The 230007-nt window shown below is 47.7% G+C and overlaps 82 protein-coding genes across 82 annotated transcripts; 46 read left to right on the plus strand and 36 right to left on the minus strand.

Annotated features, from left to right (window-relative positions):
• Window positions 1-18691: 18691 nt before the first annotated feature.
• Window positions 18692-21317, minus strand: N7455_004283 (ubiquitin-specific protease UBP14; the record flags this gene model as incomplete). The annotated part of the gene is made up of 6 exons (XM_065604770.1): window positions 18692-18836; window positions 18896-20579; window positions 20631-20904; window positions 20967-21107; window positions 21161-21228; window positions 21287-21317. The coding sequence occupies 6 exons, from the start codon at window positions 21315-21317 to the stop codon at window positions 18692-18694; spliced, it is 2343 nt and encodes a 780-aa protein (XP_065461670.1).
• Window positions 21318-21434: 117 nt separating this feature from the next.
• N7455_004284 (uncharacterized protein) lies at window positions 21435-21797 on the plus strand (the record flags this gene model as incomplete). Its single annotated transcript, XM_065604771.1, has 2 exons — window positions 21435-21512; window positions 21546-21797. 2 exons carry the CDS (start codon window positions 21435-21437, stop codon window positions 21795-21797), a joined length of 330 nt encoding a protein of 109 aa, XP_065461671.1.
• A 19-nt stretch (window positions 21798-21816) lies between these two features.
• On the plus strand, window positions 21817-23920 carry N7455_004285 (replication factor A subunit protein RFA1; the record flags this gene model as incomplete). The annotated part of the gene is made up of 6 exons (XM_040962255.2): window positions 21817-21860; window positions 21920-22071; window positions 22130-22220; window positions 22267-22813; window positions 22865-23763; window positions 23827-23920. The coding sequence occupies 6 exons, from the start codon at window positions 21817-21819 to the stop codon at window positions 23918-23920; spliced, it is 1827 nt and encodes a 608-aa protein (XP_040807288.2).
• Window positions 23921-24444: 524 nt separating this feature from the next.
• On the plus strand, window positions 24445-26012 carry dbp3 (RNA-dependent ATPase DBP3; the record flags this gene model as incomplete). Its single annotated transcript, XM_040962265.2, has 2 exons — window positions 24445-25787; window positions 25856-26012. The coding sequence occupies 2 exons, from the start codon at window positions 24445-24447 to the stop codon at window positions 26010-26012; spliced, it is 1500 nt and encodes a 499-aa protein (XP_040807298.1).
• Window positions 26013-26179: 167 nt separating this feature from the next.
• On the minus strand, window positions 26180-27828 carry N7455_004287 (oligosaccharide translocation protein RFT1; the record flags this gene model as incomplete). The annotated part of the gene is made up of 2 exons (XM_040962266.1): window positions 26180-27023; window positions 27086-27828. 2 exons carry the CDS (start codon window positions 27826-27828, stop codon window positions 26180-26182), a joined length of 1587 nt encoding a protein of 528 aa, XP_040807291.1.
• Window positions 27829-28478: 650 nt separating this feature from the next.
• Window positions 28479-29658, minus strand: N7455_004288 (OST3/OST6 family protein; the record flags this gene model as incomplete). The annotated part of the gene is made up of 4 exons (XM_040962257.2): window positions 28479-28660; window positions 28741-29096; window positions 29162-29259; window positions 29314-29658. 4 exons carry the CDS (start codon window positions 29656-29658, stop codon window positions 28479-28481), a joined length of 981 nt encoding a protein of 326 aa, XP_040807299.1.
• A 370-nt stretch (window positions 29659-30028) lies between these two features.
• On the plus strand, window positions 30029-31695 carry N7455_004289 (uncharacterized protein; the record flags this gene model as incomplete). Its single annotated transcript, XM_040962258.2, has 3 exons — window positions 30029-30061; window positions 30120-30410; window positions 30469-31695. 3 exons carry the CDS (start codon window positions 30029-30031, stop codon window positions 31693-31695), a joined length of 1551 nt encoding a protein of 516 aa, XP_040807289.2.
• Window positions 31696-31914: 219 nt separating this feature from the next.
• On the plus strand, window positions 31915-33102 carry N7455_004290 (RlmE family RNA methyltransferase; the record flags this gene model as incomplete). The annotated part of the gene is made up of 6 exons (XM_040962269.2): window positions 31915-32088; window positions 32155-32205; window positions 32260-32286; window positions 32370-32786; window positions 32842-33003; window positions 33058-33102. The coding sequence occupies 6 exons, from the start codon at window positions 31915-31917 to the stop codon at window positions 33100-33102; spliced, it is 876 nt and encodes a 291-aa protein (XP_040807295.1).
• Window positions 33103-33173: 71 nt separating this feature from the next.
• Window positions 33174-35871, minus strand: N7455_004291 (putative autophagy ubiquitin-activating enzyme ApgG; the record flags this gene model as incomplete). The annotated part of the gene is made up of 7 exons (XM_040962263.2): window positions 35475-35871; window positions 35317-35425; window positions 34459-35240; window positions 34248-34392; window positions 33721-34185; window positions 33305-33667; window positions 33174-33254 (listed from the first exon to the last, which is right to left on the minus strand). The coding sequence occupies exons 1-7, from the start codon at window positions 35663-35665 to the stop codon at window positions 33174-33176; spliced, it is 2136 nt and encodes a 711-aa protein (XP_040807301.2). The 5' UTR covers window positions 35666-35871.
• A 443-nt stretch (window positions 35872-36314) lies between these two features.
• N7455_004292 (deoxycytidine monophosphate deaminase) lies at window positions 36315-37762 on the plus strand (the record flags this gene model as incomplete). The annotated part of the gene is made up of 7 exons (XM_040962268.2): window positions 36315-36336; window positions 36412-36754; window positions 36818-37179; window positions 37252-37384; window positions 37444-37531; window positions 37588-37638; window positions 37700-37762. 7 exons carry the CDS (start codon window positions 36315-36317, stop codon window positions 37760-37762), a joined length of 1062 nt encoding a protein of 353 aa, XP_040807302.2.
• Window positions 37763-38281: 519 nt separating this feature from the next.
• On the plus strand, window positions 38282-40070 carry N7455_004293 (imidazoleglycerol-phosphate synthase; the record flags this gene model as incomplete). The annotated part of the gene is made up of 3 exons (XM_040962271.2): window positions 38282-38404; window positions 38479-39921; window positions 39981-40070. The coding sequence occupies 3 exons, from the start codon at window positions 38282-38284 to the stop codon at window positions 40068-40070; spliced, it is 1656 nt and encodes a 551-aa protein (XP_040807300.1).
• Window positions 40071-41270: 1200 nt separating this feature from the next.
• On the plus strand, window positions 41271-43312 carry N7455_004294 (cleavage polyadenylation factor subunit MPE1; the record flags this gene model as incomplete). The annotated part of the gene is made up of 4 exons (XM_040962260.2): window positions 41271-41442; window positions 41511-41808; window positions 41865-41965; window positions 42021-43312. 4 exons carry the CDS (start codon window positions 41271-41273, stop codon window positions 43310-43312), a joined length of 1863 nt encoding a protein of 620 aa, XP_040807290.2.
• A 983-nt stretch (window positions 43313-44295) lies between these two features.
• On the plus strand, window positions 44296-46350 carry N7455_004295 (Yippee-like protein; the record flags this gene model as incomplete). Its single annotated transcript, XM_040962270.2, has 4 exons — window positions 44296-44463; window positions 44515-44930; window positions 45039-45209; window positions 45651-46350. The coding sequence occupies 4 exons, from the start codon at window positions 44296-44298 to the stop codon at window positions 46348-46350; spliced, it is 1455 nt and encodes a 484-aa protein (XP_040807287.2).
• Window positions 46351-46567: 217 nt separating this feature from the next.
• N7455_004296 (SHNi-TPR domain-containing protein) lies at window positions 46568-48119 on the minus strand. The gene is made up of 2 exons (XM_040962262.2): window positions 47037-48119; window positions 46568-46967 (listed from the first exon to the last, which is right to left on the minus strand). Exons 1-2 carry the CDS (start codon window positions 48105-48107, stop codon window positions 46686-46688), a joined length of 1353 nt encoding a protein of 450 aa, XP_040807292.2. The 5' UTR covers window positions 48108-48119; the 3' UTR covers window positions 46568-46685.
• A 427-nt stretch (window positions 48120-48546) lies between these two features.
• On the plus strand, window positions 48547-50805 carry N7455_004297 (DNA polymerase epsilon noncatalytic subunit; the record flags this gene model as incomplete). Its single annotated transcript, XM_040962267.2, has 1 exon — window positions 48547-50805. The coding sequence occupies one exon, from the start codon at window positions 48547-48549 to the stop codon at window positions 50803-50805; it is 2259 nt and encodes a 752-aa protein (XP_040807293.1).
• A 178-nt stretch (window positions 50806-50983) lies between these two features.
• N7455_004298 (mediator of RNA polymerase II transcription subunit 14) lies at window positions 50984-54298 on the minus strand (the record flags this gene model as incomplete). Its single annotated transcript, XM_040962261.2, has 2 exons — window positions 50984-53553; window positions 53606-54298. 2 exons carry the CDS (start codon window positions 54296-54298, stop codon window positions 51013-51015), a joined length of 3234 nt encoding a protein of 1077 aa, XP_040807296.2. The 3' UTR covers window positions 50984-51012.
• A 385-nt stretch (window positions 54299-54683) lies between these two features.
• N7455_004299 (uncharacterized protein) lies at window positions 54684-55245 on the plus strand (the record flags this gene model as incomplete). Its single annotated transcript, XM_065604772.1, has 2 exons — window positions 54684-55024; window positions 55107-55245. 2 exons carry the CDS (start codon window positions 54684-54686, stop codon window positions 55243-55245), a joined length of 480 nt encoding a protein of 159 aa, XP_065461672.1.
• Window positions 55246-55331: 86 nt separating this feature from the next.
• atg22-1 (putative autophagy protein Atg22) lies at window positions 55332-57177 on the plus strand (the record flags this gene model as incomplete). The annotated part of the gene is made up of 2 exons (XM_040962256.2): window positions 55332-55470; window positions 55529-57177. 2 exons carry the CDS (start codon window positions 55332-55334, stop codon window positions 57175-57177), a joined length of 1788 nt encoding a protein of 595 aa, XP_040807297.2.
• A 649-nt stretch (window positions 57178-57826) lies between these two features.
• pdiA (protein disulfide isomerase PDI1) lies at window positions 57827-59555 on the plus strand (the record flags this gene model as incomplete). The annotated part of the gene is made up of 4 exons (XM_040958231.2): window positions 57827-58203; window positions 58263-58641; window positions 58707-59146; window positions 59204-59555. The coding sequence occupies 4 exons, from the start codon at window positions 57827-57829 to the stop codon at window positions 59553-59555; spliced, it is 1548 nt and encodes a 515-aa protein (XP_040811420.1).
• A 372-nt stretch (window positions 59556-59927) lies between these two features.
• N7455_004302 (uracil-DNA glycosylase) lies at window positions 59928-61163 on the plus strand (the record flags this gene model as incomplete). The annotated part of the gene is made up of 3 exons (XM_040958154.2): window positions 59928-60292; window positions 60347-60806; window positions 60873-61163. 3 exons carry the CDS (start codon window positions 59928-59930, stop codon window positions 61161-61163), a joined length of 1116 nt encoding a protein of 371 aa, XP_040811407.2.
• Window positions 61164-61775: 612 nt separating this feature from the next.
• N7455_004303 (transcription factor domain-containing protein) lies at window positions 61776-63890 on the plus strand (the record flags this gene model as incomplete). The annotated part of the gene is made up of 3 exons (XM_040958242.2): window positions 61776-61862; window positions 61921-63106; window positions 63166-63890. 3 exons carry the CDS (start codon window positions 61776-61778, stop codon window positions 63888-63890), a joined length of 1998 nt encoding a protein of 665 aa, XP_040811307.2.
• A 200-nt stretch (window positions 63891-64090) lies between these two features.
• Window positions 64091-66754, minus strand: farB1 (putative C6 transcription factor (Ctf1B); the record flags this gene model as incomplete). Its single annotated transcript, XM_040958165.2, has 3 exons — window positions 64091-66258; window positions 66326-66492; window positions 66549-66754. 3 exons carry the CDS (start codon window positions 66752-66754, stop codon window positions 64091-64093), a joined length of 2541 nt encoding a protein of 846 aa, XP_040811364.2.
• Window positions 66755-69743: 2989 nt separating this feature from the next.
• Window positions 69744-70307, minus strand: N7455_004305 (uncharacterized protein; the record flags this gene model as incomplete). The annotated part of the gene is made up of 3 exons (XM_065604773.1): window positions 69744-69927; window positions 69987-70089; window positions 70142-70307. 3 exons carry the CDS (start codon window positions 70305-70307, stop codon window positions 69744-69746), a joined length of 453 nt encoding a protein of 150 aa, XP_065461673.1.
• Window positions 70308-70959: 652 nt separating this feature from the next.
• Window positions 70960-74148, minus strand: N7455_004306 (uncharacterized protein; the record flags this gene model as incomplete). The annotated part of the gene is made up of 1 exon (XM_040958210.2): window positions 70960-74148. The coding sequence occupies one exon, from the start codon at window positions 74146-74148 to the stop codon at window positions 70960-70962; it is 3189 nt and encodes a 1062-aa protein (XP_040811427.2).
• Window positions 74149-74721: 573 nt separating this feature from the next.
• Window positions 74722-76735, minus strand: N7455_004307 (MFS transporter). Its single transcript, XM_040958131.2, has 4 exons — window positions 76491-76735; window positions 76076-76441; window positions 75953-76009; window positions 74722-75892 (listed from the first exon to the last, which is right to left on the minus strand). The coding sequence occupies exons 1-4, from the start codon at window positions 76561-76563 to the stop codon at window positions 74745-74747; spliced, it is 1644 nt and encodes a 547-aa protein (XP_040811358.1). The 5' UTR covers window positions 76564-76735; the 3' UTR covers window positions 74722-74744.
• A 2178-nt stretch (window positions 76736-78913) lies between these two features.
• Window positions 78914-79513, minus strand: N7455_004308 (uncharacterized protein; the record flags this gene model as incomplete). Its single annotated transcript, XM_065604774.1, has 2 exons — window positions 78914-79273; window positions 79340-79513. The coding sequence occupies 2 exons, from the start codon at window positions 79511-79513 to the stop codon at window positions 78914-78916; spliced, it is 534 nt and encodes a 177-aa protein (XP_065461674.1).
• Window positions 79514-82664: 3151 nt separating this feature from the next.
• Window positions 82665-85313, minus strand: sip5 (Sip5p). The gene is made up of 2 exons (XM_040958208.2): window positions 84839-85313; window positions 82665-84779 (listed from the first exon to the last, which is right to left on the minus strand). Exons 1-2 carry the CDS (start codon window positions 85202-85204, stop codon window positions 82722-82724), a joined length of 2424 nt encoding a protein of 807 aa, XP_040811290.2. The 5' UTR covers window positions 85205-85313; the 3' UTR covers window positions 82665-82721.
• A 1016-nt stretch (window positions 85314-86329) lies between these two features.
• Window positions 86330-87922, plus strand: N7455_004310 (uncharacterized protein; the record flags this gene model as incomplete). Its single annotated transcript, XM_040958228.2, has 1 exon — window positions 86330-87922. One exon carries the CDS (start codon window positions 86330-86332, stop codon window positions 87920-87922), a length of 1593 nt encoding a protein of 530 aa, XP_040811293.2.
• A 308-nt stretch (window positions 87923-88230) lies between these two features.
• On the plus strand, window positions 88231-89018 carry N7455_004311 (uncharacterized protein; the record flags this gene model as incomplete). Its single annotated transcript, XM_040958236.2, has 4 exons — window positions 88231-88321; window positions 88434-88712; window positions 88806-88912; window positions 88968-89018. 4 exons carry the CDS (start codon window positions 88231-88233, stop codon window positions 89016-89018), a joined length of 528 nt encoding a protein of 175 aa, XP_040811432.2.
• A 638-nt stretch (window positions 89019-89656) lies between these two features.
• Window positions 89657-90505, plus strand: N7455_004312 (uncharacterized protein; the record flags this gene model as incomplete). The annotated part of the gene is made up of 1 exon (XM_040958139.2): window positions 89657-90505. The coding sequence occupies one exon, from the start codon at window positions 89657-89659 to the stop codon at window positions 90503-90505; it is 849 nt and encodes a 282-aa protein (XP_040811341.2).
• A 410-nt stretch (window positions 90506-90915) lies between these two features.
• On the minus strand, window positions 90916-92099 carry N7455_004313 (putative G-patch domain protein; the record flags this gene model as incomplete). The annotated part of the gene is made up of 2 exons (XM_040958244.2): window positions 90916-91905; window positions 91995-92099. The coding sequence occupies 2 exons, from the start codon at window positions 92097-92099 to the stop codon at window positions 90916-90918; spliced, it is 1095 nt and encodes a 364-aa protein (XP_040811288.2).
• An 898-nt stretch (window positions 92100-92997) lies between these two features.
• N7455_004314 (uncharacterized protein) lies at window positions 92998-94744 on the plus strand (the record flags this gene model as incomplete). The annotated part of the gene is made up of 3 exons (XM_040958220.2): window positions 92998-93207; window positions 93268-93627; window positions 93704-94744. The coding sequence occupies 3 exons, from the start codon at window positions 92998-93000 to the stop codon at window positions 94742-94744; spliced, it is 1611 nt and encodes a 536-aa protein (XP_040811325.2).
• Window positions 94745-95014: 270 nt separating this feature from the next.
• Window positions 95015-97801, minus strand: N7455_004315 (snoRNA-binding rRNA-processing protein NOP14; the record flags this gene model as incomplete). The annotated part of the gene is made up of 2 exons (XM_040958230.2): window positions 95015-97459; window positions 97514-97801. 2 exons carry the CDS (start codon window positions 97799-97801, stop codon window positions 95015-95017), a joined length of 2733 nt encoding a protein of 910 aa, XP_040811411.2.
• Window positions 97802-97952: 151 nt separating this feature from the next.
• On the plus strand, window positions 97953-99166 carry N7455_004316 (uncharacterized protein; the record flags this gene model as incomplete). Its single annotated transcript, XM_040958185.2, has 5 exons — window positions 97953-97995; window positions 98052-98171; window positions 98222-98282; window positions 98339-98475; window positions 98535-99166. The coding sequence occupies 5 exons, from the start codon at window positions 97953-97955 to the stop codon at window positions 99164-99166; spliced, it is 993 nt and encodes a 330-aa protein (XP_040811410.2).
• Window positions 99167-99324: 158 nt separating this feature from the next.
• On the minus strand, window positions 99325-101782 carry N7455_004317 (uncharacterized protein; the record flags this gene model as incomplete). The annotated part of the gene is made up of 8 exons (XM_040958177.2): window positions 99325-100300; window positions 100349-100470; window positions 100520-100793; window positions 100846-100985; window positions 101036-101270; window positions 101323-101396; window positions 101454-101666; window positions 101723-101782. The coding sequence occupies 8 exons, from the start codon at window positions 101780-101782 to the stop codon at window positions 99325-99327; spliced, it is 2094 nt and encodes a 697-aa protein (XP_040811362.2).
• A 168-nt stretch (window positions 101783-101950) lies between these two features.
• N7455_004318 (pentatricopeptide repeat protein) lies at window positions 101951-104530 on the plus strand (the record flags this gene model as incomplete). Its single annotated transcript, XM_040958198.2, has 1 exon — window positions 101951-104530. One exon carries the CDS (start codon window positions 101951-101953, stop codon window positions 104528-104530), a length of 2580 nt encoding a protein of 859 aa, XP_040811425.2.
• A 1261-nt stretch (window positions 104531-105791) lies between these two features.
• On the plus strand, window positions 105792-106463 carry N7455_004319 (uncharacterized protein; the record flags this gene model as incomplete). The annotated part of the gene is made up of 1 exon (XM_040958240.2): window positions 105792-106463. The coding sequence occupies one exon, from the start codon at window positions 105792-105794 to the stop codon at window positions 106461-106463; it is 672 nt and encodes a 223-aa protein (XP_040811346.2).
• A 683-nt stretch (window positions 106464-107146) lies between these two features.
• N7455_004320 (Sec63 complex subunit SEC66) lies at window positions 107147-108269 on the minus strand. The gene is made up of 3 exons (XM_040958243.2): window positions 108045-108269; window positions 107628-107938; window positions 107147-107531 (listed from the first exon to the last, which is right to left on the minus strand). Exons 1-3 carry the CDS (start codon window positions 108148-108150, stop codon window positions 107154-107156), a joined length of 795 nt encoding a protein of 264 aa, XP_040811355.2. The 5' UTR covers window positions 108151-108269; the 3' UTR covers window positions 107147-107153.
• Window positions 108270-108678: 409 nt separating this feature from the next.
• Window positions 108679-113637, minus strand: N7455_004321 (chromatin segregase YTA7; the record flags this gene model as incomplete). The annotated part of the gene is made up of 2 exons (XM_040958132.2): window positions 108679-111569; window positions 111624-113637. The coding sequence occupies 2 exons, from the start codon at window positions 113635-113637 to the stop codon at window positions 108679-108681; spliced, it is 4905 nt and encodes a 1634-aa protein (XP_040811352.2).
• Window positions 113638-115163: 1526 nt separating this feature from the next.
• N7455_004322 (uncharacterized protein) lies at window positions 115164-115554 on the minus strand (the record flags this gene model as incomplete). Its single annotated transcript, XM_040958129.2, has 2 exons — window positions 115164-115284; window positions 115394-115554. 2 exons carry the CDS (start codon window positions 115552-115554, stop codon window positions 115164-115166), a joined length of 282 nt encoding a protein of 93 aa, XP_040811337.2.
• Window positions 115555-116059: 505 nt separating this feature from the next.
• Window positions 116060-116509, plus strand: N7455_004323 (uncharacterized protein; the record flags this gene model as incomplete). The annotated part of the gene is made up of 3 exons (XM_040958200.2): window positions 116060-116200; window positions 116264-116390; window positions 116454-116509. The coding sequence occupies 3 exons, from the start codon at window positions 116060-116062 to the stop codon at window positions 116507-116509; spliced, it is 324 nt and encodes a 107-aa protein (XP_040811424.2).
• Window positions 116510-116717: 208 nt separating this feature from the next.
• Window positions 116718-119031, minus strand: N7455_004324 (putative C2H2 finger domain protein; the record flags this gene model as incomplete). The annotated part of the gene is made up of 5 exons (XM_040958168.2): window positions 116718-117252; window positions 117312-117923; window positions 117974-118237; window positions 118295-118956; window positions 119026-119031. 5 exons carry the CDS (start codon window positions 119029-119031, stop codon window positions 116718-116720), a joined length of 2079 nt encoding a protein of 692 aa, XP_040811301.2.
• Window positions 119032-120589: 1558 nt separating this feature from the next.
• N7455_004325 (putative C2H2 finger domain protein) lies at window positions 120590-124156 on the minus strand (the record flags this gene model as incomplete). The annotated part of the gene is made up of 1 exon (XM_040958146.2): window positions 120590-124156. One exon carries the CDS (start codon window positions 124154-124156, stop codon window positions 120590-120592), a length of 3567 nt encoding a protein of 1188 aa, XP_040811391.2.
• A 2086-nt stretch (window positions 124157-126242) lies between these two features.
• On the plus strand, window positions 126243-127903 carry N7455_004326 (ammonium transporter; the record flags this gene model as incomplete). Its single annotated transcript, XM_040958233.2, has 5 exons — window positions 126243-126254; window positions 126312-126526; window positions 126586-126766; window positions 126826-127146; window positions 127214-127903. The coding sequence occupies 5 exons, from the start codon at window positions 126243-126245 to the stop codon at window positions 127901-127903; spliced, it is 1419 nt and encodes a 472-aa protein (XP_040811406.2).
• A 1228-nt stretch (window positions 127904-129131) lies between these two features.
• On the plus strand, window positions 129132-131438 carry N7455_004327 (putative nucleoside diphosphatase (Ynd1); the record flags this gene model as incomplete). Its single annotated transcript, XM_040958188.2, has 4 exons — window positions 129132-129141; window positions 129195-129229; window positions 129285-129411; window positions 129469-131438. The coding sequence occupies 4 exons, from the start codon at window positions 129132-129134 to the stop codon at window positions 131436-131438; spliced, it is 2142 nt and encodes a 713-aa protein (XP_040811363.2).
• A 557-nt stretch (window positions 131439-131995) lies between these two features.
• Window positions 131996-133340, plus strand: lea1 (U2 snRNP complex subunit LEA1). The gene is made up of 4 exons (XM_040958223.2): window positions 131996-132185; window positions 132280-132320; window positions 132457-132717; window positions 132812-133340. The coding sequence occupies exons 1-4, from the start codon at window positions 132107-132109 to the stop codon at window positions 133172-133174; spliced, it is 744 nt and encodes a 247-aa protein (XP_040811359.2). The 5' UTR covers window positions 131996-132106; the 3' UTR covers window positions 133175-133340.
• A 434-nt stretch (window positions 133341-133774) lies between these two features.
• N7455_004329 (uncharacterized protein) lies at window positions 133775-134731 on the minus strand (the record flags this gene model as incomplete). Its single annotated transcript, XM_040958192.2, has 1 exon — window positions 133775-134731. One exon carries the CDS (start codon window positions 134729-134731, stop codon window positions 133775-133777), a length of 957 nt encoding a protein of 318 aa, XP_040811318.2.
• Window positions 134732-135599: 868 nt separating this feature from the next.
• On the plus strand, window positions 135600-136819 carry N7455_004330 (uncharacterized protein; the record flags this gene model as incomplete). Its single annotated transcript, XM_040958164.2, has 2 exons — window positions 135600-136282; window positions 136339-136819. 2 exons carry the CDS (start codon window positions 135600-135602, stop codon window positions 136817-136819), a joined length of 1164 nt encoding a protein of 387 aa, XP_040811299.2.
• Window positions 136820-137788: 969 nt separating this feature from the next.
• N7455_004331 (NAD(P)-dependent oxidoreductase) lies at window positions 137789-138562 on the plus strand (the record flags this gene model as incomplete). Its single annotated transcript, XM_040958203.2, has 3 exons — window positions 137789-137816; window positions 137875-138098; window positions 138158-138562. The coding sequence occupies 3 exons, from the start codon at window positions 137789-137791 to the stop codon at window positions 138560-138562; spliced, it is 657 nt and encodes a 218-aa protein (XP_040811323.1).
• Window positions 138563-140391: 1829 nt separating this feature from the next.
• On the plus strand, window positions 140392-142120 carry N7455_004332 (FAD-binding oxidoreductase; the record flags this gene model as incomplete). The annotated part of the gene is made up of 5 exons (XM_040958152.2): window positions 140392-140697; window positions 140767-140870; window positions 140930-141275; window positions 141333-141568; window positions 141619-142120. The coding sequence occupies 5 exons, from the start codon at window positions 140392-140394 to the stop codon at window positions 142118-142120; spliced, it is 1494 nt and encodes a 497-aa protein (XP_040811320.2).
• A 128-nt stretch (window positions 142121-142248) lies between these two features.
• Window positions 142249-142819, minus strand: N7455_004333 (uncharacterized protein; the record flags this gene model as incomplete). The annotated part of the gene is made up of 2 exons (XM_040958232.2): window positions 142249-142408; window positions 142506-142819. The coding sequence occupies 2 exons, from the start codon at window positions 142817-142819 to the stop codon at window positions 142249-142251; spliced, it is 474 nt and encodes a 157-aa protein (XP_040811398.2).
• A 1278-nt stretch (window positions 142820-144097) lies between these two features.
• On the plus strand, window positions 144098-145441 carry N7455_004334 (uncharacterized protein; the record flags this gene model as incomplete). The annotated part of the gene is made up of 1 exon (XM_040958187.2): window positions 144098-145441. The coding sequence occupies one exon, from the start codon at window positions 144098-144100 to the stop codon at window positions 145439-145441; it is 1344 nt and encodes a 447-aa protein (XP_040811368.2).
• Window positions 145442-145981: 540 nt separating this feature from the next.
• On the plus strand, window positions 145982-148361 carry N7455_004335 (uncharacterized protein; the record flags this gene model as incomplete). Its single annotated transcript, XM_040958153.2, has 2 exons — window positions 145982-147200; window positions 147262-148361. 2 exons carry the CDS (start codon window positions 145982-145984, stop codon window positions 148359-148361), a joined length of 2319 nt encoding a protein of 772 aa, XP_040811412.2.
• A 541-nt stretch (window positions 148362-148902) lies between these two features.
• On the minus strand, window positions 148903-149482 carry N7455_004336 (uncharacterized protein; the record flags this gene model as incomplete). Its single annotated transcript, XM_040958251.2, has 3 exons — window positions 148903-149047; window positions 149098-149430; window positions 149478-149482. The coding sequence occupies 3 exons, from the start codon at window positions 149480-149482 to the stop codon at window positions 148903-148905; spliced, it is 483 nt and encodes a 160-aa protein (XP_040811394.1).
• A 340-nt stretch (window positions 149483-149822) lies between these two features.
• On the plus strand, window positions 149823-153329 carry N7455_004337 (fungal specific transcription factor domain-containing protein; the record flags this gene model as incomplete). The annotated part of the gene is made up of 7 exons (XM_065604775.1): window positions 149823-149831; window positions 149905-150312; window positions 151041-151114; window positions 151186-151468; window positions 151522-152105; window positions 152153-152323; window positions 152375-153329. 7 exons carry the CDS (start codon window positions 149823-149825, stop codon window positions 153327-153329), a joined length of 2484 nt encoding a protein of 827 aa, XP_065461675.1.
• A 115-nt stretch (window positions 153330-153444) lies between these two features.
• Window positions 153445-154788, minus strand: N7455_004338 (metal-dependent hydrolase family protein; the record flags this gene model as incomplete). The annotated part of the gene is made up of 1 exon (XM_040958184.2): window positions 153445-154788. One exon carries the CDS (start codon window positions 154786-154788, stop codon window positions 153445-153447), a length of 1344 nt encoding a protein of 447 aa, XP_040811317.2.
• Window positions 154789-155149: 361 nt separating this feature from the next.
• N7455_004339 (uncharacterized protein) lies at window positions 155150-156814 on the plus strand (the record flags this gene model as incomplete). The annotated part of the gene is made up of 4 exons (XM_040958212.2): window positions 155150-155290; window positions 155348-155553; window positions 155620-156382; window positions 156437-156814. The coding sequence occupies 4 exons, from the start codon at window positions 155150-155152 to the stop codon at window positions 156812-156814; spliced, it is 1488 nt and encodes a 495-aa protein (XP_040811321.2).
• Window positions 156815-157144: 330 nt separating this feature from the next.
• N7455_004340 (GMC family oxidoreductase) lies at window positions 157145-159044 on the minus strand (the record flags this gene model as incomplete). Its single annotated transcript, XM_040958257.2, has 3 exons — window positions 157145-157353; window positions 157411-158033; window positions 158098-159044. 3 exons carry the CDS (start codon window positions 159042-159044, stop codon window positions 157145-157147), a joined length of 1779 nt encoding a protein of 592 aa, XP_040811354.2.
• A 1488-nt stretch (window positions 159045-160532) lies between these two features.
• On the minus strand, window positions 160533-162379 carry N7455_004341 (putative aromatic amino acid aminotransferase; the record flags this gene model as incomplete). The annotated part of the gene is made up of 3 exons (XM_040958148.2): window positions 160533-161559; window positions 161643-162201; window positions 162256-162379. The coding sequence occupies 3 exons, from the start codon at window positions 162377-162379 to the stop codon at window positions 160533-160535; spliced, it is 1710 nt and encodes a 569-aa protein (XP_040811309.2).
• A 1443-nt stretch (window positions 162380-163822) lies between these two features.
• Window positions 163823-165334, plus strand: N7455_004342 (MFS transporter; the record flags this gene model as incomplete). The annotated part of the gene is made up of 1 exon (XM_040958262.2): window positions 163823-165334. The coding sequence occupies one exon, from the start codon at window positions 163823-163825 to the stop codon at window positions 165332-165334; it is 1512 nt and encodes a 503-aa protein (XP_040811343.2).
• Window positions 165335-165951: 617 nt separating this feature from the next.
• N7455_004343 (uncharacterized protein) lies at window positions 165952-167145 on the minus strand (the record flags this gene model as incomplete). The annotated part of the gene is made up of 3 exons (XM_065604776.1): window positions 165952-166345; window positions 166429-166702; window positions 166758-167145. 3 exons carry the CDS (start codon window positions 167143-167145, stop codon window positions 165952-165954), a joined length of 1056 nt encoding a protein of 351 aa, XP_065461676.1.
• Window positions 167146-167277: 132 nt separating this feature from the next.
• N7455_004344 (uncharacterized protein) lies at window positions 167278-168531 on the plus strand (the record flags this gene model as incomplete). The annotated part of the gene is made up of 4 exons (XM_040958157.2): window positions 167278-167345; window positions 167399-167442; window positions 167502-168170; window positions 168281-168531. 4 exons carry the CDS (start codon window positions 167278-167280, stop codon window positions 168529-168531), a joined length of 1032 nt encoding a protein of 343 aa, XP_040811348.2.
• A 506-nt stretch (window positions 168532-169037) lies between these two features.
• On the plus strand, window positions 169038-169751 carry N7455_004345 (uncharacterized protein; the record flags this gene model as incomplete). Its single annotated transcript, XM_040958248.2, has 2 exons — window positions 169038-169298; window positions 169362-169751. The coding sequence occupies 2 exons, from the start codon at window positions 169038-169040 to the stop codon at window positions 169749-169751; spliced, it is 651 nt and encodes a 216-aa protein (XP_040811390.2).
• A 1770-nt stretch (window positions 169752-171521) lies between these two features.
• N7455_004346 (uncharacterized protein) lies at window positions 171522-172556 on the plus strand (the record flags this gene model as incomplete). The annotated part of the gene is made up of 1 exon (XM_040958150.2): window positions 171522-172556. One exon carries the CDS (start codon window positions 171522-171524, stop codon window positions 172554-172556), a length of 1035 nt encoding a protein of 344 aa, XP_040811289.2.
• A 3692-nt stretch (window positions 172557-176248) lies between these two features.
• N7455_004347 (uncharacterized protein) lies at window positions 176249-176719 on the plus strand (the record flags this gene model as incomplete). The annotated part of the gene is made up of 1 exon (XM_040958136.2): window positions 176249-176719. The coding sequence occupies one exon, from the start codon at window positions 176249-176251 to the stop codon at window positions 176717-176719; it is 471 nt and encodes a 156-aa protein (XP_040811385.2).
• Window positions 176720-177456: 737 nt separating this feature from the next.
• N7455_004348 (uncharacterized protein) lies at window positions 177457-179841 on the plus strand (the record flags this gene model as incomplete). Its single annotated transcript, XM_040958173.2, has 1 exon — window positions 177457-179841. One exon carries the CDS (start codon window positions 177457-177459, stop codon window positions 179839-179841), a length of 2385 nt encoding a protein of 794 aa, XP_040811433.2.
• A 100-nt stretch (window positions 179842-179941) lies between these two features.
• Window positions 179942-180508, plus strand: N7455_004349 (uncharacterized protein; the record flags this gene model as incomplete). Its single annotated transcript, XM_040958238.2, has 1 exon — window positions 179942-180508. The coding sequence occupies one exon, from the start codon at window positions 179942-179944 to the stop codon at window positions 180506-180508; it is 567 nt and encodes a 188-aa protein (XP_040811344.2).
• Window positions 180509-180912: 404 nt separating this feature from the next.
• N7455_004350 (MCM DNA helicase complex subunit MCM6) lies at window positions 180913-183967 on the minus strand (the record flags this gene model as incomplete). Its single annotated transcript, XM_040958167.2, has 4 exons — window positions 180913-181035; window positions 181114-182103; window positions 182163-182298; window positions 182352-183967. 4 exons carry the CDS (start codon window positions 183965-183967, stop codon window positions 180913-180915), a joined length of 2865 nt encoding a protein of 954 aa, XP_040811334.1.
• Window positions 183968-185174: 1207 nt separating this feature from the next.
• Window positions 185175-185804, plus strand: N7455_004351 (uncharacterized protein; the record flags this gene model as incomplete). The annotated part of the gene is made up of 3 exons (XM_065604777.1): window positions 185175-185262; window positions 185320-185659; window positions 185780-185804. 3 exons carry the CDS (start codon window positions 185175-185177, stop codon window positions 185802-185804), a joined length of 453 nt encoding a protein of 150 aa, XP_065461677.1.
• Window positions 185805-185824: 20 nt separating this feature from the next.
• On the plus strand, window positions 185825-186937 carry N7455_004352 (uncharacterized protein; the record flags this gene model as incomplete). Its single annotated transcript, XM_065604778.1, has 1 exon — window positions 185825-186937. One exon carries the CDS (start codon window positions 185825-185827, stop codon window positions 186935-186937), a length of 1113 nt encoding a protein of 370 aa, XP_065461678.1.
• A 1863-nt stretch (window positions 186938-188800) lies between these two features.
• N7455_004353 (uncharacterized protein) lies at window positions 188801-192206 on the plus strand. Its single transcript, XM_040958138.2, has 3 exons — window positions 188801-188961; window positions 189012-190812; window positions 190869-192206. The coding sequence occupies exons 1-3, from the start codon at window positions 188920-188922 to the stop codon at window positions 191729-191731; spliced, it is 2706 nt and encodes a 901-aa protein (XP_040811404.2). The 5' UTR covers window positions 188801-188919; the 3' UTR covers window positions 191732-192206.
• A 235-nt stretch (window positions 192207-192441) lies between these two features.
• On the minus strand, window positions 192442-196032 carry N7455_004354 (uncharacterized protein; the record flags this gene model as incomplete). The annotated part of the gene is made up of 12 exons (XM_040958217.2): window positions 192442-192741; window positions 192812-192988; window positions 193046-193911; window positions 193963-194140; window positions 194194-194281; window positions 194345-194444; window positions 194501-194658; window positions 194718-194837; window positions 194897-194978; window positions 195033-195117; window positions 195170-195190; window positions 195244-196032. The coding sequence occupies 12 exons, from the start codon at window positions 196030-196032 to the stop codon at window positions 192442-192444; spliced, it is 2964 nt and encodes a 987-aa protein (XP_040811332.2).
• A 2525-nt stretch (window positions 196033-198557) lies between these two features.
• N7455_004355 (DEAD/DEAH box helicase) lies at window positions 198558-202960 on the plus strand (the record flags this gene model as incomplete). The annotated part of the gene is made up of 13 exons (XM_065604779.1): window positions 198558-199147; window positions 199198-199936; window positions 199994-200014; window positions 200064-200148; window positions 200204-200285; window positions 200342-200461; window positions 200513-200670; window positions 200732-200831; window positions 200895-200982; window positions 201039-201237; window positions 201298-202334; window positions 202392-202568; window positions 202625-202960. The coding sequence occupies 13 exons, from the start codon at window positions 198558-198560 to the stop codon at window positions 202958-202960; spliced, it is 3732 nt and encodes a 1243-aa protein (XP_065461679.1).
• Window positions 202961-203697: 737 nt separating this feature from the next.
• Window positions 203698-205049, minus strand: N7455_004356 (uncharacterized protein; the record flags this gene model as incomplete). Its single annotated transcript, XM_065604780.1, has 4 exons — window positions 203698-204470; window positions 204547-204763; window positions 204794-204916; window positions 205035-205049. 4 exons carry the CDS (start codon window positions 205047-205049, stop codon window positions 203698-203700), a joined length of 1128 nt encoding a protein of 375 aa, XP_065461680.1.
• Window positions 205050-206753: 1704 nt separating this feature from the next.
• On the minus strand, window positions 206754-209305 carry N7455_004357 (uncharacterized protein; the record flags this gene model as incomplete). The annotated part of the gene is made up of 3 exons (XM_040958169.2): window positions 206754-208912; window positions 209003-209136; window positions 209211-209305. The coding sequence occupies 3 exons, from the start codon at window positions 209303-209305 to the stop codon at window positions 206754-206756; spliced, it is 2388 nt and encodes a 795-aa protein (XP_040811300.2).
• Window positions 209306-210501: 1196 nt separating this feature from the next.
• On the minus strand, window positions 210502-214121 carry N7455_004358 (cation-transporting P-type ATPase PCA1; the record flags this gene model as incomplete). The annotated part of the gene is made up of 3 exons (XM_065604781.1): window positions 210502-212368; window positions 212416-213478; window positions 213539-214121. 3 exons carry the CDS (start codon window positions 214119-214121, stop codon window positions 210502-210504), a joined length of 3513 nt encoding a protein of 1170 aa, XP_065461681.1.
• A 1600-nt stretch (window positions 214122-215721) lies between these two features.
• Window positions 215722-216309, minus strand: N7455_004359 (uncharacterized protein; the record flags this gene model as incomplete). The annotated part of the gene is made up of 1 exon (XM_040958143.2): window positions 215722-216309. The coding sequence occupies one exon, from the start codon at window positions 216307-216309 to the stop codon at window positions 215722-215724; it is 588 nt and encodes a 195-aa protein (XP_040811401.2).
• A 3376-nt stretch (window positions 216310-219685) lies between these two features.
• On the minus strand, window positions 219686-220357 carry N7455_004360 (uncharacterized protein; the record flags this gene model as incomplete). Its single annotated transcript, XM_065604782.1, has 1 exon — window positions 219686-220357. One exon carries the CDS (start codon window positions 220355-220357, stop codon window positions 219686-219688), a length of 672 nt encoding a protein of 223 aa, XP_065461682.1.
• A 68-nt stretch (window positions 220358-220425) lies between these two features.
• Window positions 220426-221009, plus strand: N7455_004361 (uncharacterized protein; the record flags this gene model as incomplete). The annotated part of the gene is made up of 3 exons (XM_065604783.1): window positions 220426-220470; window positions 220512-220847; window positions 220905-221009. The coding sequence occupies 3 exons, from the start codon at window positions 220426-220428 to the stop codon at window positions 221007-221009; spliced, it is 486 nt and encodes a 161-aa protein (XP_065461683.1).
• A 753-nt stretch (window positions 221010-221762) lies between these two features.
• On the minus strand, window positions 221763-222297 carry N7455_004362 (uncharacterized protein; the record flags this gene model as incomplete). The annotated part of the gene is made up of 2 exons (XM_065604784.1): window positions 221763-222004; window positions 222075-222297. The coding sequence occupies 2 exons, from the start codon at window positions 222295-222297 to the stop codon at window positions 221763-221765; spliced, it is 465 nt and encodes a 154-aa protein (XP_065461684.1).
• A 4147-nt stretch (window positions 222298-226444) lies between these two features.
• Window positions 226445-227927, plus strand: N7455_004363 (flavin-containing monooxygenase; the record flags this gene model as incomplete). Its single annotated transcript, XM_065604785.1, has 3 exons — window positions 226445-226452; window positions 226503-226971; window positions 227031-227927. 3 exons carry the CDS (start codon window positions 226445-226447, stop codon window positions 227925-227927), a joined length of 1374 nt encoding a protein of 457 aa, XP_065461685.1.
• An 864-nt stretch (window positions 227928-228791) lies between these two features.
• On the minus strand, window positions 228792-229704 carry N7455_004364 (uncharacterized protein; the record flags this gene model as incomplete). The annotated part of the gene is made up of 3 exons (XM_040958226.2): window positions 228792-228957; window positions 229024-229101; window positions 229151-229704. 3 exons carry the CDS (start codon window positions 229702-229704, stop codon window positions 228792-228794), a joined length of 798 nt encoding a protein of 265 aa, XP_040811381.2.
• Between the last annotated feature and the right edge of the window lie 303 nt (window positions 229705-230007).

Below are 230007 nucleotides of genomic sequence, written 5' to 3' on the forward strand. Positions count from 1 at the left end.
ACTATAAGACACTAAGCCGAAGCTCGTACTAATATAAGATATACGTACCCGCTGGAATTCAACATACCTAATGCTTTAGCGCGCAAATCGTCTGTCCACTATATTTAACAGGTACTGTACTCTATATAACTAGCTTCGGTTCCAGCTAAGTGTATAAGAGTGGCGGTAGGTTGAATACCTGCTTTATATCACAAAACCTTTTTATATTTAGACAGTCGGACTATCTAAGGTTAAGGATGTCACTATTTATTACGTGTTTGAGGTATATAACAGACTGTTTAGACATTTTGAAGACTCCTAGAAGCGCCTATATCGGAAGAAGGTTCCTTAGAAAAAGGCGATGCTTTATACTTTAAAGGCTGGAGAGCAGAAGCTTGCAACTTACTACAAGGATACTAAGAAGGCTTATAGGCATCTTTATATAATAGGGACGATCCTTACCCCTATATATAAGCTTGACTACTTTAAGGGAGCAGATTGGGCTGGTGATAATACGGACTAGTATACAGTATACGAAAGCTCTCTATATTCCTATCTTAAGCGATACTATCAGCGCCAGCCTACAACTAGACTGCGCCAAAACCCGCAAACCCGCAAACCCGAAAAAACCCAACCCGCAAATGGGTCGGGTTTCGGGTCGACTTTCATAACCCGCAATGGGTTTCGGGTTAGCTTGGGTAACCCGCGCGGGTTTGCGGGTTACCCATGCGGGTTACTAAACAGTGCAAACATAGGAAGAGTCGTATCTACATAAATTGTGCATTTCTTACCTGTATCTTATTGTATTTCCTTTTCACCTTAAGAGGGTAAAAGCTCCTACAGCCCGCTCTAATTCCAATATACCACTACTATTTCTAACGGCTATCAGAAATTACTTATACGTGAAAAGCCACTTTAGCCTATACTGTTTCTGACCGCGGTCAGAAATCAAGCCTAAAACCTCCCTCGACTGCTACTATTATACTATATTTCCTATATATACTTAGATTGTAAATAACACAGTTATCAATTTGAAGCTAATGGTATTCCCATTCATCGTTATCCTGCCTTGTACGTTTCCGGGATCTAACAAATCCACGTACCTGAGTATTCCCTTCCTTAGGTATGGGTAGTGGGGTATCATACTCTGGTTCTTGATCATCGTTACTAGTTGATAGAGTAGGCTGCTCGGTCTCCCCTCTATTACTGATCTCTACTATCATCCCATCTTCCTTATCATCGCTAATCGGATCAAACTCGTATGTATAAAGACCATCATTCTGCTCTTCGTTGGCTGTCTCGACCTTATCGCGAGAGAAGAATTCCTTCAGAAACGTATACTCGGCTTCTTCGAAGTCAAACCTCGATATATATAGGTACATTATAAGATCCTGAATAGTGTCGGCGTTAAGTCTACCTCGGCGGTAGTGACAAATATCCCGAGCAGAGTTAAATAGCCTTTCGACACCCGCGCCGGTTGCTGGAATCGAAAGCATATCTCGGGCTAGGCTTATAAGAGCTGGGAATCGATGTTGGCTATCCTTCCAGAATAGAAGGGGGGATATATTGACAGTATCTATTATATATTAGTACTATATTTCATAATACTAGTAGTCGTACTTTATACATACCACTTTTAAGATACTGTGAGAGCTTATCACGCGATAGGTTATCAGGTTACTAACTTCCGAGTATTATATCGAGGCGAGACCCTAACCTTTTCGAAGACTGGTACGGTAGAGACGTCTGTGTACTTCTAAGACGTGCCTTATATAGTATAAGGTAGTCTTGAAAGCTTCGTCGATACCTCTGAGCCTATTACTCTTCCTATTCATCGGTTTGAAAGAACCGAAGCTTATTAGTAGGAGTAAGTATAGTTCCAATTGTATAAAGATCACCTCGGATATCATCTGTTTCGGCGTAATAGTCCTTAAGTTTCTGCTGTGCAGCCTCAAGAGCCTATAGTATATTTGTTTTCTAAGGGACCCTTTTACGTCGGAGCTGTGTAACAGATTGCTCAAGGTGCTCGAAGAGCTTGTTGTAGATCTTAAATATATGATGGGTAGTGGCATCCTTTATCTTTGATAGTTTAAGGGTGAATTTAAAGAAAGGCTGGGTGATCTAAAGAAGGTACTCGATCTGTCGCCATTTATCGTCATCTAACGCAAGGTCCGATCGCTTATACTTATCACAAAACGGCGTAAAATAAGGGCGAAGCCGCTTTATACGCCGGAGCATAAGAAAAGTGGAGTTCTATCGCGTTTTGACATCTTATATTGGCGCGAGTTTAGCTGATTCAGTCTGAAGGGCGTAAAATGCATCCCGTCGCTAGGGGCTTGCATTCACGTATATAGCGAGGTTTCGAACCTAGTAAAATAGTTAGTAAGGTATAAGAAACGGTGATAATATCATGAAATTAGATATAACTGACCTTACTTAAAGTATTGACAATTTCTCGCTTATACTGCCTCGCGTTTATTCGGGCGGACTGAGACCGCTGTTCTGTCCACCGAGTCTCTGTTGACTCATTCACTGGGCTCGCCTTCATATGTCCAAGTAGCTCATTGAGACTTAGCTAGAGGATATGGGCAATACATAGAACTCTAACAATAGTGGTATCTTCTGGCATTGCTTGCTGGAGACTTTCGACCAATGTTTTATTATTCGAAGCATTGTCGGTTGTGATCGTAAGTACCTTATGTTTGATATCATGCCTCTCAAGAACATCTGTAAGTACAACACTAAGGTTTACACTAGAGTGGGTTCCGTGGAGAGGTTCGAATCCAAGAAGGATCTCACGGTACTGCCAGTCCTTATCAATAAAATAGCCAGTAACTGCCATAAAGGCCTGTGCGAACGGTGAGGTCCAGCAATCAAGTGCAACGGATAGTTTTGTACTAGGAGGTAGCCTCCGTAGGATACTCTGCTGGCGCTCTTATACAGTGCTTTGAAGACGGCGTCTGATTGTTTTCGCGGAGGGAATTTCAGGTGGGGAATCCGCTGCTTATGCAAGTGCGACTAATGTATGAAATTCAGGGTGTTCAATCAACCGGAATGGGAGGCGAGCGACCGTAAGAAATCGTAGTAGCTGGTCCTCCCAGGCTATCTAGTTAAACGTCATCCGTGCTAAGGAATCCTGGTTCTAGAAGGTAGATATATTAGTAATGGTAAAGTACTAAATATAAAAGGTATAAGCATACGGTGGCCTTTATAAACCGAGTAATCCCCGACTTCTGAGTACGGTGTCGAGCTGCCTTAGTACAGCCAGTACCTTTGAGGTGCTTTCCCATCGTAGAGGTGCCTTGGCGTGCTGTTGTCCCTGATGATAGGGATTGAGGATGCTCTAAGATTGCTCCATATCGCTTACACATTACCTTAGGTGCGCCATCGGAGCTATATGCGACCTGATCGAATTCATCCCAAGATTTTGACTGATACTTCGAGTCCCATCTGATCTTAGTGTTACTAGGACCCCCATATTGTGTTCTAATCCACCAATCCATAAATTCTTTATCAACCATTTCGTTATAAAGAACGAATGCCTTTCTGCGGTCCGGGCCCACGCGTGTAAGACCTTCAGGGACTAAGAGTGGAATTGGTAGGCGTAGAAACTTAGGGTCAAATAAATTGATTGTAAGCTGGCTGGTAGAGGGTTCGGAAATAGTAGCGAGCTGCTCGTTCTCAGGCGTAAGGTAGGTGAGGTTGATATCACTATCATATAGAGATGATAAAAACCCGTCAGAATATTGGCTTTAAGACATCGTATCGGGGAAGGGTAGAGTTAAAGATTTTAGTAGAAGGACTTCACGTATAGGAAGAATCTTAAAGACCCTAGCAATCCATCCTAGGGTACTATGTCGCGTTTGAATGCGGGTTGATAGATCGTAGTACTAAACCTCTATACGATAATAATTGGCTTATCTGATTCAGCTTTAGTGGGTAGAGCCCGCATAAACCCATATAAAACCGCAGAAACCCGCGATAATGCCTATAATAACCCGCAAACCCCGCAGTATAACCCGAATAACCCGCGAAATAACCCGCGAAAACCCGCATAACCCGCGTAAAAACCCGCAAGAACTAAGAAAATCACGAAAACTACAACACCCTATCAAAATATATATCTACAAAATATATTTTTCTAACTCTACCTATAGTTTCTAGCTTACACTATATTAACTCTAATAAAGACGTAATTTCTGACCGCGGTCAGAAATAGTAGTACTGTAGTAGTCTTAAGGGAGCTTTCAATATATAGATAATTTCTGACCGCGGTCAGAAATAGCGGTAGTCGAAGAGTGCCTTAGACGTATAAACAAAACTGCCGTAGATTACTGTATTTTATTAGTATGAATCAGCATTTTTATACACTTCGCCATGGCTTGATTGGGAAAATTATGTAGCCGCGGGTTTTTGCGGGAACCCGCGCGGGTTACCCGCGCGGGTTGCGGGGCGGGTTGCGGGTTGGTCGAGTCTACCCATCGGGTTTGCGGGTTCGGGTTGCGGGTCGATTTCTCTTACCCATTCTCGGGTTTTGGCGCAGTCTACCTACAACTCAATCAGTGGATAAAGGCAAGGCTCCATAACGAACTAGGAGTATGTCTAGTCTACTTATATAGACCCGGCCGAGATCAGCTATCCAAGAGAAGTTTAGCTGGCGAGAGGAGTTAATAAGTTATCTCAATCTTCGTATGTATACTATAGAACGTGAAACCATAATATATACTAACTTCGTAAGGAACTAATAATGATGACCTATATCAATTCTGGAGATAATATAAGACCCAGTTCCCAACCCTTACGGCGCTAGCCCGGGATATCTTCTCTGTTCCTACTACTAGCGTAGGAGTTGAACGGTTATTCAGCTCAGCGCGGGATATCTGCTATTATAGACGTGGATCTCTCAATGCAACGACCATTCAAGATCTAATGATACTCCGCTATATGACGCGTTTTGATGCAAACCACGCTCAAGGCCAGCTATCTACAGAAAGCCAGGACCCAGGTGAGAGAATAGAGGCCGATGAGGAGGCAGAGGCCTAACTATCTGATTATAATATGGCTGGTATCAGCGATAATAAGGAACTTGAGTCTGAAACCGAATACGTATCTGAAGCCGATAATATGGACGCCCATGATCGTGATGCTTCACCTGGTCTCTAGGACCTAGACCTACCTCTGGATCAAGGGACTCTGGATCAAGAGATAGACTCAGTTGAACTTCCAAATCATCACCCAATAGTTAGAATCGTACAAAGCGATAGCCAGCGTCCACATAGGGAACGGAAGCGTCGGAGAGATGATGATGAATATGTATATACTAAGAGGACCAAATAAAGCGCAAATAATCAAACAAATATAATAATGATCTTTTCCGGATTTCCAGTTTACTGTAAATAGAATACCCCAAAATTACTGGCTTTTCTACATAACTTATGTATATCACGAGGTTAGTCGTGTTTGCACTGTTTACAGTGCTGCAGCACCGAACCAAGTGTCTGGTGCTGCCAAGCCTTGGTGCTGCAGCACCGGACCAAAGGCCTAGTGCTGCCGCAGCACTGGTGCTGCGGGACTTGTCAAGGCCTAGGCCTCGTAAAGATATTCACTACTTCCCTCGCTTCCTTATATATACTATATTACCCGTTTAGCGGGGGAAGTAGTAATATAAAGCTTAGTATAGATTCGGTAACTAGCTCGGTAACTAGGCCTAACTCGGGATTAGTACTTAGTATGATAGGTAGGGACTTAGGGACAATCTCTTACTTGGAATCCGAGGAAAGTAGATATTTAAGGCCTAAGGAGGCTATTTTAATAATAAAAATGATAGGCTTTAGGATAAAAATAAAGATCGAAGATAGGGTAGAAGGATATAGGTTAATATATATACCAGAATTAGAGTATTAATTTATTTAATCCTATATATACAGTACTATATAATAAAAGTGACTTAATTTTGTTAGGGGTTTATATATAAATTGTAGGTACCTACTATGTCACTACAATTATATAGGGACTTTAATACGAAGGCGGTATATAAAATTGGAAGGCGGTGTAGAGTGCGGTAGGCAGGTATAGATATTGAGGCAGGCGCATTACCGGATTAAGAAGGCGGTTCTGAAAAATCAGGTATTCTCAGGCAGGGGGGGTTCAAGTAAAGATTGGGAGGGGTCATATTTCCAATCCCCTATAAATGTGACGATCGGGACTGGACCGTACTTTCTGCCGTAACTAGCCGCCCTGACTTTAGAGTTTTCTGCCAGATGTTTCCGACTTGTAGATGTTTGACATGTTTGTACGAAGAGACAGGACGAGGATCTACAAAGGTCCTGTCGCACACGTTTCCTCTCTTCTTCTTCTTTTCCTTCTTTGTACTTAGTATTTTCGTTTAAATGCACTCTTTACTTTGAAGAATTGGCTGGTAACATAATACTAAGTACCATTCTCATTTCCAACAAAGCAGTACGACTGTACAGACCATCATCCTGATTGGTCTCGGTCACGCTTTACCCCACTCTCCGTTCCTTGGCACCGTACAGCCAAGACTCGAACCGAACCTAAACTGAAATCCGACCAATCAAGATGGTCGGACCGAAACGAAACCCACCCGCGAACCGCGGCAAGCAACCCGTTGTTGTGCCTGATGAAGAAGATAGCAATGAGCAGGATGTGACTGCTCACGATCCGAATACCCCGAGTCCCGAGACACTGAGACCAGTTGGTACTGGTGGACTTGATGAAGAAAATGATGCTGAAGAAGGGTCCTCTATGCGTGAACGATTGCATAAGACCCCAACAAAGGAGCGATTCCATGAACTCGCAAAAGAATACCAGAAGCTGAAGGAGAGAATTCGCGAACTCGAAGACGAGGTCACTGTCCTTCACACCGAAAAAATTGAGACCGACATTGTCATCGAGTCACTTAGTCAGGAGCGCGACGAAGCTATCGCTCACCGGGATATCGCAATCCGTGAGAGAGGTGACCTTGCCTACCGTTTTGTCAACCTCCAAACTCAGAGCAGTTCCGGCACACCGATTGTGGAAGCCGTTACTACTCGGAAGACTACGAAGATGCCAGATGCTCCAATGCTCAATGATGGCAAGGAAGTCCGATTCGAGACCTGGGAGACCGTGATACGACAGAAGCTCGAAGCAAATGCTGATCACTACCCGTTGCCTGTGCACCGTAAGCTCTATGTGCAGAGCCGTTGTGAAGGGAAGGCTCAGCTGCATATCGCACCCCGAATGAGTTCCGACTCAAGCAACCCGTATATGGACGCCGAAGACATGATTGTCCACCTGAAGACCGTTTTTGCGAATCCGAATCGACGCGCTGAAGCCTACACCGCATACCACAAACTGATGATGAAACCGAAGGACAACTTTACCGACTTCCTTGCTGAGTTTATGCAGCTTGCTGAAGAGGCTGCCGTGATTGAAGAGAACCGTAAGCGTGATCTGTACTCGAAACTGCCATACCTACTCCAAAGCCAGGTGATGTGGGCGGTCAACCATGACACCATGACATTCGAATCTTTCTCCAAGACCTGCCAGAGTATGTCTCATGAGATCAACCTCCAGCAGGAGGCAAAGACTACTTCCCGTACGCGAGCTACAGCCATCCTTGGCAGTAGTGCAGGAACAGGAACAACCACGAAGTCGACATACACTCCTCGTATGAAGCACGAAGAAAGTTCTAACCCCGGTAGACTTTCAAATTCCGAACGAGATACCTTGATGAGAGAAGGTCGATGCTTCAGCTGCAAGGAACAAGGACATATAACCCGTGAATGTCCGAAGAAGAAGCCAACTGGCATTATTGCTACAGTTCACCCATCTCCCCGCATCATTGAACTTGACGACAATGAAGATGACAACCAGGGAAAAGTCAATGCCTAGGCCAAGTCTCCTGCCTAGGTGGACAGAAGGTATCACTGTACTCGCTGGATTTACACAAATTGATTGGCGGTCCTAGAGATAGTTTAGTTTTCAATACTAGACTAATGCACAATGGACGCTCTTTTTCTATTTCAGCACTGGGTGATACTGGAGCAGATGGATACGTGTTCTTGAACCGAGGATTAAGTGTACTCCTCGGTAAACGATTCGGATTAAAAGCAGAAAGCATAGGACAGGAATGTCCTGTTCGAGGATTCGACGGAAAGCTTAGCAAGCCGATAACGCACGTTACTTTCCTTACAATGTGTGTGGATGGCAGGGTACAGCAGCAAGTTCCGATGCTGATCGCTGATCTCGGAAAATACGACATGATTCTCGGAAGAAAATGGTTTGCAGATCACGACATCTTACTAGACTGCCGTCGATACCGAATGATCTGGCCAGATGAGAAGACGCTCTTTGACGATGTGTCGAGCAAGATGGCAGTACCGACGCCTACCGCTATCCTCCGGAAACCGGAGCCGAACCCTGATCATCAAGCTGATGCTGACCGACGAGACCGTCTTTTCGGACGAAAAGAATCAAAGACGAAGGACGGTCATAGGCATACACGGGAGCACCAGCACGGGCACTGGCAGATCGAGGAACAAAGAAAAATGAGCCGGAACCTGAAAGATGAAAGTAAGACGATGACTTCGAAGATTCGGCGGCCTGAGGAGGCACTGCCAACAATTGACATCAGTGCTATTGGCGGAGCAGGATTCAACCGGTTGTATGAGCGTGGGAAGGTTGACAAAGGGACCGAAACCTTCTCTACCTCGCTTTATGAGATTGACCATATCATTGACATCAAGGTCTCTCAGATCCAGGACATAGAGATCGAGCAGATCAAGAAGACATTGCCAAAAGAGTATCATGAGCTTGCAGAAGTCTTCTCGAAGAAGAAGTCAGACGAATTGCCACCTTATAGGCCTGGAGTCGATCATGACATTGTGCTTGAAGCAGAAGCGCAGCCTGGATACTGTCCCCTCTACAAGCTGTCACTAGAGGAATTGAAGGCAGCAAAGAAGTACATTCTTGAGAATTTACAGAAGGGTTTCATTGTTCCAAGTTCTTCTCCATATGCCTCGCCGATCCTGATGGCGAAGAAGCCAGGCGGAGGATTGCGTTTCTGTGTCGATTTCAGAAGGTTGAATGCAATCACAAAAAAAGACTGTTACCCCCTGCCGCTGATTGATGAAGTGATCCAACGAACAAGCAAAGCGAAGATCTACACGAAGCTTGATATCCAGCAAGGATTCCACCGGATCCGATTGACCCCTGAAGCCGAAGATCTCACTACATTCCGCACACGATACGGATCCTTCAAATACAGAGTGACACCGTTTGGACTGACGAATGGTCCCGCAACATTCCAGAGATTTATGAACGATATACTCCGAGAGTGTCTAGATGAATACGCAGTTGCTTTCGTAGACGACATCTTGATCTACAGCGAGAATATCGAGGATCATGAGCGACAAGTCAAGGAAGTGCTCCGTCGACTACAGGAAGCAGGACTACAGGTCGCTTTGCCGAAATCTGAGTTCTCAGTCAAAAAGACCAAGTTTCTAGGTTTTATTGTGAGCACCGATGGCATTGCTGTGGATCCAGCAAAGATCGAAGTGATACAGTCATGGTCAGCGCCAACTACAGTGAAAGGGGTGCAGTCATTCCTTGGATTCTGCAACTTCTACCGACGGTTTATTAAAGCATACAGTATGATCTCGAAGCCATTGCATCGACTGACAAGACAGGACGTTCACTTTGAGTGGTCAATACAGTGTGAGGAAGCTTTCCTACGTCTAAAGCAGAATCTGATTGATGCACCGATTCTCCGACATTACGACCCAGTTCGGAGGACTAGAGTTGAGACGGACGCATCAGATGGAGTTCTCGGAGCAGTACTTACCCAGTACCACGAACAAGATGATTTCTGGCATCCGGTAGCGTTCTACTCGAAGACAATGCAGCAAGCCGAATTGAATTACGAAGTCCGAGATAAAGAACTCCTAGCAATCATCCGTGCATTGCAGGAGTGGAGACCTGAACTCGAAGGATTGTCACGGAAGGATCGTTTTGAGATCCTTACCGACCATCAGTCATTGGAATACTTTATGACGACTCGACAGATGAATCAGCGACAAGTGAGATGGAGTGAATTCCTGTCGCAATTCCACTTTGTGATTAAGTACCGGCCCGGAAAGAGGAATGTCATTGCAGACGCTTTGTCAAGAAAGGAGACCCCTTGCGTGGACGAGAGTCGTAAGATCACAATGCTACCGAAAGCTTGTCTAGATGAAGGAGTGCTCCCAACTCGCTTAGCTCCTATCACGCCAGAGGATACCGTTGAAGAGACAGCGGAGATCGTTGAAAGAGTCAAGGAGTCTAACCGTCAAAGCTCAGAATTAGACGAGTTCCGGCAGATGGTGCAAACAGGAGAAAGTTCCCGATGGACAATGCAGGACGGATTGCTTCTTTATGAAGGACGGCTCGAGGTGCCGGACGACGGAGATTTGCGTGCTCGTCTGCTCGATGAGATACACCGACAACCTTTGACAGCGCATCCAGGAGTCGAAAAGATGAAGAAACTAGTTGCGATAAGATACCATTGGCACGGATGGGTGACCGACGTAAAGCGATATGTTGACAATTGCTTGATCTGTAAGCGTACGAAGGCCTGGAGAGATCGTACACCTGGATTGTTACAACCCCTGCCGATCCCAGAGCGCCCTTGGCAGCATCTTTCAATGGATTTCCGTTCATTCCCGAAGGATCGTCATGGATACGACGCAGTGTTTGTGGTTGTAGATCGACTAAGCAAGAGGCCGATCTCTATACCATGTCAGAAGGAGACCAAAGCTAAGCAGATGGCCCGGCTGTTTATTGATCATGTCATACGTATTTCGGGAATCCCGGAGACGATCGTATCAGATCGCGGAGGACAGTTCATCTCAGAGTTCTGGACTGAGTTCTGCAGAATTCTAGGGATCAGACGGAAGCTTTCGACTGCGCACCATCCACAAACAGACGGACAAAGTGAGATCGCGAACCAATACATGGCTCAAAGGCTACGTCCATACGTCGAACAGAACCAAGATAACTGGTCTGAGCTATTACCAATGGTTGACTTTGCGGCATCAATCCTCCCCCAGGACTCAACGAAGAAGTCTCCGTTCTTCGTAGAGCGAGGCTACGAGCCAGCAATGACGTTCGACTGGAGAGATCGAGGATCATCAGCACCAACGCCAAACGAGCAAGAAGCAGCCCAGATGCTCTCGGATCTGCAGGAAATCTGGACTCAGACTAAAGAACAAATTGCAAAGTCGCAGCAATTACAGGTCCGGCAGGCAAATAAGCATCGTCGTGAGGAGGATTTCGGAGTTAACGACTTGGTGTTTGTTACGACGAAGGATTGGCTTCAAGATCGACCGAGCAGGAAGCTTTCACACCTAGCCAGTGGGCCATATAGGATCATTGAGAAAGTGGGAAATTCCTACAAGTTGGACCTTCCTGAAGCAATTCGAGTACACCCTATCTTCCATCCAAGCAAATTACGAAAGGCAGCGACAACAGAGCCTCTTACTGGACAGCACATGGATCCTCCTCCCCCGGTACAGGTTGGGGAGACAGACGAATGGGAAGTCGAGAATATCCTGGACGCTAGAACGCATTACCGGAAGCTGCAGTACAGGATACAATGGGTGGGACATGACCTCGATTTACAATGGTATCCTGCCGGCGATATGAAGAACGCACCGAGGAAATTACAGGAATTCCATGCGCAGTATCCTGCGAAGCCGGGTCCCCCAATGCGTTTACAGGAATGGTTACATGCTGACGAAGAAGATCGAGTTCTCGACGATCACATTGACGACAACAAGCCCGCATTCAGGGACTGAATGCAGTTTTAACCGGGGGTTATGTGACGATCGGGACTGGACCGTACTTTCTGCCGTAACTAGCCGCCCTGACTTTAGAGTTTTCTGCCAGATGTTTCCGACTTGTAGATGTTTGACATGTTTGTACGAAGAGACAGGACGAGGATCTACAAAGGTCCTGTCGCACACGTTTCCTCTCTTCTTCTTCTTTTCCTTCTTTGTACTTAGTATTTTCGTTTAAATGCACTCTTTACTTTGAAGAATTGGCTGGTAACAATAAATAATAGATTAAGAAAGTACTCTATTATCTATAAGTAGTAAGACTATAAGTTATAGAAATCTAAATTCTTAATTAAGAAGATTAAGTTCTTAGGCTTTATTATAAGTATAGATAGTATTACTATTAATCTAATAAAAATATAAATAGTCTAGTTATAGTTAATACTAACTATAGTAAAAGGAATATAACTAGTTACCTAGTTAAACTGATCCTAAGTTAGGCCTTGACAAGTCACGCGGTACCAAGCAAATTTTGGTAACGTTGCTCGGTGTCGCGGGGTACCGCGTGACTTTACGGATTTTGGTACCGTTACTCGGTCTCGGTACCGCATGGTGCTGCGGTACCAACGGTAGTCTCTACATAGTACCGTTCCTATATAATTTGCCAAGAAATTACCTATTTGGGTTGTACAAAATGCTGTGTAAGTCGATAAAATACTGTTTTTTACGAGTGTATGAGCTGTATCTCGACCTAAGTCTTCTATCTTTATGATCAGTGACCAGTATGAACATTCAAAACTACCTGTTTCTGCTTTGATAAAGTACCTGGACATACAATTATTGATATATATTGTTATTGCTTTCGTTCTATATCTATATTGTTCTTTCTGTCTAGTGTTTGGGTATATATATTATTCTTTTAGACTGAGTGAAGTAATGTTGATATAGAAATATATATCTAGAACGTTTTTAGGGTTTCATCCTTCGACTGTATTTCGTACCATATTAAGCTTCTATACTTCAGACCATATACTATATCCTGATTTATACTTATTATGTGAAGTTGTTGAATACTACTAGGTAAGTATAATTTCTGACCGCGGTTAGAGATTATGGGTGGAAGGTTAAGCACTATATATAGTAGTACTTATAGTAGTATAAATTTAATATATAATAGTAATTTCTGACTAAGGTCAGAAATCCAGTCTTTGACTAACGTTAGAAATTCAGTCTATACTATGTAGAATGGTTCAATGCTAACTTAGCTAAAACTTTCTACCTGTAGACTAGGGGACTAGTATAGACCCTGAAAGCCCTTATTCCTACGGTACTAAAGAAGGTACCGCGGGAGTACCGCGGTACTCCCGCGGTACTCCGGTGGGATATATATAAGAATACGAGGGAACTACCTAATCAAAATATAATAATACTATATAGCTTAAGATCTATCATAACTATCATATTTTGTAAAGATAGATTTGATCATTACTGAATCCCGACTCCTTTTATTCTTATAGACTAGAGCTACCTGATTATATGAGTGAGTATATTCCTTTAATCACTCCTTCTATTCCCTAAGTTGTCTATATACCACCTTTATTTCTGTTACTTCAATATATTAGATTTCCGGCCATTCTCTAAAGCTGGTCCCTCGTCTTAGGTATTATCATCTCAAATTGAGTTTCCTTATCGTTTTACCGATTTCGATCTTCTCTCCTAAAACCCCCTTATACTAGACTAATCAATCAGCTAATAAATACCAAATATTATTGATCACCCTACACTTAGTGTTTCAGAGTACGATACTCCAGTAACCACTACTCCTCTAATAACTCTTAAAAGAATTGGTAGCGGTTATAATAAAGAGTGGGTTCGGTATACAAAAATGAATAAGACACAATTCATTGAATGGTGGCGACATACCTCTGGGGCCCGATTGGAGCCTCTAGGCCGTAAGGTGAATTTTGAGGCTGAATACAAATCATAGTTATAGGAGCACTTTGATTAAGTTGCGCACTACTAAAGTGGCCACCCGATGGTTATATGTCGGAGGTGTGGAAAGACCATACCTCACCTATTAGCAACTAGAACCCTTAGTTCGCTGAAAAAGTACTGGGAGAGCAAGTCCTGTATTAGGGCAGGGACTAATATATCACTTCAATAAACCCTATATCAATCGCTACAATTTGCAGTAAAGTATTTATCCTTAAATCAGATAATCAATATTCTAACTTCTTAGTCTGATTGCCTAACCCCCTAGAAGATAGCCTTTAATACCAACGACTGGGAGCGAATCTAGATCAATTTACTCGGAATGTGTCAACTTCCTTTCTAATTCCTCGCGCGGCCAAAGCTCCTTAAGTTCACCCGTTTCGCCCGTCTATTAAAGGAGATGCCTCCACTCCTTATACTAAAGACCGCACGACGTCGCCTTAAAACAATCGTCTAAATAGACTACTAAAAGGTGCTTTCCTATCTTCTAACCGGGGCAAAGATCTCAATTGCTCTTGACTGTTGGATATCTCCATTCCAATAGGCATTTATAGCCATTACTGGCTACTTCCTTGATATCAATTGGGATTACTATGAGATTCTCCTCGGATTTCAACTAGTATATGGTCAGTATACTGGTAGTCATCTTAGTGAGATCCTTCAATAGGTACTTAATAAGCACAATATCATTGATTGAGTACTTGTAGTAACCACCGATAATGCATCAAATAATAAGACACTAGTGGAAAGTCTCTACCAGTCAATTGAAGTATTAAACCTCCCAAATCATACACGTATTGTCCGGATCCTATGTCTTACTTATGTGATTCAGCTAAGCTTAAAAGATCTTCTTGGACTGATGAAAATTAATCTAAAGAATGATACAGCCTATACTATATAGTCAGAGGAAGATCATGGTATTATGCTACAACAAATAAAGTCTGAAGAAGGTATTATCTATACCCTTACAAAGGTAAGCTATATTTTATATCTATATCTTCTTTAAATATATCTAATCAATATAGATTCGTGCTTTCGTAGTCTTTATTAATGCTAGCCCTTAGCGAAGAGAGCTCTTTTTGAATCTTTAAGAGGCTGAGCTAAGGCTTACACTAATATAGGATGTCCGGACTCGCTAGAACTCTATATATCTGATGCTCTAACGCGTAAACCGCCTTTCTAAAGTATTTAACCAATACTGCTCAGTATACAACCAGTCTCAATTTTAACTCAGTACATAAGAGTGGCGACAAGTCGATTACCTTCTTTGTATCACAAAGCCATTCTATATATGGACTGTTGGACTCTCTAAGATTAAGGATATGACTATTTCCTTAGTCTTTGAAGTATACAATATACTATTCCGCCATTTTGAAGACGCCTAGCGTCTATTGGCTCGGAAGAGAGTCCCTTGGAAATAGGCTATATTACGAGCTTTAAAAGCCGGTGAACAGAAACTCTTAGTCTACTACCATGATACTGAAGAAGCTTATGGACATCTTTATGCGATGGGGACAATTCTTACCCCGTCGTATAAGTTGGACTACTTTAAAGGTAATGACTGGGTTGGTGATAACCGGGATTGGTATCATAAGTATGAAAGCTCTCTACATTCCTACCTTAAAGAGTACTTCCAGGTTCAGCCGAATACACAGGCAGCGGATAAAGGCAAGGCTCTAGCTAGTACTGCAATGTCTAGTCTATTTGCCTAAGCCAAGCTAAGGAATCAGGCTCTAGCACTAGGAAAGATGCGTTAGTAAGAGGAACTCCAAGGATATCTCAATCTTCGTATATATATTATCTACTGATCTTAAGTCTATAGCTAACTAATTATTCTAGGTACTGATGAAGATGATCTATATCGATTCTAGAGACTCTATAAGAAGGAGTTCCTAACACTTATAGCGCTTGCACGAGATATCTTCTCAATTCCTGCTACTGGTATAGGTGTAGAGCGCTTATTTAGCTCCGCTCGTGATATCTGTTATTACCGACGGGGGTCTCTTAATACAAGGACTATCCAGGATCTGATGATGTTTCGTTGTTTGACCCGATTTGATATAGAAAGTTCCGAACCTCAGCTTTCTATAGGAAGTGAAGATCCGACTGAACGATTGGAGGCTGATAAAGAAGAAGAAGAACGGCTCCTTGATTATGATGCAACTCCGATTAGTAATGATGAAGAGGAAGGTGATAGTGAAAATGATATATAGCTGGAATATACTATACAGCCTAGCCCTGATGAATAGGATGACGATGCTGATAGTACTAAGGATGACTCGACTAAACTCCTATTACCGAGAGTCCTAATTCCTTAAGCACAGGTTTCTGACAGCTAGCGTCCCTAGAGAGAACGGAAGCGCCGTAGAGATGAGAATGAATATGTATATACAAAGAAGCAGAAGTAGACTTTAGAATGAAGATTGCTGAGATTATTAAATTATGTGTATTGGAACTATTTGCGATTTAAAGATTTGCGATTTGAAGCTATAAGCTAAATACCCAAAAATATAGAGATTTTCTACATAACTTGTGCAAATCACGGGATTTGATAAATTTAGCTGTGTTTGCACTGTTTACAGTACCGCGGTACTACCGTCGCGGTACCACGACACCGGACCAGAGCATTGGTACCGCCAAGCTTAGTACCGTAGAGACCGGAGTAGACCCTTAGTCACGGCACGTTACTGGTACCGCGGTACTGGTACCGCGTGACTTGTCAAGGCCTATCCTAAGTAGAAGATATATATTATACTTCAAAGTTTACTTTATAGAGTAGAGGGTATAGATAAGTACTAGTTATATTCCTCTACTATTTAATAAACTCTACCTTATTCTCTATAATCTAGAGAACCTAGAACTTTTAATTTTATAGACCGATTCGACGAAGACTAGGTAGAAGAGGTATTAATTCAATTTCGGACTAAACGACTAAAGATAGTAGTACGCTATAAATCGGCTACTAGCTAATCGAATAGTCTAGTATAAGGGGTTTATCTATTAAATTAAGATTATAGAGTAAAGATAGTAGAGGTATCCTAATTTACGAGGAGGCAATCTAGGATAAAGGGCTAGCCTTAGTATAAAGATCGTATTAAGATATAACATTCTAATAATTATTATATCGTAGAGGACTATAGTAAAGAGGGGAGGGACTTAGGAGTATAATAAGGATAGAATAATCTTAACTTACCTCTTAAAAATCTTCTAATTAACGATCGTATCTATCCTCTATACCTTAAGTACTCTATAGTAGGCCGAGTAATAATTAGCGTGAAGATAGATTATAAAACAGTAAGACCTTCTATTTATAGCTCCCCGATTAGTTAAGTAAGCTTTAGAATAGTAGGGGTCCTATAGGAGTCCTATTAAGTCAGGGGTATAGTTAGTTTTGAGGGTTAACCCGATCCCCTAGTATTTTAATATAATTTCTTATATAAAGGCTTCTAAAGCTCAATTTTCTAACCCTAGTTAAAAAACTAATAGTTATATTAAATCATTATATAAAGGCTTCTACTACTATTTTTCTGACCTCGGTTAGAAAATTGATAGTTGTATTAAATTATTATATAAAAGCTTCTAAAGCTTATTTTTCTAACCGAGGTCAGAAAAATTAGCAGTAGTATCAAATCATTATACTTCTAAACCTACTATATACTAATACTACTACTATATATATATAATTAAATTACTTAAAAATATAAAGAAAAAATATGTAAATAATATAGGTCACGAGGTTAAGGAATTCTACTTACTAAAAAGGCCTATAGGTAGTGCCTACCCGCCCGTCTATAGGCGATATCGTAGTCTTAATATTATATTACTAGTATAAAAATTAATATCTAGAGTAGTTTTAAAATAAAAGGATAAAATAAAGACCTATAGTATCTAATACTGTAAAAAAAAAAAAAGGGATTTATTATATTTTAGTATAATTTTTAATATATATAGAACTTAGTTGAAACTAGAGAGTATAGTATATATATAAATATATATATCTCTACTGACTGACTATAATACTAAGTTAATAACTTCTTCTTAATCTCCTATACCTAATTTTATATATTTGAGCTTACTTTTACTTAGATATAATATTTAAATATATGGCTGAGATATTCATCTTCCATTTTTAATAGCATACTATATAAAAAAGTTAGATTGCTACAAACTTGAAGTGAGAATGTTGATATACCTATAAAAAACAGTATTTTATCTGCTGAGTTGGCATTTTTGTGCAGCCAAAATAGGAAATGCTTGGCAAAAATATGTATGCCATAGGACCAGGATATGGGACCAAAAATTTTCTAGTCCCATGGGAGTTGTCAAGGTCTATGTAGCTCTAAATGCTGGCGAGGTGGAGCGGCTTGTTGTGAAGGTCGGCGCGTAGGTGCTCAGTTCCCGGGATAGGGATCTGGGAATAAATTCGCATAAAGGCCTTCTTATTACTGTCCCTCGCGCTATAGAAGAGGTATTTAAACACAGCAAAAGAAGGCCCAGCACCCCTGGCACGTCCAATCTCTGTCATTTGCTGAAAATCCTCCGAGAGCTTCTCCTCAAGAATCCACTCCTAAGGTAAGGGGGTGGTAAGGGTCACTTGTGTGCCTAAGCAAAGCTCCGAATACCCGATGGTAGAAATGTTGGTGTAGAAATTTGATGACAAGGGTGTAAAAAGAAGGAACAAGAACTGATCAGAGATTAGAGTTGATGAGTAGAGTGACGGCGTAACAATGACTTTGTTGAGTTCTCGTGCAGCAGACTATTTCAAAAGTACCCGGGGACATCCATATAGGGTAGAGATAAAACACAGCATAGATATTTAATCTATCCACCCTATCACGTGCTAATATCCCAAGAGAACAACAAAGGTGCATTTGGGTTGACTAGGGACGGACCCCAGAACACCACTAGACTCGTGTGAAGAAGTAAAGATATGCAGTTTTCTTCATCGCCTCAATATCTTCGAACTTGACAACCTTTTCATCATTGAACATCACCCATGATAGGCCATTTTGACCTGACAATGTTTTGCGTATCACGGCAACATAATGCCTTAGCAGGTGTTAGTTTAACTTAAGGCAATGGGAATGGAGACATATCAAGCAACTCACCCTGCATGAACAGATGTGCCTTTGTGGCATACAATCGACCTTAATTCATAGCGAGCAGGTAAGCTGGTGAGACCAACCGAGCCATTATGAGACTGTGCGTCGTGATCGCCGACACTCGGCTCTTCCTTTTCCACCACATCATCCGGGTGAGTGAAAACCCAGTCAAGTGCCCTGTTAACATCGCCGTCGGTCGCAGCCAATGCTCGCTGGGCACGAGACGCCTCAATGCCCATATCTCCTAGTTGGGCAATCTTTGTCGCGTCTTGCTCAGTAGAACTAGAGGTGCCGACTCGATCGAGGACCAGCGGTTCATCAATGTCTGGATCTTCCATGTGGGCAAACAGCCAATCCATGGCAGTTTCCGGATCCGAGTTACCAGTGGCATGCAGAGCTTTCTCACACCTCACAGCAGGGAACCCCATGCCCATTAGTTGGTCAACCGCTTCCGGATTCGGGACAAATATGGTGGATTCTTCAATATCCGGAAGTTGCTCCTCACCCGCATCATGCTCACCAGCAAGGTAAGAGCTGAAATCTAGTGGCTTATCGTCGACCAGCACAGGGATATCCAACTTTGTAGGAACCCAGTTGACGAGCTCAAACCGACGAGCATTGACCACCAATTCCCGAGGCAATGTTTTGAAAGACGACTGCTTCGAAAAGCCACCTTGGCTGCCACAAGCAGGACATGTAAGCTCGACGACCTCGGTCGAAGTAAAGATGTCTAGACACTCTGACAAATCCACAGATTCATATTGCTTTACTGTTTCATCAGAAGTGGGAGCAGGACGTGCGGGAACAGCAACCGAAATGTTATCTTGCTCATCCACTTTATAGCGAACTTTCTTGCAATGCAAACACTGAAGACGCTGCTCAACTTGGAAGCGAAAGTCCTGTACCGGGTTCATCTGCGGACTGGTGTGTTTCGATAGGCTGACCGACTTGAATAGGTGAAGAAGAAATTCAAATGCATCCTGCTGTCTCATGGTTGCAAACTCCTCATGACCTTGCCCAATAAGATACTTGAACATTGCTGGTGCTAGACCTTTTTGATGAGCGACTTCTGGGATGTCCGCGGACAACATAATGCGAGAATCAGGTTGAGAGTACCGGCCTGAGAGTAGACCATCGGCAAGCTTTTGCAATTGTGTCTCAAGGTCCTGTGCTGGTGCTTGGCAGAGTGGTGGTTCTTCCGACAGCTGATAGTATCGCTCACGAAATCCAGCCACAGAAAATATGCATTGCATGATACTGGAGAGATAGCAGCTGTTTCCAAGATTCGCCAGGCCTGTAAATGCAGGCCCAAATACTGGAGCCAGCTCCCGGCCATCCTCGGTCGTCATGGAAAATTCCCATTTTAGATTGTGCTCGACCTGCATCTCCATCAGACTCTTCTCTGTCTTCTCACGTCCAGCCAAGTAGATTCCCCAGTGCGCAAGGTGGGTCGCCAGTTCAGGGTCTACTCTTTCTTCGTTGCACTTGTAGCAGTAGACATCAGCGGAGCCTTCTGCCGTGATAGAGCCGAGCTTGACAGCCACAGCATGTGATGTTGAGTCTGCGTGAGTAAGCCCATGTGAGTTTCCTTTGCTTCCACCGAATTGACTTCGCCCACAACCCTTGTTCCCACATTCCAGACACAGCCATAGGTTCTCGCCCATGTCACACTCTGAGCAATGGTTTGAATCTGCAATTTCGTTAGCACCGGGCCCAGTCGAGTATTGCAGGGAATCAATACCCGTCGACACGGCATGCATGCTGTCTTGCTGAACTAGACAGAGTGTATGCTCGCAAGGAACAAACTCTTGCTCCCAAGCTTTGACTTCTTCCTTTTTTGAGAAAGTCATTGCGGTCATAACACCTTCAATGACAGCGGGAAGCTTGCCACTGGCTTTGTTCACATTGTCCTGAGAGCATGAATAGCACACCACTGACGTAGTAATGTCATATCTATCCTCTTCTGTTTCGGCTGCGATGGAAAGCTTTGAAATCTTCGGCGGAGGCTCGTCGCGCTATAAACCAGAGGCGTGAGAATCATTGGTCACAAGCTCAGGAAGTGTTTTAGAGGCTGTACCTGCACTTTCTTGGGGGTCCTTCGAATGTTCAAAGCCAATGAATGACCAAATCTTTTGTAATGAAGCAGGGCATGGTCTCTGTTTCCAGCACATCCGCCATTGAAGCAATGGAGACAAACATTTAGACCAGCATCATCATCCTTGCAAGGTCAGAGTTAGTGGGGTAGTATAGGGACCAAGGTGGCTGGCATACAATAGAATCAAAGCACTGAGTGCAGTCTTCTCGATAAACCGCCTGGGAGGATCCTGGTGGATTCAGATCTATAACGGAGTGTTCTCCATTAGCTCAATTTGCGATTATCAAGGTGATGTCACAAACCCGCAGCACCGGTATGGACACAAGAGGCCATATCCAGAGAGGATATCTCGGGAATTCAGCACGAAGTGCCAATAATATTTCTTGGCTTATTGACAGAGACTTCAGAAGAGACTTCAGAAGACGTGACAGTATCCCATTGAAAGCAAAGATGACAAAAGAGAGAATATCAGATACCGCAGATCAAGGCAAAGCTACGATGCGTGGGGTTGCTCCTCACCGCCTGCACGTGCTGTTATCAATGTTATCCTGAGGCACCAAGTCATGTGGTGTGGGAGGCGTTGTGCCACTTAACGCGTTATTTTTCTCAACACGCGTTTCCAACCTTGTCCTACAACTACTTTGCAACTTGATCTGGACTTGCTCTGTCAAGTTCGGTCTTCTTTGCTTCTCTACCTCTACTTCCTCTACTTCTTCTTCCTCTTTTTGTTTCCCCGATCCATCCCCCCATCCCTCCATTCCACCCTTTTCAGTCTTTTCCCAATACTTCTTTCTCGACTGTGTCAATTACTGAAATTTGAATTCATCATATCATGGCTTCCGAGGCAGCATCCCAAGTCACTATTGGGGCTCTAAGGTTTGTATCCATTTGATACAAAGATCTCTATATTTGCTAATCGCGTGTTTAATTAACAGTGCCATCTTTGATGAAACCAAACCCCAAGTACGAGAGCCGATTGTTCAATGCGTTCAGATCAAGGCATTACCAGCTCAGCCCAACCAACCAGAACGTTACCGGGCTGTTTTCAGCGATATTGCAAACTATGTTCAAACCATGCTTGCTACTCGTATGTGTTGTCCTTTCGGTACTCCTTGTAATTCGTCGGGGTTACTGACTGCTTCAAGAAGCCAACTCGGTGGTGACGGATGGGTCTCTCCGGAAGGGATCTTTCGTGCGACTCAAGTCATTTCAATCAAACTCTGTCAAGGGAAAGAAGTATGTGAGGGAACTCTCTCAATTTTCATTGTGCTGACTATTATAGAATCCTCATCATCTTGGACCTTGAAGTTCTAAAGGAACTGGGCGAGGCCGAAAAAATCGGTGAACCTAAACCACTTGAAGTCAAAGCCGAGGAAGAGGAAGTCGGCCAGCCGACAACAATATCCAGCAACGGGTTTTACGGCTCCAAGATGGAGGGTGCACAGGCTCAGCCAAACAGCCGAGCCCAGCCAATGGCCGCCCCTATGTCTACTTCCTCTGCCCATGCCACAATCTACCCGATTGAAGCCATCTCCCCTTATTCCAACAAATGGACGATGAAAGCACGATGCACGAGCAAGTCCAGCATCAAAACATGGCATAACAAGAATGGTGAGGGTAAACTGTTCAGTGTGAATTTGCTGGACGACAGTGGTGAAATTCGGGCAACCGGTTTCAATGAACAGTGTGACATGCTCTATGAACTCTTCCAGGAGGGCAGTGTTTATTACATTTCGAGTCCCTGTCGGGTCCAAATTGCCAAGAAACAATTCACAAATCTCAACAACGATTATGAACTCACATTTGAGAGAGATACCATCGTTGAGAAGGTAACATTTCTTTCTTTACAAACCAAATGTGTCGCTCACATTTTATGATAGGCCGAGGAGCAAAATGATGTCCCCCAGATTCGATTCAACTTCACCACCGTTGCTGATTTGCAGACTGTTGAAAAAGACACGACCACCGATGTCATTGGCGTGCTGAAGGATGTTGGGGAGACCTCCCAGATTACATCAAAAAGCACCGGCAAACCGTATGACAAACGTGAGCTTACGCTGGTCGATAACACAGGGTTTTCTGTCCGCTTGACAATCTGGGGTGCAACTGCAACCAATTTTAGTGTGGCGCCTGAGTCTGTTGTTGCCTTCAAGGGAGTCAAGGTTTCTGACTTTGGCGGAAGGAGTCTGAGTCTTCTGAGTTCGGGCTCAATGACTGTTGACCCTGACATTGGGGAGGCTCACCGACTCAGAGGTTGGTATGACGCTCAAGGCAGGTCGGAAAACTTTGCATCCCATGCTTCATTGTCAAATGCGACCAACTCCACGGGCAAAACAGATAGGCTCAAAACCGTTGCGCAGGTTCGCGAAGAGCAGCTTGGCATGTCTGAAACTCCTGATTACTTCTCCCTGAAAGCAACTGTGATCTACATTAAGCAGGATTCCACCTGGTGCTACCCTGCCTGCCTTTCTGAAAACTGCAACAAGAAGGTAACGGAACTTGATCCAGGACAGTGGCGGTGCGAAAAGTGTGACAAGACCCACCCCAAGCCAGAGTATCGCTTCATCATGCCTATTAGTGTCAGCGACCATACTGGCCAGCTTTGGCTTAGCTGTTTTGATGACACTGGAAGAAACATCATGGGCACAACGGCCGATGAGTTAATGCAACTTCGCGAAGACGATCCAACTGCTTTTGGTGAAGTCTTCCAGGGTGCCAATTGCCAGACCTGGAGCTTCAGATGCCGAGCCCAGATGGACAATTTCGGCGACCAGCAGCGGTAAGAATGATGGAATGGGAATAACTCCAATGATATGAACTTCATACTAATTATGCCATCCAGTGTGCGATATCAGGTCTCATCCTCCCAAGCAATCAATTACTCGGATGAAGCCACTCGCCTTGCCAACATCATTGACTCCTACAGCATTGAGTGAGTACAGGCGAAGTAAGGAAATATCTTTGTCCACCTTTGTACTAGCTTTACTATTTCTACATGCACTCAGAGCTTTTTCATCAATGTTCATGTGTACTTTTATGCTGCTCGAGCTGCGCCATGATCATTCCATTTGTTCTTTCTCCCCTATTTAGTACTTTACAAAAAAGATTTTTTTTTTTAAAAAAGCCTTAACTAGTAATTTTCATTATCATACTGTTATTTTGGATTCAGCAAAATCCGGGCTATCACCCCACACCTGGGCAGGGCATTACCCCAGGGGTTTCAGGATGTTTCACACATCCATGTTCTAGGGGTATACCCATGGAACATACAGCGTAAGGTGTAAGGCGGTAAGTCAACAAAGGCGGAAACCAATGGCAATATACCATTGCCTTTTTTTTTTTTTTCTTTTTTTTCTTCCTGTTTTTCTGCTGGAACAATCCAGGCTGAGAATTCAGTCTGCTCCTCTTTATCTTTTATTCCAATAATATTTTATTATATACTCTTTCAACCATTCTCGTCATGGGTAAGCGAAGCCATCTCGAGGCAACTGAGCAGCGACCGAAGAAAAAGTCCAAGTCTGAGAAGTCCGAGAAGCCCGCAAAAGCTTCTAAAGATAAGCAGGAAAATGGAGATGAGAAGGCTGCATCTTATTCTGATGCGTCTGCTTTATCTGAGATCCCTCAGTCAGACATTGACAGTTTCTTGACCGAGAACGTGATCAAAATCTCTGATCCTTCCTCACCCGACGCCTCCCAATTCCGCCCAATCCTTTCGTTTGATCACCTACCCGAATGCGATGCTGGTCTGTACACTCAGTTGAAGTCTTTCCCTGCGCCAACGCCGATTCAATCCACTACCTGGCCTCTTCTTTTTGCTGGCCGTGATGTGATTGGTATCGCAGAAACTGGAAGTGGCAAGACCCTGGGTTTTGGCTTGCCGTGTCTGAAGAAATTGATCGACTCCAAGCAAAGCAAGCCTTGTCAACCCAAGGCAGTCATTATTTCACCAACGCGAGAGCTTGCAATGCAGATTTATGACCAGCTTGTTAAATTCGGTGGCACTGAGAAGACTCAGGTGACATGCATTTATGGTGGTGTGGGTAAAGATGAACAGCGTCGGGCTCTTCAAAAGGCCGCCATTGTGGTTGCCACCCCTGGTCGTCTCAAGGATCTCCAAAATGATGGTTCGATTGATCTTGGAAAGGTCAACTACCTCGTCCTGGATGAGGCAGATCGCATGCTTGATAAAGGATTTGAGCAGGATATCAAGGACATCGTCAAGCCAATGCCCGTCTCCAGGAGACAGACTGTCATGTTCACGGCAACATGGCCCCGGTCGGTTCGGGATCTTGCAGCAACCTTTATGAAGACCCCGGTGACTGTTACCATTGGCGGAGACCCATCTGCGGATCCCCGAGCCAACACAAGGATCAAGCAGGTCATCGAGGTTGTTGATGGCCGAGACAAGGAGGGCCGACTCGTGCAACTGCTCACTAAATCCCAGCGTGGCCATTCATCGCCCGAGAAAGTCCTGGTTTTCTGCCTCTACAAGAAGGAGGCTATGCGCATTGAAAATCTCATCAGAAACAAGGGATTCGCAGTGGCCGGTATTCATGGTGATTTGAACCAATCAGATAGATTCCGAAATCTTGATGCTTTCAAGAGTGGCAATGCTACCGTTCTTGTCGCGACCGATGTGGCGGCGCGTGGTCTCGATATCCCAAACGTGAAATTGGTGATTAATGTGACCTTCCCTCTTACCGTTGAGGACTACGTGCACCGAATTGGAAGAACTGGACGTGCTGGGGCTGAGGGCCTTGCCATCACCATGTTTACTGAAACTGACAAGGGACTGTCTGGCGGGTATGTTACCCATGTTTCTCCTATCCTTGAACAGAAAAATCATCAGGGCAATGCTAATTGTGAAATAGATTGATCAATGTTCTCAAGGCAGCTAAGCAAGATGTGCCAGAGGCGCTGTTGAAGTTTGGCACAACAGTCAAGAAGAAGCAGCACGACGTTTACGGTGCCTTTTACAAGGACGTTGATATGGACAAAACAGCAACAAAGATCACATTTGACGATTAATTGGGTTTATTCCGACTTGGTACCTTTGCTGGAGGATCTGGAGGATAACATGTGATGAAGCCTTGTCAATTGACCCATCAAATATTCCCTTTCTATATAGATTCTATTATTTTGATTTTTTTTTCGTTAGGCGTTAAGAACAAATCAACATCAGATCAGATCAGTACTCACATAAGGAGAGCATAGCTGCCACTTAAGGCACATGCTTTGATAATTCCCAATTCCAGGCCAAATCGGCCCAAGAATAAGCTCGCCAGAGCACACAGAATGAAGCTAGCAGGTCGGATGGCCACTTCACTCGTGTACAGGCTACATCCATTTCGATGGAGGTACGATTTGATAAAACTGTAACTCCAAAAAGTTCGAACCACCATATTCACAATGTTGGCCAGGACCAATCCATACGCACCCAAGTTCCCTACTTCTAGGAACATATAGGCCGCCAAGGCATAGCAGGCGGAAAAGACACCCATCCACGCTGTTTGCTTCCGTATCTGTTGTGAATTTGCTGCAGATGACACAAACGCTTCAGTAATCCCATTAAATGCCAAAAATGGAATATAATAGCAATAGACGGAGAGCAGGTCCCCGATTTTGGGGGAAGCCCATTGACGGCCCCCCAGGATATGCAACAATTGAGGAACCATCATTGGGCCCAAAGGGAATATCAAGATTGACATCAACTGGTACGCTCGTAGAATATCTACGAGATGATCTCTGGTAGTGCGGATATGGATTTTCTTCAGCTTCCCGCCCTCATCGCGGCTCAGTAGTGCTGAGAATAAGTTCCGGCTGCTCTCTTCCAGTGGCTGGAAGATGATCCGTGCAATGAGCCCGCCATAGTTGGACGCAAGAGAATATATGCCCTGATCTTCTAGCCCCGAAAGGGCTGCGAGCATCATAGTATCGCCCTGTGTGAGCAAATGCTTCACCAGAGATTGGAAAAAGACATTCGCAGCAAGCGACGTTAACTGGCGTGAGAACCGCCCAAGAAAGTAGTTAGAGGGGTCACTATAAAAGGTTACTGTGTCGTTCTTCGTGCTATAGCTTGGACGAGCTCAAGCCAGTCTTACCTGGATTGTATACGTGTCAATAAGAAAGAGAACCGGGTTGTGTTGGTTCCTCTGAGTAAGACCAGCGAGTAGCCACATATGAGTGCCAGCGAGTAACTGAGGTGACCAAGAGCAAATGGTAGCACACCGAGGTCATAGTTGACTTGAGAAGCATATATAAAGGCAGAGGATGTCACCGCACTTCTCAGAAATGCCGCTGGCATTTCAACGACAGCGCGTTTCTCGTAAAACATATGTTGCTGCACTACCGAGAAAAAGGGCTCGATGCTGAGTTCCATGAGAGCTGCAGCTCCGATCAAGATGACACTGTGGTAAAAGAAGGCAGTCTCCGATGCTTCCTCTGGGACAAAGCGCTGGTAAAGCATAGCTAACATCAGACTAGAAGGAATTCCAAGGGCGAGGCTCAGGTAGGACACGTTCACCACTGCTTGGGACGCCACAGATTGCGAATCCGTCGCTACAGCATCTGCTTCAAGGGAAGTTTTTTTGTCGGGCGAAGATGGAATAGGCTGTCTTTGGATGGCCACCCGAATACTTTCCCTCGAGAAATACAGGATGGAAACCTGGAAGAGCTCCAGTTGTGCTGCTATTCCCAGCACGACGGGTGAAAGGGTGCGCAAAATCAATTGGTTTGAGGCAAAGGTAAAGATCCTGGACGCCAATTGAATCAAGATCAGAAAGCTTGTGCCCGTGGCTGACGACGCCAGAATCTTGCCCATATGGGCATCGTCAGGTTTAGCCATGTCCGTGATTTAACCCAGCTATGACAGTGGACGCAATGAGGTGTGCTCAAATCAAGGAAATCAAGACTTCAAGCCGACCTCTGGAGTTGTAGGGTTCATATGGGAAGGGGTTGTAAAGGAGAGGATGTGAACACATAGGTGGGGCCTAGGGCCTACGGGCCTGTTTTAAGGAATGGGAGCGATATCAGCCAAGATGAAATCAGGAACCATCTTCAAGGTCAATACATACATAAAAGGAATACTTTTCATATAGATATCTACAATAAATTTATATAATCTGCTTAGAATTTCACTTGGCCCTGTATACTTGCTTACAAGTAGCCCCCAAGGTCCCCCTGGAGTCCTACTGGGCTAGGTATAGTCAAGTGTGCCTACAGGCTAATTGTGAAATTTCTTCTAAAAGAACCTTCTATGATGTCTTTGATATGCAAAAATTTTCATGGCAAAGGAAAAGAGGCACTATGGGTCAAAATCCGCAAAGCACCGTGCTTCCTCCAAGTGGTCCTGATCCATGTCAACTTCTGTCATCATATACAGGAAGCCATAAATATATCTAACCACTAGGATGTCAATGATCGTCTGTAGACCAATATGTTTCCAAGTGCTGCCTGCCGTCTTCAGGCCATTGACCAGGCAGGCCCTTGAACGTCCTAGAACGGAGGCAGATAGAATGGATAACCACCATTCTTAGTTTTGAAGACACTGAGAAGGAAGCTGTATGTTGCAAAAAGAACAGTTGCCCAGATCAAGACAGCCACCTGCTGACCCTTGACATCTTCCATCCGGGGAACTTTCAGTGCAAGTGCGATTGTAGCAAAGGAGAGAACGGCGTCTGTGCGAGTCAAATGTCAATCTAGGAACTCGGCATGGGAATAACGCTCAATATCAATGAGCCTCATGATTATCACTTACATATGGCAGCGACAATTTGAGTTTCCATCCCGAACTGGTTCTGGAATCCACCAGCAAAATAGCTAATACCACCTTTGCCATCACCAGCAACATATGGAACCTTTCGGATGTGGTTGAACATTTGACCACTTGTGAACAGAAGAATAGCGATAAGGCTGATTGCAGCCCAAAGGTTTCGGTTCTGGATAATTGGTAGCAGGTAGGGAGAAAGGACCGCAATCGCGGTCACCACTGCCATCAGAATTGTGATCGCTGATACAATCCGCATGTAGTTGATAGGTCGAACTAGTTGAGGCTTAGGGCCTTCAGGCAAATGACGTCCAATCCAAGAGTAGACCTGGTCGGCTGACATCGGGCTGTTTGGGATTGATGTGTCAGTGAGATAGGGGCTCGGCGCAAGAGCCTTGGTAGAAAAACATACCCTGTGAAATCAAACCGGAGGGGATTCCCTTCAACCTTGGCAAAAGGACCGATGGTAGGAGGGAAGACAAGGAGTACGGGTGCAGTTTGCAGCATGAGCTGGTTAGGTTAGTCGGATGTCATCTAGCTCAGTCTTGAGTAAAGATGCCCTACCTTTTGGAAAACAGCCTTGCCATTATCAAAGTCCAGTGTTCCAAAGACTACCTTGAGGTCATCAGGCTTGGTGCCCTTAGTCCAGCTTCGGGCGATCAGGTCCCATTCGGATTCAAAGTCGCGGCATAGGATGCAGCCAAAGCGAGGATCCGTGGCAGTCAGGATAACCACAGCATAATAATCCCGAGGTGCCGAGGTGAGGTCTTCATATGATGCACTGTCCAGATCAATAGGCCCCGAACGAGACAGGGATTGGTATCTTGCAAACTTGTCCGGTGTTGAGCTCGCAGACAGGACGCCGGACACGACCGAGCAAAGGAGAAAAAGGGCCGTCCAGAGCTTCATTTTGACATTCCAAGGAGCTGGACAGCTTTAAAGAGGTTAGTTATAAAGTGCAATTGATTGAAAAAATTATCAATCGGTTGCAATTGAAGATGTTTGAACACGTTGAGGTGATAAAGTCCAGGTGTCCACTATCAACGTAATCGGGCGGGCATATCGGCTTACTTAATAAAACTCGGGGGCGACGCCAAAACACCGGCGCGTCTTCCTCTGTGACGATTTATATGTCATATACTTTAAACATTCGATACAACACCACATATCTTACCTGGGTATTTCTTTTGCTCTGGAAAGGCATACTATAATTTATAGGTCTTTCCCTTCTATTTTCTTCATATCGAAGGGCTACTGTCTTATTGTGGACACTGTCGCCATGGCAATGGCCAAAGAAGCATCCGTCTTGGATGTATGTGGCTTCCCTGGATCGATGGGCATTTGCTCAAGATTCTAACTTGATCATGCAGTTTGAAATGTCCATGAGGACTATGCGTTTAGAGAAGGAGTATGAGAAGACTCTTTCGGATTCCGCTCGTCTTCTGGATTGCGAGAGGGATCGCGTACGACGCATGGAGCTCTTGCTCTCAAAATTCGAGAACGACGCTCTCAGATCCCAGTTGGAGAAAGCAAATGGACATCTTTTGGGACTCACAAGTGCTGATTCAGAGGCATGTGCTCAACTTCAGGAAGCTTGCCAGGAAATTGATCATTTGGAGCTTCAAGCACAGGCATTCTCGAGTGAGATTAACCGACTCAAAGTAAGTCTTAACTCGATGTAGGGGCTGGATGCATAATCCGTCATGTTGACAGCAACAGGAAGAGCTCTCGGCCCAGAAAAATAGTTCGACCAGTTACAATACTGTCCTTGCAGAGAAACTTCATCTCTCCAGAAATCTTTCGACTCTACAGTCAGAGCTTGAGCGGTTCAAAGTGCAAAATGCCTCATATCAAGCTATTATTTCCGAGAAACATGAGATGGAACGGCAAATAAACTCTCTGGAGCTTCAACTGGACAATGAAAAACATGCCCACGAACGTACCCAGGCCAAGGGATCACAGCAATTGACAGAGATCACCCAGCTCTCTGCCCGAGTTGAAGAGTTGCGGAATGAGCTAGCGGGAGAATTACGAGCCAAACAGCAGCAGGAACGAGACAACCACCACCAGAACTCGACATGGGCCAGCCAGCGGGCGACGTTTGAAGGAAAGATCGATTCGCTCAAACAACAATTGCGGTCAACCAATGACAAGCTCCAGGAAACCCAGATTGAAATTCAGCAGCGGCGCAGCCTCAAATCACACGCAGGAAATGACTCTGAATCCAGTTCTCGAACAGTCCCGCTTCAGCGCCCTGGTCCGAGTGGTCATGCCGGCGTAACGATTGCAACTCCTGGGGCTATTCGTGTGCAAGAGAAATTGAAGAGGGATTCGGCCATGCCTGGTGATAAGTCGGCGTTTTCCATCACTCCCTTCTTGAACCGCACAGGGGCACCTTCGGATTCGCCAATGAGCTCAGTTGGAGACGAAGACGATATTCTTGGAGATACCGACACTCCTCCTGGACCACTTGGCAAGCAGAGCACTTTTGGGGAATCAAAGCGTATGGGTTCTGCCCTCCGGCGCCAACTATCTCCAACAGAAGACCGCATTCCAACCACCAAGTTCACCAAATCAAGGGCACGTGACGGCGCAATTCCTATCTCGGCGACGGAAAACGAGGTCAAGAAATCAACCTATCGCTTAGATCGCAGAGTGCCAGCCACTGAGACCGATGAATTACATGAGCAGTTTGAGCATGAACAGGCCAAGCCAAAAAAACGCAAACTTGGTGGTCAGCGGGATCGGAGTTTGTTCGAGGAGGAGGATGAAGAAGAGCCTCAACCCAATAAGAAATTTGGGCGAAAACTTGCAATAGGAAATGGTCGGGCTTCAACGCTGGGGAATAGAACACAACCTGGTACCACTAGTCTACCACGGGCGCTCGGTCTTGGGGCAGCGCCCATGGGATTTTCTCCCTTGAAGAAAGATCGCAGGCGGTTTTAATGGATATATCAGAAGAAATATTCATTTCTATTGGTATAGACTCTACATAGTGCATTTTATAACTCAGTTGTGTACATATGTAAATGTATGATGCAGATAATAGATAAGAGCTGTCCGACTCGGGGGGTTCGGCGGTCCTACCTGTTTTGCCGGCAGAACTAAAAAGCTTCTTGCTCTCAGGATTCCAATTATTTCCCCTGACATTATTCAATTCGCATTATGTTTGCTTTACGTTCAATTCGATTTTCGCAGAATGCCTGTCACCAGCAGGCAATTGGTCAAGCAAGACATGCATCATCCAAGCGCTGGCAAGCCCGGCAGCAAAAGGACCAGTTCACCAGAGAGGCAGCTGTCCAAGGGCTGAAAAGCCGTGCTGCTTTCAAATTGCTGCAGGTAATCCAGCACTGACATTACTCTATTTTTCCTGGGTTGATCTGACACACTGGCATCTTTCGTTAGATTGATGAGAAATATCGAATCTTCAGGGCTGGACAGACAGTTGTTGACTTGGTATGCTAGTCATTCAACCTGAACCTGAATTGTTGTTTAATTCGTTGCATTTAGGGTTATGCTCCAGGGTCATGGTCGCAGGTGTGTCGGCCATTCCTCTTTTTCCTTTGACTTACCTCCTCCTCTTTTTCTGTCAAATGGGCCGTAATTAACTGCCAGAGAAGGTTGCTGCAAGCCGTACCCAACCGCATGGTCGAGTCCTCGGCGTCGATATCATCCCGGCTCAACCACCAAAAGGAGTGTCTACAATCCAAGGCAATTTCCTCGCACCCGAAATTCAAACATACATCCGAGACTTTCTCCGCAGTCCAGAGAGAGGCAGGCCGCGTCAACCCGGCTTTCTGGACGATTCCAGTGTCAGTCTATTGGAACCGAATTCGGATACGGAACGCACTATCGAGACCGAGAAGACGGATATGAGGGGCGATAAAATACTTGAAAGAACGGTAGATGTGGTTCTTAGCGATATGTCTGCTCCCTGGCACCAGACCTCCGGTTTCTGGAAACGAAGTCTAAGTGCTCCTTATAATAGGATGATGAACACCAGCGGTGTCAGCTTCAGAGATCATGCTGGAAGCATGGTATGAATTCCTGTTACTCAATTGATGGGTGTGAACCCCTGCTGACTTTATGCAGGATCTCTGCCACGCGGCTTTGCGCTTCAGTTCGAATGTTTTGAAGGCAGGCGGTCATTTCGTCTGCAAATTCTACCAAGGCGCCGAAGACAAAGAACTGGAGCAGCAGCTGAAGGAATTATTCAAAAAGGTTCATCGTCTAAAACCCGAATCATCTCGCAGTGTATGATTTGCCTTGTCCAAATTATCCACATCCACCGACTAAAGCGATTGGCAGGAATCCAAGGAGGCCTTTTTCGTTGGCCTAGAGCGAAAATCGTGAGACTAAAGCTATCTCAGAATTACATGTCGGCAGATCACAGCGTAGCCGAAGAGCCGAATCACGCTGTCTGCCTAAAGGATCTCGATCTCCTCGTTGTCAGATGCCTCATCCCAGTCAATATCGGCGAGTGCTGCTTCCGCCTTCTCATGAACCTTTATATGTGTCAGTTTGGGATTGAGTCGTCTTACAGGCACCGACTGACCTCTTTTAGTCCACTCAATTCTTCGACATAGCCATGTTCATTCAAGGCTCTTCGCACAAAGTCCCAACCCTGCTCGCGGTACGCACTGACAACTTTGTCCGAGCATGCACTGCAGCTTGGATAACTTTTGCCGGTGATAGACAAGTTCTCGAAGTTGGAGAGAAATCCTCGTATTTGGTGCGGCACGATGCCTAAGGGATGATCATCACGCTCAGTATTGCGGGCCATGGGGGCCGGTGCGGCAGCGCCTTGAGGGTGCTGAAGGAGTGACACAAAAAGCTCCACCAAAAGTGCAGAGGCTATGGGAGCCACTCCAGGGCGGGTCACTGTACATTGCTGGTCGAGAGTTTGATCTTTAATAGACTATCCTGCAGTCAGCTCTGTATAAAGCGGGTCCCTCTTTTGGATATTCTTACATTAGCTGGTGCTACCACATCGTTGCAGAAATAGCACCCAAGCTCGGCTGGGTTTTCATCCTTCATGATACCATGGCGCATCACCACGAAGGAATCAAACCCTAGGGCTGCGTTCATGACGATTTTCCCTGCCGCCTTCCCCATCACCGTGGGCAGCCACCGTGACTCTCGGGTGTCCATAAGGAGGAAGATAGCATCATGTTCATCAATGAGTGTTTTCAGACGATCAAAATCGGCCCTTGTCACCTCCTCGTCCACCATAGGATGGCCTGCCATGGGCACCGAGAGCGCATGACCTGTAGTCTCTACTCCTGGGTAAATTTGGGTTAAGGCTTCGGATGCCCTATATGCCTTTCGGACGCCACCGTTCAAGCAGTCCTCAAAATTGAATAGTGGCTGCCGAACAGGGTTAGAAAATGAAACGGTCCCGTTGTCGACGAAAGTGATCTTCTTCACCCCCCATCCCTGTATGTATAGATGATAATTAGCACATGTGTTTCCGAGCGCGGAAGTTGATGTCTACATACCAGCAGATTCCGGGAGACGTAACTACCTAATGTACCGGCTCCTAGCAAGAGACATTTCGTTTGTTTGATTTTCTCAAGATCGAGCGTCGGGCTGATCCGCCATTTGATAAGCTTGAGGTTGAGATCGACCGACTGATCTGCTAATCTGTAGGGAAGAATTAGCTCCCTTGATCAAGTTTTCGGGTTGGGTATCTCCAAATTAACGCCATACCTCTTGGGGTCCATGTACTCTGTAAGATTGACAATTCTCCCGGCCAGTTTCCCAGTCGAGTTACGTTCCCAGCCGGTCACTTTTGGCAGCGGCAACGACTTTGGGGTTTGCAATGATTTCGGGGTCTGGACGTCTTGTTTTGAACTTGCCTCCAGCTGAATTACTGTACTGCGCCCCTGATCACGCTTCGCGTGCACGTCGCGATAGCGTATCAACTGCACCCGTTCGATGCCCCATCGCTGCTTGATCAGAACGAGCAGGTTTCGTAACATCCAGCCTGGGGCCTGTTCATAATTTGATGGGTCTGAGAAACAGAAATAGCGGTCTTCAGCAGCGACATTCTTGAAAAACCCATTTTCATATTCGGAAAGTGACGCTATCTGCCAGTTGCTATTTGATGTATCGTCTTGTTTGGTACTCTTCGTCTCGGAATCGCCTGAGGATACGTTATCGGAACGCTGTCTGGCTCTTCGAGCCAAAAAGAACCCTCGTTGTCGATGATCCACAATATATGACCATGTTTGCACTGCCTCCACCAAGGCAGTGCTCTCATGTGGAGATAAGTGTTTCCCCTTCAAATTGTCAATATCATGATCCTGGTGTGGCTGGGGTACTTGATCTGGTGGTTGCACGGGGACCCATTGAGGATCTGAGTGGATTGCTGGGAAAGCAAACCAGTAGTGAAACTTGTATTTTTTGAGGTCTGCAAAAGATACAATCACAAAACTGCATAGTAATGAGGGACATGAAAGTATGGTTCCATCGTGAATGGCATCCCATATCTTTAGAGTTTTTATTAGCATGTATATTTATCTCTCTTTCTCTCTCTCCGAGGCAACTGGGTATGGTTATTCCTACCATTTGTCCAGCTTGATGGAGCAGTTGGGATCTGTCCATGTTTCGATATTCCTCAACGGTATTGACATTTTTGATCATGCCCTCTGCTCTGTAGTAGCCAGCTGGGACCCTAGGTCGCTGTTAGAAGGGACCTTTTGAACAGTTTCGTTTTATCTTACTCGCTGCTGGTGAGGGCATTTCCATGGATTTGGATTCGACAGGACGCAGCCTCGGGATCAGAAGGGCGGATCTCGTATAGTCCTAGAACGGGGCGGGCAGCGTCATCTAGTTTGTCATGGTTGATCTTATGGGAAGCCAGTGAAGTATAGAAAGGTAATTCGATGTCGGAAGCAAACGGTGTGTACTGCATTTCGGAGGAACAGAGAGAAAGAGAAGAGATTATCAAGTCTCTGAATGATACAGACTTGGAAGGTTGGATGTAATAGTTAAGTTGGGGGAGAAGTGTAAAAGGAGGTCAAAGGGTCTGATGTCACGAGAGAGGGGCTTATCGATAATCCCAGGTCCACGGGTTATCTCCAGGGCTGTATGCTTTATAAGACAATATGTAGTTAGTGGATTTTTAGAACACATGGTTATGTATGTTTGTATATATATATATATACATCTACACTCTCTACTCTATGTACATATCAAATTAACCAGGTTACAATCACCCATGCCTCCCGAGGTCGTGACATTAACAGCTGACTTATGCTGAACACGCGATCTACATAAACATATATATACCTCTAGGGTATGGATACTATACACTACATACTTACTCCATAGAATACATACATATACAATACCTACATATGCACATATTGTACATAGGTACTATCTCTGCGGCCTAACGGTTGGAATTCCAACCTTTGGAACATTCCCTATTAGGCCGATAAGATCAGGCTGATAAGATCGCGTCGCGACTTTCACTTTGCTCTGCCCCACCTGGGCACTCTGCTTCTTTTCTTTTCCTCTTTTCCTTTTTTTTCCACTGTACAAGTATTCAACACCTGAAAATGCTCATCGGCTTATGTGGAGGTCAGCAGATAATTGTCGCAAATCAATCCTCCCCCCCCCAACACCGGATGAACTAACGAGGATATACATCAAAAGGCATTTGCGCTGGCAAACATGCAATTGCTGAGTACCTGATTCAGCAAGGGTTTCAACTTCTTGAACTCGCCAGCAAATCCCAATCCCATATCCCTGAGTCGGGAGATGACCTGCGACTGCAAGCGTCGGAAATCAGAAAGAAAGAGGACCCCAAGTCGCCAGAACTTACATTTCAAGATCCCGACACTCTACTCGACTTTGCGACAAAAAGATGGCAAGAACGCTGGGTTACCACAGACATTGCAGATGCCACTACCCTAGATCGATTCCTCTTGCGCCCCTTCTTCCTCCTTGTGAGCGTCGATGCACCAGTTAGCCTCCGATGGAAACGATTTGCCGACAGGTTCGTGATGTTCCGTGTGACCGAAGCCCGGGCGCTAACTGTTTTACTTGTATAAACAAAAAGATGTTGGAGAAGACAACTGGATCCGCCTGAGCTTGAAAAGTTCGTGATGTGGAACGACCATAATCTTTACGACAAGGATATTGGGCGTGTTTACTTGACCGACAAAGCACAGTTGCGCCTATTCAACTCCTCTTCTTCCCTCGAAGAGCTACACTCAGCTTTGAAAACCCTCGACCTGGCAGATGAACAACGGCTGAGGCCAAACTGGGACCAATATTTCATGCAGCTGGCCTCTCTTGCCGCCCAACGAAGCAACTGCATGAAAAGAAGAGTGGGATGTGTGCTCGTTCGGGAGAGTCGTGTCATCAGCACGGGATACAATGGGACACCACGGCATCTCCAGAACTGCAACCAAGGTGGATGTACGATGCTGGCCCGAACCGAATAATCCCAATGACCCTATTGTTCATCTCGCTCACTAGAAATCCTTATAGGTCCACGGTGCAATCGCGGGGATGGAGGAGGAGTCGGTCTCTCAACCTGTCTTTGCCTTCACGCCGAAGAAAATGCATTACTGGAAGCAGGCCGAGAGCGGATTCGAGAGGGGGCGATCCTCTACTGTGATACGTAAGTGTGCTTCATTCTTCACTGAACTGTGCCAAAGGTAAAATCTTACTGAACTGTAGATGCCCCTGCCTGACATGCACTGTCAAGATAGCCCAAGTTGGAATTTCGGAGGTCGTTTACTCTCAAGGGTACAACATGGATAGCGACGTAAGTCAATGCTTGTCCGTTTCAAGGGTTCCAATTAATCGAATTCGAATCTACAGAGTGCAGCTATCCTACAAGAAGCAGGCGTACAGCTACGGCAATTCCACCCGGTAGCTAATCTTCCTTCTACACCCTCGCCTCTTTTATACATAACTGACTATAAGCTTACAGCCTACAAATGGACTCATCTATCTTCAGGCATCCGAGAGACCAGTCACAACCGAAAACCAATGACCTACAATACGACAGTGAAGGCGCGGGGCAATCTAACCTTAGGTGAAGAGGAAACACCTGCATCAGTAACTAAACATTGAACCACCCCAGGGGTATGTCAGAGTTGTTGTACAAAGTAACTTGCCCAGATGACATTGTAATTAAAGAGGAGGTCATCGATGGAAACTAAATGTCCTAGGGCAAGAAAACAACTCCAGAGCTACTCTGTATATAGTATCTATGGATGCACATTCTATGTATGACTCACAGGTACTTATAAATCATAAAAAGAACCTAGATTACATAGTAACTTTACCTTTTAAAGAGGTACCCCAATGTACCTCTTTTCTCCGCATTTTGTCTGGCAGAAAAAAAAAGGTATGACTCAGCGTGCGAATTTTGGCGGGGTCCTCAAGAACCCCTCGACGGTCTTTATAGCTGGATTCTTTACTGTGTTGGTAGCTCAACCTCGATAGTCCAATACCTTACCCGCTGCCAGCTGCGATCACCGGTGTGATTTTGGCTCAAGTCCCTACAGCCATGCCTACCGTCCACTTGCTGGACTATGTTGCGGGAAACATCCGTTCCTTGGTCAATGCGATTAACCAAGTCGGATATGATGTCGAATGGGTTAAATCCCCTGAGGATGTGAAGAATGCTGATGTTAGTCAAAGGCCCCGGGCCAATTCCACCATGATTGGCTCACGATCGTGCCATTGCTAACCATGAAATTTTAGAAACTGATACTCCCTGGCGTTGGCCATTTTGGCCATTGTCTCTCCCAACTGGACAAAGGAGGATTCTTGGAGCCTATCCGACAGCACATTGAAGCAGGGAAGCCTTTTATGGGGATCTGTGTTGGTCTGCAAGCCCTTTTCCAGGGCTCAGAGGAGGACAATGACGTTCCCGGGCTGGGTGTGATTCCTATGCGCATTCAAAAATTCGACGATACCTCGAAGAGTGTACCGCACATTGGATGGAATTCCGCAATCAACACTGGATCTGAGGGCACAAAACACGAAAGCTTTTATGGTCTGAGGCCGACCAGCAAGTATTATTACGTCCACTCTTATGCGGCCCCCTACAACCCGGGTGTATTGGAAAGTGACGGCTGGTCGGTGGCTACAGCCACATATGGCGAGGAAGAGTTCATCGGTGCCATCAGTCGGGGTAACATATTTGGCGCCCAATTTCACCCGGAGAAGAGTGGCGTGGCTGGGCTACGGGCCATACGCGCATTCTTGAATGGCGATCAATTCCAGTCGCTCTCAAAGGATCTGGTCACTGGCAAAGAAAATGGGCTCACTCGTCGCGTTATTGCGTGCCTTGATGTTCGGACAAACGACTCTGGTGACTTGGTTGTCACCAAGGGTGACCAATATGATGTTCGAGAGAAGAGTGGAGCAGACGCCGGCGGCAGCGTTCGCAACCTTGGTAAGCCTGTTGACATGGCTAAGAAATATTACGAGCAAGGAGCAGATGAAGTGACCTTTTTGAATATCACCTCTTTCCGAAACTGTCCCATTGCTGATACGCCCATGCTTGAAATTCTGCGACGAACATCGGAGACGGTCTTTGTGCCTTTGACCATTGGCGGAGGAATCAAAGACACCGTCGATACTGATGGCACCCGGGTCCCTGCTCTGGATGTGGCCACGATGTATTTCAAGTCTGGAGCCGATAAAGTCAGCGTTGGCTCCGATTCTGTCTTTGCCGCTGAGGACTACTACAACGCCGGTGAGAAGTTGAGTGGCCAAACAGCAATCGAGACGATATCCAAGGCCTATGGAAAACAGGCTGTTGTGGTGAGTGTCGACCCCAAGCGGGTATATGTGGATAAGCCAGAGGACACCCACCACCACACAATTAAGACCCAGTTCCCCAACTCAAATGGGCAAAGCTTCTGCTGGTATCAGTGCACCGTCAAAGGTGGCAGGGAAACTCGCGATATCGATGTGCAGCAACTCGTGCAGGCTGTTGAGGCCATGGGAGCTGGTGAAATTCTTCTGAACTGCATTGATAAAGACGGAAGCAACAGTGGATTTGATCTGGAATTGATCAGAGATGTCAAAGCTTCAATCAAGATTCCCGTCATTGCTTCAAGTGGGGCTGGAGTACCTGCGCACTTTGCAGAGGTCTTCAACAAAACCACCACTGATGCAGCATTGGGAGCAGGAATGGTAAGTTCATATTCTTCCAAGTATCTTTTCTCGCAACAGACTTTCTAATCCTGTCCCAGTTCCACCGCGGTGAATATACCGTGACTCAAGTGAAAGACCACCTGCAAACTGAGGGATTCCTGGTCCGCCAATTTGAGGCTGAGATCTAAAGACTCGGCTGCGTCGAAGGTGTGATATTTTCACATGGGCATCTTTTGAAACTTTTATGTTTTTATACGAGAATAGAGGATAGAGATCATGAGGATGGAGGCTATCAACCTGTTTACTATGTATACAGTTCAAATGAAGTTTACAAAAAAAAACAAAAACAAAAAAACAGTTTAATATATACAATATGTTTGAGATGATGCATTCCATGCCCTTGATACTTGAAGGGCCTCGGTGCCACAGAGTATAGTAGACAGTACTAGAATGATTATACAATTAAGACACAGATATAATGTAACTATAACCAACTAGTTATGTATGTATGTTTCCGGGGCCTAGAAGGTCACGTGGTAACTCCAACCATCATCAAAAGCGGTCTAGAAGGCGGTGGAAGCAGAATCCAAATCATCTGACTTTTCCTCACTTGCCACTTCACCTTCTCCTCTCCCCCAATCCTCCCCCCCCAGTCAATAACCTGCGGTGCTACGAAAAAAGAAAAAAAGATCCACACCATCCCCGCGCGTCCATTATTTCTCCTAACTTCCCTCTTGCTAAATTTCGGCCTTCTGTTTTACCCTTTGATGATACTCCGTCTTGTGATCAACCACATTACCTAACAACTGCGACACGGTCTCCAGCGCTTGTTTGACAGTGGATTTGCTCATTCCTAACAGGGTCTCTCTATAACTGGATTTGGTGTCTGCAAGGATCTCCAGATAGGTCCAATCACACAGGTCAGGGTGCTAGGGTGGCTCTGCGAATCACTTGAAGGACGGGGCAGACCATCAAATCTCTCTTGAATACACCTTTTTTATTCAGCGCCAGTGTTCCTTCGATCATCGTATTCATCAATTCTTTGATCTCCATTTGTATGCAGTGACCTGAACACTCACCAGTCAGCATTCAAAAAGATTCATTCACACATTCCATTGTCTCAGTGGTCTATTGATCCCTGCTTTCTTTTGTTTTAAAAAAATATCTCGTGCTTTCTCTGTCATTTGAACAGATAAAATCTGTTTCCCGACCTTTTTTTTTTTGTTGTGACTGGTGATACACCAGTTTCACTTCATCTCACGAGTTTTTCTTTCCCTCTATTATCCCCTATTGCTCACTGTACACACGGCGGCGGTACCTCTAAATCTGGGTCTTAATACACCCGTGGCCATCTTTGTTGCATCACCTCCCCTCCCAAATTGAATACAATGTCATCGTCCGTTCATTTCAAATTCAAGTCCCAGAAAGAACCCTCAAGGGTCACCTTCGATGGCACTGGTATTTCGGTCTTTGAGCTCAAAAGAGAGATTATCAGCCAAAGTAGATTGGGCGATGGGAGTGATTTTGAGCTGTCGATCTACAACGAGGACACCAGAGAGGGTATGTTACTCTGTTCCAATATGTTCCATTCGCTCCTTATTAACAGGAATTCTTCTGACATCCAACAGAATACGACGATGACACCACCATAATCCCTCGGTCGACTTCCGTGATCGCCCGCCGATTGCCCGCAGCGCGCCCTGGGAAGGGCGGTGCTGCTCGTTATGTTTCAGGCAAGATGCCAGTCAATGCTCGCAGTGTCCCTCGCAACGAACCCTCGATGAGCCGAGTAGCACCCGGAACGGGACAATCCGTGAACAACAACGTCCTCGAACTCAATAATGCACAAACAGAAGAAGAGAAGATCAACGCTCTGTTCAACCTGCAGGCTAGCCAATGGCAGGAGCAACAACAAGAAATGGCAAAGTAAGAGCACTCTGAACCGGATTCTCGATTATATTGGAGATATTGATTTCATTTAGCGCAACACCCGTACCGTTTGGTCGTGGCAGAGGGAAACCCGTCAATGTACCCGACCACCCTCCGCCTCCAGGGTATCTTTGCTATCGTTGCCGGGAAAAAGGTATGCAGCTCTATCTCAATCACCACACCTACAGACCGCTAACCTTTGTACGCAGGCCACTGGATCCAAGCATGCCCTACGAATAACGACCCCAAGTTTGACGGCAAATATCGAGTCAAGCGATCAACGGGCATACCACGCTCACTTCAAACCAAAGTCGATAAACCAGAATCCCTGGCCCCCGATGGCTCTACTGAAGATTCAAGGAATACCGGGGTCATGGTGAATGCTGATGGTGATTTTGTCATTGCAAAGCCAGACAAAGCAGCCTGGGAACTGTACCAAGAAAAGGCGAAGGCATCGGCGGCAGCAGCAGCTGAAGCAGCAGCAGCCGAGGAGAGCAAAGCATTGCAAGCTCGAGGTCTGGAATGCCCAATTGACAAGAGGATGTTTTTAGAGCCAACAAAGACACCATGTTGCCAGAGGACATATTGCAATGATTGTATTTCAAATGCCTTGATTGAAAGTGACTTTGTTTGCCCGGGATGTGCTACTGAGGGGGTCTTACTTGATAACCTCACTCCCGATGATGAATCGGCATCAAAAATTAAGGAATATGAAGCCGACAAGGCTGAAGCCAAGAAAGAGAAGGAAAAGATCCCTGCAGGCCCGGATGGTACTCCTGTCCCCGAAATCTCCGAAACCGAGCCCAAGGAATCTTCCGCCAACAAAGAGCAGAGCCCGCCCAATCCAATCCAAGAGACAGCGCCTACACAATCCAAGAAAAGACCTGCTGAGGACGAGCCTACCAGCCGGAATGAAACTGCAAACCCGGAGCTGGGTAATGTGCCAAAAAAACAGAAGGCAGATGACGGTCACTCCGACGTTCCGACCCAGGCTAATAGCGTTCAAGACGGTACCCCTGGTGTTGCCCCAGCCAATTTTAATAATCAGGAGATGCCCTTCAACGGCTTTGGACCAATGCAAGGCATGTCTATGATGCCTTTCTCGGCTCCTGGATTCGGTAATGAAGCCATGGGGTTTATGAATCCCATGGCGATGGCGTCTGCCAATGGCTTCCCTAGTGGCATGGGCCCGGGATGGAATCCCATGAACATGCCTTTCAATCCCCTTCAAGCTGGAATGTTCGATCAAAGCAATGGTGGCATGCCCAACGGATTTCCCAATATGTTCAATGGTGACCCTTCAATGATGTTCCCCATGCCCCAGAATGGCTTCCAGGGACCAAACTCTGGAATGAACAACTTCTCAAATCAGCAGCGAACGGCTTTCAGCACACCATACTCCCGGGAAGAAGATTCACCATATTTCCGTCAACCTGTGAATCCGCAACGTCATCAGGCTAGAAACCGACGAGTTCGGCCTAGCGATTACAGGGAGCTCTGAATAGCTAAATGCTGACCATGGCTTATATGGATTTGCATTATGGTTTTCCTAGTACACTGTGAATATGCATATTATCTAGAGCGGCTTTTTTTTTTCCCTTTTTCTATTTTATGTTTCTTTCTCATTCTCTCATGTCATCCTGAGAGGTTTCTTTTTTCTTCTTTTTTTTTCACCTTCTTCAGAGTGTGTACTACTACTACCATAGCTGCAATAAGAATAATCCAACCTTTAATTATTTCTCTCTTAAGCACTCCCTAGGGCTTGATAGGGCTCATGCATAAATATCTAGCATTAGCTGTTCAATCAATATAAACAAGAATAGTCGGCCGGTTATGCGGCCTTGTCATGTCTTTTTAGTGGTCTTTTTATATGTATCTTTTAAGGTGTATGAAGGTGGTAAAAAAAAAATACTTTTCTATGTATACCCTTTGATCTTACTGTTTTCTCCGTTAGGCATTAACCTTGGAATACTCCGATCACTTTGTAATTTGGTTTTGATCATACGCTTTTTATAGAATTGAATAGCTATAATTATAGAATTGAATAGCTATAAATCATGTATATGATACGGAACAATTAGAATAATAATAGCTAATAAGAGAAAATGTGAAGAAAAAATGTGAAGAAATAGAATCAAAATAATAATTCTATATGTAAAAAAGAAGAGAGAGAGAGAGAGAGAGAGAGAGAGAGAGAGAGAGAGAGAGAGGGGGGTCAGGTGACTGGGGAAAAACGCCCAATTCACACCGTCTCGACTTCCACCGTCCACATCCGTCCACACCATCCAACTTCCCTCACTTTCCTCCGTTCAACATCAACATCAAGACTACTCGAATTCTTCATCACTCCAAAAAAAAACCAACCGTCTTCATCGTGTCTTCTCCACTTACTTCAAATTTCAAACTTCGATCTAGTTCGATATCTTGACCTACAACCCATCCATCAAATCCCTCCCAGAACAGTTACCCGAAAGATCGACTATCATGGCGAAATATATGAGTAACCACAGTAGTAATTCCAATCAAATGCAGCGGTTCCTCGACCAAGACTCCCAAAGCACCGTTCTCGCTACTTGCTACAGTGCTGAGTCGTCGACCTCCAAGGTCCACGGCTTCCACTACTGCACTACCCTGGGCGCCGGTAAGTATCTCGTAACCCCCAAATCGCATCCATATTACTCGAGATCTAATCTTCAAATTTAGGGGTACAGTGGTATCCCTGAGGTCCCTTCGGGGACCAAATCGTCTCTTCTAAGTCCTCCCCACGACATCCTCGATTCCCGCGCGGAACGAATCTGGCCTGGAAATAAGCCAGAGTACAAGGGGGAGGCAACGCATAACATCCCGGAAGAGTGTGAGAGACTCTTCTGTGACAGACTGTCTGCGACATTCCTGGGTGAGAGGAATTCCGTGGGACAGGAGTCACTGGGGATGGATGCGTTCGAAAATATCCAGTCAAATCAAATCGGGAACCATCATGATCGAATCCAGCGATGGATAGAAGTGTGGGATTACTCTAGTGATGCTATCTACCGCGGATTTGTGGCTGAACACAATAAGGAGCGGACATTGTTCGTTTTCTTCGAGGACCGTGCACTTGAACACGGCCTCAAGTCAGGGTATGTACACCCCTTGTGTTTCCTTGGATAAGTCAAGGCTTTCCCTTTTTGTTTAGTGGCAGGCCTCCATGTGTTTTTGATTCATCCACTGACTTTCGCCCTCCTCAGCTTGATCGCTCTGTTTGAACTTGCCGATATTGCTACCTTTGGGTGCTCGCAAATCGTTGCCTGTGTCAGTCGCTCCCAGCGCACAGATGAAATGGAGCTCGTACGAAGTCTAGGATGGTGTGGATTCAACCTCACCACCTTGGCACCCTGGGTCTCACGCGGTGACCAAGGGTCATGCCTTAGTAATAAATGGCTTTTCTTGGTTGCTGAAGTCTAGTGATAGCATCCATGATTTGTTTACATCGTTTTGGATTGGAGTTTATGGGTTTTCTTTTTTTGTATCTTGATGCTTGAACTTGGGCAAGGCAAATATCCTCTTATTCCGAGTATCGAGTATGGCTTGATTATTTTCATTCAATTTTCCATTCAATTTTCATGCGTATTGTCTATGTATAGTCCGTATAGTATATTATATGTACTTCGTATGTCTGTTCTAATGAGAATGTCACTTTCCCCCGCTTTTGCGGGAAAAAAAGCCGCACGGATAAGATAAGAGATAAGTCGTAGATGACCTCACCTAAATTCACCTCTTGATCTGGGCATCACTCCCAGCCTTGGGAAAACCTTTTAAGGTCCTATCAGAGTGAAGCGTTCTGGTTAAACATCTCCCAGAATGTCGAAGGAACGCGTCAAATCTCTCCAGTTCCCCAAATTCCTCCTTCCTGCTGTGTTTTCTACAAACCGCAGTGCGGGGCTTTCTCCAACGGACCATAGACCCCCAAACACCAAGACCGAGAAGTATCTCGATGGCCATGTTTCCTATCTGCGCTGTGCAGGCTGTGCTTCACATCTGTGCTGGACCTCCCAAATCATCAGCAAAGGGTTCACAGGTCGCCATGGCCGTGCCTATCTTGTTTCGGCGGAGCCAGTAGCCACTGCTGTGTCGGTCAGCGCCTCGTCTTCGCCAACAGCCTCACTCCCCAATACGATATTGCAGCGTCCAGTTCCTCGTCAGCTTGTTACAGGAGCACATACAGTCAGCGATGTTAGCTGCACATTCTGTGACAGTGTCCTGGGCTGGAAGTATGTTGCAGCGGAAGAAGAATCACAGCGGTACAAGGTTGGCAAGTTCATTCTGGAAACTAAGAAAATCGTCGCCTCTTCATGCTGGGAATCTCCACCTGGTGTGGATCAGACTATGCAAGCCGATCACCGACATGAAATCGAGTCTAACCCAGCAGATATGGAGTTTGACAGCCAGGACGAAGATGAGTGCGAGGACCTGTTCGCCGGAATATGGAGCCCTGGACTTGCTGCACGCCGGAGAAACCGTGAGATTAAACGTCGTCCTGCGATGTGGGGAATCTCATAAGCTGTAGGAAATCCAGGGGATGGACCTTGTGGGATGAGAGGCCATTGCATAATGTGACACGATACCCTTTTGAGCAACCTTGATGTCTTTGCCTTTTCCTACTGTCTTTTTGTTCCTTTTTTTTCTTTCTTTCATTGGATACGAACCCACTATAATATCAGCAAACAAGAGCTCGCGATCTATGATCTATTTTCTTTTTGGAAAGTCCGGCATTTTCGCACGGGATCCGATTCATTGAATTCATTAACACCCTGGTAATTTAGATGGGTTCTTGGATGTATAAAAGAGAAAGAAAGAACATTCCAGTTCAGTCAGAGGACACAAGACCACCTTGTTCACGAGGAAGCATCATCAACGCGAGACCGCTTGGAGCCATTCTCCGCAGATTCCTCAGCAGGCCTTTTTGAGGCAGTTTCAGGTTGCTGGGATGCCTGCTTTGCAGGCTTACGTTTGACAAAGGCAGACAGATCTGTTGCTCCCTTGCTAGCTGCATCAAGCTGAGCTTGCTGGTCCGTCGCGGACTGACCGATAATCTGACCCAGAACTCCCTTTAGCATCGCCTCATTGGCTTGGTCATTCTGCTCAATTGAGACAGGTGGTCGGCGCAGATCAACAAGCTGATTTAGTTCATTATTAACGAGTTCGAACAATATATAGAAAAGACAGACAAGAGAGAAAACACTTACCCTTTGCTCCATCTCAGTGACGATCTCCTTGACATTGGCGATCTTTCGCTTGGTCGCAGTTGCCTTGTCCTCATCCCCGTCTTTCTCGGCCTCAAGTTTCTTCTCCTCCTGGGCCATTCGGACCTTGCAGCTCGCAATGGCATGTTCCATTTGGGTGGCAGCTTCTTTCCTCATCTCTTCATCAACTTGGGGTTTATCGTTGCCATCCTCCTCGCCACCTTGTTGGACCGATGCGAATTCGAGGGCGAGGGAGAGCTTGTAATGGCACTCAGCAACGGAGGGATCTTCTAGAGGATATAGCGAGTTTCTCAATTCGAGAACAGTTCTCAAATCAGTAACCGCTTCGCTGAATCTTTCTGCTTCCAGTGAAATTTCAGCTTGAAGATCGTGCGTGTCTGCGATTCTTTCTTTGATGTGCTTGATGTCCGAGGAAACCACAGTCGATTTTCCTTTGCCCCCGTCATTTTCCTCGGCAGCACTCAACTTCTTGAGGTACAGAACACGGGCAAGATCCAAGACCTCAAAGGCATTGGCGAAATCATCGTCTTCTTCTTCATCATCCTCGGCTTGCTCGGCGGTTTCCTCATCCTCGTCGTCGGAGTCGACAAAGTTCTCATCTCCCGTAAACTGGAAGAATGGCTTGGATTCTGTGGGCTCAGGTTCTCTCTCTGCGCGCTTGGCGGAAGACGACTTTTCCGTCATAGAATTGGCGATCGCGTCTTGAACAAGGGAATCACTGGTGGATTTCGATCCAGCGGAAGATGTATTTGTTGAAGATGCGGTGCCGGATTGCGGCTGCTGCTCGCCAGCTACCTTGGAGCCAAGGACATCACTTTTACTCACAGCCACATTATATAATGACTTTCCGTAGGCATAGAGTAAATCGGCATTCTCGGGGGACAATTCGCCGTTCAGTTCGGCCTGAAGCTCAGTAGCTTGGGAGTACAACTCGGAGGCAGAGTCATGATCTTTGGTCGCATCCTTTGCAGCAGCCCGTGCGATCAAGTCATCGAGTTGAGTTCGTTTCTCTTGCTCCGAGACGGGAGATTGAACGTCTTGTAGATCAGCCATGGTGAATGCGATTTTAGTGAGGATTGAAAGAAGAAACAGATTGAGAAAGGAAAAGGATAGTCTTAATAATTAAAAGAAAAAAGAAAAATAAGACTAAGAGTAGGAGAGTTGAAGTGAAAAAGAGAGAGAGAGAGAGAGCGAGAGAGAAAGAGATTGGAAGAAGCAGCTTTAGCTCCGGCGCGCGTGTCACGCGTCTTCGATTTAATTGAATTCTGGATCTCTCTCTCTCTCTCTCTCTCTCTCTCTCTCTCTGTCTTCTCTCTCCTTCCCCCTTCTTAATATGCATTTTCTCTGAATCTTTACCAGAGCCTTTTTTTTCTATCCTGAATTGATTCTTGCTTGAGCTTCGGAACCGATACCAAATTTATCTTTATCGCGTTTCTTAAAATCTGGAGACAATATGGACGCCTCGACACCGCGACATCCTGATCGCTTCAGAATGGCGACAGGGGACCCTATTCCTTCGTCATCGCCTGCATTTGGAACACCAGCACGTCCATTTCGAATACCCAAGGGAAATGCGCCTCCCTCCAAAACCTCGATTTTACCAATCTTACTTCCTCCATCAACTCTACGCCCAGTAGCCTTTCGAACATTCACTCGCAAACATAACCTCACAATATCATCATCTGCGCTTCAAACACTAGCAGTGTTTGTGGGCAAGAACTGTGGCTCGGGATGGCGCGAGGAAGGCCTAGCAGAGCGAGTTCTGGATGAGGTTGCCAAGATATGGAAAAGAGCCGGTGGAGGCGTAATTGTTGAGGAAGGCAAAGGAGCGTCCCTAAAGACAATACTACAAACACTCGAGGGAAGTATGAGTGGTGGAAGGGTTGTTGTTGGGAAAACGACTTCCCAAGATGGTTCCTTTAAGGCATCATCCACCCTGGGTGTAGATGACGGGCGGGTTGAAACAGCGGGTGATACGTCTAAACAAGGGACTGCCGAGGAAGACGACACACAGCTGTCACTTCACCCAAGGCATTGGCTCAAGGTGATCGACGCTTTTGATCTTCCGCGCTTGACGTACAACGTCGACAAGAAATACTTCGAAGCCACGAAGTCAAAGCCATCCTTGTTTCCATCGCCATCTTACAAAACTGCACTATTCCGAGATCGATACAATCTTGTGTATCAGCGATTGCTCCGCAATGAATCTTTTCAAAGCTCATTGGGTGTCGCGGGTGTTCCTTCACTCCAACGTTCATCGTCCAATATTGCCCACCGACAATCCTATAAACTGACGCCAATCGCAAATTTGCTCGGCAGAAGTGGAACCTCGCATCTACTATTAGGATTGCTTGCAATTTCTCCTACTGGAGACTTGTCCCTGGTAGACTTGACTGGAAGTGTAGCATTGGACTTGAGCCATGCCCGAATGATACCCGAAGATGGTGCGTGGTTTGCGCCAGGCATGATTGTGCTTGTCGATGGCATATATGAAGAGGAAGAGATGGTAAAAGGTGCTGCGTTGGGAGGAAATACAGGAGTCGGAGGTGCAATCGGAGGTCAGTTTGTCGGTATATCAATTTGCGGACCTCCCTGTGAGCGACGTGATATCTCGCTAGGAACAAGCAACCACCACGGCAGCGGACAGCTGAGCTCTAGTGGTGGATTTGGATGGGTTGACTTTCTCGGATTGGGAAGTGAACGTGCCCAGGGTGCACGGATGAGAAGAATCCAGGAAAAATGCATACGAGGGGACCAGGACGCACCAGAAACAACCAGGGTCAAAGTCGCTATCATGAGCGAAGTCAATCTAGACAACATGAAGACATTGGACGCCCTGAAGAAGGTCTTCAGCACCTACAATGATCTGTCTCTTGCTGAACGCCCACAAGCCTTTGTCTTGATCGGTAATTTTTCGCAGAAAGCTATCATCAGTGGAGGTGGCCGAGCCGGGAGTATCGAATACAAGGAATACTTTGACTCATTAGCGCTGGTCTTGTCCGATTTCCCCGCGTTGCTACAACACTCGACTTTTGTATTCGTGCCCGGTGATAATGATCCTTGGGCATCGGCATTCTCTGCTGGTGCAGCCTCAACAGTACCACGACAACCCATCCCGGAATTGTTCACCTCTCGCGTCAGACGTGCATTTGCAACGGCGAACTCAGAGTTGAATAGGTCACAATCCCCCGAACCCGCGGGTGATGCAATTTGGACTTCAAATCCGGCACGTCTTTCGTGGTTCGGGCCTGTGCATGACATCGCCATCTTCCGAGATGATATATCGGGAAGGCTGAGACGCAGCGCTGTCAACACCACCCTTGACAACGAGTCAGATGTTACAATGCATGAACCTTCGAGCAGTACTGCTGGTAATGCGGTCTTTGCTGAGGGCGAGAGCCAAATCGAAGACATGGGCCAGCAACAGGGAACCAAGACTGCAACTGCCTCGTCTGGAGCGTCAATGGCCCGCAGACTCGTCAAGACCATCCTGGACCAGGGAACAATCTCCCCATTTCCGCTACCATTGCGGCCCGTCCTATGGGACCATGCCTCAGCCCTGCAGTTGTACCCGCTGCCAACAGCATTGGTACTTGCAGACCCCGAGGCTGCACCGTTTTGCATGACTTACGAGGGCTGTCATGTCATGAACCCCGGGCGCTTGCTACCGGAAGGCGGTGCTCCCATGGCCAGATGGGTCGAGTACGATGTGTTACGCAACCGAGGGAAGATCAGAGAAGAGCGCTGTTAACCTAGTAGGGATGATTTAATTAAATTTCACGCATCATGAACAGAAATACATTTAGATGCTATGTCATATTGAGACCTAGGAATACATCGTGAAGAGAACATCGTAGTTGCTCTTGCATTAAAACGGGAAAAGGCTCAAATCAAAGATATTGAGCTACGCCGAAGCTCTGGAGAAGACGGAAATGAAAATCATAGATCATGACAATGCTTAGTCAATGGTGATGACATCGGTATTTCCCAGTGGTTGCAGAGCGGCAGATGTCGAACCTTTGATGTGCAATTGTTTCGGAATTTGCTCAGGTTTGACTTCCACTTCTCTGTCGAGTTGAAGATGCGGAGCATTAAGGCACTCATGCAGCTCGAGTATGAGGTTCCCAACCTTGTTGATACTCGCTACCGCTCCATCTCCAAGGCCATTCCAGCCATCGCCTTTGGACTGGTAGAGTTTCTCTTGTATAAAAGCCGCGACCTGGCCCCGGCCAGACTGGTCCATTCCGTTGGCATCCCTTAACATCCAGACCAAGTGGTCCTGGTGCATCACTGCACTCAAGTGGAAACGAGACCTCAGCCGAGGATAATGAATCAGGTATACAGTCGGTTTACGCGCGATGACCTGCACAATTGACAGATCCGTCTGATTCGACTGAGGAGTGATCTGATCCAATGACCGCAGCAGAGGAAGTGTGGTAGCCAAGAGCTGAAGGGTTGATTCAACGCCGGCTTCAGTGAACCGCTGGTTCAAAGCCACAGTGAGGGGTTCTTGGATCCGACGATGAGGGCTGGAGCCTTCGAATTTGATGCCCAGCTTCAGTTGGAAAAGGGGGGTAGTCTTTGAAATAGCATCTGCCACGTCAACGTAGTCAGACAAAGAAGGCCCCTTGGCGCTCATATCAAAGAAGGCAGAGAATTTATTCTCAGGCCCGTAGGCAAAATCAATTCGCGACAAGGACAAAGATCGGGGCTCCATTCCTTTCCGGATGAGGGATTGGAGAATAGAGAGAACACACTCAAGTCGCTGCAAGAGTTCAAACAGACAAGCAACGACAGAATGCCCAGCTGGCACAAGCAAACGAAGGGCGAAGCCAGAACCCCTGTCTTCAATAATCAAAGAAGGATCCGTATCTGAGACAAGTGGGACTAAGGATTTGATGCGGGTTTTCAAACTGCCGTGAGCTATCATTATGACAGAACGAGTCTGGCTGTCAATTCCATGGAAAACCAGTCGAATCATTTCTTTGAACTGCGACTGTTTCTTTGCCCCGAAGGGCAAGGTGACCCGGAAAGCAGGTGGAAGTGTGGACGAACTATAGTTGAATAAGAGATCCGGGACTGTGAGATCCGTTTCTAGCTGCAATTCTTTGAACGTTGGCCAGAAATTCATGGCTGGCAAGTCTGCCAGATAACGCGCATTGGCATGGATCGCCAGTATCCCAGTGAGCCCATGGACCAGTTCGGCGCACGTTGTGTAGTTGAGTTGTCTCTGCGGAGGAACGAGAGTTTCACTGACCACGTGGGCCTGCGGAACACCCACGCTATGATCGCCAATACTATAAAATGGGCCCATTTTCGTTGCCTCGGTTGGCCGAAGTTGAACAAGCCACCAGCGGTCACCATCCATGCTACTGGTCGCTGCAGCGACCCAGTGCCGGTTCCAAAGCCGATGGGTGAAGAAAGCGGTCCGCATTACACCAGGAGGGAACAGCTTGCGAGGATCAAGCCCAAGTACTCTTTGGTTCACAGGTTCGAGACCGAGTGCCCTTGTGCCGGAGTCAATCTCATCCACCGCAGTGATACATCGCAGGCGGGCGACACGAGATAATATCTCTTCTATCGATGATTTATAGAGCCCTCGATCCCCATCGAGACGTTCCAACACATGTGGTGTCCCACACATGGTAATGGACCCTGACATAGGTTCGATAGAAACCCGAAGAGAACGTGAGGCTGTGAGTTGCACATCAAGGCGACAATCTCCAGGTTCTGTTGGTGATAGTTGGGCCTGTAGTGATAGTGTGTGATTCGAGAACAGAACATGCTTTTTGAGGGTGGTAAATGCGGTAGAGAGAAGATGTGACGTGTGTAATGCAATGACGCTCCTCAGAATAAGCTCCATAGATAGATCACCTGGGTTAAACCTAATAGCATCGCTGCTGACCTGCTGGCCGTCACGCATCCATCGGAAGCCGAGATGGGATATCCCAGGCTTCGGGTCGCCACCGCGGTGACCACTCTTGACTCCGATTTCGAGCCAGCTCTTCGGCCCCGATCTCTGAGGCCAGTACTGAACAACAAGTGTTCGATGTAGTAGCTCAATACGCAATGCATCTGCCCAGAGGCCCCGGGAAAGGTCCACGGCTTGCTTGAAGAGAATGTTGATTTTGTTCGTAAGAACGAGGCCATGGAGAAATTGGAAACATCCGGTCAAACCATCATCACGGAGTAGATCGTTAATCTTACCATCAAGTTCATTGAATATTCGACCTTTGGGGATAGGTGATGAGGGCGAGAAAAGGAAGCGAATGTCCACAAAGAAAAACTGTGAAGTCTTTGACTCTTCCGCGACTGAAAGATCGAGTTCAAATTCACCAGAAATTGTGAATGTCACCCGGCCATCATGGACCCGGTAATTGCGCAATGGCGGCGGGACTGAATCGTGCAATGCCAATCGCACGCTAATGATTCGGTTGAGTTTAAGTAGCTTTTTGAGTGTTGCTCGTGCTGTCAGTGGCGTAGGAGGTTTATAACCGAGCTAGGTAAGATGTTAGATTATTACAGGTTGCAAATCCATTGGGGAGACTCACATCTGGCAAAGAGGCGACTCGTCCCTTTGATAATATCTCCACCGCCGTTTTTAAATCCGGGTTGGCGACTTGTGCTCGAACAAGATCTCGTTTCACTTCACCGACATACTGGAGAGCTGCGTCGTATGATTGGTGTCGTGTGCGAATGAACCCTTGGATATCAATGAGTCTGCTGACATCTGCAGCTTGGCGACTCCATTGCGAGAGGACTAGGAGTTTGATGAACTCGGCTCTCTTCGCATGAGCGAAATCCAAGAGTCGCAACTTCTTATGCACATTCTCCGATGACTGGTTGCCGGCTGGTTTTCCATTGGTTGATATCGAACCACCCGAGGCTGGCACTTGTATCGTAGCCAATTCTGTAATCAACTCCGAGAGCTCATTCCAACATTCCTGTACTGAGCGATTGACCAATGTCCCGAACGGAAAGAACCCTTGTGTGATATGTGGCAGTTTGAATGGCGATGTCGGGACCATTTCCACTGCCTTATCTGCGAGCGTTCTTGGATGTTGATTCGAAGCAGCAATCCCGCTCGATGCGCCATTGACGTAAACTGACCCATTCATGCCAGAGAGCTGACCAGACTTGTCGGAATTATCAAAGGCATTAGGTACACCATTTGTGGCCTCATTGAGGCCCGGTCGGCGGACAGATCCCTCAATGTTAACATTGTCCATGACGACACCGGGCATTTCTGGAAGCACAGCCTAGCTGCTTTGTGAGTGTCCGTCGAAGCTTTCCCCTCCTCGGCCCTCTGCACGGCGCAGAACAAGCGACGCAACACGGGCACTGCTCCGGGCTCGATCCAGTCGGCGCTGGGGTAGGAAGGGAAGCTGAAATCAAAGATAAGGCCACAGGTAGGTCCTCAATCTGATGCCATGCGTTTCACGGGCCGTGCAAACAGAACGCCACGCTCATAATCGGAGGAGCTTGGCGTACGGCTTTGGCTTCAAATGGGCCTCAAACGGTCGGTCGAGGCTCGGGCGAGGATGGCAACGGGTCGGGATCGGAATCAGTGAAAAATGCTCCGGATTGCACAGGTTTCAACTTCGACCTGTCTAGCAACTAGCTGTGACGATGGGCGCGATCGGGGATCTAGATTATTTCAAGGATAATAGCAGGGTTGTCGCAATGCGAGGAATGCAGCAAAACAATCTGGTGGGCTGGCAGCAAACGAAAGGTAGAGTAACGGTCAAAGTAACTGAAGCGAATTTAAAGTTTCATAGATCATCTGGAGAAGACGCACTTAGGAAGAAAATGAGTGCCCAGAAGAGGACTGGGTCAATAATAATATCTCAAGCCCAAGATGATTTGATGAAAGCGCGATGCGCTGCATGCATTTACCCTACCGCCTTCTATTTGATGCCTGAATGCCTGAATGCCTTGATGCCTGGTATTGTGATGTATCACTTTGGTCAGTATGGTAATAAATCCATGTATTATTGGAAGTACTGCTACAACCACGGCGGTACAATATAACACTGGTCTTGAAGTTCTTAGTGACTTCTCAATACCATACCTTGTAAGAGCCCTCACCCCCAAGTCAACATTGACCCATTCATATGACCTCACCCCTTTGATCTCACCAACACTCCAACACTACTACTACCTGGGCATCGTTAACCCAAGTGACTGTTAACTGGGCTTTTATCACCTTACAATACTGTATGCCTTCTTGTTTCGTTTTTTTTTTCTGGTCATGAATCTGGCTTTCCCTCGCTAGCCATGAGTATGAGTATACAGGAGAGTGTTGAGTCTCTTCCTCAATATCCTGGTGATGACACCCGGCCGACCAGCAACAGGGAGCTTGCTGGCTGGTATTGCTATGGCTGGGCAGCCGAGGTCTTTGTAGTTTGTGCCATGGGTATGTGTACTTCTACTTTCATAAATCTTCATCCTAGACTTTATCTGATCTGAGAAAGGTTCATTTCTTCCGATAACGCTGGAGCAGATGGCTCGAGATCGGGGCGTTCTGCTGTCTGACAAAACCACCCCATGCAGCGAAACCTGGAGCCCCTCGCTGCCACCACCAGGCTCGGATGCACCAGTATATCTCCCCCAGGTGTCAGATGGCGGTCAGTGCATCATCTACTTCCTCGGTGCCGAAATCAACACGGCAAGCTTTGCCCTGTATACCTTTTCATTGAGCGTGTTGGTTCAGGCAGTCCTGATAATTTCAATGTCAGGGGCCGCTGACCATGGAACCTATCGGAAGAAACTCTTGATTGTCTTTGCTTTCATTGGCTCGATTGCGACCATGTTGTTTTTGGTTGTGGTCCCCAAAGTTTACCTCCTAGGTGGACTGCTTGCAATCATCTCAAATACTTGCTTTGGTGCGTCTTTTGTCCTTTTAAATTCATTTCTACCTGTTCTGGTCCGCCACCACCCATCGCTCAGGGAAAGTGAAGAGTCGACGCCGTCAGGTGATAATGTGACGAGCCCCAGGGGCGGCCCTTTGTTATCCTCGACCGGGGATATAAGCCGAACAAACGTGGATGACTCCACGCCACTACTCGGGCCTAACAGGGAAGCCACAAAAACGTCCGCTACCACTATCACTTCCCTGGAGCTTAAACTCTCCACTAGAATCTCATCCAATGGTATCGGTATAGGCTATATCGGGGCAGTGATTCTACAGGTATTTTCTATTTTAGTTGTTGTGGTCGTGCGTCCACCAACATTCTCATTACGCCTTGTACTTTTCTTGATTGGGCTATGGTGGTTTGTTTTTACCATCCCGGCAGCTTTGTGGCTGCGCACTCGACCAGGCCCGCCTTTGTTGGGCAGTGATGGCAAACCACTCCATTCGTGGATCGGATACATGGCATATGCCTGGAAATCTCTTGGAAAAACCGTGACGCGGGCGCGGCAACTGAAAGATATCGTGATCTTCCTTGCTGCCTGGTTCCTTCTCAGTGATGGAATTGCCACTGTCAGTGGTACTGCTGTACTGTTTGCAAAAACCCAACTGGACATGAAACCTGCTGCCCTGGGACTGATCAATGTGATCGTCATGCTTGCAGGAGTGTTCGGTGCATTCTCTTGGAGCTACATATCGAATTTCTTCAATCTACGAGCCTCGCAGACAATCATTGCGTGCATTATCCTGTTTGAGCTCATTCCGCTGTATGGTCTTCTTGGATTCATTCCTGCTGTGCAACGCGTGGGGCTTGGTCTCCATCAGCCTTGGGAAATGTATCCTTTGGGGGCCGTTTATGGCCTTGTCATGGGCGGACTGTCATCATACTGTCGAAGTTTCTTCGGGCAACTCATTCCCCCAGGTTACGAGGCAGCTTTCTACGCGCTTTATGCAATTACCGACAAAGGGTCTAGCATTTTTGGGCCAGCCATTGTTGGCGCCATTACGGATCGCTACGGTGAGATTCGACCGGCATTTGTGTTCTTGGCGGTTTTAATTATTGTGCCACTCCCACTTATGCTTTTGGTGGATGTTGACCGTGGGAAACGAGATGCCTTAGCGTTGGGGGCCGAATTGGATGGCATACCACGAGGATCTGAGTATGGGACCATATCTAACGGTCAAACCATAGGGGATTCGATTGAAGAGTGAAGATTAAAGTACGGGGTATGTTTGACTGTGATGTTGACGAGTACGAGAATTTGCTTTGTTTTTTTTTATTTTTATTTTAGGGGCCTATATATCGATAAACTAGTCTTGAAGTCATATATGAAGGGAAATAAATGTTTTAATAGGGGATACGGAGTACATATATGATACATACATATGTATATATAGCCCTAGAAGGTACCTAGGTAGTACATACCCAGGTACATAGTTAAGTTAATATAAATACAGGCCACTTGTCAACAATGCAGATATGCGTTAAATATCAAGGGCATGTCTCCGTTACCATTATAGATTATTACTAGTTACATATGCATGTATACCTAGGTAATTATTTCATTAGTTATGTAGTTAGTTATTATAATAAGTTAATAAGTGCCATATACTTCCAATTTCCTTATAAATTGGCCTGGTCGTCGAGGTACCAGGTACCTGAAGGGAAAGGTCCGCCCTTGCAGCCCTGCATAGCCCAGTCACAAAGCTCCACCTTTAGTGAACAAACTGTCCTCAAGTGCCCATTCCCCCCCCCCCCCCCAATAAAACCTTCCCTCCCTGGACCTTCTAAGCTTGTCTCTACTTTCTTTTATTCAACCTTGAGCATTTTGGGCTTTTGTTTGATTTAAGAATCTTCATTATGCGGTCTTTCGCCCCTCTAGTCCTAAGCCTCCTTGGAGCTACTGCAGCAGTTCACGCTGCTGAGCCCGAAGTTGCCGACGCTGACGCCAATGTCGTCACCTTGACAACCGATACTTTTGATGAATTCGTCAAGGAGCACCCGTTGGTGCTTGCTGAGTTCTATGCGCCTTGGTGCGGTCACTGCAAGGCCCTTGCCCCCAAGTATGAAGAGGCTGCCACTGAGCTGAAGGCCAAGGATATCCCTGTGGTCAAGGTGGATTGCACCGAGGAGGAGGAGCTGTGCCGAACCTACGAGGTTGATGGCTACCCTACTCTGAAGGTCTTCCGTGGCCCCGATTCACACAAGCCCTACGCTGGTGCCCGCAAGTCCGACGCGTAAGTCATTCTGAATTTCTGGTGATTGCCCTTTGGAAATTAACGCGTTGCTCCAATAGAATCGTCTCATACATGACCAAGCAGTCCATGCCCGCCGTCTCGAACGTGAACGAGGAGAACCTGGAGGAATTCAAGGCCTTGGACAAGATTGTGATTATCGGATACGTGGCTTCTGATGACAAGGCCGCCAACGAGAGCTTCACTTCGTTCGCTGAATCCCAGCGTGACAACTTCCTCTTCGCTGCCTCCAACGACGCTGCTCTCGCCAAGGCCGAGGGTGCCAAGCAGCCCTCGATTGTTCTCTACAAGGACTTTGACGAGAAGAAGGCCGTGTACGACGGAAAGCTGGAGGATGAGGCCATCCTCGAATGGGTTAAGACCGCTAGCACTCCTCTTGTTGGCGAGCTTGGTCCCGAGACTTACTCAAAGTACATGGCGGTATGTCTAGCTTCTTCTGTCTCGTATTTGAGCAAGAAAAGAAACTAACTCTCTGCAATCATTAGGCCGGTATTCCCCTGGCTTACATCTTCGCCGAGACTCCCGAGGAACGCGAGCAGTTCGCTGCTGATTTCCGTCCCATCGCTGAGAGCCACCGTGGAGCTATTAACATTGTTACCCTTGATGCTAAGCTCTTCGGTGCTCACGCTGGCAACCTCAACCTTGAGCCCGAGAAGTTCCCTGCTTTCGCTATCCAGGACACTACCAAGAACGCCAAGTACCCTTACGACCAGAACAAGAAGGTTGATGCCAAGGATGTCGGCAAGTTCATCAAGGACGTCCTTGACGGCAAGGTTGACCCTAGCCTCAAGTCCGAGCCCATTCCCGAGACCCAGGAGGGATCTGTTACTGTTGTTGTTGGCCGCAACTACCAGGAAGTTGTCATTGACAACGAAAAGGATGTCCTGGTCGAATTTTACGCTCCCTGGTGCGGGCACTGCAAGTCGTAAGTTTTCATACCGCTCACCTACCATTTGTCCCATTTCTAACTCACTATCACCAGTCTTGCTCCTAAGTACGACGAGCTTGCTGCGCTGTACGCCGATGTCCCCGAGTTGAATGAGAAGGTCACCGTGGCCAAGGTTGACGCCACTGCCAACGATGTGCCCGATTCCATCACTGGCTTCCCCACTATCAAGCTCTACCCCGCTGGTGCCAAGGACTCCCCTATTGAGTACGCCGGTTCCCGTACCGTCGAGGACCTCGTTACCTTCATCAAGGAGAACGGCAAGTACCAGGTGGATGGCCTGGCCGATGGCGCCAAGACGCCCGAGGAGCGTGCCGAGGTCACTGCGGCCCCCAAGGCCACTGAGTCTCCCTCATCCGAGGAGAAGGATATTCACGATGAGCTTTAAGCGCTTACTCGGTCTTTGAATGTGTAACTTCATATGTTGTATTATTTGTCTGACCTCGGACTATATTCGATGCCATATCTATTCCCCGTAGATTGTTATCAAAGTTCAGACTTATAGTGGTCTAGAGTAAATCAGTAAATCAGTAAATCAGTGAATCAGTAAATTATTCTATAATTCTTATAATTCTCCCAATTTTGTCAATTCTGTAATTTCTACTCCGTACCCTGTACAAACATCGATTTCAGCCAAGCTCAGCCTGGCTGATCAATCGCGTCGCGTGAAACGCGTCGATCTCTTATCGCCCCGGAGCTCCCAACAACTTCCAACGTTCTATGGTCAATCCCCATTAATCTTCATATTTGCCCATCCATCATGGTCAGCCCTGCTATAAAACGAAAATCGGAGCATCTCTCCGGCCCTGACTCGAAAAAACCCAAAGGTGGAAGCATTACTGCATTTTTTGGAGCTCCAAAGCCGAAACCCCCGAGCAATCAATCACCAACTTCAACCCCAACCCCACGGTCAAGCAGTTTTGATAAGGCAAAATGGGTTGCTTCCCTGACGCCAGAACAAAAGGAACTATTGCAGTTGGAAATTGATACCTTAGATGAGAGCTGGCTGGCTCACTTGAAGGATGAAGTGGTCAGCACTGAATTCTTGAACTTGAAGCGATTCCTGAAGAAGGAGAAAGATTCCAATGTCAAGGTCTTCCCGCCAGAGGAGGATGTCTATTCTTGGTAAATTGGACCACACTCTATTTGGGCCAAATCCGTGTGCTGATCAGACTGTAGGTCCCGACACACCCCCCTGCACAATGTCAAAGTGGTCATCATTGGCCAGGATCCGTATCACAATCACAACCAAGCTCACGGGCTATGTTTCTCCGTTCGTGCCCCTGTGCGAGCCCCGCCATCATTGCTCAATATCTACAAGGGCATCAAGATCGACTATCCTGACTTTGAGTCACCGCCCGATAAGGGAGGGCTACTCATACCTTGGGCTGAACGTGGCATCCTGATGCTCAACACTTGCCTTACTGTTCGTGCCCACCAAGCCAACAGTCATTCCAACAAGGGCTGGGAGAAATTCACACAAAAGGTTATCGACCTCGTTGCTCGAGTACGAACCAACGGCGTCGTCTTCCTTGCTTGGGGCCGGCCTGCCGGAACCAGAGTGGCAAAAATCAACAAAGAGAAGCATTGCATCCTACAATCTGTGCATCCCAGTCCTCTGAGCGCGCATAATGGCTTTGTGAGTAGATCGTTCTCTATGGACTTGTCCTTTAAACCCCTTCGTCGCTGACAGGATAAAATATAGTTCAAAAACGGGCACTTCAAGAAGTGCAATGATTGGCTTGCTTCGCGATACGGAGAGGAGGAAATCATTGATTGGAGCTTAGTACCGTCCAAAAAGCCTCTGTTGGCTCCTTGTGCCTCCGACAAGGATGATTCCACCGCTTTGACCAGCAAGGTGCCAGTTGAACCTCAATCTGCCAAGACTGAGGATATCAAAGTCCAGCCTGGCAAGGCTGATGAGTTTGATGATGATGATGCTATTGAAGCCCTAGTGGCGGCTGGAGCAGCAGAAAATGCTTCAAATCTAGTTTAGGCTTCTTCACCTGCATTCCTACATGTCATCTTCCTGGCCGAGAAGAGTCCTGCGTTGGCTATGATTGTTTCCATGTTGTTCCAGCCGGGGGATACTTAAGGAGTTCAAAGGTTCAAGCGCATTCATGGGATGTCAGATCGATTTCGGACCGATTTGTATAATGTACACTAACTAATTGTCATTTCAATCCATTTTAATCCATTGATAATGTCCATGTATATATGTCTGTATAGAGGGAAATGCATACGGAGTACACGATACGATGTAAGCTTAATTAAGCTCCCGAGGTCATTAGTCAACTAGTTAACTAGTTACTCTTTATCGATAAGAGCTTCAAGAGTACATAAAAGCGGTGTACGTAATTAGAAGGCGGTGTGGACAGTGGTAGACAGATCGAGGCGTCAATTTCTGCAACCACTCAATTAGGAAGGCGGTACTGGATTTTCGGGCGGTGGTGAGATTACCCCAAGGGCGAGGGTGGTATCTAACAACATCCCCTAAGAAGATTAGGGAAATTAGATAACTAAATAAAGTAAGAGGTAAGGGGTATACTACTTTCCTTTTCCTTTTTTTTTACAAAAGGGATTACACCTCCGTAAATGGGTTTCTTAGATGGAACTCACTTGGCTTCCGGATATCCCTCAGTCGCGGAATCGCACTCGAGCCTTGCGAGCTTGTCCCACGTGCCAACGATCAAAGGTGCGTACACGATAGAAACATTGAATCCAGCAATGGCCTCCGTCTAACATTGCAACAGAAACGGTGCCGACATTTAATCCCCAAATGGGAGCCCTCCAATGATCTGAATCGACAGTCGCCACCCCAATTGAACAATGACCCTGGGAGGCACATCCACAGAGATGACTTGAATCGCGAACAGCTTCCTGTATCCGCGCACACAGACCCAGCGCAGACAACATCCGATGATCCAGCTTCGTTTTCGGTCCCTACCACCGAGCGATTTGTGGGCGATCTCAATCCAGAATCCCTGATTAGGGAAAGATTAGATGAGTCGACTGGGAGCCCTCTCCGGGATCGTATCGGGCTCTGGATCAACTCCCCAGCTGCGCAGAAAGCGAAGCCTCGGAGTGTACAGAGAGGACAAGCCACAGCCGAAGAATATGCAGCCAATCCCCCAACGCAAAGGGCAATCGACGGCCAAACCATTGCATCATTACTTCACCAACGGTTTATCGCGGGGATGCAAGCATGCGAACAACTACCCCTCGCGACGCGCCAGTCTTTGTCCGCTATCTACTTCTCCAAAATTAATCACATTGTACCAATAGTTGACCAGGAGTTTTGCCAAGCTCAATCAGAAGGTTCGGCATCAGTGTTCCTTGAAAAAGCTATCTGCCTCGCCGCAGCAAAGACCCGCGCGGCCAGTCCCCACTTACGCCTTGTGCCAGGCGGCCCAATCCTACCGTCACGCCAATTCTGTTCTGAGATTTACAAGGGATTGGTTGTCGCTATGAACGCAGAGCTAGAACCGGATCGGTTGACACGGATCCGTGTTCTTGCACTAATGTCTTTGCACTGTGAGGGCCTTGAAGGGGCTGAGGCAGCATCTTCACACCTCTGTCAAGCTATCCACCAGGCCCAGACGGTAGGATTGCATCTCGGCCGGCCAAATCAAACCTCCACCGATTCCCTGACTAAACTCTTCTGGTGTCTATGGACATTGGACAAGATGCATGCAAGTATCGGTGGCCGGCCGGTTCTTCTAGCTGACCGCGATATCGGGATCGTGAAACCCAATGTCAGCGCTCAGACGTCACGAGGGGCTTTTGAGGTGTGGCTTGCTGTGTCAGATCTGCTTGCAACTGTGATTTCGTTCTACCGACCCTCCGCAGAAACTACTAGCAGGTGGGAAGAGGGTTTCCCTGCATTTGAGGATATTGTGGGGGAGGACACCCAAGGTGATCTGGATTTTGCTACCCTAGGTATGTCTATCATGGAGATTTCTGCTGTCTTATCGGGACTTCGAACTAACCGTGAGCAGGATTCTTGGAACTCTATTACCATTCTGTTGCTATTTTATCCTGTCGGTATAAACCCACCGAGGACATTGATAGCACCGGGCTCTCATCGGTCAGACAAGGACTGGCAGCTATTCGAATTCACTCCATCGTCGCATCGGAGTGTGCAGATGAGCTACCACCTCTTCCAATCGTGCCATACTCTGTCGCCTTGTCGATGGGTGTTTCGTACCGGCAACTCCGCTCGAGTAGACTTATTACGCACCTTGACCGAGCAAAAGCTAGTCTCGAGGCGTGCCGTTCCGTCCTAGAAAATCTTAGCCCTTACTGGTATTCCGCCGAGGCGATGGCCCGGCTGGGCCAAAAAGCCCTGCGCCAGATTCAAGGCAAGCCACAATCCTCTCGGACAACACCTCTTTTAGCAGAGTCCTCGCACCACCCAGTCAACACCGACAGCTCGGTATCAAAGGGGCTAGAGATGATCAATTCCGCACCCCAGGGCAATGATCCCCCCCGAGCCAAGAGGCAGCGCAATAACAGCGATGGAATTGCAGCTGTATCCCCGGCGCCGGAAATCGCAATGGACGTCCTCCAACCTCCGGTGGACGATCTGGATACATCTATGCAGGATGGGTTTACAGACATTGACACCTTGTTTGGAGATTTCCTAGATATCTCTCTTCCCACCCATTTCTGGGATCCTATTTTTATGGAGACTCAAGGGCAAACGAATGATCCGCAGTCATAATCATCATCATTATAAATATATGCTGTGTATAAAAGAAAAATTGAAAAAGAAACTATACATGATGCAGCATGAATTTTAGTGCCGAGCCGTTCGCCTGTGCAACCAACCTTCCAATAGGTAGACACCGGGAGCCGTTCATCGTATTTACAAGTCAAGAGACTGACTGTAGCCAAACCCGAGTTGGCTCTCAAAGATGGTATTCAGTCTGAAAGCTTCATAGGCTCATGCTCGGACATACCGTTGTCCGCCAGATGGGCGAAATCCACAGCCTTCGTATCAGTATCAAAGCCCATTATGTTCACATTGTCAACGTCAAAATCAAACCCCTTCTCCTGAACCGGGGCACCATTTTGTTGGGCATTGTCATCAGTAAAGAAATCGGTATTGCTCGGATCGTCAAAGTTGATGAGGGCATCGAAGTCATTCTGGGTAACCTCGGCATCATTCGCCAGATCCATGAGTTCGGTGAGACTCATTTCAGAGGGCATAGCAAAGGCATCCCGATCCTTGTTGCGGTTGGCATTCGGATTGAGGTTGTTTGTGCTGCCGTTTTCGCTTCCGTCGGAGTGCGGCGGCGTCGAAGCGAAAAGGTCTCCGGTAGACCGTCCGCCCGCGGAAGGACCGGAGAGTTTAGGGTATGTAAGGTCCGGGATCTTCTGAGCAAGGGAATCCGGCGGGGGAGTCAGGGTGTGCAAACGGGAGGGAACGGTAGTGGCGGTGGATTGGAAGGGGTCTGGGGATGCGGTAGGTTGGTCGTGGGGATGTGATGAAGCGGAAGAAGACTGGACGTCTTGGGGGGAGACGGTGAGCTGAATGCCTGCTTTTCGGATTGCGGCTTCGAGGAAGGAGGTGGCGAAGTCTGCGGAGGCGTAGATCTCACGCAGGCGCTGGAGGATGCGCATGCATTGATAGAAACGTTGGAGACTGGTCATGCGGATGCTTGGGTCCGTGGACTTGATATCGAGGAGATGGATGATCACTGCTGGTAGGAGGACCGTGACGCCGGTGGTGGGGTAGTAACGGGTCAGGTCAAGGCAATGCAGGTCCTGAGCGATGGCAGTGATCTCGACGGCGGCGAATCGCACCTTGTTCCGGGACATGTCTTGGAGTTCGGCGTCTGTGGATGGGTAGGGGATGGCGGGGAGGACTTGTGGGCGGTGCAGAGCGCTAGATGTGGTGAGATAGACCATCTTCAACAAGGCACGGTGGGAGTGAAGCACTTCGTCTGCTTCAGATAGCTTCGATCCACTAGAGGCTGCATATTGGGTTTCGACGGGGAGGTTGGCCAGCCAGTCCTCCAATTCCTGGTCACAACTTCGTACCTCGAAGGTCTCCGCTGTGGATTTCTTCGGGACGAGCATCATCGTGGTCTCCATGGTGCCACCAAACTTATGGCTGAGGACCGAGTACTGGGCAGATAATACATGACTGACGCAGAGACAGAGCTTCGCTTTCTCGATGAACATCAATGCGAGCTCGCGCTGGTGGCTGACATTCTGGAGAATCTCCGAGTTGCCAACGATCGCCACGATCTCCGGGGAGAAAGGGTGGAATTCAAAATCATCGAGACTCAGCATGGGCACATCACAATCGTCATCCTTGACACGCATGGGCCGTCGCATGCCCAGGGCAATCAGTCGGTCACGGGTGTAAGTGCTCCACCAGATCCGCTTCCACATGCGTTGGCGACGCACATCCATCCGCGAGTTTCCGGGATCCCTATGTAGGCCGATCGTGTGGGCCAAAGACAAACTGACACCCATCCAATGCCAGGTGTCCTTCTGGTCATCGGGAGTCTCGTACCAGTAGGTCATGAGCAGAAGCGACTGCACGAGCGAAATGCGGTCCACCTCGTAGTCGAAATCGTACAGGAGACGGGCACGTTGGAAGAAGACCTTCCGGGCAACCTTGCGGGTCTGGTACCCGGCGGCCTGCAGATGCTTCATATCAATGAAGGCGACACCGGCGAACATGACGGCCTGGAAAAGCAACAGACTGATGCGGTGGATCCCATCGTTCTGGACAATATTCTGCAAGAACTCCTCCAGGTCGAGCAAGGGCATATAGGTGTGAACATAGTGGATGTAGCTCTTCAATAGTTCGTTCCGCAGTGCCACGTCGGGGATGGTCAAGGCACCCTTGACAGCCAAGTAGTCAATATCCTCTTTCTGAAGCCGCGCGGGGAGTCCTCGGATGTAATCCGGTAGGAACCCACTGGCAGGTCGTGTATTACCAAAATTGGGGTCTAAAAGTTGCTGGATTTGCGAGGTCACATTCGCCAATGGCATGGAGGTGGGAACTGCTGGGTTTGGGGCCATACGGCGTCGATAGTGGTCATCAGAGCCGATGCGTTGAGCCTGATTTTGATCTGTTTTGTTGTGTTTTGCTTGTCAGTCAAATGGAATCCTTGAGAAGTTCGGAGGGAATTGACGAACATAGCAGATGAGGCATATGTTGGCCCTGGTCAAAGTCCACCGAGGCCTGCGAAGGAGACGTCGGCACCAAATCGGCCAACCCTGAAAGATCACTGAGTCGATGGAAAGGATTCTCCTCTGAGGCCTCCGGAGATTCAGAGTGGTTCTCTATTTCAACGCGCGATTTCCTAGATCTCACATGTCAGTGACTCTCATTGGTAAATTGGATTTCAATTCCACGAACTTTCTGCGTTTACTCTCTGTGACCACACACTCCACCTGATCTAAACGGCAATTCGTGCAGGGAGAGCCATTCTCAACCACGTCACATCGTACTTTACGGGCACGGCAACAGCAGCAGGCTTTTGAGGCGCGTCTCTTGACGGGACGGTTATGACCGGAGAGTCCGGCCGTGGAGGCCTTTCTTTTCCCAGATTCGGTATCAGTCATGTTGTGTTATTGCGTCCGGGGGCGAATGGGGGACATTCGAGTTATATAGAGACACTGAGCATGTGATAGAGAACTGAAAGGGGAACGATGTGTTCACATGTGAAAAGGGAAAAGAAGAGAAAAAAGGAAAAAAGAAGTCCAAAGTAGAAATAGCGAGAGAGAGGAATCCTCTTTTTTATTTAAATTGAAAAATCCAAAATAAGTTATGCCCCAGGTTCCCACACTTTCTCTTACCATGGTTGAATCCACCAACAAGCCAAGGTTTGAGGGGGAAGAGATCCGCAGGGAATCAATTACGGAATAAATTACTGTTTCCCCCATGTATTTTCAAATATTATACGGTAATGTCAGGATTACCCAGTTAGGTAATATGCCACTAGCCTAGGGGGCTAAGGCCGTCAAACCGGGGTACTTCGGACACCGTTGCGGCCTTTGTTTGGTCTTTTGGGTGGCCTCCGTTTGGCCTCTGTTTGGTCTGTACCGTTCCTCGGCCCGGTCACGTTACGTGTCCAGGTGTCTTTGGGACTCCATGTGAAAGTCTATCGGTCTATGATATCATTATCTTCAAAAACACTATACACACCTAAAGTCGGCTATCTGTTCCTATTAAGTCGGCTATATACTCATACTAGTCTCTTATAAATATGAGAGATATTTTTAAGCAATTCATATTGAATCTCTTAATATATGTTTCCTTTTTAACTCGGGACAACATATCCTGACTCTTATTCCCTCTTTTTTTTCCAAAGTGGGTCCCCCCCATCCTCCGAGAAATACCGACCAACAAAAACAGAGCTAAAATAAATCAAATAAAACAAATAAAACTCCCCCGTGAAGATCCTAGATTGCGGGTCAACGTGGAAAAAGGGGAGTTTTCAGGATTTTCGCACATTCCCCCGACCCAGCCTTTTCAGCCAAGACTGGAGAGAGTTCTCCAGTCTCCGACAAGCGGAGTCCATGTGGAGGGATATTAGCCCTTTTGAGGGTGTCTGAACGTCTGGACCGATGAGTAATATCAGCACTCTTGGTTTCTTGCCTTTTCAAATTAAACATATTATGTTGTACATACTGGACTATATACAATGTTTATATACTCCGTGCTCCATACAATATTATATATATATAATATATATCATAGGATGGAACCATTTTATTTATGTCTAAACCTACTCTGTATATAGAATTCCATCATTGATTCCTTACATGTAATATCATAACCCGGCTATACCTACGTAATAGCACGGCCCTAAAGGCTCCATTTTGACGCAGCTCTGTTATATTATTATTAATATTCCAGTCTAGGCCTTCTACAGGTGGAACACCGTTCTTCTGTGCGACAATTAAATGATTGTACTTTGTACAATCGGTATCTTATGCTTTGTCTGGAGTACTCTATGCGACAGATTACATTGTTTAGTTCTCAGTGTTATTTGAATCCTACATATTGTATTGCACTACCCACAATCCACATCCAAGCCCCGGAATAACGACGGTGAACAAGCCGGAATCCGTGAAGTACCCCTGAACGGGCCCCAATGAATTGATGTATATCCCGCACCGTGTTTCACACGGCCTGCCGAGTTCACCCTCACGTGGACCCAAAGTGCCGATTTCCGGAAGAACGCATGTAACATTCTCCCAGTGCATACCTAAGGTATACTCTATACCTTCAAGTTCTTTTTACTTTTTTACTTTTTTACTTTTGACTGTCTATTTCATTCAAAATATTCAAATGGTCACAATGACGCCATAATCTCAAAAGCCTCAAAACCGGGAATTCCCCAATGCAGAAACATCAAAGAAATGGAGAATTCTGTCCCTCACGAGGTTGAGAGCGGATCCAGTGGGACGCCAATCACGAACAGGGCAAAGGTCACTTTCTTTTCAATTGCCGGATCTTGGAAATTCTATTTCTGCCCGGCATATTCCGTTGCCCCAGATAAAACCCACGAAATCACCAGATCCTGGGGTAGAGGGTAATCGTGACCCAGTTCCTCTTGGAATTTCCGAAAAAAGGAACTTGGATGTCCAAGGGCAAAAGGCAAAAGCTTACATGCTCCGATACATTGCCGACTTTGTCATCCGAACCGGAACCTAATGGTTCCAAGGAAGCTAACAAGGTTTATATATATATATATATATATATATACGGAGTATTCGAAATATCCCTCTAAATCACAAAAGATCTAGTCTCCATCTAGATCTAATCCAATATAAATTCAATACTCCGTAGTCAGTTCCGGAATAAAGGCTTTTATATGACATATTCCTAACGCAAATGCAACTCAATAGAATCATGGCTGCAGGATTGCGGAGCGGATTGCGGACCATGCATGTACCCCCCTCAGGCATATCAATAATAACAAGTTAAAATAACTAAATAACAACGAAATGGAGGATATATGTCACGTATGTCAAATTGCCAAGCGCTCAGAGGGAAATACGCGGCAGTCCGGCATGATTTCACCCCACGTTTTCCCAGTCCGGGGGAAAGCCGAAGTCTCAGCCACAAGCTAAACCTTGGAAACCTTGGATGTCCAGCTTAGATCTTTTTTCCCCCCCCAAAAGTCGGGGTCATGGCGTACTTGCCCCTCCAAATGCGGGGAGAATAGGAAACTTCCAATGAATCATTGGTTACGGACTGATAAGAGGAATCCTCTATAATATATTATATATGAGATATATGAGATATAATATATATATACTCCGTATATAATATATGTCATGTATTATAATTGTTAATTATATATTTCTTGCGCGTGACCAGACTCGGGTCAAAGTGCCCCCCCGTATTCCATCACCCGTGGACCCCGTCAGAAATTGCCATTTCCGGGGATTCTTTTCTTTTCTTTCTTTTTTCTTTTGGTACGGTGGCAATGATATTCCATGGTTAGAGGATGTCTGTTCCGGTATTTCAAGCTGACTTCTGTATTGAGACGGAGTAAGGTCGGATGTGTACATATGGATGTAGATCAAAAAAGAAGTCTTCCTAGGATGCCACTTTCCACACCACAACACCACAACCGCAACACCCATTGCAAAAGCAGAAGCGACAAGCACACCCAGGGGCATGAGTGTACCTAGCATCGCCATACTGGTCAAAGTTACGAATATGCCACCCGCTGGGGTAAATCCGCCATACATGAACGACTGAAACGCAGCCGCCAAAGATCCTACACAGGGGTTAGCACGACTTCAAATACACCCCCCCCCCCCCCCGAGAAAGTGGCACATCAGACCTGCGATAATCCCCACCGGTCCAAATCCAAGAAACATGAAGAGCGCCATGACAAGGGTAAAAGCGATCCACCACGCTGTGGTGGCGGCGAAGATATCTGCGACTGGTCAGCGAGGTCGTATCCGTAAATGGACAGGCTAGGTCTTTACCAGGACGGGAGAGCCATTGCAGGATATTTGTTGACCAGTGATCCCACAACCGGTCTACAGCGGTGATAGCCAAGGAGCCGTCGGCAACGAAGCGATGGAGCCCTATGCCAAAGGTCGTTGCTGGAGTAAAATTTGAGCTAGCAATAAAGATGTCGAGAGGATACATATTGCTGATAGAATACAGCGGAGAGGGGCAAAAGAGGAGGAGGAGGAGGAGGAGGAGGAGGAGGAGGAGGTAGATGCTGGTTATCTTAATATAGAACGTTGTTGGATGTGTATGTTGCTTCCTGCAGGTGCTTTTTTGTTAGGCCTCATAGCCTATAGATAGCCGCTGGCCCCATTATCTCTCATCCCTCAGTGTTTCAGCTGTTCATCCATGAGCTGGCTATATTTCGATATGTGCTCATATACTTGAAAATAGGGAACTGGGCCTGGGAAAAATAACCAAGAGACAACTGACTTCGATGTTGGCATCCAAGATCCCTCTGATGCTCCCCAGCGGCACAGCAAGACTCCAGTCGCTTACTCACTGCCTAGGATGCTCTTGAAAATCATAAAATGGTCCCTTGGATTCGTTACATCATTTCATATCACTGTCGAGGCATCCAATTCCAATAAACACCCCCACCCCCCTGCGTGGACCAATCTGAACAGACGCCGAGAAATAGAAGTAGACATAAACATCATAAACCAAATTTAGGTAAACCGCAAATCACATCTGCTGTCGGGGAATCAAGATGGGAATGACTCATGAAGAAACAAAAGAAAGAAACAAAAAAAAAAACAAAACAAGTATCCGAGTAAAATCCATAAACCCCCTAAACACCACCACGACCCATCCTCTCAATTGAACTCATGATCCCGCCTCGGCCGGGAGTAGGCATTGCAATGCCAGATCTGCCACCGCTATTACCACGAGAATGACCGCCGGGAGCACCAAATCTAGGGATTCTCTTTTCCGTAGTGGCAGGGGGACGGATGCCGCTAGACACAGAACGACTGACACTGCGACGGAAGTCATCGGGGGTGACTTCCCGAGATGGCTGAGCTGGTTCGTCAATGTGGTCATTGTGCACAGAAGATGCCACAGAGGGCTCGCGGTCTCGAGGCTGAGATGGGGCGGGCGCCTGCTGCATGGCTAGCCACTCGTCAACAGCAGCAACAAGCTCGCCCTTCTCGGCCCGTTCAGATTCCAGATTTGCACGAATTCGCTCGGTATCGTCCTTCAGAGCAGCCATTTCTCGCTGCAGACCCTTGATCTGGGCCTCCATGACGCGCTTTTCGGCCTCGTGCTCGTCATTCTCGCGAGCGAAGTAACTGTTGTTAGCCGCGCCCATTGAATCGGATTGCGCAGCATCACGTTCGACACGGAGATGTTCATTCTCCTCGCGTGCAGCAGTGAGTCTCTTCTCCGCTTCACGCAAACGCTTCTCCCAGCGAGACTCGTAGCTCTTTTTCAAGGCCGCAACCTTGGTCTCATGCTTGCCCTTGTAGAGCACATGAAGCTCACGAGCGACCTTTTCCACGGCATCCTGAACTTCGCGAGCAGTATCTTCAGCCGAGTGGGAAGACTGGTGAGATGAGCTAGCTTTACTAGTGCTAGACACAGCCGCAGCACGTGCAGCTGAAAGCTGGCTTTCGAGCTCGACAACTTTGCCTTCTAAAGCCTCCTTGCTTTTCTCGGCCTCTTCCGCCTTCCGGGACAGACGGTCACGCTCACGCTCTCCCTCCACTAGTTCGGAGCGGGCAGACCGTAGAACAGTTTCCATCTCATTGACTCGACGTTCCCACTCGGCCTGTTCCATCTCCAGCATCTCTTTGCCGGCGGCTTCGTTGCGCACTTCTTCCAGCGCTTCACCGACTCGTCTCTCGGCGTCTGCCACTGCTTGCTTTAGGCTGGCAACTTCGGCCTCTTTGCCACTGAGAGTGGCTTTAAGCGAAGATATGTCAGACAGGAAGCCGGACTTCAGTGACTCCAATTCACGGGGAGTGACCGTGGGAATGGATCGAGGGGTAGGTGCAGCCGGAATATCAAAGTCCAGCAGGGACGACATCTTCCCGGGAGATCGAATGGATTGCCGGGCAGATCGCATAGGCGAACGCCGCGAGGGGGAGAAACGAGTACTTTGCATAGACTGACGAGGGAAGAAATTCATTTGATCAGAGAAATCAAGCAGATTGGTAGAGTCAACTGGATGAGCCATGTCCCGAGGGCCTCTGGGTCTCGGCGTAGGCGATCCCATTGGCGAATTTCCATCTAGATAGGCACTCGCTCTGTATGCCCTGCGCCCTATGCCCGGGGTGGTTGGATCGACACTGTGTCGATGCGCGTCCCTAGTGGGAGCTGGGCTGGGGGCGACACCGTCTCGCATTGACTTCATCGGCGACTGGGCGCGAAGCTTTGCAAATGTAGTCATATCAGGCATGGCGGAGAATGTGCTCAAGCAAGTGTCATCCATTGAGTCGTCGACCATCGAATTCTCGTGTGAGATATTCTCTTTGTCGCCATCTTCATGAAGTACTGTGCTCATTCCTTCATTGTGCCTGTCCTCTATCGTGCTGTTGCCAATTGCTGATCGGTCGTGGACGGCACTAGTAGCGGAGAGGACGCTCTGGTCATGGAGTACACTCGGCTTCTCTTCGGCATCGATGTGAATCGCTGGTGCATCTGGTCGACTCATCATACCTTTCTTATGGCGCTCGTTCATCTGTAAATCGTCCTCCAGATCCTGGGGTGTTTGGTCATAAGATCTTTTGCGGGGAGTTGCTGCAACCGAGCGCTGGTCACTCGCCCCAAGTGATGCACGAGAAATCTGGCGCGACCCATGAAGATCGAGGGTGCTTTCCTTGGGACTCGGTCGGAAGGACGAAGTAGGCACTGGAATAGGGGATGAGGACTTGGATGCTACCGGTGACTCTACATGTGCATGTACTTCGGGAGAATCAACTGCCTCTGCTGCTTCGGCGCAGACGGGCAAGCTCGATTCCGCAGCAAAGGATGAACGCTTAGATGCCACCGGTGAATCTTGTTTCAACTCGCGCAGCTTCGGTGTATCAGTCGCCGTCTCTAGTATTTCAGGGCCGATGGGCGAGTTCGGTTCCACAATAGGCGAAGGATACTTAGACACCATTGGCGAATCTTGTTGCATATCATCTAGTTCTGATGGATCGGCTGTTATGTTTCTTGCCTCATGGCGGAAAGGTGAACTAGCGGGATCGGGCAATGGCCGCGATTTAGGAATTGGCGAGTCATTCTGCATTTCGCGCAAGCGATCAAAGTCGACCGTCTCTTCCCGCGCATCAGTCCGGAAGGGGGAGCTCGCTGGATCCTCTAGAGCTAGCCGCCGTCCCAATCCAGGAGACATGGGCTGGACCTCGCGCAGTTTCTGAAAACCCACTGTCTCTTCTCGGACATGAGGTCGGAACGGGGAACTTCCGGGGCTCTCCTCCTCCAGTGGCTGAAGTTGTGGGTATGGCAGAGGAGACGACTGTTGCTCTTCATGTATATCTTGGAAATCCACTGTATCTTCACTGGCGTTGGGACGGAAGGGAGAGCTCATTGGCTCCCCTAGAGCCAGCCGCTTGTCCAATCCAGGTGACATGGGCTGCACTTCACGCAACCCTCGGAAATCGACTGTATCCTCTGTTGCATGTGGACGAAATGGAGAGCTTACAGGGCTCTCCTCCTCTAGCGGTTCAAGTTGTGGGTGTGGCTGGGACGAGGTCTGTCGCATTTCGCGCAGCTTCTGGAAATCCACGGTATCTTCGCGTCCATCAAACTGGAATGGTGAACTGGCACCGTGTTGATATGAGTCGGCATCATTGAAATCGTCATTCTCGTGTTCATACTCGTTCTCGGGTTCGTTAGGGTAGTGGGCTTCGTTTTCATAGGCATTCGGACTCGGCGCGGCCTGGCTTGTCCATCCTTTCTTCAATGGACTTGAAGGGACAACATGTTCTGAGGGCTGATCAAGGGTCTTGTGAAGAAAGGGCGAAGAATTCGCCATTTGAGATTGTGCGCGCGCGTTCTGGTACGAAGATGAGAGGGGCGAGAGTGGATTTGACATTATGAAAGCAAGAGCACCCCTGGGGAGATAGAGGAAAGAAAAGGTTAGTCGTAAAAAATTCGTCTCTGGACTGTTTTCAGAGCCCGTTCGGTTGGACAAAAAGAAAGCAGAGCGAGGCAGAGTTTGTGTATACAAAAAGAGTTGCCGTGTTGACGTTGCTGGGTAAACAAAACTAGGCCTAATTGGGAAAGGTGCATCCAAACTATCTAATCGGAGCCTCGGAGCCTCGGACTATACAACACAATAACCTCTGTATCTGATCTATTTGGCTCATGGTATTAGGGACGTTGTATGGAAAATATCACTCAGGTGTCTTTTTTCTCATCGGTGTTATAGCTAGAAGAATATCGATTAACAGAATATACCATGTAGAATCGGTAGAAAGCATGATTCCTTCTTGGATGAGGTGGAACTTCCTATAAGAGAGAACAATTCGCAGTGTCTTTGTTGATCATATCATAATATTTATGATTATATGAGTTTAGAACTCTAGAGAAATCTTTTTTAAAAAAAAGCCCCCATTCGCCTTTTGTTTCCTAATCCGACACTATTGCCCCTTCTGTGCACGCATCATCTCCATTGACAATGATATGAACGATGTCGTCATGTGGCTGCTCGGGAAGAGCAACATAATGACAAACGGCCGCTGGCTCCACGGTTACTGATGATCGTTTATCGCGCTGGAGGAACCACAGCTGTAAAGCGCCGATAAGCGCAACGAGACTACTCCCCCACCAGGCAAGAGCAGTGCAGCCAATCTCAGCCCCAGAGCTGTACAGCAAGCCGGCAATCGGAGGAGCAAGAGTTCGAGATGCAGCCCCAGCGGAAGCAGCGAAGCCATTAATTTTGCCCATGACGGAGTCTGAGGGGCTAGCCTGCTTGATGAGGATCAAGAGGATAGGATAATCGATAATGGACAGGATATTGCGAACGATCAAACAAGCATAAATACCGACATAGATGAGCTGGCGTGGCAAAAAGACCAGGAAAGGAACCATGAAGTATGCGATTGGATGGAGCACCGTAACGATGACAAAGAGCCGCCAGATTCCCAGGTAATGTGCTAGGACGGGGAAAATGATGCTTTGAATGACTAGGGCGATGATGCCATCGGTGGACATGATCACACCCACAGTTCGAGTGGAAAGACCGACTCCGCCCGGAATGTCAAAGGGCGAGTGGTGCGGATGTGACGATCCTCGCGGGTCCTTATCCTGCAAGAATATGGGCAAGAGGTGGTCATATGTCATCGAGTGATAAGTAAAGATAGCCAACGCAACAACAAGCATAATGACTCGCCAGGTGAAAGCTTTGGGCTTTGGTAACTTCTTCCACGTAGGCGAGGAGCCATCGGCTTGCACACTCCAACTCTCATCATTATGCAGGTGAACCCGGTTAAAGGTCCCGTAAGACTCCGCTCGCAGGTCCACGCCAGCATTGGCAGTTGCGCCAGATGTAACCAGAAGCGGCTGCTCAGCTGCTTGGTCGAAATATCCACAGGTCTCGCTAGTTTGCATGTCTGGATGAGTCTCTTGCAGGAACAGCCAGCTGCCGATAACGCTAAGGATCAGTAAGACACAGCAAACGAGGTTGGGCAAAAGGTAGGGGAATTTCCCAAACAGGCCATCGGCTGGGAACAAAGTGGGAAACCCCTCGGCGGGCTTTGCTAGCAAGCCTCCAATGGCTGAATGGAATTAGCATTTGCAGTAGAATCCCATCATGGAAAGACGAAGACTATACATACCTGGGCCGATAATCGTTCCAATTGACCAAACAAAAGGCATGATGGCATACGCTCGAGCTGTATGCAAGATTAGCCCCCCCCCTCCTAACTCCGCTAGATATGACAAAATGGCAATAGACTCACGTTCATGCTCAGGTCGTCTGACAAGCTCACCAACCATTGTTTGAATTACTCCAATATTCCCATTCAAGGCTCCACCAAGAGCTCGACCGGCGAGCGCGACCCAGAAGTTCGGGGCCATCCCTACCAGGATCAAAGACGCCATAGTCCCCACACAGCCAGATATAAGGATGGGCTTCCGGCCCACGCGGTCTGAAAGAGCACCCCAGAACATACCGGTCAGAGCCTCTGCGAGCGAGAATGCCGAAATCAGAATACCGGCATAGAAGGAGGCATTGTTGCCATTATCCATGTGGAAGTCTTTGACCATCACCCACGAATAGGGGAAGATAGAAGTTAAAGCGATGGGCTCTGCAACCCGGCATATTGCTGTTGTTGTGTTAGTCATTGCTAAGTACGAGCCCGGGACATAACATACCTAGGAGGAAAAGCTGTGCTGTTGGAAAGCTGTCGGGCGACGAATGAGATCTTGCCTGTGGTGTCAATGCCATAGTTCTTCAGAAGCAGTTAAGATCTTACGGCAATCCACTCCGGCAGTGTCAAGTTGATCTTGTTATCCACCGCACTGCTCGTACCTTATGAGCGGAGCGGGAGGTCTGCTGTCTTTCTTGCTTTCTTTTTTTATTATCTCAAGACTGTCGACTTCTGTATTTTATTGGGAGTAAGGTGGAAGAAGGGGTGAGGGTGAAAAGTTGGAGAGGGAGAACCTTGGTTAAAGACTATTATTTTCCGCCGCCGAGAACGGACAACATCTGACCCTGATCCCTACCTAAAGCAATTAAGGATTCTTAATATTTTATAAATAGGCACATAAATAGTCATATAAATAAACATAGATCTATCTTAACTTTTGAGAATTTTGTTTTGTACATGCAATTTAATACTTCTCTTCCCACGTCGTGATGAAAAAAACTCTTTGGGTGGCGAATCATATTTTGGTTCGGGTATCTCGGTAATGACCGAGGATATTGGATATTGTCCAATAGTAGCTAGCTACCAGGTTAATAATAGAATACAGCATAACATGATATAGCATGAGATGATATTATAATTGTTATACTCCGTATACGATGTGAGATAAACAACAATGGACCGCGGGAGTCTTCCAAGGTTTCCCCACTCTGCTTTCTTAAATCATTTGCGGCCAATCACAAGTCATAGAGTAATTTGAGTTGGACCCGCAGATCAGCCGCATACATACATATGTACGGAGTACTTCTTTCCAAGGTTGTTTATAACCGTGCAAAACAAAAATACATTCAAAATATATTACAAAAGGATAATTGAATATATCGCTTACATCATTTTAAGTCAAATGGATCAGATTACTAAAATACATCGTCAAGGAAGCTACATTAGTGGCCGACTATTCAAGAGTATACATATGTGGGTGTATGTACCGGATTTTAGGCCAGCCGCTTTATGAGGGCGCTCAGGCTCCTGCCCACTGAGTATTTCGCAGTACAGATGATCATTGTGAGCGCTCAGGGTATGGGTATTTTCCAGTCTGTTGTTCTGTGAGTCGTGCAGTGGCGCGATTGAACTCGATTTTAGCGGAGGCGTTGTAGCGTTATATCAGAGACAGGTATAGGTCATTAAGGCTTATATGTTTATGGCATACGGAGTACATTAGAGTTTATGTCCTTCTCTAAGTGTGTTCCCCGTCGGTGAGGTCTCTCTTCGAGGTCTAGAATATGAGATTCCTATATCTATGACAGACATATCGCAATGTCTTCTGAAAAACACTAAGAAGTAGATATGATGGAAACCGGTTTGTTGGTGTTAGGACTTCGCAGTATAGATACTTCTAGGCAATATTGCTATACATATTCTTTCGAACGTGGGTGGCCACTAATTCTCTATGTTTATCCTAGTTAGCTCTAGAGTATCCGCGACCTCGTAATAAGTTCCCTGCCACATCGCCCCCGTCGTAATGTGGCTGAATCTTGTCTTACGAACACGGCGCATCTTGTCGCTCTAGGCAGTCTTACATCCCAGCATCAACCTAGCCAAAATGAATATCCACGAAATACTGAAAAACAGATAACACAGTAGAGACAGCGCATACTGCGAAGCCTAAGCGAAACGTGTCATTTCTTTAATGGTATTTTCACACTAATCCTATTCTTCTCTCTCCGCTTCACTAGTTTTAAGGAAATCGAATCCCTGGAGTCCGCCGACCCCCAATCGTTCTAAGTCTTCGCTATGTGAAAAGCTTGAAAGTAATCACGGGAGCCTGGTATCCTGAGTCCCATCCGCCGGAGGAGGACGCGGCGCTCTACAGAAGGTTTATCCGGAACCTGATATCCTGCGTGCGGGTAATGCCGAATCTCGTGTCGTTTACGTATGACCATATTTCTTGCTTTGTATCTGCAGAACTACTGCTATACGCATCCGTACACCAACGTTCCAGATGAGATAGAGTATTCGGTGTACCTAGTCTCGCTGATAACTAACGCCTCGTATTCGAACATCTAGAGTATGTTGTATGTCCCTTTACTTAATTCGTCTATAAGACCTATGCGAAGGTATGAATGACAACCAATATGTTGAGCAGTTAAGCTCTGGCCTGCAATTGATGAAGTTCAGTACATTACTTGATGTGGCTATCTTCAACGACTATAGATTGACCGGATTTGTGAACTGAGTAACGCTCTCATTCTTCGTGCAGTTAGTAAACTCAACCTAAGTCACCTAGTACAGAGCAATGTCCAAACTTTGTCAAGCCGTCTATTTACATCTTCAAGGACCCATGTACAGCCCAATGTATCCTCCCATTTTCCTACAACCGTCGAGGCGCTCGTAGTTATTACCAAATCTACTAGCCTCGACAATGGTATGTTAGTAAAGGACGGCTTTCTTTCCTCCATTTGCCATCATTCTCTCAGTAAATCTATAGAAGTCGCTGTTACCAGCTTCTGTATGCTTATCCCATGCAGATGCAATGGCTGCAGAAGCGCCCAAGTATTCATCTTTGCTAACGGCAATACCAGTGCGAGAAAAGACAACTTTAATACCGGCGCCATCATGTCTTTTGGTGATAGTCGATGTCGTATTGTTATTCTTAAGTAGTGAGGCGTGAGTATAGGAGGTTCTATCAGCGAAGTGATGGAACTCGTAATCACGAGACCTCGTGCCGTTCTTGCTTCTCATATTCTTCATAAGATGACGAGATACCAATGCCAGGGTATTATCCCGCGCCTAGTATCCACTTATTGAAATAGGGATACTCTCGATAGAGTCAAAGGTCCAGCCGTGTTGTCTAACGGCATTCACGGTGCTCGTGAGCATATCGTCTCGGGGCAATGATCGCTTAACGTCCGCCGAGCCCGGTGTACCTGCCGGGTTTATATCGAGGGATGGAGTACCATCGGGGAGATTTGCGACTCCTCCACTGACAATAGTCGTAAGGACGAAAATCAAGTCGAATGTGTCTTTCATATCGTCGACCTATAAAGAGCACTGCTTGTTGCTGTGTCTTTCACAGATAGATTTGACAGTCTGGCTGGCCCCAGTAACAGACACGCCCCTAATACCAAAAAGGGTAAGTCAGCATCGTATAGACAAAATAGGAAGCCATGAATAGTGTGTAGGTAGGACTTACGCTACTAGTAATCTTTTACTAGACCAGATTAATCTAGCAATGTTCTGATATGTGCCTGCCCTTTTTTCGAGTTCCGCTTAAACAATTCCGGAGGGAAAAGGGCTTTGATCAAACGCACGTGGCTCTTCGGTGGTGTATTTCGTAGGAGTAGCGAAAGCCATATTGCCAAGGAATGGCACGGAGAGAAGGAATTGAGATAGCTTCATACTGAAGGTTGACAGACAAAGCAGGCCAAGCTAAGAAAACCAAAGAGACTTGGGAGAATGAATAGGAATGGATTGAGCTTAAGCAAGCATATTTATATCTAAAGAATCACTATAAGACCCATATTTCACTTAGAATAGCAAGCGAACCATAGGGTAGAAGCCAATTTGCACGAGGCATTTTCTGTACGTTGATATTGCCAAGGCCCCGACCCTTAGAAGAGCTGCTAAGATACTAAAGTACTCCGTAGTCGTATCGAGACGTTCCATGGAGTGCAAGATGGGAAGCAATTGCGGGTATCTGTCTTAGATGTAGTATTTCAGACGTATGATTCGTGGCCCACTACGAATATAAAAAGCTTACTTCAGCCATACATATACATATAGGCACCGCCAGGTATTATGTCCTATAATAATGGGACCACCTCGGGCCAAAAAGTAAGACCATTGACCCTCTATGGAGACCTTTACCTTTGGCCCTAATGGAGACAAAGCTTTGCTCCAGCCCTTCAAAGTTCAAGGATATGGTTTATATGTCTTAAGTATCTTAAACTAGAAAATTACACGGGAAGCTTGGGAGATCAACGGGCTCCTTACAAGTGGATACATGTAGATCTACCGTATCCAATTCTTAGACTTATAGAGTCTGGTCTGGGACTCAGCGAGCCTACCCTATTCTATTCAACAACATACTAATATAAGGATCTTAGAGTGGAAAGAGGCTGGACTTACTTGTACCGTCTTTCAGCTGGTTCTATCTTGCAATTCGTGATGGGATGAGTATTTTTAATGTGTGAAGGGCATCGGAAATCCCCGTTGTGACTTAACCGATTTATCCCGTATTAGCGTATTTAGTATTTCATTTGGCGAGTCTTTGATCCACTATACAAACATGTCTGTGGATAAGTTTGAAGGGTGGGTACGTAGAACCAATTGAAACCCTTTACTTCGGGTTCTAGTTACTCGAGAAAAGTTCCGGGATATTATTATCCATCACCTGGTTATATTCTTTATTAGGGCTCTTCATTAGGAATTTAGGGATTCTAGTTTTTATTTACTCTGGAACGTTCGAATGGTTATGTAGGGCCCGAGACCAGTATGCACAATTCCACTACGGAGTACTCCGTACCCCCGAGGGACACAATTTCAGGTTGCTACGAGTACAAAGACGCAAACTGGACTTCGTCTAGCATGCTCCTCCACTTAAGGTGGGTCTAGGGATGGCTGACTTCTTCTTCTCTTTTCTGTTTCTTTTCCTTTGATTTCTTAATAGCGCCTTAAATAAGCGTTGAGTAGGTAACTTGACTTCATTTTCACTCCACTTCTGTGCACAACCTTATTATGGGCGAAATCTCTATCCCCCCTTCTGCATCTGATGTAATGGACAACCGCCCTGTCCCCCCTCTTGGTCTCCCCGAGCTCATATTACAAAAGATGGGGTACTATCAGCATCCGGTCTAGTACGTCTCTATCTCTAGTAATATCCACTTTTGCGATTCTAATCCTGTGATTAATAGCGTCACAATTAGTCTTCTCGCATCTCCCCTTGTGGTGTTATACCCTATCTGCCGTCAATACTGTGATACAGATTCATGTCGCTATTATCGTTCCATCACTTTTTATATTCTCGTATTTTTCTTCTTGTTTATTATTTGGCGGGCAATGAATCGGAAGGAGAAGGAGAACTCCGACGCGATGTCTATGATAGGGACACGGCACAAACGAGAGGAGCGAGCAGAGAAGGTTTAGGCTGCTCGCTTGCCTCCGAGCTCAGGCCTGATATAATTCTCAATAACGACTATAGGACTACGCCTCTGGACTGAAACTAGGGTGGCAATCTGTGTTTTAGTTCCTTGTGAGCTCTATAATATAAGAACTTCTTAGTGATCCCGATGGGGCTACGGGCCAAAATGCGAACCATAGTACGGGCAAGAGAAGGAAGTGGTGATTAACTGGGCAAACGATGGTGCAAAGACATCGCTTGAAGAGAGAATTGATGTCGATGAATGATAAACTGCGAGCCCAGTACAGAAATCATTGATCAACTGTTCTCTTTTCTCCACTTGTAGTGGTCAAGCTACATTGTTCCTTTAGCGGATTCATTCAGAGGACGTAGTGATCTTCATTCCTGGATTTCAACCTTCAACGAAGCCAAGTTGATGTAATGACTAGCACACTCTATGGACGGTAGCCAGTGTTCTAGAACTCTATATGACAGGATTGGACTTCAATACCAAAAGTGGGCGGCGCACACACGTCTGACAATCGGTAGAAAACAGAAAAAGACTTATAGTATAAATATAATAAGGAACCCCTCCAGTAAGTGAAGTATAACCAACACTCCATTGGGGCACTAGATACAAAGTCCCTATACCGACCAAAGTCCCCGCACTTTCACGAGAAGCAACCGAGTTTTACTCAGTGATCAAAAAGCGGCTCGGGGAGCACTAAAACGGACAGGGAAAGCCATGTCGCGCGGCCTAAAATCCGGTATATATGTACAGTTGCCATAGCTTATGTACCTACCCATCAACATATTCCTTGCATAGATAGTTTGAAGAAATCAGAAATCTCACTATTCACCGATCTGAATGCTAAACACAAAGAATTTCTATCCTTGACCAGAAAGTAAGAAATGATGATATGGAAGGCCCGGGGGAAAAAAGAAAAAACAATGAGCATAGAAAAAGATAAGCAGAGATATGCCTTCACCAGTGATCAATCCCCTGCGCCGGCTAATCCACACAGGCCATGCGGTCCGGATTGTATCTAGATACCAAACAAAGCCAAACTGGGAAAAAAAAAAAAAAAAGCAAGAGAAAAAGAAACAAAATCCAAGGTTTCACAAAGTAGCTTCCGGATGCGTGGGGGAACTGGTGATCTCGACAGAGCGAGTCTCGAGTTCCTTGGGAAGGGTACCAGGATGATCATGAGACTCCTCACAAGACTCAACGATAGGCGCCGATTCGGGGTTCACCTCGGTGAAAGGCTGGTGGACCGACGGAGTGGCACTTGAGGAAGAGCCCTCTGTTTGTGGCTTGTTAGAGGTATCCTCAACGTGTTCCGCAGAGTCATCCACTTTCTCCTCATCTCCAATCACGGCAGCCAGACTGCGAAAGTTGAACATTGGCTCAAGAGTGTTGGTGTTGCCCTCTCCAGCAGCGGGACCGCTTGCGCCATCCTCTGGGGTGGTTTCCATGACAGAGGAAAACGATGAAGAGGCACTGGAGACCTGTCGCAGGTGAGACTGTCGTGACGGCTCGGACTGATCCGCCGACTGGCTTGCTGGTGCTGCTGGATCAAGCAGCGTAGGGCGGTTCGTTTCTTCCGCAGTCGATGGCAGTGTACGGTCAACTCCCTTGCCTTTGCTACCAGCTGCGATTTCTTCACCAATGACATCCTCGCCTATGACAGAGGATGAGCTACTCCCCTTACCTAAACTGGATTCGCCAAGGACATCCAAAGCGGAGGCGCTAGCATTATTGCTGTACAAGCCAGTCTTGCGAGCCACCTTATCCGCCTTCTTGGCCTCTTTCTCCTTCTCCTTCTCCCTCTTCTTGGCCTCCTTTCTTGCCTCTTTCTCCTCCCGTTTGAGGCGCTCGTCTTCGCTGGCCAAGCTCAGGCGGATAGCTTCCATCATCATCATTTCCTCAAGATCGTCAATTCGATTGCGCCTTGAGCTTGATCGACCAGCAGCCGGGTTACCCGCACCTTCTTCGGCAGAAGCAGAATCGGTGTCTTGTCCAGTTGCTCGAGGCGACCGATCAGCACCCGTACGCTCCGTCAAGAAAGCCAACGCATTGAGGGCGGGTGAAGCGGTCCGGCCGCTATACCCTTCTCCACCGGTGGCTCTTCGCATTCCGCGCCGTCCGATACCAAACCCACGCGAGTCACTCTGAGATGTACTGGGGTTGATCAAATACGCCGCCGTGTGAAGGGCAGTCGCTGCCGCAGATCGACGTGCCGCGTGGGCTCGTGCATTCGATAATTTGGTCGCCCAGTCCGGTCGAATCCTATCGGTTGTAACCACTGTGGGGTCAGTGGCCGATAGTGAGGTCGCACGGCGGCGACCTGGCACGGCGGCAGTGGCAGACGATAAGGAGGAGGTGGAGGATACGGGAGAAGTGAAGTTAGGGGAGAGCCGGGCACTGGGGTCTGCAGCATAAGCCAGGCCCCGGCGGAATGAGGGCGGTGCATAGGTGACTCCGAACTCAGGCTGGACACAGAAGGGGCATGCCGAGGGTTCAGAGACCAACTGTGACTCGGTTGACTCTGCCTGCTCTCCCTCGGCCGAAGGCGCATTCGCGCTAGGCTCTCCATGCTCTGGGGTGTGCGGGTCCGGGCGCTTGATCTGCACGAAGCACTCGGAGCAAATAGGTTGATCGCAGCATCGGGTACGGTTTAAGTACGGCGGATAGTAAAGGAAACAGATAGGGCACTCGCTTGCGTCTTTGTACAAATTGACTTCGATCGGCTGTCCGTTGACAAATGGGTCCTTGGGAAGCTGCAGTTCCCGGGGCGTTAAATCTGTCTGTGAGTTATGTTTGGAGGTAGTCAAAGCAGCCAAAGTCTTCGCCCTTGTTCGGAAAAGAGGGGAGGTGGATGTCCCAGATGCGATCGGAGATGCGGAGGGTAATGATTGAGGGGGGTTGGAGGACTGCGAAGCATCTGAATTATAAGATTGTGACCTGGATGTGATCGGCACTGTGAGATGCTGAATATTTGTTGGATCGACGGAGGCTTTGTCCGGGATCTTGGACAATTTGTACTCTAACTCGGGCGGGATCTCGTCGGGCTGGGGAATGGGCATCCCTCGTGCAGCCGCCATAATCTGATGCTCAGCCCACGACTCCGAGAAGTCATTAAGACCTCTCCAGAAGGGAGCCAGTCGGCGTTCGATCTAACCCTGCCGTCAGCCTTGGCTAATTCGCATCGAGGGGGTATTTCAGGCAAACCTACCATCAGTTGGCGCACTACTACCTTATTGTAGTCTTCTGTCCCCACATACACGCCCTGTGTCACAAGATAACCTCCATCGACATGCTCCTCCTTCATACTACGCTCCCTCTCTTTGAGACGCGCCACCCGTTCCTTCTCCAAGCGGCGGGCCTCGCGCTCTTGCTTTGTCTCCCGTCGATGTTCTAATGTGGCCACCTCTCGATCATGATTGTTGATTCCAAGAATCGAAAGGTCAGGCCTACTGCCTCTTGCTGACCGAGAACCATGATACGGTCGACTTGAGGCATCGGAAGCGCCCGGGGATAATTGACTCCGACGACTGGACGGGGCTGTGGAGCGCGACTCCTTGGTTTGGGAGTTTCCCATGTTGAAGCCCAGATAGATGTGAGGATGTGAGGATGTGAGGGGAAAAGATTAATTCACAGTCACGATGATCTGAATTGGATATGGCGGAAAAGGCCCCCAAGGGGGGAGGGGGGAGGGTTGTATTGGTGGACAGAAATGGGGGGGTAGGGAAGGGTAAAGGAGAAGAGGTTAAGACCAGAAAGTTGGAAGGCTAATCGTAGAGTGGAGGTAAGAGGAGTAACTCTCAGAGCGGGGGAGGTTGTGATCTGTCCGGAGTAACTGGGGAAGTGAGATCGGTGAGGAACCCCCCCAAGCACAATTCCAAGTGTGTACGGAGTACAGATTCAAAAGATTTAATTCAAAATAAAAAGAAAGAAAGAAAAGATCGGATGTGGCGGATGTTATTTTTGGTTTATTTTTTGATTTTATTTCATAAGTGGGCAAAAGTAGACTTGTTTAACTCATTTTAAAAGGTCTAGACTATATGAATTACACACTATATAACTAACTATATACCTAGGTATAGTTAGTTATATAAACAAGCACATGTATAGTTATCTACTATATCAATGTATATCAATATATACATATACCTAGGTATTAACGTATAAACAGGTTACCTAGGTAAAGAGCAAGCTTTTTACTACTCAACCCAGGATCATCAGTTGATCCATCGTCATCGTCAAGTCATGGGCAGATTACAAAGTACACTCCACACTCCACTTCCACTTTTAATGCGATGTATACATCATAACGCTCTAAGTTGCTGCACTTTGCAGATCTAAAAGATTACCTAATTAACTATGTGAACCTTGGGAATTGAAAGGTGAAGTCATTGGGTACATGCATGGATGTCCTTAGGGAATTGTCAGGCAGAAATAGCCAATTTAGGCCAAATCAGGCCAGCATACAAGGCCAACATGTGATCTCCAACCTCGGAACCATCTCAGCCAATAACCACACGCCCGTAAAAGGCGGTGGCATAAAATCAGTCTGGACAATTATTTTTGCAAAAAAAAAAAAGATTGAAGAGCGGTGTTGAAGCTGTGGAATCTTTCCCCAATTTACCTTGTAACCTTGACATCCTCCACAGGTCATGCATTAGTGATACCCTACCTTTTCTCACCTACCAAGCATCCTCTGGCAATGACTGAAACAACCAGACTGCATATCACGCCTTTCACCCAGGATATTCTTCCGTCTGTGCTGCCAGCATCGATTCGCAACTTGGCCACAGAAATATCTTTCCACGAGATTTCCACCTTCCCCGAAAATAACTACGGATACGTGACTCTGCCAAACATGGAAGCTGAGAAGATCAAGAAGAAGTTGAATGGCTCCATCCTCAAGGGTAAGAAGTTCAAAGTCGAGGCCGCCCGCCCTCAAAAGAGACATCGGGAGGAAGAGGATGTGGTGCCTGAAGCCTCCTCTAGCACTAAGAAGAAGTCCAAGAAGTCCAAGAAGGAAACGCCCGAGGACGGTGTAGTGGAAGGCTTTGAGCTTCCCGCAGACCGTAAAGTGAAACGAGGCTGGACCGAGTCCAGTGATGCCAAGCAGGAAAGACGAAAGTCGGAGAAGAAAGAGAAAAAGAGCAAGGAAGAGAAATTGCAATCCAAGTCCAAGTACACCGACAAATCCGAATGCCTGTTCCGAGCAACGATCCCACCCAACCGAGCATCTGACGCAACTTCCGACGATAAGAAGGCAAAGAAGAAGAAGAAGTCCAAGGATAATGTCATCCATGAATTTGAGAAGACGGTGACCCAGCCAAGCTTCCTGCGCACCGCGGAGGAAAGCGCAGCGCCTACGGCTACATTTGAAGATGGAAAAGGCTGGGTGGATTCCACCGGGAATCTGAGAGAACCTGCCAGCGAAAAGATCTCGAAGGATAATTATCGGCCTGGTCAGATTCCAGGAGCCAAGGAGAAGCGCCGAGCTGCCAAATTGGCCGCCAAAGAGACGAAAAAGCCTTCGCGCAAAGAAAAGACTCCAGAGGAATCATCCGAGTCTGAAGATTATACCTCATCGAGTGGCTCATCTTCAGACGAGGGCAGTGACTCGGAGAGCGAGGTGGATGAGAGCAAGGTCGATGAGAATCCTGAAGATTCATCTTCATCTTCTGACGAAGAGGATGTCAAGCCGCAATCCCAAGAAGAGACCACCAAATCTACAGAAGCTCACGACGGTGATGCCGATACACCGAGCCAGCCGGACTCGGATGAGATACCCACGGAGGCTGCGCAGGAGGTGGAACAAGATTCATCTGCCAAGGAGGTCCACCCCCTTGAGGCTCTTTTCAAGCGGGCCGCTCCGACAGCATCCGATAACCAGCCAGCTCCTGAGGCCGAGGCTGGATTCAGCTTCTTTGGCAATGACATTGAATCCGAGGACGAGCCTCAAATGGCTGAGCCGCAGACACCTTTCACACCCTTCACAAAGAACGACCTACAAAACCGAGGTCAGCGCAGTGCAGCTCCCACTCCCGACACTACTGCGGCCACCCGGCACATGACGTGGAACGAGAGTGAGGACTCGGATGATGAGGACGTTTCGATTGACAGTCCTGTCACAAAAGCTCGCGCGGAAGCCGGTGCAAACATGGAAGAAACCGAGTTCGCCAAGTGGTTCTGGGAGAACCGCGGTGACAACAATCGCGCCTGGAAGAAGAGACGACGTGATGCTGCCAAGGAGCAGAGACAGAGAGACAACCGGAAGAAGGGAATCAAGGGAAAGTCATAGATTCGAAAAATCCGAGAGTTTTCTGGGGAGTTGAGTGATGTGTATCTAGACTCTGATGTGGTACTTTATACATAGTGAGGCTGCCAGTGGCCCTTCAACGACAACAAATACTATGTAATTTAAGCCAAACTTCCTTTCCAAGTTTGATCAAATGTAAACATAAAAAATATATTAAAAAAAACTTATAGACATCTTTCGCCGCTCCAGGGCTGGTCTTTGTTGGATTGCGTACGCAGTCATGTGACCATCCATCGTCATTAAACTCCAGCCAAACCAGGACCTGTCGCATTGTCCACTACGTGCCCAGGATGTCTTCTACCTGGTCCTCACAGCGCAGCATACAGCTGCTGCTGCTACTCTTTACATTTTTGTCTGTCACATCATTCGTAGCAGCATCCAGTAAGTGCCCGCCTCTCTTCCCCGACGCCTCGATGCGCCGCCCAGTGGGAGATCCAATGGCTACCATCTTTGCGTCGATATATTATGTGATACTTATACTCAATGCCTACAGCACCAACTTCGTTCTGCAAATGCACCTGTTTCTCCAATAGTACGATCATCCCCCTCAATCCCGCCAAGTCTGAAAGCTCCTCCGGCATCGACCACGTCCTCCGCTTTTACGAGGACGACTCTCTCAGCTCTGAGATTGAGCATACCGACGAATACATCAAACGAGCTCAGAAATACCGATCCCTGAGCTGTAATGATTGCAATCGCAAGTTCTGTCTCGACTACGAGCTACCGACCTGCAAAGGCGCCAAGGAGGAAGATGTGTACACGACTTGCTTCCGTAAGTGATTTGCCTGACCCGTGGACTAGGCGAGAGGGAACCGAATTGGATGCGATAATAGATGTGCTGACGGGGAGGGATCTGCGATCTTAGAGCGAGATTCACGGAAAGACGAGGCGGTAGTGTTTATTTTTATTTTTGCTACCGGTGGACTGCTGGCTTGGGCTGCCTGCAAGCCATGGATTGAGCGATATGTCGAGGTAGGCCAATGCCCATTTGGTAGATCTTTGTGGACAACGTACTAACTGATTTTAGGCTGCACGAGAACGCAGGTCGTATATACCCGTTGCTGAACCCGATCGCTAAATAATGAATTTTGAAATTATTTGCTGCAATATAAGCAAAGTGCCTACGGAGTAAAAGAAAAAAAAGATGATGATATTAAGAATTTGAGATCGACATATGATGGATCCAGGAATCATAGGATCTCGATATGATATCAGTACGAATGGACATACATGCAAGTATGAGTTCAGGGGTAATAATCAATATAAACACATGGCTTATCTCGGATAATCCACTAGTATAATCTAACTCGTATAATCTAACTCGTATAACCCGAGTAAATTATATTACAAAGTCGATAGATCTATTTTTTTTTAGCGCTTTTCAGACCGATCCCATCTCCACTATCTGAAACAGGGTAGATTGGATGGATAACCAATAGATTCGAGTAATTCGAGGTGGAATGTGGTTTAATAGGTTTTAATAGGCAATTGAGGATCCTTATACTCCGTATACATACCATAATAATACCATAATGCACATTTGGATCGGCTAACAATTGGATGCTAATTATCGAGTGGATTCTTACACTCTGAATTTGATTTTTTTCTCTCTCTCCTGAAATTACTTTGTCTCCCTTCTTTTAAAAGGATTGATCTTGATCCCATTTCATATATTCAAATTGGTGTGAGATATAATATCCACATAATTGACGGAAGATGGCAATCTTCGACTCCGAGAAGCGCCCTCGCGGCCTTCGTGTGCCCTCGCTCGCAGCACTGAAGTCTTCAGCAACGAAATCGCAATTCTCTTTCCAAAAGAAATCCGACTTGCCATCTGATTTGCCATCTGACTTGCCGTCCGATGAATCAATCTCGCCTAAACCGGCAGCCTTTCCTGCCCCTCCACCACCAAAGCCGGCCCCTCCGCCGGACAAGGAACTACCAGTTCCTCCGAAAGTGGACATTCCAGCCTCATCCAACAACCCATACTTCCCCCCAATTCCCGGAAATACAATCCCAGAACGACGCCCAGTGGAACGGGTCCCTGTCCCAACGCAGTCTCCTCCCCCTCGGATGACAGGTATGCGAACCAAGAAATCACAGCCTGATTTCCATGCGCCTCAACAACAGCCAACCCCAGTGACATACTCTCCCCCACCTCAAGTCCCGACCCTAGTCCAGGCTCCAGCTCCAGCTCCTGCCGATGAGGCCAACTCCCCCCTGCCGGAAGACTTCATCCCAACCCCCGACAGCGCCGAACCGCCACTAGCAGTCCCAGAACTGCCGCGCGAGGAACTGGCCCCCTCACCCTTCGTCCCTCCGGATGTTGAACCCGTGGCGCCGAAGTTGAATGAGATCCATCTCACATGCTACCAGCAGCACCGTGCTATGCCCGTGGCGCAGAATACGTGGTGTCCGATGCCGTGTATGACCTGTCAGAAATTTGACATTGAGATCCGGCATCGCTGTGTGTTCTGCTGCTTGCGCATCTGCGAGCCGTGTTACCAGATCCTGCAGAAATGCAAGAATCGTTCCGTCGAGGAGTTGGTGGATCAACTCGTCTAATTTGTTGATATCAATGATCTCGAGAGCATATATCGCATGATCCCTGCACATATTGCATGATCCCTGCACATATTGCATAATCTCCTGCGCAGGAAGTACAGGTCCTGTTAAGGCTGTTAGTTATGTTTTTTTTTTTTTTTTTTTCTTTTTCTTTTTCTCTTCTTATCTGTATACCTTTTTTTTTTTTATGATACCAAGGACCTCGTGTATATTATGGTTTAACAAGGAGGATTGAAGTTGCATGTTTATAATGAATACTTTTTTTTGGCAGTCGTGACATAAATGTAACATTTCGTAGAGATACAAACCTTTCCGTAAGAGGTTGGGCTATGTGCTAGGTACGATACCAAAACCGTCAGCTCATTGCTGTGTCAAGAGGATTCCCATATGGTACAAACGGCTTTAATAGATCAATCGTGATCCTCCTCGGTCAGGCCAGGACACCCTTCCAGCTCAAGATCGGTTTCGTAGGCATATTTGCACCAGAAGCAATACCGATATTTCTCGCGCAGAAAGAGGACCAGCTTGTGTAGCCGCTCAGCTGGCTCTAGCGCATTGAAGGCATCGAGCTCCTCATCGTCTTCTTCCAACTCTATCTCCAATGTGGAGGTATTCTGATCCAGTTCACTGTTTAGTTCACGGTCAAGGGCCTTTTTATCCTCTCGGTCCATAGTCGGATCATCGTAGTCTGGTAGCCGTAGTTTGGGGAAAAAGGATGAAGGGAGTGAGGATTGGAGAGCATGGCGTGCCTGGCGGTCACTATCTTTCCGTTCGCGCTCACGGATAAGACCGCGGTAGAGGACATTGATTTGGGATGTGAGCTTGATTGGCTTCTTCTTTGTCGCGGGGCCGTCGGTTCCGTCGCGTGCTTGACTAGGATCTGTGGAGTCACCTTCTTCTTTGTTGACCTTGGCCGAAGCCCCTGTTCCTTGTTCTTTCTCTTTGTCGGTGGTAGCCCCACTCTCCGATTCTCCATCCAGCCTCTCTGCAACTTTCTGCGCCGCGTGCACCTGCGCTTCGATACGTTTCAACTCACGCTCTTCACGAACGCGATCTCGATAACTTCCCTCTTCATGTTTAATTCTCTTCGCTGCTTCTTCTGCTTCTTCACGGAGCTTGCGCTTTTTCTCCGTGTCCAACCCGATTCCGCCACGGTTTTCTTTCAAGGTTAGATTTAGCGGTTCCGCGCGTGATTTTAGAAGATCGGTAGTGTTGGTAGTGTCAGAGTCATCGGCAGCTGGTTTTCCCAGTACCCCACCAGGCTTGAACCCAAGCTTTGCCATCATTTGGAATCCTTTGTTGGTGGGGTTGAGGGTGCTTGTGGCCAAGGCTTCCTCTCGGCGGGCGGCTTCCCGAGCGGCGCGTTCGGCTTTGGATGGGACTCGGCCTCGGGCTTCGGCCTGCATATGGAAAAGAATGTTAGAATTGGATTGGTATTTAGCCGGAGTCAGATATGGGCGTTAAGGTTAGAATGTGAAGGATACGGTACCTCTCGTAGTTCACGGCGCTTTTTTTGGGTGAAGGTCTCCTTTTGAGTGGGTTCCTCAATGACCATATTCATATAATCATCTTCATCTTCATCTTCTGAAGCCATTATGCCAAGAGATGAGGTATGGTCTAAAAGCCCCAATACCCAAATAAGTGAAAAAGGGAGAAGCCGGGAGAGAGTCGGGAGAGAGAGGGCAGATCCGCAGGCGGAAAGAAAACGCTTTGGGCTTTGGGTTTTGCGGGGGAGTGGGGCTCTTCCAAATTAATTCGCATGGGGCTCTTCGATGTACATTGGGCACATTTGGTCCATTTAGTCCATTTTGACACTTGTACATACTATTATATGCGCTATTTTCGATTGGGGATAGACTAGATTACATTAAAAATCATTTCTTACCTATTTTATTGGGGAACAAATGTAGAAGATCAAACAAAAATGAACCTATATGGTGTAACATAAACAAAGAAGCTATCTACAAAGTAGAGTATCGAGGTATCTATGAGGACAACCCCCTCCTAGAACTTATCTTTTCTTTGTTTAGACCCTTAGATTGGATGGTTTCAGATGTCTTTCAATGTCTCACGGTCCCTCTTACCCTAAAAGTATGTGGTGTAGAGTGTATTTGACTAGATACTGGCTTTGGTAGCAAAATAGCTTCTAGGAACACCTAAATCATGAACTTTTGTGCCTATCACCTACTTCTGGGACCGAATAGTCTGCTGACCGCTAGAAAATCTCATGCATCATGTCTTTTATGGACGCTGTTCTTCCCCGAAAAGCTCCATTGCTGCACATGTGACCCATCCCCGCAAGCGTCGAAGTATGCATATCTCAATGAAGCAACAGTGGCGCAAGGGCTTTGTCCTCGTATTACCTTCCGATAGCCGAGTCCTATGCGCTGTCACCGTGGCTTCGACGGACAAGGGTCGGCTTTTCTTTTATGTCCGCCGGGCCCTTTATAAACCATGGCATCGACCAGTTCACAATCAGACTGTCAGTCACCATGGCCAAGTTCTTTGCTATCTGCACTTTGTTATCCCTAGCATCAGCTTCTACAGTGGTAGATTTGGGCTATGCTAGGTATGAGGGTTATACACACTCCGGAGTCACACAGTGGCTTGGTATGCGCTTTGCCGCTCCTCCTGTAGGAGATCTGCGATTTGCTGCCCCGCAGGATCCCTTGTCGGTCGAGGGAATACAGCAAGCAACCAAGGTATGTCCCTCTTGTCTTCAGTTCTTCCTAGATAGATAGCTACTGACCATTCACTACCAGCATGGAAGCATATGTATCCCCACGGCAGCAAGTGAAGGCCGGGCAGTCCCACTAGGAACTTCAGAGGACTGTCTCTTCCTTGATATATATGCCCCCACAGCTGCAGTCAAAGGTTCAAAGAAACTGCCTGTCTTCTTTTGGATCCAAGGAGGAGGCTTCGCAGTCAATTCAAATGCCAACTATAACGGCACTGGGTTGATCAAAGCATCTGGAAATAATATGGTGGTGGTCACTTTCAACTACCGGGTTGGACCCTACGGATTTCTTGCCGGAGAAGAAGTTGAACAAGGGGCCAGTCTAAACAATGGTCTGAAAGACCAACGCAAGGCACTCAAATGGGTTCAGAAGCATATCAGCAAGGTAAGTCAAGCCGTCATTCTTCCTTCTTCCCGTGTGGCTTTGTTGTTTGATATCTGGGTTTTGACACTGTCTCTAGTTTGGAGGAGACCCCCAACATGTTGTCATTGGTGGTGATAGTGCAGGTGCTGCCTCGGTGACTCTCATGCTCTCGGCGTATGGCGGAAGAGATGAAGGCCTGTTTATTGGAGCTGCTGCAGAGTCACAAAGCTTTGCCCAGATGCTCAACGTTACCGAAAGTCAATTTGCATACGACGCCCTGGTGACTGCGACGGCATGTGACAGTAGTCAAAACACCTTGGCATGCCTGCGTAACCTCGATGTCAGTGCTTTGCAGGGGAAGAACGTCAACAGACCCAACCCGGGAGCAAAAGGGAAGCCGTTATACCTGTACGGTCCCACCATCGACGAGGGCCTGGTGCCAGACTACACGTACCGCCTCTTCCATGAAGGCAAATTCATCAAGGTGCCAGTAATATTTGGCGATGACACCAATGAAGGCACGAAATTCGTTACCAAGAGCATCTCCAGCGTCGACGAGGCAGATACGTTCATCCAGAACCAATTCCCAGCAATAACACAGACCCATCTTGCCAGGATCAACAGTATATATCTTACTCCAAACCAGACGGAAGAATTCCCCGGCGCTGGGTCCTACTGGCGGCCAGCAAGCACGGCGTACGGCGAAATTCGCTACATCTGTCCTGGAATTGACATGTCTTCCATTTACGCAGCGGCAGGTGTCCCAAGCTGGAACTACCACTACGCAGTTCAGGACCCCGACGACGAGTACTCGGGATTGGGAACACCCCACACCATCGAAGTGAACGCGATCTGGGGTCCGACCAATACTGGGCACAAAGTTCCAGCTTCGTACTACACCACCAACGCAGGTATCGTGCCTGTGATGCAGGGTTACTGGTCAAGCTTCATTACGTCTCTGGATCCGAACACCAAACGTCTTCCTTCGAGCCCGAAATGGGAGACTTGGGGTCAAGGTGGTGATGGATATCAGCGGATCTTCATTCGAACCAACGAGTCTAGGATGGAGACGGTGCCACAGGGACAGAGAAACCGATGTAAATATTTGACCAGCATTGGTCTTGACCTGAAGCAGTAGCATATAGTATATATACCCCTTGGAAGGATTTGAAACCGTGAATAACCTTGAACAAGTCAATTATTTTACTAAAAAAAAAGGAAATATGGTCTAGCGAATTTTGTAGATATCGTGGATCTCGATGAACTTGACTTTTATTCCCAGCCTTACGCCAGATGAACAATGATGTATATACCAGCCCAGCAGGATGCACAACCAAGTGTGATATATGAAGAGAAAAAAGCATAGACGTGAAACAGGAAGTTGAAATGTAAATTGCAAAAAGCAAGATTACCGCCTGCCACGCGCCCGCTCGTACTCGTTGGCGGCACGGCCCTCCTGGCTTTGAATCTCCGCAACAAGACGCTTGTACTTCTTCTCGTACTCGGAGTCGCGCTCCTTCTTCTCGCGCAGCTGCTCGCGAGCAACGAAGCTGGCGTCCTTGCGGAGCTCGCGCATAGCGCCCTTGCGCTCGCGCTTGAACTCCTTCTTGAGACGGTTGGACTCGGCACGCTCGCGGTCGGGGTCGTAGTGCTTGTCTGGGTTGAAGTTCTCCTCGAACTTCGGAATGGCTGTCTTGATGGCCAGGGGTTTGTGGTCGTGCAGGAACAACGGGCGACGAACGAGACGAGCCTGTGCGAGATGCGAATCGATCTTGTCTAGGGTGCTCTGGATGGGTTCCCGGGCTGCCGCGTATACCTTACCCTTGAGGGATTGGCGGAGGTACTGCAGAACGGCACGGACCGGTGTGAAGATCTCGGTGAAAGCAGATTTCTCGGCCCAAATATCGGAAGCGGAACCAAGAAGAGACACGAGAGTGGTGAGGAGGGAGATCTTAAGCTCCTCCTGCGCCTGAGGGTCAGAAGGAGAAGTGGTCACATCGCGGAATTGCAGCTTGCGAGGTGTGACCTTCTTGGAGGGCACGAGTTGAACAGATTCCTGTGACTTTCTGTAGGGGAAGGCTCCGAACTTGACAGTTGGCTCTGTAGGAGCAAGATTGCAGAGAGCATTTAGAGTGTAGTTGATAAACTCGGGCATATATCTCTTGGAGGCCTTTTGATATTGGAGGCAAAGACTTGCGGCAAATGTACCACTTGCAACGTCTGTGAGCGAGGCGGTGGTGCATTGACCCAGGTACCGCGCTAGGCAGAGATGAGCGGGTGTGGCTGTCGTATGGAAGTGATCTGATGTGGGGAAGAAGGTTGAGAGGCCAGTAAGAAGGATAAGGTCGCCGGGCAGCAGATTGAGTGGGCGTTCCTTGCCAATCTCACGAAGTTGCGCTCGGCATGCGATTGTCACATTCAAAGGATGGGTCTTGGCCAAAGAATGGATGTGACGAATGATATTCTCCAGGATGGCAAATGGAGGCTGCTCAGTCTTGTTGCCCATGTAAGAAACATGTTCAACAAGAACTTCAGCAAATCGGCCAAGCTTATCCTTGTTGCCAGGCCTGAGCCGGGGATGATGCAATGCTCGAATGCGCTGGATGACTGTCGGGATTTCCTCGACAGGCACGTTCTTTGTGATACTCAGGAAGCTTTCGTGGTCCTTTGGGCAAGGATACGTGAATGCGAGTTTTCCGTTTGCCTCCTTGTTAACCTCGACAGCAGTCGAAGCGGCAGCGGAATCCTCTGTCGGTAGCGTCATTCCGTTGATGTGCTCGTCCTCCCCATCTGGCCCGTCAGACTCATCGCTTGATGAACCTTCCTCCTCCTCTTCCATGTCACTGTCACCCATATCGAGGCTGGCATTTGAATCTGTCTCGACCAGATCTTCGTCGATGATGAAATCATCTTCATCTTCAACGCCGAGTTCAGGGCGTGTTTCATTGGGGTAAGTCGGAAGGCCGAAATGCATAGCATCGTCAATTTCCGACTCGTCATCCTCGGGGATTTCGTCCTGATCCATATTGTCTTCCTCATCATCAGTGAGCTGCTCTCCACGCATACGTCGAAGGCGATCGTTCTCGAGTTTCTTGAGTCGCTCGGCCTCTTCCTCCACCTTCTCCTCTTCGGTCTTCGTGCGATCTGTGGGTTTTGATCGCTGATCGAATGTCATTTGCCTGAGGCGCTGATCGTATTCCTTCTCTGGATCCTTGCTGTTTTGCGACTCTTCCAGCATGGCAGCACGCTCTGGGTTCATCTCTGAGAAATCCTGCTTCGGTGCCTCTGGCTTGGCCGGCTTGGCTGCAGGCTTGATGCCCCGCAGAGCCTCAAAAAGGTCAGGAAGTTCCTTATCCAAAGCTTCCCGTAGGTCTTCGTCGTCATCTTTGGCCTGTTGCCGTTCCGCTTTGTAGAACTTGGACTTGGCAATGACTTCTTTCATGACCTCGGCCTTGGTCTTTTTGCGCCCTGGCTGTTCTTCGTCTCCATAGTCGATGAAGTCCTCCTGGTCCTGGTCCTGATCCTGGGCTTCATCGCCATCGGGGAATCGTTTCCGTTTCCGCGACGCTTCCTCGTCGGATTCCGCGTCATCCAAGTCTCCGGCCTCGAAGTCGTCTTGGTTCGGCCCATCGAACGACAAAGATTGACCCATGTGAGTAAGCTGCATCTCATCCTCATCGTCCTCGAGGTTAAACATGGACTCCTTCCGCATCTTTCTCTGGCTCTCTCGCGCAAATCTCTCGGCGGCCCGTTCCTCGGGGGTCATGGTGGGATCATTCTCACCGAACCGACGATCGATAAGTCCACCGATCTTGTTTCGGCTGTTCATCTCTTTCAGAAGAGTGGCGCGTCGCTAATTAAAGTCAGCTTTGTAATGGTAGTACTTGAGGAAAGTAGATAAACCTACTCTTTCTTCACCCAGTGATTTGGTAACACCTGGGCGAGCGCCACCTCCAGCGGTCGTATTGCCGTCTCTGGTTGTGACATCGAACTTGCTGGATTTGTTTATCGTTTTGATCTCGAAAGGGTTGAACCGATCTCGAATGGCTTGCAAAGCGACCTCGCGCTGGTTGCGATTCTTCGCACCGACTCCGGTCTTCGCATTTTGTCGTTTTTCTTTCTTGGACTTCTGAGGACCAAGAACTCCATTTTCACGGAGCGAAGCCTTCAGCTGTTTTAGCTGAGAAGGCGGCATTTTGTGTGATTGGGTTTGAATTCGAGAGTTGCGAGTTTTTTTCCCCGTCGTGATTCTCATCAAAAAAATCAGGTACACCGCCTCCGCGGCCTGCGCCGATCAAGATTCTGCCAATTGTGTTCTCCGCATCTCTCCAACTCTCACAACCACTATGGCTCCCTTTTCTGGGGATGGTGTGCTATGGCTATGTCTAGGTATCGACGCATCTGCCCGATGAATCGAATTTGGCTCAGATGATTAACCTATCTAGGCGTCTCACTGTTCTTTGCCATCCGCGGCATCGCTACAGACCTCCGCCAAGTCGTCGATCTTACAGAAATTAAACATGTTGAAAAGGAAGACAAGATCATCAGCGAGGGAACAGAAGAAGGTGCGCAGATATCTATACCCAATATCTCACGGTACTAACGAATCCTATAGCGCTCAAGTTAGACACCCTCTTGAAGCTTTCTCAAAGCACAAGCCATGACCTCCGAGCCGCGTACGCCAAAACAATGTTCTCTCGAACCACTTTGTGCGCCAGCTAATACTTTCTAGGGCTTTGCGCATTATTTCAGAACGATCTACCAAGGGAGATACTCGTGACTTGCTATTGGAGGAACTGGCATCCAAGAACAAAGTTCACCAACGACGAGCTCTGAATGCATTGAACTTCTTAGTTTCCAACCGAGCCCGTATGCCAACCCAATCTGCCTCATTTTGACGGTCTATGAATGTTCATATTGTTTTGCAGTTACTCGAACCTCCATTTGCAGTCGACTCGCCGACGTAACCACCTTTACTGCCATTATCAACTGCCTTTGCAACTTACTAGAAGAACATGTGGAGAAGACATCTACGACCAACTCGCCCATTTTGCCAAAGACACGGCCGATGGGAGAGAAGAAGGCGCTGAACATTCTGAATGTCCTGTTGCCAGAGAACATACCCGGTGCACTGGAAGCGGGGATCATCAGTCGATGGCTCTGCAGATATCCGTTCCCCTGTGCAATAGCTGAGCCTTCTCGCCGGCGGGACGTGGTGATCCTCATGAAAACATGGTGGTCAGATGACGTAGTCATGAGCGCGATTTTCAGCACGCTTTCCTCGCACCCCGATGGGATCAAGCAGCTGCGGAAACATGGACTAATGGGCAGCATGATTGAAGAAAATGACCATGACGATGAGGATGACGCGGATAGTGATGTTTGGATGGTAGATGCGGATGAGGCAGGGGGCTCCTTTGGCCGAACTCCTTCGCGTAGACTTCAGGAGGGGAGTACCGAAGAGCAAGCGCTTCGCCGACGCAGGAGAGAAGCTATGGTTTTGAGCGACGGTGGACGGCCAATTGGAAATGACGACATAATCCAACGACCTATTGATTGATCGCGGTGAGTGTGCTCTTTATGATCTTCAACTTGTCTACAACAGACAACCGAGTTTCAAATCATATGTAGCCTGTTAGCTACTGTATTTTTATGTCCATGATACCCCACGCCAGAAAGATGATCTGCAATGAATTTCATTTGAACCTCAATATAAAACTAAAGCCCCATCCACGCTGATTTGGCCAAGTGGTCAGTCTTCTTCCGACTGCTCTTGATCACACCGAATGCCTTTAGTTCCGAGAGAGCGCCATAGAACAAAGACATTACGACTCGGTCATCGCATTCACCAGCCTCTTCAGTTTCAAATACACCATAGAAAGCCTGCCAGAGATCATGGACGTTCACCAGAGCGCCCGAATCCAGGTACAACTGATAAAGAATTGCGGTGGCAGGTTGCTTGGCCGAGACCTTGGTCATAGTGACATCCGACGAGGAAAGCAGGTAATCAAAGGGAGTAGCTAGGGCGCGCTCGATTGCAAAGCGCGGCCGAGGGGCAAATGTTTCCTTTAATGGATTTCGCAGCTCAAACAAGAAGGCTTCATGTAGAAACAGATCTTGTGGGTTGATAAGGGTTTCTGTGAGATGCACTTGCAAAAGAGCAACCAGTCGGTCGACGATGTTGGTATATTCCACAGCTTGTTCCGAGAGATCGGCCTGCCCTTTGCTTAGTCGGATACGCTGCTGGACGACAGTGGTTTTTGTGACAGTGCTGTTGATATTGTATCCACTGCGCAGTGGACCGGAGTCCAAGCACGTTTCCAATAAAGTCCTGAGATCTTCTTGGATCGCATCGGCTTCTGGACTCATTATAATCTTCCGGAGACGGACGAGGAGTTCATCCAGTTTGTCAGAATCTAGAGTCTTCGCTGTGGCGACCATCTCTTCCACAATAGTGGACTCAGACAGTTCGCCAGAGAGTGCGCGAATGGAAAGGTCCGACACATTTGCCTTTTTCGCGTTCTGTGTGTATTGAAGGCAGGTATGTACGACGCGGACTGCCTGGAACATGTTTTGCATTCTTTGCTGGTTTGCATCCAGGTACTTGGGCGTCTCTTGAATAAGGTATTCATCATCGTCTAGCATATCTCGGACTTGCTTGATAGAGCCCTCTTCAACTAGATCCTCGCAGAACCTTGAACAGCATTAGTGGAGATATAATTTGAGAATCGGAGGCACTTACATTCGGAATGATGGCAGGTTTCTGATGGCCTCACAAAGCTTGTTTTGGGCGAGAACCGTAGAATCTGGGTTGGCTAATAGTACTGACAGAGGATTTGCGAAGAAATGAGACATGTATGCATACTAGAAAAATTAGATGTCTGCTTTTAAAGCTATTGTGGATAGTTCTCACCTTGACCATGCGACTGAATGCCTCCGGACTTTGGAAATAGTCGCTTGTGTTCTCAAACAGAGTGCTGGTAACGTTGCGACCTAGCCAAAGATTGGTGCCTGGGTCGGTCTGGAGAGTCTCGTAGATGCGGTCGACACAATTTCCGGCCTCTTGGACCTCAAAATGCTTTCCCCGAAGGAGAGCAACACACGAGCGAGGCAGTCTGCCTTCGAACAGTTCTACAGAGGTAGAGATGCCCAGTAAGACTGTGAATGGTATACGGTCAAGCCATGATCTAGTAGAAGGTCAGTTAGGAGATCGATTAAAGTTTGGAAGGCCAATCGCACTTGAATAGAGACAAAAGATCGGTCAAGAGGCCAGGGTCAAAAGCCTCACTATCTCGAAGAGCTAGGACCAGTTTCTTGGTCCCCTTTCTCTGCACATAGTCGTGAAGAAGGTCTAAATCGTAACCAAGAAGTCGAGGTCCCTGGTGAACGGTTAGTACAATAATCCAATGCTTTTAATGCGACCACATACAGCACGATCTGTAAGGAACTTTTGATATCCATCATTGCCATCCGTGTTTGTAACGGCAGCTCGGATAATGTTCTTCAACGTTGTTTTCAAATTGGGAGCATCCCCTGATTCCAATACCACAACACTGCCTTCTTCGGTCGATATCAATTGACCATTAAGCCGTGATAGCAATCTGCTGAGCGAAGATACATTTGAACCAACTGTCACCAGAGCTGTAGGAATACATCCATCACATCTAAAGCCCTAGTTAGAGCACGTTCGTGGATCGCATTGGGATAGGGACGTACGTCTGAGGTGAGGTGTCTCTGACAAAGGACAGCACATCCGTCAGAACTCCAGCATCGACATCCTCGAGAATATTCTTGAGGCCTGGTGAGTAATTTATCACTATGACCACCCATTAATTTGCCTGACTGACCTGAATCTTGTGTTCTTGCTTCGACCAGAGCTCCTGATAGGCATCATATCGTAATTGGACGGACTCGGCGTTCTCGTCTCCATTCAAAAGGGGCACAAAATGCTGTCGACCAGGCTGCTCGTCCTTGTCGGCGGTTGACGAGACTTTGCGGCGCTTCGTAGGTCGCTCGCCCGCTGATTTTCCATGTTTGGGCGGTTGGTAGATGTACGCACCCTGCGATGATTTGTTAGCGCGCAACCTCAAGGTCCATACCAGATCTCAAGACAAACCAGGTTTTGGGACTTGTCATTCGACAAGCCCAAGGCATCGTTTAATCCATCAGCATCCATGTTGCTGCTCGAAAGGACTTGGTTGTCGCAATGGGGATGACTTCAAGGGCGGAAGCGCGACAAGACGCTAAACCCAATCAGGCGATAATTGGTTCTCTCCCGAACTTGAACTTCTTCACTTCTCCAACTTTTTTGGTCGCATTCGATGACCGATTGACTTTAGACTTCATGCTGCGCCAGGCTATTCAAGGAGCCCGATGGTGTCAGCATGTGGCCCGCAGCCCATCGACACGCGCTCCACGTCGGGCCTTCTCCGCCGTAGCTCCGCGGCGTCTTAAATTTGGCGGACCGAACGACAAAGTCACATTCTACGAACAAGAATCCCTCGAGAGCAAATCACGACGCAAAATCGATCCCGAAGCCGAAGATAATGAGGAGCGAGATGAGGTCAAAAAGGAGCTCGCGAAGCTCCAGGATGAATTGAAGGTTTTGGAGGAGGGACCTTTCGCTCCCAACAGCCCTTTCATCAAGAGTTTGCCAGAAGAGGACCGCAAGATTGCCCTAGAAGCTCTGAGAAAATTTGACGAGGAAAATCCTCAGCCTGCAGACGAGCCTGGGTTGGATCAGGTTTTTGACGAAGAACTTGATGATATGCTACGAGAGGAGTTTGAAGGCCTGGCCATGGAAGAAGAGAATTGGGAGGATGGTGTCAAGAGTCGACGAAAAATAGCCGCCAGGCGATCTGCTGCAGCAAAGCGTGCAGGGGCAGAGTCTCATCCTTACGCTATAAAGTTCAATAATTCCCTACGACACCTCCAAGGAAAGATGTCAGACGAGCGGGCTCGACAAGACTTGTGGAAGTGGTACCGACGATGCAAGCAGACCATCCCAGGCTTTTTAACAATAATGCCTGAGAGGGCACTCGAAACAATATGGGAGGCACAAGCAGCAGGAGAGACTGACCAGGCTACACGCTCAACGCATTTGCAAATCCTGGTCCAGGACGCTAAATCTATCGGCCAAGAACTGGCTACGCCTCAAATCCTATTTTATATCACATCTCTGCATGAAACTGGCTCCACCAACCTTGCACTGGAGCAATGGGAGGCATATCAAGCAGAGCTGTCCCAGAAGAAGGAGGATTTGGAAGAATACTGGAAGCTCGGAGTACGATTGTTTGCTGCAGACAACAACCCCCAAAGAGCTCAAGATATTGCTTTGGCTTTCCTGGCAAACGACCGAACTCGTCAGCCGCGTGTACTCATTCCTGTCATCACAGCATGGGGAAGACTGCCCGGAAAGGAGGCTGAAGTAAAAGCCTGGGCACTTTATCTGCAGTTGAAGACATTCTTGGGCTCAGATATGACCATGGAAGACTATGATCAAATCAGCATTGCCCTTCTCACGGCTGGTCGATTGGATACTGCAGTTGCAATCTTCAAGGATATGATGGTGACCGGAAAAGACCCAGCCAATGACTCGACTGCTTTGTACAAAGCCGCGTTGGGTCTGGCGGGTAATCTTCATGCATCAAGCATCAACGAAAATGAAGTAAACAAGGTCTCTTTGTCGGCACTCAAGGTGTTGCCTCGCCAGTTCCAGAATCGGTTCTTCTATGCCAGTTGGATGAAGAAGCTCATTGGTATGGGCGAGGTTGACTCTGCTGCTCTGGTCATTGAACTTATGTATGAGCGGTGTGTCAAACCTGATAGCAAGCACTTGAATGGAATCATTGCGGGCTGGCTCCGTGACGGAAACACAAGTGCACGCGAAAAGGCAGAGCGACTTGGCTGGGCCATGATCCAGAAGCGCATCGATGTTGTATGGAGGCGATACCAACCAGCCGAGATTTCCCCTCAGCCTCGAGTCAGATCTGGGAAGACAGAGTCTGTACGCATGCCCCGGTTTATGCAGAGAGAGGTCCCGCCTGCGAGCATCGAGACCTTTTCTATCCTTCTTCTTCATTACACACGCCGAGGTGATGACGACATGGTCAAATACTTGGTCAAGTGTCTTGGTGATGCTCATATCAAGCCGAACTCTTACTTCATGAACCACCTTCTATACGCAGAGCTCCGAAAGCAAGACGTGAAACAACTTTGGGCCAAGTTCCAGATGATGTCTACCGTCATCCGGCCCGACGTGGAAACATATGCCTGCCTCTGGGACTGTGCCAAGCTCCAATACGACCGCGGGCGTACTGCCTTCGATGCGGGCTTTCCATCAGCACGTCAGCTCTATGCCAACATGATATCCTGGTACTCCGAGTTATCTCCTCGCACCCAGAAAAACACCCAAGCACAGATTCCTAGAGCTCTATTTGATCAGATTGTGCGATGTTTCTGTCTCTCCAAAGATCTCCCCGGCACATTGGTCGTCATACACTCGATGCATTCAGCGTTCGGCTTCGCACCTGATGACACGACTGCCCGCATGATAGTACTTCAAATTGCACGACTTGCTGGTGTACCGGCCGACACTCCGAAACGGCGCCTCCGCCGCTTGTCTTCGACGCCACGAAGCAAAGAGAATATCGGCCAAGTCAGCCGTTTGCTAGAACTGTTGGGTGATCGCAAAGCTGAAAATCTGCGATTGCAAGGATTGAGTCTTGAACAGTTGGATCCACGTGAGATGGAACAGTATCAACTGGAGATCATGGCCAGTCTACTACGGATCGTGATGAGCCGAGCAGATGCCTTGGATCCAGTTCAAGTCGAAAATAAACTCGAGGTAGCAGCGAAGGAGATGTTGGCGGAACATATCGACTTGGGGCCACCCTTGGGGGTAGACGATAGCAAGCTTCTGTAATTGACCATGTCAATCAAGCTACATATGTATTCCATTGCATGGGAAATCATGGCGTTTGACGGGTTTTGTTTTAGGCCCAAATTAACTAGGGTTGTGTATATTAATTATCATCAAGGGTTATACATAGAACAGTCGATTTCACAAATTAAGCCTCTTACCTCAACTTACGAATATATATATCTCTTCAACTTTGTTATATATATTATACCTCCTTACTATATATATCTTTATCTGTTATATCTGTTATATCTCTTGGTATACTTTATAGGGTTATATAGGTCGATAAAGATCCTATATATATTCGACTACTGTTATATGGCTAATTTCTGCTGTATAGTCTGTTTTACCACCTTTTAACTGTTTATTATACTATCTTACGCTAATATCTTTTCTCTTCTGTTTATATTCCTCTATCCTTTTGCGTATATATCTCTTGCTCGCCGTCGGAACTAGTCAAAGGTTATATAACTTATATATGGAAAATCCTCTTGCACAGAATATGCTTCTTTTACCACCTTCGTATACACCTTATACACCTTATACACCTAAAAAAAAGACTCTAAAAGAACATCTAAAAATAGCATCCAAAAGACAAAAGACCACTAAAAAGACATAACAAGGGCGCATAAGTGGCCGACTATTCTTGTTTGGTTAGTTAGACATAATGTACTTGGATCGATGTAGCGTCCACCATCTTTCCTCTCTACCTTGATCTTCCTTTTCCTCCTCTTTATATCTCCCCTCACTACCTGAGCTCCATGTTCCTTTTCTTTCCCTACCTGCTCCAGTTCACCCGATTGTCACGTCAATCCAGCTTGTTCCACCCAACCCTCTACAGCTAGACGTCGGGTCAATATCTAGCCTTACCTCCATAAACTCCCGATCCGATTGAACCAATGACCGGAAATCCCACAAGCTCAATGTCGGCGCAGAACTTGCAGGCTCTTCTTGCCCAGGCGATGAGACCTAGCAGGGACCCGTCTCAACTAGACCCTGAATCAGAATCAGAGAAGAGAGTAGCCTCTCGGAGTATCAACCAAAAGCGACCCCGACCTCAGACTCCTGACCCAACCCCGAACAAGAAAGTGAGATTCGGCCCTGATCCAACTCCCGCCGGGTCTGCCCGGGGGGAATGGGAAGAGATTTGCACTAGATTAGTGAATAAACATCCGGATTTAATGAGGCACCTTGAGCGAAGAAAAACCGACCCTGTGTATCACTACTATCATGAAATCATGGATACCTCCGTCAACGAGACCTCATGGCATTGGAATTGGAAACGGAGAAGGACCTGCCTGCAGACCTTAAAGCGTTGGAGAAGGAACGCTTAACCTACGAACAAATCAAGACATTGGCTTTCTTCAAGCCCGACATCCGGAAAAAGTACGAAACAGCCTTCCGATGGAGAGGTCAAATTCACACTGAATACACCCACCTTCTCGAAACCGTGGAGAAGGGGAGGTTCAAAATGCCTACGCAGCTCCTTCATTCGTGTAACCCGTGTCTAGTCGGGCAATATCTCTTCTGGAAGGTCTCTTCAGAGAACCTATCCCCGAGGCAGACCACATCATCCCCAGCGACGTCTTCCGCCATCGATCCCGAACTGGCTAGTCCACCCATTCCTACTCTATCTTCCCAAGTCCCTGGCAGTACTCAGAACGATACTAAGATGCCCATGCTACTACATAAATTGCGCATGACTCAGCGGGACCGAAATAACCAATACTCAGTCAACCAGACCATGTCCGCTCTATTGACAGCGCAGAGAGCAGAAGTGACAGCACTCCGGGGTAGGATACAAAGCTATGATACACTCCTAGAGGACCATCCGGCTCTACAGTCTCAAGTCAAGAAGTGGCCACCTCTACCCCAACCCACTCCGATGTCTACCTTTCCCTGCCCAAAGCCTTATCCGGGAACCGAGTCCACTTGATAACCCCTTCCTCAAACCACTCCTGATTCAATATCCACTAAGCTTTTTTTTTGAGAGAGTTCACTGTTCTATCATGTATGTTTGGCGTTATTTTCCAAGACACCATCTCTGTTCAGGACCCATCCTAGGGAAATGTGATTGTCCTTGGCAGAAAACTAGGACATTGATACCCTAGGCCTTGTCCTTCTGTTGTTACTTAAAGAAACCCTCAGTGTCACTTATTTCTTATGATTAGTTTCCAGTCATTCAGCAAATGGGCAGCTAGTTTTGTACCCTGTTGTCAGAGTTACCTGGTGGCATTACCTTGCAGCGTACTGGAGAATGCAGTATTTCTCAAACTAATGTCATCCTTAGCTCCTCTACTAGACATGCCCGCAGCCTATATATACTACCTAGATAATGTGCGTACTATAGGGCGACGATACAGTCACATGACTGGCAGATGTCCATATCAAAACGTCGTTAAATTTGAGCATTATCTTTACTTCGGACTTGAATCTGACCTTGAATTGGCCGGCTGGTGGTATATTGGTAGGTTTGCTGACTATTCAATCTCTTACCCATAACTATAACTGGTATAATAATGCAATTCCTGAACCCGTGCCCAAAACCCCTAGCAATGAGAGTGTATTTTGAACCCCAGATAAAAGTACAAAAAACAGGAAGGAAAAAAAACAAGGAAACTCATATCTATTTCTTGCCCTTGGCCTTCTTCTTTGTACTTGGCGGAGAAGCAGGCGTATTCGAGGAAGTTTCAGCCTCCACAAGAACAGCATCGTCATCACTGCCGTGGACAGAAGTACCGGCGGTAGAGGTTGTGGGAGGAGCCTCAACGGACTTGGTTGTGGTGCTGGTAGTCTTAGCCCCTTCGGTAGAAGCGGCCGAGCCCTCGTTCAATTCCTTCATAAATCCCTCCTGGATACTCGTCTTCTTCTTGCTCCACCACTGGCGCTCCTCTTCCAATTTCTTTTGTTGATCGTCCATGCGCTTGCGGTAGATATCGTTATTCATCATTTCGTTGGCCGACTGGAAGATAGTCTGGCCCCAGCCGGGGACGTAGGCGTTTGCCTGTTTGATTTTGGTTAGCAAAGCACAACGGCATATACAATCATTTGTTCGCCGAGAACAATGTTTATCGGTGACGGAGAACGGCGCTTATCATACCTCTGAAACCACATCCTTGACCTCGTCTTCCATCTCCTTCTCCGCGCGCTGGAATCGCTGCCAGAGATCATCCCCGACACTACCACGTTGAACGAGTGTTGTGAGAGCTTGCTTCTGGGTGCGCAGTGCCATAATGCGACGGATGTCTTCAGCTGCGCGGCGGAGAAGAGAAGCCTTGAAGATAGAGTCGGGGATGGCGGGGGCCTTCTTCTCTTTGGTGGAGGTTGCTGAGGGCTCAAGATGGAGGAGAGAGAAGTAAATATCGCGCTGGAGGTGGGCGGGGAACCATGGCTCTAGAGATGCGGCCTTGTCTATATTTACAAATCATATATTAGCATTCAAGGACAATCGGACACGTTGGCGCGCGAGATGGTTGGATGTTGAGAGCTCGAGAATTTCTGGGGATATTTCACATACGGGACTTGCGCTTGCGGTAGAGGGAGGAGAATGTAGCAAGCGATCCCAAGAGAATGCCTAGGTAGGCGATTGGGACGGCGAGACTGAGCCAGTCCACGTCGAACATTGCGGCGATATGGCTTTTGGGACAGGAGTATAAGGATTGAAGGCCCGGGAAAGAAGATGAGGCGGAAATATTCAAGCTGTACCAGTGTGAAGGTAAAATAAAGAAAAGAAGGGTCTTGAAGTTGCGAAATGTGGTGTTGGTCAAGCTCGAAAGGCCAGGGTGTTTAGTGGGTCACGTCACATGTTCATTCCCAAGTATAAAAAGTCACGAAGAGTGAAGAGTTACAATTACGAAGAGAAACAAGATGTTAGACCATTATTCTCATAGTCTACATACATTTCCCATGTCAAATAACCCACTAAAACTAATTTTTGCATAAACAATTAAGAAAATTGGGTAATTGACACATTTGCTCCCCCTATCCATCCATCTCGCCACAAGGAAGAAGAAAACGAAAACAAAAATAAAATAAAAACCATCGCCAGATCAAAGGGGAATATGAACCGAGTCAACATATTGACAAAGTAAGAAAAGGGACAAAAAAAGAGAGAAAAGGGTGAAAATATGGAATTATCCATCAGCCAGCTATCACTGGAAACTCAGGTTGGCCAGGATATCCTTGGTTTGTTGACTGATAGGCCCGATCTCCTGCATCGCCTGCATGTCCTCTAGGACTGCATTGTATGTTTTGCCGAGACCATCGGCGACGCGAGTACGGTTCCATTCTCCACGCATATGCCACACGTAGTCCATCAGATTGGTGTTGATTTGCTCCAGCTGCTCCACTGAGAACCCGCTGGTTGACAGGGTTAGTTGCGTGTGCAGACGCTCAACAACCTCAAGATCAAGGACGAATGGCTCATGGGGTTCTTCGCTCAGGATCGATTGCAAGTTAGCCGAAGCATTGGTTGCTGGCATGTTGGGTGCATCGAACAGCGGGGGTTGCGGCTTCGACTGCGACTGGCTTCCATTCAAGCCACTGTTCTCCTGGGTGTCTGCATTGCTAAGCAGTGAGTCCCGGGGATTGGGAGAAGGCTGACTGCTGTCATTTTGCTGGGTGTCGGGCAGGTGGTCTTCCTGCGACACGCGATCGGGGTATTGAGTAAGGTCGGGGTATTCGGTTCTAGAGACATGGGGGCTTTGAGTGTGGTCATTTTGATTCGATAGATGCTCAGAAGATTTCTTATCAGAAGTTGTCTGAGTAGTGGATGCTTCATTGATGTAATCAGCTGGCTGAGATCCGGGGGCCATTGGAGTCATGGGGCCTCGCTGAGAGAAGCTGGAAAGACCAGATTCTCGACGAATCTGCTGAGAAGGTGCCGTGTGGGAATAAGGAGGCTTCGGCTGTGCAGAGGGTCCGAATGAGCTCCCCTGAGTGTCCTTGCTACCCGAGTGATCATCAGAATTGGACATGAAAACGTCGCCGTCTCCATCTCCATGGGTATCATTGCTCGCGCCGACAGCATGGGAACCAAACTCGTTGAGATCCGAGCCACCGTGATGATCTCCATTGGCGAAACTCTTGAACTGGGAGGCGGGGGTCACAGGACGCGAAGCTGCTTTTCTATCATCCTCATTGTCAGGGAACGCCTCGCCGAGTTGAATCGGGCCTGTCGACAGGCCCGATTCAGTGTTGCCGTGAGACTCATTGGCAGGGTCAGGGATGGGAGCTGCGTTCTCCACTTGGGCACGTTTCTCACGCTCCGCAGCCTCCTTTTCGCGAGCCATCTCACGCAGATAGACCTGCTCACACTCTGCCATAAGAGCTGGTTCGGCTACCAGAACACCGGCGATATCAACTTCGACATTGGTCAAAAGTTCACTTGACCGCAAAATGCGTTCCGGGTCACCAGTCTGACGAGCATCCTTGACCATTCGCTTGACATCCGCGACAAAGTCGATGGCACGCTTGTAGTATCCGTTTGCAAGGCGTTTTTCAATTGTCACAATCTCCAGGTTGTAGTAGAATTTCCCAGTGGCAGTTTCACGGAGACCCAACACACCATGTTTGTCGTATGCTTTCTCATAAGGCCGGAATGTGTTTTGTTGATCCGGGGGAAGATCACTGGTAATAATGTTGGGATTTTCTTCCTCCCACAAATATCGGATTTGGGATTCATCGATCACGCCCGACCTGAAACGCTTGTACCTCTTTACCTGATCCATGATAGGTTGAATTCGGGTTTTCAAAAGATTCAAGGATATGTAATCTTTCTTCCTTTGGGCCTTGATCTCCTCCTTGGTGAGTTCTGCCTCGGGCTTGGGAGGTGGAGGTGGCGCGACTTCCAGTTTTTCAAGCTGACGAAGTTTGCGATTTTCGGGGTTGGGGAATCCTTTCGGAGGAGTCTTGACGAATTCAATGATCTTTCCAAAGAATTCACGACGCGCATCATGATTTGGAGCAGATAGATCATACAGGTTCTTCTTGGAAAACCCAAACATGTTCTTCAGTAGACTCTCATCCAGTTCCTCTTCTTGTGATTCAAGAATGCCAAGCAAAAGAACTGGATCAGAAGGAGGCACCGATCGCAAAAGACTCATGAACGTAGAAACCACAGTAGGTCCCACAGTCTGGAACCACAATTGAATGTTGGGAATGTAAATCACACTCGGCTTGTGTCGCTTGACCTCGGTAAAGAGCTGGATGACAGCTGCCTCTGGGGAGCGGGTTGAGTCGCTCAACAAAGTGGGGAGATCGAACGCCTGCACATGCAGGCCCTCAAACACATGAAGTAGTGCGGCTGCGAGGTATTGCTGGCCCATGCCGTGGGGGCCTCGAAGAAGGAGTCGGGGTCGGAAGACACGCGAGCGATCAAACTCCTGCAAAAGGAGCTCTCGGGTGAAGCCTGCACCATCATCAGGCTCCTCGTATTGGGCCTCCTCGAGAGCAGTAAGTTTCTTTCGCTGTGGAAGAATCTCAGACAGCAAAGATTTGATTTCGGACAATGGGTGACGAAGCAGGGGTTCAATGTTCGGAGGGAGGGCAGTCGCACCAGATGAGGTCGACCGCTCTGAAGAGGGCACCATCTTCTTGATTGCTAGCATGAAATCTTTGGGGGCCACATCGATTGTCTTCGGATCAATCACGAGCTTTTGGTCTGATTTGTAGATTTGGGGGTACCTTCTTTGTACGGCATTTATTGCAGCCTCGGTGCAAAGCGCTCGCAAGTCAGCACCGCCATATCCCTTGGTCATATCCGCCAATTCATCTTTGATGTTGCTTGGAAGGGGAGGATCCCATTCCTTGGTGTGAATGTCGAGAATAGCACGACGTGCCTCGATATTAGGCAGCGAGAAATAAAATTCGCGGTCAAAACGACCAGGGCGGCGAAGAGCAGGATCAACAGAGTCAGGTCGATTGGTAGCACCGATGACAACTACTTGACCACGACCATCCATACCGTCCATCAAGGCAAGTAGGGTCGAGACAATGGAGGCATGAATTTGTTCTTGCTTGCTGGATCTCACGGGAGCCAAACCTGGGATAGAATATTAGCGATTGTCAAGTATGCGTTCAGAGGTTTTTCATTTACCGTCAATCTCATCAAAGAAGATGATACTGGGCTGGTTCTTACGGGCTTCTTCGAAAAGAAGCCGAAGTTGTCGCTCAGCCTCACCGACCCATTTGCTCAGTGCATCCGCACCCTTTCTCATGTAAAATGTGACCTTGCGTCCTTCTGAGCTCACGCTGTTGGCTAAAGCACGAGCCATCAGCGTCTTTCCGGTACCAGGAGGACCGTGGAATAGAACACCGCGAGGAGGAGTGATTTTGAAACGCTGGAAGATTTCCGGGTACAGCAGCGGCAAAGAAACCATTTCTTTCAACTGGTCAATGTGCCCTTGCAAACCACCAACATGGTCAAAGTTGACATTCATGTCAACCCCCAGGGGATCGGCGTCAGCCAAAGCCTGCTTGTTATTGAACTTGCCAAGGTTTGCAGGTGTACCGGCCGAGTTCTGACCAGGGTCAGCCGACTGGTTGTGGGTGGCTGCAATTCCAACGCCAGGAGCACGATTTGGTTGTTGGGCACCTTCGTCATCACTGCTATCGCTGTCCGCTCCTCCGACTGCAGTAGGGCCACCAGGAACACCGAGAATTGCTGAATTACCACCCCCACCGAATGGACCCAACGTGGAGAACAAAGTGCGCTGCCAGCCTCCACCTCCACGGCCACGCCGGGATGGAGACCCCGTCACTTCGTTGTCGGTATCTTCGGTAGGTTGGAACATTTCAGGGCGAATAATGCGATAATCAACGTCCTTTCGATTGCGACGCGGTTTCTCGTACACGACCGCTTGCTTCGCACGGCGACGGGCACGGCCAGTAAGGTCTTCCAATTCTTCAGCGAGTTCTTCTGCCTCCTCTGAGGGTGCGCGGGTTCGAGAAGGCCGTTGGCGTAGGCCAGGGCGCCGACTGGCAGAGCTATCCTCGGCTTCCTCGCGAGCTCGAAGTTCTTTGCGAGGAGAGGCACGTGATTCAGGCTCCGAGTCTTCCTCTTCGTCATTCGATGGCTCCTCCTCTGGCTCGAAATCACTTTCTTCATTTTTGCTTTTCCGCTGTGAGCTTCGAGACGGCTGCTTACGGCTGGATCGACGTAGCTGCGATTCTTCATTTGTCTCGGCGTCTTGCACGGTATCCTCCTCGTGAGGTTGCTCGTGAGATAGCCTGCCTCGTCGCCGAGTTGTTGGGGGTTCATCAGTGTGTTCGGAATGATCAATCTTCGCGTCGCCATTTTCTGATTCGGGGACAACGTCTTCATCCGGCATTTCTTCATCAATTGGGTCGTGGTCTCCATCATTTGCTGGCAATGTATCACCTTCAGCGCCGCCGTGAGGCACGTCACTTTCCAGCACCTCCATTTGCGAGCCCTGAATAGTAGTTTCGTTGATGACATCCTCGACATCCTCATATCCTTCGGCGTCTTCATCCTCTTCATCAATGATCGTGCGCTTGGCCATGCGGTCGACTCTAGAAACGCGGCGAGACGGTGATGGAATTTCAGCTTCTGGAGTATGTGTACCTCGCTCAACGGTGTGTATGTGACGACCAGAGTTGGTAAGGGCGTAGATATCCTCTGAAGCGTCGCGGGTCCGGCGGGTTACACGCTTAGAGAAAGCCAAGTAATTGGGCGGCAGTTTCAACGTGATGACGGTGCTCTTGCGTGCAGCCGGATCTCGAGTCTCATTCTCACCATCATCGTTGAGCGGGTCTTCTTCCGAATCGGGTTCCTCGTAGTGCGGGCGACGGCTCTGGGTGGTTCGTCGACGTGCCGTTCCTCTGACATTGCGTTCAACCTCCTCCTCCTCCGATTCTTCTTCCGCCTCATCGAAGTCAAAATCCTCGGACAAGTCTTCCTCCTCCGAGGTGAGACCGTCGTCTGAGCTGCGCCGTCTCTTCTTTGGGGCCGGCCGCGACTTTTTCTTGGGACTGGCCTTCGACTTCCGGCCAGTCGAACGCGAGTAGTGAGCGTGGTCGCTGTAGTCCTCGTCGTCGGAGTCGGACTTGTTGGCAACCTCGTCCAGGGTACGCTTTGCGCCACGAGCCATGACGGAGTTTTGGTGATTAGGGGATCGCTTTGAAACCACAGAGTCAGCACAAACCACTCCAATTTGGAAAGTACAATGAGAGCACAGTCAAGGGCTTCAGATGTCCTGATAATAAGGAAGATATAAAGATGCAAAAAGGCGGATTGTCGACGTTGCGCGATGCGGGCAGGAGGGACAGCACTTACGAATGGTTCAGTTGTCGCCAGCAACAGCTGGACCACTCGATCGAAGGGGAAAAAGACTGCCTGTCACAGCAGCAACCTTGACACTTTCTTCCCGACAATTGCTGATCAATATGTTAGCGGAGACGGCACGATGGTGGAGCGCGATTGGGGCAGAGGTGGAAGGGTCTCACGGACTCGGGAACGCGTGGGAAAACAAAAGTGTTGGAAAGCTGTCAGCCACCAAGATGAATGCGCAGTACACGGAAAGAATTGTTGAAAGTAAAAGAAAGTAGAAGACGATGGGAACTCGAGGAACAAAGACTTCAGGGAAGAAGGGCGGAAAGGACTCGCGCTCATTGGGGCTGACTGCCTGAATGCATCAGCCACTTATTGTGGCGCCCTTCAATTAGTCAACAAAGCGCACGTGCCACCTTCTCTCAATGGGGGGAATTGCTTCAATAGCCATTGTCACCCTTCAGCCCATGAATCAAGCCCCCATGAATCGAGCTATTGTAGTGCTCCATTCTTCTCCAGAATTAGCTAAATGGATACTTTCGGTCCTTTTGATGCCCCAACACGGCACATTCAGGATTGATGGGGGTGTGGGGGAATGACATGATACAATGATGACAGGAGGTGTCAGAGGGCAATTTGGGACATGAAGAAGACGAGAATAGGGCCTTTGTTTTTTCCTTTTGGTTGTCTTTTTTTCTGCGACGCTTTCGACCGGACCTGATATCATGTGCCGCTGACTCAGCAGTGGCTCGTGCTGCCCTGGAGCCCTGGAGATCTACAACCTGGACAAGCACCGATATTCATTTCGCCCATTCAGCCAATTAAGAATATGCATTTCTGTCTTTCCAGTGCAATCTTTCGTATTCTCAATCTTCTAATTTGTTATAAGGACATTTTTATTGACACCATTTCACTTATGTCGCACTACAGCATCGATGGAAGCCATGGAGACTCTCCAATATATACCTTGGCAATACCTCTTGCGTTGCCATCGTGACATCAAAGGAAACAAACCCCCTTTTTTTTTTCTAGATAGGTCTTTTTTAGAATAGTAATGGAATCCGTTGAGTATCTTTCTATAGTTCAACCGTTAAATCTTCAACTCCAAGCAAAGTGTCAAAGGTATCATTTCACGAGTAGCCATCTACCCCCTTCCGGTAATTTCCCTCCATTTGGACCGATTTGACCCCGAGTCAACATGCTCAGCCTTCTCGAGATTTTTGTACTTTAACAAGTAGGCGCGAGACAATGTGAGAAGATAATCTCTATCCGAGCACTGGAGAGTCGCCATGAGCCTATCTCTAATCTTGTCCTTCTCTGTTCTAGTGAGCTCACATTCTCGAAAGCTCAAGCAGCATCCGCACCCAGTGATGCAGTGCCCGACTCCCATGTTTCGTCCGGGAGTAGGCTCGCATCTCTCGCACCACCCACAGCCACGCCCGCAGCAACCACCTCGCCTAGCACAATACTCGATCAGTTCCTTTCGCATGTACCATTTTGAATCCTTTCTTAATGATTCATAGGCAAGTTTTATAGGGCCACTGGGAATGCTGCTTTGTCAATTGTAGAGCTCCCACTCCTGATGCCAGTATCTCTTCCGGAGCGCCTCTTGCTCTTCGTCCAGTTTCTGGAGCTGTGCTTCGTCTTCGTCGGCATTTCGCATTTTTCGGAGTGCCCAACCCTTTCCTTTCAGTGTTTCCTCCTGTTGAGCAGATCCACGGACATAGTAATCACACATGATAAGATTTACGAAGAGATCGACCTGACAACGAACTGTATTGTTGCATTTGCCGTACATGAATCTGGGTTGCCATCGGCGTTGTTGGTAGTTGTAAGTAGTTTCAATCCACAAAGACTCCGTTTCGTAGACTATACTGGAGGAGATGTTTTTGAAGATGAATAAGATGTACGGTAATTTCACTGACAAGGTCGGGACTGTACATATCATCATTCGGTGGTCATGCGCCGACGCCCTGAAAGATCAACCCTGTGTGTTAGAAGTAATTACCTCAGAAAGTGAATTTCGATGAGCAAAAATCTCTCGACCCCCTTTTATCTGGACTCGTTTTGGATAAGCTGTATAATAATGAGAGAAAGAGAAAGCGAGACGGTAACTATAATAAATTGACACCTGAGGAATAAATGCCAAGACCACTATCCCCAAAATGGAACACGAACTTCAACATCACCCTGGCTCGTCTCCTCGGATATCAACGAGAAAGAAAACACCTTAAAATCACAATATGTTCTCGCAATCAGCTCGTCGGTTGACACCGGCTGCGATGTCTTTTCAATCTGCTCGAGCTCCCATGAGCCGACGCACCTTCACCTCCACACAAGCCATATTCAACTCATCACAGAAGCCAAGTGCATACAAGGAAGGGGTATGTATATGTTTTTCTTTAAGACCGCAGGATTAAATTGAAACCTTCTAATGTTCTATCTAGATGAACCAATATCGAACCTTTACAGGCCCCTTCGCCAAGGTCTTCTTGGGGGGTGTGTTCGTCTATCAAGTCCTTTATTGGACCTGGTTGAAGTTGGAGATGGATGAGATTAAGGTGGCGAAGAATGGTGAGACCTGCGAAAATTGATTAATTAGTACTCCATCATGCATGTTGCTTACCCTTCTTACAGAGAAAGTGGCCGTGCTAGAGAAAGAGGCCCGGGAGATTACTAGCACTCAGAAATGAATCCGATCTTGAGAGAATCTTGAGAAAATGTGTACCATATGTTTCATTGATGCTCATCACCATATTATATTGTGGCTTTGAATAATGCCATGGCACTTCCAGACTTGGAGAAACATTTATCTTGATGATCCCAATAAACCAAACATTGCAGAATATCCTTATTATATTACGAGAAGCCAGGATTCCAGGATTCAAAGTCCCTGGTATGTCATGCCGCGGAATACTTGCGCTTCCGCTCGCCAGTCGTTGCAGCCTTCCGACTGTGGTCAAACGTCTGTACCGTAACATCCTTGGACTGATCCATCTTGTCCCCCTCGAGCGATGAAGACGGGAACCGCCAGTCCTGACCTCTCTCTCCTTTCTTGAAATGCTCAATATCAATGTGATTGAACCTCTCATCCATGGCCTCGGGGCCATGGTTCTTTAGTGGGACTCTGTGGTTGCAGAAGCCACACCAGAAATGCGACTGGCCAGCCAGATCGAGCCGGTTATTGCCAGCCGAAGCTGCGACGTGATATTCGTGAATTCCATGCTGACGCAGGTGGTGGGTATAGGTGTCAATTCGATAGAACAACCGCTCGCACGAGGCGCCTGTTTGCACATCATGTTCTGTGCAGAACCAACTTGGCACACCGAGATGCTGGGAGCTCTCATGGCGCTTCCAGTCGGCTTTGCTGCCAAAGGACTTCGCACAGTGGGGGAATGTACAACCGTAGGGTCGCTCGTGACGCTTCTGGTGTTTCCTGATGACGTTTCTGGTTAGAACCCTGATAAGAATACGCAAGTGGCCGGGGTGGCTTACTTCATTTCACAGCGGAGCCGGGTCTGCTTTGGGCACGCGTCACATTGGAACCAACCACGTTTTTCGCTATCAGGTTCCTGTGTGGTGATTTCGTTGTCTTCGGATAACCGTTCCAAGGCCACCGAAAGCACCTTCTGCAGCATTTGCCGCTGGGGCTGAGAGAGCTGAGCGGCGTCGGTTTCAAGATCGATCCCTTCATCAATATTCTGACTTGATCTCCGCCCGCGGTTGTTCATCATCTTCGTCATGGCGTTGATTAAGTTATCAGCTGCGTCTGCAACCGATCCATCGGGCCTCGTGATACCGCGTTCAGCGGATGAATCTTGCCTCGTTCTTGACAGACCTAGGGAGCCAAAAGCAGGAAATTGAGAGGATGTCGAGTCTGCAATAGGCGGCGTAGTATACTGGAGAGGTCTCGGCGTGGCAGCACCAAATGTGAAGATATCAGTCCTCTGTTGAGATATGGAACCGCAATCCGGCTTGATATCGGCGGTCGACTCGAAGGATGCCTCGTCTTCTTCTGGCTCTAATACCGACTCATCCCTTGAGCTACGCTCATCGAAGCTCTGTTCTGGTTGGTGGAGGATGACTTTATCATACCAATCCATAGACCTGTTTGTAAATTAGTAATTGGAACATTGCATGTCTCATTCTTAGCTCACTTTTTCAGGAGTGCCTCCCCATCCTCTTCGTGATGCATCCGGTTCAGGTGTTGCTTGAAATTATCGAGACGTGGCCACCTCTTGTTCGGACGAGGGCAGTTTGCCCCAAAACACATGTACATCATCTTGGGCCCACGCTCGGGCTCTTTATTGTGAACGCATTTCTTATGACGAGCAAGATCATTAATGGTGCCGAACCCGTCCTTCCGCGGGCAATTTGGGACGTCACATTTGAATTGCTTCTTGTGGCGAGCCTCGTGTTTTCTGTGGAAGTTAGTTTCCTGCCATTACCATTTTCAAACTGAAACCCAAACGACGCACCTTTTGTCCGAAGGACATTTCCCAACCCACTTGCACGATGGATGCTCGCACCGCATCGAGGCATCAACCAACTGCGAAGGCGAGCTCATGAACTCCGATGTGTAAGATGGCTCAGACACAGACCCATACCGGGAATGATCAAACGAAGGCCCCGACTCGGTGGACATATTCTCTACCATGTCGATGTGAGGGCTCGAGGAATCCACGCTATATGACGAAGCAACCACAGATTGCGTTGCACAGCTGGTCGCACCGTACCCGGAATCTGTAGAGTGATAGCTATCCATGTACTGGCTCCCGCTCTCCGAGGGTTCGCTATATCGATGTTGCGAGAAGCAGCAGTCCTGGTCAGGCATCTGGGCAGGCATGTTCATATGTGAGATGGACGAAGCAGCTGGAACACCGGTGGCCAGCAGCGGATTCCAGGCATCTTGGTCACCTGCCAGGCGGGAGTGAGTGTATTGGGAGTAGTATGAATGTGAAGGCCATTGGCCTAGGAGTGGGTTAAATGTTGGATCGAGGGATCCGAGTTGGAGGTCTAGTAGTGGGTTTGCGGCATCGAAGGGGAGTGAAGATTTAGAATCGGACATATCATGTCCTTCATGTCCAACCATGATGCCTTGAAGGACGTCTGTGGAGTCATTCCAGTCCAGCTGTGTTTCCTGGTGGAGTTAGATTATGATTGATTCATGTGGAGAGCCGGGGTGTTATAAAATAAGCAGGGCACGAACCTCCATAGCTATATAATAATAATAGAGTCTTTAATATAAAAGAGAGAAAAATTCGTAAAGTCGAGAGAGAATAAGCCAGTCAAAATGGGAGGGGCACAGTATTAAAAGGCTCACGATGCATGCAAATGCCAAACCCTACACGCGAGAGACACGCAAGCTCCACACCCTCGCCCCGAGCCGGTTGACTTCACCACGCGATAGGCGATTCAAGGGTTGGAATGTGTTAAGCGAACATGATTAGGAATATGCTCAATAAGAATCTACATAAAAAAGAAAATTAAAAAAAGGAAGAAATTGATAAAAATAAAAATAAAAAAGCAATCCTAAAATTTGAAAGGTAAAAAATAAAAGAAAAAGGAACTAAGACAAAGTTCACCCTCGCGTGTTGCCAGCGTGGAATGCAACATGTCATCCCTTGATTGCACAGCCCCTTCACCCGGGTAAATATTATCATTTGGTACGGAGTACGGAGTATACAAGAGGGAATTCTTATGATGATATCTTCTCTAACAATGAGGCTGATAATTAATATCCAATAACGGATCATCACCTTAAAGGTCGTCCGATTGACGATCGGTTATACTTTCCCCTCATCTCCCGGGGTGCCCGGGGTTGATTCAGCCCACTTCTAACATAATCTCAGATAAATCCACAGTTTACACGTATCACACCCACACACCCACACACACAGAAAATGTCGTTAGTCTCCCTGCACGAGGCATGCAAGACAAATCCAGCCCCTCATGGAGATCTTAAGATAAGTCTCTAAAGGGGAGGAGGGGGGCTGCAAGGGAGTAAGGACCGGATTGGGCTGTGACAGGACAGACGATCGACATAGCTGATCGACGGCGATACTCGCTTGCCATGTTCGTGCCGCAAGGGATAAATAAGATAAATGCGCACGTTTATACGCGATACGGAGTCCATGTTATGCAGTTTCGGATTTAGGAGTCATGAGGAGTCAAGGGGGTTGTCTAACTTTGAAACGAGAGTATTTGAATTTATGATCTTAACCGAAGAGATACTCGGTCTCGTCTCGTATGTCTCAGATTACCCATTTGATCTCCAGATGTCCACTCCAGGGTACACTTTATGTTATGAACCGTGGAACCATGTCCGAAGTGGGAACAGCCTAGTACAGAAGAGGAAAAGCCAAAACATAAATCTGATCTCTCATATGCCATGCACATCGCCGTTTAGCAAATACGCCATTCGGTCTGAAACGGAAGTCCTGAGCGCCCGAAATATGTACAGAGATATTGAGAGTACATGCTAAAAAAAAAGGATCATGATAAATCATCATCATAGTCATCATTCCAGAAATGCATAAGATTGGGATTTGCTTGCATAACTCTGCTGATGCTCCAGGGCTGAAAAAAAAAAGGGTACAGGAATTCCTTCTAGTGATCATGTGCCATCTATTATGATGCAGCTGATCTGGAAGAATTGATAACAGAACGGAGAAGGGGAATAGGCAGTAACGAAAAAAAGGGTGGGAAAAAAGAGGAAAAAAAAAAAAAAAAAAAAAGGGGGAAAGACGAGCTCAAGGGAATCGTATCTATAATCACATTTGGGAAGGACATCCAGAAGAGTAAGTCGCAGAAGTGTAGGGGATGTTGGACTCCATGGGTTGGTAAGCCGGGTAATTATCGGGATACAAAGAGGGATGAGGGAGAAACTGAGCGAGAGGATACGAGGGCTGCATGAGATCTGCCTCGGGGGATCTCGATCTCGGAACGGCGTTATAAGGCGGTGGATACGTCACCGAGTTCTGATGCAGGGGATAGACCTGGGCCTGAGCAGGGTGGAGTGTGGTTTGGCCAAATTGGTCTGTCGTCTGCGTGTATGCTGAGAACTGGTCAGGGGTGAGAGAGTCTGTCATGGACTCGGGCTCCATGGAAAGTTCGCCGCCAGAGATGGTGGGATAATTTGTCAGCGGGACGTTGTTGATTGAGAACGCAGGGTTGGCGGGCGTGCTAGTGTTTCGGATCGCATACTGCGGCTGCAGATGGGTGGAGGCCGTTTCGGGTCCTTCATGTCCAGGGTGATACGGCGCGACAGGGGGATAGGTTGCGGCCACTGATCCGCGATTTGTCTCCACTTGGCTGGGGTTGGCGACATGGGTTGGGGCGTTGCTCGGCTTTGCTAATCGTAAAACGGGCAGGGCTAGTTGCTCCAGGTGTTTGCCAAGGTGGACTGACAACTTTCTCCACTCACTACAGACATTCCCGCAGAAGCGGCATGGCTCCTGCTGGGGGGCCTGAGCGGTGTCATGCCGACATTCTTCGACCATTTGCCATAATCGATCAAGCTCTTGCTCCCTTCGGCTATTCGGTACAGTCTCAGTATCCACGGTGCTAGAAGCCTTGCCCGTCTTTTTTATCTTGGGCTCTGGCATTTTGTGTTCCCGCACCAAATGCTGAACGAAATTGTCCTTACGATAGCATTTGTGGTTGCACTCGGGGAATGTACAAGTCCACCACTCCAGGTGCCGGTGTTTCTCGTTCTCATGGCGAACCCAGTCTGCTTTACGCTTGAATGACTTGGGCTCGGTGCAGTGGGGGAATGTGCAAGTAAATGGCTGCACATCCTCGTGGACGTGTTTGGACCAGTCGGATGGTTTTTGGAATGTTTTTACTTCGAAGCAAATGGGGCACTCAAACCGGGCGGGAAGACGAGTGACTGGCGGAAGGGGCACTCCAGGGGGGAACTGTGTCGCGGCCCCCGTGCCGTCGCCTGGAGAATACTGTTGCTCATGTCCATAACTGAAACTTGTCACTTGGAACTGGATCTGTCCTGCCTCAGGATCGTTGGGGGCCTTGGGGTCCTGCAACAGAGTGGGTTGCCCTCCTTGAACGGTACAAAAGTTGCCGGATTTACACGTATGGTTGGCAGCTGCAATAGAATGCTTCTGCTGCATATCAACCAAGATCTTGTATCGACGATTTTGCTCATGTGATAGGCGGTGAATCAAAGCCGGCTCAAGCCTTGGATTCAACTGCATGATCTGCGATCTGAACCCTTCGATGGTGGGTACTGGGAGACTTTGAACAGCAGGGAAATCCATAACCACGCCTTTGTTGTTGCTGGTGTCCATATCATTCTCATCTTCGGCGCCTCCGGTTTCAGGGCCCAGAGGTGTACTTCTGGGTGTTTGGTCGGCGTCCGAACTGACTCGAGGCGATGTGATGTTTGGAACTGGTGGTCCACCATGAGCGGTCATAAGATTTATTAGCCCGGGGCTACTTGGTCGGGGGATCTCGCTTCTGCTTCGACCTCGACCCTTAAATTGGATGTTCAAGGAACTCCTCTCCGGATTCGGTGAGGGTGCAGGCGATATTGCTTGGACAGGCTGACTACCCCCGATAGCCGTCATTTGGCTGGTCATTGAAAGAAGTGCGTTGCTCAAGCTTGGCGACCGCGAATGGCGACGGTGCAAGAACCCGTTTCGTGGTGAGTAACTCGGTTTTGCCGGTGTGTCCTCTGTATCGCGATGGGGAAGCCCGGGGTAGCTATTAGATTGACCGATGGAAAGGTCAGATGCTTGGCGCTTCAGAATCGAGGATGCCTGCAGAAATTGACGCTTAAACAGACTGGTGCGTTTCTTGGGTTGTTCCGTGAAGGAAAAATTCTCAAGAGATGTCCCAACATTGATAATGCTATTGTTATCAATGGTTGCTGCGAGCGATGCCGTTTCAAGATCTCGCACACGTCTGTTAAAAGCTATCATAGCGTCGGTAGAGCTGTCCGGCTGCATCGCTTGCAATCTGGGTGTCGCATCGCGGGGGGGATCATGCCAGGGATAAAGACGAACACTTTCTTCAGCTTTGGTCGGAGAGAAAGATGAATAGACATCGGGGGTGCTGCGATCATATCTGCCAGGTTCATCTGCATCGGCTGAGGGCTCGTCGGAGTAAGTGCCAATGCTTGCTTCGTCTTCGCTGATATCGTCGCTGCTCTCATGAACTAGCACACCGGGTCCAGGGAATGATGCGTCTCTGGTGCGGGATTTTAGGTTGAAATAATCTTCTTGTTTCAAAGGGTGATCGCCGGTACTCCTCGCTCGAAGTCTCCTGGAAACATGGTGTGGGCGTGGATGCGGTGGACTAGGTGAGTCCCCACCGGCGTCACTGTTGGCTGCGCTTACCGATACAGACCAGTGGGAAATATCCTCATTCTTCTCGTTCCTTTCTCGCTGAACATGGATATCATTAGGACTTGGTACGAATTCATCTCCGCGGGACCTTGGATCAATGCCAGCTAGATGGGTTGATGGGTTTGGAATCCATCCGCCGTCCTTAGATCGCTTCACGGGAACAGACGAGACCGAGTGACGATCGCCATCATCGTCGTCTTCCAGCTCGCTTGGGTTAGCAGATAGGTGTGCAAAGGACTGGCCGAAACGTCCTTGCGGCGACGTGCTGCGTTCCTCAGGCGAATCGCCTCGAGTGAAAGTTGTAATTTTGACGACGGGGCTTCTTCCCCTAGTTGCGCTCGACGCCAGCTCGGTTGTCGACTCCTCGTTGGTCAAGACACGGAGTCTCGATGGCTCGGCGGCTGTGTTCAAGACACCGAGGCCAGCTTGATACGAAGTGGGGATTGATTGTTGTGCGCTAGAATTGCTATGAGGCTCTAGACCTACCAGCGTGGGTGACGGAATCGGGTTCGGGTTGCGGTCCGAGCTCGTCCACTGAAAGACATTCGGTGCCATGGACGAATCCCATGCCGGATCGACGGGCACATTATCCTCCCCGATCCTGTATGATGGCAGGTTTTCATTTTGCCATGTGGAACCACTATCCAGTTCGATATCTTTTGGCTCCACGAAGACACTTGTATCAGAGATAGGGGAGGTGCAAGTGCTTCGGTCCGTATGATCACTTGTTCTCGGGTCCAAATAGCCCTGGATTGTGGAGTCGATCCGAGCGTCCTCATGAGGGGATGAGCCAGGTCCCGCACTATGCCCAGGACTTCCCCGCGATGGCGTTGGCGTTAGTCGAATGGCACTGGCCTGAAAGAAGACTTCCTCCGGATCAGATGCGGCTGACAGGTAAGGATCCGGAGCATATCGATCTTGAATCGCATCTGTTGGTGATTGCCCCTGAGCGCTGAGTGGGGAGGCGCGCGACATATTCAAATGGCGGTCAATTAGCCTAAGATTGACCGCGAAAATGGGAAGTATCAAATCAAGGTGATTAAAAAAGCATCGAGTGGGGGTGTTCGGTATAATCTATGCAAGCAGTTCTGTGATTATATTGGAGTTTGTTGCCTCGTGTTTGGTGTCCTGGTGTCCTGTCCTGATGACCTTGTCCTGGTATGGTCTTTTGAGGCTCCCAATACATAAGGTGATGGAGACTGGGACTGGACAGACGATGCCCCAAATGGTTGGAATTGAACTTGAACTTGAAATCAAGAATCAAAGAGTAAATGAAGACGGAAGATTAAAGAGAAAAAAAAAAAGAAGAAGAAGCGATGGGGGGCCGAAGATCAGTCGGAGATGAGGGGGACAGCTGAACAAGCGCCGGGCGCATCCCTCCACTTATGATTTTATGCAGGACTAACAAGAGAATCCAATATGAACAGATATTAATATATTGAATCTTAGTCTGTGGCACAGGTAAAATGCCTGTCAGCCTTGTTCAAAGAACCTTAGAAACAGGAATTCCCAAAAAAAATGCTCCGCTTTTTTTTCCCACGGAGCCTCACTGGGAACGGCTCACAGCAAACAGGCCCTGTGGCTGTGCAAGTTGTATTCTCTCTTTACATCATAACCTATAAAGTATGGAGTCTATGCGGAATAGTATGGAGTATTATTCCACAAGTATACATATTTAATAGGTTTGTTGTATATAGGCGCCCTAGCCACAGAATTCCCATTTCTATTCTTATCCTCTCTGGGCTCAGCCTCCCGTGGGGTCCATTACAACATTATAGGGCTGAAAGGATTGGATGAGATGGCTAAATCAAGTGAATTTGCCCTTTGACTTTGAAAAGAAATGAATCATGAAACTAACTGGCTTATGCAGCACTCACATTCCTAGGTTGTATCTATATATCTGACCAATGTCAGTACATGAGGCATAATAATAGACCCCACCCTACGCGTCCACTAATGTATTTATAAACCACATGGTTTATAAACAGTCCTCTTGACGAATATTTCAAGATAGCGTCAATTTCAGAATCCCACCTAGTTACAAGCAAAACTGCAATAATCGTCAATAGCTTCAAACTCTGGTTTCGTACCAAATGTGCGGTGAAACTCCTTCAGCCAAAGATGCAACGACCAACCACGATCACGATTCTATATGCCAAATGATAGGTTGGCCAGTAACTGATTATTACCTACTCCGTAGTTCAATTCTACCTAGGTAGATTTGGGCTACTGGCTGGTGTCTGTGTCTTAGATCACCTACGACATGCCCCACAGTAACTACTCAGCCTCAATAATAAGAAAGAATAAGAAAGCCCCACAGCTTTTATTCCAACCACAAGATTCATATCTTATAATCTATAATGTAAAGATATGTAAGGAATCGTAAGGTGGTCTACAATCATGAAGTTTATTCTGGTAGTAGTGTAGTTCAGTTTGGCTGATGACAACGTTGGAAGAAAGGAACTTTTCGGAACATTGTGAGGACGGGGCTGGGGAAGTATTTATACCTGGACATTTAGATCCTGCTTTGGCACACCCTATTCGCTTTTGATATAATACTTCCTTTAATATATAAAGACCACTCCGTATAATTTTCGGGACTATTCAAAGTCCAAGACATGTGTAAACCATATGCCAAGATTGTCCCCCAGATAAGATAGGCTGTTCGATAACAGCCTAAGCCCTGGAGGGTTGTAAGATCCGGGGTCAGCACGAGAACAAGATGTAATTGGATGGTTAAAACTCCATGAAACGCATTCTCTCGGATCCTTATCTTAGATCAGATCGGATTATGTCCTCTTATCGTCAATAATCGATCTGACTGTCATAGAAATTGGAGGGACTCGGGGATGTCCCATGAACCGTGGGCGACTACTATAGATCCAAACCTCCCCATTGATGCAATGGAGTCTTGGCTGCTGTCATAAATAGATAAGATCCTTGGAAATCGTTGTTTTAGCTATCATGAGCCATGTGAAGGTTCACTCTAGTAGAGAATATATGTGCTGTGGACCCCCGAACCAAGAATTTAGAATTGCAATCCATTCTTCTAGCTCTCATCATGGCCGACGGTGTAAGTCTACTGATTGAAATGGCACTTGCACACAACTGACATGGCCATATAATATAGCCAGTATACAATGTGTCTACCCCAACAGGTGGAGATCCACTCAAGGTCGATGTAAATGCTCAGTATGCAGGTGTCGAATGGAACTATACCTACATCATCTTCTGCTCGTTCATTGTTTGGTTGATCATCCCCGGAATCGGTCTTCTATACAGTGGCCTCGCACGCAGAAAATCAGCGCTAGCATTACTCTTCCAGGCGTTCATGGTTGTGGCTGTGTATGTTGAGGTCTGCTTCAAACCCCACGTGTACATCGCACTAACAAAGATCCCGCCAGAACAACATTTCAATGGATGTTCTGGGGTTACTCGTTGGCCTATGCTCGGGATGCAAGTCCATTCATTGGGACCCTTAAGAACTTTGGTCTGAGAGGTGTGATGGTAGCACCATCACCTGGCTCGGCCGATCTCCCAGAGATTGTATTCTGCTTTTATCAGCTTCTATTCTGCGCGTGCACGGTAATCAATACCTCGCCACTCAATGTCGCGAATTCAAAACTAATGGAATCCTGCGACAGGTCATGATCGTTGTCGGCGGAGCATTCGAACGAGGCAACATGATCCCCTCGCTGATCTTCAGCTTCTGCTGGGCGACCATAGTCTACTGTCCCCTAGCCTGTTGGACCTGGAACAGCAACGGGTGGTTGTATAATCTCCCGTCGCTTGATTTCGTCGGTGGCGGCCCGGTTCACATCGCATCCGGCTGGTCGGCATTGGCTTATGCCTTTGTCCTGGGGAAGCGCAAGAATATCGACCGCCCTTCACAGGCGAAACCCCACAACACCACCTTAGTCTTCTTGGGGACGGCCTTGATCTGGTTTGGATGGTTCGGGTTCAACGTATGTTATACCTGTGCCTTTTTTTTTTTTTTTTCTAAACTTAAAACTGACCGTAATCATCTCCTAGGGCGGCTCCGCTCTCAATGCTAGCGTGCGGGCAATGCTAGCGGCATTTAACACCAACACTGCGGCTTGCACAGGAGTACTAGGATGGGTGTTGGTTGACTATATCAAGCACCGCGGGAAGTTTTCGGTGGTAGGAGCGTGCGAAGGCGCAATCGCAGGGCTAGTTGGCATCACGCCAGCGGCTGGATTTGTGTCTGTGTGGCTTGCTGCCCTCATCGGGTTTCTCACGAGTATCGTTTGCGCCCTCCTTCAAGACATCAATGAATGGTTACACATAGATGAGGGGATGGATGTATTCAAGCTGCACGGTATCGGTGGGATGGTGGGGGCCTTCCTTACCGGGATCTTTGCGTCGCAGTCTATTGCGGCGTTGGATGGCGTGACCGAGGCTACTGGGGGCATTGACGGCAATGGAGTGCAAGTTGGGAAACAATTGGCCGAAGTGTGTGCTATCTCGGCATATTCTTTTATTGTATCGTGTATCCTCCTCTACATTCTCAAGTTCATACCGGGGATGCAGTTGCGGGTGGATGAGGAGGCAGAAATGGTTGGCCTGGACCGCGCGCAGTTTACCGATGAGCAGATTGGCGAGCGGGTGCTCCTCGACGATTTATGCGGGTCTTCATCACCCACGAGTGTGCTTGATGGGCAGGTTCCTGTAGTGGTTGGCTCCCAGGAAACCAAGACGTGACAGGGTTACAGCCGCATCTTGTGACTCCAGCCCTCATAATTGTATGTAGAAGAACATGTAATCTGTCTCGGATCTATTAACCTCAATGTTTCTAATTTTATTTTTATATCCTTTTGTCTCTCTTTTATAAATAATATTTTAGTGGGAGATGTCTAAGAAAAAAAAAAGCTTGTGACTTGTAATTTGTGTCTAAATCCGAGCATAGTAAAGTGATACTAGGTGGTATCCATATACTAACCAGTGGTCATATTTATTTCATACATGGGAAAAGGCTTATCTTTTTAAGGAGCTTTTTATTATAATAGGGATTATCTTTATCATTCTAGTCACTAACATGAAAAGCCTTGGCCAAGACATATATACCATTCACCAGAGTGACGCAACGAATCTCCGGCTTCCAAGGTCGGGGAAGGGAGGGGCTGACGTATACTTTCCCCTCTCCCCGGCATTCTAGTGGAAGCCCTGTAAGCCCTGTAAGCCCTGTAAGCCATGTTCGAGGGTACTTTTCAACTAAGGTACATTCCATGATGACGAGGCTGGAATACATATCCGCTTACAATGTACTCCATAACACAGATATACCTACAATAAATCATGAAGTTGAGATAGTCAAGATCCGAGTGGAACTGTCCCTGTCAAGATTAAAACGTTTAGTCCGCATGCCGCAGTGAGACGTGTACACATCTGCAGGAGTAAATAACCTTGGTGTATGTGGTACATTCGAGATTATACAATGGTGTAGATACTTGTTACTATTAGATGTTATACTAGTTAACTAGTTATCCTAATTAACTAGTTATACTCCGTACTGTTATCCTGTTATACTAGGTGGTATTGTACGATGAAATGAAAATAAGCTGAAAAGAAGAAAAAGAAAAAGAAAAAAAGAAAAAACAGGGATTATGTGGTCACAGAAAGTTACATTACCCTTAAATTACCCCACTTTACCGAATTCAGACCAATCTGGGCCCTTTTCGCCACTTAAAATTCCTAGTGCGGCCCGTCATGTTTCGTACCGCCCCGGAGTCGTCGCGTCCAGGCCGCTTTTGGCACTCTCCTTATCTTTCTTGGCTGGAGTCCCTCTCTCTCCTCTCTCTTTCTCTTCTCTCTCAAGTCTTCTGTACTTCCTGTCATTCGTTTACCCCATATTCTTGTTCTTTAATTTGAAGAATTGTTCTCTTTCTTTTTTGACAAGTCTGTCATGATCTGCGAATAATCAAAAGTCCAAATGGGCAAATGTATGCAGACCCACTTCAACTTTCATGATGCGGCAAATTGACCTTTCTATTAGGGCGTTATGGTGTTGTCCTGGACGCGGGATCGTCTGTATGTCGACTTAGTTTTGGGGGACTCGGAGTTAGATCACTAATCAACCGTATAGGGGACTCGCGTACACGTTTACCGATGGCTACGAAATGCCGCTGCACGAAAGCACGCCGATGTGGAGGAGTTGAAATCGTTACCGGAAATCAAAACCAAGGAGGAATGGACGAAGAAGATTCACCCAGGTGAGTCCGTGAGTCAATACCAACCAAAAACCCGACACTAACCCACCTGCGCAAAAGGTGTTTCTTCATTCGCCAATAGACCCGAATTGGTTGGATCAGACCATCTCGCTCAACTGTTAGACCACGCCAAGGGAATAATTCCTGCCGAGGATGCCAAGGATACTCCCATATTTCTCCTCGCCACTGCGGGCATGCGACTGCTAGGAAACCTCGAGCGACAATTGCTTCTGGATCAGATCTGCTCTTATGCCCGGGACAACTCGGACTTTTTGCTTCCGGACTGTGGTGTTCACATCCAGGTGATTCCGGGTGTGACCGAGGGACTATACGGATGGATTGCAACAAATTACCTGATGGGATCCTTTGATGCCCCGGAAAAGCACGACCATGGAAAGGGACACAACACCTACGGATTCCTCGATATGGGTGGCGCATCGGCCCAAATTGCGTTCGCTCCGAATGTTACGGAGACAGAAAAGCACGCCGAGGACCTCAAATTGTTGCGATTGCGGAATATTGATGGATCGGTTCAAGAGCACAGGGTGTTTGTCACTTCGTGGTTGGAGTTCGGCGTGCACGAAGCCCGAAGACGCTATCTAGATGCTTTACAGACGGCAATTGGGCCAGATATCAAAGAGTTGCCGGACCCTTGTCTTCCCAGTGGATTACGGACTACGCTTGACGGAAAAGTCGCATCGGCGAGCGAGACGGAAACATACCTGCTAGGTACAGGCAAATTCGACGAATGTCTCCGTCAGACATTCCCATTGCTGGACAAGGATGCCCCGTGTGCAGATGAACCGTGTCTCTTAAACGGTATTCACGTTCCGGCTATCGACTTCGATGTGAACCATTTTATCGGGATCAGCGAATACTGGCATACCACCCACGAGATTTTCGAGATGGGATACAAGGACAAAGCATACGACTTCAACACATATCAAGAACGGGTTCAAACGTTCTGCTCTCAAGACTGGGATTCCATTGAGCACGGCCTTGAGCAGCACAAATGGGGAAAGAAGGTTGACCAACAAAAGGCCCACGAAGTATGCTTCAAGGCATCATGGATCATCAATATGCTGCATGATGGCATTGGAGTGCCTCGCGTGGGTTTGGAGGATACAACTGGCTCTTCGCACAATGGAACTAAAGAAGTATTGGCTCATGGGAAAGAAAAGGGCTATCTTGATGCGTTCCAGGCGGTCAACAAGATTGACTCGACCGAAGTGAGTTGGACTTTGGGCAAGATCGTCTTGTATGCATCTTCTCAGGTACCTCTAGAGATCGAAGAAGGTCTCCCGGTAGGATTTGGCAGCAACCTCCCCGGTATCCCGGCCGACTTCCAGTATCCCAGTGTTCAACTACTACCGGATTCAGACAGCTTCCACAGTGAGCACTGGCATGACACACTATTTGACGGTGATTCACCGCGCCGGATCCCAGGCTTCGTCCTTTTCATGCTCATTGTTGTCATGGCCGGTTTCTTCTTGTGCGGACGCAGCCGTCGATCGCGGATCTTCAACCGCGTGAGTAACGTGTTACGCCGTGGTGGGCCATCGCACCCCAATCACCCTAAGAAACGAAAGGGACTAAAATCGATGCTGCCATTCATCAGTCGAAGCACCCCCTCTTACGAGCGAGTTCTCGAGGATGGTGCTCAAGATTACGAGCTTGGTGCTATCGAGTCCGACGGGAGCGAGGATGGTGGACGTCTTTCCGAGGCAGACTCGGCTCGATTGGGACCACCGAAGCGAGCGTCGAGCTGGGGCAGCAACAGCAACACCCCCAGTTTCAAATACGCGTTAGATAACAGTTCGACCGGGACGATTGGTCTTGGGATCAGTGGTGGTGGCGGTGGCTCAGGCATCGCTATGGATCGAGCAGGCTTGGTAGTCAGGACGGAGAGCAGGGACCACCTGGCTCCCATTGCTCTAGGCCCTACAACCAACGGCCGCCGATCAAGAGCTGGCAGTCCAACAAGATCCCACCAAAAATCACCCAGCATGACCCCCCTGGCCGACGACTAACGCGACATATTCACCTGACCCGAATTATGCATAATTACTTACACTGCATGGCATTTTCAATTGGAGTTTGATTGTTTGACATGCGTCGACTCATTTCGCCGCTGTCTGGTTTTTCTTTTTCTTTTCTTTCTTTTTCATATGCAAAGGGAGTTCATCTTTTATCGAGTTGCGTGCGTTGTGGCAGGCTGCTTTCGATTCTTCATATCATATTTCAAACACTGTGCTCTGGAGTACCTTTTTGTTGGTTGGTTGCGGTGCTTTTGATCTCAGGCCGGTGATTTACACGTAATGAGGTGTGTACTATTAATGGTTGAGAATTTGTTTTCCTGAATATAGATTAATACATTGCCAATGTCTATCCTGCATTTTAATTGTACATATTAGTGCTGATATTCATTAATTGACTATGCTACCTGGTAAGCCTGGAGTTATATGTAAAGTCACGTTGATGCCAGTATTTCCAGGTAAAATAATATCACGTGACATGTTTGTCACCGCCTGGCAAAAATGATGTAGAGAGAAACTGGCGCAAGTAGCTTCCGATTTACTCGTTGCATTGATTCACTAAGCTTGTTCAATATTCTTTCAGAACACTTCACCTATGCCGTCGCGATAAAACTTACCATCCCACACACCCCTTACTCTCGGTAACCACCACTACCGTCACCATGCGCTTGACCGCTGAGCTCATTCAAAGTTCCCTAACATACATCAATCCGCTCACAGATCGTGAGCTGGATCTCCGAGGTGCGTTTACCCACTACACACCTGCCTGAAAAGAACAGGTACTACACTTTTGATAAGAGCTGGATTGATATCGTCTTTTTGTGTGGTCGTGTAGGTCACAAGATCCCCACAATTGAGAACTTGGGTATCGCCAAAGTAAGTGCTGTGGTCCTTCCCAATTCTTGAGGCAGATTTGTCTCTATTGTCTCTCTCCATGTTCCTGCTAGACCAATTTCCGAGTCCGCAGTCAACTCAGTTATTCCTATGCGAACCCGATATTGACAGCTCCTAGGATCAAGATGCGATCGACTTCACCGATAATGACATTTCTTCCCTCGGAAACTTCCCCCACTTCCCTCGCCTACGCACCCTCCTCCTCGCCCGCAACCGTATCAATCACATCCAACCGGCACTCGCTACTTCAGTGCCTAACCTGACGACCCTTGTCCTGACTGACAACAATGTGTCTGAGCTTGCCGACCTCGATCCGCTGCGGACCTTGGGACGGTTGACACACTTGTCTCTCCTCCAAAACCCGGTGACACGCAAAGAGGTTTGTTTAGCGCTTCATGCATATACTATTTAGATCTGGCTATATATTATATGGCCTTGATTATGTTGGAAGTTAAGCTAACTGGTTCTCGTAGAACTACCGATACTGGCTCATCTGGCGCATTCCCTCCGTTCGCTTCCTTGACTTCCAGAAAGTAACCGACGCAGAGCGCGCCACAGCTAAAGAACTCTTCGGCACCTACGAGGCACCCTCATCCCTCGCATCTAAGATTCTGGGTGTCAAGTCCCGCACCTTTGACGTCTCCGCCCCGGCTGAACGCACCCCCGCCGAAAAGGGTGTCCGAGTACAGCTCACGGACAAGGAGCGCAACCGCGTCGAGAAGTTAATTCGCGATGCGAAGAGTCTGCAGGAGATCACTAAGTTGGAGAAAGAGCTTAACGAGGGACGGATACCCGGTGGAGCGGATGTCGATGGTGATGAGGCCATGCAGATGTGAGAGACGATATTCGGCTCTCTCTCATGGGTTGTGCCGTGGATCATGAACATGCAATCACGTTTTGTTGTCTTTCTTTTCTTCTCTGGAGCTTAGCTTTCTGGGTTTCTTTTCTGACCGGGTGGGGTTCAGTGTGTATCGTATCTGGGTATTCATTTATTCATGTGCCCCTAGTTTGGGATTGGAAAAAAAAAATCCCAGCTGTGAATTGTGAGCATATCGAATTGAAAAAAGATCATTTGGTGCTTCAACAGAAAACATCGTGTTAGTCTATCAGGCTGCATCTGGAGTAACCATCATCGAGGTGCCCTAAACAGAATTGAGCCTAAAGGTTCGCCTGCCGACTATCCTTTACTTGACGGCACATCTCTCAGCCAATGGCGGTTTCGTCGCTTATGGGAGTTCACCACTAGATATAAAAATGAGGTTCGTCTCTATGGCTTCACTACCGCTGTCTTATATAGCTTCACTCCCTGTGAAGTATGGAGTTTGCATTGGAGCGAGATGTAATCTCAACGCAAAACTGTATGCTACACGTCAAATAAATTCCCTATTTACGATTTTGCTTCTGATATATACATCAACTCGATATCAACCCAGGGATCATTCATACCCAGGATCAAAGATCCTCGCCTTGTATAATTCAGCATCATCCCACCCTCTTTTATCCGTTATGGTCTTGGGTGCGCTCTCATCACTAAACGACACATACTGTCCCATATCACCCTTTGCCCCGCGCACCCAGGCATACTCTCCAGAAGAATGTTGAACCAGAGACTTCAGCTTATCGACCCCCATGAGAACATCAAACTCCCCACTGGTTGTATTGTACTTATACGCAGCAGCGGTATGCGTCAACAGCAAGATGTCATCATCCTTGTAACTGGCAGAAATATCGTGACCATTTCTCGCCCTGCCTTTCACCCTAGGCAAAGGGATTGGTTTTCCCTCCCTCTCTAGCTCGATGTCCTTCCCTTTTCCCACCACATCATATTTGTGAAGGTAATCCTCCCCGATGGCCCATAACTTGCCACCATGCCAGAGCACCCCATGAGCCTTTTGAACAGTATATTCATGGCTCTTCTTGATCTTTTTCAGATTGTTGACATCTGACGCATCAGTTGGAACATACAGCGTCAGCTTATGGGATGCCGAGCTTGCGGCAACAAATGCTCCCAGATAAGGGATCCGTTCGAGGGAATGCGGGTTACCATCAGGTGTTGCTGACCAGACGACGTCGTCTATCGTCGTGGACTTCTGCCCCGATTTGATATCGATCATGCCAACTTTGCCTCCTGACGCAGCGACCAGGGCAACCAGGCCCCGATCAGCCGTTTTGCGGATTTTGACTTCAGAAAGGTCGGCCCAGACATCCTTTTGCCAGGGCCATGGGTTCAGGTCGGCAGTGAAAGACCAGTGGATGGCGCCTTTGTTCCATTTGGAAGCATCTCGTGGGAAGACGCGAACGGACTTGGAGTGCTGGTCGGTAACAGCCAGATGGTAGGCTGTTGCGAAGGGAGCTGTAATGGAGAGAGAGAGGAGAGTACTTTTAAAATGCATTGTTGTGGTGATAATAGATGTTGGTTACACCACCAAGGAACAAGTCACTGGGAAGAAAATAGATAAGGAGGGACTTCATGGATTTATATCTTCTCCGAGCTTCTTTTACGGGATGAAGCTATCAAGATTATTGGGGAAACCATGCTCGTGAAGCTCGTATGCCATCGCGCATTCTGTCAATAACACGAACCAAAACGGGGACAACTATTCCTGATCTGGATTGGGATCAACAACCCGTATAGTATTGACATCGACTCGAGCGAGATTCAACTAAGTTTCGCGGAGAATTAGAATGAAGAATGAAGCTATTCTTAGATTCTCAGGTCGGGGCTATCATTACGGGATAAGGTTTGGCAGGCAAGGGCAGTGCAATACGAGTTCTTCATTCTTTGCCACCTCGGTATAGTGACAGGGTGCTAGGGATAAAACAGGACAGAGCTCGTATAATGCAGATCCGATGGAAAATCCGATCAACCAGCAATCAAATACCATTCAAGCAGTGTCCCACATAATACGAGCCTACCCCAAATTCCTCAGTTTTCCTCAGTTCAACATTTCATCCCGCATGTTGATCCGAGCCGCCTTTTATGCTTGAAAGCTATTTTCAACATGTTAGAAGGGGCTTGACTACTCTAACTGGACCAAGTCTCGTATTCTATGGCGATCACAAAAGACGAGTGATACGAGAGGAAAGGCCCCTTTACGGATGATGTGTGTATAAAGTAGAGGCTCTTTGGTTACATTTCATCTCCGGCTAATAGTCTTGACTCTCGCTGGATCAAAGTAGTGGACTACGCTATAAATTGTATCTTCACTGGGAACTGGGCTCACTCAAGCTTGCTGGCCAAAATAAAACCAAAATCCCATCATGCGGTATACAGTAGTCTTGACTACTCTTCTTTCTCTTTACTTCTCCGTCACCATCGCAGCAGACCCTCGTTATTGCCAGGGAAAGACGACTCTTGACGGCACAGACTTCACTCTCAAAGAATCCGCGGACAATGCTCACCTACCTGTGCTCGCGAAGTACTTCAAGTCAAAGGGTAAAATTGCGAGTGTCACTGCGGTTCTTCAATCTGCGAATCGTGCCTTAAGCAAAGGTTCTCCTCCTGTCGGTAATGGATCTCCCACCGAAGCATGGGCTTGGAACTCGGGCGATGACAAGACGAAGGAGTGGGTTCCGCAAGGAATCACCAGCTCTGCCGATGCTTTCGGCAAGGGAACCTGGAATGACCACGAGGCGTGGATTGTCAGCTGGTATCGCGATGGAGACAGTGTACGGCTCAGCTTTGTTGATCGCAAAACACACAAGTATCGCCATGTGATGCTCGTGTATCCTACTGCCGACGATGACTTCAAATCCATCACTATTCATGCGGGTGGCATCATGTGGTATGGCAATGTGTTGTATGTTGTCGATACTAAGAATGGTATTCGTGCATTTGACCTGGATAATATCTGGGAGGTTGAGATTGCAGATGGTGTCGGAAAGACCAAAGACGGAAAAGAGTATTCTGCGGATGGGTACCGATATGTGCTTCCTCAAATCCGGTGAGTCTAGTCTATCTATTATTTCCTTTTTGACAAAAGACTGATAGCCTTCAAAGTTGGTATAAATGGATCCCTGGCGACTCTTCTCCCTTCCGCTTCTCTTGGATTTCCCTTGACCGCAGCGACTCACCCGACACCCTCATGGTGGGTGAGTTTGTGCGTGACGGAGAGACTTTCAAGGATGCCAACAAGACGCCAGTCCCTATCCGCTATGTGAAATACAATCTAGATGCCACGACCAGGCGGCTGCACACCGACGATAAGGGCATCGCTACCGCAACCTGGGCGCACTGTGTCAATATACCCAATGTACAGGGTGGTGTTTCATACGACGGCAAGTTTTACATCTCGCGCAGTACGGGCAGAGCTCCCAAGAAAGGCGATCTTTTTATTTGGGAACAAGGGAAGACAGCAACAGAGCACAAGGGGTGGTTTATGGCTGGGAATGAGGATCTGAGCTTCAATCCTGTTCGCAAAGAGTACTATACTGTCACCGAGTATGATGGAGATCGGTACATTCTGGCCTACAAAGTCTAGTTTTACTTGATCTATCATTGAAAGAAGTGGTCCAACTGCAGTATTGGTGGCGGGGCCGATATGGCATAGTCATCATGATTGTTGATATCAATAATTAATGTTATGCAGCTGGTAGAACTACAGTACCTGGTATCTTATATTAAGGCAACTGTAATAGTAATTATTTTGATTCTTTTACCGGTCTTAATGTAGGCGCCCAGGCCAGAATAGGGCATCAAGACACGAATAATTAATCAAAATGGGAGTTTAGACGCTGGCGTCTATAGCACTGCGTATGTGCACTGCGCAGTAAGTGATTGATCTTGTTGTGCTTGTGTTGGGCCTGTGCTGAGTACCGTAGCTCTACTGTCTTCACGGTAAGCTCGGGGATATCTGATCCAATGGTCACGGTAGCTCCGTTAGCACTGATCGTTTTCTCGCCCATCTCCCTGCGCTGGCAACTTAGACGAAGTATGATTGGCAGGACCCAATATCCCTCCGAGTAAGATAAGTATTTGTGGCAACCGAGGAGAGTCCTTTAAGGCTTAGGAGGTGGTATGGTCGCTGGGTAGCCAGGGCTGGAATATGTTTCTCCTGTGATCATAGGGCTTATTTCACAATGGGGTTGCAGTGAGAATCCAGATAGCGTTGCGTACGAGGACAGACACACTGGGATGCTGGCGGGAGGAGATAGTCCTCACATGATGATCTTCATCGCAGCTCATACGTTCGAAGCGGATATCTATCAGTGGCCGGAACTGATGTTGAACCTTTCCTTAACAGGGTGTTGATTGACCTGATGTTCAAAGATCTGCCTCACTAGAAGACTGCGTTTAAATTGCCTTTTTTGGCAAACGAGATGCGTATTCTGGTGGGGCCGGTGCTTGGCATCATCTATAGTCCACTCCGGACGCAGTATAAAATGCCCTCCCCAGAGACTTTCTTTCAAATCTTCGATTCAAAGCTCAAACACTTGCAGAATTTCGGAAAATGCACATTCTTGTTCTAGGTGCTTCTGGTATTCATCACTCTACCATTCGATCTGATGCAGAATTTCTAACTTGGATGTGACCTAGGTGCTATCGGCCGTCTATTCTGTGATATCGCTCTTAATGAAGGGCATCGTCTTACACTCTTTGTCCGAAATGCCAACAGAGTTCCTGAACATATCCGCCTGAGTGAAGGAACAGAGATTATTGTAGGCACGCTTGAGGCCGATTCGGACCTGGAAGAAGCCGCAAAATGTGGAGCAGACATCTTTATCTCTTTTGCAGGACCAGCATTTGGAGCGCAGGGCACAGTATGAGCTCATTCTACAATCATTGTAACGTCTTGATTGGATACTGACAGATTATCTAGCCTTTGACAGATGCCTACAAAGTCCTTATTCCAAAACTCGCCTCCCAAAACATAACCCGTATTCTCATCCTTTGCACTCCATCTTTCAGAGACCAATCTGATGTTATAACATCAATGTGGTGGGCAGGAAAATGGTTCATGAAGCTGTTCAGTTCTGGTCAATATCAGGAGATGGTAGGTGTCGGAGAAGCGATTTCTTCCTTATCCGACACAGATGGCCTCCGATGGGGATTATTCCGAGTCGGTGGCCTTACAAACGGAAAGGAGGCATCGGTTAATGCAACCTACTTGGGTAGTGGGGTGGATAACACATGGATTAGTAGAGCTAGTGTTGCGAGATGGGTTTTGGATGAGGCGATTGAGGGGAAATGGGTGGGAAAGATGCCCTATATATGCAATAAATGAGAAATCTGATGTTGGGAGAACCTTCCAACCTCACCGCCCTTGAGATATAGCAACGGGTTCATATTTTGCCTTGGAATGCTTATTACCTTTCTGTTCAACCTCATGTCGGCGCAGAATTCATAAATTCATCGTGACATGCCTCAGAGACGTCCTCACACGAAATCCCGGGATGGTTGCAACCGATGTAAGAAACGACGGATAAAATGTGACGAAAGTGGACCTCCTTGCGCGACTTGCAAAGCTCGAAATGCAGTGTGTGAATACACCAGTAACGCCTTTCGACCTTCCAGCTGGACTGGGACATATGAAGACAAACATCCACCAGCAAGTACGCAGTTACAGAATACGGTGCCTGAAAACTCACATCAAAGGCCGCATCCTGGATTTGCTCAGAATATTCCGAGCACTCCATCGGTTTCCCGCACACGGGAATTGCAACTGATGCATCATTGGACACTGAAAACATGCAGTAGCTTCTCGCTAATACTGAGAGAAGTTTTCCAAACATATGTGGTAGAACAAGCACTGTATTACCCATTCCTGATGGACGCACTGCTAGCCCTTACGTCATTTCATATGGCGGCTGAACTCCCTATACACAATTCAACAAAGACAGAATTTCTGGGTGATGCCCTACAATACCAGAGCAGATCCTTGCCTGCCTTTCGTATAGAACTCGAAAATGTGTCATCAACAAACTGCGATGCGCTTTTTGCGTGTTCGGTGATAATGATGGCTTGCACTATTATTTCCCCGTCACTGGGAAACAACACCGATGACAAGCTAGCGACCAGAGTGAGAGTGCCCCCTGATCTAAAATCTCTTTTCCATTTGGTGAAAGGGATTCATTCGATCATTGACCAGGCCCGCCCGTCACTTGATGAAGGGCCATTTCATTTTATCATTCAACCCTGGTCCGGAGCAGATCCAACGTTTTTGTTTTCGGAAGATGGCGCCCTCCCTCCCGTGTTAAGGAAGCTTTGCTGTAGTATCGACGGTCCATCACGGAAGATCCATGGACACGCTATCGATACACTTGAGCACTGTGCTCTAGCCGAAGGGATGGTGATTCCGTGGATAATTATGGCTGGTGGAGATTTTGTCGAACGAGTTCAAAGCGAAGAGCCTTTAGCATTACTTATATACATTTGCTGGGGAGCTCTGCTGGGACGTCTCGACGGCATGTGGTGGGCTAGATTGGCTGGAAAGACAATAGTACAAAGCCTTGCTGAGCATCTTATGCACCAAAGTGAGGAATGGGACGAAGTTGTGAGATGGGCAAAAGAGATAGTGGAGATAGATACCCTATAACACCCCAAGTAAATAAATACTGCATGCTTAGTCCAATATGTCAACCCAATCACGTTCAGGTTCTATAAGTTCAGGTGGGTCGGAAGCTTTCAGCCCCCTGGACGACTTGAAGAAACGCCACCTCTTCACATTCAAGACAATGTATAACATTAAATTGTATATAATTTACACGGACTATAGAAATAGAATCCCGTTGGAATTCTATGTATATCACCCTACCACATACCCTACAACAGCTGCATCGCCCATCACAATTTCGGCAAAATGGCTCCACTCTATACGAAGTGGATGAAATGAACTCCCCACCCAAAACAATCCAATCTTAACCGGCTAGGAGCGGGCTAGAGAAGCTAGATAAGCTAGACAAGCCGGAATAGCCCCAGAGCCATTCGGAACTAGGCCCACATCTAGTAACACCCCGGGCAGTGAATAGCCAAGACTCCCATCCCTGTCATTCACTCCGCTCTCCATTGACCAGGTTTCCAAAGTTGTATACCGCCCAGGTATACTCATTCACCATGCGCATATCATTAGCCACGTTCTCGCTAGTTGGCGTAATTGCAGCCTCGACAGTCGCTGCTACATCGCCCAATGTCGCGGCAGGCTGCAAGGCGCTACAAACGCCCCTTGGGGATTCTTTGTTCTTCGCCAGCAGCAGTGTCTACAAGTACGAGGCAGCGAGCTTTTGGTCAAACACAGAGTTGATGGCTCCTGGCTGTGTGTTCCGACCGCAGTCCAGCGCGCAGCTTGCGGAGGGTATCGTGGCGCTGGCGAATGCCAATGCCCAGTTCGCTGTTCGGGGCGGTGGACACATGGGTATTCGGGTGGGTTTTTGATCTTCAATTTATTAATTGTAATAATATGTTGGCTTGGCCCTGTTCTGACAGTCGCAGGGCTCTAATAATATCGATGATGGTGTCTTGATTGTTATGTCGAACTTGACTACTTTGGAGTTGTCGAAGGATCAGTCCATTGTGTCCGTTGGTCCTTCTCACCGGTTAGTTCTTTGCTTTGTTCTGTTTGCACCGGTGATGGTCTTTACTTACCTCTGTTTAGGTGGAGTGATGTCTACGAATACCTGCAGAAGTTCGAACTGACTGCTGCTGGTGGTCGTCTCGGTCCTGTCGGTGTGCCTGGATTGCTCCTCGCTGGCGGTGTCAACTTCTATGGTAACCAGGTTGGCTTCGGCTGTGATACCGTTGTCAACTACGAGATTGTTCTTGCCGATGGCTCGATTGTGGAAGCTAACAAGACAAGCCATCCGGATCTGTTCTGGGCCTTGAAGGGTGGAAGTAGTAACTTCGGTATCGTCACCCGGTTCGACTTGGAGACCATTAAGTCAGCCAAGGTCTGGGCTGGTGCGCACACCGTGTCCGCTGAGCACATAGATCAATTCCTGGCGGTATGTCATATTGATGTCCTTGGTTGCTCTAGAATGGTTACTAACTAATGTCATTAGGCTGCGGCTACTTACGCATCTGACATCTATGACCACAAGACGCACATTGTGCCGGCCCTTCTGCCCGGCGAGACTACTCTCGCCTCCGTGATTCTGTTCTACGACAGCGACACCATCAGCTACCCCGATATCTTCAAGCCGTTCACCGATATCCCGGCTATTAGCAGCACCCTTGACTTTAAGACGGTCGCCGAATTTGCCGCTGAAACAGCCGCAGTGGTGGTTGATGGTATCAAGTACGATCTCCCGCCCAGAAAATCATGAACTAGTAGCTAACCAGACTTAGCGACGTATTCGTCGCCGGAACCGTTAAGGGCACAAGCTACAAGGAGCTCCTCAGTGGAATCAGTATCATCAACCAAACCTTCTTCAACGAGCTCCCCAAGCTATACGCGCAGGTCCCTACCGCCAACATCTCCACTATTCAGCTGGACTGGCAACCTATCGGCGCCGACTGGATGGAGGCCTCCGAGGCTCGTGGTGGGAACGCCCTCGGCCTAGACCCCTCGCAGGTCTATCTCTGCTACGCGGAGGTGGTTGAGTGGATTGGGTCGGCTTACGATGAAATTGTTGCTTCCTGGGTGGAAGAGACAACGTACAAGATTGACAATGCTACCCAGAAGGCCGATCTCTACGATGCCTTTAACTACATTGGTGATGCTGCTGGATTCCAGTCTATCTTCCCTGGCTATGGTGCTGAGAACCACCAAAAGCTCCGTGATATTGCGAAGAAGTATGATTCTCGGGGGGTTTTCCAGACTCTAATGCCTGGTGGATTCAAGGTATAGAACATCCTGGGGATATGTATAATTCTTTCTATGGATGCAAACCGACCAGTATCTTAAAGATATCGAGTGCAATTTGGTATGGGGAAAGCAACGAGTGGGTACATGATGATGACAAGATCCTAATACGATTAGACAATGAATTCCCGGAGTCTTTTCTTGTTGAGAATTTCTGCTTCCACCAATCTCCCCGTCTCGGCGACTTTCCCATTAACTTGCTCATAGCGTACCAGCGCGGGAATGTTGTTAGTGGCCCACGTTGTCCGGTAGACATTCCGAGGGTTACTCCATCTGATAGATATCAGCTCAATGTATCGTATGACATGATTCTAATGTAATTTGGAAAGAAAATATCACAGGTTCTAGGCACGACCATGGTAAAACTTACTCGGGCTTTTGTCCAACCTCGATAATAGCTAATTCTGGCGCATCATCTCCGGAAAATGCCTTGTTGATATGTGGCAAGGCATCCCGTACGTCTGGGCACCAAGGTTGCTTGGTAATTGGATCTGGTGAAGATATGAAGGCAATGAATAATTTCGAGTCCGGGCTCAGTGCCAGCTCTTTCGCCGAACTTGGCAGTTTGAAATTTGTGGTGATTGGCATTCTTGCGGCTTTGGATACAGTTCGAGTTTGAGTGCGGAATTTGGGCAAGAAGTATGGCCGAGACAATGAGATTCTCGAGATCCAAAGTCCAGTCATTTACAAATTCTCCGTCGGCCTGAGGTGTGGCCTTTGTTGACTGCGATGACTAAGCACATCGCAATTCCCGCGGTGTGGTGCGTGACGGTTTTTGTTCACAACAAGCAAAAGATTATGGGATATTGTTCAATATCATCAATATCATCAACATCACCATGTCCTTTTTTACTGTGAACAGAGGCGCTCTTCTCATATTAGCTACAATTTTCAATTTGACCTGTTCCTGTAGTCAAGCCTCAGAGTGCTTTGCCCTAGTTATCCACCTATCTATCTATCTCGATAGGTGAACTGAGATGTTTTTTGTGCTAATTTTCTTTTCCTGGGGACTTATAATGGGCTATGCATATGGTCTACGGGCGACGAAGTATGTCACTGGTTCATAACTCTCTCATTGGGTTATATTGCCAGGCATTAATTTATGTAGATCCCTCACTTTACAAGTATGCGAAGGTATATCCCGGCTAGGGATCAGAAACTAATTATATAGTTACTAGTAATATCAAAGCGTTCTGTCCTAAGACTTATTATGATCTACTTGTCGTAAAGGTTAACTTAGAAGATACACTGGTTTAAAAAAAAGATATAATCTGATCTTTATAGGGTCTAAGGTTAATAGTTGGTCGTACTAGTTAACTAGTTATTATGAAGTTAAAATTAGTATACTAAATTGAAATTAATTATATAGTCAAAGGGTTTATATTGAAAGGTCGCTTTATATAGAATATGCTTTTTTTACCGCCCTCGTATATATCTAAAAAGAGCATCCAGAAGACCAACCAAAAGACCTACAAAAAGACATAAACAAGGCCGTATCAGCGGCCGACTATACTAGGCTGCCGGGGGGAAGTGATTACTAACTCAAGTATGCCCGCTTTCGTACTTGTTGTAGAAGAGGCTCAGCCTTTACCTCAACCACTTGTAAGGACTCGGCCACCTTGTGAGGACATGCATATATATATGTATAAAAATAAAAGAGAAGTTGAAATTAGTATAACTATAGATTAAAATTAACATGTATGCTTCGAGGAAGCGGTGAGAAAAGCGGCCAGGTAATATCCAATGAGAGAGTTGTGCCCCGGTGGCACACTTTGTAGTCGCCCGTAAATGTGGTCAGTGCTGAATTGTGGATATCCTCGTATTCTGCACGTTGACACTGTCCGGGTGTAGTTGGGCCGTGATGTGATGTAAGCGAAGTTTAGCCCCAGCGCTACGGCATGCAGGTGAAGTCTTCTCTCATCGAATACCGACCGAAGCTGTAGAATCCAGCTTTTCCACAGTATGGATCAAGCAGCAGCCAGTTTCCGCGCACAGTGGGTCAATCCATCGGACTTGTTCTCAATCCTCTTAATTATTGGCGGAGATGTCATTGGGCTCGCTCTAGCAGCCCTCTCCGGTGGACCTATTACCCCGGTCACCTTCTCTTTCGGATGGGTGTCGTACGCTATCTCGGCGCTACTCACTGCCCAAAGCGAGGACAACATGATGCCCCCAAGCCCTGACTCTTCGCTCCGGGTAATCAACCTAAGCACGGGGTATACTCGATTCAACCGGTCCTGGACTTTAGGGCGGGTGTTTCAGAATTACGAATATTGGATGCCGGAAGAGGTGGAGCAGCGACTGGAAAACCACCCGATCTTGTACGGGGATGAGGAAGCCGGGGTCGCAGACACGGAGATGTCAGAGAAGGGCGCGGCAACGGCAGAAACATACGCTAATACTCGAAAATTTGTGAGCCCCCACCAGGCGCGCCTCTGCGTTGCCGTTTATGAGTGGGCACTGGATGGAAGCTATCCCGTGGCGAAACCTGGTCATGACTGGGTGCACTGGCTGGGAATCATCGTGACGGTGGTTCAACTAGGCATCAGTGCTATACCGTTTGGCCTGTACGGAGACTGGAGTATCTTCCTGGTGACGGTGGCCGGAACTGTCTTGGCCTATGTATCTGGTGCGCTGCCGCAGTGGCAGAAGGAGAAGTGGGCGTGCCGAATCTTGGACAAGCGCAAGGATGTTGCATTGACGCTTGGTAATGGAATGCAGCATGTGATCGTGGTGCTAGGGTCGAAGGGCGGGTTGGATTTGGAAGACATGGCTGGGGGGCAGTTGCCAAAGGACGGGGAGGGGCGGGCACGGGCACGTAGGAGCCGATTGATACGACTGATGAGCCCTAGCAACACTACGCGCATGATGACGTTCCTGTTAACGGTGCTGTGGCTCATGCTTCTCCTCAGCAGCACGGGAATTCAGGACCATGCGTGGTATCTACTCGCGGTGGGAGGCATTGGCATGGTGCAAAATCTCATCACGGCCGGGGCTCCGCGTCAGCCGGAGATGTTGGGGATACCGATTCGACTGGCTATGCATCCGAGCTCAGGGAACGAAACAAGCCCGATACCAATGGTATTCGCCGAATTCAAGGTAATGCATACCCTGATGGAGCTCGAGTTGGACCTCAAGGGAGCTGGCCGAGCTCTGCTGCCAGAGTTCTTTCCTGGAGGCGGCGGCCTGCAACCGTGGGAGGAAAAATGGTGGTCCAGCAATGAACCGGAAATTCGACGCCAGCTACTACGAGCGGCGAAAGAAAAAGAGTTCAACAAACAGATGCGCAGGACGCAGGCTGGCTGAAAAGTGATGTACGATACCGCAGTATATGGCAGTTTTCCACCAAGTCCTGTCCCCGCGGGTGGTAGTCTCATCTTGTTTGATCCAAGCAAAGGAGAAAGAGCCGCCGTTACATGCATGCACTGTGTTCCAAACCTTTTCTTTCTATATCCAAACAACTGCCTTCTTCTACTCCGAATAATCGTACGCGACTACGCACGCCTTGTCCAATCTTTACTTGTCACTGGGACTCCGTTGTGTTCAAGGCTAGAATGCCAAAACGTAGGAAGAATAACATATCAAATCACAGAATTACTACTTGTATCTTGCCTAAAAATACTTACCGGAGCAACAGAGGTTGAATACGAAGATAGGAAGCATGAAGACAAGGAAAACGGCTTGGCAGCAAATGAGACAACAACGTGGAGAGAAAATACGAGCATTTCTTGGCACGGGAACCGACCAACCAGTACGAGACTAGTGTTTTAGCGCTATGCTGGCGCGGGGCTTCATCTGACTGGAAAAGTGCGACTGTCAAAGTCCCTCGTTGGGTAGACTATCGCAATGGCGGAGCATGTGTTCTTCCCTGATGAACCCCCGAGGCCTCTTCGAATCCAGTACAATGGTTCGCTATACGATGGAGGTAATTGGGACCAGTTCCCAGTTCGTCATGGGTGGAAATTGGAAACAGGAGCTGAAAAGTTCCCTCGACGCGGAATCCCACAGAGATTCCACTCTGGAATAGAGTGCTGGCTCTACTTCGGCATGCTCCACTATGTGTTCGGGGACCAGCTGGATCAGGCCGATTTTCTCCTGCACAGGGAAGAAGACCCCCAGCAGTACATCACGACAAAGCATCTCCATAAATATGTCGACAACGCCAAGGAATGGAAGAAGAGGAAACTGGGCGAGCGAGCCGTTGACATTGTCAAGAAAGTCTGCGAGCAACTTTCCGGGTATGGCGATTATTATGTACGGGATGACATGTCATTGGCCATTCGGCTGGTCTGCTATGTTTTCTGGAACGTTGCAGTCAAGCGAGACGGTCCTCAGACCCAGACCCATCATGTTCAGCGATGGATGTTCACCGGAGAAATTGAGACTAAGCGCATGGTCGCAGAGGGATGGTGCCCATTGGAGGCAGCGAAGTGTCGCGTGGCCGGTGGCGGAGTGGACACCCCGGCGTATCTGCTTCAGTTAATGCGTGTCAAGCCTGGCTGGAACAAGATCACGCACAAGTCCTGCCAGAATACGGAATGTGTGGCTAACAACGTCGATGAGAGCGAATATGTCACTCGGCACGTGCAAGAAGATTGCACTTGTTCACACCTCCAGGCAAATATTGAGCAGCTGCATACAATCCTCCGGGATGGAGGGGTTCCCCTTTTGATGCTCACGCCTGATGGCGAGGACGAGCTCGGCAACCAGAATTTCAAGGTTGATATTGTGAGCAAGCGCGTCGGGAAGCAATACTTGGCCATCTCGCATGTGTGGTCCGATGGGCTGGGCAACACGGAGGGTAACAGTCTCCCGAACTGCCAATTAAGTCTCCTTTACGAGGAGGCAAGGCGTGTTCTCACTGGCGGTGAATATGTCCCTCGCTATGAGGGCGGCCCATTTGCAGCACTGCACACTAGCGCGGCTCGACTTGCTCATTTCGCGGGGAGCCAAACTCTGCGCAGAGGGGATTCAGTACTGTTGTGGATTGACACCTTGTGCATACCACATCAGCCCGACGTTCGGAGCCTGGCGATTCAGCGCATTCGTGAAGTATACGAGGATGGTTAGTGCGAGCTTTTAACAAACTACTGGACGTTGTTAGATGGTAACCTAACTGTTTCTAGCTTACCGGACGATGATCATTGATTCGGAAATGAGACATGTGAGCGCCAGCTCTACGAGCCACCTAGAGCTTCTCCTGAGGGTGCTGCACTGTTCGGGTTGGATGCGCCGGTTATGGACGCTTCAAGAAGGACTGGCCGCTAAGAGCAGGCTATACGTGCTGTTCTCTGACAGGGCAGTCAATATTGCCACTATTGCCGACGAACTCCTGACCAAGCTTGACCGAGGGAAGCTCCCCGTCATGCAGGAGAGGATTGCCAACTTCGCCATGGGTGTTTGGTTCACCTTCTTTAAACATACTATTGACTCCACATCCAAATTCGAACGTTTTGTCAACCTAGTTGCTAGTCCGTTTGACAAAAGCGACATTACCAAAGATCAACTAATTCGATGGAATTGGTTTAATGTAGCCACGCGAGCCACCAGCAAGGCAGCAGATCGCCCAATCATTCTAGCGGGCATCCTCAATCTCGACGTGAAGGAAATTCTCAAGGTCAAGGGTTCCGATGAACGGATGAGAAAGTTCTACAGCCTGATTGACAATTTTCCTCAGGGCGTTCTGTTCCAGCCTGGGCCACGGTTTGAAGAAGAGGGGATGCGCTGGGCGATGAAAGTGTGTCAATATACCGAAGAAATCCAATACCTCTCGGGCGGACCAGGAAATATTACACCTCGAGGACTTCAGATCACACTTTATCCCTCGTGGTTGTTCCCATCCCGCATCGTGTTCGACCTCGGCCTCTTTGACATCGACAATAACCAGGGGCAGCGGACTTGGGAGCAGTGGATCAAAGAGCACAATCTTGAAGATGCCGACAACATGCCCAATGTATGTCTGCTGAAGACTGAAATCCCTGTTGTTTTCAAGCCAGATGAAACCTACGGGATTATTGTGCACGGGTCAGAAGGGTCTCGGCCTGGGTCAACGAGATCGTGTGTAGTGGTGTCACTGCGTACGACGGAGGATTCAATCCATTATGCACAATATGAAGCCCTGGGGACAATCAAATCTATCGCCAGCTTTGTACAATGGCCAGACGGGAGGTATCTAGTTCCAGTCGCCTGGGACGACCGACAAGAACGCGAATGGATTGTTGGTTAACTGAATAGAGTGTTGGTTGAGTGAGTGAATCAATGTTATGTTAACTAAGGTCACAAAACAAGATTGATATCCAGCAGTATAGGTGCCATGCGAGAACGCCCCCTTTTCGGATGCATAAAAATAGAATTACATACACGTATGTAGAAAAGTCGTCTGCAAAAAATACTGCTTCGTATCACCTTCACATATATCTAAACAGATATCTAAAAAGACACCAAAAAAGAACATCTGAAAAGACACGACGAGACCCTATAAGCTGCCAACTATTCTTATATCCATATATCGCTTCTTGTGGCAGGAAGAACCCCGATCGAGAGAAAACGAGATGAGTTATGTTTCACCGGCGGGGCTGATCCTAGGGAAACCCCACAAACCTTGGATTCTATGTGTAAAGGACGTTTTAATAGAAGCTTGAAAGAAGAATAGAGAGTAAGTTCATAATCTCGTGCACGCACATGTCAAGGTTATCAGTGTGACCCATATAGAGCACCGAATAAAACATAGGCAAATTCAGTGGCCCCTAAAAGGTAGACCCGCGCATTTAATTGACCTGGTCACTTTCATCTTTGGCTTCCTCGTCATTTTCCTCATCACCCTGTTCCCACATGGTATCGGTAGGCTCCCCAGGCCATAAGGTGGCACAGAGGTCACGCGCATCGGCCCAGTCTTCATAGCCACCATCAGAGCTATAGATAATTAGCATGAATTATCTAGATGGATGTAACATGTGGTATACCCAAGATCCAGGTTCTTCGGTGCCAGCATCCAAATCCGGAGAAGGATGGATGTGACGACAACATCATATGGCTTTCGAGCAGTCTTGCAGAAAGTCCACTCGCCCGGCTTGCACAGTATGAAGGGTTCATGGGCATTTCTTCTAACCCCGTTCAGGTTTATGCCTTTCTCGGAGTCCATGACCACCGGTGTAATCCCGTCTTCATCCTCGGTTGGGCCGCTGAGAGGAACCCGGGCTTCTTTGATGATATTGGGCACATCTTGAATGAGCTGGGTCCAGGCCTTTTGCCATTCAGGAGTATCCCAGCCATGTATGGCATAATAGTGCGTGTAACTTTTTCTTGTTAGCAATGTAATGTTTTGGGTGATGGATGGACTAACCCCATGGTTGAAGATGAGAGTGTGTTGTGAGAGGAGAGAGGTGGAAGATGAGTTGTTGGAATGAATTTGGGCAGTCACAACTTTAAGAAGTCACCTGCAAGGAAATTACATCACTTCACAACCTTCCGATATCTTTCTACTTTCGAGAGAGAGAAAAAAAAGAAGTGATGAACAGAAGTGAAAGTCCAGGTGATTAGTATTTTACGCTTTACTGCATCTTTTGAGATGAACCAAATACAATCTTTGGCCTGAACAAACAGGTGTCTCAACGCCCCCATTTCTCTAAGCACTCCATCTTTATCCTCGTTTCCCGTCTACACAACTGTCTTTCAAACTTTCACAGAGATGGCTGAAGTGAGTATATATGAGCCTAACTATCTAAATAGCTTTGGGATAGTTACGCTAACATCTCTCCTCTGCCGCCTAGTCGGCAACTGATGAGCAATGCTTAGCTCCAGAGCTTCGTCAAGCTCTAGATGACTTGAAGACGGTTGTCCATGCGACGAATTGCTGTCTGACTACTTTTCGCTTTCTGGACTCGTTCCCAAACATCAGTACCCAGCACTCGGGGATCCAGAGAGCTGTCGAAAAAGTAACTCGGTTTGCGCGGGACCAGGAAGAGAGCGCTGACCAGGCTGTACAAAAGGCCCGAACTACATTCGAAGCTCTGTCCCCTGAATACCAACACAGCCTGATGCAATACTACGGGGAAGACCTCAGTTTCTACCTTGAAATCGCCATTACTCCGGACTTGTCGCATACTCCCGCATCCCCTTTCAGAGAATTCCAGGTTTTGCTATTTGATATTGAAAACCTCCACCGTGCACTTGCCCGGGTACGTGGAGTGGAGGCAAATATCACCAATGTATTTTCTGGGCTACCGTCGATCCAACGACTGAGGCGGGAAAACCGGGATGAGGAAATTCGGCTGTTAGAGCTACGCAGCTCGGCTGAGATTCAACTTTGTAGGCAATTCCTTGTCTTGGATCAGGAACAACAGGACATGCTCTGGTTATGGTATCAGGATTCCATGGGGATCAGTGCAATCCAGAGGAATGACAACGCGCAAGACTCTTACTCGACTAGGAGCTGAGATGGAGACAGCCGTGAGAATGATGAGATTGTCAATTCGAACGGTATCCCCACGTGGAATCATTGAAGCACGCAAACCAGCAAATAGGTGAAAAGAATATCAGATGCCTGCAATTTTCGATTGGTAGTATCATGCCTTGAATTCACCGACACATAATTCACCCATCAGCCAGATATGGGTTGTGAGTCAAACCACCCCATTTATCTCGTATTTCTTTAATCTTTAATCTATTCAGATATTGCCAATCATTGGGGAGTGTGGGGTAGATAACGGGCCAAATTGCCGAGTTTCGGGAAATTGTCCCTTTTCTTATCCTTTGCAGATCCCCTTCGGATAACTGTCCAAATTGATTATGGACTCTGCCTCGAAACGGCGAAGAAGAAGACGGGTTGCCGACGAGGATCGCAAAAGAGCACCCCGAGCGTATGCATGATTCATCCGAGATGATGCGTATCCACTGACTGGCCCAGATGCGATCGCTGCAAGACCAGAAAAAGCAAGTGTGTGGAGGAGATGCCGGGAAGATGTCAGCGGTGCTTTGCGAGTAATCTAATCTGCAAGTTTAGAAGGTGGTGAGTCCATAATCCTTGAGAAAACATATCTAACATGAGACAGGGAGAGGTCGGCTTCTGTTCAAGATACTGGATCTAGTGGCCTCATTGAACCTAGCGTACCCACTACATCAAGCACCAGCCAACCCCAGCTATTGCAAGATAATGTCAACCACAATGATACGCTTTCTCCGGCATCAGTCTTGTCCCAAAGGCTTGCTGAACATGTTGTTGCAGGTCAATCCAAGAGGGTCCCGTGGCCAAACATCCTCTCCCGTCTGAGGGAGGCTTTCTCGCTAGATAGAGATGCTGCTCCCGCAGAAATGGACATGGTCGCTATGCAGGCCGTGAGTGATATTGATATTTTGATTCTTAGTTCGTGCTAACTAACGGATTCAAGCATATGACGCGTTCAAAGGCACCTCATCCATCTGAGATGGCATGTTTACATGCAGCAATTGATGCATTCCCCCCACGGCCGGTTGCTGACTTCTTACTTTCGGTATTCATTAAGCATGCAACAGATACATTTTTCTACTTGGACCAGGACCAAATGCTGTCTGATATTGACCAATTTTACATGGACACCACCTCGCCGTTGAGATCTGATTTGAGCTTTATCTGTCTTGCAATGGCAACATTCGCACTAGGCAGCCAATGGACGCCACTAGAAAGACCAGAAGGATTCGCAGTCAGTCTAAATCGGGATAATGATGATTTAGGCCAAGTGTTCTACGCCCATGCCAAAACGCTTATCCCCGACCTGATTGACCGGCCCTGTCTCCGATCCATTCAAGCACCTTTTCTATTGGGTGTCTACCTAATGCCAGCAAATGCCATCGGATCATCCTATATTTATATGGGCTTGGCTTTGCGCAAAGCCCTGGCATTTGATCTCCATCTCAACCCAGAGGATCAAGCAGTTGATAGTCGGGAGAGAGAGGTCCGGTGTCGGCTATGGTGGTCAATCTATTCCCTCGAGAGGTAAGTGACAGAACCACCGCCAACCCCAACCTCACTAACCACTTCAGATGTACTACCGTCAAACTAAGCAAACCTCGCTCTATTGATGCCAATGTAATCAAAGTGCCACATCCATCGCCTCTCCCGGCACTTGATCGCCTGCAAAGATATAACAATATTCAATTCCAGGTGGCGTACAGTCGTCTAATCAAGATCCTCGACCGAATTGCCGAACCCTGGTATGTTGCTCTGACCCCAATAGAACAATGTGAACTTATATTTTATTCAAGTGGCGCTGTCACCGAAGCGGAAGAGGAGTCAGAATCTGAAGCCCTGGCCTCTGAGCTTCGACAATGGAAAAAGTCTTTACCACCAGACTTCAAGCTTGACAACACGGACCCCAAAGACTCAAGATACCGCACGATCTTCCATCTATATTTGAATTACTACTATGCGTGGATAACCATGGGCAAAGTCGCCCTGGTAACTGTCGCCCGAACGAGGCTTCGCTGCCATATGTTTCCTGCGTCGCGCCCTCCTGATCCAAGCGACGCTACTTTGAGGCAATCTCGATATTGTGCAAAGGCAGGCAGAAAACTTCTCCTGCTATTCGAGGATCTGACCAAAACCCGCAACATCACTCGTTTCTCCTTCACCGACTTCCAGGGATGCAGTATTGCGACGATCGTGACACTAGTGGCTGGGATTACGGAACGCGATTCGGGATACAATGCTCGAGTGAAGTTTGGTTTAAATTGCCTTCGGAGAATGGCAACTGGGAACATGACAGCCAAATTGGGCGTGAACTTTGTAGAGGCTGTGCAGTCGATAACAAACGAGGCCGCGGAGAAGCTCCATCGGGCGTCCTCTACGGCCAACGAAACGCAGGATATACAAGCTTCGGCTTCTGCATCTGATTACAACCAATGGGCTGAATGGCTTGCCAGATTGGAACATCCTCGGACTCTAGAGCAAAGAGCAATCCATGAGGTAGAGTCCGCTGTGCCGCTTTCACATACTGCACTGCACCCACAGTCAAACGAGAATACGTCCGATTGGAGGACTGCTGGTGAACAGTATATCTCGGAAAGCTCAATCTCGCAAAACCTAGCACATAGCTCAACGATGCTGCGTGAGTTCCAGTCTATAGAGTATGACCTTCTGTCGGGACTCCAGAGTGATGATCCAACTTTTCTCATGGGCTTGACTGGGATTGACGTCCTAGACTTCTCTGGGTTTACATAAATATCAAGGACAATAATGAGGAAGAAAGCGAAACCATATTTGATTCGTACGTGTTTATTTCTGTCTTCACACTCAAAACACCAACCGCCATGCAATGTAGTGCGCAAGAACATAATCATTGTACTCTCACTGGAATATGACCATCCTCTAGCAACACATCCCACCTACTTTTATAGACACGACCATCCTTCATCACACCAAGCACATGTGCATCAGGCTTATCAAAGACGGTCACGTCCTCAAGCGGATTCTTATTTAGAATCACGAGGTCAGCATAGAACCCCTCCTTGATTTGACCTAGCTCATCCGCGTATCCCATCATCTTCGCCGGATTCACAGTAGCACTACGCAAGATCTCCAGCGACGACAAAACCTGCGATCGCAGTGCAAATTCATGGGTCTGCGCAGAGCCCAGCGGACCCAGCAAATCAGAGCCATAACACATAATCACACCAGCCTCCGAGGCAACCCTCAAAGCCTCAAGACCGGACTTCAACACGATCGAGTTCTTTGTCTGAGACTCAATGGGCAGATAATTCTTCCACCGCTCGGAAGCCATCTGTGCATACGCGATAAGCGTAGGGGTCAAGTAGACTCCCTTCTCAGCCATCAGCTTAGCAGTGGGTGGATCGACGAAGTTCCCGTGCTCAATACCACGGACACCATTATCGATACAATGCCGGATAGCCTTGACAGTGTATGCATGAGCCGTGACAAAAGTGCCAGCATTATCGGCACATTCCACCATCGCCTGAATCTCCGCCGCTGTAAACTGCAGATGCTCCAGCTTATCCGTTGGCGAAGCCACACCACCAGAGCCCATGATCTTAATAAAGTCCGCACCGCAGCGAATCTCTTCACGGACAGCAGCCATGCACTCGGGCACACCGTTGCACATACGGCCCAAGTGATTATTGCTATGCGTACCGCCACAGCATTCCGTAGCCTCATGCGGGCCGCGCAGATCACCATGGCCACCAAATTGCGAGAGAGCATGTCCTGAGATAAAGACTCGCGGGCCGGGGAAGACACCGTCTTCGATAGCCTCTTTCAGAGCAAGCTGGGCACCGCCACAGTCGCGGATGCTGGTGAAGCCGCGATGCAGCATCTGCGAGGCTGTGTAAGGCTGGCGCAAGAGATGGACGTCATTTGGGTTTCCAAAGGCTTTGGATAAGTCGCTGAAGCCTGGGACTGCGCATAGATGTACGTGAGCATCGAATAGACCGGGGCAGAGGTATTTGCCTTGGCAGTCTACTGTTTCGAGGTTGGTTTGTGAGGCTGGGATGGATGATTCTGAGCCGACGTAGGTTATTTTTCCTTCGGTGGTTATGAGGGTTGTGTTTTCTTTGATTGTGCCTGATTCAACATCGACGATGTTGGCGTTGATGAATTTATATCCCTGCGGGGCGGGGCGGGTCCATGGCTTGATGTCTGAGCCGGGGAGGATGGTTTGTGACATGATGGGATTTTGGGATACGTGATAGGAGAGAATGTTGGATAAGCTAAATATATGGAGTTTAATGGAGTTTAAATATTCAATCAGCAAGAGAGAAGACGAGGGGAGTATCTCAGATTCGGCAAATTGGTCGACAGATTCCCGATGCCATCGGACCGATGTACACCTTCTCCGCATCTTTCATCTTCCAATTGAACGATAAGCCTCCATTTATAGCAGAGGGGACATCCGGGGCATATCAACTCATTTTATTTTGGAGATTTGAACTTCATCTTTAACTGTTTTGTTGAGCCAAGTCTGAGCTTGTCCAAATCCAAAAGAATTCTCAACATTGGTATATCAAGGGGCACCAATTCCGCCCATGATGGACAACTTGGAGAAGCATGCTACGAGCAGCGACAATGCCGACCAAGCAAACGGTGAGATACTTGATCTTCATGGAAGTTACAACAAGGAGGAAGAGAAAGCTGTCCTACGGAAAATTGACTTGGTCGTTTTGCCTCTTGTAAGGGGTTCAAGCTGCCTCCGTTGTTTTTTTCAGGCTAATGATGCATACTTCTAGATGTGCTTCGTGTTTTTTCTACAATACCTTGACAAGCAGAGTCTCAGCTATGCTGGTGTCTTCGGTCTCATTGAAGACCTCAACATGACCAGCTCGCAATATTCATGGTCGAGCTCAATCTTCTATGTTGGCCAACTGGTCGCCGAGTATCCATTTATCTATCTCATGAGTCGGCTCCCTTTGACCAAATTCGTCGGTGTGACTGTGTAAGTTTGCTTTCGCGGTGTTATGTACTATGTCTATTACCCATCATGTGCTAACCGCCAATTCAGAATTGTCTGGGGCATTGTATGCATGTGTCTCGCAGCCCCGAAGAACTTTTCCGGATTTGCCACGGTGCGCTTCCTTCTTGGCTTCAGTGAAGGCGCCGTCTCGCCCGCCTTCGTGACAATCACCAGTATCTGGTACCGAAAGAAAGAACACAATGTCCGCACGGCATTATGGATTTCCATGAATGGTCTGGCACAGGTTCTAGGCTGCTTCCTGATGTACGGCATTGGCAAAAACTCCTCACTTTCAATTGCTCCCTGGCGCGTGCTGTTTATCATCTGTGGCGCGATAACTTCTGCTGCAGGCGTGACGTTCTTTTTCCTTATGCCAAACGGGCCCAAAGATGCATGGTTCTTGAATGCTCGTGAGAGGGAAGTCCTGTCTTTACGCATGGCACAGGACCGGGATGGTGGTGACAAGTCCTCGTTTTCTGTTGCCCAGCTCAAAGAAGCAATAATGGATCCCAAGGCGTGGGTTGTCTTTTGGTTTGGTGTTCTGGTATGCATGCAGTCGCCGGTACTGACTTTTGCATCTCTTGTGATCAAGTCGATTGGTTATACTAACCTTGAGACTATGCTATATACGGCTCCATCGGGAGCTGTACAAATTGTTTTGTTGTGGATCGGTGTCGGTCTAGTGTTTATCTTCCCTAATCAGCGAACGCTGGTCATTCTTATTCTTATTATTCCGCCTCTGATTGGGACTGTGTTCTTGATGAAGTTGGATGTGACTGCTCAATGGGGTTTAATTGTTGCCTCGTGGCTGGTATGTATTTCTATTGACCGGGCCAGGTTTCTGTTGTTAACCTATTTTTTGCAGTCTTCATGCATTACCGCCTCCATGACAATACTTCTTTCACTTGCGGCATCGAATTTCAAGGGAAATACAAAGCGCGCTGTTGTGAACGGCATGTTTTTCATCGGTTACTGTGCTGCATGCATTGCCTCGCCTCAACTATGGACTCACAGCCCTCGTTATACGGAGGGTGTGATAACATCCATCGTGACATGGTGTCTGCTTTTCGTGGTGGTGATTTTATTCCGCTTCTTGTGTGTGTGGGATAATAAGCAGCGTGATGAACAGGCTGCCAGTTCTGGCATTGTTAGTGTGGATCAAGAGGTCAAATTGGACGAGAATGGGTTGCCACAGACAGACCTCACGGATAAGCAAGACCGACAATTCCGATATGTGTGGTAACTGACTGTTTATATTCGTCTTGGGAAGTATTTCTTGGAGGCTAGCTAATATGACTTGTACTACTTTGTTGTAATGTATAGCACCAGAAACGTAAAATCCATAACGCGAAAGAAATTATCTATAAAAAAAAGACATCTCAAACGAGATCCTAAAATAAACAGTGTTGAATTAAATATAACCTCGGTAGCATGATCAAAAGCCAAATATACCCGATTGTTGAAGACCTGCGTCCTCAAGTACAGAGGCTACAGAACGGCCGATTATTGTTCAGAATAAATACTAGTTGTTCAATATGCGTACACTATGTTAATATAGGAGCGCGATGCCAAATTACGACTGCTCCTTGATGATATCGGCCGCACGCTCAGCAACCGCATACACGGTGCTCTGAAGGTGACCGCAGACCTGGAAAGGCATGACGGAAGCATCCACGACACGAACGTTGGAGGTTCCGTAAACCTTCAGCGATGTATCGACAACACCACCAAGTTCCTTGGGCAGCATGCCGGCTGTGGTAATCGGATGGAAGTTTGATCGGACTAGTGAAATGAAATGTTAGCAATGGAGCTCCCAAGCAAGTCGAAAGATACACGTACATTTGCTGTAGATAAAAGTAGACCAGGCCTTGTCATCCGCACCAGCAGCAACAGTAGAAAGACCGGGGGTGATCTCAGCACCAGCCATATCAGCGAATGGCTCAGTCTTGAAGATATCACGAATAAAGCGTGCCGCCTGTGCCTGAGCGTGGAGATCAAAGTCCAGCATGAAGTACTTGGGGTCAATGATAGCCGGGGCTGTGGGGTCTGCGGAAGAAAGGTGAACGCTGCCGCGAGAGAAGGGAACAGAGCCCCAGTATTCGCTGCTGTATGCGGCTCCAGAGGCCGATAGGAGGATCTCCGCAACAGGAATTTCATCCTTGAAGATCAGATCCCACTGGATCTTGAAGAAACGGTAGATGTCGCGGGCTTTGGTGATGTTGCCGTTGGCGGATGCAACCTGAGCTGCATAAGCGGGAAGCTTGCGAAGAAGTTCGGCTCCCAGTGCGGTGGAGTTGGGGAAGAGCTGGTCAGCTGAGGGGTAGGCGACGTAGTCAGCGCTCTTGTCGCTGCCGTAGGTCTTCTTTGACTCGAACTGGAGGCCGTTGTTCATTTGATCCTGCAAGTTTTCGCCGACAGTTGGCAGGTTAACCTTGGTGGCGATTCCGTGCTTGGAAAGAATTCTAGTTGGGGGAGAGTTTGGGTTAGCTTTTGTCAAATGCTAAACCGAGGCAGTGCTATGCTTACTGTGGGTTTCCGACTCCGGAAAGCTCGAGCAGAACGGGGGATTTCAATGCGCCAGCAGCGAGAATTACTTCACGAGTAGCCTTCACCACGGTCTTCTTGCCGTTGGAAAGAGTGACTTCGACACCGTTTGCGGTGACCTCTTCTCCATCCTTCCAGGTAATCTTGTTGGCGTGTGTGTTGAGCCAGACATGGAGGTTGGTTCTGTTCTGGTAAGGATAATAGTAGGCACGAGCAGCATCCTCACGGATGTTGAGGTCAGCATCAACCGTCTTGGGATACAGACTGTATCCGACCATGTCTCCGCTATTGGCATCCCGGTTGTACGGAACAGGAACATCGAGGTTCTGATAGGTAGCGTTCAACTTCTGAGCCAGACCGTCGTTCAACTGTGTTGAAGACCAGCCAACCTTCACGGGCCCAGTAAAGCCGTGGTAGGCCGGGTCAAAGGCAACACCGGATCCCTCCAAGAATGGGTAATTTGCCGGATCTTGCAATTTCTCGCTCTTTTTGAAGTAGGGGAGGAGATTCTTCCAGTTCCAGCCCTTGTTTCCGATGGCCTCCCATGAGTCGATCTGGGCTGCCTGGGCACGGAGGTAGGCCATGCCGTTGATGGTCGATGTTCCTCCGAGTGCCTTTCCGGCACGCACAATTTGTGAGGATCCACCGGCATATTCTTGGGCTGTCGTTTCGTAGGCCCAGTCAATGTCTGTACCGAACGCTTTACCGTATCCGAGAGTGTTGGTCACGTTTGGGTTGTTGTATACGGAACCGCCAGCTTCAATCACGAGGACCGTGGTGTTCTTCTGCTCGGACAATCGGTTTGCAACAACGAGGCCACTGGTGCCACCTCCAACGACGATGTAATCGTAAGTCGAGTCCGACTTGTGGGAGACATGGGGAACTGCAGCTGCTAGTGGAAGCAGGGCAAGGCCGAAGAGGCTGCGCATGATTGCTATAATTCCGGTTGTAGGGGAGAGTGTTCAGGGAATATAACAGAGCTTGTTTCCTAGTGATTTCCTCGAGGCTAGATGAACGATTTATATTTCCGGGTCCCCTAATGATTTGCAAGCATGGCGATCCACCTTTGATTCAGGAACATGGCGGAACCCTTTGTCACCTCAGACTAATTCCTCAACACGCGATTTAGGTACCCATTGCTCCGTAGTCCGTAGCCAAGCCTAAGCCCAACAAGTAGCGACCGAAATTAGAAGTAAATCCTTCTGAGGTTACAATTGTGGATATGAAGAACAATCCTGACACCTGAAATCTCCGTTGTTTCCCCGTTATAGCGCCGGTAAGCAAGTTTAAAGTTCCTGTAGTGCCTCTCGATGCATAAGTCCCTACTTGTTGATACCACAATCTCTTCCATCGATCCACTTCAATCAGCGGAAGATGGCCGCAGTAGGTCTTACTCATCTTTAGTCAGGAAGAAAGTATCCACCTTGGAAGAGTCGGGATTAATAATAACGGCATGCCGATCTTATTCGCTTCGGAGTGTAGATCGTGCCGAATCTCCACATCTTGAAACTTCTAAGACACAAAGATAACTAACCGGACCCCGGTGCTGTGTTTCACTCGTTTCTCGTTTTCGTATGTTGTGGAAGCTGTTTTAGTGAACAGTCGGCGATATCATATCCCGGGGGGCTATGCAATAATCCGGCTATGCAATGCCAACATCCTATACTCCATATCTGATAACCATTGTAACTACTTCGCGGATTGGTTTCCTTTTGTTGGGAACTTCACATTTACACTTTTGATCTGATAAACAAAAGGGTATGCCCTTAAAATGTTAGAAAACAAATGGCGAGTGGCGTCACTTGTGGATACAATGCGGAAATTTTCGACCCTAATCACGGAGGACCCTGCCAAAGTACAATGTCGTGATTCGAGAACAGTTTACTGCGTACATACAGAGTAGAGAAACAGTTTTGTCAGAGAGATAGAGGGCACCAAACAACCGTCTTAGAATAAACTCACCTCCAAAATATACTATGTTGTATATCCAACACGCCGGGCTAGTACGTGAAACATTTGGAGTAGCACCAACTTTCAAATTAAGGATAAAAACTCTTCACAAACTGACACTACCCACTGAGATGGGCCGTAATTATGTGGCATATGCAGATGAGCAGAAATCGTGCTGCACATAGTCCATTTGTTCTGCAGGCATCGGGGATTTCAAGGGGCGTCCACCGGGAATCTGCGGGATCGCCAGGAACGCGGTCCAAATCTCCACAAATTCAACATGATCTTCAAGATCTTCGATTGGAACATTCTCATGTAGGGCTTTTATTGCGCTTTCAGTTTTAATCCCTTTGAAGTATCTATCCACATTACTTGTACTCCGTACATTGTGCCACAATACAGGGGACCTCAGCCATTATTGATTCGTGGCGTTTCTAAGAACATTCTGAAACAGATTATCTAGTCTATCAGCATCCATTCCCTAAAAGGTTAATCCCCGGTAGATTCAAAGCATCCACTGCATCCTCATCACCCAAGCCATCAAGATCCTTGCGCAGCCAAAACGACCGGAAGCCCTCCACCAATCTCTGGGTGAAAGGTGCCACCTCGACATCCTCCATAGGGGCAAAAGAAAGACGAATATACCGATAAGCTTTCTGGGCAGATGTAGGTGTCGCAGCGAACATCGACCCCGGGCCGACCAGACAAAGATGAGGTTTCTTGGTCAAATGAATCCAAAGCGCCTGTCCGAGTCGCTCGGGGGAATATTGTGAGCGCAAGGGATGGGTATCAACCCGAGTCTCAACCCACACGAACATGCCACCCATCGGCCAGACAAACTCATACATCTGCACTCGATCAACGACCTCCCAGGAATCGATGTGGTCTTCACTCGATCCATGGAAAAGATACTTGTTCTCTTCTAGAATCATGCACATGGCCTGCATGCGCGTTTCATACCCGGCGCGTAACCCTTCCAGCCACCGTACCCAGCCATCCATGTGCCAGCCCGAAGCGATCTGTTTGGATGATTTGGTGGATTTATTATCCTGTTGACCAACAATCATCTCCGCTACTAGTGATTGAACAAATCCAGATGGTTGTTGAGTTGTCACTTCTGTTATGCGAGTGAGACGTTCGATGATAGCCGGCTGTGCTGTGATCCAGCCGAGACGACTACCCGGTGCAATGGTCTTGGAGAAAGTGTCGAGTCGTACTACTCGACCCTCTGTGTCGATGGATAGATATGAGGGGACGAGTGAGTCCAGGTAGGCATAGCCTGAGGATTTGCCCTCTGCGTTGTAGTTCTTGGTGTATAGATTTGGTTCTGAGGATGAGCCACGGTAATGAACCGTCTTTTCATAAGCGGATGGGAACTGCAAGTTCCAATATGGCTCGTCCTCGATGATAATCACGTCGTATTTCTGACACAGGGCGTAGATCTCCTTTCGGCGTTCGACAGAGAGAGTTCCACCCGTGGGATTTTGGCCAGTTCTCATCATTCTGTCAGCACACATTCACCCCTTTTTTTTTTTTCTTTCTGCTTTTCCGTTTCTTTGCAAAGGATATATACTCACGACACAGTATACATCAAATGAGGCCGTCTGCCACGCCGGAAATCCCAATTCTCCAACACATCCTGTAATCCCCCTTTCCCACTAGCAAGCATACCCTGACCATCCATCACGACCCCGGCGACATTCAACCCACGCGGCGACACCGTCTGGATAGCATTCATATAAGCAAACTCCTCACACAAGACACCCTCCCGCTGCTGAATCCAATCCCGGTCGGGATTCCATATATTCGTAAATGCTTCAATGGCCTTTGAAAAGCCATCGGTCGATCCACAGGTCAACACCACCTCGGGACCACCCACATAGGGTACATTTGGGTGGAGATGGTCTCGTGTGAACGAGCGCAGAAAAGTAGTTAAAGGAGGGTATCCTTCGGCGGTGCCATATTGGAGGGCGGTTGTTAAGTCGATTTTGCGAGTGACATCTGCTGTGGGACTCTCCTTGGGGACTGTTACTTGGCCGGAGTGTGTATCTTTTTTATCTTTGGCTTCGAATCGCTGAGGTAGAGCGACTTTTGCTTCGAGTGTATCGTAGGGGAAATAGGATACATGTGGTAAACCTAGTCGAATTAGTATATGTTAGAAGTAAGTGGATTTCTCTTCTTTTTTTTTACCTCCAGCGAAATTAGCAATTCCGGGTGTCTGAAAGTATTTATAGAACCCTTTTACACTGCTGGGTTTCTTGTTCTTGGTCGCATAGGACAAGTGGTGTGACAGGTCCAGTGGTGGAGCTGTCATGATTGCCGATCTAACGGTGTTGCATAAACAGGGTATTGATGAGGGGGAAAAGCAATTATATAACATACACATATGTATATGTATATGTATTGAATGAGATAAAAAAGTAATCTCTCTGAATTATTATTTTAGACAACTCAATGTTTTTAATCGGAACTCCCCGGTTAACCCCCCCGCAGTGCTTGATAATCAGGACCAGACTCTAGTGCTCTCAGTCTCCACTAGATCTAACTTCTTTTTGATGGCTTGAACTGATTTGGTTGGCTATAAGTTTGTAGATATCTTATCTGACAGAATTAAGACTGACTATGACGATTGCCACGCAATATTAAGTGATTGGCGGGATTCTTCTGGGGTGATTGGTTTCTCATATGGCGAGCTCGGAGTATAATAGAAGCAAAATACGGAAAGCAAGTCGAACTACTCCGTACACTTTAAGCCATTCTACCTACCTCGATGGGTCTGTAGGTTCATCGCATTTTCTTTTTGGGGGCTAGTTCGAGGTTGGCTTTGTTCTAACGGCATTCACTTATACCTCACTCCAGCGTCTATGGGAAATTAGTATGAGACTGTCTCTTTTTAAAATATTCACCACTCTATTAGTGTTAAAGCTAGAAGCATGAGAAGAATCACAGAATATAGAATATAGAATATAGAATATAGGTGAAAAGGTGTAAATGTGATTGATTTCCATCACTATGAAGATATTGACTCCGACTGAGCGCGTGCTCGTATGGACGCGACTGGACGTGTTCATATCTGGCCGGGTTAATTTCTTAAAAGTACGATAAAGTGTCAGACTTATCGCACCTCCAAGAAGTCATGATCTTCTCGTCAATAGTCCGCAGACCCTACGCCGTCGGGTTGCGAATAGGTCTTCCAGGTAATTCTATAGAAAACCCTCGTTTGAAACGCGTGCCTTCTGGATACGTAATAATAGATCAAATCCAGAGTTGTCGCGTAAAACGTATTGCCGGATATCCGAATTCTCGGATATAGGATCCTCTGGAATATCGACACACCCAGCGCCATCGAATGAAGAATGAGTCCCCATTTCCCCCATATTCAGATATCATAAGTACTAGAACAGCACTAGAATAGCACTCCTCATTTTAGTCATAATTATGAGGTTTCGTCTTGCTGATATGATTGAAGTCGACTCCGAAGCCGAACGTCTTTCGCGGTTCGCGGTGGATCAAATTCACAATGTGGCCCACAAAAGGTTGTCAGTTATGAATTTTAACAGGACAAGCCGTAATCAGCGGCAACACTATGTCCATCTCCCCTGCAAGACCCAGTTCTTTTTTTCTAACGCCTGGTGGCCAACCCTAAAAAAATGAACGGGAGATGGATCCAAGAACTACCGACTCAAATCTTCCACTTCGTACCCTTCACTCTTTTCCCCAACACCTGGAGAGGTTGGATATATGATTTTGATTCATAATGGGGGACAGCAGCATGAATCTAAAGCCGGTCGAGTCGGCGCAGTCACTCGCTTCGACTTTCTCGCCCATCCACGAGGTCTTTTTCGTTGCCATTGTTTGCATGGGTCAATTTATGACACAAACCAATATCGGAATATGTCTTTCGCCGCTTGATATTGTCGGCGATAGCTTTGGTATAGATGACCCCGGCGTTTTGAGCTGGTTCATGGCTGGGTACTCCTTAACTGTGGGCACATTCATCTTAGTGTCTGGCCGGTGCGGCGATCTATTCGGTTATCGTCGAATGTTCATCATCGGATTCTGCTGGATTGCGCTTTGGTCTCTTGTTGCAGGTCTCAGCGTCTATTCGAACTATATCCTCTTCATATTTGCACGTGTCTTCCAAGGCATCGGTGGCGCATTGCTGATGCCCAACGCATTGGCTCTTCTTGGAGCCACTTACCAACAAGGAAAGAGAAAGAATATGATTTTTGCCATCTTCGGTGCCGCTGCCCCGAACAGTGCCCTTTTGGGATCTGTCTTCGGTGCGATATTCTCTCAGTTGGCCTGGTGGCCCTGGACATATTGGACCCAGGCTATCGTTGCTCTCTGTTGCGCTGGATTAGGCCTGCTCGTGATCCCGTCTATTCACCATGACACGCCCTTTGATAAATCCTTCTTGGGCCTTCTAAAAGCTCTTGATGTGCTTGGTGGAGCTTGCGGTATCGGCGGCCTAGTGCTTGTGAACATCGCATGGAACCAGGCGCCTATCGTGGGATGGAGCGAACCCTACGTCTATGTCCTTCTGATCATTGGAATTTTGTTGATCGCGGCGTTCTTCTGTGTCGAATTCTGGGTAGCCGAACACCCCCTCATTCCGTTCCATGCATTCAGTCGCGATGTCTCGTTTGTCCTGGGTTGTGTTGCCTGCGGTTGGGGCTCATTCGGAATCTGGATCTACTACTTCTGGCGATTCGAAGAGAAGTTCCGTCAGGTAACTCCTCTCCTGGCATCTGCTCAGTTTGTCCCCGTGGGCCCGGTGGGTATCATCGCATGTGTTGTCACCGGATGGCTGATGGGCCGCATGCGCCCCGGGTTGATCATGGTGTTGTCAATGACTGCCTTCACGTTAGGCAATGTTTTGATGGCAATTGCTCCGGTCCACCAGACCTATTGGGCCCTGACATTCGTTTGCTTGTTAGTTATCCCTTGGGGTATGGATATGTCGTTCCCTGCAGCGACTCTGATGTTGTCAAATGCGGTCGAGCGCAAGCATCAGGGCGTCGCTGCATCATTGGTGACTACTATCGTCAACTACAGCATCTCGCTAAGTTTAGGACTCGCCGGCACTGTGGAAGTTCACGTAAACAATGGAGGTCACACTCCCGATGATGTTTTGAAAGGATATAGGGGTGCGTTATATTTGGCTGTTGGTCTTGGTGGGTTAGGGATGTTCCTCAGTGCGATCTACGCATTTAAGGGTTATCGAGATGAGAGACAGTCAGGGAAAGCCAATAACGAGGAGGCTTAGGTATAAGTCAGTGTCTAATTGTATGTAATATTTAATTATAAAATGAACAAACTGGTCAAAATCAAGCTTAGTACTTAGCTGGGAACAAGATCATCAGATAATATTTACTGGATGTTAGGTCATTTCAGTTTATTAGTCTTCTCCATACGTAGTTATCTATCACCTTCAACGTCACATGGCGACTGCAACCCCTAGGATCAGGCAAAGGCTTCAACAGGGAAGTATCTGACTCGGTACGAGGTTTCCTTGACCATATTAAACCACCTTGCCTTCCAACCCGGCAGGCCGATCCTGATTGGGCCTTTTCCAATGTGTGGGATCAACAATTCCACATCAGAGGAATCCAAGTTTCCGGCCAAGACAGATCCTAAAAGAGATGTAAGTCCAAACCTAGCTAAAGCTTCAAGCTCAGGGGCTTCTGAGGTCCATTTTGTGGTGCTGTAAATTCTCTGACTCTCTATATGCTTCTTGGATCTCCTTCTCGATCCGTAGTCAGGGATAATATACAACTCAGTCAATCCCTTATTCGACCAAATCTTCATACAGATAGACGCGAAGGGTCGGGTTACTAATGGGGACCTGCATCAAGATAGGCCTGATCCGGAAAATAAGAGGCTTCATTGTCGGTATCGTGGAGTCCACTGACTCCATAACTCGATGCCGCACATAAAGTATTCCAGACTCTTGATGTACATCTCGAGATCATGTGTCCAGCTTTCCATGTTGTTGTGTCGAATTTCATTAGTGGATTGCTTGAGAGCGACCTCCAATTCCCGACAGTAGCTATACATCAAGCGCTTGCATGCTGTGTATGGTAGTCCTGTCTCGTTGGCAAGAATGTAGATGGCGGAGAGTGGCCGAGCACCATCGGTTGGGTTCGCCTGGTATACTTTCCATTCTCGCTCCCAGCTATAGATATCATTCATAACACTGACATGCCGAAATGCGGTGCTTTCCAAAGCAGCGGTCTTTTTGAGTTCGGGGGTAGTAAGATAGAGCTTGGCACCGAATCTAATGAGAGCTGTGTAGTATCTAAAATGGCCGTCAGTACTCAACAATGATATCCGAACATAAACAACAACGACAATACATACGGTCTGCCCACATCTATCTCCCTAAATTTGAGGTATGATCCGAGAGTTTTTATTGTGCTCCTCTCTTGAGATGTCTGAGCCTGCAGAAGTTGACAAAATCCCTGGGCAACGTCATTTGTCAGAACCTCATCCATACTTCGCATGGCCAGGACAGTATCGTGAAGCATCCACTCAAGGCAAATACTTCTGTCGGGGCTCGCTGTTCCAAGCGCAATTGTCATAACCCTGTCCCGATACGACAGCATTTGTGTAAAGCTCATTTTTTCAAGTTGATCTATCTCAAAGGTCAATAGATGTCCAAAACCCAACCTCCGGCCATGAGAGCTCACCATCAATAAGTAAGGACAAGTAAAGCATCTTGCATGTCAAATCAATCCGATCATCTAGCGTCAATGGGAAAAGGTGACTAAAGGCGCGGGAGAACCCAATACAAAGGAACCCCTTTTTCTCCTTCTCGCTGGCGAAATTCCAATTGTTGCCGAAATAGGGCTCAACCTGAGCTTGAATTTGTTCCCATCCTAGTGGATGGGTTTTGGATTCCAGTTGGCGTGTTGGAATCTCGCAAGGGAAATTTCGTGGTGTTGAGTACTGTCTGGCCAATTTGTTTATTGAATAGATGTGGGACGAAGAGATCGGGCGATTGACAGCCAATTCCACTTCAAATCGACGTTCATTTGCCAATCTCTTCCAGATGCAAGCCCTTTGAAATCTATGCATGGCAACTTATGTCGATTGGGTTTCATTTGAGTTTTTGGTTGGCGATTGCGAGTCTCCACCACAGATGCTTCCCAGGTGCACATAATTACGCACGGACCATCGAAACGTGATGTCACTCCATATCGACCAACCATGGTCCATGTCACTCTTCTTTTAACGCTTATCTCTAATTCTACTCCAAGCTTGCTTCGTACATATATGTACGTATAACATCCAATCGACATTCTCTCCCCATTACTATCTCATCTTGCAGGCTGAACTCAATATTAGAAATCAGTCTACCCCGCCAATCCAATCGTCAGCGTTTGCAAGAGAAAGAGAGAGGCCAAGACCTTCATACTGACATATGGTTCCAGCTTCGGCTTCTATCGGCCATCAAAGCTCTCTGCAGGTAGCCCTACGGCGCCTCAGTGCAATCAAAGCATACAGTGGGAGTTTCCCCAGCAGTTCTTTGAGTCTGTCAACAAAGGCTGCCACAATGAGCACACCGTCAGAGAACCGACAGCCTGCCCCATGGCGTGATATCCTTGATTCTCATCTCGAACAAACACCTGGATATGAATTCACAATTGCAACAATTGGTTACAATGCTCAACAGCGTCCTGTACCTCGCGTGCGGACTTGTGGCTGTCGTGGTTTCTTCCCAGAACTCGAGCTCCACCCTAAGGGCCAGGAAGCTATGGATCAGCAGGTGGAAGGGGGTGGCAATCCACCCGTGTTCGAAAGTGACATGCTGTCATTTACCACTGATGCTCGAATGGACAAGCTTCCTCAACTAGAGTCCTCGGGTCATGCGATTGAAGCGGTGTTCTGGCTAAAGGATCTCATGACTCAGTGGCGCATCAAGGGGACGGCATATGCAATCGGCAACCCAAGTGGAGAGGATGCAGAGGAAGAGAAGACCTCTCGAAATGAGATAAGAAAAGCATTGAGGGTCAAGGGGGATGATGACAGCGACATTGCAAAGTGGACATGGGAAAAGGCTGTCACAAAATACTTTGCAAACCACTCCCCTGTCGCACGAGGTATGTTGTCTCTATATTGGTTCTTGTGTTTTATTCCTACATTGATCTTATACCAAATTGAAAAGCCCTGTTTTCCTGTCATCGCCAGCCCATACTGACCAAGAATCTAGGTTCTTTCCGAAATCCTCACCCTGGACAACCTAGATCCTCAACTCCCAGCCAACTAGATCTCAAACTAGGTCAAAAGGTTCTGGACCTCAATGACCCCGTTGCCCGGGCAAATTTCCGAGTTGTCGTTATTCGACCGGATGAGGTTGAGCGTTTAGATCTTACTGATCAAGAGGACGCCAAAAGATGGAACTGGACGTTGATTGACGGAAGCGATGGTTCTCGGTGGGATGAGGTTGAATTGTGGCCGTGATTCTACCAATACTACAAAGACATTCATTTTCTACACGTTTAGGCGAAGTTGTATTCCAAAGAATAAGCATGAATTGGGCCATCTACGTTGAATGTTTTCATCTTAAGTTATAAGGCTCTGCGTCTATACGCATTAATGGAATACTTCGAAAAAGACCCCCGTTCAATGCCTTGGTAGTTTCCGTAGGTGGTGGTTAGAAGCTGCACCGAATGAGTGGGGTTATCAAATATGCTTGATTTGCGTGGTTTGCTTGATGTGAGGTTGACGTGTTGCTCTGGTTGTCGCATTGCTTGAAAGAATCTTCACTCTTGTCAACCTGTCGCAACTCGACCACAACGACTAATCCAACGACTAATCCGCGTCACACGCGCGACACTTACCTTTTGACTTCTCATTTCCTTCAATCTCATTAGTGAAAGTGAGTGCCTTCAAATCTCATTCTCTTACCCACATTATCCCAGCACATACCTTACCACCAGCACGTTCAAAGAGTGTCTGAGACCAAAATGCCTAACAATAACCCTGCCTGTGCTGACTGCAAAGCCAAGAAGAAGCGGTGCATCCACCGCAACCAACCTGTGAAGGTCACCGAGGCTGAAGCTGTCCCAGCCAGCATGTCTTCCCCCTCCGCTCCCCCTCCCCCTCCTCCTCCTCCTCCTCCTCCTCCTCCCGTCCCGACTCCCGCGGCGACTCCCACCCCTGTCGCTCCCCCCGGCGTAGCCACCCGAGGCCGCCGCAAGGCCGCTGAGGATAAGGCCAAGGCCAAGGTACGTAACATCGATCCTCTGACTTCTCTTTGGTGTTGTCATCCAGCTAACGCATGGATCTAGGAGATGAGTCCCGCTCCGGCGGACTCCAGCGACGAGCTTTCCTCCGTGCCCTCCGAGGCCGAGGAGAAGCCGGTGGTGAAGAAACCCACCAAGCGCACTCGCCGCGCCAAGCCCACCGCCCCCGAGTCCCCGATCGGGGCCCCTGACCTCTCCTCCGATAACCTTCATGCCGCCTCCACCATGTCCGTCCACCGCGTGTGGGCGCGCGAGCTTCAGGGCAACCTCCAGGAACTGGAGAGGGCCATGCAGGCCTTCAATGAGGCTCACCGCGATGGCCTCGCCGCTCCCCAGGCCTTGAATGAGGCCCACCGTGAGACCCTCGCCGCCGCCCAGGCCATCCAGCGCACTGTCAATGGCTGGATTCAGACCTGGGCGGCCTCTGGTCGTTGAGCATTCTCAACGTTCATCGCCGCACCCCTCCCACGCTTCGGTCCTGGTTTCTTTGGTTCTCATGCGTTGGGATGGAAATTTGCGGTCGGTTGAGATGTTATTGGGGGGAATTTTACTGGTTTTGATCTGAGAGGAAATTCTTCGATCCCTGATATGGGACGTACGCGACCAGGTTAGGATAATTCACGTGGCTTGAAGCCACGTGAGCCTGGTTTGCACCCATGGATCTGTTTGTTTTGTTTTCGAGAAACGTTCCTGGTGTCCCCTGGACACCTACTTAATCCATGGATTTTCGAAGTCGAATCGTCCCTTGTAAACATAAACCCCTATGCCTAGGTAGTAGTAGATTCGACATGTATATTCCATACTAGCATAGCCCAATGTTGAATGAGTTATTTGTATGTCACGCGTGAAGCCTAGAACTAGAACATTCAATGTAGTCGTCTTGAAAAAATATATATATTATTTTCAAAGTGATTTGGAGGGTTAGGGCCTGATATGGACATATACCTTGGGAAGTTCCCAGGACTGTACATTAGCGAATGCGAAGAAGTGTATGATACCAATGGCCAGCTCTCGATTTCCACCGATCAGCCAACCACCGTTGCCTATCAAAACACAGTGGGACCCGAGCCTCCAACCAGGGACACTCCCGGTTCTTCCGCGGGAGGGATCGTCCGGCTCCCCAATAGTGTGTCCCAGGGAACTCCATTTGTTTTTTTCCAAGGTTGGTATGTATTGGAGTATTTTACTTTCACAATACTCGTATTCCCCGTGATCCCCGTGATCCCCGAATCCCCGGTTTCTGGTCCCCGACCGTTACGTGTCAAACCTATCTTAGGAATGGTACCCGTCACGGTTGATGTCTACAAAGTCTACAAAGTACTCCGTACAGGGTTCTCATCAAATTTAATTGTCTTTTTTTTTTCTAATTGGCCTGGTCTAATTCAACAATCTCCAGGTCTCCAGCTATCTCCCCATGTATTTCGGTTGCTGGGAGGCTGGACTTTCCGAAGAATGGGTGGCTTGAGTACAGCGTTTGGATGATCCGGACCATTCTCATCATGATCATCACAAACTTTTTTGGAGCCTATGCAAGACTTGTTACCATATCCAATGGTCAACTACATAACTACTCCGTAGAGGAAGCTAAAGTACTAATGGAGCACGGAGTACTCCGTATACTCAGTTCCCTAGGGCAACACTACTCTTAGTCTGCATGAACTGACACTGACACATGCAGTAATCCACCTCACCGCTTGAGTGATCATGGTACAAGCGGTCCAATCATTAATGAAAGAAGAGAAGTTGTAGATGCGGTTAGCCCTAGGATATGCAGGATATGGCACAGGATTCCTATCAAATACATCAGGTTATGGACAGAGTATATATTACTAATATACGGTACTCCGTACACCGTACCAAGGTATGACCCACTAAACAAGGTATTTACCATACCAATACCATACTCTTCGATTTCTCCATTCCCAAAGGTTCTTTTATTCTCTTCATCTCTCCCCCTCCTCTCTGCTTCACCGTTACTTGCACTTTTAACTGCAGATCATATATCATTGAGGGGTCACTAATCCCTTCTCTTCTCGCTTTCTTCGGCACCTTTTTGTCTCTCCACCCTTACGAATTCTGGTCGAACTCACGATTTACGACGAAACGAACACCAGAAACACCTCCCCAATTATAATACTGTGACCGCCCATTCTTTAATTTCGAGCCTCTGAAAAAGTGTGGCAACGGGGGATTCAATAATTTGTTATGGCCATGGCATCAATGGATGCTCTTGGGGCCTTCACCCACATGAAAGACAATATTCCTGCCTGGATCACTCGCGTTTCAGAACTCGCTACACACACTCACAAGAAACACGATGAATACTCCGAAGCATACAGACGCCACGCAAACTTCAAGTCCCGCCGACGCAAAAACAGCTCTGTTTGCTCCATCCACACCAATGACCTCGTTCCGATCGCAGAAAGAAAGGGTCCCGGCCCAGAACCTCTGGCCCTGGGGACACCACAGGATGCGCCCGAGCAAGGTCAACGTTCAGGTCGGAAGCGCACTACAGATGAGGCCCCATCAGTCGAGTCCAATGAAGAACACAACATGTTGGTAAGCACGCGGCACAATGTCATCATTGAGTATGATGGCCACACACAACAGACGCTCGAGGCAATTGTACGCGATATCGGGGTGGCCAGGAACAACATCAGACGAGGACAGATGTCATTGATGCCGCGCACCGGACTACGCTCGGGCTTGTTGAGCAAAGGCATGATGAATATGCCGAGTGGACTGGGACAGACCGGGCCACTCTCTTGTGTTCGCAGCACCCGGACCACATCTGGAGTTGTCGGTATCTCTGGGACCAGCGCACTTCGGAAAGACTCTCCTTTTGACTTCGCAGACAAGCAATTAGAACTTGCTCATGCGCTTTGCGAGACAGCAGCTTACCAAGTCCTCCGATCTGGCGATTGTGGCACGGAATTGGACGGCGTGGAGGAGAAATTCAAGATGCTACTCGAGGCGGCTATCAACGAGGTCGATCGTATCATGGCAGAAAAGAAACAACAAGAAGAACACGAGCAGAGACAACAAGACGGGACTGCGGAAGAAGGACCTCCCAAGCCGCCCCCTACTCCATCCGCGGCCCGACTCGCCATGGTTGCTGCCATTGCTGCGAACAAGCCCTCAATGGCCACGACAGGCGCCATTGAAGTCGATGATAACTCATCTCTTTCGGCGGAGTCGATTGACATCACTGCATTCCGATCCACTCGGATCCGAGTGTAAACACTGGCACAGCCAACACTTGACCTCATATTAGCGATTTAGCGTGTGTTGAAACCCTTCCAGCAAAACCATTACAGCCAGTTGATACCTTTGATCTGTTGAGACCATTTCTTTCTCTTTGATTGGCCTTCTTTTTTTTGCCTTTCTGCATCTTTGATTGCGATCTGATTTGTAGTTACGGGGGCGCGCATACCAATTACTCCATTCATTCCCTTATTTGCGATCCATGTTTTACTGTTCTTTCTCACTGTCTTTGATCACATTTTTTTCAATATTGTCCTTGTTTTGGGGTACATATCTCCTGCCTGTCTCTTGCATCAGCTCATGACTCATTCCCAAGGGAGCACGGCGTTGGGATCGGCGTTTTTATTGTTTTTTTTGGTTTCCTGGGCCTCTGCGTTCTTTGCGTCCATTCTCAGTACATATTTATGGCAGGAATTTGAAGTGCTTTTTTCATGGATATTTCAGCTTTGTTATCAAGTCTGCATACATATAAGGTCTACAACATACGATAAAGAATTGTGCAAAGAATTGTACGGAGTACTACACCGTACGTTAAAGGCGTGGTGGCCCCAACATTCCAACAGATATGAGTCAAGTTCCGCCAATAATGTGAAATGTACAAATGAATTTGGGTCCTTGTCATTATCCTTGTCTTCCCTGTAATAATCCTGGATTCAGCTCGGCAACATCCCAATGCATAACCGTTGCCGTCCCCTGTCTCGGTGCGGGAAGACAACGGCATGCATGTCTTGAGTGATTCGCCAAGCAAAGTCGCCAGGATGGGCTCCGTTGTGGAGTCCAGGAGCCAGTGATACCCAACCTTCCTAATTAAGTAAACAGTCTGGTAATATACATAGTAGTAGCTTGAAGACACAAGTGGGGGGGGGCCTTAACTAGGGGTAAACTTCAGTTCTTTGTACAACTATATGTTGTATACTCCATAACAGATAATAGAGTATCACCCGTGTGCATTGTCGCTCAGATCATCTTTAATGTTCCCCACGTCACCCACGAGGGCTGGGGCGGCAATTTCCTTAATTTGTTTCGCGTTCAAAGTACCTCTTCAAAGGATTTGTACGTATGCACGTATGGCACACACTGCTGTGGAGTACGAAGTACGAAGTACAATGTACATCATGCGACCCATTATAGGTGCCTACTTTGTGCTTAGTACAGAAAAGCCTTGTTTTTATACGTGCGAAGTACTTTGTACACATTTTTCTATATGCATTGAGAGAAAATTCAGCTGAGACATACCTACTCTCCATAACTACGGAGTACAGAGTACAGTTGTACTATGTACTAAAAAACGCCTCTGGCTTAGCTTCCGGTGTGTGCGTGGAGATGATATTACTATGCATGGTCTAGGCACACTTTCTCTCGGTCGATGGATGTGGCAGCTAAGATAATAATAATATATATAATAATATATATGGTGGCTTCCACCTGGCAGCATGCAAGTGCAGGGATCTTGCTTCTCGAATATACAAAGTACGTAACTGAATCAGCTTGAATACAGTCTGTCTGTATTAGTATTATATTCCTTCTTTCTCGTTCTTCCGAGAATCTCTATCTCTAATGTCCCCTTGATAGTCGTCTCACCTTGAGCACAGGCTCTATATTGAAAGATCTCAATTCAATCTAATAAAAACATGGAATATATTAAGGAAGATGCTTAGCATCAAAGCTGAGACTCTTAATTTTAACATTAATACAGTATAAGTATAGTAATTTAATATGTATTCTATACCAAACCCCCGCCCGTCTCTATGCCGATCAATTCGCTGTCAACTTTACCTTCCCCTTTTAGGTAGCGCGGATCATTATTCCAGTTGCTTTTTTTTTTTTTTTTTTTTTTACGGGATCAAAGTACGATGTAAGAGGGGGCAGAAAATTTTGGGTCTTTCTACATTACAGAATTGTTTTTATACCGTTCGACAGTGCTTTACCCCTGTACATACAGAAATGTGTCCTACCCCTTAATAGGAGATTCAATGATGCAGTTACAGTCTACATATCAGACAATCAACAAAAAAAAAGCACAAATTACAACCCAAAATTTGTATTTTAAATTGATATTATCGACCCCACTCCCACTAGCCAGAATTGACAGGTGTCAAAGGACATAGCAAGCCAAGAAAGCCAAGCAAGCCACCATGGTATCCTACCGCAATTAAACCCGGATAACAAGGAGCCCCCATGACGCTTGACGGCAGTGGCCCTTTCTCTGTTAGTGCGGAATTCACAACAAGGATGTGAACACGGTGCATAGGCTATAGTAACCTCCTTCCCTCCTTGGCAAGGGGGTCACAGGATTCTACTAGTTTGCTAGCAGGGAAGATTCTACTAGTATCTATTATTTCAGTTGTTTCAGGGGAGATATCGGTACTTCTGGATGTGATATCTAAATTGCGGCAGAATCAAATCTCGCTTGTAGGTATACTCCGTACGTGGTGTGATGATACACAGCATAAACTTTATGCGGGTATTTGGTTGTCAAAAGGTAAAATCCACCTGGGGCACTCGAAAGAAGCTTACTTGCAGGGGAATGGGGATGATTTGAGTGGATTAAATACGAGTACGAGTAACTAACAGAGCTGTATCAATCACCTTCGTCTTGACAAAAGTACCTAAATGTCACATGTTCACTAGTACTATTGTAAAGTACGAGATATCGTTGTTTGTATCTGCAATCGGGATGTCTACAATGTACTCTATAGCAGAATAAAGTCGAGGATGTCTCAGTAATAGAGCCGGATTAGTGATTGACTGATGGTTCTCAATCCAATGGCTAGATCGCTCATTTTGTAATACTCGAGAAGTCATGTGCGGTATACGGAGGAAAATATTGAACAATATATATTTTATGCCCGAAAAAAATGAAGAACCTCACTATACTACATAGACTTCTTTACAGGGACAGGAGATTGGTGTGATATTCAAGTTCTATAGTCTCCCAGTAAGCTGTAATATGAATATTAGATGGTATAATAAGGATTCCATTTAATATATATATATTATTGAGTCATGGCCGACCATGGTTATCAGAGTTACTGACTTCCCGAGATTTGATATCCATCTATGGATGTCATTCATCGGGATTGTACTTACTTAGTCCAGAACAACTGTGCCAAATCCATTAACAGGCAAAAAGACATTGCAATCATTTCAATGATATAATGAATATTAAAAACATATAGGTAGGTAATCAAAAAGATAAAAGATATTGCATTGACGGGGAATCGAACCCCGGCCACTACTTATCAACCACTTCAGATGAAATGATATGGAAGAGTAGTATTCTACCACTGAACTACCAAAGCTTCTTATTGATTTTGTTGCCTTGTAACGTATTCTGACTTCCTAAAATCTGAATCATTTTTCATTTATAAAGGTGTGGGATTCGAATTCCCCCACCTTCGAAGTCCACTCTCCTCCCTACCTAATTATTGAATACAGCGCTCTGTGTTAATCCAGGTTCTAACATAGTGATGGTATATATTATTATATGGTATACCCTAGGACTATAGTGAAATGAAGTTTCTTACGCGTGAGGGACTTCGTGCCGCGAAGCGGAATTGGATTGGACCGGGATTCATTATTTGCAAAATGAAGCAGTGTCGCTAGAACTGCCAGTCCCCGTCTCGGGGGAGCAGCAAGTGCGGAGGATAAAAATATACGGATCTCCAATGACGCCGGAGTTTGGCCTTTGGGCCTTCCAGTATCTTTCAATCCGCGACGTGTGGACCGGGCGCATCCCCGATGATACTGATATTCTGGTGGTGCATGGCCCCCCGGCTCTATATGGTGACTGTGATGGGGAGAAGGGACCGGATGGAAAGATCAAGGTTAAAGGGGATGGGTATCTATTGCGCGAGATACAAAGAGTAATACCCAAGATGGTTGTCTGTGGGCATATCCACGGGGCATTTGGTGTTACTGTCATCCACCACGATGGAATCGAGGACGTTATGAATGGACTGCAGATGCGATGGGAAGATTATGATATACTTGGAGCTCTCAAACAGAGCATATGGAGCAAGATCACTATGGGGAGGAATGTTGAGCACCCGGAAGAAACACTCGTCGTCAATGCCGCCGTTGCACCAAGTGCTCTGAGAAGCGAGGATAAAAGCGCAATTGCTATCGATTTTCACTGAGTACAAATATATATAAGAGCAAAGATCCATCATATCATAACTCATCGGAAAATGATAGCCAACAGGTTCAACCTTCAAATTAAATGAATATGCGGTTGCCAATGCAGGATATTTTTCTTATTATCGTTGTGGAACATAGCATCTCGAGTACTGTCTTTCCTGAAGCGTAGATTACAGCCGGTGTCCTGGCTTTGCACATAGCCTCAAGTGCAGTTGCCAAACCAGAGTCGGGCAGGTTCTCTCCCACTTTCTCTGTTCACACGAGGTCAAGTTCTGAGTTAGGTGAGCTACTCTTCACCCAAGTCTCTCGTCTTCCTTTCTAACATTTCAGAGGTCTCCCACCATCTTCCTCTTTTGCCATTCCCATCGTTGCAAATACATGCTTTCCTCCGATACCATGGATTCAACGGACGACGAGGTTACCCAACCTGATTGGCAAGTGCTGGATTTTTCCAACATGATGACACTAAACAGTCATGCCCTCAACTGGTACAACTTTTCGACCAGTTATCCCGATGGACATTTCAAAGGGAAACAACCAAAGGATGTGAGAAAATAGAGAGAGGGTTCTCTATCCTTGAACCTTTTTCAACATTTTTCTACGCACATCATGTGCGCTGCGGAATGCACCACTTCACAAGGCACTGTGCACAGGGTTCCTTCTCAGTCTGGGACCAATCTGGTTTTTTTCCATTGCCAGGGGAACAGAAATTCCCCATTTCTGTCTACGTCTACGAATGACAACTGGAGCCTCCTATCGAGATTTCACTTTGGTTTGGACTGCCTGGGACCACGAGGACTTCAAGTCTAGGAGAAGATCAACCATTGACCCACCCGAATCAGAGGAATTCACATTTTCAGCATCTCTGACTGACGTGAAATTCATAAAGACCACTCTTGCAGACAACGCAGCAAATCCATGCAACGGAGTGGTTGGTGCAGAATGTTTTCGGGTCCAATGGAAATGTCTCACTTCTCCCCAAATGATATCCGGATTCAACATACCGGCCGACCAACTTAGACGCTTGTTCACCCCGGGGCAAATCACCATCCTCAAAGAGTTTAGGGCTATGAGTGGACAAGGCACCTCCATCGATGTGATGACTCGAATTCGACGCCAGGAGGTTGAGCAGAACTGGCGTGCGATGACTTCCATGCCTAATCCTACGATGGCCCCGTATCCCTTTTACGCATGTCGTTACGATAAAAGATCAAAATCATTCGAGGAAATGATGACAATTCCGCCTCTTTCGACCCACACGATCAAAGTTCATCATCTTCGTCGAAAGTTTGGATGGTCGAGCAAGTCCGAATATAGGTACGCCGATCCGTATGAGATACTCACCCACACCCCAAACCCATTCACCGTGTTTCTTAACGAGAGGGAATACGAGGCTATCCGGATGATTGGCTTGCTTCGAGAAGCGGAGGCCCAAAAAGAGACCTATATCGCACACTTTAATCGTTTCTACGAATTCAACCTTTTGCGAGCCTCTGACGTTCTTAAATCCCAAAACAAAGACCTTGATGAATACTTCTACGGGGTTCTAGATGCCAATCTCAGAGCCCGAGGTGTGGGTGATGCTGACCAGATGTGGTTGGAACAAGACATGCCTCTCCCGGAACCTGGAACGCCGGTCACGATTTCCCCATTCAGACCCAAAGGTGCTACTTGTGGGATAGAAAGAAACAGGCTATGGCATGGCCATGTTGTCTCTTCACAAGGTATACCAGAATTTCATATGTCATTGAACGCAATCTGTGTCAGACTCAAGAGACCAGTCAACTGGGAATCAGCGGGGATGCCTTTTCGCTTGGCTGGAACTGCGCAATTCGGCACACCTAATCCAACAATTGCTCAAGGGCGCTGGGCAATCCGGTCTGCAATGTGGGGCAACGATCGTTATGATATTGCGAAAGACAACAAGATGAAACGGCTCCTACTTGCTCACAATAACTCAACACTGGAGTTCTATCGAGATGATGATGATATCGATAAACAGACATATCGATTCATGACCCGCATTACTGCAGCTCGGAATGAGAGGCAAATATATGGCATTCGATCGGCACTTTCAAATGGAGTCACCTGGCAAAATTTCTTCTCTTTGGTCACTGGTGCACCCGGGGCTGGAAAGCCGTCGGTTTCGGTTTCTATTGCAGCTCAGTGCCTTGAGAGAAAGTGGCCTCTGCTTATCGTTTGTGCGTCTAATCATGGTCTGAACGTTATCGCAGAGCGCGTCGCTCGGTATATGGAAAAGAATGATATCCCCATGACGGGATTCTATCGACTGGAAACCGACTTCGCAGAATCATGTGAAATGCAAGTACCGGAAGGAGTGTTTACGGATATGAACGATGAGGGCAATCCGAATGCCAATTTCCTACAATCCCCAACCCTCAATCATCTTTATCAAGATCTCCGACAACGTGGAGTCGATGAGAGTCTCCAGAAGATCATGATCTCCTCAATACAAGGAATGATAGACCCAGGTCGGCGTTTTTCACTAGGCAGGCACATCAAGGATGCTTTGGCCAACATTATGACACGCAGTCAGGACAAGCAGATACTGGGACACGGACCATCGACCGCTGGGGAGAGTGAGGAGAGCAGTCTTCTCTGGCGGTTCATCACCTTAAATGAACTTGTGCGTAGACAAGGCGATATATTCCTGCAGTCCATTGCGCTTGTTCCGACTGCGACCCGTGCTATTTCAAATTCAACGTCAAGTCGTGGGATTCAGTCATCCGATCCTAGTGGGATCCAAGCATCCCTTCTTCGTGAGCAAAAGGAAGTCTGGCTAAGACTACAGGAGTTTTACCTGAGCAATACGCGTGTAGTTCTATGTACCGCGTCAACCGCTGGTCGAAGATCGCTACGCAATTTCAAGCCTGCGTATTTGGTTGTGGAAGAAGCCTCTCAAATGGCCGAGACGCACTCTCTCAATCCAATAATGCGCAACTTGAACAGCTTGCGAAAAGTCATCTTAAGCGGGAATACAGCACAGCTTCCCCCAACGGTGATATCGAAAGGCAAAAATGAATGCTTCAACACAGAGATTGTCTCTCTCTTTGAGAGAATGATCAAGACCGGATACCCGTATACGGAACTAAATGTGTAATACCGAATGACAGGTGATATTTGCAAGCATGTGAGCGAGCAGTTTTATGGTGGTCGCCTCGTGCAATGGAAGACCACACTCCATCGGGTTTTCTGAGGAAATGGTGAAACTCTTCGGCTGTGCTCCTGGAACATTGTTCTTTGTCTCGGTAGCGAAATCGTCAGTTTGGTGCCGCAAGCAGGGAACCTCCCTTCTAAATGCAGAATATGTGAACTTCATCACTATTCTAGTAGAGGAACTGGTCGCAGCGGGCTGTGCTCCACGGGGCATCTTGGTCCTATCATTATATGATGAGGAACGCCACGCTCTATCTTCTTTGCTCCATGGTGAGAAGGGCCTGAAGGACGTTGAAGTTGAAAGTGTTGATGCCGCCCAAGGGAGCGAAAGCCCCTTTGTGGTTCTCTCGACAACTCGACCACGGGGCTCCATAGGGTTTGTACAAAACCGCCCCCGACAGTGTGTTGCGCTTAGCCGAGCGCAATCCGGTCTTGTTGTGGTTGGTGATGAATTCATGGGGAAGTGGAGCGGTGAGGGTTACAGCAGCTGGGATAACTTAATCCAAAATCATTTAGCAGTAGGGCGGTTGATTCGGCGGGATGGTCACCGCGACATGATGCGCCTTCTTGGGATCCCCAATGAAGACTGGGTTGAGGTTACCAGGAATTGACGAATTTGCTTTTTGAATTTGCGACTATGAAATTGTTATGATTTGCACACATATACGGAAGCGAATAGCCACGACTGGGCTGGAAAACTACAACGAGCCGATTATTCGTGCTGCGATTCGAAACACATCTGCCCTATCCTCGGGGAAGATCGGGGGGCTCTATCGCCAAGGTCGAGGGTGTCGGGATTCAATTAGTGTTGTGAAATTTGGATTGATTTGAATTCAGTATCATTCATGTCCTATTAAACATAAGACGCAACTAAACGGATATCATCACTCATAACCCCCTGCTCCTTCTATTTAACCCAATGAAAATGCCTAACATAGCCCGGCCCTGAAAGATAGACAGTACGAAATAAAGAAAAAGAACAACGTATTCAAGAGACAGAAAGCACAATCCCATCTCACATCTCCTCGTAGGCACAATCCGGATGCATGACGAAAAGAACCTTGCCGTCATTTTGCTGGGCGTCATCGTCAGTTCCATCTGTGAGGCCAGACCCGGAGATACGCAGCAGGAGTTTGTCCTATAGAATAACTTTGTTAGTGACATGTACTTGGCAAAAATTTACAGATATTGCCGTAGCAAAGGAAGAACGACTAACCTTGACCATGCGTTTCAAGACCTTGCCTGCCAACTCGCGCTCACGCTCGTAATCATCTTCGGTGTTGAGTTCACCCTCAATTTGCTCCAAGTACCAGAGTAGAAGATCTTCTTGCTCGACACCTTCGCCCGAGTTCACCTCGTCCTCGTGTACGCGTCGGACGACCAGGTTCAGGATCTTGGCGTACTTGTCGTAAGTGATCTTGGTCTTCTGGCGTTCCGACTGGGCAGGGGCTGGAGCGGGTTCTGCGATATCACGCATGGGGCTGTCACCCTCGTTGTCGCCATCGGCCATCTCCTGGTCTTCATCGGCGCCATTGGCGTGAGTAGGGACATCATCTTCAATCTCAACATCATCTTTCTCAACAGTCACGATACTCTGGCGGAGAAGATCGTATGCCTCGATGACGAACTTGGGAGTGATCTCCTCGACACAGTTGGCCTTGGCGACAGCCTCGGACAAACGGATCAAAGACTCGAGTTGACGAACGGTGATACGGTATGAAGAGCGGCCTATACCTCCCTGGGCGTCATTGGAGCGGAGCTCCTTGTATTTCTCGACCAACAGTGTCTTCGCCTCGTCAGTGAAGACGGGGCGGAATGTGCGGGCGAACCGGATGTAGCGCTGCAATTGTTCTGTGCTCAGTTCGGGCTCAACAGCCTCATCACGGTTCATGTGCACGTTGACAATGTGCTCGGCCAAGCTGCGGTCAACAGACTCCTTTGGATCATCGCGGATAACAAAGAACACATCGAAACGACTCATAATGGGAGCGCTGAAGTTCAAGTTGTTCCGAAGAGTTTGCTTCGGGTCGTAGCGACCATTAACGGGGTTGGCAGCAGCGAGGATGGATGCACGGGCATTCAGAGTAGTATGGATACCAGCCTTGGCAATGGAGATTGTCTGCTGTTCCATGGCTTCGTGAATAGCGACCTGATCGGCGATATCCATTTTATCGAACTCGTCAATGGCACAAATACCACCACCGTTCTATAAGGAAAATGTCAGCGTTGAACCCAAACTTAATCGGAGCCACATTTGGAACATACCGCAAGCATCAGGGCACCGGCTTCAATGGTGAACTCGCCTGTCTCGGGATCCTTCACCACTGAAGCGGTCAAACCAGCTGCCGAGGAGGCTTTACCACTGGTGTATACTGCACGAGGGTGCAATGAGCAGACGTATCTAAGAAGCCATGTCAGTAACCAATTGTTATGTGACGAGTTGGGAAAACTTACTTCAAGAACTGACTCTTACTGGTCGATGGATCGCCAACAATACAGATGTTGATATCACCACGAAGTTTCAGGCTCTCAATTGATGTCGACTTGCCAACACCACCAATCAACTGCAAAAGTAAACCCTTCTTGATTTGACGATGACCCCAGATCATGGGGGCAATCGAGTCCACAAGTCGGGCGTAAATATATTCGGAGTGCACCAGTCGCTTGAGATCCTGGACTTCAGCCGGGGTAAGACTTTGCAAGAAAGCTTCTTGGGCTGATTCATCCCCAATATCAGCCTCCTGGTTCTGGTTCAAGGAAGCCAGGATATTATTTGACTGGCCACTCAGCTGCTGCTCCGGCTTCTGGCCAGGAGTCGTTGTGTCCGGGGTAACCATGCAGGAAAGGAAGGCCAATCGGTAAGTGAGATCACGCACGCCCAGAGACTTCAATCCAGAGACTCCGCTACCACCAACCTCGTTACCTCGGAAGGAATTGTTATCGCGGACGGCCTCAGGACGCACACCGGGAAGACCCAATTGACTGACATCAGGAACGACAATCAAGGTACCTGTGAAGACGCAGCGTTCACCGGCCTTGGCGCGATCAACCATTTCACCACGCAAGATGACATCCATTGTGCGAGGCATGCTACCAGTTGGAATTTCGTGCGACGATTCCTGGAGCTTGACTTTCTGCCAATCGACAAATGTACTCTTCCCGATATCCAGGCGCCATCCCACGCGGTTACCGCAGGTGTTATTGGGGCACTCCGTTGGCTCAGTATATTTGAAAGTTTGTTCAACATTCGGGACGACAGTTTTGCAACCTTCACAGATAAAAGTTCCCAGCGACAACTCTGGTCTAACTTCTGAAGTTCTTGTGACAGTTCCAGAGACGGACAGCAATTTTCCGATCTGATTCGTCCGAAGTTGTCGCAGTCTGGAAACCAGAGGCAGGTTGTAAAATGCAAGGGCAAACAATTTGTCCGTTTGCTGGTGGCGAGTCTTCTCACGGATCTGACGCTCAAGGTCGGGGTTATCTGAAACGCCCGCATATGCTGAGGCAACTGAGGTACTGGCTCGCGAAGAGGCGCTGGCAGTCATTCGGTGGGAGACGAAATAGTCAGGTTCGTACTTGGCGATAAGGTTGTGAAGTCCTTTGGTGAGGAAGGGTTGGAATCGATAGTATTGGCCGGCAATGGCATCTGCCAAGACAGGATTAAGGATGTGTGTGAAATCAACGTAGAGAGTTGACAGCTCGAATTTTTTCATCCCCTTGATCTGAGCAATATAATACTTGTCACTAAGAAACTCTCCTGATGAGGGTGGCGCAGAAGATGAGGGTTCATCGATGTATGACTCGAGCAGCTCTTCAAATGCCTGCTGGACTTTCTCTGCCGCCTCATCGACCACCGGTGGGGGGCCAGGGGCATATGGGTTTCGCATACGGCTGACTGCCGAGCTTCCCGCTCCGACAACTTGGTCATCTGGGAAGGCATTCATATCACTCATAGGGCCATTGCTCTCTGAGCGTCGGGAGCTGGGCAGATTGTCGGATCGGAGGTTTTGATCACGAGAAGGCGCAGAGCCCAGCTCGGACTGGATCACGGCGTCGAAAAGGGAAGACATGGCAAAGAGCTAATCGGCTAAAAATGGCCAATGTCAAAAAAAAAAGGGTATTAAGCTCCCACGTCTTGAGGGGGGAAAAGAAATGTGGAGAGATGATATCGTCGACTCAGTTTGCTATCTTATTTTTCGTGGGTCTCCTTCGCGGGTCTCCTTGGGCAACTAACGCGTGACGCGAACGCGTATTCGGAGGAATAGTTGATCCTATACCGACGCGTTAAGTGGTTTCCTTATATAATCATCCACGCTAACCCATATAGGCAGTAGGTCCTCCTCATCTTCACTGCAAATAACATTGAGTCTTCTGCTTAGTGCCCCCACTATCGTTCTCATAAGGCGCACAAATGCTAGCTCCCGAGGTTTCCGAAGTCATAGCCTAACTTCTGGTCTTCAAATCCTGAAACATGTTCATCTTAACATTTACCTATGAAATTAAATGTGAATAGGGTAGTATAGACTTGGAAACTGCAGCTATGACGGGAATTATTTGTCAATACTAATAATATAAGAGTTGCAAATCAACACCCCTTTTCATTCACCAACTGACAAATAGGGAGATAAGACCGTGAGCCCCCTCCGCCAGCAGCCCACTTTAAATGACATATCCCAAATCCCGGATACTACCTAGGTACTTCACAGTTCGGCGTACTCCGTAATATATATTTGAAATGAAATACAATATACTCCGTACTTCAAATGTAAATCTGAGATTATTTTCAAGTCCCAAGTAGGACAGTGAACAGGTCAATAAGCAGTTTATGCTTGTTTTCTGATATGTATATGTGTGGTTATGGACCTATTGTAGGTATGGGTCACCTCCCGAGGTTGGAAATTACATTGGGTAAATGGTCGATGCTTGGCGCTTATATAAGAGCTCCTCTTCACACCCCCCCGGGGTGGTGCCCGCACTGGAGAGCATCTGAAACCATCCCATTATTCCCTCCTGGGGAATTATATTCCCCTCGCGTTATATTACCTTGTAAGTTAGAACTGTTCTGTGCTAGCGTGCTTTCCTCAGCACCCTTTCTTCCGTACATATTCTCCGTAAACCTTCTGACATTGTCATGTTATAGGACTTAGGTGTCTTGCGATGGTTTCTTCCAAATCTCGAGTCCTTGGTTGGAGGAATCTTGGTAACCATTGGTTGGTTATGCAGTCTTGATTGCTTTATTGTGTCGACAAAGGAAATCTACTTTTTTTGCACCTCGACATGTCTGAGAACGAACGACGGTTAGTATCGACACCGACCAGGCCCAGCGCTGTCCCGCCGTTGGGCCCGTCTGACACGGATGCATCGGGTAAGCCCCCCGGCCCGCCTTTACGGGCCAACCTCTCAACTTGCACGCACAAATCAGCGGAATCTTCTCAACCAGCACCCTCTGCATCTGGGCAGGGCCCGAAAACAGCCAAACCTGGAAGGCGACGACGCGCCGCTGAATCGACCAACGTACCCAAGAACCAACACTTCTACTTTGTTGATCAGAACTCGTCATCCAAAGAAAAACGCGCTCATGTTATGCGCCACCATGTACAGGAAAAAAGGAAACAGCACAAAATGTCACGCGGGGTATCTCCCACCGAGCAAACCCCAGATTATACATCATATCCGGCGAAGAAAGAGGCAGGAACTGTCAAACAGACGCGACTGGAGTCGCCCTCGGCAGCTGCGCAACCCCCCCAAACGGGGAAACCTCGGTATGGGAATCACTTTCCTTTAGTCAAGGATCTAGGCCACAGCCAAGGCTAGCCTAATCTAGGTGTAGGCTTAGCTGCAAAGACAATGGATCGGGATGCTAATCTCATGGTATGATACAGCTACAAATCAGATTCTCAAATCTGAAATCACAACCTCATACATCCATGGCACAACACATTGGGTCGCCGATCACGATACTCGATGCTTCGCGAAGGGATCCGTTTGCCAGTCTCCCAATGGAATATGACAACCTAGATATTGAATTGGCTGATTATTGGAGGAACAAGTTGACATACTGGTCCGGGCAGAACCTTCACGTGAAAAACCAGATTTTCCGCACTGCTATGGGAAACGTTCTCTCATTCAAGGCAGTAGTCCTGTCATATTGCGCGCGGTGGAAAGCACAACTGTACGGCATGTCCGACAGCACCGAAATTCAGCGCCATGTTGGTCAAGCTGCCAAACTTATCGATGATGCTACCTCAGGCTTAGCGCTAGTCGGGGCGGATGACCTTGCAATGGCCTTGGGTGGAATGGCCTTGCACGAAGGGCGCTTCGGGAGCAAGCAACTGGCCCACATGTATGTTGATCGGGCGGTCCAGGTTATGCGACCGAGAACAGGAACCAACAGGCCTGTGGAAGTATTTATCCACTACATCCGATACCTTATGATGCCAGAAGGCCCCCCGATCAGTTTGACCGAGCAGCAATGGCTGCTCACTTTTCTGCGCGGAGCCGAAGACCTCATGCGACAACACAACTCCCCCGAATACATCCTCCAAGCACCCCACAGACTCAAGGCTTTCGAGATGGAAAGTCCTCTATTTTCCCTGCTGTCTAGTGGACCGCGGCCCTCCCATGTGCCGCCCGAGTCGCGCGTATATGTGGTCCGCGATGCGCATACCCAAGAGGTCAGCCGAACGGCGGCGCTCATTTATATCACGGCTGCATTGTGGGATTTCCAGGAGTCCCCAAACAAGACTGACCGATTCCTTCGCTTTTTATGTACGGCGGCGAAACAGCACCACCTCGATCGAGATCCAGCTTGCGAAACCCTTCTGTGGTTGCTGCTGGAGGAAGGACATGATTCCGATCTACAAGACCCCGAACGAGGATGGTCCACTGGCGAGCTGCTCCAGGCGCACAAACGGCTACGGCCGGACCTCCAGTTCCAGTTTAATGAGATTCTCATGAGTTTCTTATCTTTTCAGAGACCTATCCGTGGGGTCACCGCATTTGAAGAGGATCTTCGACATAGTTCACATAGTTCTCAATGATAAATTCTCTGATTTCAACTCTACCGCAGCTACTCTGTCCGGAATACTATGGTGTCAACACACAACTCAGGCACGAGTAGAATGTCTTGGCAGTCCTGGACCCGAGTACCAGGATAAGTCTAAGCGTCATTGAGTTCTCCCCAGTGGAGACTAAGGGGGGGGGGAAGGAACCTTGTAGGCTCCAGGGCTGGTTCCCCCTTCCAGATTTTCAGACAATTTGATATTCTCTGCATATATCATAAGAAAAAAAAAAAAAAAAAAAAAAAAATAAAAATCTATGATCCTTTAGACGTTGCCACACCACTTGGCAAAGAAAGATCGGGTCTCCATGAGTCCCAAGCGCATGCGTAACGCCGAGATATCTCCACAGTCAAACTCACCCGACGCTAACCAAATACGTATGTGCCGCCCGTAGGCGTGTCGCGTCGCCTACAGCTATCCACCCGTGAATTGTGAGATCGATCGTCATACAATTCGCTGGTTGTAACTCTAACGTTACCAATGTACATAAATACATCATATCATTACAACATACAGTAGATCAATTCATCGCCCACGATTCATGATAGAATCCAGAATATTACGTAGAGATTTTTGTAATTTTTTTATTGAGGTGTAGTAAATGCAGCTCCTGTTGTCTGGGGGCGCAGCTAAGGTTTCAAGTTGTGAGAATGTCATCCTCATCTTAGGGCTTGGTAACTTTACCTACGGAGTACAACACTGATGGACTCGCGAAGGGGGTTTCATGCAAATCTTAGCCCCGCCGAACACACAGATTCGGTCAATAGTGTAGCCCACTAGCTAGCCTAGCGCTTTGTGTGGCGACAAATCCCGATCTACGGGAGTTATTGGATCCAGCTCAGGTACTCCGTGTTTGGTATGAAATTATTATTTGACGATCACCTCATGACTTACTCCGTAGTGGGAATTGACATGCAATGACACGACAGACCGCAATGATGTTGATACTCCACTAACAAAGTAGAAAGTGAAAGAAAAGCAATAGCAATTGCAATAGCAATAACAAAGCAATAACAAAGTATCGACACAAACCTCGTGTCTTCCTGAACTCGGATATTGATCTGTGGAGACACAATTTACATACCCCTGGATTCTCCAAGGCTCGAAAGATAAATTCCCTGGGACTTTTCCCAATCTCGAATATGTGCGACCGAGGATTCTGTACCTACAAAGTATTCCAAGAAGTTTGTTTTGTCTTACAGTATCCCTTGCACGGTTCGAATTAATCAACATCCTTGTCAACTGAGCGTCATGATCGTCGGGTAAAGTAGCTACGGTAGCTCAATTCGGTTCTACAAGGTAGATGTGGCTGGGTTGTGTGGCGGACATGTCCGTGTCGAAGGCTGGAAAAATTGGATCGGCTGTGAAAATCCAATTTTTGACTCCATACTCGGTACGGAGTAGAAAAAAAACAGAAATTCATTTCATGTGATTGAATAAGAGCCATGGTGCCACCCGTGGATGGATCATTGATTGCGACGAACCTGAATGGATCTTTGGGTCACATCTCGACCACACTGGACAAAAGTCTGGATTGCCCACTTGCCACCCATGGATTGACTTAACGCTAGATTGGAATATTTAAGTTCCAAGGTTCAATTGCAGGAGAAAAAAAGAGAAAAAAAAGAGAAAGAAAATAGGAAAAATGGAAAAAATAGAAAGAAAATTCCCAAATAGGAAGATATCCCCAAATAACACGAAAGCACAATCTAAGGTGCTCCAATTACGTAGACAGATCGAAGATCCAAGCCCCTCTCCCTGTTGTCCATGGGTTCCATGGGTCCTTACTAAACTTTAAGCTTCTCTCTCTCTTTTTTTTCCCTTATCTTTTTATTTTTCTCTCACACCTGGGGAGACTTAACCCCCTCCCCCCCTCTCCCTTCCTCCCCGATCATTCACACACGTGAAATTGAATCGTGTTTTTGGACATTTTGAATATACCCATTGCGAATACCTTCAGAATGGCCAACGATGCCGTCCACTGGCTGGTTGCCAGGGACTCGGTAAGCCCTGTCGCACACCTAGGTAGCTGGCTCTTTACTAACAATACTAGAGCGATAACCCGAAGGACACCACGCCGTCCCTGTCTGGCCTGCTCACCACCCTAATCCCCGCCCTCATCTCCTTCGTTGTGATGGTGTTGCTCTTCATCATCCTGCGTAAGAGCAATCGCAGAATGTACATGCCCCGAACCTACATTGGATACCTCCGTCCCTCGCAGCGCTCCCCCGACACTCCGACCGGAAGCTGGGACTGGATCAAGGCTATGTACCAGCTACCCGACACCTATGTCCTGCAGCATCACTCGATGGACGCCTACCTCATGCTTCGTTTCCTCAAATTGTGCTCCGTCATATTGTTTGTCGGTTGCTGTATCACTTTCCCCATCTTGTGGCCTGTCAATGCCACTGGTGGTGGTGGAAAGGCCGAACTTAACATGCTGAGCATTTCGAATATTGCCGATACTCAATACGGTCGTTACTACGCCCATTGCTTCCTCACCTGGATCTTTGTCGGCTTCATCTTCTTCATGATCACCCGCGAGCACCTCTTCTATATTAACCTGCGCCAGGCGTACCTTTTCTCGCCTGCCTACGCCAACCGCCTTTCGTCTCGCACGGTTTTGTTCACGACCGTTACCCAGGACCTCTTGAACAAGGACAAGCTTCGCACCATGTTCGGCCGTGACAAGGTCAAGAATGTCTGGATCGCAACCGATACCAAGGAGCTCGAGGAGAAGGTCAAGGAGCGTGACGCTGCTGCCATGAAGCTCGAGGGTGCGGAGACCAAGCTCATTGTGCTTGCTAACAAGGCCCGCGCCAAGGCCCTGAAGAAGCAGGGCTCGGCTGAGAACCCCGAGACCGAGATTGGCGATGGCCAGTTTGATGGGGAGTCTGGTTCCGTTGCTGCTCGCTGGGTGGAGGCTAAGAAACGTCCCACCCACCGTCTCAAGATGCTCATTGGCGAGAAGGTCGACACTATCAACTGGGCCCGTTCCGAAATCGAGCGTCTCTCTCCCGAAATCGAGGAATTGCAGGCCAAGCACCGCGCTGGACAAACCAAGCTGGTCTCCTCCGTCTTTGTCGAGTTCTATCACCAGGCTGATGCCCAGGCTTCTTTCCAGTCTGTGGCCCACAACCTCCCCCTGCACATGAGCCCTCGCTACATTGGTCTAGACCCTACTCAGGTTATCTGGTCCAACCTCCGCATCAAGTGGTGGGAACGCCTCGGTCGTTCCGCTGCCACCCTTGCTTTCGTTTGTGCTATGATCATCTTCTGGGCTATTCCCACTGCCGTCGTTGGTGCTATTTCCAACATTGACTCTTTGACCAAGATTGTTCCTTTCCTGAAGTTTATCGACAGTGTTCCATCATGGATTAAGGGTGTTATTACCGGTCTTCTGCCCACTGTCATGATGGCTGTCCTCATGGCACTGGTCCCTATCATCCTTCGCCTGATGGCGAAGTGGGGTGGTGCCCCTAGTCTCGCTGCCGTTGAACTGACCGTCCAGAATTGGTTCTTCGCTTTCCAAGTTGTTCAGGTTTTCCTGGTGGTGACCGTTGCCTCATCGGCCACCAGTGTCGTTCAAGATATCATAGCCAAGCCCTCCTCAGCTGCCTCGCTGCTGGCCCAGAAGATCCCTACCGCATCCAACTTCTACATCTCCTACATCATTCTGCAGGGATTGTCTTTCAGCGCCGGTGCTCTTCTCCAGATTGCTGGCCTCATCATCGGCAAGATCCTGGGCAAGTTGCTTGATAGCACCCCTCGCAAGATGTACACTCGTTGGTCAAGCTTGGCTGGTCTCGGATGGGGCACTGTTTACCCTGCCTTCACATTGTTGACCGTCGTTGGTATGTTAAACCCTCTAATTGATGTATTTTGATCACGATACTGACTTTCGTTATAGCAATTGTCTACTCTTGCATTGCGCCGCTTGTCATGGGCTTCGGTACTATTGGTCTCTACCTGTTCTATTTCGCCTTCCGGTACAACCTGTTGTACGTATCAAACGCAACCATCGACACCCAGGGCCGGACCTACACCCGTGGTCTGCAGCAGCTCACTGTCGGCTGCTATCTGTCCATGGTTTGTCTGATTGGCCTGTTCGCTATTGGCTCCGGTGCCAACCAAATGGCTCTCGGTCCCCTTATCCTGATGATCATCTTCTTGGTCTTTATCATCCTGTTCCACCTCTCGATGAACACCGCCATGGAGCCCCTCCTCAACTACTTGCCCAAGAACCTCGAGGCCGAGGAGGAGAGTCTGCTCGCCGCGGAGAAGGGCAACGTCAGTACCCTGAACGAGAAGTCCAAGGATGACGACCTGAACGGCGCCAGTGGCTCCATCTCGGCCCCCCGCGACAGCGGCGTCGCCAACGTGGACAATGGCCTCGGCAGCGTCGACTCTGCCGAGAAGGGTCTCACCGATACTTCGCCCCCAGCGCCTAAGCCGAACGTGTTCACCAAGTTCCTGCGTCCGGATCTGTACCACAACTACCACCAGCTCCGGAAGCTGGTTCCCACCTCGGAGGTCCCCTCTTACCCCGCCGAGGTCGAGCGTGACGCCTACTGCCACCCCGCCATCACCTCGCAGCCTCCTCTTCTCTGGGTTCCCCGTGACGCCCTTGGAGTCAGCTCCCAGGAAGTCGCGCACACCTCGCGTGTCATCCCCATCACGGACGAGGATGCCTATCTCGACGAGAACTGCAAGATCCAATGGAACGAGGAGAAGGGCCAGCCCCCCATCTACGAGGAGAAGATTGACTACTAAACGCCTTTTCTCCCTGCTCGATCTTGATGTAGTTCTCGTTTGAGTGTCTAGTCAATGATCTGTCTCACCGGCCGGCGAAATGCATTCTGTTTATATGCCTGGTATACAGACATGTCATCCCCGACCCTGTTTCTTCTGTGATACCCAGCTGGCTAGTCCACTTGACTGGCTGGCTCTAACTCGGGCATTTTGTTATATTTGTCCATCTAAGATTGGTTCTGGAGCTTACACAACTCTCGAGCCTTTCGCTTTTCCTTTCTATAATCTTTAAAGTAATCAATCGGTGGTGCTTGTTCACGTCTCATGTCAATGTTATGTTGTGAGGATTTTGGCCATACAATTGGACATCTTGGACTATGCTTGACGATTCTTGATTTCGAGTATTTATTGCATGATGTATTATATTCACCCGGCCACTTTTGGTTAGGGCTCTGAATGATATGGATGATTTTTCCTCTTTTATTTATACGTTTCCCAAGTCTTTTATAATATAGACCATTGGCTAAAAAGCAGGGTCACTTTTTCTGAAGTCAAATGAGTGTAAACGAGTGTGTACATGCTTGCCCAGGAAACCCATCTGGGCAGTGCAATAAGAATAAAATGCCCTTCGCAGCTGAAGCTGAAACATGCCGCTGCTCAAATCCATCGCTCTCCTTTTTCAAAGCCTTTTTTTGCTCTTTTCTTTTCTTCTTCGCCTAGTAACCAACCTCCTAATCTTCTTCTGAAGATTCCGCCTCCTTAAGGATCCCTGAGTCGATAACCCGGACCCAGCTGTTGGCATGCTTGTTGCCCTTGTTATTGAAAATGGAGAATCCACCGTTTGGCTTTTCACGGATTTCCCCAGAGAGACCGAGGATCTCCTTGAGCGCGTCTGCACCGAACACTTGACGGATATTCCGGGTCTTCCTTTTCTGTAACTCGACCATATAGTCGTCAATGGATCCTTTGGCCACAACCTGGACGGATTCCACAACGCGCGGTTGTCCGATGCGGTACAGTCGACAGTACGCCTAGCAAATTCATTGTTAGCTTGCTAATGGCCTTTCAACCCTTCTGGGATCTGAGTCCTAGTTCCCCTACCTGGTCTTGGATTGCTTCATTCCACCAAGGATCCACGAGGATACACTTGTTAGCCATGGTCAAATTGAGACCCACGCCGCCAGTCTTCAGGGAAGAAATCATGATCTTGATGTCCTTCTCCTTGCCGAATTGCTCGATTTGTTTATCACGCGAGATGGGAGATACCCTGCCTGTAATCTGTATGGACGTTGTTAGTTATTGTGACTCGTTTCTTTTCCCCCAACCATGACGTACAACTGCGTATTTCCAGCCCTCTTCCTCACACATGTACTGAAGAAGTCGGACGGTCTTCAGGAACTGAACGAAGATCACGATCTTGACGTCCTCATCCTCTTTCACCCAGTTTGTGACGAGTTCCCGAACCGCTGTGGTTTTCGCAGATGGCATGCTATCGCCAACCCGCGAAATCCAATCATCCTCATCATCACTGGGCTCATCCCAGTCATCATCTGATCGATCTTTGCGTAGGTATTTTTCTTTGAATACCTTTGGAGTTCGGTTGTCAAAGATTTTCTTGCCCTTTGGCTTTGGCTTTGACTGCTTTCTTTTCTTTGGTGTGCCCTTCTTTGGTGATTTCTCTGGCGAATCATCGGAATATCCGGCCTCCTCGATGGGGATCTGGCAAGAGCTGCAGACTCGGGTGATAGTATCGATTTTTCCGTCTGGGTCGGGAAGTTGATCAAAACAACCTTTACAGTAAAGGTGTTGACAGGACGTGACCACAAATGCCTTATCTTCCGTGACGAATTCTTCGCAACGAGTGCATTGCCTGCGTAGAAATTCCTGATATCTCCCCTCGTGTTGACGGACGTGGATGATCGTTTCGTGATATATATCACGAAGCTCGGAAAAGTTTCCTGGAAGCCTTGGCCGGGAAGCAATCTTGTTTGCTAGAGCGAGAATCAAGTCGATAATGATTCCAGATGTGGTCTCGGTCACACCTTCCTTCTGTGCCATGTCTTGGAGCTCTTCAATGACACCTTTGTTGAGAATGGTCTCGAGGGAGTTTTGAATGAGGAGCAGATGGCTCACAAACATTCTCAGCATTGTTATAACGGCGAAGATGCATCTGCTTTGTGTTTGTTTTGTATCAGCCGTGCCTGATAGACTCTGTTAGCGCGTTGCCTCATCACTAGTATTGCCAAGCTTACCCTCGATCACCGCGATACCGAGATCCTGAAGTTCCCTATAAAGCAGCCTTTCAGCTGCGCAAAGGTCGACCTCCACGACTCGGCTGTTGAATCCTGGAAGCGTGACGATGGGCTTACCAAGCATCCGCGTACTGTACGTGCTGCGGTGTAGCACGGTTTCTAGGATGTTGTCCAACCCCTGGGTGAAAGGTTAGTTTCCGATTTCGAAGTAAAAGGCTCCACGAGACTAACATTGGAATATTTCTTCAAGAATGTCTCATACTCCATTCTTTCCGAGGTAAAGATGAAATGAAGGTATGGGTACAGTTCTTCCGCGCCGCTGGAACATATAGTTAGTACACATGATTTCAGTCATTTCAAATCCACAGTAGCTGGTGCTTACTTGTGCAAAGGTGTTCCGCTCATAGCCCATTTGAATTTGCCTTTCAAGGCTCGGACAGCGATAGAGGTTGCGGAATCTTTGTTCTTGATTGCATGAGCTTCTACAAAGCCGGATTAGTATCAATGTGGATATATTATAGAAACGCCATGTATATACCATCCAGGACGATCCGGTGCCACTCAACCTTATGGAAAGGTCCAGCTTTGCGGTTGAATTCTTCCTCCCTCCAGGCCTCTTGGTCTTCAGGAGACTCGATCGTCACTGGCATCTTCAACTTCGGATATGAACTGCAGATTTGCTCATATGTGGTAATCCTATAAAGTCGGTCATTAGACATGAAACAGACAGTAACCGGCTTCAAATGTTGTCTTACACAATACGCTTTGCTTTCATCATTTTCACGATAACGCTCTGGCTTGATTGTGAACCGGCGCAATACTCGAAAACGCTGTCGCTTATCTTTGATACGCAATGGGCATGAATTTGATTGATCCTATAACAGTCAAGTTAAGGAAAACAACTTTATTTCGTGAGCCTAGGAGTGAGACATACCACTGTCCAATCAAGATTCTCGGCACAACGAGCAGGGTAGGAGCGTGTGAACGACGTGGGATCTTTTCGTGCGCGATAGTTGCTTTTGAAACAGGTAAGCTTTCTGATACCATAGCCCTAGATTCTTTGTTCTTACCGAGAACTGTAAGTGTTTTTCCGAGGCCCATCTCGTCGCAGAGCAAGCCTCCATTTGGCTCTTCATTTGAGCTTTCGCGGTCGTGCTATTCAAGTTAGCTAAACATCATGTCACAACTCCTAGAATACCAAACTCACCATCCACGCAGCAGCCTTAAGCTTTTTCCATAGTTAGTCACACGTCATAAATTCGGTTTGATAGAGATTCGAACCTGATGATGTTTCAACAATGTGTTGAGCCCGCCGACCTGCCAATTCATATCCACAATTTTCGCTGAAGGGGTGAACCTCTTAGAGTACTCAATTAGTGCATTCGCGTCCTTCTTGGCCTGCGGCTGGTCCTCAATTGAAAGCTTCGAAATCTCCTCCGCGAGCGCTTTCGACTTGTCCTTTTTCTGGGAAACAGGGATTTGGTGCATATCGCTCGCATTCGCATTCGCATTTGCAGCGCTCAGTATGTCGCTGCTCATCAAGCTCTTGACCTTCTCATTCATGGTTAACGGAATCTTCGCCTTCTTTTGTCGCTCTTTCGAGCGCCCCCTTTTGGTTGGCTTGGCCGACGATTCATTGGGATCAAACTCGGAACCATCATCACCAGACGGTTGCTCTTCTTCACAGTCAGATTCATCACCCGAGGTATATTTGTAATCTTCGTCGGAAGCATGCTCGTCACCGGAGCCTTCCTTCGAGTCTGTTTGATCCAGCGATTCTTGCTCGGAATCGTTGGGTAAATCATTTGACTCCGGGTCCTCATTGTTGTGAACTTTGTTCGAACTGAGGAGAACCCTGCGGAATTCCGCATTTGGCTTGACACTTATGATGCTGACTTCCAGGTTTGGGGATTTGGCGGGACTGGTTGCCTGGCCCTCTGTCTCAGCTTTCACCTGCATATCGTTGATAGGAATTGAAGCCTCCTTTAGAAGCTCGTTTAGAGGCTCGTTGGGAGGCTCGTTTGGGACTTCCTCAATTGGCCTTGTGGTTTCTTCAATGTGTTGATCCATTTCGACCTGATGTGAAGAAAATATTTAGAGCAGGGGCGACGAAAAGAGCCGAGTTGAGCGGCCTGAAGTAGAGAATGGTGAGTGAATGATGGTTGGAGATCACAGAGTCGAAGATCAGTGAATCAGAGATCATAGAATTGGAGAATCAAGGAGAACATATAGGTTGGTGTAAAAGAATAGAGCGAAGGAATGAGATATGCGGATGGGGAACTGAGTAGAGGGATATTGAAGAAGTGAACTGTGATGACTGTGACCATGGCAGAAGTGGAATAGATGTTGAAGAAATAAAGAAGGGGAATAGGGACAAGTTGAGAGTGCCTAGGTGTAGGAAGAGTACAATAGGTAAGATAGTTCGAGAATGAGAGAGGAGAAGACGAGAAGAGATAGTTCGAGAGTAAAATATATGATGCCTCAGTGAGATGTTCGGATTTGGTTAAGTAGGGTTAATGAAGACCTCGCTGAAGGTCACGTTGAAGATCAAGCAGAGAGGTTAAGATATACAATGTTTGTTGGGAAACGATGCTTGGTCTTATTCTGCCAACGGTTTATGAAGGATCGAGTGGGAGCTTTTTGGGACCACAATATGGACTGGAAGGAGAAAGCAGAGGAGGGAATCATCATATTCGACAGTAAAACAGGGTATTTATACCCTGAACCTGACAATCAAGCGCCCAGTATGCAAGCAAACAACCGGAGATGGGATAATCTCAACAATATCTCAACATGTTTGTTCGATGTCTACGTAGCTACTAGATACGTCATATAATAGATGCACTCGTTAGGGATAGGGGCTGTGTAAGCGGGCGACTATTCTCTTCATGGAAACATCATATATCCTAAAATAGTGTATTGTTTCAAGTCAAAAATAGACGAAAGGAATATACACCAACAACTAGATAAATTAGGTTAGACATCTCATGACCATATGGGTTAAAGTACGAGCAATGGAGATAGTGACGATAGCCCTAATGCATGGGCCGTCACGATGGACCTCTAAGATAGGACCCGGGGCTCGAGTTTCATCCATATATTAAGAATGATATTTAAGCACTTTCTCCATCTCGAGTCCTGGGGCTGGTTATTATAAACGACCTTCGTGCCCTTCACACCACACATCCTTCCGCTATCCCCCGCATTCCCGTTGCGATAGTATTCTTTCTCTATAGCAACAACTAACCCGAGCTAGTGATTATCTCATTGCTTCGTCTCCCTAGGCCCTGTGGTTATAAAAGGCTTCCCTTCCCTTCACACTATATCTTTCGTCTTTCCTGCCTTGCATTCCCGTTCCCACACTGTCCTCTACATTGTCAAACCAACCTCCAGTCATGATCTGATTGAGTCATCTAGTTGCTTCGTCTCCCTAGGGGTTATAAAAAGCCTTTGTTTACTTCATACTGAACGTTTATCCTCTCTCCTCCTTCACACCCCTAGTTACTAGTTACCACACTATGCTCTATATTGCCAAACCAATTTCGAGTCTTGATCTACAAGCGGGAGTGGCCAAATAACCTTCTTCCCGACATATAATTTCTTTCTACTATCACACTATATATCTATCCGTCTTCTGCTCCTTTTATACCCCTGATGGTACAAAATTAGCGAAGCCCCTTATTCTGTTGTTGCCAAACCCGAGTCAATTCGTATTTGATTGCCTCGTCTCCCTAGGTTTCAAAGCTAGGCGCGGTGGTCATAAAAGACTTTTGTTTCTTTCACACTATACTTTCTTCATTCATATCCTCGTCATGACACTATCATCTATAATTGCGAAACCAAGCTCAAGCTGGTCTTCATCTGATTGTTTCGTCTCATTGGGGGTGATCGTTATAAAAGGCTTCTACGCCCTTCACAGCGAATATACGTCTTCTCCCACTTTCATACCCTTAATACAGCGTGATTCACCAAAACTGTTATTCAGTCTACTAAACCCGAGCAAATCCGCATCTGATTGCTTCGTGTCTCTAAGTGTCAAGCCCTAGAAGTGGTGGTTATAAAAGGCCTCTACTTCCTTCCTACCGAAAATTCATCCTCCCTCCTACTTCATATCCCTAGTTATTATACTATCCTCTACAATTCATTTTTACCCTATACATTCGTGTTCTCCTACTTTTATACATTTGGCCAATACTCCCACACTGTTTCCATTATTTCCAAACCCTAGCCAATCCCCGCCGGATTGCTTCGTCTTTGTGGTGGTCATAAAGGCTTCTGTCCATCTCACCGGACACTCATCCTCTCTCCTCCTTCACATCCCTACTTACCATATATTGTCTTTTCACCTCTACCCTATACATGTGTCCTCCCATACTCCTAATACTACACAATCAGCCAATGTCCTCGTATTGTTTCTGTTATTTCCAAACCCTAGACAGTCCTCGTCTGATTGCTTCGTCTCTGTGGTGGTTATAAAAGGCCATCCCACCGAACATGCTTCCTCTCTCCTCTTCACACCCCTACTTGCTGCATTGCCCTCTACAATCCAGCTTATACTTTCTAGATTTTACTACCCTGCATCCTTCATGATCAACATGCAGTCCTCCGAAAAAGAGAAGGAAACCCGCAAGAACGGGACCCCTGAAATGCGTTATTCCCATCTCAAACTGAACGATCGCCACCTCACTTTCAGACCCAACGAGGGGACCCAATACATGTCTGAAAACACAATACACCTAGCGCCGCAGAGTTCGGGCAATTCCCAGTCTACCTTTGGTGGATTAAACCCGCCGCAGATCAAGAAAGAGTTTCCCGATGAGAGTGCTCATGGAATCAAAACCTGGGACAGGTGCAATAAATTGACCATCAAACAAGAATCAAACATCAAACTGGAACCAGGAATCAAAATGGAACCACAGGAGTTCAACAATACCCAGCAAGTTGAAGGCCGTATCGTCATTGACCTCACAGAAGATGACGACAATTCATCCGCTCAAAAACGTCCGATGCCGCGTGCTGAATTATGGACTGTAATCAACAAGCGCCAGAAGACGGCCATGACGCCGATTGAAATCTTTGACCACCCAGTCGAAAGCTTGTTCGTACAGGATGATGATTCCCCACGATCTATCTCCTCCAACACCAGCGATCCGTTGCTTGAGCTAGGCGAAGATCATGTTTCTGGGTAAGTGTTGGGGGAACCTCTTCATGGGAATGGTAATCTGACGGACCTAGATTCAATGAATACCAGAAACAATTTCAAAGCCTGCAATCCCCTTCCATCGAACAGCAGATTGAGTTCGAAAAGCGGAGGGAAGAAGAGCTCCAACGGAGGAGAAAGGTTAAGAATGACAAGCTTTGTCATCTGACTGCACAACCAGAATTGGAAGATGGGTCTGAGGGCGATAATTCTTCTCGTCCTGCCTTGGAAGAACAGTCTCAATCCAAAGACCCTCAGCCCAAAGAGAAAACTCAGTCAGAGTTGAAAAAGCCTGCCCGAGTAAAGCGAGTGGTTACACGAGTCTCAAAAGCGGGGATTCAAAAGGCCAAAGAAATTGGCCTTGCTCAGTTGCTTTCAAAGGAAGAACTTGGAAAGCGTGCCAAGGATAACGAACTTGAATCTGAACCTGAAACTGAAACGGAGGAGGCACCTAAGGGAAAAATACGTGGGAAAAAAGCTCGACGTCCACACACGTTATTGTCGAAAGAAGAAATCCAAAGAATTTTCCGACGCGATGATGGTCTCAAAAACGGAAAGGATCCTTTACCCCCCGGGTTTGTCTCTACGGAGAAAAACAAGCAGAAGGCTTTCAGAGAGATGCTTGCTAGTATCCCAGTTGCAGAACAGGCTGAAGCACGTGGAGACATATCCATCCTGAATGAAGCGACACAGACATTCAATCCATCAGCAAGGTCAGACGGTCAAGGAAAATGGAAGGTCAGAGGGCTGGTAACATCCCTAATGGTGAACCAGGTTTGTGTCCATTTCTACATTGACTTTAATCAAATAAACGGCTGACGTTTAGAGCAGGTATTGGCTGCCTCTTGGATGGTGAGTTCGGATTTCTTCCTTTGAACCTCAAATTTACTGATCGATATAGTGCAAACGGGAGACTTCTTCGAGCAAGCCGAATGGTGGTTTACTCTGTGATGTGATGGGCTTTGGCAAGACCCTGTCGACACTGGGTAAGAGAGATGGAGCCAAGAGATTATGGAAAATCACAGAACTAAGCATTTCTAGCGTGCATTGTGAATCGAAAAGTGCCAACTGAACCAGAAGGTCCGACACTGATTGTCGCCCCGAGAAATTTGATAGAGACCTGGTACGGCCCCTCCTTGAGCTATACTGAATATTCTGCTTTAACACTGAATGTCATAGGATGTCGCAGATTCGGCAACATTGTGACCCTGCGGCAGCCGGGACCGTCATTGCCCATTGCTCTGGTGCACGGGTGAAAACAAATAACCTCGCCCACTATCTCAGACAATACAACATTGTGTAAGTGTTGCTTTCGACCAGACACACTAAGTCCTTACTAATAATAGCTAGATTGACAACATACTCGGATATATCTTCTTCCTATCCTAATCTAAAGCTGCCCCCTGGGCTGAAGACTGAAGCCGCCATCAAAATGTGGTGGGATCGGGAATATGATGAGAAAGCAGGTGTTCTTCATCAAATCCACTGGCATAGGATCATTCTCGATGGTAAGTGAATCATGATCGGAAATGGAAACGAAAGGAGACTGGCACTAAGTATAGTCCACAGAAGCACATATCATCAGGAACAGGATGACCAGAACATCGATTGCAGTTCGTTCTCTAAGTGGGAATTTCAAATGGGCTTTAACCGGAACACCTTTGCATAAGTGAGTACAGGCCATGTTTGAACTGGATTCGAGAAGAAATTCAGGACTGACTCTCCAACATAGCTCCGTTGATGAACTTTATGCTCTATTCGCATTCATCGATGTTCCCAACAGCCACCCCTACGATGTGTTCAGGCATAACTTTTGCGATGTAAGTTTGACTCTTGTTCAAGGAATTTCACATTTAACAATATTTTGTCAATCTAGGGGACGCACCATGGTAAAAATCGGTTGATCAATACGCTTCGAGCCATCATCCATCGCAAGACGCACGAGAGCCGTCATATGGGAAGGCCCCTCATCGAGCTCAAAAGATTCAATCTGAAGGAGGTCAAGATTGAGTTCTACCCAGCTGAGAAGCAGATCTACAATGCAATCGCGGAGAAGTTCCTCGAAAAAGTCAACAGTGAGTCTGGAAGCTCTCCGAGAGTGTAGTCAATTGAGTTCACTACTAAAATGGTTATAGAAACTCAAATGAGAAAGCAGAGAAAATGCGTTTTGACAATGATCTTGAAGCTACAGATGTTCGCTAGTCATCCACTTACCGCAGAAGATTACCTCAAGCGAGTGTGCAATTTCAACAACACACTGGTTACACAGCTAAAGGGTTGGGTGAAGGATGAAACAAGCCCGGGAAACCCGTCTCCATCAAGCGAAATTTCGAAGTGTTGCATTGCAGGGAAATACCGAACCGGAATGCCTAAAGCCCCTCTGAGGTCTCGAACACAAAGCGAAAATCTTCGACCACGGCCACCCGGCAATTGCGCAAAGCTTGTGTCAAAGTTCGAGGATAGAATCAAGGATCTCTTGAGACGAGAAGCATACTATGAGAGCGACCATCGCACCTGGTTCTGTCCTGGCTGTGAGGGGCTCCCAACAAGGGCTATTATCACGGACTGTCAACACCTTTACTGTGAAGACTGTTTTGACGCACTCCCCGATGAAGAAAAAAATACCGATGGTGTCGCTCGATCGTGCCGTAAGTGCAGAATTCCGATCAGAAAGGCTGCATTCTACGGAATCTACGATGACTTCGACACACCTCCAGCGGATGCTGATGGGTCTTCTTCTCTTGGACGAGCGGGCCAGCAAAAGCGACCAGCCACGCCAGAGACAAGTACATCAAGGGGAGGCCAATCCAAGAGAGGCAGGACGGGTAGAGGCCGTGGTTCCACTTTCTCGGAATGGTTACTGGCCGACGGAAATCTAATCGAATTTGACGACGAAAGCAACGACAGCGAACATGAGAACCAAGGCACAGCGGAAGACGAAAACCCCGACGAGGATGATGTTCCCTGTGAAGAAGAGGTTGGCGAAGAACAAGACTGGATAGCAGAATTTGGGAGATCTATGCCAGGCGCCAAATTTGATGCAATCACGTCTCAAGTCAAAAAGTGGTTCGAAGAAGACAGCACCGCAAAGATCGTGATCTTTACGCAGTATGTCAACAGCACTAGGCTTTTGAAGTACTTGTGTGAAGATAACGACTGGAAATTCTCCCAGGTAAGTTTTTCGAAAACAATGAACCAACAGAGCGCATATCTAACCTGGCTTCACCAGATTACGGGTCGAATGGCCAACAGATCACGAGAGATTCATCTAGACAATTTCCGGAATGACGATGAAACAAAGATCATGATTGCATCGATTAAGACAGGTGGTCTAGGTCTTGATTTCTCCGTGGCAAATAAGTGCATACTGGTTGACCTATGGTGGAACGAACCTGTCCAAGATCAAGTAAGTCGTGAATGAGGATTGAAACTCCCGGGGTTAGCTAACTTGTGAAATAATAGGCGTTCTTTCGTCTTTGGCGGATTGGTCAACAGCGAGATGTCGAATGCATTATTTTAATGGTTAAAGGGTCGATTGACGATTGGATGGACAGGACCCAGAAGCGCAAAGCCAAGCAGATCAGCGAGGTCATGAGTCAAAATGTGCTCATGGACCGAAGCACACTCAAAGAACTGCTGGAGATGTTTGGTGAAGTCATTGATGACCCCAAGAAGGGATTCAGGGTCTTGCCATACAAAGATGCGGCCCAAAGTGCATCAAATCCCGCGTGCACCCGCGCGTCCAAATCTACGCCCAAAGCCACTGCCAGAGCCATTGCCACAGGAAAGGCCATTTGATCTGCGCCTGCTAATAAACGGAGTTAGGTTGCTGGGGTCATTATAGCAGAAGCATGGGCAAGGAGATGGAGAGTGAGAACGAAAGGAACGGAGGCTACCAGTCCTGATTCATACAAAAGGACACCAAAAAAAGGATGAAAAACAAAAGCACACCAAAAACAGGAACGATATGGACCATGGCATTGTGCGTCGCGGGAGGAATTTGAGATGAACTGCTTATGGCTGAAATGGGCCTTTATTTTTAGTGGAGGAAGTCTTTTCTAGGATACTCAGTGCATTTACATAGCAGAAGCGACGCCAAATTTTACCTGGTCAACATGAACTTTGCCTAATATCCCAGTAGGCCTAACCAAGCTATACAAATAGGATACGAGAAGTGCTGGCTTTGTCTATCATATTGGCATCATATATGGAAAGGTTGTTTTATAGGAATTGCATATTAGTATGCGGTTGATTATTTTAAATAGAGATTTATAGCTATCTGAAAAGACATCTAGAAAGGCGTCTTAAAAGACATTTGAAAAGACTTCTAGCACTACGAGAATGTTTACGCAGAAAGCACCTTTTGTTTGAAAAACTAACAGCAAAGATTCATCGGCTATCAATAAACTAATCATACATGCCGTGAATCATAAAAGCGTATTCGAAGTAAGAACACAAATTTGAGCAGAGATTTTCAGACCATAACAGTGTCAGATCGCGAAAAATCTCAGACCACGAAGCTGTAGGCCCCCAGATTACTGGTCCTGCTCCTGCTCCGGCTGGCGCTGCTGGGGCCCCTCAGTTTCCTCGGGGGTGATAAAGCGCCGACCCTCGTTTAGCTCAGGAGTGGCAGGGCGACTAGTCTCGGGCTGCTGGAAATCAAGGACGCGGCGAACATTGTCAAAGGTGGCCGGATCCTGGACAGGGGCACCCTCACGCAAAGCAGGATGACGGTCAGAGCGGAGTCTAGTTCGACCTCGTTGGATGCTCTCTTCAACTTGCTCAAGCTGCTGAACGTGGGTGTCAGTCAGAGAGTCATTGCGCAGCCGACCATTATGCTCCTCGCGGACTTGTGGTTCGTCAAACCAGAGGGTTTGGAGGACCTCTCGGCCGCGGCGCATGTGGCGCTCGTGGATTGGGTTGGTAGCAGGCCGGACGAAATCGGAAATTTCACGATTGAGGGGGAGACCGAAGGCATCAAGAAGTCCGATGGAAGCTTCACGTCCAGGGAGGTTGGGTCGAGTGTCTTCCTCTTCGCCATCAGAGTTAGCATAGTCGGAACCAGTGAGGAAGATGTTCTCTTTATCCTCTTCGATACCGTGGAAGCTTTCCTGCAAAGGGCTGACATGGGGAGTCTCCTGGCCCTCTGGGTCCTCGTAAATGGTGAAGTTGAAATTCGAAGGACGGTGAGATTCCCAGACGCGCGAGTTGGGAGTGGTAATGGGTGGGAGGTCAGGTAGCTCCTGAGGATCCAGGGGAGCCATTACACCGGGAGTAGGCTCACGCTTGTCATCAATTTCCTCAGTTCCTAGATTTGGAACGATGAGTTACTCGTCCAACTATTTAAGAGTAGAAAGAAGATGAGATCAAAGGGAGAAACTTACCAAGCCGAGACAGAGGAGACTCGCCAAGAGAAGGCGAGGACTCCGTGTAAACGGTGTCGATGAGTGAACTTGCCTGCTCACTTTCTGGGGTAGTCTCACGCTTGCGCTTCACTCCAGTAGAGTTGGATGCAGTGACAGGGTCCGTGTCAGAGTGGTCTTCCGCCGGGGGTGGAGGTGGCACGGGGGGAAACGCAAGTTTGATCTCGATGTGAGCGACCTAAGTGGTGGACGCGCGAGAGCGTCAAACGTTAGCTTGTTGAGACACATAGACAGCGCGCGTGCGAACGAGGTAAGCCCCGAGAAATTTACTAACCCTATCTTCGCCCACTGTAAGATTCACCTCGACGTTGGAAGGGTCCATCTTGTGAGACTACTCAACGATTCAATTAGTATACAATGCCCTTCGCGAGCGACGTGAGCCTTGACATCGCGGATGTCTCCAGCCAACCAATTTGTTTGACTTGGAAAAAGAACTTGAGAGATCATACCTTCGAATAAGACATGTTGCAATATCGTTGATTCGAAGGATCGAGTAGTGGCCCACACCGATTGACTCAAGCGCCTTGCCTGTGTTTCGAGGATGTTAGCATGGGATCAACTCGGGGGTATATTGGGCTGTTTGACTTACAATATGAGACAACTTGAAGCCTCAGTATTTGTCCTCGATGCTCGATGGCCTAACCCTGCACTGCTTTGTGTACAAGGTTGTCGGCGTTGGCACTGTCGAGTAACGAGAGAGAGACGAGATTGGACACGAATGGGATTTATACCTCTCGTTGTTTATCTCCAGGAAGTACCCTGGAAAGAATTTTTACATCGCTTAGTCGTCGTCCATGCAAGTTACGCTTAGTCGTCGGAACCCAGCGGGCGAACCGAGTAACGAGTTTACGAGACAGTCTCATGATGTTGGCGGGTTCTAAATGATTCCACACTAGGATAACAGGGTGTTTGAACATGGGAAAATACATTTTATCTATCTTCTTATTATTAACAAGTGTACATCGTTATGGGTCTCCAAATATGGTGTCCAGATATGGTCTGGAATTAGAGGTGGTCATTGTATAGTTAGTTTGTTTTTATAGATCGATGCGGGCAAGAGTGGTCACGTGCGGGTCACCTCACCGAATCAGCTCACAGCATACAAGCTAGGTGATTCTAACCATAGCTTTCCCCGCGATGTGTTTATAAAAGGATACGCTGGAATCAGCATTAAAACTATTCTAGTTTTATATGCGATAAATCACAGTAACTGGTGATCTGGTCATGGAGTTCCACTGCAAATACAAGACACTGCAAATACAAGATTGTTCTATCAAAGGGTCTAAAGGACACAAAGAGAGCGAGAGCGAGACAGAGAAGATCCAGCCGATACGTAATTGTTCAGAACGAAGGAAGGGTAGTACATATGTACTGATGTATTGCCCTGGGCAGGGAGGGGTAGGGTCACTTGTTTGATTGATATGGCAGCCGCAAGATACAAATTGTTCTAGGCTTGACTTGAGATCGGGCCGAGACATATTACCAATAGGTCCTTCACATATTTGAACATGAAACATTTTACAAGGATCCCAGTCTCGAACAAATGGTGGATAGATTGTGGCTGGTCAAATATCTATGGAAACAAAGCATGGGTCTACTGGTTAGCCAGCGAAGAACAGAGCTCCATTAAAGTCATAGTTAAGAGACCATCCATCCACCACCATATCGACACATATTGTCAACCCCGAGTTATAATCGTCACGACTATACTCATCAGACCCAACACCAGAAGACACAGCAAGAACACATCGCCCTCGAGAGATTTCAAGAACACCAAGGAAAATATCAAGGGGAGAGGAAAAGAAAAGGCCCTGTAATAGATGCAGCAAATCACACCGGAGAAGCCAAATCCAACGCAGCAAAGGCTTAAACGCGGAGTAGGGGGGGGGGGCAGTTATTGAACACGGGCATCACTTTGCCGAAACGGCATGAGCAAATACATCGAGGAACGAAAAAAAAAGACAAGAAAATGGGTATTTTGTTCTCTCAAAAGGAAGTGTGACGTTGCCGTAGGATCTGGGTGGATGGAAAATGAAAAACTAATATCACGTGCCCCTGTACATCGGCTTCACCAAGCTAGCGTAGATAATCATAAATGGTCATTGGGCAGTGGTAAATGGTGCGTAAATGTAAGGAGGCGTTAGAAATCATTTTCCAATATTTTCCGTTCATCTGAACTGGCCAGGACCGACCATGCCACCACGGACGTCACCGCCGTTGGACTGGCCGAACATCTCCAGAAGGTGTCTAGACGAGGGAGGAGGGCCCTGTGGGCCAGGGTTGCCAGGCCCAAAGGGACCCTGACCACCGGGACCAAGTCCCATCATGGCCTCGGGGTTTGGCGGCATAGGAGGGAAGCCTGGGGGAGGGCCGTTCATGTAACCTGGAGGAGGCATCATGCCTGGAGGCAGACCGCGAGGGAAGCCTTGGCGCTCATTCATTGGAGGCGCGTTGCCGGGCATAGGAAGCATTCCAGGGGGGAAGTTGGGGTTCATGCCGCGGCCTGGATTGGATATTCCAGGAGGAGGGCCCATAGGGCTTGGTACATTACCCTGCTGCGGGACAGGTTGGCCAGTCCATCCAGGAGGTGGCAGATGCTCGAGACCCGGGGGTCGCTGAAGCGGCATAGGAGGCTGACTCGGGCCTTGAGGAGGCCGCGAGCCACCCGGAGTAATAGGACCACCCGGGGTCATGGGGCCTTGATTACCCTGAGGGAACGGCATATCGTCAAAGAATCCCATAGGCGGACCATTTGCAGGTCGCCGACGGAGGTGCTCGCTATCTGGTCGCTGCATGTTGGCAATGGCTGGGTCGTCGAGGAAAGTGGGCGTCTTTTGGGCAGAAAGTCCTGGCGGAGGACGTGGCATGCCTTCTGGCATCAGACCTGGGGGAGGGGCAATACCCTGGTTGGGAGACTGCTGGGGTAGATGACCCGCAGGCGGTGGACCGACTCGGACTTGCTGCATCAAACGAAGCAAGTGCGCCCTCTCCAGCGCCTGGGGATCCTTGGGGCCAACTTGAGCCATTGGATTCTCGGGGCCAGTGCCCATGTAATCGGATCGGTGGGGATGTTCCCTGGAAGGAGATGACAGAGATAGGGCGGCATGTTGCTGCTCGGCATGCATCATGGAGATATTCCGTGGCTGCTGGGGCAAACCCATTTCGTGCGGCGTAGAATTCTCCGAGCGTTGTCCACCAAGCATCTGTAAAATGCGCTGGAAGCCTTCTTGGTCCGCACTGTGGGATGGGAAAGGCATACTCTCAGGCGGCGGCTGCGGCGGCTGTTGATAATGCTGGGGCTGGGGTGGGGCACTGAAATAAGGCATCGGCTCGGGCTCTCTGGCAGGGCTCTCTGGCATGGGGCTAAAGAGACCTGCAAAACGAGATGACTTTCCAGGCTTTCCGGGAAATGGCGAGGGTTCCTTTTTGGCGACTGGATCGGCAGCGATAGGAGTACTAACTTCTGGGGTCTGAGGCTGAGCCTTCGAATCACCTAATAGTCCGAAGAATCGTTCCATCGACTCGTCGGACATGAACTGAGCACCGGAATTGCTGAAGATCTCACCATCAGTACGGCGGGTCTCCGGCTTTTGCTCTTCAACGTGTGCTCCTCTCTTCTCCTCAGCATGTGCCGGGAGTTGTGCGGATGATCCAGATCCAGCCTTCATACGCTCTTTCCACCGTTCAAAGTCCTCCTGAGTGTGTGCTCGTCGTGGTTCGTCTCGGTCATTGGCATCCAGCCATTCAGGTTCTTGTTCAAATTTGGCGCCACGGTTCCACTCACGTTCGGTGCCGTGTCGGGTCTGGTTTTGGCGCCATTCTCGGTTGCGCAACGGCGCTTTATCGTCATCGGCATCAGCGCCCTCTTGGGCCTGTTCCTCGCGGAACCAGCTTCCTTCATATTTGGATCGTGGGGGTTGTCCTTCTTTCCGAGTGGGGAATCGGCCATCTTTGTCACGGGCCACCCGTTCAGCATTGGGATCGCGAGGTCCTTCTTTGTTTTCCCATCGATCAAACTCGCCGTTTCGCCTAGGCTTGCGCTCCTGCTCATCCGGGCCGAATGTGCGACGTGGGCGCCCGGCATTCCAGTCTTCTCTTTCCCCACGCCGGGCAGTCAGTGGCCCTGGCTTGGCCTCTCGTCGATCTAACTCTTTATCCGGGGCATCGCGGTCCTTGAAAAACTTGTCTCTGAAGTTGAATCGGTCGTTCTTCGTTTCATCCGAATCGTTTGGCCGCACCGCTGGTCGGTCTGTCTGATCAAACGAGCCTTTGCCGCCAATGCGAGATGAAGCAAAGGCGGTTTTCGGGGGGCCGAGTACAATGTCCTCTAAAAGCAGAAAGATTCCATATTAGCAAGTGCCTCCATTGCGGATCGATCAGGATACCTGATGATCGATGGAAAGGGAGATAATAATACCAGAGTTGGACCCCCGAGAGATATGTTTGGCTTCAAAAAAGCTAGGTCTTCTGTTTGTGCCAGTCTCAGCCGGATTGGTGGCATCACGGGTGCCATGGGGTTTGCGTTGTGTGGTTGTTGGGTCAGGTTGAGGCCTAGAGGTTGCGGTCAGTCTTGACGTTGACAGTGCGGGACAGCCGAAGAATTGCGATCATTGGAGCCAACATACATCCACTCTTCAATTGGAGGGAGACCAGGAGGTTTTGCGACAAGGGGCGAGCCGCGGAGCCATATCAGCTCATCGATCTCGTACCGTCGCGCCATGGCGGCTCGGTCTGTGAGGTTGTGTGTGTGTGTGTGGTCTTCTTCACGGCGATGATCGGTTCATTGGTTGAAGGGGTAACAAAACAGGATAGGGGAATCAAAGGGGATATGCGAAGGTATGGAATATCTCAAGCAAAATATGGTGAATAGGTAACAGGTAGCGTTGGGTGGTTATGGGAAAAGAGGTTGGATGAGGAGAAGCACACAAGCCACCTTGTGGCGATGGCGGTGACCAGAGTTTCGGGAGCCAACTTTACACTCGCCAGTTGGTGCGCAAATATGAAAGGTGATGTATCATCCACATTTAGGCTATTTTCTATTTTTATATTCAAGAACAAATCTAAGGGTCAATTGTGAATACTACATGCGATCTATAACAGTACCAGTGCTATACAATTAGATCGCATTTTATCTTTAATATTCAAGGACAGATATAGGAGTCTATATTGAGCAACAAACGCGATCTACGATGGGGTAAGCTCTATACAATCAAATCGCGTTTTATCTTTATATCCAAGAACGTATCTAAGGGTCAATGTTAAATAACAAACGCGATCTACCATAATATATAAGTCTCATGAAATCAGTTGCGTTTTATCTTTATACTTAATAACAAATCCAGGGGTCCATATTGAATGGCAAATATGATTTATAGTAGTGCGAGTGCTATAAAAATGCGGTTGCGTTTTATCCCCATGTCTCAGAAAGCTATATATCCTTCGGTCTTACTAGGGTCAAACGCTACAGACTCATATTACGGTGTCAACCACAAATATTCAGATCACCTGTCATTTTCATGATCGATAAACAAAACCTACAAGACAAACTAATTATATATCTCTATGACCGAACATATTCATATACAGAATAACTAACGGAAATAGAAGAGTCTGAAGATAAAATGGAACAATTTCCCCTATATCTACTTCTCTTCTCTCATCTCATCTCACCGCATTGAAACACATTTTTATAGTGACAAGGAGAAATGATATAAAAGAAAACAAAAATGTTAGATTTCCTAAGAGATGCGGAGGAGTGTTTGTTGAAAACAACCAACCGAACACAAGGCTTTCCGTACATTGACTCACAAAGCCACTCTGACATATCAAAAGAAGACCCACTAGCCCATTGAAAAGCATCATCTTCTGTTGCGAGAAGTTAATCTGGATAGAATGAATGATTGTTTCACCTCCAAGCTAAATCTTAGACCACCGCAAGAGCACAGCAGCGATGATCACGGGCAGCACGCTGATTAGCTCTCCCAGCCCCGCAAACTGGGGCGGAATTCTGGCATTCACAAAGGCCCCAGCCGCAAGGAGCACTGCAAATGTGTTGTACAGAAAGCTCCAAACGAAGTTGAATTTGATACGTCTTACAGAGACCTTGCTGGCATCCATCATGGTGATAAGGCCAGACAGATCTGGACGCATAAGCACGACATCGGCTGCCGACTGGGCAACGTCACTACCTTCGTTCATATGAACGCCGATGGTTGCTTGGGCAAGCGCCACGGCGTCATTGGTGCCATCCCCACAAAAAATGACAATTGGCACCTTCCCATCCGAACAATTGCTTAGCAGATTTTTGATGTATACCTGCTTGTCCGCCGGAGAGCTACGAGCATGAACATGGCCCTCGAGAATCTGTAACTTGGTGGCCACATTTTGCACAGCGCCTTCGTCATCGCCTGATACCACATGAACTGACACACCACGTCTCTGTAGAGTATTGACCACGTGAGTTGCATCAGCTCGGAGAGAATCCTCGAGACCGAATACCGCAAGTAGTGCGCCATCAATGACGAAGCAGAACGCAGTATAGCCTTGCGAGAGAACCGGCTGCACCAGGGGGTGCGTGGAAAGTTCTAGCCAGCGAGAATTCCCAGCTTGCAGTGTTTGACTATCTAGTTTTGCTTCCACACCTCGACCGGTCAAGCTTTTGACGTCGGGGACAGCTGTTGCAACAATTCCCTTGTGGCTAAGATGATTACCGACGGCAACCGAAACCGGGTGCTTGCTGTCGCCGACCAGGCCCAAAAGAAGCGAGAGACTTGATTCTCCGTTTCCAAGGTAGTGCTCAACGGCTACACCGAGCTTTCCTTGGGTAAGAGTTCCCGTCTTGTCAAGGACAACGTGAGAGGCCTTGTGGGCGACTTCGATGGTATGCGCGGACTTGAATATCACCCCTCGCTCCGCAGCGATACCGCTGCAGATTACAACCACCATCGGTACGGCAAGGCCAATGGCGCAAGGACAGGAGACGATAAGCACGGTGATGGCGTAGGTGACAGCCTGGACGGTTGCTTCGGAACCGGTCTTGCCTTGAATTGTTATGCCAACAGCAACCCAAACCACAAATGTGATGATAGTCAAGCCCACAATCACTGGAATAAAATAGGAAGCCACCTTGTCGGCAAGTTCTTGGATCTTTGGCTTAGAAAGCTTGGCTTCATCGACCATGGCAGCGATGGTGTTGATGGCGTTGTCACCCGGGAGGCGAGTTAACTTGACAATTAGACTTCCCGACCCGTTGATTGTCCCTGCAATGACACGCGATTTGGGATTCTTTTCAACAGGTCGGGACTCTCCGGTGAGCATCGACTCGTTTACTTCAGATGAACCAGATGTGACAGTTCCGTCGGTTGGGATTCTCACATCAGGAAGAACTTTAAAGGTATCTCCATATTGCAGTAGCCTAACGTCAATTTCCTTGGCGTCTGAAGAGTTTGATTTGTCCACGAGAAGGGCAGTTTGGGCCTGAAGTGATCGAATAGAGATTGACTCCACCGCTTTTTGTCGGGCAAGAGTGGCGATATATCGTCCGAACATGATCAATGTAACTAGAAGGGTGCTTGTCTCGAAGAACTGGCCAGTAGAAAGAGGTTTACCAGCGACGAGAAAGCCGAAAGACACAACAGAGAAGATGTATGCCGCACTGGTACTCAGCACAATAAGAAGATCCATCTCAATGACTCGCGAAAAGAGAAGAGCCTTCAAAGCTTTAGGGTAAAAAGGCCCTGCTATCACAACCTGAATAACAGTAGCCAAAGCTAGTGAGGCAGAGCTGTAGGCGATTTCTCTCTGGGGATGGGGGCCCATGCCATGACTAACACTGGGATCGTGAGGACTGCAGATAGGAGAGCCATGAACCCGGAATGGCGGATATGCTTGCTTCCAGCTGCGAGTGCTGGGTCAGCACAGATGGGCGCAAGCTTTGCAGTCTCGTCCCAGTGTTTTTCAATGAGATCTCGTGCCCCAACCACTTCCGGGTCAAAAGAAACACGAACAGTACAATCCTCGACGAGCGATATGTCACTCACGCCTTCTGGCCAAGCCTGGTTGACGATCGAAAATGGATCCCCAGAAACGACAATATCCACAGTTGACCCATTACTGGTGATGGTCTCGCATTTGAATTCTGTGGTCCGCTCCAAGTGCTTCATAATGAAATCGACAGTTGAGAGATTGAGGTCCAAGTCGAATTCAGCTCGAGAGAGAACCAGACTTGTCCTCAAGTTCTTTACACCTGTCACTGTCGCGAGGGTTCTGTTGAGTTTCGTCTCGCAGCCAGTGCAAGTCATACCAGATATCGAGAGAACCACGTGCTCAACCCCTATGGCCTGGCCCTCTAGATCGGGGGCAATGCTAACAGCCCCAGTCTTTTTGTCTTTGGGAAAAGCAGTCTTTTTCGAGGTGCAGCAAATATCACCGCAGGAACCACCCGCAGACTTGACTTTTATTTTGTCAGCTTTGGGGGCACAGGGGTCAGTGATGTTGACACTGGATGTGGTAATATTAGGTTTGCAGCAAGATTTGGAAGAGCAACCTTTGCAGGCACTGTTTTCAATACCACGTGCAACTTTGTGCTTTCCGGCATGCTCGGTACTTCGACGCGGCGATCGACTTGTAGACATGCCACTTGCGTGGCGAGATTCAACCGAGCCGCGCGAAAGAGACTGTTTCAGTGGTCTTTCCGAGCACCGCCCCTTTCCCAGCGAAGAGCGCTTCTGAGGCTCGCAGCATGATTCTTTGCCCAGAGCAAGAAGAGCACGGCATATACACCCGAGTGCTGTAAGTTTAGCAGCATACTGCTCTCTAACTGAGCGGTGGTGACGATCGCAAGCTTTGCGGTTGATCTTTGCGCCTTCTGCCGGTGTAGATGTCGAGGAAAAAGCTGCATTGCATCCAAAGTTAGTAAAGCAATATTGCAAGAAGCCATTCAATTTCAACATACAGTGTTCAATTGCTTCCATGCAGTGAGGGCTTGAACCCATATCACACTCACGTAAAGCCAGGCGGTCAAGGCAGGTCTCATTACAGCAGGGCGAAGACTTGCCCTCACAGCACTCTGCCACAGTAGGTTCAACTGAAGTAGCAGGGTCGCTTAACAATGGGGTCCTGGAGCAGGAAACACTGCGGTCTAACTTCCCAGCTTCAGTAGTAGGATTTCCTGTACAACACGCTTCCTTAGAAGCAGAAGCACCGCAAGAAGGGACATCCTTGTCGCCGATAGCCTCAGTAGACTGATCGTTGGAGCAGCCCCCCTGGCAAGGCTCGGGTCGAGCTTTACCCTTGCAAGGATTGGCAGGTTTATTGCACGAGGACTCTTCAATTTCGGTGGAGGAAGCTGTATTGTTATTGTTGTTACTCGTTCTGTTGTTTTGGACAGCACGGTCCCCGCAAGAGTTCTGTTGACTGTACTTCTCCGTTGGCGCACCGCCATAACAAGTTGCAGAGAAAGTATCGAGCTCTTTTAAATCAATTTCGTGAGTCGCATCTGCTTGAGAGGACGTCCCTCCGCAGCAAGAGTGACCCATAATGCTGGTTAGTTCTACGTGGAATGAAGGAATGTGGAGATGGGGATCCGTCGGCCCCACGGTGTTGGGGGATGAGTTTGGCTTGTTTGCAGGGAACATCAATGCCAAGCCGATCCTGCTTGCTTCTTGTGAGCAGTTGAGGAGTTCTACCTCGTAAATCTCTCAAGTTTGAATTGATTTCGCCTTGAATGTGATTGCCAGTACAAGTATAGGCCCTAGGTGTTAAATCTGACAGACCGCATGGTGTAACCAACAGCTCCTTGGGAAAAGTGGACATCACATCTTTCTACTATTGCACTGGCTGTCAATCCCTTCCACTGGGAAGTCTCATTGGGTGTACGAGCTTCTTAGCAGCTCAACTAACCACTGTATTCTTATCTCTGAGACACTTCACTTCCATTTCTCGCCTTCTATTACAAAGGTATGCAGTTCCAATAAGCCAGTAATGAACATATCTTGATATTGCTATAGTAGCTCCAATGAGCCATAATTTAACGACAAAGTGGGTGTCATATTGATATAAGCAGAAGAAGAAAAAACAGAAGAAGAAAAAAAAAACAGAAGAAAAGAAACAATAACAAATTAACTTGGAAGGCCTTCCCAACTCCATGGGGTACTCGCAATGCTCCCAATCGGTTGTATCTATCGTCTCAGGGAGTAACAAGTGAAGATAAACTGATTCTTGGTTCCGAAGAGAGGATAAGTTTCGAACTCACTACTACTATTTCGGTTTTCGGTCCGATCTAAATCGTACTAGCCCTGGTTGGTCTGAGAAAAGCTTCTAACCTTTTAGAAAGTTTGAGGTAATCAGTTAACGAGTCATTCTTACCTTAGTAACTGTAAGGCCTTTCTGTTATATAGAGAAGACTTGGATGGTGTTAATCTGCCCCAGGAAGCTTTATTGATGATGATGAGGAGTTAGGGAGAGAGAGAGAGAGAGAGAGAGAGAGAGAAGGGGATCAAAGAAGAAGAGAAGAAGAAATGTGCAGTGGCAGAGAGATAGAAGGTAAGAGAAGGAAGCAGCGACTTCCTACCCTGTGGCTCATAGCCTGGTAGATGGGTTCGAATGTAAGAACATTAGGTATTCAGATCCTCTCAGTTCAGTATGGCATCTTGTTTTACCCTCTCTTCCTTTCCCCTCTCTCACTGCGTCACCGCCACACTAAATCCCCCCCACTGATTTCCACCATTAGGAATCGTGGTTTAGTAAGGTAACAACAGTTGCCATTCCCGTAAGCTACACTGACAGCCCTAGAGTCCTAGAAATCCGCTATCTCAGCGCTCATATGCCCTTGGAGCCTCTCAGACGCATGGTCAATTCGCCCTGGAGTACCAATACTGATGATCAAGAGTAGATCTTTGTTTTATATAATTGATCTAGCTATCGAGAGAACGGGTAATAATGAATTTGCTCTTACAATGTCCCAAGTGACGGCAAGTACTTGATACAACTATGTCGGCCGCCCCAACTCAAACACTTACAACTTCCGGCATGACCTGCCCCATTTAAACCAAACCTTTTCCTTCAAAAACTGCACATTAATTGGCGCTATACAAATCCCATCCAAATCCTCACATCTCACGTACTCGTCTTCTTCACCTAACCACCAGTCAGTCGTTTCTCACCGACTGTCAGTTCATTGAGATTCAGTAGCAGTGGCTTTTCGTGAATTGCAACGTTGAAAATAGTTCCATCCGGTCGGACAGAAGCAATACCGGTATCCAGAGTGGTCTGCAACCCAGAAGCATCGAAGGCAATGTCGACACCTTCCTCAAATAGTCCATGGACAGCATCGACTACCGGATTGGATGAACTCTCCCCCGCGGCTAGGGAACTCTTTTCCAGTGGATTTATGACCCTGTCTGCTCCAAAATGACGGGCTTGTCGGACCCTTAGACCGGAAACCTCGGTTACTAGGATTTGTCCTGCACCTTTAGACCGTAGTAGCATCAGCAATGTTAATCCAATTGGACCTGCACCGAGAATCAGAACGTTTTGGCCCGCAGTGAACCCTGATGTGCGTGTCATGTGCCAGGCCACAGCCAGAGGCTCGGCCAACGCTGCAGTCTTCAAAGAGACATTCTCTGGCACGCAGACAAGATTCGATGTTCTCACAACAAGCTGGTTGGAAAATCCACCACCGGGGGTGTTAAATCCATAGTATGTTTGGTAAATATTGCTTGCCATCCAGGTTGATAGGACTCCATCTCGTGAGAAACCATATCTTCAATTGATCGCAGCGAGGATATTACCTCATTATCCGTTGAAGGCTTTTCTAGAAGCCGGGCAATAGCGATGACTGGCGGCTTGTTGTATAGCAGCCGACCTTATTTTGACTTCATCTTCACGGCAGTGAGATCTGTTTCACTTGGATCTGAAAAATGCGTGAAAGATCAAAGAGAAAATTTCTGTTAGCCTTGGAGCGAATTGACTTTTTAAGTCGTTCTTTCCTCTTTGGACATTGTGACTTCCTGCCAAAAGCATCCTGTAAAAAAAAAAAAGAAAAATTGGATTACTTTCAGCCTAGTGGGATTAACAGATCGAAAGATAGCTGGATCTCTTTCTATACATATGACAAATTCAGTCAGTCGACTCGGTCGCCATGAGGAGGGAAGGGAGTAGGGGGCAGGGGAGGATGATATCAAGATCTAACAAAACCAAACAAAAAGACTGCAAGTGCTGGAGAAACAAGAAGCACAAGAACACAGTGGCCTGGCGCCAGGTCCGCCGACTTCATCTTACACCGGCGCACATGGAGATCAGCCAATGCTGACGACGACGAGGACAACGAAGCATGGCGTCGCGATCCAAACCTGTTCGTATACGACTTGCCGGCATGATGCAGACCTGGTGGTCCTGGTAGTGCAGTGACTCGGTGCTTCGGGGAGCCAGGTGGAATGGGAAAGTGAAGTGAGAACTGAAATGAAGGAGCGAAAGGTGCATTGCAGAAAAGAAGGGGACAATCTGCGCTCGCGGGGAATGCCGGAATTGATCATCTGCATTGTGCAGGTGGATTGAATTTCTTTACCTCCAATTTCTTTTTTCTTGTTTGCATTACGCCAGCCGGTTTGTGGGCTTACAATTCAGGTTACAGGACTCGATCCCTCGAAGTCCTGTATACAGGGTGGAGTTGCATACTAGGGATGCGCCACCATCTCCGCGTAGCAGCAAGTATGTAATAGCCAGCTATCACCATCACCATCATCATAATGTAGAGTATGTGACATCTCCTTCTGCCTTTCCTTCCAGTTCCCTTTCACTAAAATGTAGAGCAGTTTTGTAGAGTATGAACCCGCAGGCTGGACAGGCAAATGGCAAGAATCAATCAAAGTTCAATTAACCTATTGCAGTCTAACTAGTTGCGTATGACTATGCAGGCGCTTCTTCCAACCGAAGCAAGAACTCGAGTCCAAACTGCCGAGTCAGGAGCAAAAATTGTGCATCCCAAAGAGTATACAGATGCCGACCGTAAAGAGTGTGAAATCAGCCCATTCCTGTAACCCGTAAACCCCATAAACCGAAACATAGACCCAAAACCATACATAAGAAATTAAATAATGATTGTAGTGGAGTACAACTCCTACCTTCCAGCTCCCATTTCTCGCTTCCCACTCTCCCTTTTCATCGTCTGCTTCCTCTCCCTGCCTCGGTTTCAATTGATGGTGATATTTTTCGTGGCCACTGCCAGTTCATCCAAGTTGCCAGAAGAGATGTTTCTTGATATCAAAGTCCAGAAGCTGCACTGGAATGTTCTTTCTTTTCTTTCTTGGAAGTTCCTTTGAACGTCTTTTCTTTAAATATACTTGTTCTTCACAGTCATAGCTAGAAAGATACCGTGTACCCTTACTTTATAAGGCACAATATATGAAGGTTGTAAACCGCATAAGTCGTACATACGAGTTTTCTATATATATCAAGAGACGAACAGGGTAATTTAGGGGCCCCGAGGAGAATCTATGTGACTATTTTAGGGTGATACATCTACATATATCAAAGTCTGTACTGCTTAAACACCAGATTTCGTATTTGAGCAGTGCCTTGGTAGTAAAGCAATCCATTATTTTAGCAAGTAATTCTCGAGCAAAGAAGAGCAGGCCATTTTCAATCTTTCTAATGAGTGGAACCCTTTTTGAAAGTTCGCTGCCACCGGGACAACTGGGGCTTGTTCAATGGGCAAAAAAAGCAATTTGCCAAATGTATAGTATAGGCCGAATCGAATTCTTTCACCATAGTTTCAAAATCTTTGCTTATCTCCTGTTTTTGTTCCTCTGGGAGCTCGAAACCCCGAAAGTCTATACAGCACCCGCACTCTATGGTGCAATGGCCTCTGCCTTTCTTCCTTTTAGATAGATGCCTCCGTTCACAGCATCCACATTCCCGGCCACAACATCCACCTCGATCCGAGCAATCCTGAACCATTTCTTCGCGCATGAACCATTTAGAATCACGCCTTAAGCTACCATAGAGGTCTTTAAAGCTCAACTGAAACCTGTACTCTGCTCGGTAAAGGGCATACTCCTTGCTTGGATATTCCGCTTGAATCTATTTGAGCTGTTTATTTGCGTTATCAAACTCAGTTGTATCGGAATTCTCATTTGATTCGATAACCATAGCCTTTTTTAGAGCTATAACCTTGTGGTGTAACCATTCCTCACGCTGTATTAGTTCACGTAGAGCGTGCTCGGCAAGAAATAACTCGGTGAGTTTAGACCGAAGGACGTAGTCTGATCCGTATTTCAGAAATCTATTATTATCGTTGTCGAATGTAAAGGTTTCACGCGTACGCATGTCGAAGGACCCCATGATCAAATCATGTGTGGAAAATCTGTAAGGTTAGTACGAGTATAAGGCAAGAAAGATTCAGAGGTATATACCTCTGTTATGGGAGAGACTAGGTGTAAAATCTTAGGATAGGTAAATATCTGAAAGCAGAAAAAATGTGAGAGGAGATATAGAAAAGAAGTTCCCGGGGTGGCTTCGTCACTATGCCGCCGCCCAAAATAGATCAGTGGACATTTCCAAGGTTGCATGTGGATGTAGTACCTAACTATGAGGTCAATCACTTTTGGTTGCAGGGAAATTATTAGAGGTTAACTTTCTCCAGGCATGTGATCGCATGCTTTCCTTGAAGAACAGCTGTCTCCACCCTGATACTAAAAAGCCATACATTGTCTCCTCCACCGGGGGGTATGAGTGCTCGGTCGAGGGAATGCAGGTAACAAGGATCATTGGAGTCTGCAGCTGGTTGGAAACAAGTGATGAAGCTGACAGTTGCGCAGCGTGGAATCACTCACGTATTCGTCGTTGAATTCTAGTCGTCGCACACCGGGACTATTATGCCTTGAAAGATCCAGGTCACCTGGCATTTGGTGCAAGCCTAGGCCCGATTGTGGATAGTGTTCAAGTTGTTGATTTTCAACCTGGACGGTTTGTGAAAGAGAACACCAGTCTATAAACAGACTAGTTCTGCTATTCTATCGAAATATCACTATGTATTGTGTCCAGGGAGGAGGAAGGGGAAGAAGAAGGGTGACTTTGTGTGGAAGCAGGGGATAGCTATTTATCATTTGAGCTCAATAAGATACCGAACCCAAGGTAGAATTCGAAATATGCGAAGATCTATATCAGTATTGTCATACGTCCATGAGTTTGATGAGCCGGATTTCCAGGAGTTATTCGATATATACTCCTCCTTCGCTTGGTTCAAGATGATTCGGCAGTTGTCAAGATTGGCCTGGGCCATCTGGGACAATAGTTCATTTTGATCTTGCATTTGTCGATACAAAACTATTCCAGCGACAAAGAATGCCGGGAATAGCTCGTGCGGGAGGTCGTAGACATTTGTTTTGGTCGCAAGGGTAATGGCATAGGAAGCGATTGTCCGAGCACATGATTCAACGATACCGTCAGGCGGTTGCTCGGAGTAGTGATGAAGAGGTGCCCCTTGCTGCATGAATGTCGGTTTTTGAATGTACAGCAGAAGCAGGTAGTAATTGTAGCGAAGCTCAAGAGCGACCGAGCATGTGAATGGAACATTATTGTGGGGCCAGCGTTGGAGTGATTGTTGTAGGTCAGAGTGCCACCTCTCGATTTCCGTATGGATCTGTCCCGGGGTAATGGTCTGATCACCAGGCCCAAAGCGACAATGCAATATTTGGCGTAAAAACAGCGTTAGGCGTGCAATATGTATTTGGTAAAACCCTTCCTCTGCATCCTCATGGACAAAGTCTTCCATTATCAACGCCTTTGTGTCCGATTGTGTCAGATTAATACGAAAGGGTCTTCCTAATAACACGGAACAATATGTATCTCGTACAACCAACAACCACCACAGTCGGCTTTGTTAATGTATCTTCAATGAGTCAGCGTAAATTACAGTGGTCATATAGTCTAATGCACACAAGGCTTTCGGGTCTAGCAAGCAAATTGTTGAGGATCATTTGCCTGGTGCTACGGCTTTCGATCCCTTGATGCTCGAGGGTGCTATCAGCAGCATTGCGATCAACTTTGCCAATGAGCAGATGACTGCTGCTAGTGCGGCCCAAGGCAGTTTCATTCGCCAAGTCGTGCGCAACTTGCCTAGCGACCACAAGGAGAAGATGCTTAAGAATGTGCGCGCTATCACCGTTGACCAGATTAAGGGTGTTCTGCGTGGTATCCATTTGCCGATGTTTGCTCCCAAGACGGCGAACCTTGTCGTCACCTGTGCGACTGTGATCGAAGATGTATGTTCTTCAAATGGGAAAATGACTATAAACTAACGTTTAAAATAAGCTATCAAGCAAGGCTTCGAATCATCTGGATTCACTCCTACCGTCCAGCCTCGCAAGGAGTTTGAAGATGACTATGGTCTCAAGGCCGGCGATCAGGATGAGGATGAGGATTAAGATGACGATGATGAAGATGATGACTGAATGTTGGAATGATATCACGGCTACTCAATGGTGTATAGAGAACTATTCTATTTTCCCTCATCTCACCAACCTCGCACAGCAATTTCCATGATCTGTATGTCTTGAAAAGAGCTGTATACTTAGGCCCTCTTCTGGCTGCACTTACCAATTATGTATGCATATCCCTGGATGTTACAGTAAGCCCGGGGTAAGGGGGTGTAACCATGTTTACCTCGGAATTGTCGTCGGTTTCCGGTGAAACTATCCTGTGTTGCGGCACGGCTGAATGTTGAATCTTGACTTTCTCTCCGAGGATCAATTGGTTGAGATCCATAGATCACAGCTGGGGCTCTGTATACTTCTAAATATTCTAGGAGATAAATAAATTACTACCCGTGGAGGTATTTTCAGTGCCGCTACTTTACTTTCATTTTCAATATTGATAAGTGACTATCTCATGAAATGCCACTTCCATTCCTCCTCTGTCTCCCAATTGCCTGAAATGTGGTCTTCATGATATACTTCCCAGCCATGGAGACATAAGGAAGCCGCCATGAGAGGGCAAGAGGGATCCATTGCAAAGTGTACAAGGCTCATTCAATAGTGCTGTGACATAGAGGTCACTTCACAGGCCACTTCACTGCTGAATGAAAAAGGTCCAGCCTTGCAAGGGATCCCCCCTTCCCCCCCATCGAGGCTTCCTGATGTCTCCATGACAAGGAAGTACGATTGAAGGGAGGGGCAGGATCACTCGGACCAGGCGAGGCCGAAGGCAGTGAGAACCCTTTCGAGGTCATCGCCATTCTTGGCGGAATCATAGAAAACCGCGCCAATTATGGCTTCCATGGTGGTAGGCATGGTCTTCTTTCCGGCCGTTATGCCCCACTGGCCCGGATTCTTCACGATGAAAGGGTCAAGTCCAAGGGCAATGCCCCGGTCATACAGGTTGTCATTGGAGGCCACCTTGGTGATGACGTTCTGAATCTCCCCTGTCGATGACACCATACTTAGCATACGTGCAAAATAGTCATTGCTAAGGGAGGGGGGGGGGGGGCTTACCCGGAGTTTTGTTCCTCTCTCGGCCTTGATCAACGAGAAACTGGCGGAGTGTCGCATTGCCAACCAATGCGAGGGTCTTTTGACCGTTGTGGTTGAAGATACTAGGGCCTTGAAGAGCCTCGCGAATCAAAGCTCGGTCGGTAAAACGATAGGTTTGTCCGAGAACCGAATTCTCGAAAGCCTCGATTTCTTCGTCCGAGGGGAGATGCATGAAGATAACCATGGCGAAGATTCAAAGTGTGTTGATAATGGTGATATGGTGGATTATTGTGTCGGAAGCAATAGATTGTATGGGAAGTAAGAGAGAAACGAGGAGGAAAAGAGAGCACCTTATACAAAATGAAGAGGGAGACAGGAAGGCAAGCCAGTTGGGCGCAGCTCGACAAAATGGCTTTAAATAGTAATGTTGGGCTTATGCTGTGCTCAGCCTCACTTTTCTGTTGGCCGTAACCAGTTCATAGGGTATCCATGCATGCTATCCTTGTCTGTAGCAGCTTGCAGGTGCATGAAAATGTGCCCAAGTATCCAGCTTGGGGCAAATCATCATTGGTAACGTGAGATGTGCCACTTTAAGTTTAAAAAAGAATCAAAGAGAGTAAAGTGGTGAAACTGATTCCGAGCGCGTCTGTACTATAATTCACACTATGATACATAGACGAATGCAAGGTTGGCGGAAAAATATCCTAATACAGACTAGCGCACTTGAGGTGGGGCCTCGGGAGATAAAGAGAGTGAGAACTGAAGTAAAACTGATTTCGAATATCACTGTATATCTTTGAGGCCCACGAAATCGGATTTCTCAGCCTGTACGAGGCGTGGGCTACGAACCTGGAGTCTCTGTTACTCCAGAGCCAATGAGAGACGCAATGACGACCAGAGGAAACGAGTCCGCGATGTTGCGGCCTGCCTCCACCGCAATTCTAGCGACCTCGAGGCCCCTTTGGCACACAGGAACGATTTAAAAACCATCCGACGATAACGGTTACAGCCTCTCATGCCGTCACCCCAAGGGGAGTTCACAGAGCCTCTCAGAGGCGCGGATCGAAGTCGAGCAGGACACCTGTGGGGTAGAATTGGATTTGTGGGATTAGGGCTAAGGTGTATCGCCATCGGCTGCTGGATCCCTTACCTCGAATCGGAGGATACTCTGGTTAGTGGATGGAAAGATTATACGCTGCAGGCTTGGGTGTATAAAGGGACCATCTGCAAGACATGGTCGGCCTAGAGAACGAGAGGATACTAGGTATCAGGAAGCAAGAAATCACGCCAACTTGTGGACTGAGGTATACTATGGCAACGATGGCTAGGAAGAAGGTTGGCGCGTCGCCATCGGCTGCCGACTAGAGATCCTTACAACACTGTCAGTATAGCCCGAGAGGACGGATGCGCATGTCGGTTCACAAGAAGCAGGAAGGTTGTTATGCCGTGACCCTAAGGGGACTTAGCAGAGCTGCAACTTGGCCTGGAGGGTGGGCTTAAGGAGCAAACGGGTATATGAGTGTGGGGGAAGGTTTTTGGCTCTGCTGGAACCCCAAAGGCTAAGATCTTGAAGGCAAGAGGATCTGCGGACATCTAGGAATGAGAGTACTAGTGAGCTGGATAAGGAGCTGGGAAAGCATGGGGGGGAATTTGTCCATCTCTCCGTTGTATTGGCTTAAAAGAACAGACTAGATCTTAGTATACCAATGCAATATTATATCTGCGTGGACTACGCCTCCAATGTCTGGATGCACGCGTGCAAGGATAAAGCCATGGGACCGATTAACCGAGTCCAAAGAGTAGGAGCACAAGCCATTGTGGGGATATTTCTCACGGTCGCGACCAGCGTAGCAGAGGCGGAGGCCTATATTGCCACTGCGCAGCATCGATTCTGGAGACGGGCCGCTAAGATGTGGACGGACATACACACTCTACCGGAAACCAATCCTCTCCGCAGAAATACAGATCGGATCAGGAAGTTCAGAAGATACCACCGCTCGCCGTTGTATCAGGTAGCCGATGCGCTCAAGCATATCGACATGGAAACACTAGAAACCATCAATCCGTTCACATTGGCACCATGGGAAGCACGCGTACAGGCTGGCGTTGAAGCAACTCCGCAGTCACCGATCGTACTAGGCGGGTTAATGCAGATCGCAACCAGCAGTTCGGCTCGGAACGAGCTGGTCGGATTTGGGGTGGCGATCGAGAGGCAGCCACCTCGGTATCGAAAACTGAGATTGAAGACCCTTTCCGTCACATTGGGTGCAAGAGCAGAGCAAAATCCGTTCTCCGCGGAGCTAGCAGCGATGGCACATGCATTGAACATGGTAGTTGGAGTGAAGGATTACCGGATTACGCTACTCACGAGCAACAAAGCGGCGGCTCTGACACTAAGGAACCCTCGACAACAGTCAGGTCAGGAATTCGTCTACCAACTGTACAAGTTGATGAGAAAACTGAGGAGAAATGGAAACCAGATCAACGTCCGGTGGATCTCAACGAGTGAAGACAATAAACTGCGGGGTCTGGCCAAGGAACAGGCCAGAGCCGCGACACAAGAAGATGCTGTCCCGCAAAAGCAGGTCCCAAGGATGAAGTCAACAACACTCAATATTGCACGGTCCCAAGCAGTTCCCAACAATGACCTACCAGCGAATATAGGGAGACACGCAAAACGAGTTGATGCAGCACTCCCAGGCAAACACACCCGGCAACTGTATGACCGATTATCGTGGAAAGAAGCGAGCGTGCTGGCTCAACTCCGAACCGGCATGGCAAGACTCAATGGATATCTATATCGAATCAACGTAGCAGACACGGACCAGTGTGCGTGTGGACAAGCGAGAGAGACCGTGGAGCACTTCCTATTTCGATGTCAAAAATGGACGGCGCACCGGACGGAACTACTACAATGTACCAACACCCACCGTGGAAATATATCCTTCTTCCTAGGAGGAAAGTCGCCTTCCGATGATCAGAAGTGGACGCCGAACTTAGAGGCAGTACGGGCCTCAATACGATTCGCCATCGCCACCGGCCGACTCGAGGCCACCTGACCATGCCAACGTACATAAATCACCCCCTTTCGCCGTTCTAACCCACCAACCACCTCGTGTTACCGATGGTAGACGCGCTTCAACTGCCGAAAATAGGATGTTGAACACTTGGAGAAATGCCTTCAAGCCAGCCTACTAACAAAATTACTAACTCGCGAGGATCCGCTGCGATACGGACATCTGAGATGACATATATTGCAAGGCTTTATGTATGGGCTCTGAGGAGACACAGTACTATATATATTATGACATGTAAAGTAGATCAGAGATAGTTGCCCTTTCGGCTTAGCCGCCGGGCGTTAATAAATTGTGTGTGTGTGTGTATATCTTTGAAGCTGGAGGCCTTTAACCTCTCAATTTTTAGGATAACATACAAGTTACGGCAGCGGATATGCTTCATGGCTCAGAGATAGTATAGAACACAGGTAGATAACAACAATTCTAACTCCTACTTCTTGCATGGTATCAGAATTCCGAGAGGACTTTTGCGCTCTATGTACAGGCTTGGGGCAACCGCCCTCCATTGTGTTCCATCTAAAATAAAATAAAGTATGGAAAACCACACATCAGTGGCACTCCTTCTACGGTGCCAGTACATACATTACTTCTGTCCGGCGTCATTGAGGAAAGATGGATCGTAGATCTTGATATTCATGACGTAGCCCGATATCATATAGCCGCTCTTGTATTCATGGCCTCTTAGAAACAGGTTCCAACTTAATCACCAATTAATCTACGGCCTGAAGAGGTGTTGAAGATGCAACATTGTATCTTTGTTGATGTGCAGTCTATCGAGAGAGCGAAAAGTCCCCGGGTTAGTGGACACGTAGTGACGAGTTTCCCTTGATACGCAAATATTTTTCAACGCTGAAATGCGGCACTAGATAATTTGGGCATCCAGCCGCGGGTAAATAGAGAGGGCAGAGAGGTTATGGATAGCCTCGCAAAATTTTCCACGCCTGCATGTCATTACGTCCCCGCTTCCCCGCTAACCTTACCCCGGACGTTGTATGGATGAATCTTGACCAATGTGGTCACATCTTCACAAGATTGACTGGAGGTCAAGAGCCTAAAGAAGCCCTGCATCAAGGTATAAATTAATTAAAGAAGTCGTGTACTCGAAATATAAGCTTCACTATTTTTGTTCTTCGTACGAGAATATCTCCGAGAGACAAAATGACTTCGGTCGACTTTGACGCCGTAGTTGTGGGGGCCGGCTTTTGAGGTATATACATGTGTGAAAGGCTTGTGGATCAAGGGCTATCCGTCAAAGTGATTGAAGCAGCTCCTGATGTGGGAGGAACATGGTATTGGAACCGATATCCAGGAGCAATGTCAGAGTAAGTCCCTAGACAGAAAAGCATTGCCATCCAGGTACTAATTCTATTAGTACATGCTCAATGCTTTACCGATACTCCTGGGATCTCGAAGATCTGCGCGAGTACCCCTGGGACCGTGAATATCTGAAACAGCCAGAGGTGCTAGCCTATCTTCAACATGTGGTCAAGCGGCACAATCTGCGTCAGCACGTGCAATTCAAAACAGAAATTAGGGCGGCTTCCTGGGACGAGGGCCAGGGCCGATGGACAGTCTCGCTCGTAGGAGCTGGAAGCAAACTCACATGCCGATATCTTGTCACCGCTGTTGGACCTCTTTCCAAACAGAACTATCCTGATATTCCGGGCTTGAGTTCGTTCAAAGGCGAAATGTATCATACAGGTAGGTTGCCTGTCTCATATGACTTCAGGGGCAAGAAAGTGGGCGTCATCGGCAACGGGTCTACCGGTGTCCAAATTATCACGGCATTAGCAGACGAAGCAGAACAACTGGTCTCATTCCAACGGCATCCTCAGTACGTGGTGCTGGCAGCTGATAAAAGATTTCATCCGAAACGCGAAACAATATTCAATGAGAGCAGACTTGGGCCCAGGCTAAGAATAGCATGTTTGGGTTCGGGTTTGAGGAGAGCACTACCCCCACCTTCAGTGTTAGTCCCGAAGAACGTCAAAGGATATTCGAAGAAGCCTGGAAGAAAGGGGGCGGGTTCTATTTCATGTTCGGCACCTTTTGTGACATATCCTACAATGAGGATGCCAACAGAGAAGCCCAGGACTTTATCAAGAGCAAGATTCGTGACAAGGTCAAGGATCCGGCAAAGGCTGAAAAGCTTATGCCGAAGGACTGGTTCGCTCGTCGCCCATTGTGCGATACGGGGTATTATGAAAATTTCAATAGGTCGAATGTAGATATCGTCGACATCAAGGCAAATCCGATCACCGAGATCACTCCGAGGGGGATCCGCACGCAAGAAGGAACCGAACGCGAGTTTGATGCTCTTGTGTTTGCGACTGGATTCGATGCGGTGGACGGGAACTACAAACGAATGTCGATCACCAGTTCTCAGATGTGTTTGGCAGATGCCTGGAGTGAGGGATCAGAGTCCTATCTTGGTATTTCAGTCCACGGGTTTCCAAATCCCTTCATGATTCTGGGCCCAAACGGTCCGTTTACCACCTTGCCTCCTACGATTGAGACTCAAGTTGAGTTCATCTCCGATCTCATTCTCCAAGCGAACAAGTCCTCGAAACAAAATGCGATCAAGGCTGAATCTAGTGCGGTTCAGCAATGGAGCAAAACATGCGACGCACTGAGCAAGAGCAGTCTGTTCCGAAAGACGGACTCTTGGAACTTTGGGGCAAATGCGGCGGGGAAGAAGCCGTCCGTGTTATTCTTCTTCGGGGGTCTCGCAACTTACCGAAAGGTATTGCAGGATGTGATCCAAAATAACACAGGGTTCAAACCGCGTGAGATCTGAGACATCACCAACCTTATGTCCTATTTGGGTTAGTTTTGATTTCTCAATAGTGATTACGTGCAATCAAACATTTATGTACTGATACATTGACAGCGATTGAATCTCATATTTTGTATAGTAGTTTGGTCTTAGAAGCCCATGTAAACTGTCAACTCTTAAGGTCAGGTAGACAGTGAAGAGAGCACATAAAGCTATGTACTTCGTGATATACGGGTCGATTTGGTACTCGTAGTTTAACTTTCTACCTAACTTGATATATAGTGGAACCTAGACGTACCGCTTAAGAATTTAATGTAAAAAGGTGTACGGAGTAGGTACCTAGCGTTAAAGTCCACGGTTATAAGACCTTTAGTAATCAAGCCATGCAACCTTAAAAAGAGGGTCGTAGACCCACTTTCAGTGCCATAGTTGAACCCAAGTTATCTACTCCAAGTGAGACACGAGTAAATCGAAAACTTGCATTATCACGTATCGAAAATTACATCGCTGAAGTCTAAAAATATATATATCCAAGTCAATAATATATCAAATTTCCTAAAACTCCCTATAGGGCGTAGATATAATATAAAAGGTATTAAGCTAAAAGGCACAGCCTTAATAGGCCACTGTTATTAAGATACTGTGTTGTAATTTATCGCTTTTACTATGTGTTCCGGACTGCGCAGCTCGCCCGGGAAATACGTTAACTAGTTATAGTTAGTTATTAGGTGATAACTAATCCCGAATTCTTAGTTAAAAGGCTAGTTTGAACTTGCATTTATCTCGATAAGCTATTTCTGAACTAATGGTGGACTATCATATAGCCCACCATCAACTCGAATGAAAATCCAGGAAGATGACTCAAGAGCAAGAGGATTGATCTATCTACCATTCCCAGCCATTGTCGTCTCGGTACAAGTCGATGCTCTCAATGGGGAAATACGACTTGATGGTCGGATCCACTAAAACAAGATCGTGCAGGGCATAGTGAGCGTCGCTCCAAACCTTATCAAGAAAGCGGTTGGTCGCATATTTGAAGCCGGATATGTGCCTGAAATGAACCAGTCAGCTATCTCATCGTCATCGAAGATAACCAGAGCGTAAGAATCCGACGTACATATCTCCGGTAGACCTTTCGTATATGATGTTAGTGGAACCGGGTGCCCAGACTTGGTAGTCAAACGGTAAAAGCATCCTAGTTCATGTCAGCCCTAGGTACTTTGGCAATCGTGTAGGCAACGTACTCGTAAATATGTCGGGACTTGACGCGAATGTTTTGCCGCTCCGAGAAAGTGCAATTCCAGAACCGCCGGGTGAAATCTAAGGGCTCGCCAGGCACCTTCTTCCATATCACATATGTGACAAATCCGCCCGGTATGATATCTCCCTTATCCTGCTTCTCATACTGATATCCAAGAAGCTCGGGAACAACCTCACAGCGTTTCTGCTTGAAGTGCTTTAGGGCTTGGAGTTCTGGGGGCTCGAAAGGCCCGGTAGCCCGGGTAGCTCGGACTGAAGCCTTTCGCAATTTTGTTCCAAGCCAGGGTATCTGCTGATAGATACGCAAGAACGCGAGGGGCCCTTGCGCACCGGAGGGGTGACACAAAAACTTTCCAGCAACGTATGTAGGACCCCCGCCATCAATAAAACTTTGCTCAGACTGGGTCACGGTATCCTCTTCAATCTTTTCGACTATCTCCCAGGTCTCAGGCATGAAGACAATCGGGGGTTGGGGCGGAGAGTTCATCGTAATTTGTGTGCCTTCGAGGCCAGAGAGGACTTGACCAGAGTTAGACATGATAGGTTAGGGATTAATGAAGTTGCCAATGATGCGAGTGGAGTACACTGATAGAAAGAAAGGACCTGAGAGGAGAATGGACACGAAAGCGAGAAGTTGAGAAAGTAACCCGGGGGAGAGAAAACACAAAAGAAAAGGAAGAGAGGGCTCGTCAACTATGGGTAATATGCAGACCCCGGATGTAAAACATTCAAACAACCACAACATTGCACTTCTGCGAACACCTCTTTATTTATCGACGTATGGCTTTGAGTGGATTTGCGAGTAGACCAATTTTTATTTCATACCATTGTTCAAGCAGCC

The sequence above is a fragment of the Penicillium solitum genome (assembly GCF_028829755.1).
Source record: "Penicillium solitum strain IBT 25940 chromosome Unknown utg000003l_segment0_segment0, whole genome shotgun sequence".
NCBI classification, from domain to species: domain Eukaryota; kingdom Fungi; phylum Ascomycota; class Eurotiomycetes; order Eurotiales; family Aspergillaceae; genus Penicillium; species Penicillium solitum.

What these genes read in the sequence shown, in the direction of transcription:
- N7455_004296 (XM_040962262.2), bottom strand. Translation starts at nt 48,107, where the DNA reads ATGGCTGATCTACAAGACGTTCAATCTCCCGTCTCGGAGCAAGAGAAA. An exon ending in TCACTGAGATGGAGCAAAGG is followed by an intron (nt 46,968 to 47,036) that starts GTAAGTGTTTTC and finishes GAACTAAATCAG; the next exon opens with CTTGTTGATCTGCGCCGACC.
- N7455_004307 (XM_040958131.2), bottom strand. Translation starts at nt 76,563, where the DNA reads ATGGCATTGACACCACAGGCAAGATCTCATTCGTCGCCCGACAGCTTT. An exon ending in AGCACAGCTTTTCCTCCTAG is followed by an intron (nt 76,442 to 76,490) that starts GTATGTTATGTC and finishes ACACAACAACAG; the next exon opens with CAATATGCCGGGTTGCAGAG. An exon ending in CAGACGACCTGAGCATGAAC is followed by an intron (nt 76,010 to 76,075) that starts GTGAGTCTATTG and finishes TCTTGCATACAG; the next exon opens with CTCGAGCGTATGCCATCATG.
- sip5 (XM_040958208.2), bottom strand. Translation starts at nt 85,204, where the DNA reads ATGGGAAACTCCCAAACCAAGGAGTCGCGCTCCACAGCCCCGTCCAGT. An exon ending in TAGTAGTGCGCCAACTGATG is followed by an intron (nt 84,780 to 84,838) that starts GTAGGTTTGCCT and finishes CGGCAGGGTTAG; the next exon opens with ATCGAACGCCGACTGGCTCC.
- N7455_004320 (XM_040958243.2), bottom strand. Translation starts at nt 108,150, where the DNA reads ATGTTCGACGTGGACTGGCTCAGTCTCGCCGTCCCAATCGCCTACCTA. An exon ending in CTACCGCAAGCGCAAGTCCC is followed by an intron (nt 107,939 to 108,044) that starts GTATGTGAAATA and finishes TTGTAAATATAG; the next exon opens with ACAAGGCCGCATCTCTAGAG. An exon ending in TCAAGGATGTGGTTTCAGAG is followed by an intron (nt 107,532 to 107,627) that starts GTATGATAAGCG and finishes AAAATCAAACAG; the next exon opens with GCAAACGCCTACGTCCCCGG.
- lea1 (XM_040958223.2), top strand. Translation starts at nt 132,107, where the DNA reads ATGCGCTTGACCGCTGAGCTCATTCAAAGTTCCCTAACATACATCAAT. An exon ending in TCGTGAGCTGGATCTCCGAG is followed by an intron (nt 132,186 to 132,279) that starts GTGCGTTTACCC and finishes GTGGTCGTGTAG; the next exon opens with GTCACAAGATCCCCACAATT. An exon ending in ACCCGGTGACACGCAAAGAG is followed by an intron (nt 132,718 to 132,811) that starts GTTTGTTTAGCG and finishes TGGTTCTCGTAG; the next exon opens with AACTACCGATACTGGCTCAT.
- N7455_004353 (XM_040958138.2), top strand. Translation starts at nt 188,920, where the DNA reads ATGGCCAACGATGCCGTCCACTGGCTGGTTGCCAGGGACTCG. An exon ending in GGCTGGTTGCCAGGGACTCG is followed by an intron (nt 188,962 to 189,011) that starts GTAAGCCCTGTC and finishes TAACAATACTAG; the next exon opens with AGCGATAACCCGAAGGACAC. An exon ending in CACATTGTTGACCGTCGTTG is followed by an intron (nt 190,813 to 190,868) that starts GTATGTTAAACC and finishes CTTTCGTTATAG; the next exon opens with CAATTGTCTACTCTTGCATT.